Below are 288,358 nucleotides of genomic sequence, written 5' to 3'. Positions count from 1 at the left end.
GCTCCTATTTGGAACAATGGAAAAATTTTGGTAATGGATGGTGGTGATGGTAGCACAGCATTGTGAATGTAGTTAATAACTGAAATATCTATCTGAATGTGGAAAAAGGGGAAATGTTAAATTTTATGTATGGTAATATAAATTAATTTTTTTAAAAAAATCTATGAAACTGCACTACACAAATAGTGAACCCTAAGTCAAACTATGGACTATGGTTAATGGTACAGTTATAAAAATGTGCTCTGAGCAATTGTAACAAATGTACCACACCAATGCAAGGTGTTAAAGTATAGGGTGGTACATGGGAATCCTGTATTCTTGCATTGTTCTGTACACCCCCAACTTCTCTAATAAAAAGCAAAAGTCATGTGTATAAACAAGATGGAGCAAAACTTATGAGTTCTCATACACTTATGAAGCATTTTCATAAATATATTATTAAATCTTCACACAACTTTGAATTTACTATCATCAATTTACAGATGAGGAATTAGGAGCCCAGAGAGTTTAAATGATTTGCCCAAGTTCATATAGCTAACAAATGAGAATGCCAGAAAACTTTTTAAATGTAAGTTTGAAATCTAATATACATATGTATGTTTCAATTCAGTTTTATTGAGTTATAATTCATATACCATACAATCATCCATAGCGTACAATCAATTGTTCACAGTACCATCATATAGTTGTGCATTTATCACCACTAGAAATCTAATATATTTTTAACCTTTTATTTTGAAAATTTTCAAACACCAGAAAAGTAGAGAGAATGTAATGCAATCTACACATCACTTAGATTTAATAATTAACGCTTCATGTCTGCTTCTTTTTTCTTTTGCTTTTCAAAATTTCACTGCAAAGTTTTAAATTACAGACATGTCATTTCACCCTTAAATACTTCAGAACACACTTTTTAAAAATAGGGACATTCTTTTACATAACTATAGTAACATTATCCCACCAAACTTAATTAGCAGTAATTTCCCTTACCTAGTGATACACAGCCTATATACAAATTTCTCCCAATTGCACTGAAAATGTCTTACTGAAGGTATATCTTACTCAACGCCGAGTCTCTTATTCAAACCAGAATCCAATGTGGACTAGGCCTTGCATTTGGTTGTTGCTGTTTTTTTTTTTTAATTTTCCTTTCATCTAGAATAGTACACATCCCTCTTTTAAAATCATGACATTGACTTGTTGAAAAGACCTGCCATTCTATTTAATCTCCCACTTTCTGGAATTGTCTGTTTTCTCAGGATGCTGTTTAACTTGCTCTTCTATCCCTATACATCCCGTAAACTGGAAGATAGATTTCAAAACTGGATTATATTCCGGCTAAACATGTTGGCAAGAACCCTTCGTAGGGAAACATGCAACATCCTCCTGATGCCAAGAGCAGCTTTCTCTCATTACGACATCACCCTAATTTCTCTGTTGAGCAAACATACCCGTACGAATTACCCATGTAGCTTTGTCTACAATTTATTTAGTTTGGGAAGCCGAGAAACCAGGAAATGTGTTAAGACTTCAGGCCTGCTGTGGCAGGTTATAGTGCTTGCCTAGATTTATAGCCAAAGGGCTTTTTACCTCTTGCTGCATCATCTCCAATGCCGGATAATCTAGTGACTTTTGGGTAAGGGCATAACATTCTACAAAGTAAAGCACTTTATCTAATAGAGGAATAAGACTCCTTATAAGAAACAATTTTTTTTAAAGTTGCTGCTAATCTGCTCCCAGAAGGACCTTTAGTCCTTTTTCAAGATTTGCACTTCCCAATCCCTTTGGTGATGTCAGTTTGGGTTTGAGAGGTGTCTGTAGCTACTGCGTAGCTGGGATTGACCTAAACAGGAATCAGACCCACGGCCTGGCTGTGTTACAACTGGGTGCCGATCCCGAGTTGGCCACTGTTTAAAAAAGAATTTACTAAACATAAGATTTCTAGAATTGATGGATTTGGCCTTTCATATCTTCTCCTTAACTGTACCTCTACAAATGTTTTCTTTTTCTATGGAAATGCATTTTAATTTTACTTCTGAACATGGCAGCAAGAGATAAAAGATGTCCATTTCACACTTATTTCAAAGACATTTTCATTTGTTTAAAAAATTGGAGGATGAGGGTATGTCAGGGGAGAGAAAATTGTTAGGGATATCTTAAAAACAGTTGCAAATTTCTTTTGACCACTCCTTGAAAGCTTTAGGTTTGAGGGGGCTGGGTTCGATTTGTGTCAATGCAGTAAACACTTAATCGAGCTCCCACTAAGTGCAAGGTTCTTTGTTAAGGGACTTGGGTGGGATCACAAAGCGAGTTTTCCTTTGGTAATAATGCCAGTCATTCATTGCAAAAAGCAAGGGGGCAGATTCCCCAAGACAGTGGTATACTGGGCTTAGCATGGCAACGGCCAGCAGCAAGGGACAAGAGCTTTGGAAGGTGTCTCATGTGTTTGATGTCTCACCTGATAACGTGAAGTTACAGTCACCACAGCTGGCCGGGGGCAGAGTGGGGGCTGGATCCCAGGGACCCTTTCTACTCCACATTTCATGGGGAAAACAGGAAAGTTGTGAACTTGCAATATATGGACCGATCAGTTGGCACTTATTTTATTGAAATAGCAAAAAACCCAGCACCACTCCTTGATTTTTAAAGGCGCTAAGGAAAGACTTTTAGTCAAAGGTAGGATGAGCCAACTTCAGGGAATTTCCCGGGAATTTTCTCTCTCCCCAACAAATGATTGATTCAGTTCAGGTAACAGTGTGTCTGTCACTGGAACCTGTCCAAAAAGATCAACATGGTGGTTATTTAATTTTTAAAAATCTGAGATTTCTCAGTTCCTTCCGGCCATGAAGGAAATAAATGCTCGGCATCAGAAAAGTCATATCCTAGAAGGGACCTTGGCATTCCGAAGATACAGATACTTTCCAAAATTAGACTTCAGTGTATTTTGCTTGCTGTTTTCCATCTAATTTGCATTTTTAGTGTAAGTTTTTTAAAACTTTTTATTGCAGTAACCAATATAGAGAACAAAATTTCCCAATTCAATAATATTAATTATAATCATGATTTTGTGCTACCATCACTGACACCCATTATCCCTCCTTTTAAATCTCCTCGAACAGAAACCACTCACCCATTAAGCTGTAATTCCCTCTTCCCACCCCACATCCCCTGCTCCTTGTAACATATAAAGCACCATCTGTCTCTATGAAGTTTGGTTCTTCTAGGTATTTTATACAAGCAAGATCACACAACATTTGTCCTTTTGTGTCTGGCTTGTTTCACTCAACATGATGTCTTCAAAGTTCATCTGTGTTGCAGCATGCATCAAAACTTCATTCCTTTTTATAGTTGAATAATATTCTATCATACGTATATACCACATTTGTTTATCCATTCATCTATTAATGGAAGCTTCAGTTGCTTCCACCTTTTAGCTATTGTGAAGAGTGCTGCTATAAACATGGGTGTACAATGGTGTACAAATATCTGTTTGAGTCCCTGCCTTCAATTCTCTGGGCTATGGACCAAGAAATGTAGTGTCAGGTCACGTGGTAACTCTATTTTCAATTCTCTGAGGAACTGCCAAACGGATCTCCACAGTGGCTATGCCATTCTGCAGCGCAACCCACAATGTATGAGGGTCACTATTTCTTCACATACTCGCCAATAGTTATTATTTTCTATTTTTTTAAAACAATAGCCATCCTAGTGAGTTTTGTGAGGTGGCATCTCATGTGGTTTAATAATGTTGAGCATCCTGATTGACCATTTGTATATGTTCTATGGAGAAATATCTATTCAAGTCTTCTGCTCATTTCTGAATTGGGTGATTTGTCTTTTTGTGGTTGCATTGTAGCAGTTCTTTATATGTGCTGGATATTAAGCCCTTATTGGATATGTGGTTCATGATTATTTTCTCCCATTCTGTAGGCTGTCTTTTTACTTCCTGATAGTGTCCTTTGACAAACAAAAGTTTTCAGTCTTGACAAAATCCATTTTATCTATATTTTTCTTTTGTTACTCATGCTTTGGGTGTCATATCTATGAAATCACTACCAATTCCAAGGTAATGAAGATTCTCCCTATGTTTTCTTCTAGGAGTTTTATGGCTTTAGCTCTTATGTTGAGGTCCCTGACCCATTTGGAGTTAATTTTTATCTACTGTGTGAGGTAAAGGTCTAACGTCACTTATTTGCATGTGGATACCCATTTTTCCCATCACCCATTTTTGAAGAGACCATTTTTTCCCCAATTAATGTACTTGGAACTCCTGTAAAAAATCAATTAGCCATGGATGGATGGGTTTATTTCTGGACTCTCAATTATATCCCATAGGTCTATGTGTCTATCTTTATGCCCACACTGTTTTGATGACTGTGGTTTTCTAGTCAGTTTTTTTTAAGTGTAGTCATTGTTCATTTTATTTTCACACCTTAAATTCAAAAGCTAATGATAGCAATGGTTCCCCATGAGCATCTATCTTAACAGACACCAGGCCCTCCATGCTGGAGGCCTTGGGTTTAAATCAATGTATAATCATCGAGTGACAACCTAGGCAGCCCAAGTGAGGTTAATTCCAAGTACTGTAGTCAAGCATGTCATCAAAATCACTTTTGCAACCTAAACCAAGTACCTGATATATATGGACAGTCTAAACGAGAGTCAACAACCTACAAAGACCACATATAAGATATTTTGAATGAAAGAGCTAGGCTTTGAATAAAATTACCAGATGGGTGACTGATTTGGCACCCTCCCTGAAAGAATGTCCTATTCTTACTCTGGACCCTTTTCTGTTGCCAGATTTCGGCTTCCAGGTTCTTCACCATGTTGTGAGAAAGAATTCAAGGGCACAGCATAGCATAGAGTAAGCAGCCAGAAAATTCATTAGGTGTGCATGTGAGAGAACATATGGGCACTCGAGCAAAGAAAGTAAAGATCAGAGGCAAGAGGCCCCGGCAATGTGGGGCCATTTGCTTTCACTGATTAGCTTTACTTACTCCCGATACCCCTTCCTCATCCAGGGCTCTTTCTCCTACCCTCCCTTCTCTCTAGGGCAGTGCCTGGTGGTGGGTAGTGCATTTAGCTGGGTCAGTTGGCTCTGGGCATTTCCCATAAGAAAATGGGACAGGCCTTCCTAACCTTGATTAACCATCCTTGATCAAGGGGTCCTTCACAGTTTCTTCTCTTCCTGTTCTAGCCTGCCTGAACTTCCCCCTCAAAGAGTTCCAGCTCCTTAATCTTAAGAGTTGCTGAGAGATGTGGCCCTCTCTCTCTAGGTAAGCCAACCAGGCAGGTGAAATCACTGCCCTCCCCGCTATGTGGGATCAGACACCCAGGGGAGTGAATCTCCCTGGCAACATGGAATATGACTCCCGGGGAGGAATGCAGACCTGGCATCGTGGGACGGAGAACATCTTCTTGACCAAAAGGGGGATGTGAAAGGAAATGAAATAAGCTTCAGTGGCAGACTAGATTCCAAAAGGCGCCAAGAGGTCACTCTGGTGGGCACTCTTACGCACAATTTAGACAACCCTTTTTAGGTTCTAATGAATCGGAGTAGCTAGCAGTAAATACCTGAAACTATCAAACTACAACCCAGAACCCTTGAATCTTGAAGATGATTGAATAAAAATGTAGCTTATGAGGGGTGACAGTGTGATTGGGAAAGCCATATGGACCACACTCCCCTTTGTGCAGTGTATGGATGGATGAGTAGAAAAATGGGGGCAAATAAAAGCACTCAGTGTTCTTTTTTGCTTTAATTGTTCTTTGTCACTTTAATTTTTATTCTTATTACTTTTGTGTGTGTGGTAATGAAAATGTTCAAAAATTAATTTTGGTGATGGATGCACAACTATATGGTGGTACTGTGAACAATTGATTGTACACTTTGTATGACTGCATGGCATGTGAAGATATCTCAAATTGAATTGTTAAAAAAAAAAGAGTTGCTGAGAGACTAGGGTCTGTCTCCTGTGGCTGCTTCTTGCTTGTCAGGGGGTAGAGGCCCTGCCTGATGTGGTGTAGAACTTTCTGGCTATCTCATTTAAGTTGAGAGGGGAGGAGACTGGAGGAGTGGTTGGAACAGCTGAAAATCCTCGCATCAGCATTGGTTTGGTGTGACAGTCTAGTCAGTTTTGAAACTGGGAAGTGTGAGACCTCCAGCTTTGCTCTTCCTTAGCAATACTGATTTGTCTGTTTGGGGCCCCTTGTGATTCTACATGAACTTGAGGATCAGCTTTTCCATTTCTGCAAAAAAAAAAAAAAAAGGCTGCCAGGATTTTGATAGGCATTGTGCATTGACTCTCTTCATAGCTTCGGGTAATAATGACATCTTAATAATATTGTTTTCCCATCCATGAACATGGTATGCCTTAACATTTATTTAGGTCTTTTATTGCTTTCAGTGTACTAGTTTTTTATCTCCTTAAATTTATTCCTAGGTATTTTATTCTTTCTAGGGATATTGTGATTGGGATTTTTTTTTTTAATTTCCATTTTAGAATATTCTTTGGTGGTGTATGGAAACACAATTGATTTTTGTGTTAATGTGGCCTGCAACTTCACTGAATTCATTTATCAGTTCTAGCAAATTTCTTGATTTTTTGGGATCTTCTATATGAAGGATCATGTCATCTGCAAATGTAGTTTTACTTCTTCCTTTCTGATTTGGAACTTTTATTTCTTTTTCTTGCCTAATTGCTCTGGCAAGGACTTCCAGTACAATGTTGAATAGCAGTGGTGAAAGTAGGCAACATTGTCTTATCTCTGATTTCATGGGGAAGTCCTTCAGTATTTCACCATTGAATATAAGGTTTGCTGTGAGATTTTCATTATGCCCTATGTCATTTTGAGGAAGTTACCTTCTATTCCTATTTTTCTGAGTGTCTTTGTCGTGAAAGCGTGTTGGATTTTGTCAAAAATATTTCCTGCATCAGCTGAGATGATCATTTGTTTTTCCCTTCATTCTTTTATTGTGGTGTATTTCACTGATTGAATTTTCTTTTGTTGAACCACCTTGCATTCCTCGGATAAATCCTACTTGGCATGGTGTATAATTCTTTAATATGCTGCTGGATTTCATTTGCTGGTATTTTATTGAGGGTTTTTGCATCTGTGTTCATAAAGGAAGCTGGTCTGTGGTTTTCTTTTCTTGTGGTGTCTTTAACTGGCTTTGGTATTAGGGTCTAGTGTAATGTGTTAAACTCAGTTGCTAGTTAGGGAGAAAGAAGAAACTGACCACATTGTCCCCCTCGATGTTGCCACGTCCCTCTCCAGTCCTGTCTGGCTGCAGTCGTCTACACAGCAGGTCACAAAGGACTCGGGATCAGACCTCCTGTTTTTATGGAAACAATCCTACATTCTTATTACATGAAATTTTGAAACTATCACTCATGGTGCCACCACTTCTATTTTTAAGCTTTTTCACTGAAGTGTAATACGTATTCTGTGTAAGAAGAGGGAACTTGAAAAGAAGCAATTATCATTTAATGCAATTTTGTAAGACTGGTACCTGCTTTCACCACAAGGTTTGTGTATGTCAGCAGTTCACCAAGTGTGGTCCCCAGACCAGCCACATCAGCAGGAACCTGTGAATTTGTCAGAAATGTAATTCTCAGGCCCCACCCCAGACCTATTGGATCAGAACTGCTGGGGGTGGAGCCCAGCTACCTGAGCTCTAAAAAGCCCTCCAGGTGAAACATGCCTCTGTTTGAAAACCCCTGATAAAAATATTATACATCTAGCTTGGCAGGTAGCCAAGCTCCCTTACCCCAGCGGGCCAACTGAAATCAAGGTAAAACCAAAGCATATTGATTATACAATCTTCTCAGTGTTAAGCTTGTTAAAATACATTATGTCCTTAAATGAACACTATCTCTTTGTCAGCAAATATAATGTAAATAAATGCGTACAGAAATAGTGGGAATATTGTTGTGCTAGTCCTTTCGACTAAGCCAGACTGAGTAGCTAGTGACAGAGCAGCTGGCAAACGAAGGGTTAGACAGAGGGAAGTCCAAGCTGGCAAGCTCCAATCCATGCTTTTTCATTGTTGGGAACAGTCCTGCAGATAAACACCAGGTGTGCGCCGTTTGAATGGACTTTTCACGGTAAGGTATGACTGCCTGTATGGCTTTAATCATTGACTGAAATGTGTTAACAGGGAATCTGTTTCCCTAGAGGCAAACAAAGACAGGCAAAGAAATTGGACCCTCAGTGAATTCCATTAAAAGAAAGCTCTTTAAATTTGCCCACATGGAAAAGTTGATGTAAAATAAAAGTGAAAGAAAAGATCACTGAAAAAAAAAAATCTGCAAAATGGGTCCATGTACAGGCTGAAAGTAATTTGAAGTGATGAGAATTATTTAAAACGCAAGACTTTTACTAGATTCCTTCTTTCCTTCAATGTTGCCTCAGTCCTGCTTTACAGAACTGTGACCGAGTCAGAGCCCTGGGCCTCCTCCTATCCAAGAGTGTAAAATTAGTTTCTGACCTTTCAGAGCTTCCGATCCGTCATCAGTAAAGGGGAGATAATACCTGCCCTTTGAGCTCATAAGATTACTGTGATTAACAAATGAGATAACTTACAAAGGTGCTTTATGAAGTATAAAATGAGAAAAAAAGGTATTATTTTATTAAGTGCCTGGCAGTTATAAAATAGAACAAAGTCATATTTCTTAAATGTCCTTTGTAGTTTGTGCTTACAAGTAACTAATGAGGGTGGAGTAGAGACCGCAGGCAAGTTTGTTCCTTGGGCTTCAACTCTGTGCTCTGGGTGACATTGTAACACCTTCACCAGGGTGGCGTGGGAACAGAAACCGACCGAAGCTAGAAACTAACAGTTATGGAGTGCTTAATATGTATCAGGCACCATGCAACTGTTTCCATAAATCAGATCATCTAATTATCACCGCAATCCCCATTTTATAGCTCAGTAAAATAAAGTGATACTTTTCAATGGCGAGGATTTGGAACTGGGTCTATATAATTTCTGGCAGCCCCGTTTGGCTCCTTTAAGTCAGCCCAAAGTGCCCCCCCACCCCCACCCCCACCAAAACCCTGCACAGGCTGATAAAATGGGGACGTGGGACATCCTCCTCTTTCAGTGGCCCTTCAAGACCTTCCTTGTTCTTACTCTAGTTGCTCAATTGCATCCGGCCCGTGCCCTCAGCCACCTCCCTCTCCCCCTGTTCAGAGATGTCGCGTGACTCAGCAAAAATGCAGAGCTCTTTGATGCAGCTACAGCTGCCTGTTGACATGGGAGCTGGTTATCTGAGGGGAGCCTGAAAGATTGGCGTTTTCAGAGCCTTGCCTGTTGGGAAAATCAGAAGAATATGACGCTGCTCTTATGCAACCAGTCATGAGACTGGAGGAAGAATCGTCAGCTGCACCCATAAGACCTCAGGCTACTTACACAAGGCCTTCTCCACTTCAGTCTCCTCATCTGTGACCTTACCTGGTTATCGGATGTAAAGTTGTTATTCTTATTAAGAACACGTACCCAGGGAGAATCAGCGGCTTTCCTGGGAGAGCTGCAGGGGGATCCTTGGTCACCTCTCTGGTCTCCAGGAACTGTATCTGATCTGACAGAGAGCTTGGTCAGAGGAGCTAAAGACAGGATTCTGGTCTACTCGGGGTCAACAAATGGATCGTGGTGGAATTTCATCTTTGATCCACCAACCATGGACGTAGGCTTCCCTGGGAGTGCTGCCCTAGAGTTGTGTTAGCTCAGTCTTTTCAGATTCACCTGCGTGTTGCCAGAGAATCTCTGCCTCCCTCCATCCCAGCACTTAACACATTTTATTGCAATTGGTTTACTTCTCTTTACTGCTCTGGAGCTCCTGAACTCCTTTTCCCCCCTATAGAACCTAATGCTGAAACATGTGGAAGGTGCTCAAGAAATGTTTCTGAATGAATGAATACAACTTCTGTAATTAGAATGGGTTCCTTGGACATTTGCTTCCAGGACTTCTGAGCAAAAAAATTGAGAAAAAGGTTACGGTTAATTTGTTCTTTGGCCACGCCAATAGAGAACTGGTGCTGTTTGCCAAGATTAATTCTGCTTATCTCTGACCTCAAAGAATGAGTGGGGGTCTGCAGCATGCTGATCTGGGTTGGTGTGTGCTTTTCCAGAGTCCCAGCCAAGAGGCCTGCAGAAACCCAGGGCATGGCATCTTGAGGGGTATCTTCAAAGTCATGCAGGTGTCCATCCAGAGTAAGTCAGAAGGAGGACTCCAGATACCAGATAGTGTGATGAAGATTGTGGAGAGCAGATGGGAGCGGGGCTCCAGTAGATGGTGGGACAGTGATTCTGGAGGAGCCACATCTGCAATCTTATGGTGAGATCGCTAAAGATCCAGTCCACTATGGTTTTCTAAATGTACTGTCTACATTGACTGTTATGTGCTCCAGTTGGTAGGCACTGTGCATCTTCTTCAGGTGGGCCAATTTTGGGTGGCTCTAGCCATCATTAAGATGGAGCATGTGCTGGTTTGGAGGTATTATGTCCCCAAAATGCCATTATCTTTGATGCAGTCTTGTGTGGGCAGGAAACATATTGGTGTTGATTGGGTTGGAGACTTTTGATTGGATGTTTCCATGGAGATGTGATCACTCAACTGTGGGTGAGATCTTTCACTGGATGATTTCCACGGAGGTGTGGCCCTGCCCATTCAGCATGGGCCTTGATTAGTTTTCTGGAGCAGTATATAAGCTCAGACAGAAGGAGTGGGCTTGCCACAGCCAAGAGGGACACTTTGGGAGAGCCTTTGCCCCGGAGAGGCAGAGTCTGGGTGGCACCCTGATGTTTGAGGAGGGTGGGGCCAAGAAGGTGGCCTCCCCAATGTGTGGATGTGTTGGGGCACTCACCTCAGCATTTGGAGAGAAAAGGGCTGACACTTAGGCCCTTGGAAAGCGTGGGAAAGCCACTCTCTCAAGCTCCAAGGTAACAACAACATAGTTCCGTTAATGACTCTCGGACTTTGCAATCTAATGGAGTTCGCCCTGAGGGTTTCAGCAACTGTTTTGGTCCTGTTAAGTATGTTTTCCTTTCAGTTTCTCTTTATGGCAATGGGAATGTTTACCTTATGACTGTCCCTCCTTTGTATATTGGTAGTACCTGACTTATTCGAAGTTTCAAATGTTCACAGGTAGAAGGGGAATTATGCCTTAGGACAAACCATACCTGTAACTGATTTAATGGGGTCTTGTACTTAACTGTTATTGAAATGATTTAAGTTTCTGTGATATTGTGATGTGATGAATGCATTTTGTATATGGAAAGATCATGTCATTTTGTGGTTTGGGGGTAGAATGTGCTGGTTTGGGTGTATATGTCCCCCAAAACGCCATTATCTTTGATGCAGTCTTCTGTGGGCAGAAAACATATTGGTGTTGATTGGGTTGGAGACTTCTGATTGGATGTTTCCGTGGAGATGTGATCACTCAACTGTGGGCGAGATCTTTCACTGGATGATTTCCACGGAGGTGTGGCCCTGCCCATTCAGCACGGGCCTTGATTAGTTTGCTGGAGCACTGTATAAGCTCAGACAGAAGGAGTGAGCTTGCTACAGCCAAGAGGGACACTTTGAAGAATGCCCAGGAGCTGAGAGAGGAGCTCCAGATGAGAGACAGTTTGAAGATGGCCATTGAAAGCAGACTCTTGCTCCGGAGAAGCTAAAAGAGGACAAACGCCCCAAGAGCAACTGAGAGTGACATTTTTGAGGAGCTGAAGCCTAGAGAGGAATGTCCTGGGAGAACGCCACTTTGAAACAAGAACTACTAAGCAGAGACGCCAGCCACGTGCCTTCCCAGCTAACAGAGGTTTTCCAGACACCATTGGCCATCCTCCAGTAAAGGTACCCGATTGCTGATGTGTTACCTTGGACACTTTATGGCCTTAAGACTGTAACTGCGTAACCAAATAAACCCTCTTTATAAAAGCTGATCCTTTTCTGGTATTTTGCATCCTGGCAGCATTAGCCAAACTAGAGCAGACTGCATCTGAATATAGGACCACAGCTAATAAGATACAGCCTTCCAGGCAAGCCTAAGCAATTTGAATACCTGACAAGGCCCTTTTCCTTCACAACTCCACTGTGTTCCAAGAGTTGCTCTCTAGGACCAAGGAAAAAGTCATCTAGTGAAATACCACGTTGACATGTACCACAGATGTGGTCAGGCTGGTCACCATTTCAGTCTACCAGTTCCCATCCAGTTTCTGCTTTAACTCGCTGTCACTCTTGAGGATCCAGGTTTTGACCTTGGGATCCCCTTGAAGTCCCTGGGGTGGCTCCACCCTTCCAGACCTGGCAGCCTCAGGTCACCCCCGATAGCAGACTTGTCCTAGTTTGGATCCTTTGGCTACTGTGGGACCACTGAGGGCTTTAAAATCCTTCAAAGAGCCTCCTCTCTCCACCATACGCTGCTGGTGCACTAGGGAAATATTTTTCTCCAAAGTCACAGCACTTGCATTATTGTGCTTTTCTCCTTTTACGTCCTTAGGAGAACCTTCTCCTCACTCTGTCCATTGTAGCTAAATAAGCATATTCACTACATATAAATTAAAAAAAAAACATAAGATAACTTTTACTGTCATTCAAAGGAGCTCACTTCTTATAATTCTTTACTATATTGAAATATATGAAATATATGAAAATTATTTTCATCTTATTCATAGACTAGTGTCCCTTATCAACCCACAGTGATTTGGGTATGTTGAGGAAAAATATAAAGAAACTGTAGATAAATCATGTAGCATACATATAGTGTACATATAAATGCCATATGTATTCAATGTATTCAATTTATTGAATATACAGGTAATATATATACATATATGCATGTGTGTGTACATGTATATATATGATTTGAACAGTGCTCTGAATACATGTCATGGAAAAGGCCAAATGACCTGATCTTAGAAATAATATTCAGCCAAAGCTGAGTGAGGGGTCTCACAAAGTCACACGGATTGTGCCAATTCACCCGAAGATGAAGCAGAAGTTGAATGTCGCCATTGTAGAGGAAGCTTCCAGAGTACAAAAATAAATGACATATTATCAAAAATTCAAGTAAAATTGTAATTCATACTTTAATTTTAGTAATCAGTGTTTCAAAATTTTTCACCACCATGTAGGACCAGAATCATTTTGCCTTGTCAGCTGTAATCAGTCCTCTGCACTCTCATGGGACTGAATTGTCACTGGCGGAATGCACCCAGTGGCACTAATCTTTTTTGCATAGAACAGAGAAGTGGTTTACAGTATCCTATTTTCTGGAAGGAACCATGCACCTAGGATTCATAGATTGGGAAGATCTCAAAAAAATAACCCACCCAAACTCTGTATCTTTAACTACCAAAATGGTTGGCAGAACATAGCAAATGTTTTAACAAACTTTTATTGTATTGATTAGTTTCTATAGACTCAAATCTGTAAGTTGTTTTCTTTAAGTATGCTTGAGGCATACTTGTATTTTTTAGTCTATTTGAAAGGAATAAAATATATTTTGGGATACCTAATTTTTCTCTTAACACTTTGGGTTATTTTTGCTATTTATATTATTTAGTGTGTCTATTTGGCTTAAACATAGCTGTGGATTTATTGTATCTTGCCTTGGTTTTTTATTTTTTTTCTTCTCCTTGTAAAATTGAGATGGCAATGTTGGCATTATGCTTTTAATTCACTTTCATGAGATGTAAAGAATTTTAAGATAGGACTTTTTTTGAAGACTCTTGACCTAATGGGAATTAAAAAGCTTAAATACAGTTCTTAAAAATTATTTTGTTGAATGCTAGAATTGCTGGTACAACAAACAATTCTAAGAAGAATGGATCATGATATAATCACCATTTTATTACCTTATGTGTTAACTAAATTTGTATGAGAATGTATTAAAGCCAAAAGTACAGTGTTCCTTCTGAAATTATTTAAAGCACTCTCTTTTAAGTTAACAGTGTTCACAATTTTCATTATCACACCATTTAACCTTTGCCATTATAAAGATACATTTATGTGAAACTTAATTGATAGAATTTCAACACATGAAGCACAAAGGGAGAGTTTCATTTGAAGTTATCTTTAGAGTGCTTGATTATATTTGAAAGGGTATCTTCAGGTATTAATAAATCTATAGCATGGCTTATTCATGTATTGCTGTTGTCCCACTGTCTGTACTGTTAGATAGGATGAGAACCTAAGCATTTACATGGTCACTAATCTGCATAATTTCAGGGCTGCTAGAAATGATGTAGGAGCAAGCATTTGGCTGTTTGACTCTCTGAAGGCTAAAGTCAAATGTTGTTTCATCCGTGATAATATTTTATATATAATACTATTAATCTAAATATTATTTTATTTTATATGGATAGATAGGAATAAGATTGAGGAATGAGAGGTTCGTGAGCTTGTAAATCCCAGGACATTGCTACACTCATTAAACCCCATTAAATTTGGGGACTGTCATTTCCATTTCCCAAAGAGCAGTGACTTAGCTAAGAATAGAAAGCAATCAGAGGCAAAGTTAATTGGAATTAGGCTAACGTTGCCTCTTACATCAGTAATTTGGGATGCTCAGAATGAATGATTATTTAGTAAGTTCTCTATTGAGTTTGCCTGTCGAGTTCTTCCTGTGGGCTAGCCACCTGCTGTCTTGGCACTTTTCAGGTGATCGCAAAAACTCCATGAGACAGGCACTTTTATTTGATTATTTCCATTCCACAAATGTGGAGACCAAATCAGAAAAAGGGGAAGCAATTGCTCAAAGTCCACTAATATTAAATGCAGAGCCCAGACCTGACCTGGCTGAAGCAAGATTCATATCAGCGACCACTTTGTTTCAAAAGGTAAAATAATTCTTTATGAGATTGTTGAATGAATTCAGTTAGGTGAGCCATTTCCTTTTCGTCCTTCTCTCTTCTTTTTCATTTTCCCTTAAAGATGATAATAGAGAAAAATTCAGAGCATTTAAAATTCTGAAGTGCTGGAGCTAGTTAGATTTTGCCAGACAAGTTTTTCTGGAAGAGGCTAATTCTTTATTATTATTTTTTTCCAATAAACTCTTACAAATTAAAAGTAAAATGTAAACAGAAAAAGAAGTCCAAATCCTAGGATACAATGTGAAGAATTATTACAGAATGTACACACACACACACACACACACCTTGTGCTTAGGTTAAGTAATGGATCATTAACAGTCCTGGAGGCCCAACTCAAGTCCTCCAATCATTATCTCCCCAAGATAACCTCTGACCTGAGTTCTAACACAAAGATTAGTTTTGCCTGTTTTAAAAATTTGCTTAGATGAAATCATCCAGAATGAATTCTTCAATGTCTGGCTTCTTTTAGCCAACATGATGTCTGTGAGGTCCGCTCATTTTATAACGTGTCATAGTTGTTCATTTTATTTTTGTTGCTATTTGGTGTCACATAATATGACTATACCACATTTTTATTTATCTATCCTAAGTGTTGATGAAAATTTCCATTTTTTTCTAGTTTGGGGGTTTTTACAAATAATTTTCTGTACATATATTTTGGAGTGGGTTTGCTAGATCATAGAATCTGCATATGTTTGGTTTTCATAGATATTAACAAATATTTTCTAAACTGGCTGTACAATTTACACTCCCTAGAGCATTGTATGAAATGCATTGTATGCAACACATAATCCTGCATTATCTAGGTGAGTCCAGTGTAATCATTAGGTCCTTAAAAGTGGAAGAGGGAAGCAGAGGGGAGATGTGACTATGGAAGGATGGTTACTGAGATGCACTGTAGCTGGCTTGGAAAATGAAGGAATGAGGCTGTGAGCCAAGGACTGGGGTAGATCTCTAGAAGCAAGAAAAGGGAAAAAGGCGGGTAAACAGATTCTCCCCAAGGGCCCATCCCAGAAAGGAATGTGGCCCTGCCCGCACCTGGAGTTCAGCCCAGTGAGCTCTGTGCTGGATTTGTGTTGCCTTAAGCCACGAAATCTGTGGTAATTTGGTACAGCACCAACAGAAAATGAACACTCCACATCCTCAACTTTTCCTGGTATTATGACTTCCAAAATTTTTGCTAATCTGGTAGGTGTTTTACGGTATCTCATTATGGTTTTAATTTATGTTCCCTGAGGAGAGATGAGGTGGAGCAACTTTTCGTGTTGATTAGCCATGTGAATGTTCACTTTTATGAAATACTTGTTCATCTTCATTGCCCATTTCCTATTGGGTTGTCTGTCTTTTCTTATTGCTTTGTCTATTCTGAATATAAACCTTCCTCAGTTATGTGTGCTGCAAATGTCTTCTGCTTTATAGCTAATGCTTTCACTTTCATAAGTGTCTTTGGATAAACAGAAGTTCTTGATTCTAATATAGTCCAATTTATCTTTTTCCTTCATGGTCAGTGTTATGTCTGTTTAAGAAATCATTCCCCACCCCAAGGCCATGGAGATATTCTCCCAGGTTATCTTTCGAAGCTTTATTGTTTTACCTTCATATTTGGATCTCAATCCATCTATAACTGATCTTTGTGTAGGGAGTGAAGTGGGGATCATTTCATCTTTTTCTCGTAGGACACTGCAGTTAACCCAGCCAGTAAATCAGGCACCTTATGTGTGGATATCTGTTTCTGGACTCTTTATTTTGTTTTTTGTTCACTCCAACACCACACTCTCTAAATTATTGTAACTTTAAGGTGAGTCTGGATACCCAATAGGGTAAATTTCTCCTACTTTGTGGTTGTAATTACAAATTATCGGCTCTTCTCACCTTGGCCCTTTGCATTTCCAAATACACATTTTGAATCACATTGTCGACATCCACACACACACAAAATTGCTCATGTTCTGATTGGAATTGAAATGAATCTGTAAATCAATTTGCACAACAATCAACATCGTTACAAAATGGCCCCCCATTTTACTTAATAATTTAATAAATTAATTTCCCCCAATAATCAAATTAATTTTTCCCAATAGTCTTTGTTGTTTTCTACGTTATGATCCTGCATATCTTCTTTGGCTTTATTCCTAGGCATCTGACTTATTTAGTGCCATTGTAAATTGCATTACATTTAAAAAGTCTATTTATAATTATGGGGTGCTGAAACCTAGATATAGAATTGATTTTTCTATGATACCTTGTGTCCAGTGATTTTGTTAAATTTACTTCTTGATTTCAATAGTTTACTTGTAGATTCTTTTATTTTCTACACATGCAATCATGCTTTTTATGAATAACTACATCTGTATGTAGGAGAATGTGGATAAATTGGAACTCTCATACATTCCTGATGGGAATGTAAAATGGTGTGGCTGCTTTGCAAAAGTTTGGCAGTTTCTCAAAATATTAAACATAGAACTATCATATGACCCAGGAATTCCATTCCTAGGTATAAACCCAAGAGGACTGACAGCATACATCTATACAAAAACTTGTACACAAATGTTCATGGCAGCATTATTTATAATAGTCCCAAAGTGGAAACAACCCAAATGTCTATCAACTGATGAATGGATAAATATAATGTGGTAAATCCAAATGGTGGAATATTATTTGGCAATAAAAAAGAATGAAGTACTGATATATGCTATAACACAGATAAACCTTGAAAACATTAGGCTAAGTGAAAAAAGCCAGTCAGAAAAGACCACATAATGTATAATTCCACTTATTTTAAATGACCAGAATATGCAAATCCATAGAAACAGAAAGTACATTTGTGGCTGGGGGGAGGAATGTGGGAGTAGGAATGGGGAGTCACTGCTAATAGGTATATGTTTTTTTTTGGAGTGATGAAAATGTTCTAAAATTAAATGGTGGTGGTCATTGTACAACTCTGTGAATACACTCAACACCACTGAATTGTGCATTTTAAATGTGAATCTCAATAAACATGTAAAAATTTTTATTTAGGACTTTGAAGGCTAAAAACAAGGAGGTAAAGATACCCTGATGTTCTTGGGTATAATCTCTATATTTAGAGTTTTTATTTTATTTTTTTCTTTATAATTTTATGGATTTTCTTTTTTTTAAAACATGAGATTGGAATTTTGGGTTGATAATAGAAAAAAACAGAGAAGAAAATACTACAAAGATGTAGAGCCTCGTCCCCCAGACAGACACAAACATACATGCACATACACACACACAAACAAAAACAGGAAGATGGTTTGAGAGAGAAGTAAGTTGGCATCTGAGTTCCAGATTGTTTACCCAGGATAACTTGGTTTAAAACAAAAGAGTAAAATGGTGGTAAATTGTAGCTAAAGAAGCAAAAGTCATTTGGTAGGAGGAGACTATTAAGATATATGCTTTATGGAACTTTGAATAGGAAGTGAGATAGGTAGGTTACTATAGGCTGGAGTGAAATAGTGACACATCCCAGAGTAATTTGGGCAGGTAATAAAATATATATTTACAGCCTCCCTCTCCCCAGCGCCAAGGATCTGGGGGAAGGTGCAGATGTGTTGGACATCCTCACCTGGACTGGTGTTGATGTTGTCACAAACATTGGGACTGGTGGTTTGATGTACTGAGCCCTTGATCATGGGACTTGCCCTTATGAAGCTTGTTACCGCAAAGGAGAGTCTAAACTTGCATGTAATTGTGCCTAAGAGTCTCCCCCTGAGTACCTCTTTGTTGCTCAGTTGTGGCCTCTCTCTCTCTAACTGAGCTATCTCGACAGGTGAACTCACTGCCCTCTCCCCTATGTGGGACCCGACTCCCAGGGTTGCAAATCTCCCTGGCAGTGCAGGGTATGGCTCCCAGGGATGGGTGTGGGCCCTGCATCGTGGGACTGGGGGTGTCTTCTTGGCCAAAAGGGGGATGCAGAATGGGACGGGATAGTTTCAGCGGCTGGGAGATTTCGGGTGGAGTCGAGGGGTCGCTCTGGTGGACATTCTTGTGCACTGTGTAGATAACACGTCTTGGGTTTTGGTGTATTGGAGTGGCTGGGGGTGAATGCCTGGGACTGCCGGGCTCCGGCCCGGCGGTCTGGACTCCTGAGGACAATTATATAGTGGTGTGGATTGCAGGGGGTGGCGGTGTGGTTGTGAGGACCTTGTGGATCGCACCCCCTTTGTCTAACGTGTGGATGCGTAGAGAGGTAGCGATGGGAACTGCGGGGTGGGTGGGGTGGGGTGGGAGGATGATTTGGGTGTTCTTTTTTCACTTTTGTTTTTTGTTCTTGTTCTGGTTCTTTCTGGTGTGGGGAGGATGTTCAGGGGTGGATTGTGGTGATGAACGCATGGCTATGTTGTCATGCTGTGGACAGTGGATTGTGTGCCGTGGATGATTGTGTGGTGTGTGAATTATTTCAATAAAACTGAATTTGATGGAAAAAAAAAATACATGCTTTAGATTTTCACAGAATGGATATGCGCAAAATATTACACAACAAAGATGATTTGTGCATCCTTAGCCAGGAAAAAAAAATTGTAAAATGCTAGTTACAAAGTTGCTAGTCTGTTTCTGAAGTGGTTAATACCTTGGTCAGGATTTTAAGTGAGCAAGGGAGTGAAAGGGTGACCTTAAAATGTTTCAAAGGACAAGCAATGGCCTGAATGGAATTAGAGAGGATACAAAGACCATACAACAGATACTTTCTTAATGGCAGAGAAGTTGGCTACGGAACAATTGCAAAGGAAAAATATTGAGTGTGATGACACACAAACTCTATTATCACTATTTAGTACTAGGATCCTGGGTTTGAATTCTAACTTCCCTATTTACTCTCTGATCTTTGTCAAGACATTTAACCTTGTTGAGCTTTGGTTTCCTTGTTTTTAAAATGGCAATATCAATATTTACTTCAGAGAGTTGTTTTAAGGATTAAATGACAAAGGACATAAAAGCACTTAGCTTAATGCCCAGCGCATCAGTCTCAAAAATGTTTAAAAATGTACCATATTACCACTGTGGGAAATTAGGTGAAGGGTACACAGAAACTGTACATTTTGTGTGTGTGTATGCAACTTTCCTAAACCTGTAATTATTTCAAGATTAAGAGTTAAAAGAACGTATCTGCTATCTGGTGTATGAATTGTATTGTGTCCTTGTGGTAATATTTTTCTTACCAAATGAAGGAATCAAGGTTGGGGGACACAAGCAATTTTGTTACAGAGTTACACAGAAGTAAAATTAGAATGGAAGGGATTCCTTGTGAATCACAGAAGCATGGTGTGGAGTTAGCATGAAACGACCTTGGAATCAGAGCTTAACCATTGGGCTTATCTGGGTTTGAATACGTGGTTTGCTTAGGTTTTTTCCTGGTTCAAGTTGACTCATTCCATGTGGATTCAGATTCAGTAAACATTTCCTGAAGCTGTCTTTGTACCAGGCGTTGGGGTAGGCTTTTTTTCATTGCTTGGAATCACATTGCAACTCCTGCTTTCTGAATTTTAAGACAAAGGCATAAAGAAAATTAGCACTACCATCTTAATCTACGTAATGCTGCTGTGGTTACATATCCCAGTTTTCCTAATGAAATTAAAATGCCTGGAACAAATTGCAGAGGATTCCGTACTTCCACTGGAATAACTATAAAATTCCTGGGGGAGAATCCTTTTGGCTCTAGGAACCCAGAGTACCGTGAAGAGTGCTGGAGAGCTTAACGTGGTGGAAAGGACACAGAGGGTTTATTTTCTTTTACGCTAGGTTTGCAGCAGTCGTTCTAACATGGGGCACTATTATGCACAGATCAAGCTATGCTGAAAAAACAAGGAGTGTGGCTGAATACCATGTAACAGAGTTTGTGCTCTATTGCACTGCATGGGCTGGCTTCCGCTCCCTGTAAATGGAGAAACAACCATCTGAACAGGGAGAGCTCTGGATGTTCTCAGTTCTGTAGCTATTTTGTCTTTTTTTTTTTTTTTTTTTTCGGCTGGTGTGAGAAAATGTATCTTTAGCTGACGTGACTAAAAAGAGAGTCCGTGACTTTAAAAAAAACCTGGCACTACACTACCTAAACAGTGCATCCTAAGTTAAACCATGGACTTTAATTGATAGTACAATTATAGAAATGTGCTATCTTCAATTGTAACAAATGTTCCACACTAATGCAAGGTGTTGGTCGTAGTGTATGGGAATCCTGTATTTTATGCATGATTGTTCTGTAAATGCATAACTTCTCTAATAAAGACAACAAACAAACAAGCAAAAAACAAAACTCAAAATAAAGCCAAACTATCAAGGCTCTAGGAAAAACTAAGATTTCACATTTTAGAATGTCATCTTGACATGGAGCTTTACAACGGGCCAGAAGAAGCACAGAGAGGAAAGGCAAGAAAAATTTTACACAAATATTTACCTTTACAAAATTTACCAAACTGTATAGGAGGATTTTCATAAGATATTGGTAATTATCCCCTCAAAAAGGAAAATACTTGTTGTCCTCCTTGGGAATGGCAGTCTGAGGGATATGTCTTCAACCTGGCTCCAAAAAACCAAAAATGAATGAAATAAATGTTAAAAATTGTTTGAAAAGCACTTTCAATTTCTAAGTATTTCTTCATTTTCAGGTTGATTCATTTTTCTACCATTTAAAACATAACTGATAGGTCTGCCTTTATATTCTTACATGTTGGAAAGAACACTGTAATAAACGCTCACACGATTGTGGAGGAGAAAAGAATTTTCTCATGATCTTGCAAGAATGGGCACACAACCAAAAATGTGGTAGGCACTCCAAACAATAGAACACAGCAATATTTATATCCTAGGCCTAACACGCAAGTCCCTCCCCTGTTTCTCCATTGGCTGGATACTCCAGAGAGTAAGCCTATCTGAGAGAGCTAACTAGCCCACCTTTGGGATTTTAAATTGTACAGCCTATCTGAGAGAGCTCATCCAGTTTAAATTTCCCACTGAGAGTTCCTGCTTTGATTATACCACACATTCCTTTACATTCCAGTGACTCTGGTTATTGACTTCTCTGAGAGGGTACAAAGACTTAGCAGGTTTATATCAAGGGCCCTCTCCTCCCCTTTCCCTATTTCACATTGCCTTTATGTGAAAGCTAAACTTAACCCTTTCTTACATTACAGCTTCAGGAATGATCATTCTGAAAGAAAAAGTTAACGGTTCAACTACCAATATAAGAATTAATCAATGGGATAGCATCAAGCAACGTCAGGTGGGTTTTGTTGTTGTTGTTGTTGTTTATTAGCAGTACTTTCCCCGTGATAGGTTTGTGTTTGAAGAGCCAAATGCTCTTTTTTGCAAGAGCCAAAGGCTCCCTGCAGGCTAATAAAAATTTTCACTATCATTTGGAAGAGGTCTCATTCATAAATTTCAGCCTTTACTAGCCACAAAGCTGGATGACTTTTTTAAAGAATTGACTTGTGGCCCTGCCCCTATTTTACAGATTTCAGTAGCAGAGCAGGATAAGAATTCAGACCTTGGGCTTTGCTCTAATCAGTAGAGGACACTCAGCTTCCGGCTTCCACCGTAAGTGAAACCAGGGCATGGGGACATGAAACGATTGTTCTCTGTGTAAACACTGTTATTTATAAGGAGGGAACTGAGTGCTAGTTTATGGAGGAAATTCTGTTTTAAAAACCATGTATCATCTTTGAGAAAGGGGTAGAGATTGAGAAAAAGATCAAACGTAAAACACATATACTTGTGCTAAGCCACAAATAAGGATTGAAATGACCAAGAAACATACTGTTTGAAGGAATCTGTTGTATTGTGTAGAGCAGTTAAGATGATGACCAAATACACAGGCCTTGAACACGTTGAGAACATCACACAGACCCTTCTCTCTCTCGCTGCCCTTGCCAGAATAGCAAGATACATGGTCAGGACTAGCCACCCGCAGGGGTTGATGACTCCAAGCCCTAGCTAGCACTGGGTTCATAACTTCCATTATATCACCATCACTGAGAATTATGAGTCTGACTTCACTGGGTAGGTCCTCAAGAGGCTTTTTTTCAAATTGTGTTTGCACAGCAGGTGAAGCATAGCTGGTGTGCTGTGGCTTTTGTGTTGTCGCAGGTGAAATCATCAGTTAGGTAAAGGGCCAAATCCTCTTTCCTCCTTCCCAGAATAGCTAAGGTGGGAGGTGTGGATAAGGCAAGTGCTGTGGCAGGGCAGGAACTCTCAAGGTTTGAGTAAGTTGGAGATGGTTTCTGTGAATAGCTTGTGAATTTCCAACTCCTCTTTTTGAGTGTTGAGAGAAACAGGATATGAACATTTGGCCTTTAGTTTTAATTATTTTTTAGTTTAGAAAATTAGACACCCATTTCTGATCACCTGGAGTTGCAGATTCTATTCTGCAATACATACTATGCAATGCGTTGCATCTTGTAAGTAATACCTGAGAGGGAATTTGGGGGGAGTACCGATGTAGAACCCAATGTATTGCACCCACGTATGAATTTCAGAGCTCTGATTCCTCAGTCTGAGTCCTCGATGGCATTATATGCCAACACAGGTTTTTGTTGTCTTTGGTTAAGACCACAGTGCAGAAGGGAATCAGCGGATTAACTACGCATCATTCCCTTTCCTCTCCAAGAGACCAACCACCGCAGGGTTTTTTTTTTTGTTTCCCACTTGGAATGACCATTTTGGAGGCCTTGGTTGGAGGTGGAGATATACCGGAGTAATAAGAGGTAGGGCAGTGAAATGGAGTCAGAAATGCTTCCAGATTATTTTTAAAAAAGAAAAAAACGAAAGCCTAAAGTAGGCACCCTTCTCCGGCCACCTCCTAGGCATCCGGGCCCGTGTAGGTCCCCCTTACGATCATCATGTAATCGAACAGCCCTGAGAGGCAGGCAGCATCCAGCACTTTGCAAACTGGTAGCTCGCCTACTCGGTAATGGCAGAACCCGAGTGGGGCCGGGCTGCCCAGGAGGCCAGGTCGGGGTCGGAGGGCCGGGGTGGGGTCTGAGGTCGAAGCCGGCGGCCCGGCCGGGCTTTGTTCACAGCGGCCGGCAAGGCCCGGAGCGCGGGGCCGACGCTTTCTCGCCCCGCGGCCGGAGCAGGCCAGGCCAGGCCGGGCCTCCGCGCAGCCCCCGGGGCCGGGGCGAACAGCGAGCGCGGGGCGAGGCCGGTGACCCAACAAAGAGGGCGGCCGGGGGGGGTGCGGGGCGCCTGGGGCCCCGCCCGGCACTCACCCCGGGTCCGGTCGGCGGCAGCCCGCGCCCGTTCGCAGCGCCTCGGCCAAGAGTGTGAGCGCCGCCGCCGCCGGCCCGAGCAGCGGGGAGGCCGGGAGTCCCGGCAGGCGGAGGCCCACGGGGCCGCCCGTCCGCCCCGCCCCCGGCGTCCCGCCGCACCCCGGCCCGACTCCCGGCGCGGCGCGCCCCCCGCCGCCGCCCGCGCGCACCCCGCCGCCGCCTCGCGCCCGCCCGCGCGTGCCCGGGCTCCGGCGCGCGCCGCGTCCATGTAGCCCCGGATCCCGGGAGACCGAGGAGGAGGGGGCGACCACAAGATGGCGGGTACGTGCCCGGGCTCGGCGGCGCCGCCTCCCCGCGCCCGCCCTGCTCGCCGGCCCGAATACCGCCGGCCGGGCGGGAGGGGGTCCCGGCGCGGAGAAGGGGGGCGTCCCGGGGAGGCGGAGGGGGGCGGCCGTGAGGGAGGCGGGGGGACGCCGTCGGGCGGGGCGCTGACCGGCCTCTCCTCTCCCGCCCGCAGACCTCTCGCTGTTGCAGGAGGACGCGCCGGACGACGCGGGACGGATGTGAGTGCGGCCCGAGCGGCCGGCGGGCCGGGGGCGCGGGCCGGGGGCGCGGGCCGGGGACGCGGGCGGCGGGGGGCGCGGCCCTGCCGTTGGGGAAGCGGGCGCGGGCGGAACGCGCGGCGGAGCGGCCCGCTGGGGCCCAGCGGCTGTGAACCCCTCGCCGCCCGAGCTGCGCCGGGCCCGGGTCGTGGCCCCTTGCAGAGGAAGGAACGGGTGGGGCGGAAATTCGGGGCGGGCCCGGTGGGCGCCTTCCCGCGAGCGCCGGGGAGTCAGGGCAGGGGGCGGGCGGCGAGGCGGGAGGCCCGCGCGCGTTGGTCCCCTGTAGGGACCCGAGACCGGACCCGCGCTCCCGGCAGCCTTTCCCCTGTCCCCCGGACCCGTTGGTTTGCGGATTTACGGCCAGGTTAGAAGAGGAGAACTTCCAGGTGTAGCGAGAGCACGTTTCTGGTGCGAGCGTTCCACTACCACCGGATCTCCTTCTGTAAGAGCGTTGCAGCTTGCTTTTGAGGACTTGAAGTTTTAAGCGAGTCGATTTCTTTTTTATTCAAAGAGACCTTTCTGACATTGTTTCTAGAGTAGGGTCCGAAAGTTAAACTTTTGGGGGGTTGTGATATTCGGACAGGAATTTTTCATTTTGTGTTTTTTCAAGCATCGGAAGATAATTGAGGCCGTGAGAGAAAAGACTGAAAGAGAGCTAAGCAGTTCTGTAGTGAAAGAAGTCACAAATTACCACAGTTCACTTTCAGCAAATTATTTCTATTCGTGCTAATTTCAAAATAGTGGAAAATGCAAAAGTCATCAGGTTTTGAAATGCCTATTACGAGTGAAGTGTGTGCAAAATGTACGAAGTGTCCTGGTATGTACATAAGGTGGCCACGGAAATCATGTTCTCAGTTGAACTAAGAACCATGGTAGAATTTAGGGTCGCTGTAGGGAAAAGTCTGCCTGATGCTGAGACTTACTGTGGCAAATACCGATGTAATTTCGAGAGAGCTGCACTTTGAAATCTTAAGTACTGTGTACTTTCTCCTTAGCAGCCCCTGTTGTGGTTCCCCTTACCCAAATTAGTCTTAATCTTTAAATTTCTTTTGTTTTAAGTAAAGGGAATTTACTGATTCTCTTAAAAAAACAAACAATTTTTAAAGTAAATGAACCACATCCAAATTTATCTTTTGTTTATGCTAGTGTTTTTGTTTTTGTTTTTAAATAGCTCTTTGTAAAGTGATCAGTACTCACGCAGTGAAGGACAGATTTTTACATTTTATTTAATGTTCTACCTTAGGCCCCTTACCTGTTAGTAATGAGTTTCAGATATTATTTAAGGCACCTGTTGAGTTTGGGTATCTTGCAAGGTTAGGCTTGGAGAGTGACTTTGATTATGTGCTCTCTAGACCTAAGGGGCTTCTCATGCTTATATTCAGGTTCAAGATTTGTAAGCAGAAGATTCATTCAACAAGTGCTTACTAATATCTGGAGCAAGAGCTTCTTAGTACTCACCTCTATTTTCATGTAGGTGCCATGCACTCTTGAAGGATGAGATGTAGTCTTCATTTCTTCCTTGACTTTTAAGGAGCACAGTCTGGAGGGGAAGGCATACCAGTAAAAAAAGTTCACTTCAGGAGCATCCAGCCTTTCTGCTGGGTAGTGGAGGTAGAACATAAGATGGTAACCATCCGTGCCCTCTAGTGGTGGTCATTTTTTTTTTTCTTAATGCACAGGGCAGACTGGTGGTGGTCAGTTTTCACAAACATGCTCAGATGGACAGGTAAGAGGCAATCTGTTTCAGTAGTTAGAGCACAAACTCTAGAGCCAGACTAGCCTCTTCCAATCGTGGCAGTGCCACTTGGCGCAGGCTTTGGACAACTCACTTAACACTTAACCTCTCTATGCCTAAGTTTAGTCATTTGTAAAATAGGCACAATAAGTATTAACCTGCTTGATAGCGTTAAGAGCTTTAAGTGAATTAATGCATTAATAATAAATAGCAATTATTATTGTGTGTTTGCTATTATTATTATGAGTAAAGTGCCAGGGAAGCTTAAAACTAAGAGCAGAGAAGGAAACACTAATATCGAATATTTCTGTACAGAATTAATATATTTATGGATGCTGTTGCCAATGATTGCAGTTAACTTTTTTTTAGGCTCTGTCTTAGTTCCCCAGGCATTTTGGTTGATGATTAAAATCATAGTCATTTGGACACAAGTAAATTTATTTATTTTATAATATGCTGGAAGACTTTGAGTAATGGCTTATTTTTCCAGGTGATAAGTTTTATAGGTGGCAGCTTTGCCAGGAATATTCAGGTGCAGGCATCGTTGAACCTGTGGCCAATTTTAAGGCTGCCACCTTTTTCTCTACTTGCCATCTATTGTGAAGGGAGAAAGGATGGAAGGAAATCTGGCCACCTTGCCTAGGTAGAGGGCAAGATGGTTGGTAGGGGAGTGGGAAAGCTTGCCACTGCGAGGTGTGGACTTCCTGGGGAGGCTGGAGAAGGTAGAGGACCCAGAGGTTGTGGAGGGAAGGGAGTTTGGAGTGAGGCTGTGTTCTATGACCATGAGTTTCTTGGACTCAGGAGGCACTGGTACAGAGGCCAGCCTCAGCCAGGCTGGATTCAAGTTGGCTCCTGGGATGGGAGGAAATTATTTTCTGAACGAGCTCTAGAGTCTTGGTCACCTCTGCTAAATGCAGAACCGAGCCTATGGCGGAAGAGGGAGTAAGGTCATTTCGTTCAGGGAACCTGCGGCTGTGGAGACAAGGAGAGGCCTGGGGTGGGGTCTAGATCTGCTGGGATCATTTCCAGATCCATGAACATGTCTCTGGCTTCTGTTTTAAGTCCCACTGTCTGTACTGAGTTGGTGGAATGGGGAAAGGGGTTGGTGGAGGGCTGGCTGTGCAGTGTCTTGACTGATATCTTTGGAGAAAAAGAAACAGAAGTGGGAGCATTTTATGTATATATTAAAAGGTCATAAAGGTAAGTGAATAGTCTTATTATTAGGTACTCTTAAAATTAAGATTTGGGGAATAGTGCTGACCGCGAGCGGAATGATTATAATTCCTTCCTTTTCTGTGTTTCATTAATTTCCTGTTCAGGCCTTAGTGATAAAATGTAGGACAGAGTTTCATACTTGTCTGTTTATGCATTGATATCCTCAGTTAAACATGAACTGAAAAAAAATTAGGAGAACAATGCAATGAAAACCTAATTTTTTTTAGTTGTTTAAAAGTGATACTTCTAATACAGTATCATGAAACGTACTTTGAATTTTATAGTGAAAGCAAACCAGTAACTCCATTCAAATAGCAGAGTGATTTCAGATTTGGGTTTTGGGTAAACCTTAACTTTTATTCTGTTCCTTGACTCATGAGAGGCAATAAAAAGTTATAGATAAACTTTCAGAGAAAAATAATTCTAAATCTCTATTGTCAGTTTTCCAGAGATGCAATTTGGATTTACATTGAAGTTGCCAGATTTCCAAAATGGGGAAGATATTACCTAGGATACTTTGATTGGATGAGTTCATGCTTGTAAAAATAGTGTTATTGGGGCTTTATTAAAATTTTAATTGTTATAGTGTTTGATTATATAGCCCTTAGTAGTTTCCATGCACACACTGTTCTCTACAGCATAGTGTTGAAGGAATTTTGGAGCTCTATTATGGAGTACGTCACCCTGCAGAATGTTTATTTGTTGAGGTTTGGGAATCCTTTTACATTACGTTGTTTTTCGTGTTTGAGGGCAGAATGGAGTGAAAAAACAAGATCCAGAACTGATTCATTGTTAGATGAGCAGCTTAGACTACGTTTCTTTCTAAAACTCTGTGGGCCCTTCAACTGCCTTTGAAAGCCAGTTGTCATAGGCTTCTCAAAGTCCTTTCCAGCTGGGGAAGTGAGGAGTAAAAGATGGGCTGTGTCCAGTAGCGACCCAGGCTGGGAATAATTCAAAAACTCTAGGAAGGTGGCCTTGAATTTCGTGATATTCGAGATTATTGTTAAATAGGAATTTGGGAAGATGAGTCATTAGATTTGGCAGCATGTTTTCGTTGCTTCCAGCAAGAATGGACAGGAGAAATCTTTATTTAAAGAGAATGTAATTGGTATCCTTGAAAAGCATGCTTTAAAAATTGTTCCAGTGCTACCTGCATGTGTGGAGGATTAGAAAATGATCAGTTCTTCTTGTAGAATTAAAAAAAAAGGGCAGAGAGGGAACCCTGTGTAAATATGCATGCATGCATGGCAGCTGCCTGGGTTTGTAGCTGCAAAGTTCTGACATCTGCCACTTAGTTGGATCGCTGGTTGTTTCTGGTCCTTTTTGTCTTGTTTCCTCCTCTCATCAAAATAAATAATTTATATTTGTTTATTAAACTGTCATTACCTCAATCCTGTGTTTTCCCTACATCTCTTTTTAAAAAAAGATTTTGTAATAAAAGGATTTTTCTTTTTTGATGGCAAAGAAATTTTGCCATCAGCTACCTAATAGGGTGGAATGTCCCTATGATTGAATTAGGGTTTGGTTTTGTTTAACCTGGATCTGAAAATAAACCTAATCTAATGTTTTGGGAAGGAGGGTGGGTGGCCCACCAGTGGGATTTTGGCTAAGAAGGTTAAAAGGTCTACATTCTCTAGAACTGCTAAGGGCTCTTAAATCTGCCCTAAATCTTGCAGCTGGCACATCACCTAATCCATCTTCTAACTTATAAGTCAAGTCTTCTTATGTCCCTATCTCCCTAGACTTAGGAATAAGGTTGTTTTCTGGCCCAGTTATCAGTTTGGTTGCTATTCGACCATGTGCCATGCTGTGATTTTGGAAGCTTTCCCAGTACAGTTTTGTATAGGGAAAAAAACGCTGGGCTTTGTAGACCCTTAGACCTGGGCTTCAAATATGGCTGTTCATTTTCTTCATAATCTTAGCAAGTTAGTTAACTTTTCTCAGCTGTTCTCTATCTTTTAAGATGTTGGTAGACTTGGGTTGTTTCCAGTTTTGGGCTTTTACAAATAAAGCCTCTGTGATTATTCAGGTACAAATCTTGGTGGGGATGGGTGCTTCCTTTCTCTTGAGTATGTACCTAGGAGCGGAATGACTAAAATTTTAAGAAACTGCCAAGTGTGTTCCAAAGGGGTTGTACCATTTTACACTCCCACCAGCCATGTGTGCAAGGGTTCTAGGTCCTCCACATCCTTGCAAGCACTTGGTATGGTCAGTCTTTTTTATTTTAGCCATTCTATTAAGTGCATAGTGGTATGTCATTGTGGTTTAAATTTGCATTTCCTTACTGGCTAATAATGATCATCATTTCATGGGGTGAATTGTCTGCTCACATTTTTTGCCCATCTTTTTTATTGGATTGATTGTTTTCTTGGTAAAGTTTTCAGAGTTCTTTATATATTTTGGAGACAAATCCTTTCTCAGATACGTCATTTGCAAATATTTCTCAGTCTGTGGCTTGGTTTTTTCATTTTCTTAACAGTGTATTTTGAAGAGAGAAATTTTGAATTTTGATGAAGTTCAATTTATTATTTTTTTCACAGATGCCTTTTATCAGGCTGAGGGAGTTCTCTCTTATACTCAGTTGGCAGAGAGTTTTATTTTTTGAAATTAGGACTGGATGTTGGATTTTGTTATGTCTTTTTCTGTATCTATTCAGTTAGTCACAGGGTTTTTCTTCTGTTAATATGGTTAATTACGTTGATTTTTTGAGTATATACTTTTTTTTTTTAATTACAGGAAATATTCAGACAAAAGTAAATGAGCCATTGTATACTTAGTTTTGGTTTTCATTTGTCCTCAAACTCATGCACTTCTTTTGGGAAGGGTGGAGGAGGCATCTGTGGTACTTCAAACAACTCCAGGTGGTCATTTTATTTTACCTATATAAATATTTCACTAGGTATATATTGTGACATTGATGTTATAATCTGTTAGTAGAAGGACATCTAACTTTTTAGTAAGGTCTGGTAAAATACAGTAATTTTTACACATTCAACTTGCCATTTTGACTGTGATACAGCACATCTTTTTTATCACTTATTCTTTTCTATTTATTTTATAGGTCACCAGATTAAGGAGAACATGTTGCTTTTTTTGTTTTTTTGTTTTGTTTTGTTTTTTTTGTCACGCTAAGCATATTTCACTCTTTTGGGTCAACCTTAATGGTAATAAAAGTTGAACTTCATATTTTAAGTTGGTTTGCTGTATCACTTAGAGGGTCTCATGAGCTTTTTTTTTTCCTGTGTGCACAAAGGAGCTGTTTATGCAGGTGTTTAACATACAAAACAAGAACAGCAGTTATTTTGTTGACTGGATGCCCAACAATCTTAGAACAGTTGTTTGTAACATCCCACCCTGGGGCCTTAAAATCTCTTGCCACCTTCACTGGTGTGCTGGTTTGGATGTATTATGTCCCCCAAAATGCCATTATCTTTGATGCAATCTTGTGGGGCAGAGATTTTAGTGCTGATTAGATTGGAATCCTTTGAGTGTTTCCATGGAGATGTGACCCACCCAACTGTAGGTAATAACTCTGATGACATAATTTCTATGGAAACATGGCCATGCCCATTCATATGGGCCTTGGTTAGTTTACTAGAGCACTATATAAGCTCAGACAGAAAGAGCAAGCTTGCTACAGCCAAGAGGGACACTTTGAAGAATGCACAGGAGCTGAGAGAGAAACTGCAGTTTACAGAGACATTTTGGAGACAGCCTTTAGGAAAGCTGACTTTTGCTTGAGAGAAGCTAAGAGAAGACAGACGTCCTAAGAGCAACCGAGAGTGACATTTTAGAGAGAAGCTGCAGCCTAGAGAGGAACGTCCTGGGAGAAAGCCATTTTGAAACAAGAACTCTGGAGCAGTCGCAAGCCACGTGACTTCCCTGCTAACAGGTTTTCTGGACGCCACTGGCCATCCTCCAGTGAAGGTACCCAATTGTTGATGACTTACCTTGGATGCTTTTTGGCCTTAAGGCTGTAACTTTGTAACCAAATAAACCCCCTTTATAAAAGTCAATCCATTTCTGGTGTTTTGCATAATGGGCAGCATTAGCAAACTACAACAACTGGCAATAGCACAGTCACCCAAGAGCTGTTTAACGATATTTATAAGCTGTTCTCTGCCATGTTTCTTTGAAAGGCTATAAACATACCCCTCGTGACTGCCATCTTTCTGCTGATGGGGCTCAATGGAGGAGGAGGAGAGAGGGGGCATTGCATTCTGGCACACAGCTGGCTTTTTTCCCTTGGCATTTTAATCAGTTGCATCTTTTTAAAAAACCAAACTCTTTTATCTGAAGATGAATCTCTGGTTATTTGCCCTTTTTGCTTGAGATCCGTATCCCACCATCCCCTCCATGTCCATTGCTGGCCCAACTTTTTTGTTTTTGAGGTGAAATTGCAAGCGCAAAAGAATTTGAGGGCTGGGTTTCCATTTCTACAAAAAAAGCTATGAGAATTTTAATAAGGATTTGATAAAGATTGCATTGAATCCGTAGATCACTTGGGATAGTATTGACATCATAACAATATTAGGTCTTCCAGTCCATGAGCATGGTTTATCTTTCCGTTTATTTGGGTCTTTAATTTTTCAGTAATGATGTGTAGTTTTTTGCCTACAAATCTTTTACATCCTTGGTTAAATTTATTCCTGCTTATCTCATACTTTTGAATGCCATTGTAAATGGAATTATTTTCTTAATTCTCTTTCTGGATTATTCATTGTTGATGAATAGAAATACAACTGATTTCTTATTGTTGATCTTGTACCGTGTAACTTATTAGCTCTTAATAGTTTTTGTGTGTGGATTCTTTGGGATTTTCTATATATAAGATAATGTCATCTGCAAATAGATATAGATTTATTTCTCCTTTCCAATTTGAATGTCTGGCCCTACTTTTTTTTTTTTTTTTTTTTAAGTAGTTTTATTAAGATGTATTCATATACCATACCGTCCATCCAAAGTGTATAGTATAACCACAGAGTTGTGCATTCATCACCACAACCAATTTCAGAACATTTTCATTATTCCAAAAGGAGAAACCTCATACCCCTTAGCAGTCAACTCTCACTGCCTCTATGCTTCCCCAGCTCTGTGTAACCACTAATCTAATTCTGTCTCTATAGATTTATTTATATTTTATATAAATGGAATCATACAATATGTAGTACTTTGTGTCTGATTTCACTTACAATATGTTTTTTAAAATTGTTGTTATATATATATATATATATTTAATTAGAGAAGTTACAGGTTTATGGAAAAATCATGCAAAAAGTACATTTCCATATACCCCCTAATGCTGACACTTTGCATTAGTGTGGTACCATTGTTACAGTTGATGAAAGAATATTAAAATATTACTGTTGACTGTTGTCCATGGTTTACATTAGGTATATTTTTTATCCATATACTACTCTATTATTAACACTTTGTAACAGTGTTATATGTTTGATTTAATTCATGAAACACTATTCTTATATTTGTATTATTGACCACACTCCATCATCCACAACAGGGTTCACTGTTACACAGCCCCATATTTTAACTTCTAACTTTGCTTCTAATAACATACACTACCCAAAACTTCTCCTTTCAACCACATTGACAAACATATTTCAAGCGCTGTTAATTACACTTAAAATAATGTGCTGCTATCACCACTATCCGTTTCCAGACATTTACAATCAACCTAAATAGAAATTCTTTACAAATTAAGCATCAGCTCTCCGTTTTCTACCCCCGTTCGATCCCTTGATAACCTATATTCTAGATTTTAACTCTATAATTTTGCTTATTATTTTTTTTTTAATCTTCATTTTATTGAGATATATTCACATACCACGCAGTCATACAAAACAAATCGTACTTTCGATTGTTTACGGTACCATTACATAGTTGTACATTCATCACCTAAATCAATCCCTGACACCTTCATTAGCACACACACAAAAATAACAAGAATAATAATTAGAGTGAAAAAGAGCAGTTGAAGTAAAAAAGAACACTGGGTACCTTTGTCTGTTTGTTTCCTTCCCCTATTTTTCTACTCATCCATCCATAAACTAGACAAAGTGGAGTGTGGTCCTTATGGCTTTCCCAATCCCATTGTCACCCCTCATAAGCTACATTTTTATACAACTGTCTTCGAGATTCATGGGTTCTGGGTTGTAGTTTGATAGTTTCAGGTATCCATCAACAGCTACCCCAATTCTTTAGAACCTAAAAAGGGTTGTCTAAAGTGTGCGTAAGAGTGCCCACCAGAGTGACCTCTCGGCTCGTTTTGGAATCTCTCTGCCACTGAAGCTTATTTCATTTCCTTTCACATCCCCCTTTTGGTCAAGAAATGTTCTCCGTCCCACGATGCCAGGTCTACATTCCTCCCCGGGAGTCATATTCCACGTTGCCAGGGAGATTCACTCCCCTGGGTGTCTGATCCCACGTAGGGGGCAGGGCAGTGATTTCACCTTTCAAGTTGGCTTAGCCAGAGAGAGAGGGCCACATCTGAGCAACAAAGAGGCCTTCAGGAGGAGGCTCTTAGGCACAACCATAGGGAGGCCTAGCCTCTCCTTTGCAGCAACCATCTTCCCAAGGGTAAAACCTATGGTAGAGGGCTCAACCCATCAAACCACCAGTCCCCTATGTCTGTGGTCATGTTAGCAACCATGGAGGTGGGGTAGGCGAATACCCCTGCATTCTCCACAGGCTCCTCAAGGGGGCACTACATCTTTTTTTTTCCTTGTTTTTCTTTTTTTTTTTTTAACTTTCCCTTCTTTTTTAAATCAACTGTATGAAAAAAAAGTTAAAAAGAAAACAAACATACAATAAAAGAACATTTCAAGGAGACCATAACAAGGGAGCAAGAAAAAGACAGCTAACCTAAGATAACTGCTTAACTTCCAACATGTTCCTACTTTACCCCAAGAAAGTTACATAATACAGCAACATTTCTGTGAACTTGTTCCTACTATAGCCATCAGAAATTAACAGACCATAGTCATTCCTGGGCATCCCCAGAACGTTAAATAGCTTATCCGTTCTTCTTGGATTATTGTTCCCCCTTCCTTAATTGCTCTGTATTGCTAGTTCCCCTACATTCTACATTATAAACCATTTGTTTTACATTTTTCAAAGTTCACATTAGTGGTAGCATATAATATTTCTCTTTTTGTGCCTGGCTTATTTCGCTCAGCATTGTCTTCAAGGTTCATCCATGTTGTCATATGTTTCACGAGATTGTTCCTTCTTACTGCCGCGTAGTATTCCATCGTGTGTATATACCACATTTTATTTATCCACTCATCTGTTGAAGGGCATTTGGGTTGTTTCCATCTCTTGGCAATTGTGAATAATGCTGCTATGAACATTGGCGTGCAGATATCTGTTCGTGTCACTGCTTTCCGATCTTCCGGGTATATACCGAGAAGTGCAATCGCCGAATCGAATGGTAACTCTATATCTAGTTTTCTAAGGAACTGCCAGACTGACTTCCAGAGTGGCTGAACCATTATACAGTCCCACCAACAATGAATAAGAGTTCCAATTACTCCACATCCCCTCCAGCATTTGTAGTTTCCTGTTTGTTTAATGGCAGCCATTCTAATCGGTGTGAGATGGTATCTCATTGTGGTCTTAATTTGCATCTCTCTAATAGCTAGTGAAGCTGAACATTTTTTCATGTGTTTCTTGGCCATTTGTATTTCCTCTTCAGAGAACTGTCTTTTCATATATTTTGCCCATTTTATAATTGGGCTGTCTGTACTACTGTCATGGAGTTGTAGGATTTCTTTATATATGCAAGATATCAGTCTTTTGTCAGATACATGGTTTCCAAAAATTTTTTCCCATTGAGTTGGCTGCCTCTTTACCTTTTTGAGAAATTCCTTTGAGGTGCAGAAACTTCTAAGCTGGAGGAGTTCCCATTTATCTATTTTTTCTTTTGTTGCTTGTGCTTTGGGTGTAAAGTCTAGGAAGTGGCCGCCTAATACAAGGTCTTGAAGATGTTTTCCTAAATTATCTTCTAGGAGTTTTATGGTACTTTCTTTTATATTGAGATCTTTGGTCCATTTTGAGTTCATTTTTGTGTAGGGTGTGAGGTAGGGGTCCTCTTTCTTTCTTTTGGATATGGATATCCAACTCTCCCAGCCCCAATTGTTGAAAAGACCATTATGACTCAGTTCAGTGACTTTGGGGGCCTTATCAAAGATCAGTCGACCATAGATCTGAGGGTCTATCTCTGAATTCTCAATTCGATTCCATTGATCTATATGTCTATCTTTGTGCCAGTACCATGCTGTTTTGGCAACTGCTGCTTTATAACAAGCTTCAAAGTCAGGGAGTGTAAGTCCTCCCACTTCGTTTTTCTTTTTTAGAGTGTCTTTAGCAATTCGAGGCATCTTCCCTTTCCAAATAAATTTGATAACTAGCTTTTCCACGTCTGCAAAGTAGGTTGTTGGAATTTTGATTGGGATTGCATTGAATCTGTAGATGAGTTTGGGTAGAATTGACATCTTAATGACATTTAGTCTTCCTATCCATGAACATGGAATATTTTTCCATCTTTTAAGGTCCCCTTCTATTTCTTTTAGTAGAGTTATGTAGTTTTCTTTGTATAGGTCTTTTACATCTTTGGTTAAGTTTATTCCTAGGTACTTGATTTTTTTAGTTGCTATTGAAAATGGTGTCTTTTTCTTGAGTGTCTCTTCAGTTTGTTCATTTCTAGCGTATAGAAACATTACTGACTTACGTGCATTAATCTTGTATCCCGCTACTTTGCTAAATTTGTTTATTAGCTCTAGTAGCTGTATCGTCGATTTCTCAGGGTTTTCTAGATACAAGATCATATCATCTGCAAACAATGACAGTTTTACTTCTTCTTTTCCAATTTAGATGCCTTTTATTTCTTTGTCTTGCCGGATTGCCTTGGCTAGCACTTCCAGCACAATGTTGAATAACAGTGGTGACAGCGGGCATCCTTGTCTTGTTCCTGATCTGAGAGGGAAGGCTTTCAGTCTCTCACCATTGAGTACTATGCTGGCTGTGGGTTTTTCATATATGCTCTTTATCATGTTGAGGAAGTTTCCTTCAATTCCTACCTTTTGAAGTGTTTTTATCAAAAAGGGATGTTGGATTTTGTCAAATGCTTTTTCAGCATCTATTGAGATGATCATTTGATTTTTCCCTTTTGACTTGTTAATGTGTTGTAATACATTGATTGATTTTCTTATGTTGAACCATCCTTGCATGCCTGGAATGAACCCCACTTGGTCATGGTGTATGATTTTTTTAATGTGTCTTTGGATTCGATTTGCAAGTATTTTGTTGAGGATTTTTGCATCTATATTCATTAGGGAGATTGGCCGGTAGTTTTCCTTTTTTGTAGCATCTTTGCCTGGTTTTGGTATCAGATTAATGTTAGCTTCATAAAATGAGTTAGGTAGTGTTCCATTTTCTTCAATGTTTTGAAAGAGTTTGAGTAAGATTGGTGTCAGTTCTTTCTGGAAAGTTTGGTAGAATTCCCCTGTGAAGCCATCTGGCCCTGGGCATTTATTTGTGGGAAGATACTTGATGACTGATTGGATCTCTTTGCTTGTGATGGGTTGGTTGAGGTCTTCTATTTCTTCTCTGGTCAGTCTAGGTTGTTCATATGTTTCCAGGAAATTGTCCATTGCTTCTACATTATCCAGTTTGTTGCCATATAGTTGTTCATAATAGCCTCTTATAATTTTTTTAATTTCTTCAGGATCTGCAGTTATGTCACCTTTTTCATTCATTATTTTGTTTATATGGGTCTTCTCTCTTTTTGATTTTGTCAGTCTAGCTAGGGGCTTGTCAATCTTGTTGATCTTCTCAAAGAACCAACTTTTGGTGATATTTATCCTCTCTATTGTTTTTTTGTTCTCTATGTCATTTATTTCTGCTTTAATCCTTGTTATTTCTTTTCTTGTACTTGGTTTAGGATAGGTTTGCTGTTCATTTTCTAGCTTCTTCAGTTGATCCATTAGTTCTTTGATTTTGGCTCTTTCTTCCTTTTTAATACATGCGTTTAGTGCTATAAATTTCCCCCTTAGCACTGCTTTTGCTGCATCCCATAGGTTTTGGTATGTTGTGTTCTCATTTTCATTCGTCTCTATATATTTAGCAATTTCTCTTGCTATTTCTTCTTTAACCACTGATTGTTTAGGAGTGTGTTGTTTAACCTCCAGGTATTTGTGAATTTTCTAAGTCTCTGATGGTTATTGACTTCTAATTGTATTCCATTGTGGTCAGAGAATGTGCTTTGAATAATTTCAATCTTTTTAAATTTATTGAGGCTTGTTTTATGTCCCAGCATATGATCTATTCTGGAGAAAGTTCCATGAGCACTAGAAAAGTATGTGTATCCTGGTGATTTGGGGTGTAATGTCCTGTATATGTCTGTTAAATCTAATTCATTTATCAGATTGTTTAGGTTTTCAGTTTCCTTATTGGTCTTCTGTCTGGTTGATCTACCTATAGGAGAGAGTGATGTGTTGAAGTCTCCCACAATTATTGTGGAAACATCAATTGCTTCCTTTAGTTTTGCCAGTGTTTCTCTCATGTATTTAGTGGCACCTTGATTGGGTGCATAGACATTTACGATTGTTATTTCTTCTTGCTGAATTGCCCCTTTTATTAGTATGTAGTGGCCTTCTTTGTCTCTCAAAACATCCCTGCATTTGAAGTCTATTTTATCTGAGATTAATATTGCTACACCTGCTTTCTTTTGGCTGTAGCTTGCATGAAATATTTTTTTCCATCCTTTCACTTTCAGTTTCTTTGTGTCCCTGTGTCTAAGATGAGTCTCTTGTATGCAACATATTGATGGTTCATTTTTTTTGATCCATTCTGCGAATCTATATCTTTTAATTGCGGAGTTTAATCCATTTACATTCAACGTTATAACCGTGAAGGCATTTCTTGAATCAGCCATCTTATTCTTTGGTTTATGTTTGTCATATTTTTCCCCTCTGTCTATTAATATCCTTTATTGTACCCATACCGAATCTCTTTAGTACTGAACCTTTCTCCTAGTCTCTCTGTCCTTTCTTTGTTTCTCTGTCTGTAGGGCTCCCTTTAGTATCTCCAGTAGGGCAGGTCTCTTGTTAGCAAATTCTCTCAGCATTTGTTTGTCTGTGAAAAATTTAAGCTCTCCCTCAAATTTGAAGGAGAGTTTTGCTGGATAAAGTATTCTTGGCTGGAAATTTTTCTCACTCAGAATTTTAAATATATCGTACCACTGCCTTCTTGCCTCCATGGTGGCTGCTGAGTAGTCACTACTTAGTCTTATGCTGTTTCCTTTGTATGTGGTGAATTGCTTTTCTCTTGCTGCTTTCAGAACTTGCTCCTTCTCTTCTGTGTTTGACAGTGTGATCAGTATATGTCTCGGAGTGGGTTTATTTGGATTTATTCGATTTGGAGTTCTCTGAGCATTTATGATTTGTGTATTTATGTTGTTTAGAAGATTTGGGAAGTTTTCCCCAACAATTTCTTTGAATACTCTTCCTAGACCTTTACCCTTTTCTTCCCCTTGTGGGACACCGATGAGTCTTATATTTGGACGTTTCATATTATCTATCATATCCCTGAGGTCCATTTCGATTTTTTCAATTTTTTTCCCCATTCTTTCTTTTATGCTTTCATTTTCCATTCTGTCATCTTCCAGGTCACTGATTCGTTGTTCAACTTCCTCTAGTCTTGTACTATGAGTGTCCAGAATCTTTTTAATTTGGTCAACAGTTTCTTTAATTTCCATAAGATCATCCATTTTTTTATTTAGTCTTGCAATGTCTTCTTTATGCTCTTCTAGGGTCTTCTTGATTTCCTTTGTATCCCATACTATGGTCTCATTGTTCATCTTTAGTTCTTTGAGTAGCTGCTCTAGGTGCTGTGTCTCTTCTGGTCTTTTGATTTGGGTGCTTGGGCTTGGGTTATCCATATCGTCTGGTTTTTTCATATGCTTTATAATTTTCTGTTGTCTTTGGCCTCTTGGCATTTGCTGAACTTGATAGGGTTCTTTTAGGATTTGTAGACCAATTGAAGTCCTTATCTCTAATTTATCAGATCTACAGCTTCGTGGAGTACACTTTCTCTAACTAACCAGCAGGTGGCGTCCACAAGCCACCTGTTCTCCACAAGCCAGTTCTCCCCTGCTTAGCCTTTTTGGTGAGTGGGGGAGTGAGTCTTGTGGGGTCCCATTGGTGTACCAAGCTTGCGTGTGTAGTTGATGTTGCCTGCTCTGTATATGGGGCGTGTTTCTGGGCAGTCAGGGAGGGGGGGTGGCTGTAACAATCAAATCTCCCTGGTGATCCTAGAGTTTTAAAGCTGCTGCAATAGTCTAATCCTTCAGTTCAGTCCTGCCACAGTTTGTCTCTGCCACTGACCCACAAGTCCTTGGTATTGGCGTATGGCTCCTGAGACTTGCAAGTCGGCCCTTCTTCCAGGCCGTGCACCCCGGGTCCTCTGTTGAGGGATGACTGTGCTATGTCACAGGTGAGTGCCGTCCCCCCAGGGCAGTTCTGGGCTGCTGGGCTGTGTAGGGAGGCTCCCAGTCTGCTGAAATGATGGCTGAATGGGGCTTTGTTAATTCATACTGCTCCACCTTCCCAACTCTGGGACAATCAGCTGAGATTGCAGAGAAGGCTAATGTCCACGCCCAGTTTTGTGGTGTGTGCCTGTTATTTGAAGCACTTCCGTCACACTGGGTTGTCTGGGGCAGCTCTGGGCTATTGGGCTCGCGATGGGCAGGAGTGTTTCCTGTCTGCCAGTATGACGGCTGTGAGCGGACACCCCCCTTTTCTTGGGAAGTTGTGGTGTTTAGTGAATTTTCTCAGCCACTGGATTATTGCCTTTTGTCTCAGAGCTCTCTTAGTTCTGCTCTTGTCTTGACCTGCCCAAATTGCAAGTCTTTGATGCTTTCTGTATTGGGCTTCTTAGAGTAATTGTTTTAGAAAAAGAAAAAAGGATTAAAAAAAAGGGCCCTCCTCAGAGATCTAATGGGCTATTGAAATGCTAAGAGACAAAGCAACCAGGGCCATTAAGGAAAGGTCCACAGGGCAGAGAGATCAGCTTTTCTTCGGGATTTGCATATGCACCTCAGGGCCTGAGCTCTGCCCTTCCCCTTTCTATGTTCACCAGAACTCCAAAAATCCTCCGCTTTTATTTTGGAGTTTTTCGTGTTGTTTTTTTTCTATGCCTGTCTCCTCTCTGCTGGGCTGGCTGCTCTCAGATTCTCTGGTGTCTGGTCTCAGTCTGTCTATGGTTGGAGTTTGGATCAGTAGAATGAGTTTCCGATAAGGGCTGCCACTGCAGTTCTCCCTTCTCCTTCCCGGAGCTGACAGCCCCTCCTCCCACGGGACTGAGCCTGGCAGGGAGGGGTGCGGGTCCCCTGGCTGCAAAAACTTACAGATTTCGCTGATCTCAGCAGTTCCACGTTTTCATGAGTGTTGTATGAAGTATGCCCAAAGTCAGATTGCTCTGTGGTGTCCAGTCCACACAGTTCCTGGCTTTCTACCTACTTTCCTGGAGGAGTAACTAAAACATACAGCTCACCAGTCCGCTATCTTGCCCCGCCTCCTATAGTTTTGCTTATTATGTAATAAGTTCATACCAGTGAGAGCATACAATATTTGTCGTTTTGTGTCTTGCTGATTTCATTCAGCATAATGTCCTCAAGGTTCATCCGTAGTGTTGCATGCATCAGGACTTCATTCCTTCTTACAGCTGAATAATATTTTAAAGTATGTATATGCCACGTTTTGTTCATCCATTCATCAGTTGATGAAGACTTGGATTGCTTCCATCTTTTGGCAATGGTGAATAATGGCACTGTGAACATCGATGTGTAAATGTCTGTTCATGTCTCTGCTTTCAATTCTTCTGGGTATATATACTGAGCGACAGGGTTGCCAGATCATACTGCAGTTCTATACATAGCTTCCTGAGGAACTGCCGAACCATCCTCCATAGTGGCTGCACCATTTTACGTTCCCAGTAGCTATGAATGAGTGTTCCTTTTTTCTCCATGTTGTCTCTAGTACTTGTAGTTTTCTGGCCATTCTAGTAGGTATGAAATGATATTTCATTGAAGTTTTGATTTGCATTTCCCTAATAGCTGGTGATATGAGCATCTTTTCAAGTCCTTTTTAGCCATTTGTAGTTCCTCTTTGGAAAAACCTCTATTCAAGTCTTTTGCCCATTTTGAAATTGGGTTGTTTGTCTTTTCATTGTTGAGTTGTAGGATTTCTTTATATATTGTGGATATTAGATCCTTATCAGATATGTAGTTTCCAAATATTTTTTTCCCATTGTGTAGGTTGTCTTTTCTCTTTCTTGACAAAGTCCATTCAAGCACAAAAGTATTCAATTTGAGGAGGTCCCATTTATCTATTTTTTTCTTTCATTGCTTGAACTTTGGGTGTAAAGTGAAAGAAACCACTGTCTACCACAAGATCGTGAAGATGATTCCCTGCATTTTCTTCTAGGAGTTTTATGATCCTGACTCTTTTATTTAGGTCTTTGATCCATTTTGAAAATGTTAACTTTTATATAAGGTGTGAGATAGGGTTCCTCTTTCATTCTTTTGCTTAGGGATATCCAATTATCCCAGCACCATTTATTGAAGAGATTATTCTGTTCCAGTTGACTGGACTTGGCAACCTTGTCAAATATCAATTGGCTATAGATCTGAGGATCTAGTTCTGAAATCTCAGTTAGATTCCGTTGGGTCAGTATATCTATCTTTATGCCGATACCGTGCTTGTTCTAGTTTGCTAATGCTGCCGGAATGCAAAACACCAGAAATGGATTGGCTTTTATAAAAAGGGGTTTATTTGGTTACACAGTTACAGTCTTAAGGCCATAAAGTGTCCAAGGTAACTCACTAATAATCGGGTACCTTCACTGGAGGATGGCCAACAGTGTCCGGAAAACCTCTGTTAGCTGGGAAGGCACGTGGCTGGCATCTGCTCCAGAATTCTGGTTTCAAAATGGCTTTCTCCGAGGACGTTCCTCTCTAGGCTGCAGCTTCTCTCCAAAATGTCATTCTCAGTTGCTCTTGGGACATTTGTCCTCTCTTAGCTTCTCTGGAGCAAAAGTCTGCTTTCAAAAGCCATCTCCAAAATGTCTCTGTAAACTGCAGTTCCTCTCTCAGCTCCTGTGCATTCTTCAAAGTGTCCCTCTTGGCTGTAGCAAGCTTGCTCACTTCTTCTGTCTGAGTTTATATAGTGCTCTAGTAAACTAATCAAAGCCCATGATGAATGGGTGGGGCCACATCTCCATGGAAATTATCCAATCAGTTATCACCCACAGTTGGCTGGGATGCATTTCCATGGAAACAACCTAATCCAAATGTTCCAAATTACTCCCCACTAATATGTCTGCACTCACAAGATTGCATCAAAGAACATGGCTTTTTCTGGGGGACATAATATACGCAAACCAGTATGATGCTGTTTAACCAATGTAGTTTTCTAATAAGCTTTAAAGTCAGGAAGTGAGAGTCCTCCAACTTTATTTTTTCTTTTTCAAGATGTTTTTGGCTATTCAGTGCCCCTTTCACTCCCAAATAAGTTTGATAATTGGCTTTTCCATTTCTGCAAAGTAGGCCATTGGAATTTTGGTTAGCATTGCATTGAATCTGTAAGCCAATTAGGGTAGAATTGACATCTTAATGATATTTAGTCTTCTGATCCGTGAACACAGAATATCCTTCCATTTATTTAGGTCTTTGATTCTTTTTGCAGTGCTTTGTTGTTTTCTGTGTACCAGTCCTTTACATCCTTAAATTTATTTCCCTACAACTCAATGATAATAGTACAAACAGCCCAATTATAAAATGGGCAAAAGATATGAAAGGCATTTTTCCGAAGAGGAAATACAAATAGCTAAAAAAAACACATGAAAAATGTTCATCTTCACTAGCTCTTAGGGAGATGCAAATCAAGACCACAATGAGGTATCATCTCACACCAATAAGAATGGTTATCATTAAACAAACAGGAAACTACAAATGCTGGAGAGGATGTGGAGAAATTGGAACTCTTATTCATTGCTGGTGGGACTGTATAATGGTACAGCCGCTCTGGAAGACAGTTTGGCGGTTCCTCAGAAAACAAGACATTGAACTACCCTACGATCTAGCAATTTCACTTCTTAGTATATACGCAGAAGATCTGAAAGCAGTAACGTTAACAGATATTTGCACACCAGTGTTCAAGTGGCATTGTTCACAAATTGCCAAGAGATGGAAACAATCCAAATGTCCTTCAGCAGACAAGTGGATAAACAAAATGTGGTATATACACATATAGAATACTACACAGCAGTAAGAAGGAATGAGGTCATGAAACATATGACAACGTGGATGAACTTTGAAGATATAATGCCAAGTGAAATAAGCCAGACACAAAAGGAGAGATATTGTATGTTATCACTAATGTGAAATCCATGAAAAATGTAAAATAAGTGTCATATAATGTAGAATATAGGGGACCTAGAGATAGATAGAAGCTAGTGAAGGGGGAATTATAATAATCTGATATGTACAGATATGATAATAAGGGTGAACTTTATGGTATGGGAATGGTCAGGTGTGACTGGTTTGTTAGTGGGATTATAAGTATCAGTGATGTATTGAAGGTGAACATGCTCGTAAATGGTTGTTGAAAGGTTGTAACCCCTGAGTAGCACCACAAACCTAAATAAGTGTTTGCATGATATACTTATAAGGTATGACACTAGTGCAGAGGGTTAACTACAGTGCGGTATGGAAAAATTACCCATTACATATTAATGACTATATTTAGTAGGAATATCTTACCAACACTACACTAATACTAGGGATGAATAATTAGCAGCTGCTAAGACCTCTGGGATGTATTATTTTATAATAATTGTTTAAAGTTGAGAGTGGCGATTGTACAACTAAGTGAAGAAAATGTAAGAAACTGTTTGTCTTGGGATAGAATATATATTATGTGAAACTAGGAACCCACTACTTATTAAATCAAGCCCTCGACTTGAGGCTTGCTCTTGTGATATTTAGGGTTCTAAATGGGAGGCTGAGCCCTCCTATAGTTATACCTAAGAGGCACCTACAGGGAACCTCTTTTGTTGCTCAAATGTGGCCTCTCTCTCTAAGCCCAAGTCAACGAATAAGTACAGTAGCCATCCCCACCCCACCCCACCCCGAGGGACCTGACTCCCAGGGGAATGAATCTCTCTTGCGACGTGTTACATGACTCCCAGGAATGAGCCTGGCCATGGCAGCGAGGGTTTGAAAATGCCTACTTGACCAAAAGGGGGAAAAAGACAGATAACAAGCTGAGGTCACAGTGGCTGAGAGATTCCAAATAGAGTCGAGAGGCTATCCTGGAGGTTTCTCTTATGCAGGCTCCAACTAGACATCCCAAATGGCCACAGTATGTCATTCCCTTACCAAAAGTAGTCCCCAAATACCTAACCTAGGTCCCTACCTGAGAGTCTATAAAAGATTCACTCCAAAGTTTTGTCTTTCAGAAACTTAAATCCACCAGAGTGTTCCTATGCGAGACAAGTCCTAAAACCCAGAGGCAACAGCCTCTTTAAGATAGACAGTTAGACGTAGCCCCCTTCCCCATACTGTCGACACCCCCTTTCAACATGAACAAGTTAGTGTGTTCACTGCCTAGACACCCCTGAAGATGGAGAAGGCGATTAAATGAGAGGAAGGGGTAGCAATAAACAAGATAAGACTTAACAAAGGTCTATGAATACTGAAACTTAAAAAAAAAATATATATATATATATAAATATATATATATATACATTTTTAGATGCTGGGGTGTTGGAATAGCTGGAAGCTGGTAAACGACATGGTGGAACTGTAACCTGTAACACCCTTTGAAATTTGCTCTATAGCTACTGGTTGAATTGTGCTTTGAAAGTCTTTACCTTTCTGTATATACCTTATATTGCAAAATAAGGAAATAACTGAAACTGTAGAACTGTAACTCATTAACAGTTTTTGAAATTACCTGTATAACTGCTTGTTGAGCTGCACATCAAAAGTTAACATCTTTCTTTATAATGATATATTTTACAGTAATGGAAATAGCTGAAGTTGTGGAATTGTGACCATGACATTCTTTGAAGTTTGCTCTCTTAACTACTTGTTAAATTGTACCTTGAAAGTTATCACTGTTATGTATATATGTTAAAGTTCACGATTTAAAAATGCATTAAAAATTTATTCCTAGATATTTGATTCTTTTAGTTGCTGTTATAAATGGATTTTTTTTCTTGATTTCCTCCTTAGATTGCTCATTACTAGTGTATAGAACACTACTGATTTTTGCATGTTGATCTTGTATCCCGCCACTTTCCTGAACTCTTTTTTTTTTTTTTTTTTTTAAGCTCTTGTAGTTTTGTTGTAGATTTTTTGGGATTTTCTATAAATAGGATCATGTCATCTGCAAATAGTGAGAGGTTTACTTCTTCCTTTCTTATTTGGATACCTTTTATTTTTCTACCTAACTGCTCTAGATAGAATTTCTGGCAGTATTGAATAACAGCGGTGACAGTGGGAATCCTTGTCATGTTCCAGATCTTAGAGGGAAGGCTTTCAGTCTTTCACCATTGGGTATGATGTTAATTGTGGGTTTTTCATGTATGCCCTTTATCATATGGAGGACATTTCCTTCTTTCCTGTTGTTCAAACTGTTTTCATCTGGAGGGGATGCTGGATTTTGTCAGATGCCTTTTTTGTGTGAGTCAAGATGATCATATGGTGTTTTCCTTCATTCTGTCCATGTAGTGTATTTCATTAATTAATTTTCTTGTGGTGAACCACCCTTGCATACCTGGGATGAAACCCACTTGAAAATGGTGTAAAATTCTTTTAATGTGTTGTTGGATTCGATTTCCAGGTATTTTGTTGAGGATTTTTGTATCTGTAGCCATTAGAGAAATTGGCCTTTAATTTTTTTTTTTCTCGTAGTATCTTTATCTGACTTTGGTGTTAGGGTGTGACTGGCTGTGACTGGCTTCATAGAATGAATTGGGAGTGTTCTCTTCAGTTTTTTGGAAGAGTTTGAGTAGGATTGGTACTAATTATTCTTGGAATGATTGGTTGTATTTATCGGTGAAGCCATCTGGTCCTGGGCTTTCTTTTTTGGTAGGTTTTTGTTGACTAATTCAATCTCTTCACTTGTGATTGGTCTGTTGAGGACTTGTATTTCTTCTAGAGTCTGTGTAGGTTGTTTGTGTGTTTCTAGGAAATTGTCCATTTCATTTAAGTTGTCTAACTTGTTGGCATACAGATGTTCATAGTATCCTCTTGTGATCCTTTTTGGTTTCTGTGAGTCAGTAGTAATGTACCCCCTCCCATTTCTGATTTTATTTATTGCATCTTCTCTTTTTTGTCACTCTGGCTAAGGTTTTTCAATTTTATTGATCTTCTCAGAGAACCAAATGTTGGTTTTAATTCGCTCTCTTGTTTTTTTATTCTCAATTTCATTTACTTCTCCTCTAATCTTTGGTGTTTCTTTCCCTCTGCTTGCTTCAGGATTAGTTTGCTGTTTTTTTCTAGTTCCTCCAGGTGTGCAATTAGGTCTTCGATTTTGCTCTTCCTTCTTTTTTATTGTAGGCATTTAGGGCTATAAATTTACCTCTCAGCCCTACCTTTGCTGCATCCCGTAGGCTTTAATATTTTGTGTTCTTGTTGTATTCGTCTTGAGATATTTAGTGATTACTCTTGCAATTTCTTCTTTGACTCACTGATTGTTTAAGAGTGTATTATTTAACCTCCATAAATTTGTGGCTTTTCCAGTTCTGTGCTTGTTATTGATTTCCAGCTTCATTCTGTTATTGTCAGAGAAAGTGCTTTGTATACTTTCAATCTTTTTAAATTTATTGAGACTTGTTTTGTGACCCAGTGTGTGTTCTGTCCTGGAGAATGGTCCATGAGCACTTCAGAAGAATGTATATCCTGCTGATTTGGGGTACAATGTCCTGAATATTTGTTTGGTTTAGTTCATTTATCATGTTATTAAAGTTCTCTGTTTTCTTATTGATCCGCTGTTTAACTGTTCTATCTATTGATGAGAGTGGTATTTTGAAGTTTTCAACCATTATTTTAGAGTTGTCTGTCTGTTCCTTCAGTTTTGCCCTTGTTTGCCTAATGTTTTGGGGCACTATGGTAAGGTGCATAAATATTTGATTGTTATTTTTTCTTGGTAGATTGCCCCTTTTATTAATGTATAGTATCCTTGTTTGTCTCTTATAACAGTTTTACATTAAAATATATTTTGTCCAATATTAGTAAAGCTACCCCAGCTCTTCTTTGGTTACTGTTTGTGTGGAATATGTTTTTCTCACCTTTCGCTTTCAACCTCTCTATTTGTGTGTCTCACCTATTTGTCTCTTACAAATAGCATATGGTTGATTCATGCATTTTTATCTGTTCTGCCAGTCTGTGTCTGTGTCTTTTGATTGAGGTGTTTAATCTATTTTAACATTCAGTGTTATTACTGTAAAAGTAGTACTTACTTCCCATTTCATCCTTTGGTTTTTATATGTCATAACTCATTTTGTCCCTCTTATTACCGTTTTAGTTACCCTTCCTGATAATCTTCATTTCTACACTCTCCACCCAACCTCTCTCTCCTGCCTTTCCTTGCAGCCTGCAGAATTCCCTTTTGTACTTCTTGTTGACATACTCTCTCAGCTTCTGTTTATGTGTTAATACTTTCAACTCTCCCTCATTTTTGAAGGACAATTTTGCCAGATATAGTATTCTTGGCTGGCAGTTTGTCCTCTTTCAGGACCTTAAATATGTCATACCACTGCCTTCTCACCTCCATGAAACTTCTGGTTTCTGATGAGAAATTGGAACTTGTCTTATTGAGCGTCCCTTGTACGTGATGGATCACTTTTCTCTTGCTGCTTTCAGAATTCTCTCTCTGTCTTTGGCAGTTGACAGTCTGATTAGTATGTGTCCTAGAGTGGGTCTATTATAATATATTCTATTTGGAGTATGTTGCTCTTCTTGAACATGTATATTTAATCCTTTGTAAGAGTTGGGATATTTTAGGCCATTATTTCCTCAAATATTCTTTCTGCTCCTTTTCCCTTCTCTTCTCCTTCTCGGATATCCATGATGTGTAAGATTGTGCTCTTCATGCTGTCATTCAGATCCCTGAGACCCTGCTCAATTTTTTCCATTCTTTTGTTCTGTTTCTCTGTGAGATTTCGATTGTTCTGTCTTCTAGTTTGCTGATTCTTTTTTTTTTTTTTTTTGCCTGTTCATATCTGCTGTTGTGTGCCTCTGGTGCATTTTTTATCTCTCTGTTGTTCCTTTCATTTCTATAATTTCTGTTATGTTTGTTTTTATACTTTCAAATTCTTCCTCTTCTTTTTTTTATTTTGAAATAAATTCAAAGTTATATGAACAGTTGCAAAAACGATACTAGCCCCATACACAGAATTCTGTCATACCCTGACCCCCCTCCCCCGATAGCTCAATCCACCAACTTTAACATGCTGTCACATTGCTATTTCTTTCCCTCCCTCCCTCCCTATCATCCATCGTCTATTGCTCTGTCTTCTGAACATATGAGAGTTAGCTGCATACATCCTTGAACATACACTATAATTCACGTATACACTTCCCATGAACGAGAACATTCTTTTATGCAATCCCATTAAGCGCAGCTAAGAAGTACAATAGATTCAACAATGATACAAAGCTCACATTCTGTATTTCCTTTTCCTTATGTCTCAACTGTGTCCCTTTGAGCCACCTGTCCTCTATCCTCCAGTCCCATCCAAGTTCATCCTTAGCATTCAATTGTCATCTAGTTAGACTTTTTTTTTTTTTTTTTCAGTTATGGAGACATATACAGCCTAAATCTTCCCATTCCACCCCCTTCCTAGCCTTTCATTAGTGGGATTAATCATGTTTAGAATGTTGTAATGCTCTTTCCCACCATCCATTACTAGAAATTTCCCTTCACCTCAACAGTAACCCTACACTCATTTCTTAACTCCCCATTGCCCCTTCCCCCATTTCTCTTAACCCAAACTCTACTTTTCATCTCTATGGTTATATTCTCTGATAATTGCTTTGTGTTTACTGTGGGGCTTAAAATTAACCTCTTAAATCCATATCAATCTTGTTTTTCTTTGATACCATCTTCACTTCAACAGGACACATAAACTATGTTCCTATACTCCTTCATTCCCCCACCTTTATATAGTTGTCTAAAATTACGTATTTTACATTGAGTTCAAAACCACGGATTTGTCCTTAGAGTTCGTGTATTTTATATCATGTAGGAAGTAAATAGTGGAATTACAGTTCAAAAATTATTGACTTCTATTTGTATTCCATTGTGGTTGGAGAATGTGCTTTGAGTATATTCATATTTTTTTTTTTTTTTTTTAATTTCTTGAGGCTTGTTTTATGTCCCAGCTTATGGTCCCTTCTGGAGAAAGATCTGTGATCACTAGAGAAAAATGAGTGTCCTGGTGATTTGGGATGTCAGGTACTATATATGTCTGTTAAAATTCTCTTATCTCTTTCTCCTTTCCCTGTCTGTCCGCCGGCAGAGCTCCCCTCAGTATCTAAAGTAGGGCAGGTCTTTCATCGGCAAAGTCTCTCAGCATTTGTTTTCCTGTGAAAAATTTAAGCTCTTCCTCAAATTTGAAGGAGAGCTTTGCTGGATAAAGTATTCTTGGTTGGAAATTTTTCTCTCAGAATTTTAAATATGTCATGCCACTGCCTTCTTGCTTCCATGGTGGCCGCTGAGTACTCACTACTTAGTCTTATGTTGTTTCCTTTGTATGTGGTGAATTGCTTTTCTCTTGCTGCTTTCAGAACTTGCTCCTTCTCTTCAGTATTTGAGAGTCTGATCAGAATATGTCTTGGAGTGGGTTTATTTGGATTTATTCTGTTTGGAGTTCGCTTGGCATTTATGCTTTGTGTATTTATATTGTGTAGAAGGTTTGGGAAGTTTTCCCCAACAGTTTCTTTCAATACTCTTTCTAGACATTTACCCTTCTCTTCCCCTTCTGGGACACCAATGAGTCTTAAGTTTGGATGTTTTATTTTATCTATCGTATCCCTGAGATCCATTTCTATTTTTTCGATTGTTTTCTCCATTCTTTCTTTTGTTCTTTCATTTTCTGTTCTGTGGGCTTCTAGGACACTGAGATATTGTTCAGCTTCCTCTGGTTTTGTATTGTGAATATCCAGAATCTTTTTAATTTGGCCAACAGTTTCTTTTATTTCTATAAGATCTTCTATTTTTTTATTTACTCTTGCAATGTCTTCTTTATGCTCTTCGAGGGTCTTCTTTATGTCACTTATATCCTGGGCCATGGTCTTCTTGATGTCCTTTAAATCCTTTGCTATGTTTTTGTTCCTCAATTGTAGTTCTTTGATTAATTTTGTGAGGTACAGTGTATCTTCCAATATTTTGATTTGTGTGGTTGGAGTTGGATTCTCCATATCTTCTGGTTTTATCATATGCATTAAGATTTTCTGTTGTTTTTGGCCTCTTGGCATTTGTTTTGCTTGATAGGGTTCTTTCAAGTTGTAAAGAAAAAGGGATATCGATCTAATTTTTCAGGAACACAGTTTGGTGATGTACACTTTCTCTAACCAACCAGCAGATGGCGTCTGTGAGTCACCTATATCCCTCAAGTCAGTTCTCAACCTTGTTCCCGCGGTGTGTGGGGAAATGATTCTTGTGGGTTCAGTTGGAGAACTCAGTTTGGGTGTGTTGCTGGAGCCGTCCGCCCTGAATGTGGGGCATGTGTATGGGTGGCCAGGGAGGAAGGGCGGTTTTAATGTTCAAATCCCACAGGATCCCGGAGATTCAAGGCTGCCACAAGAATCTAAGCCTTTGTTTCAGTTCAGCCCCAGACCCTCTCTTGCTGATCCACAAACCACCGGACTTGGCATAGCATCCCTGGGTTCTCCGAACGGGTCCCCCCTCCCAGCCGTGATCCTCCAGGAGCTCAGGTGAGGGAATGCTGTGCTACATCACCAGTGTGCGCCATCCCTCAAGGGAAGCCCCAGGCCGCCGGGCCGTGCAGCGGCGCGCTCTCAGCCTGAGGCAAAAATGGCCGAATGGGGCGTCTCGGCCCCCTCCTCCTCACACAGTTCCTCCTTCCCAGCTCTGGGACAACTGGTGGGGCTGTGGGCTGTGGGCATGGCCCCGGGCAGGAGTTTATCCAACCCTCCGGGGGTTCAGCTGCTAGCTGCGGGGTTTCTTTCTGCTTCTGGCTCTCCTCTCCATTCCCCCGGACCCAAGGGTATCTGCTGCAGGCTGTCTTCCTGGCCAGACAACGAGAGGCTGGCCTAGCCCCCTTTTGCTGTGTTTTACTGCATGGTTCCCACAATTGCAGCTGGAGCCGCTCCTGGGTTTTTCCCTTTTTTTTTTAGAAGAGCCAGCCGGTCTCCAAACGCTGAACCCTGGCTTCCCCAGCCCGCCGCGTGGCTGCAGGTCTTCCAGCCAGCTTACTCACTCATTTCAGAATGCACACTCCTGGTTTCACCAAGTAGGAGCCCTCGTCCAGCTGGCGCATTGCTGTAACCGGTATTCTAGGTCACTTTCTGGTTTTTAGCTAGTGTTTTTCACGGAGGCGTTTTTTTTTGCCCTGTCTCAGCTAGCCGCCATCTTAGTTTCCTCAAAGTCTTCTTTATGCTCATCCAGTATTGTCTTCATATCCTTTATCTCTTTAGCCGTATTTTCCTTCAGCTCCTTGAAATGATTTAAGAGATTTGAGTGTCTATGATTGGTTGTTCCAGATTCCTTGTCTTCTTCAAAGCTTAAATTTGTTCCTTTGACTGGACCATGTCTTCCTGTTTTCTTAGTATGGCTTGTAATTTTTTGCTGATGTTGAGGCATCTGATTATATCGATGAGTTTTCCTCTGAAGGTCCATTTGTCCTTTGCCTAGGGTTTGATTGTTGATTGGCTTTGAGTTAAGGACCTTTTTTGAAACTTGGTTCAACTTATTCTAGACCTTTAGAATTGCCTGTGTTTAACTGATTAGAGTTTTTCAGTCTACTTCATCTGATTCTTGCCCTGGATATCCAGTACAGTTTTTAAGATTTCACTATTTGTGCAATTGTGTCAGCCCCATGAAAAGTTTCCTTTTCTCTCTTCCTTCTCCAAGAATCTTGATCTGTTCTGTGTGTTTTGGTTTGGGGTCTATCATTTTTTTTTAACATTCCTTTTGTTGCTTCTAGCTGCTTTTTCCTGGAGGGCAGATTCTGGGAGGAAGGTCACCCTGGAGAGGCCTTTCCTAAGTCAGTATTTCCCAGCGAAATCAGAGCCAGTGACCCATGAAGGGGAGCACAGACCAGTTCCAAAGAGCCCTGGGGAGAGGGTCAGGAAAGACGCCAAAAGTCTTTCTGATGAGTCGCTTTCCTGTCCTCCCCAGCACATGGTGCTCTTCCTCAGACTTTTCCTGCAGCCCTAAGGAGGTACCACGTCTATAAACCTTCACCGCCTCTACTCCTGTCAGTGGCTGGGTTGAAGCAGTGACTGTGTCCATCCCTGTCTGGGCTTGGCTGAAATAGCAGCTCAGAGACAGGACCTGTTGATCCAGATTCACTGATCACCGGCCATGATCCGTGCTCTGCTGTGCCCTAACCTGTTCTTGGGGAAGAGGAGGTCCACATCCTTCTTTGCCCACAGCAGCCAGCCAGAGACCACACACTGAGGTCTCCTGGCTCGAGAGTTGTGGGTGGGTGCTGGTAGCCGCCATGGAGCAGGGTACTCAGAGCTCTTTATTGCGGTTTCTCGGCCTCTTCATCCATCTCTTCCCTGGATGCTGAACCATGCTGCCCTGGCCTCTGGAGCTCCAGAACAGTTATAGTCCAGAAGAGTCAGTCCTGGGGCTCCCAACTCCACCACCTTCCCCAGAAGTGCCCTGTAAAGTTTTTAATATTGTGTTATGCTTCTGGTGAGCCAGCATGATCCCAGAATTACAGAAACCAGAAGCTAGAGGACAGTTTATGTATTCATCCTTTCCAAGCATGAGGAGGTCAAGGCCCACGGTCTCTCAGATCCAGGCAGCATGGTGGCCACAACTAGAGAACAGTTCAGACTTTGTAGATTTTAGTATTTTCTTCCTGTGTCATCTATCAGAGTTCTTTAACTTGCTGCAAAGGGGAGGTGAGGAGATTCCTGGAATTCGTTTACTTTTTGGATTCCAATTTGTTGTCACACTGAGTGTTGGCATCATGCTAAGCACCTTACTTAAAGTATTCTCCTATGAGGCAGATAGTCTTGCAGATTTACCTGATGAGGCTTATCTAATGGTTAAGTAATTTGCTCAGTTACCTGGTTTGAAATTGTTTTGGAGAATTTAAACCTGTCTGGCAAAATCCATGCTCTTAATTACTATGCTCTTTTATTGTCTTCTACTTTTGGCTTCCCTTAAGTAACCTCTTCATCAGATCACTCAACTCCCTGAAGGATCCAGAGGTAATGGAAATGTGTTCTTCTTAAGTATTTGATGGGTAAAATATTTTTCCTGGGTAGCTCCTAACTGCCACTGGAATGTAGAAAACAAAATAGTCCTTTTTCTATGTTTTAGAGGACTTATGTATGAGGGAGCCAGTCACTGGAGTAACTTTGGGTGAGAACGTCCTGTCATTAGCTAATTACCTGTGGTGGTTGTGTGTCTGTGCTCCAAATGTTTCCAGAACATGTCTGTTGAGAGCTGGATTTATATTCAAAGCCAGATTTGATATAGATCATTTTTACATTTAAATCTATCAAGTTTGGTTTTAATAGAAACCACTTGTTCAAGACTTTGTTTACTGGGAACTGGTGGTTAGACTTAGGTTAGCTCAAATTTTATGTTTGGATTACCCTTGGAAAAAAAGAATTACTGTACTAACCAAAGTAGCTGGGTTCATAAGACTGTAAGGAAAATAGGAACAAACAGCACGTGTTGTTTATGGGAGGCCACACCTTGCAAGTGCTTCCATATGCTGCATTCCCTCTGGCTAGAAAGCATGATCTTGGTAACTTAACTTGAAAGTAGATAACACAGCACTGCCTTCTTTTTATTTACACATATACTTTTGGGAAATGTTTGAAGTATTTGCAGAGGGAATTTTAGCAAATTGTTCTTACCTTGAATTCAATTGTGAGATTAAACATGGTATAGGGCAATTTTGCACTTAATGGCAAACATCATTTCTAAAGGTTTAGTAAACCTTTAATGTTTATATTTGAAGGAAAGATTTCTGGTAAATAGTATTTATATTAAGTCACAAAGAACAAATTGACTTCCTTTTTCGACATCTCCGCCACCTCTTGAAGAGGAGAGCTAGCCGGGAGTTACACCACCACCGCCAGTTACTCCTCCAGGAAAGTAGGTAGAAAGCCAGGAACTGCGTGGACTGGACACCACAGAGCAATCTGACTTTGGGCATACTTCATACAACACTCATTAAAATGTGGAAACTGCTGAAGATCAGCGAAATCTGTAAGTTTTTTGCGGCCAGGGGACCCCGCGCCCCTCCCTGCCAGGCTCAGTCCCGTGGGAGGAGGGGCTGTCAGCTCCGGGAAGGAGAAGGGAGAACTGCAGTGGCAGCCCTTATCAGAAACTCATTCTACTGATCGAAACTCCAGCCATAGATGGACTGAGACCAGATACCAGAGAATCTGAGAGCAGCCAGCCCAGCAGAGAGGAGACAGGCATAGAAAAAAAACAACACGAAAAACTCCAAAATAAAAGCGGAGGATTTTTGGAGTTCTGGTGAACATAGAAAGGGGAAGGGCAGAGCTCAGCGCCCTGAGGCTCATATGCAAATCCCGAAGAAAAAGCTGATCTCTCTGCCCTGTGGACCTTTCCTTAATGGCCCTAATTGCTTTGTCTATTAGCATTTCAATAGCCCATTAGATCTCTGAGGAGGGCCCTTTTTTTAAATTCCTTTTTCTTTTTCTAAAACAATTACTCTAAGAAGCCCAATACAGAAAGCTTCAAAGACTTGCAATTTGGGCAGGTCAAGACAAGAGCAGAACTAAGAGAGCTCTGAGACAAAAGGCAATAATCCAGTGGCTGAGAAATTTCACTAAACACCACAACTTCCGAAGAAAAGGGGGGTGTCCGCTCACAGCCATCATCCTGGTGGACAGGAAACACTCCTGCCCATCGCCAGCCCCATAGCCCAGAGCTGCCCCAGACAACCCAGTGTGACAGAAGCGCTTCAAATAACAGGCACACACCACAAAACTGGGCGTGGACATTAGCCTTCCCTGCAGCCTCAGCTGATTGTCCCAGAGTTGGGAAGGTGGAGCAGTGTGAATTAACAAAGCCCCATTCAGTCATCATTTCAGCAGACTGGGAGCCTCCCTACACAGCCCAGCAGCCCAGAACTGCCCTGGGGGGACGGCACTCACCTGTGACATAGCACAGTCCATCCCTCAACGGAGGACCCCGGGATGCACAGCCTGGAAGAGGGGCCCACTTGCAAGTCTCAGGAGCCATACGCCAATACCAAGGACTTGTGGGTCAGTGGCAGAGACAAACTGTGGCAGGACTGAACTGACGGATTAGACTATTGCAGCAGCTTTAAAACTCTAGGATCACCAGGGAGATTTGATTGTTACAGCCACCCCCCCTCCCTGACTGCCCAGAAACACGCCCCATATACAGGGCAGGCAACACCAACTACACGCGCAAGCTTGGTACACCAATTGGACCCCACAAGACTCACTCCCCCACTCACCAAAAAGGCTAAGCAGGGGAGAACTGGCTTGTGGAGAACAGGTGGCTCGTGGACGCCACCTGCTGGTTAGTTAGAGAAAGTGTACTCCACGAAGCTGTAGATCTGATAAATTAGAGATAAGGACTTCAATTGGTCTACAAATCCTAAAAGAACCCTATCAAAGTTCAGCAAATGCCACGAGGCCAAAGACAACAGAAAATTATAAAGCATATGAAAAAACCAGACGATATGGATAACCCAAGCCCAAGCACCCAAATCAAAAGACCAGAAGAGACACAGCACCTAGAGCAGCTACTCAAAGAACTAAAGATGAACAATGAGACCATAGTATGGGATACAAAGGAAATCAAGAAGACCCTAGAAGAGCATAAAGAAGACATTGCAAGACTAAATAAAAAAATGGATGATCTTATGGAAATTAAAGAAACTGTTGACCAAATTAAAAAGATCCTGGACACTCATAGTACAAGACTAGAGGAAGTTGAACAACGAATCAGTGACCCTCGAAGATGACAGAATGGAAAATGAAAGCATAAAAGAAAGAATGGGGAAAAAAAAATTGAAAAAATCGAAATGGACCTCAGGGATATGATAGATAATATGAAACGTCCGAATATAAGACTCATTGGTGTTCCAGAAGGGGAAGAAAAGGGTAAAGGTCTAGGAAGAGTATTCAAAGAAATTGTTGGGGAAAACTTCCCAAATCTTCTAAACAACATAAATACACAAATCATAAATGCTCAGAGAACTCCAAATCGAATAAATCCAAATAAACCCACTCCGAGACATATTCTGATCACACTGTCAAACACAGAAGAGAAGGAGCAAGTTCTGAAAGCAGCAAGAGAAAAGCAATTCACCACATACAAAGGAAACAGCATAAGACTAAGTAGTGACTACTCAGCAGCCACCATGGAGGCGAGAAGGCAGTGGCACGATATATTTAAAATTCTGAGTGAGAAAAATTTCCAGCCAAGAATACTTTATCCAGCAAAGCTCTCCTTCAAATTTGAGGGAGAGCTTGAATTTTTCACAGACAAACAAATGCTGAGAGAATTTGCTAACAAGAGACCTGCCCTACTGGAGATACTAAAGGGAGCCCTACAGACAGAGAAACAAAGAAAGGACAGAGAGACTTGGAGAAAGTTTCAATGCTAAAGAGATTCGGTATGGGTACAATAAAGGATATTAATAGAGAGAGGGGAAAAATATGACAAACATAAACCAAAGGATAAGATGGCTGATTCAAGAAATGCCTTCACGGTTATAATGTTGAATGTAAATGGATTAAACTCCCCAATTAAAAGATATAGATTCACAGAATGGATCAAAAAAAATGAAACATCAATATGTTGCGTACAAGAGACTCATCTTAGACACAGGGACACAAAGAAACTGAAAGTGAAAGGATGGAAAAAAATATTTCATGCAAGCTACAGCCAAAAGAAAGCAGGTGTAGCAATATTAATCTCAGATAAAATAGACTTTAAATGCAGGGATGTTTTGAGAGAGAAAGAAGGCCACTACATACTAATAAAAGGGGCAATTCAACAAGAAGAAATAACAATCGTAAATGTCTATGCACCCAATCAAGGTGCCACAAAATACATGAGAGAAACACTGGCAAAACTAAAGGAAGCAATTGATGTTTCCACAATAATTGTGGGAGACTTCAACACATCACTCTCTCCTATAGATAGATCAACCAGACAGAAGACCAATAAGGAAATTGAAAACCAAACAATCTGATAAATGAATTAGATTTAACAGACATATACAGGACATTACATCCCAAATCACCAGGATACACATACTTTTCTAGTGCTCATGGAACTTTCTCCAGAATAGATCATATGCTGGGACATAAAACAAGCCTCAATAAATTTAAAAAGATTGAAATTATTCAAAGCACATTCTCTGACCACAATGGAATACAATTAGAAGTCAATAACCATCAGAGACTTAGAAAATTCACAAATACCTGGAGGTTAAACAACATACTCCTAAACAGTGAGTGGGTTAACGAAGAAATAGCAAGAGAAATTGCTAAATATATAGAGACGAATGAAAATGAGAACACAACATACCAAAACCTGTGGGATGCAGCAAAAGCAGTGCTGAGGGGGAAATTTATAGCACTAAACGCATATATTAAAAAGGAAGAAAGAGCCAAAATCAAAGAACTAATGGATCAACTGAAGAAGCTAGAAAATGAACAGCAAACCAATCCTAAACCAAGTAGAAGAAAAGAAATCACAAGGATTAAAGCAGAAATAAATGACATAGAGAACAAAAAAACAATAGAGAGGATAAATATCACCAAAAGTTGGTTCTTTGAGAAGATCAACAAGATTGACAAGCCCCTAGCTAGACTGACAAAATCAAAAAGAGAGAAGACCCATATAAACAAAATAATGAATGAAAACGGTGACATAACTGCAGATCCTGAAGAAATTAAAAAAATTATAAGAGGATACTATGAACAACTGTATGGCAACAAACTGGATAATGTAGAGGAAATGGACGATTTCCTGGAAACATATGAACAACCTAGACTGACCAGAGAAGAAATAGAAGACCTCAACCAACCCATCAGAAGCAAAGAGATCCAATCAGTCATCAAGTATCTTCCCACAAATAAATGCCCAGGGCCAGATGGCTTCACAGGGGAATTCTACCAAACTTTCCAGAAAGAACTGACACCAATCTTACTCAAACTCTTTCAAACCGTTGAAGAAAATGGAACACTACCTAACTCATTTTATGAAGCTAACATCAGTCTGATACCAAAACCAGGCAAAGATGCTAACAAAAAAGGAAAACTACCGGCCAATCTCCCTAATGAATATAGATGCAAAAATCCTCAACAAAATACTTGCAAATCGAATCCAAAGACACATTAAAAAAATCATACACCATGACCAAGTGGGGTTCATTCCAGGCATGCAAGAATGGTTCAACATAAGAAAATCAATCAATGTATTACAACACATTAACAAGTCAAAAGGGAAAAATCAAATGATCATCTCAATAGATGCTGAAAAAGCATTTGACAGAATCCAACATCCCTTTTTGATAAAAACACTTCAAAAGGTAGGAATTGAAGGAAACTTCCTCAACATGATAAAGAGCATATATGAAAAACCCACAGCCAGCATAGTACTCAATGGTGAGAGACTGAAAGCCTTCCCTCTAAGATCAGGAACAAGACAAGGATGCCCGCTGTCCCCACTGTTATTCAACATTGTGCTGGAAGTGCTAGCCAAGGCAATCCGGCAAGACAAAGAAATAAAAGGCATCTAAATTGGAAAAGAGGAAGTAAAACTGTCATTGTTTGCAGATGATATGATCTTGTATCTAGAAAACCCTGAGAAATCGACGATACAGCTACTAGAGCTAATAAACAAATTTAGCAAAGTAGCGGGATACAAGATTAATGCACGTAAGTCAGTAATGTTTCTATATGCTAGAAATGAACAAACTGAAGAGATACTCAAGAAAAAGACACCATTTTCAATAGCAACTGAAAAAATCAAGTACCTAGGAATAAACTTAACCAAAGATGTAAAAGACCTATACAAAGAAAACTACATAACTCTACTAAAAGAAATAGAAGGGGACCTTAAAAGATGGAAAAATATTCCATGTTCATGGATAGGAAGACTAAATGTCATTAAGATGTCAATTCTACCCAAACTCATCTACAGATTCAATGCAATCCCAATCAAAATTCCAACAAGCTACTTTGCAGACTTGGAAAAGCTAGTTATCAAATTTATTTGGAAAGGGAAGATGCCTCGAATTGCTAAAGACACTCTAAAAAAGAAAAACGAAGTGGGAGGACTTACACTCCCTGACTTTGAAGCTTGTTATAAAGCAGCAGTTGCCAAAACAGCATGGTACTGGCACAAAGATAGACATATAGATCAATGGAATCGAATTGAGAATTCAGAGATAGACCCTCAGATCTATGGTCGACTGATCTTTGATAAGGCCCCCAAAGTCACTGAACTGAGTCATAATGGTCTTTTCAACAATTGGGGCTGGGAGAGTTGGATATCCATATCCAAAAGAAAGAAAGAGGACCCCTACCTCACACCCTACACAAAAATGAACTCAAAATGGACCAAAGATCTCAATATAAAAGAAAGTACCATAAAACTCCTAGAAGATAATTTAGGAAAACATCTTCAAGACCTTGTATTAGGCGGCCACTTCCTAGACTTTACACCCAAAGCACAAGCAACAAAAGAAAAAATAGATAAATGGGAACTCCTCCAGCTTAGAAGTTTCTGCACCTCAAAGGAATTTCTCAAAAAGGTAAAGAGGCAGCCATCTCAATGGGAAAAAATTTTTGGAAACCATGTATCTGACAAAAGACTGATATCTTGCATATATAAAGAAATCCTACAACTCCATGACAGTAGTACAGACAGCCCAATTATAAAATGGGCAAAATATATGAAAAGACAGTTCTCTGAAGAGGAAATACAAATGGCCAAGAAACACATGAAAAAATGTTCAGCTTCACTAGCTATTAGAGAGATGCAAATTAAGACCACAATGAGATACCATCTCACACCGATTAGAATGGCTGCCATTAAACAAACAGGAAACTACAAATGCTGGAGGGGATGTGGAGAAATTGGAACTCTTATTCATTGTTGGTGGGACTGTATAATGGTTCAGCCACTCTGGAAGTCAGTCTGGCAGTTCCTTAGAAAACTAGATATAGAGTTAACATTCAATCCAGCGATTGCACTTCTCGGTATATACCCGGAAGATCGGAAAGCAGTGACACGAACAGATATCTGCACGCCAATGTTCATAGCAGCATTATTCACAATTGCCAAGAGATGGAAACAACCCAAATGCCCTTCAACAGATGAGTGGATAAATAAAATGTGGTATATACACACGATGGAATACTACGCGGCAGTAAGAAGGAACAATCTCGTGAAACATATGACAACATGGATGAACCTTGAAGACAATGCTGAGCGAAATAAGCCAGGCACAAAAAGAGAAATATTATATGCTACCACTAATGTGAACTTTGAAAAATGTAAAACAAATGGTTTATAATGTAGAATGTAGGGGAACTAGCAATACAGAGCAATTAAGGAAGGGGGAACAATAATCCAAGAAGAACGGATAAGCTATTTAACGTTCTGGGGATGCCCAGGAATGACTATGGTTTGTTAATTTCTGATGGATATAGTAGGAACAAGTTCACAGAAATGTTGCTATATTAGGTAACTTTCTTGGGGTAAAGTAGGAACATGTTGGAAGTTAAGCAGTTATCTTAGGTTAGTTGTCTTTTTCTGACTCCCTTGTTATGGTCTCTTTGAAATGTTCTTTTATTGTATGTTTGTTTTCTTTTTAACTTTTTTTTTCATGCAGTTGATTTAAAAAAGAAGGGAAAGTTTAAAAAAAAAAAAAGAAAAACAAGGAAAAAAAGATGTAGTGCCCCCTTGAGGAGCCTGTGGAGAATGCAGGGGTATTGGCCTGACCCACCACGATGGTTGCTAACATGACCACAGACATAGGGGACTGGTGGTTTGATGGGTTGAGCCCTCTACCACAGGATTTGTCCTTGGGAAGACTGTTGCTGCAAAGGAGAGGCTAGGCCTCCCTATAATTGTGCCTAAGAGCCTCCTCCCGAATGCCTCTTTGTTGCTCAAGATGTGGCCCCTCTCTCTCTAGCTAAGCCAAACTTGATAGGTGAAATCACTGCCCTGCCCCCCCTACGTGGGAATCAGACACCCAGGGGAAGTGAATCTCCCTGGCCAATGTGGAATATGACTCCCGGGGAGGAATGTAGACCCGGCATCGTGGGACGGAGAACATCTTCTTGACCAAAAGGGGGATGTGAAAGGAAATGAAATAAGCTTCAGTGGCAGAGAGATTCCAGAAGGAGCCGAGAGTTCACTCTGGCGGGCACTCTTACGCACAATTTAGACAACCCTTTTTCGGTTCAAAAGAATTGGGGTAGCTGGTGGTGGATACCTGAAACTATCAAACTACAACCCAGAACCCATGAATGTTGAAGACGATTGTATAAAAATGTAGCTTGTGAGGGGTGACGGGGATTGGGAAAGCCATGAGGACCACACTCCCCTGTGTGTAGTTTATGGATGGATGAGTAGAAAAATAGGGGAAAGAAACAAACAAACAAACAGACAAAGGCACCCAGTGTTCTTTTTTACTTTAATTGCTCTTTTTCACTTTAATTATTATTATTGTTATTTTTGTGTTTGTGGTAATGAGGGTGTCAGGGATTCATTTTGGTGATGAATGTACAACTATGCAATGGTACTGTGAACAATCGAATGTACTATTTGTTTTGTATGACTGCGTGGTATGTGGATATATCTCAATAAAATGAAGATAAAAAAAAAAAGAACAAATTGAAACTTGACATACCTGCTGCTGGAGGCCACTTTTATAAGGACTGGATTGTCTGGCCCTTCAAATTTATGTTATTTATCTTTATTTAAAGTTTTTTTTTTTTTACCCAAGCAGTGATTTTGTTGGGTGCTTGTTACACATCATTAGCCCAGGGGTCAGAAACGTTTTCTGTAAAGGGCCTGACGGTGAGTATTTTAGGCTCTGTGGGCTGTATAACCTCTGCCATTGTTACTCAGCTCCCCCATTGTACGGCCAAAGCAACCATGGACAGTACATAAAAGAAGGAGCTCCACTGTCTTCCAATAAAGCTATTTACAAAAACAGATGTGGGCCAACTGACTGTAGTTTACAGAGCCCTGCGCTATACGATAAAGCCCTCGAGGTCTATAGTGTTTCTACTCTTTACCCATAGCAGAATGCCCAGCATAGCTGGCCTTCAATATGTATTACTGAAATGTGTCTTGGTTTTCTGGCCCAGCTAAATAAAACTAAAACCTAATTGGGGGTTAAATAATGAAATAATTTATTTTTTATAGTTATAAAACTTTCAGAACTACAAAAAAAGTTGCACAGATATTACAGTGAACTCCCCAAACTCTTTACCTCCATTTAATCATTGTTAACATTTTACCAGTTTCCTGTTTTTTCTCTACACAAACATACAGACACAGTATAATGTATATGTTTTTCATGATCTTAACTTTTTCTTGCACCTTTTGAGAATAAATTGTAGAGACAATAACCTTTAGCCTGTAAGACTCTTACTTGGCCATAATAACTGTTGGGTATTGTGCTCGTTTGGAAATATTATGTCCCTCCAAAAGCCATATTCTTTAATGGAATCTTTTTGGGGCAGTTTTACTAATCTTTCTGATTAGGGTGTGACCTCTTGTTTGAAAGCTTCCATGGAGACTTGACCCTGCCCATTCAGGGTAGGTCTTGATTAGTTTACTGGAGTGTTTTAAAGCAAGCTCACACAGAGAGCGAAAAAGCCCCAGGATATGCTAAGCCAGGAGACATAGACCCAGATGCTTGCTGACACTTTGGAGATGCTAGCTCATAGTTTGCTCCAGAGAAGCTAAGAGAGGACAGAACACCCAAGAGCAGCTGAGAGAGACATTTCAGAGAAGTCATTTTGAAACACAACCTGGGTCGAGCAGGCGCCAGCCTTATGCCTTCCCAGCTGACAGAGGTGTTCTGGATGCCATGATCCATTCTTGTTGTTGCCTTAGCTTGGACACTTTAATTGGCCTCAGAACTGTAACTTTGTAACCATATAAACCCTCTTTATAAAAGCCAATCCATTTCTGGTGTTTTGCATAATGGCCGCGTTGTCAGACCAGAATAGGAACTGAATCACGTCCCCCACAGAAGGCGTGTTCAGGTCCAAGCCCTGGTGCTGTGGGTGTGAGCCCTTTTGTAAGTAGGATCTTTGATGATGTTATTAGTTAAAGTGCCCAGACTTAACTGATGAGGGTGGACCTACATCCATGGTGGCTGAGGTCCTTATAAGGAAAGGAAATGGGACACAGAAAGAGGAACTACATGACGCAACCAGAAGCTGGAAGTCAGCAGAACCCGGAAGAGAAAGGAGAAGACACCATCATGTGCATTGCCATATGACAAAGGCCAAGGAACCCCAAAGACTGCTAGATACCAACACTGGGAGGAAGCAAGCCTGCTTGCTTCTGAAACCATGAGCCAGTAAATTCCTCTTACTAATCCAATGCACTGCGTGGTTTGTTTTAGCAGCCAGGAAACTGAAGTAGTAACCAAATTCACAAAATTTAACATTAACATGAAGTTTACAGAATAACTGTGCATAAAATAGATAATTCTCCTATAGTTCCCATCTCCATATTATTAATGCTTTGCAGTAGTGTGATACCTTTGTTATAAAAAATTATTGAAATGATGTAATTATACTGTTAACTGTAGTCCATAGTTTATGTTCATGATGCTTGCCTGAATTAGTTACATTTACTTGTTGACATTCTGCTTTTCAGAAGAGCTTTCCCTTTTTCCTCATTCATTTATTTATTTGCTAAAATATCATTTTACACCTGGTCATAAGGTTTAAATATTATTAAAAAGGATTTAAATCTTCTGGGGTGCATCTCATTATCATCTTTTCTGTTTCTAAGATGTGAAGACTTGAGAGACAGAACAGACTTTGGCAAGTTTATAATGTACGACCTAATCAGTATCAAGGGAAAAAGGGAAGGGCAGGAGGACACACTCACCCACTTTTTTCTGTTTCCTAACAATGTTATTAGAGGTCATGTGGGGAATGAAAGGCCAAGTTAGGTAGTACAAATTAGGCGGTGTCCTTTTCTGTCATATTTATGGAAAAGGTACTGATATGCTGATGGTCTCGTGGACTCCTTAGAGGAGGGTAAAGTGTGTTTATGGAGACCCTTGTCCTCCCAAGTAGCTCTGTGAACCACCTTCTCATTAATAAATATAACATGAAGGTGCCTCCTTCCTGAGACACTTTGGGCTTTGTTTTAGGTTTTCTTAGTGCCACTCATTTCTTTGAATTTCTTCTAAGTTATGTGCTGAAAATTACAAAAGTTATTTTTAATGAGATGTCATTCTTTCAATTTTTTTAAAAGCAAAGGATTGGAAAGCACTTGATGCCCAGAAGTATTTGTTACAGTCTTTAAAAAGTGGATATTCATCAATATTCATCAGTATTTCAAAGAGTTCCTTTGTTTGTCACTGAAGGGTTTTTTGTTTGTTTCATGAGAGAAGCGATGGGTTTACAGAACAATCATTCATAAAATGCAGGATTCCCATCTACCACCCTATGAAGTTTTTTTAATACCCTGGGGCAGTGCATCCTAGGAGCTTTGAGATAGTTTAGAGAAAGGCCTTTCTTTTTGGCAAAGGAGAGAAAGGGAGATTGTGAAAGGAAAGCCTCTGATCCAAATCCCCAGGCACATTCTGGGGACAGAGCACTCCTGTAAGCTGGAGGACCTGGAAAATTCCTTGGAGCCACCCAACCTGTTTATCCCTGGAAAATCTGTTTGCACTTAGGCAAAAGGTATCAGAGCCCATGAATTAGGGTATTGGGAACTGAAAGGAGGGAATCCAGAATACTCTATAAAAGTAGAATTCATAATTGTTAGCAACTGATCAGTTATGGAGGCAAGAAAAGTAGGGTTAAGAAAAGTCAGCCTCATGTTGGTACTAAAGATGAGGTGACGGGGGAGAAGTATGGCGATTCGAAAGTCATGAGGAAACTGATTTTATAAGATTAGCTTGGACATTTGAATTTGCAGAACGAAAATGACATTGAGGTGGAGATTGTACAGAGTAACAGCAAATAAGGATTTGGGCATGAGGGTGAGAAATTCAGGGGTCATCCACATTATAGTTTATAGCTGAAGTTGTGGAAATGACTGAGCTTACCAAGGGGGGCAGGTGTGTGTGTGCACAATGTGTTTATGTGAACAAAACGATAGGGAAACTACCTACCTAAAGAAAGTCAGAAGGAAGTAAGCAAGGATGGCCCAGGGATTTAGAAAAGTTCTCAGACTTGTGCACTTCCAGAGAACCCAGGAAAAGAGCATGTTAAGAAAAGGTCTAGGGATGGAGGTTTCAGCATTGTGACATGCTGTAGAGAAATCAGACGAAAGCTTGAGAAGGGACCCTTGGTTTTGGCAAATTACTGCTAATCTTTGAGAACAGTCACAAGAATGAAAGAGAAATGAAACATATTTCTCTTGATGAGGAAGTGAAGGCTGCAACTTGAAGTTTGACGGAAAGAAGTCATTTGAGGGAATAGCAAGCTTAGGTTCTAAATTGAGTGTGTAAGGAAAAAATATGCAGTCAGAATTCCCCTTCATTAACTTTCTAGTGCTTATAAAGAACAGTATAACTGATGACCATATTCACAAATCTAACAGCCATGTATTTCCTCCACCTTTGTAACACGATTGTTTCTGTAGGTAAGTCCTAGGTGAGGTGCTTGGTTTGTGTTTAAGGGCCGTGCTGCTGGGAAAACACACATCTTTAGACCAAGATGCTTATGTTTTGAGAAGCATGTTGGGACTGAGAGCAGCTGAAGGAACAGCACTTTCTATCTCCTTCTCCTGCTCTTAAGCATATGTATATTCGCTAAGTGGAATGGTAGTCAAATACATGATTTAAATTATTCTTTCCCTTGCTTTTGTTCTCATGGTTATCAGCACACTTTTTTGTGACTTGGCACCAATGAGTACATAAAGTACTTTCATATAAGATAGGTAGAATTGAAAGCTGAATTTTTTTTAAGGTAATTCTGGGGACCTCTAATAGAAAAGAGATTTGACCATCTTCTGAGAGAGAGATAAGATTTAAGAATAGTAGATTGAAAATTCTTATTGAATGGGAGATCTCAGCTGAAATTAGCATGAATTTGTAAGTATCTGAGCACTGTTAACAAGAAATAGAAAAGAAGGCTTATTTATGGTCTTGATGCAGATGGGGCGGTGATAGTCTCGGTTGCATTGTGAATATTGCTCTCTTGAGAGGGTTGTGCTTCTGTGCACTCCTTCCTCATGAGCACTGATAGATGAGGGTGTAGGAGGAGCATTGGGGAACGGGCCTGAGGTTCTCAGGATGCCGTGTAAAGATAACAAAGAGAGCACTGGCCTGGAAAAGACTTTATGATCTTGGCTTCTTTCTTCATTTTTAAAGCATCAGTGACAATTTTAGTAATCGATGATTTTAATCAAATTGTGTTATAACATAGTTGAATAAGAAGGACTTTGCCAAGAGTTGTCTGTGGCTCAAAGAAGGTAACTTTTGCATTTAATTAAATTGTCTCTTAGAAAAATCTCAAATGCTACCCTGGATTACAGGATGGTAATGTGATTTCTTTAGCCAGGTAACAGGATTTTTGCAGAATGTATTAATGTTACTTTTAAAAAGTTGGAAGATGTAATGTTTACTATATAACCACCATGCACACAGCAGAGCACTAGGAGCTGTAGGGGTTATTTAATCAGTGGAAAGACTGTTTTCTCAATTGCTTAAAAAAATGAGAAGACTGAGATCTTTTTACATCCTTTAAGTACCCCACTGGGAAAATCACTCATAAAGCCTTTAATGTCCTAGAATAAAAATATGAATGCAAATAATTACTATGAGGTAATAAAAGCACATAAAGATGAACACAAATACAGGCCGCTGTTATATGCTGGGGTGGGGTGGGGGGGCAGATACAATGTAAAGTTTTATCCTAGAGCCAAAACGACAATAAAGCATTGAAATTCTTTTGGGAAAAATTTTCCAAAAAAAAAAAAAAAAAAAAAAGTTGGAAGGTTAGACTGTGAACAGTATGGTGGTGTGAGAAGCTTTAGGGCTCCATTCCCCCATGCCAGCTTTGAACAGCCAGCAAAAACTGGAAGAAACATCTTTCACAAAGCTCCAGAAAACAATTAAAGGACTCCAGTAACAGGGCGAGGACCGAATCAAGAAAAAGTTCACTTAAAAGCAGTGGAATCTTGTGGTGCACTGGCTGGGCCCTCCCACACCCTTCACTGGCTTCTAGTGTGGATACCTGGTTCCAGTTCTGGAGGGATCAGAGTAACCCTTGTGCACACACTGGGAGCATGTACATCTGGCTCAGTCTGTCTCGTGGCCTGAGGCTTGCTGTCCTAGAACTTGCCCTGCGTGGAAAAGGCAGCTCACCAGCTGTCCTACAGAATTCTGTGGGAGAGTAGTCAAGTCCTGCCTGGGTCAAGGGCTGGCTGGCTGTAGGACCCTCAGTGCAGTGCCCAGGACTTTGAGAAAACCGTTTCTTTGGTAAGAGGGACACATTCGTATCTGCATAAAAGTCGGAATTCCTAGGGCCAAGCATGCATGTCTAAAACAAGGCACATGCCTGGAAAGGACTAGGGAGGCCCTATGCTTTTTGGCCTGGAGCTAATCTCTAAACTCTTTGTATGATAAGCCCTGAAGGAGAGCACTTATAGTGGTCGGTCAGCAAATCCGGGAATGGTGTTTTCATTTTTACCTTCTTTTTGTTGTTAGCTCCTGGTGTTCAAGGAAAGTTCTTTCAAAATACTAGCTGGATTCAAGCTTAAGGGTCAGATGCCTCAGTTTAAATTCCAGTGATAATACATTAAAATATTAAATGTCCAGGTTTCAACAAAAGATTACAAAACATACAAAGGAGCAGGAAGTGATGGCCCAGGCAAAGGAAAATAATAAAGCATTAGAAACCATCGGTGGGGAGAACCAGACCTGGGACATACCAAAGACTAGAAAAATGATCCTAAATGTGCTCGAAGAGCTAAAGGAAAACATGGACAAAGAATGGAAGGAAATCATGAAAGCAATAGATGAACATAGAGAATATTAATAGAGAGATGTAAATTATGAAAAGAAACCAAACACAAAAATTAAAAATTCTCTAGAGGGGTTCAACAGCAGAGTGGAGCTGGCAGAAAAATCGGTGAACTTGGAGATAAGACAGATGTTATCATCCAGCCTGAGGAGCAGAAAGAGGTAAGAATGAAGAGAAGTGAACCAAGCGCTGAGGAATCTGTGAGATACCATCATGCATTGCGATAATCCTGGAAGAGAGAAATGAGCAGAGAGAATATTCAAAGTAGTGGCTGAAAATGTCACAAATTTAATGAAACATGAATATGCACATCCAAGATGCTCAACAAACTCCAAATAGGATGCATCTAAATAGACCCCACTGTACCATGTTGTAATTAAACTGTCAAATGCAAGACAATACATGGGTAAATATAAATCCAGTACTATTATATTTTTGGTTTATAATTCCAGTTTTTAACTTCTTACAAGATCTAAAAAGCAAATGTATAAAATGTAATGAGACATCAGTGGTTTTGGACTCAGAATGTATGAAAATGCAATTTGTGACAAGAACTACATAAAAGTTGGATGGAGGAGTATAGCAATGTAGTGTGTGTATGCTATTGAAGTAAGTTGGTATCAAAGCAAACAAGATTGTTATAGATTTAGGATGTTAAATTTAAACCCAGGGGTAGCCACAAAATAATATCAGAGCATATGTAAACTTGTAGAGACAGGAAGTAGAGTACAGATTACCAGGGGCGAGGGGCAGGTGCAATGGGGAGTTATACAGAACACATATAGGGCTCTGTTTGGGGTAAAGGGAAACTTCTAATGTATGGTGATAAGGGTCCTGCAACACTGAATGTGATTAATCCCACTGAATGGTGTGCTTGGGAGGGGTTGGCATGGAAAATTTATGTTGTATGTGTGTTTCCACAATTGAAAAAAAAAAGGGAAAGAGAAACTAAAGAGATAATGACAGTGAAATGCAATACATGATAATGGATGGGATCTAAATGGAAAAAAGGCTGAAAAGAACCTTATTGAGGAGGGGAGGAAGATGGCAGATTAGGAGAGACAGGGCGAAAAAACATCTGTGTGAAAGATACTAGATAAAAGACAGAAAGTGCTCCAGAATACTAGTTCCAGTGACACACTGGCTGGTCAAGGTCTGCTAAATCCACAGGGACTGTGTACTTGGTGAAACCAAGAGTCTGCATTCTGAAACGAGTGAGTGAGCCTCCTAGAGAACCAGCATCCTCGCCATGGTCGAGAGAAACCGGGAGTTGGCATTCACAGACAGATTAGTTTAAAAACCCAAAAGCGGCTGCAGATCTGGCAGCGAGAGCCACACAACCCAGTGTGGGGGGCAGTCCTTCCCTCAAAATGTGCACACGCCTCAGGAGCTGGCATGGATGATAGCCTTTTGCACAGCTGCAGCTAATTGTCCTGGAGCTAGAAAGGCAGAGGTCTGCAAAAAGGGGGAAATTGCCACACCCCTTACAGCCATCTTCTCGATGGGCTGGGAACATCCCTGCAGGGTGTTGCAGGGCAGAGCTACGCTGCACAGCCCAGCACCGCGGGAGTGCTCTCCCAAAATTGCAGGCATGCCACAGTATCTCTGTGGGCAATAACCTTTTGCACACCTGCAGCTAATTGTCCTGCACCTAGGAAGGTGGAAGTCTGCGAAAAAGGGAGAAATTGCCATGCCCCATACAGCTATCTTTTCAGTGGGGTGGAAACTCCCCTGAGCGACACGGTGGCCTAGCACTTCCCTTGCGGACTGTGCTCACCTGTGACATTGCTCTGTGTTCCTCCTGCAAAGGCCCTACGAGGTGGGACCCGCACGGAAGTCTCAGGGACCACACACCAATACCAGGGACTTGTGGGTCTAGCAGAGACAGACTGTGAGAAGACTGAACTGAAAGTTTGGACCCCTGCAACAGCTATAAGTCTCCAGGAACACCTGGGAGATTTGGTTATTAAAGCTGCCCTCCCTTCCTAACCGCTCAGACACACCCCCCGCATTCAGGGCAGGCAGCACCAACTACACTGGGAAATTTGGTGCACCATTTGGCCCCACACAAGAACCAAACCCCCACTCACCACAAAGACAAAGTTGGGGAGAACTGACTTGAGAGGAATAGGTGGCTTGCAGACTCCACCTGCTGGTTACTCAGAGAAAGTGTACTCCACCAAGCTCTAGCTCTGACAGATTAGAGATAATTGTTCAAATAAGCCTACATATCCTAAAAGATCCCTTTCAAGATAAACAAATGCCAAGAGGCCAAAAACAACAGAAAATTTTAAAACGTATGAAGAAACCAGAAGATATGGATAACGCAAACCCAAACACCCAAATCAGAAGATCAGAGGAGACACAGTACTTAGCAATTAATCAAAGAACTAATGACAAACAACCAGATCATGGCACAGGATAAAAAGGACATGAAGAAGACCCTAGAAGAGCATAAAGAAGAATTTGCAAGAGTAAATTTAAAAAATAGATGATCTTATGGAAATAAAAGGAACTGTTGATCAAATTTAAAAGATTCTGGACACTCACAGTACTAGGTTGGAGGAAGCTGAGCAGTGAATCAGTGAGCTCGAAGAGGAAAGGGCGAACGAAAGAAGGGGGAAAATTGAAAAAATTGAAATGAATCTCAGGAATATTATGGACAGTATAAAACACACAAATATAAGAATCATTGGTGTTCAAGAAGGGGAAGAGAAGGGTAAAGGTCTAGGAAGAGTAGTCAAAGAAATTGTTGGGGAAAACTTCCCAAACCTTCTAAACAACATAAATACACAAATCATAGGTGCCCAGTGAACTCCAAACAGAATAAATCCAAATAAAACCACTCCAAGACATATTCTGATCAGATTGTCAAATGCTGAAGAGAAGGAGCAGGTTCTGAAAGCAGCAAGAGAGAAACAATTCACCACTCACAAGGGAAACAGCATAAGACTAAGCACTGACTACTCAGCGGCCACCATGGAGGCGAGAAGGCAGTGGCATGACATATTTAAAATTCTGAGAGAGAAAAATTGCCAACCGAGAATTCTTTATCCAGCAAAGTTCTCCTTCAAATTTGCGGGAAAGCTTAAATTTTTCATACACAAACAAATGCTGAGAGAATTTGCTAACAAGAGACTTGCTGTACTTGAGATACTAAAGGGAGCCCTACTGACAGAGAAACAAAGAAAGGAGAGAGATGGAGAAAGGTTCCGAACTAAAGATATTCAGTATGGATACGTTAAAGGACGTTAAGAGAGAGAGGGGAAGAGTATATCCGACAAACATAAGCCAAAGGATAGGATGGTTGATTCAGGAAATGCCTTCACAGTAATAACACAATGTAAATGGATTAAACTCCCCAATTAAAAGATATAGATTGGTAGAATGGATTAAAAAATGTGAACCATCAGTATGTTGCATACAGGAGACTCATCGTAGACACAGGGGCACAAAGAAATTGAAAGTGAAAGGATGGAAAACATATTTCATGCAAACTACAGCCCAAAGAAAGCAGGAGTAGCAATATTAATCTCAGATAAAATAGACTTTAAATGAAAGGATGTTATGAGAGACAAAGAAGGCCACTACATACTAATAAAAGGGACAGTTCAGCAAGGAGAAATAACAGTCATAAATGTTTATGCACCCAATCAAGGTGCCCCAAAATACATGGTACAAACATTGGCCAAACCAAAGGAAGCAATAGATGTTTCCACAATAATTGTGGGAGACTTAAATGCATCACTCTCTCCTATAGATAGATCAGCCAGACAGAAGACCAATAAGGTAATTGAAAACCTAAACAATCTGATAAATGGATTTGATTTAACAGACATAGAACATTACATCCCAAATCACCAGGATACACATTCTTCTCTAGTACCCATGGAACTTTCTCCGGAATGGACCATATGCTGGGCCATAAAACAAGCTTAAATAAATTTTTAAAAATTGAAATTATTCAAAGCACATTCTTTGATCACAGTGGAATACAGTTAGAGTCAATAACCATCAGAGACTTAGAAAATTAAAAAATACCTGGAGGTTAAACAACACACCCCTAAAAATCACTGGGTTAAAGAAGAAATAGCAAGAGAAATTGCTAAATATATAGAGACAAATGAAAATGAGAACAGAACATATCAAAACCTATGGGATGCAGCAAAAGTGGTACTGAGGGGGAAATTTATAGCTCTAAATGCATACATTAAAAACAAAGAAAGCTAAAATCAAAGAAAATGGAGCAAATGAAGAAGCTAGAAAACAAACAGCAAACTAATCCTAAACCACGTAGAAGAAAAGAAACAACAAGGATTAAAGCGGAAATAAATGACTTCGAGAACAAAAAAACAGTAGAGAGAATAAATAATGCCAAAAGTTGGTCCTTTGAGAAGATCAACAAGATTGACAACCTCTTAGCTAGGCTGACAAAATAAAAAAGAGAAGACCCAAATAAACAACATCACGAAATGAGAGAGGCGACACTAATACAGATCCCAAAGAAATTTAAAAAAATTTTTAAGAGGATACTATGAACAACTGTATGCCAACAAACCAGATAATGTAGAGGAAATGGATAATCTCCTGGAAACACATGAACAACCCAGACTGATCAGAGAAGAAATAGAAGACCTCAACCAACCCATCACAAGCAAAGAGATCCAATCAGTCACCAGAAAGCTTCCCACAAATAAATGCCCAGGGCCAGATGGCTTCACAGGGGAAATCTACCAAACTTTCCAAAAAGAACTGACACCAATGTTACTTAAACTCTTTCAAAACATTGAAGAAAATGGGACACTACCTAACACATTTTTATGAAGCTACCATCACTGTAACACTAAAACCAGGTAAAGATGCTACAGGAAAGGAAAACTACAGGCCAATCTCCCTAATGAATGTAGATGTGAAAATTCTCAACAGAATACTTGCAGACCAATCCAAAGACATTTAAAAAATCATACACCATGACCAAATGGGGTTCATTCCAGGCATGCAAGGATGGTTCAACATAAGAAAATCAATGTATTACAAAACATTAACAGATCAAAAGGGAAAGATCAAATGATCATCTCAATAAATGCTGAAAAAGCATTCGACAAAATCCAACAACCCTTCTTGATAAAAACACTTCAAAAGGTAGGAATTGAAGGGAAATTCCTCAGTATGATAAAGAACATATATAAAAAACCAATAGCCAGCATAGTACTCAATGATGAGAGACTGAAAGCCTTCCCTTAGGATCAGGAATGAGACAAGAATGCCTGCTGTTACCACTGTTATTCAACATCGTGCTAGAAGTGCTAGCCAGGGCAGTCTGGCAATACAAAGAAATAAAAGGCATCCAAATTGGAAAGGAAGAAGTAAAACTGTCATTATTTGCAGATGATATGATCTTATGTCTGGAAAACCTTGAGAAATTGATGACACAGCTACTAGAGCTAATAAACAAATTTAGTAAAATAGCAGGATACAAGATTAATGCACATAAGTTAGTAATGTTCCTGTACACTAGAAATGATGGAAGTGAAGAGACAGTCAGGGAAAAGATACAGTTTTCAATAGCAATTAAAAAAATCAAGTACCCAGAAATAAACTTAATCAAAGATGTAAAAGACCTATATAAAGAAAACTACGTAACTCTACTAGAGAAAATAGAAAGGGACCTAAAAATATGGAAAAATATTCCATGTTCATGGATAGGAAGGCTAAATGTCATTAAGATGTCAATTCTACCCAACCTCATCTACAGATTCATTGCAATCCCTATCAAAATTCCAACAACGTACTTCACAGACTTGGAAAAGCTAGTTATCAAATTTATCTGGAGGGGAAAGATGCCTTGAATTGCTAAAAGCATTCTAAAAAAGAAAAACGAAGCTGGAGGACTTACACTCCCTGACTTTGAAGCTTATTATAAAGCCCCAGTAGTCAAAACAGCATGGTACTGGCACAAAGGTAGACATATCGATCAATGGAATTGAATTGAGAATTCGAAGATAAACCCCGAGATCTGTGGTCAACTGATCTTTGATAAGGCCCCCAAAACCACTGAACTGGGACATAACAGTCTTTTCAACAAATGGGGCTGGGAGAGCTGGATATCCATATCCAAAAGAAGAAAGAGGACCCCTGTCTCACACCCTACACAAAAATTAGCTCAAAATGGGTTAAAGACTTCAACATAAGAGACACTGCAATGAAACTCCTAGAAGATAATGTAGGGTAATATCTTCAGGACCTTGTATTGGGAGTTCACCTCCTAGACCTTACACCCAAAGCATAAGGAACAAAAGAAAAAATAGATGGGAACTCCTCAAACTTAAAAGGTTCTCTACCTCAAAGTAATTTATCAAAAAGGTGAAGAGGCAGCCAACTCAATGTTGGAAAAAATATTTGGAAACCACGTATCTGACAAAAGACTGTTATCTTGCATATATAAAGAAACCCTACAACTCAACAACAATAGTACAGACAGCCCAATTATAAAATGGGTAAAAGGTATGAAAAGACGGTTCTCTAAGACGAAATACAAATGAACAAAAACATGAAAAAATGTTCAGCATCACTAGCTATTAGGGAGATGCAAATTAAGACCACAATGAGATATCATTTCACACCAACTAGAATAGTTTCCATTAAACAAACAGGTAACTACAAATGCTGGAGAGGATGTGGAGAAATTGGAACTCTTATGCATAGTTGGTGGGACTGTATAATGGTTCAACCACCCTGGGAGACAGTCTGGTGGTTCCTTAGAAAACTAGATACAGAGTTACCTTAGATCCAGCAATCGCACTTCTGGGTATATACCTTGAAGATCTGAAAGCAGTGACATGAACAGATATCTGCACACCAATGTTCATAGCAGCAGTATTCACAATTGCCAAGAATGGAAACAATCCAAATGTCCTTCAACAGATGAGTGGACAAATAAAATGTGTTATATTTACACTATGGAATAGTACACGGCAGTAAGAAGGGACGATGTCGTGAAACATATGGCAATGTGGATGAACCTCAAAGAAATAATGCTGAGCGAAATAAGCCAGGCAGAAAAAGAGAAATACTTTGTGTTATCACTAATGTAAACACTGAAAAATGTAAAATAAATAGTTAATGTAGAATTATTGCTAGGGGACCTAGCAATAGATAGCAATTAGTGAAGGGGAAATGACAATCTAATAAGAACAGATAAGTTATTGTGAGTAAATTTAATGTTCTGGGAATGCTAAGGAATGACTATGGTTTGTTACTTTCTGGTGGGAATGGTAGGAACAAGATCACAGAAATGTAGTTATCTTAGATTATCTGTTTTCCTTATTTCTTTCCTAGGATATAGCCTGTATATTTTCTTGGGGGTAGAATAGAAACATGTTGGAAGTAATGTAGTTATGCTAGGATATTTATGTTTTCTTATTCCTTTGTTTTGGTTTGTTTGAAATGATTTTTTATTGTCTGTTTTTTTAATTTTTTGATAAAATTAATTTTTTTAAAAAAAGCTATGTCATATCCCAGAAACACACATACACACGCGCGCGCACGCGCACGCACACACACACACACACACACACACAAAGAACCTTATTGGGGCATGAGATAAAATTGGATATAGAGTGGAGGCTTTATATCAATGTTAAGTTATATCAACTTTAACTTGATAACTGCACTTAAGGGGATTACATAAAGGAATCTCCTTGTTCGTAAGAAATGTGTTCAAGGAGTATGATGTGTGCAGCGTTCTCCGAGATGTTCAGATGATAGATAGGGAGGGGGAGTGGAGGGGGAAGGAAAGAGGAAGAAAGAAAGGGCAAAGGTGGCAAAATGTTAAAATTGGTGGTTCTAGGTATCTGCAGGGGTGGAGGTATGTTAGCATTCTCTGGGGTTTGTATTATTTTTGCAACTGTCCTGTAAGTTTGAAATTACTTCGAAATTAAAAGTTAAAAAAAATAAAAGGTTACATTGGTTTTGGCTGGTCCCATTCCCCCTCTGTGGTCTCTCCTCTGTATGAATCCTGTGCCCCAACTGTACCATTACTTGTAGTCTTCTAAATATGAAATGATTTTTCTTGACTCTCTGTCCTTGGATTTCTCTGCTTAAAAAAGTGCTCCTTTTCTGCCCGCTTTCCTCTCTGGCACACTCCAACATACCTTCCAAAAATTGCCTTGACTTTGAAGACTTACAGTAGTTATTATGTAATAGTGTAATAGCTATATATGTTAATATAATAGTTATATAATAATATAATAGTTCATTGTGGTATAGTATATGTCACATGTAGTAAACTATACCTCATATAAAATATAAGAAAATATATAATATTTAATAACATTTTGTATGTGTGCATACTCTACACACCTATGTATGTCTTCCCTTAGTAGAATATAAATATATAAATATATATAAACCACACACTTTGTGCCTAGTTTTTATGTCTGTTTCCTGACTTCACTGGTTGGCACATGACGAGTGTGTGCTGTTTTAACTTACTGACTGATTGAATGAAATGAATGAAAAATATTAAAATACAGCAAATATACTTACCTAAAACATTGAAATTCTTTATATCCAGGAACTAACAATCTAAAATACAGAATGGGAGGGAACCAGCATTGTTGAGCATATGCTTGGCCTGGTACTGTGTTAGATACTTTAGAGACATTATCTTTGTATATGTGTTTTAAAAGTCTTGACAACAAACAAGTATTCCCATTTTATAGATGAGGAAACACTCAAATTGTTCAGATGCTTGTCTAAGTTTGCGTAGTTCGTAAGTAGCAGTACTTGAGATTTGAACCTAGATCTGTTTTCAAAAAGTTTCTGTCCTGTTCACACTACTTTTGCTGTGACTACGTAGTGATTCAATTTAATGTTCCTTTAAAATTCCAAAGTGGTCCCAAACTCTTAAACTTTTATATTTTAGAAGCTGTTTCCTTTAAATTTAAAACAGCTGAAAATTTAGAAATTGCTAACTGGTGATTTAGATTTCTGTGTTATTAGGTGCTGAAAGTAGCATAGAGATGACGTTTCCTGAACTTACAAGGATCATTCTGTCTCTTCTGCTGTATGATCTCTTGGTTCTATACAAAGGGAAGTATTCAGTACTAAAAGTAATAAAAATAAGTGTTCTTGTTCCTTGGTTTCTTTCCCTTATCCTATTTTTCCTGGTGTCTTTATGTGCATTGTAGCACATCTGCATCCTCTCATGATTGGGAGCTAGAAGGGTATATTGTGTCTGATTCATATTTAGCAGCAGTTTTCAAAGGGTGTTTGAGATAGGATAGACTAAAACCTTAAGTATAGGGCCTTTGTATATGTATACAATCTGTATCTGTCTCCTTTGAGATTCACTATAAACCACAAGTTTTAATTGAAAGATGTTTCCTGTAGCCTTTTCATGGAAGTTTTAACTTTATAATCAAATATCAGGCTTTAGAAAATGAAGAATGCCTACTTATGTATTTATTGGTTATCTGTTTCTTAGGTTGCACTTACAAGTCATCCATCTTTCTCTTTTTCATCCTCGTTCCCCTTTGGTTAGCAATGGCAGTAGTTTATAGGAGTGAGGATATATTGGAATTTTGGGAAGACAGATATATTTGAAAAAAACATTTCAGAGTGACCACTGTTTTTAAATGTTTTTTGATCAGTTTAAAATTTTAAATACCATTGAAAGATGATGTTTGATTTTTTTACTTCATGGGGGTGGGGTATTGGGTTTAAAAGCTGTGAAATATTATAGGGCTATTGCAGCTATATTGTTCAAGAATCCATAAACCTGGGTGGGTTATCCAGAAAGAAGGAACAAAAGAAAGAACTGAGGTTCTTTTATGAAATACCTCTCTTCACTTTTAGTAATACTCCTTGTTTTTAAGTCTGTTTTGTCTGATGATGATATTGCCACTCTAGCTTTATTATGCTTACAGTTTCCTGGTCTATCTTTTTTAAAACCCTTTTCTTTAACTTTTTTTTTTAAGTTTTTTTTTTAGAGAAGTTGTAAGTTTACAGAAGAATCATACATAAAATACAGAACTTCCACATACCACCACTTTCTTTAATTTTGATTTTAGAAAGGTTTCTAAGGTACACATACTGTAGTTGGCTCTGTAATTTAAGCAGTCTGGCAATCTCTGCTTTTTAACTGAAATGTTTAGTCCATTTTATATAAATATATATATATATATAATTTTTTATTGTAGTAACATGTACAACTCAAAATTTGCCATTTTAACAACTTTTCAAGTGTGCAATTCACCAGTCTTCATTACCCAAACCTTTTTATTACCTCAATAGAAACTTGTTCATTTATATTTAATGTAATTATTGATCTGTTGGATTTTGGTCTGCTGGTTTTCTATTTGTCTTATCTTTTTTTTTTCCTGTTACTCTTTTCCTTTCTTTTGGGTTAGCTGAATATTTTTTGTATTGCGTTTTAATTCCTTTATTGGTTTTTTAGTTATACCTTTTTCTATGTGTAGCGATTGCTCTGAGGATTATAATTTGTGTCTTTATATTATCACAATCTACATCAAATTAAAGGTGTACTGCTTCAGATAAAATATAGGATCTTTGTAGCAGGATGGCTGCATGTACCCTCAGAGCTGAGGTAGTTTATCTGTGGATGTTATTGACTGTACCATCATTTAGGGTATATTCTGAGGATTTTTTTCAGTGGTAGCGATAGTTTTTTTTATTATTATTATTATTATTTCTGAGTTTCTCCTCTTTGTAATCTGCGGCAGGCATTTGTAGGATGCCTGGGTTAGTCCAAGTGTGTGGGCAGAAGCCATGGTAGTCAAATCTTTGTGGCCCCAATAGAGACGAAATCCACAGTCTTCTTAGTCCAATCAGTAATCAATGAGGCCATTTTTTAAGTATCTTGAATTTGGAAGGAATGATTCAGGCCAGAATGATTCTGCACATATTGGGAGGAGGCAGCAGTATTGATAATAAGAAGGCAAGGAACCTTTGTCACCAGTGCCTGTCCCAGAGTGGAACACCTTCTTCATATGGAAGCAGTTGTCAGCCATGGTTCGTAGAGTGATGGCAGAGTTCGAGGAAAAAGTATAATTTTGTTACCCTCTAGGAATATGTTATTTAAATATTGTCATTTAGCAATATGCATTTGAATTACTGAGGGTGTTTATTAAAAATGAATACTCTTGGGCCTCATTCCAGATAATCAGGGACACCTGTATAATCAGTCTCTGAGTATATTATCCAATAAACTGTGTTTTAGGTAAGTGCTCCAAGGGAATCATAAATACCATAGTGTTTGACATTCAGTGCCCTGGGAGTCTTCTCCCACTCTCATCCCCAACTCCAAAAACAATTCACTTTTTATGGATGAGAACCAATATTATTAATGTTCATCTTTAAGATTAGCTGTGTGAGACTCTGATGAAACAGTTTGGTCATAGTCATAGAATTCTAAAGCTGCATAAAGGTACCTTCTAGGTCATGCTAGCTCAGCAGTCTTATGTTACAAAGGAGAAACCTGAAGCCAGAAAGAGAATCGCTGAGTGGGCTTTTACAAATCTGACAAGTCATGACTATGGTACCTTGCTATGAATTGTGGGTGAGAATAATGAGAATAAGTTATATTAATTTTTTCTGTACTATGTAAATAATTATGTTCATTGTTAGGTGTTATTTTTAATCCTATTTGACAATCTCTGCCTTTTAATAGGGGTGCTCAGGCCCTTTACAGTTAATGTTCTTATTGATGTGTTTGGGTTTAAATCTGTTTTCTTGCTTTTTCCCATCTATTTGTCCCACCTTTGTCTTATTTCCATTATCCTCTTTTTCTGCCTTCTTTTGGACTATTTTTTGTGTTCCATTTTTATGTCTTTTACAGCTTATTAGCAATATGTTAGCGATTATTTTTATAGTGGTTGCTTTAGAATTTGTAGTTATAAATAGTTATTATAGTCTACCTTTGAGTAATCGATATCTCTTCAGATATAGTGTAGGAACTTTACAACAGTATCCTTTACCCTTTCCCTGCCTTTGTGCTATTGTAGTCATGTATGTTACCCTCTATATATGTTATACACCCCACAATACATATTTTGCTTTGAGCAGCAAATTATCTTTTTTTAAAGCAGCTTTGTTGAGATAAATTCACATACCAAACAGTCCATCTAAAGTGTACAATCAGTGTCTTCTAGTAAATTCACAGAGTTGTGCATTCATCACTACAATCAATTCTAGAACCTTTTCAACCTGAAGAGGTCTCACTGTGTCATACAGTCTCATGTTTCATCCTCTGAATTTCCTTCTAGTGACATACACGACCCTAAACTTTCCCTTTCAACCACAAATGCACCCACATATCTTCGCCATTAATTATACTCACTAAAATATGCCACCATCACCTCCATCCATTTCCAAACATTTACAATCAACCTTGTTACATACTTTGCACAAATTAAGCATCAGCTCCCCATTCTCTGCCCTCATTCTATCTTCTGGTGACCTATGTTCTAAATATCAACATCCTGAGTTTGCTAGTTATATTTAGTTCACATCAACGAGATCATACAATATTTGTCCTTTTGTGTCTGACTTAATTCACTCAACTTAATGTCCTCAAGGTTCATCCATGGTGTCACATGCATATCAGGACTTCATTCCTTTTTACAGCTGCATAATGTGCCATCTTATGTATAGACCACATTTTGTTTATCCATTTATCATTTGATGAACACCTGGGTTATTTCCATCTTTTGACAATTGTGAATAATGCCACTATGAACATCAGTGTGAAAGTATTCATGCCCCTGCTTTAGTTCTTCTTGAGTATGTATCTAGTGGTGGGATTGCTGGATCATCTGGTAACTCTTAGCTTCTTGAGGAACTGCCAAACTGTGTTCCACAGTGGCTGCACCATGTTACATTCCCGCCAACAGTGAATAAGTATTCCTATTTCTCCACATCTTCAACAAAAATAGTGGCCATTCTCATAGGTGTGAAATGATATGATATCTCATTGTGGTTTTGATTTGCATTTCCCTAATATCTAGTGATATTGAACATCTTTTCATGTGCTTTTTTATCTACTTGTATTTCCTCTTTTGCCCATTTTTAAATTGGGTTGTTTGTCTTTTTATCATTGAGTTGTAGGATCTCTTTATACATTCTGGTTATTAAACCGTTTTTGGATAGCTTTCAGATATTTTCTCCCATTGAGTAATTTTCCTTTTCACTTTGCAAAGTGGCTCTTGACAAAGTCCTTTGAAGCACCAAAGTATTCAGCTTTGAGGAGTTCCCATTTACCTATTTTTTTCTTTCATTGCTTGTGCTTTGGGTGTAAGGTCTAAGAAACCACAGCCTGCCACAAGATCTTGAAGATGCTTCCCTACAATTTCTTCTAGAAGTTTTTTGATCCTAGATATATTTAAGTTTTTGATCCATTTTGAGTCAAATTTTTTATAAGGTGTGAGATAGAGGTCCTCTTTCAATGTTTTGGATATGGATATCCAGTTCTCCCAGCACCATTTGTTGAAGAGACCTCTGTCCCAGTTTGGTGGACTTGGCAACCTAGTCAAAAATCAGTTGGGAGGGGGCCAGATGGCTGCATAGAGAGGAAAGGTATTTAGTTAGTTCCCTGGAATAACTAATGAACAACCAAGAACAACTAGTAAATAATTTGGAATAACTGCTAGGGAACAACTGTGACTGTCCACACATCGTACACCAACCTGAATTGGGAGGAATGCCCGAGATCACAGCATAAAATCTGTAAGTAAAAACTGTGGAACTGTGCTGGCAGCCCCCTCCCCCCACGGCAGGCTTAGCTGCAAAACCTTGCTTTGGTAGAGAGTGTCACTCTCCCAGCAAGCGAATATAGCTCAACCGAGCTCCAGCTGGGGTTTTAATTAACAAATATGGACTCCTGAATACAAGCAAATACCCCAGCAAAGCAGACAGTGGCTTTTAGTGACTACTGACCATAAAGAACCAGAAGACCTATCTGTACCTCTGGCCGACAAATGAAACTGGGGTGCCATGTACTGGCTTTAAAAGGGGGCTTTCTGTCCCTTTTTCTCTCTCTAACCTGAGGGGCTCAGAGGAGAGAGCCACAGCCATTTTCAGTGGAGAGAGCCTCAGCCATTTTCAGTTCCTAGCTCTCTGACCCAGACAGGGGTGGAGATATCAGAGGCAGAGAGACTATTCAAATGCAGATGATAAATCCCTAGGGGATGTGTATTCCCTAAGAGTAAGGAGGTGGGGCCCAGCTTTTCCTTTAGAACAAGACCCTAGAGCCTGGGGGAAAACAGCCAAAACAGAAACTAAGGGGGTCACACCTCCTTACACCAGTCAGGAACTACAGGCTGAGAGGTGCCACCTGCTGGGCAGGTTAGGAAAAGCACAGGGACTGGAAAGCTCACAGGAAAGTGTGTCATTCCTCTAAGACACACCCTGAATATAACCCCGTTCTGAGACTTGAACCCATACTGGTCTGGAAAAATCTGACTGGGGTAACCAAGGAAACCAGATGCCTAGACAACAGAAAACTACAGTCTTTACTAGGAAAAACAAACATATGGTCCGGTCAAAGGAGCAAACTTATACCTCAATCAAGATACAGTTGAGATATTGTTTCACAAAGAAACAATCAAAGATTTTCAAAGAAATATGCTAAATCAAATAAAAAACCAAATCGATGAGTTCAGGGAAGATATAACAAGAGAGACGAAGGCTATAAAGAAAACACTGAACAAAGATGACTGTGAGTATGGTTGAAAGAGGAAGGTTAGGAGCATGTAGGACACCAGAAGAAAAGAGGAAAGGTAAAGACTGGGACTGTATAACTCAATAAAACCTAGAGTGCTCAACAATTATGATAAAATGTACAAATATGTTTTTACATGAGGGAGAACAAATGAATGTCAGCATTTCAAGGTGTTAAAAATAGGGTGGTATTGGGGAAAAATACAATCAATGCAAACTAGAGACTACAGTTAACAGAAACATTGTATTATGCTTCCTTTAATGTAACAAAGGCAATATACCAAAGCTAAATGCATATGGGGGAGGGGACATAGGGGAAGGATTTGGGACTCTTGGCATTGGTGATGTTGTCTGACTCTTAATCTACTTTAGATTAACTCTGTCTTTCCTTTTGTTGCTTTCTACCTGTCATGGTTTTTTTTTTTTTCTTTTTCTTTTGTCTCTCTACCTTCTTTGACTCTTCCTCCTTCTTTGTGTAAGAAATGGAGATATCCTTATATAAATAGTGGTGAAGGTGGTGAATACATAAATACGTGACTATACAGGGAACCAATGATTGCTTACTTAGGACGGAATGTATGGTGTGTGAACAAAACTGTCTAAAAAAATGGGTTGGTGAAGAAACCTTGAGGGCACTATTTTGAGTGAAATAAGTCAGACACATAAGGGCAAATATGCATGGTCTCACTGATATGAACTAATTATAATATGTAAACTCATAGACATGAAATACAAGTTACCAGGATATAGAACGAGGTTAAAGAATGGGGAGCAGTTCCTTATTATGAGCAGAATGTTCATCTAGGTTGAACTTAAGTGTTTGGAAATGGACAGAGGTGACAATATCACGTTATTATGAGAATAACGAACAGTGCTGAATGGTATGTGAATGTGGTGGAAAGGGGAAACTTAGAGTCACATATGCCACCAGAAGGAAAGTTGGAGGTTAAAAGATGGGAATGTATAAAACAGTGAATCTTGTGGTGGACAATGTCCGTGATTAACTGTAAATCTCCTTTATGAACTAGAACAAATGTATGACACTATAACTAGAAGTTAATGATAGAAGGGTATATAGGGAAAAATATATACCTATTGCAAGCTATGTACTACAGTTAGTATTTTAACATTCTTTTATCGATAGTAACAAATGTACTATACCAATTCTATGAGTCAATAATGGAGGGGGTGGTGGTTAGGGATATGGGAGGATATGAGTTTCGTTTTTTTGTCTTTATTTCTCTTCTGGAATAATGAAAATGTTCTAAAAATTAAGTGTGGTGATGGATGCACAGATGTATGATGGTACCATGGGCAATTGATTGTGCATGTTGAATCTTTGGATAATTGTATGGTGTATAAACAATCTCAATAAAATTAAATTAAAAAACAATCAGTTGACCATAGATGTAAGGTCTGTTTCTGAACTCTCCATTCCATTGGTCAGTATGTCTATCTTTATGCAAATACCATGCTGTTTTAAAAACGTAACCTCGGGGAGAGATGGCGGCCAGGTGAGACAGGGCAAAAAACCACCTCCATGAAAAATACTAGATAAAAGCCAGAAAGTGACACAGAACACCAGTTCCAGCGATGCACCAGCTGGACAAGGTCTGCTAAATCCACAGGGACCATGCACTTGGTGACACCGGGAGTCTGTGTTTGGAAATGAGCGAGTGAGCCGGCTGAATGTCCGGCAGCGATGCTGCGGTGTGGGGAAACCATGGGTTGGCGTTTGGAGGCGGACTAGTTCTTTTTTTTTTTTTTCTTTTTATCTTCATTTTATTGAAATATATTCACATACCACTCAGTCATACAAAACAAATCGTACATTCGATTGTTCACAGTACCATTACATAGTTGTACATTCATCACCTAAATCAATCCCTGACACCTTCATTAGCACACACACAAAAATAACAAGAATAATAATTAAAGTGAAAAAGAGCAATTGAAGTAAAAAAGAACACTGGGTACCTTTGTCTGTTTGTTTGTTTGTTTTCTTCCCCTATTTTTCTACTCATCCATCCGTAAACTAGACAAAATGGAGTGTGGTCCTTATGGCTTTCCCAATCCCATTGTCACCCCTCATAAGCTACATTTTTATAGAATTGTCTTCAAGATTCATGGGTTCTGGGTTGTAGTTTGATAGTTTCAGGTATCCACCACCAGCTACCCCAATTCTTTAGAACCTAAAAAGGGTTGTCTAAAGTGTGCGTAAGAGTGTCCACCAGAGTGACCTCTCGGCTCCTTTTGGAATCTCTCTGCCACTGAAGCTTATTTCATTTCCTTTCACATCCCCCTTTTGGTCCAGAAGATGTTCTCCGTCCCATGATGCCAGGTCTACATTCCTCCCTGGGAGTCATATTCCACGTTGCCAGGGAGATTCACTCTCCTGGGTGTCTGATCCCACGTAGTGGGGAGGGCAGTGATTTCACCTTTCAAGTTGGCTTAGCTAGAGAGAGAGGGCCACATCTGAGCAACAAAGAGGCATTTGGGAGGAGGCTCTTAGGCACAATTATAGGGAGGCCTAGCCTCTCCTTTGCAGCAACCGTCTTCCCAAGGGTAAATCCTATGGTAGAGGGCTCAACCCATCAAACCACCAGTCCCCTATGTCTGTGGTCATGTTAGCAACCATCGAGGTGGGATAGGCCAATACCCCTGCATTCTCCACAGGCTCCTCAAGGGGTCTCTACATATTTTTTTCCTTGGTTTTTTTTTTTTTTTTTTTTTTTTTTTAACTCTTTTCTTTTTTAAAATCAACTGTATGAAAAAAAATTAAAAAAACTTAAAACAAACAAACAACAACAACAAAAAACATACAATAAAAGAGCATTTCAAAGAGACCATAACAAGGGAGTCAGAAAAAGACAACTAACCTAAGATAACTGCTTTACTTCCAACATGTTCCTACTTTACCCCAAGAAAGTTACCTAATATAGCAACATTTCTGTGAACTTGTTCCTACTATAGCCATCAGAAATTAACAGACCATAGTCATTCCTGGGCATCCCCAGAACGTTAAATAGCTTATCTGTTCTTCTTGGATTATTGTTCCCCCTTCCTTAATTGCTCTCTATTGCTAGTTCCCCTACATTCTACATTATAAACCATTTGTTTTACATTTTTCAAAGTTCTTTTTTAAAAAAACCCAAGAGCAGCTGCAGATACAGCAGCAAGAACACACAGTGAAGCACGACAGGAACGGGCTGTGCAAATGCCTCAATATCTGGCATGGAAAATAGCCTTTTGTACACCCGCTGCTAATTGTCTCAGAGTGAGGAAGATAGAGGTTAGCCAAAAGGGGAAAAAATCCAAGCCCCTTGCAGCCATCTTCACAGCAGGCTGGGAGCGCTCCTGTCCGGCACGTGCACCACAGCCCAGAGACGCGCCAAGGTACCCAGTGTGACAGAAAGTGTTTCCAACAACACGAGCACACGCCACAATATTGGGCGTGGACAGTAGCCCTTAGTGCACCCACAGCTGATTGTCCCGGAGCTGGGAAGGCGGAGCAGTGCTAAAAGGAGGAAATTCACATGCCCCATTCAACTATCCTTACAGCAGGCTGGGAATGCCCCTGCACGGCCTGATGGCCCAGAACTTCCCTTGAGGGACAGCACACACTTGTGACGTAGCACAGCTGTCCCTCAGCAGAGGCCCTAAGAAGGGCACGATTGGGAAGAGGGACCCACTTGAAAATCCCAGGGACCATACACCAATAACAAGGACTTGTGGGTCAGCGGCAGAGACAATCTGTGATGAGACTGAACTGAAGGTTTAGACTCTTGGAACAGCCTTAAATCTCCGGGAACACCCAGGAGGTTTGATTATTAAAGCTGCCCTGCCTCCCTGACTGCTCAGACACATGCCCTACATTCAGGGCGGACAGCACCAACAACACACCCAAACTTGGTGCACCAATTGAACCCCACAAGAATCGGACCACCACAAACCACAAAGACAAAGTTGGGGAGAACTGACTTGAGGGGAATAGGTGATTCGTGGATGCCATCTGCTGGTTAGTTAGAGAAAGTGTACGCCACCGAGCTGTAGATCTGACAAATTAGAGACCGGTGATTCAATAATCCTTCATATCCTAAAAGAACTCTATCAAGTAAAGCAAATGCCAAGAGGCCAAAAACAACATAAAATTTTAAAGCATGTGATAAAACCAGATGATATGGAGTACCCAAACCCAAACACCCAAATCGGAAGATAAGAGGAGACACAGTACTTGGAGCAATTAATCAAAGAACTAAAGACAAACAACGAGAGCATGCACAGGATATAAAGGACATGAAGAAGAGCATGGCACAGGATATAAAGGACATGAAGAAGACCCTAGAAGAGCATAAAGAAGAAATTGCAAGATAAATAAAAAAATAGGTGATCTTATGGAAATAAAAGAAAACTGTTGACCAAATTAGAAAGAGTCTGGATACTTACAGTACAAGACTAGAGGAAGCTGAACAATGGATCAGTGACCTCGAGAACCACAGAATGGAAAATGAAAGCACAAAAGAAAGAATGGGGAAAAAAATCGAAAATATCGAAATAGATCTCAGGGATACGATAGATAAAATAAAACATCCAAATTTAAGACTCATTGGTGTTCCAGAAGGGGAAGAGAAGGGTAAAGGTCTAGAAAGAGTATTGAAAGAAATTGTTGGGGAAAACCTCCCAAACCTTCTACACAATATAAATACACAAAGCATAAATGCCCAGGGAACTCCAAATAGAATAAATCCACATAAACCCACTCCATGACATATTCTGATCAGACTGTCAAATATGGAAGAGAAGGAGCAAGTTCTGAAAGCAGCAAGAGAAAAGCAGTTCACCACATACAAAGGAAACAACATAAGACTAAGTAGTGACTACTCAGTGGCCACCATGGAGGCGAGAAGAGAAAAATTTGAAATTCTGAGAGAGAAAAATTTCCAACCAAGACTACTTTATTCAGCAAAACTCTCCTTCAAATTTGAGGGAGAGCTTAAATTTTTCACAGACAAACAAATGCTGAGAGATTTTTCTAATGAAAGACCTGCCCTACTTCATATACTGAAGGGAGCCCTACCGATGGAGAAACAAAGAAAAGACATATAGAGAAATTTAACAGACATATATAGAACATTACATCCCAAATCACCAGGACACACATTCTTCTCTAGTGATGACGGAACTTTCTCCAGAATAGTCCATATGCTGGGACATAAAACAAGTCTCAGTAAACTTTAAAAAATTGAATTTATTCAAAGCACATTCTCTGACCACAATGGAATACAAATAGAAGTCAATAACCATCAGAGACTTAGAAAATTCACAAACAGCTGGAGGTTAAAAATGAGGGGGAGATGAAAACATTCCTGGATAATCAAAAGCTGAGGAACTTCATCACCAGTAGATCAGTCCTATAAGGAATGCTAAAGGGAATTGTGTAGGCTGAAAGGAAGGGACACTAAACAACTGACTGAAACCACATGAAGAAATAAGGATTTCCAGTAAAGATCACATGGTAAATACAAATACCAATACTACTGTATTTTTGATTTGTAACTCCACTATTTACTTCCTACAAGATCTAAAAGACATAAAGTGTAATGATAAATCAGTGGTTTTGGACTCAATATAAAATATGTGATTTTTGACAAAGAACTACGTATTGGTGGGGGAATGGAGGAGTATAGGAACATAGTTTATGTGTCCTGTTGAAGTTAAGTTGGTATCAAAGAAAACAAGATTGTTATAGATTTAAGATGTTAAATTGAAGCCCCACGATAAACACAAAGAAAGTATCAGAGAATATGATCATAGAGATGAAAAGTAGAGTATGGGTTATGAGAAGTGGGGGAAGAGGCATTGGGAAGTTAATAAGAAATGAGTGGGGTGAGGGGAAATTTCTAGTAATGGATGGTGGGAAGGTGATGGCATTGCAACAATGTGAATGTGTTTAATTCCACTAATGGGATGCTTGGGAGGTGTTGGAATGGGAAGATTTATGCTGTGTATATGTTTCCACAATTAAAAAAAAAAAAGACAGTCTAAATAGATAATGACAATTAAATGCCAAGGATGATCCTGGATGGGATCTGAGTATGGAGGAGAGGAGGCTCAAAGGGACACAGTTGAGACATAAGAAAAAAATGAAATATAGAATATAAGCTTTGTATCAATGTTGAATTTCTTAAGCTGCGCTTAACGTGATTGCATAAATGAATGTTCTTATTCATGGGAAATGTATATGTGAATTATATTGTTTGTTCAAGGATGTGTGCAGCTTGCTCTCATATGTTCAGAAGACAGAGCAATAGATGATGGATGATAGGGAGGGAGGGTGGGGAAGAAAGAAATGGTAGAGTGACAGGATATTAAAGTTGGTGGATCTGGGGTATCGGTGGAGGGGGGTTAGGGTATGCTGGAGTTCTGTGTGTGGGGTTTGAATTGTTTTTGCAACTGTTCCTGTAAGTTTGAATTTATTTCAAAATAAAATTCAAAAAGGAAAAAGGGTGATCTCATCATTTTTCCATCAATTATATTATCTTGTTTGTAGAACTCCAAGTTATATTTATTTGTCGACTGTTTACTTTCAGTATGTAAACATGTTTTAAATATTTGTTTTTTTAATCATTAGAAATAAAACCTAACAAAAATGTAATCTTCCTTTTGATTTGTATGTCCTAGTTAATAATCTAATCTATTATTTCACAGCCACAGTTCTGAAAAGCATATTTTATACTGATTATCTTCACTTCCTTGTATTTTCTATTGCTTCTTCAATCACTGTACTTTGGCTTCTCTGCTTTCATACCACTGAAAATTGCCCTTGTTAGGTGATGTAGGTACACAGCCTGGCACAGAAGTACCAAATTCACTGGGTATCTTTCAGTTTTTTCTTGGAGTCTTTTGGCAGTAAATTCTCTTTAATACACCTTCAAACTTTTTACTTAGTTCCTTTGAAACCATTACCTTCTTGCTAGTTTTTAAGCCAGTCTGTTTTTTTTAATTCAGTTTATTGAGATATATTCACATACCCTACAATCATCCACAGTGTACAATCAGTTAGTTGTTCACAGTACCATCATATAGTTGTGCATTCATCACCAAAATCAATTCTTGAACATTTTCATTACTCCAAAAAAAAAAAGGAATAAAAACACAAGTAAAGAACACCCAAAACATCCCATCCCCCATTCCCCCTATTTTTTCATTTAATTTTTGTTCTCATTTTTCTATTCATCTGTCCATACACTGGATAGACAGAGTGTGAGCCACAAGGTTTTCACAGTCACACAAGTCACAAAATGTAAGCTACATAGTTATATAATCATCTTCAAGAATCAAGGTCACTGGGTTGGAGTTCAACAGCTTTGGGTATTTCCCTCTAGCCATTCCAACACACTGAAAACTAAAAAGGGGTTTCTATATGGCACATAAGAATGCCCTCCAGAGTGACCTTTTGACTCCATTTGAAATCTCTCAGCCACTGAAACTTTATTTTGTTTCATTTCTCTTCCCTCTTTTGGCCAAGCAGACTTTCTCAATCCCATGATGCCGGATCCAGACTCATCCTCATGAATCATGTCCCACATTGCCAGGGAGATTTACATCCCTGGGAGTCATGTCCCACGTATAGGGGAGGGCAGTCAGTTTACCTGCCAAGTGGGCTTGGAGAGAAAGGCCACATCTGAGCAACAAAAGAGATTCTCTGGGAGTGACTCTCAGGCACAGTTATAAGTAGGCTTAGCTTCTCCTTTGCAATAAGAAGCTTCCTAAGGGCAAGTCCCAAGATCAAGGGACTAAATTGGTAGTCCTCAATGTTAGTGAGAATATCAGTAATAACCCAGTTTAAGCCACTCTCTTGATCTCCTCTTCCTCCTCCTGCAGTTGAAAGGTTTCTGGCGTTGCAATTTGTACATAGCTTCACTGCATTGATCACTGTAACACATATTGTTTTCACAACAGAATATTTGTACATAGCTTCACTGCAGTGGTCACTGTAACACATATTGTTTTCTCAACAGAATATCTTTGAAGACCGAGACCTTAGGTGTTTTCATTGTTTCTCCAGCAGCTAGCCTAGTATTTGGCATATAACATACATCGTATAGATGTGTTCATTGAATATGATTATGCTGATGGTTTTGGCACTCCCGTATTGAATCCAGGCAGATGCCGATTTCCTTAGCCTTCTCTTCTACATTGCAAAATTGAGCACATCAGTATTTGATTTTTGTGTGTTTCTTCCTAAGTTCATAGTGTGCTGATTGGAAGACTCAGTTATCACTCTGGCCCTGCCAACTGAGTTTCGGTAGCCCCTGGTCCCTGCACTCCGAGGGGCCATCAGGGTGCACCTGCAGGAAAGGAGGGGAAGCGTGCATCCTTGGGTCACTCATAGCTCCTGGGGCGGCCTGAGCTTCTCAGGGACAGCATTACTGAGGCTGCTTCAGGTGGGCGAGGGGAAGGTTTGGGTTTCAGCGTGCTGTAAGGAATGTTTCTGATGTCTCTAGTAGTTGGTGTGGATGACTACAGCTCAGAGTCTGATGTGGTTATTATACCTTCAGCCCTGGACTTTGTCTCACAAGATGAAATGTTGACACCCCTGGGGAGACTGGACAAGTATGCTGCAAGTGAGAACGTGTTTAACAGGTATGTTGTATGCTCTTTTCATGAATGTGGAAGTGGAAGGGTAATTTTATTACATTAATTTCAATAGGGAAAATACGATTACCCAGTTTAAGTGGCTGTTATGAAAATGTGCAGTCTGAGGTGCCAAGTTTTATTAATAATTACAGACCTCCTGCTTTATTGTTTACTCCTTGAAACCATTGCTTTTTTGCCATTTAGCATAATTTTGGTATTTGTGGGTTGATTGTTAGGGGATATATGGTTCTTCCCACAGATGATGTGCTGAACCTACCATATGCTGGATGATGCCCAAGGGGCTGGGGACTCAGCGGGGACCACAGCCAGCACCTTCCTAGTGCGCTGTCTCCCACCGCAGACCCCAGACCTCCTCTATCGGACATTCCTGGAAAATAAAAAGTCGTTGGTCAGAATACTGGGGTATAGATGTACAAAGCTCGTATTAGTAGAGAAATGTGAAGATTACATTTTGTGTAATGAAGAATGAGTATATTTTCTCATTGTTGGTATAATCAAAGGATAAGTGTTTGGAATGAATTTTCATTGACCTTAGAAATTTGCCAAGTTAATTAGCTAAAGATTGGAAAAATGTTTTAGCAGGCACTCAATCTCATCTTATTAAAATAAAATCTCTACTGGCATTTGTCACTTAAGAAATTGTGTGCTTAATATATGTTTTAGAATGTAATAAGAAAAAATTTTCTTCTAAAGTATGTGAATTCTGCCAAGATTCTAAATGTTAACTATTGATGCCTCTGAACATTTTATAATTTTCTCTTTCTGCATAGACAAATGGTGGCCCGGAGTTTGCTGGATACACTGAGGGAAGTCAGCAATGATGAAAGAGATTGTATTGCTGTTTTGGAAAGAATTAGCAGATTAGCTGATGATTCAGGTATATGTTTATGCAGAGAAAGTAAACTTACCCTGTTTCTACAAAGATTTCCCTTAGTAAATTTGTCTTTCTAAAAACTAAAGAAAAATTTAGTGTGATATGAGAAAATAGTAAGATTTCCTCAATAAATTATAAATTCCACCAGTAACAACAAGGAAAAAAAAAACCTATTACTAAGACTGGAACATTTACAGTGGGTCCTATTATGTTTAATTTGGGAAATTTATCATGAAAACAAATAACAGTGTTTTGCATCATGTATGTTAAAATTTCAGGATTAATAAAAACTTAAAAAAATAATTTAGAATAAATCAAATGGGGTGAGGGGAGTAGGTTGTAAATTTTTAGCAAATATAAAATGCTTTCTATATGCTGTCTCATAAAAATTGTTAAAATCACCCTTTTGCAAAACTAAAGCTGGTTGGTCTCTATGTGAAGATAGGATTTGAGGCTTAGAAAATGTTGATATTAATGTTAAGTTTGAAGCACATTTTTATATTTGATTTCAGAAACAGTTCAAAAATACATTTTTTTTCTTAAACTCATGGTATCTCTTTATTACAGACGCATTATTTTTCAGTCTCTTATTTAATTATTTTTGGCAAGTCAAGAAGTCTCATCTTTTAATTTTTAGATAAGCTAATCATTTGTTAAGCAATTCAGTTTATGGCTATTTACATAAGCCTTAAATATTTTTGCTTTCTTATAGGGTAGAAAGAACATTTGTATGCTGACTACTAATCTGTATATGATAATATATATGATGGCATTCTGTATACATAGTTGCTTATGTATATGCTTGTTCCAGAGTGGTTTTAAGAGGATCTCATTAAGTATAATTTTCACTTTTATTTTTTTATTTATCAGAAATATAACTATTTAACAAATCTGTGGCTCTGTTGCAGTTTATTGTGGATTTTCCATGTTTAGTAGAGACATAGATACTGTTTAAAGAAATATTTGAGTTTATTTTAATGTAAACTACATGTGTGTTATTCCTCCTTTTTACCATTTCTAGAGCTGTTTTATATATGTATATTTAAAGTGCATTCTCAAGTTGTTAAGCTCATGAGAAATGTCTCTCTCGCCATTTACACTTTCCACTCTTTCCATAAAAATAAAACAGTGCACACTCTATGCCTGGTTCTAGATCAGGTGCTATAACAGTTACTAAGAGAAATAAGAATTCTTGCCATTGAATTAACCGTTTAGTGAATGCAAACAGCATGTAAACAGTAAATTATAATAGGGAGGATTGGGGCTAACTTCAAACATTAGTGACATTTGCGTTGGGTGTGATAGAGGGATGGGTTACTGAGAGGGAAAGGGCACACACTCAAGAGTTCAAGATAATGGCCAGTGGTGACGAGTTTGCTGAGTCTGCAGAATTTAGAAAAATGAGGCTGTTCAGTAAGGGAGGCGAGGGCTAGACTGCAGAGGCTTGTAATGTGCCGTGCTAAGAGAGTGCATTTTCTGTGATTTAGAACGATCATAGCAATACGATTGACTTGATGAAGAAGGTGGGTGATAGGAAGACTAGATGGGAGGCTGAAGTATGAGTCTTTGGAGAGAAATTGGGCTGAGGAGATTCCAGAGCTGTTGTGAGGCATGAAGGGAGTGAAGGAAGAGGGAGGGATGGCCTAAGATTCTAACTTGGTAGCCTGGATTGATTGTGACCTTGTTCCAGTAAGATAAAGACTATTGAAAACTACGTAACTCTTAGTTAATAAATATATCCATCCTCCTAAACAAAGAAGTAGCTTAGAACTTTTAAGTCTTATCTTTTATTTAAATTTTTTCTCTGAGATTTATCATTCCCAGTATTTTATATAATAAATGCTTATTTAGAATTATTACTAAATTTTCCAGTTTTTTTCCTCATCATTGTATCATTTATCTTATTCTTTCTTGTTTCAATTTCTTCTCTCTGAAAGATAATCTAATGACAAAGGTCTGGCTCCGACCTACCTATCCCCTTTCTTTTGTCCGAAGATGCTTTTATTTCACTCTTATTCTTAAGTGATCATTCATCTAAGTGTAGAAATCTAGTTGATAGTTTAATATTATTTCACTGTCTTCTTACTGCTGTTGTTACTATTAAGAAGTCTGCCAGAAAGTTTGTCTTTGTATGTTATTTGGTTTTTCCTGACTGCTTTTAAGATCTCCCTTGATCTGCAGTTTCACCGTCATGTGTTTAGACAGGGTATTTGCTTTCATTTATTCTACTCAGGCTTTGCCCACTTCTTGAATTTGAAGATTCTTGTCTTTCCCTCAGTTATGGGGAATGATCTGTCTTCAACATTTCAAATATTGCTTCCCCTTCATCTCAGTGTCTTTTTCTTGTGTTAAATTTTTTTTTTTCTTTAATAGGTATTTATTACATGGTTCTGAACATAGAACTGTTAGATAAATGAATTGTATATTCCATGGCTGTTCTCAGTTTTAATCCTTTATCTCCCATCTGCCTTTGGGTAATTTCTCCCAGCAAAGTATGTGCCACCAAAGTCGAACCTGCCCTCTGGCCTGTTGAATTCTTCATTTCAGTTAACTCCATTTTTCATTTTAAGAATCTTATAATGTGGGGAACAGTCTTCCATGTTGCCTGAGCTGTATCTAGGGTGGTGGCTTGGAACGCTAAGCCACAGGCCTGCATGGGACGCCATGCAGGCCCACCCTGTAAAGATATGTGTCTTGTGACTATGACGGCAACATTTACCATTGTCCTAAACCTAGATTGTTCCTTCTGATATGCAACAGGATGTAAACATAGGTATCTGGTGGGTTCTTCCGAGCCTGAGGACATTTAGCATATACTCTCTTATCTTCTGAAATAAATAACTGGAGCAGAGGTGCATTATCGTCCACTTAGCACGAGATGCAGTGGGCCCCCTGCTCCCTTAGTTCTTAACTTTGTGTCTGTGTCTCATTCCTGTGCCGCCCTGTCAGCAACATTATATATTTTGTTTTCAAGTCGTCTTGGTTTTCTTTCACTATTATCGTACTCTTTTCTCAGTTACATTTCCTTTTATTATGTCTTTAGAATGTTTAAAACGATTGTAAACTCTAGAGATTTATTATAAAGGCTGAAGTTATTGTTATAATCCTTCTATTATGCATTAATTAATCCTTTTACTACTTAGGGACCATTTGTCTTTTTTCATAGTTTTGGATTAGGAGCTCATATTTAGTGGGTTTTCATGGGAATTTGGTATTTTGTTCAGCCATCATTGTGGGATTGTCCCTCAAGTGGTTTTGAATCCAAGTTCGTTAACAAGGAGGAGTTATTTTGTCTTAATTTTGTGTGTGTATGTGTGTGTGTGTGTATGTTGGCCTGGAGAGGGGCAGTTCTCTATGCCTGGATGTAGAAATTTGAAGCCTAGACCAGTTCCAAATATATACCCAGGGTTTCAGAAATAACATATTTGCAACAGATTTCTTCTTGTTCTGTTAATATGGAATATAACACATTTCTGAAGCACATGAAATGCAATTGTGTGCCTCAGTGAAATAGCACAAAATGAATGTCCAGGGTAGTTGGTATTCAGATCAAGAAATAGAACTAGCGGCCTGGAACCCTCAGTGCACTTCCTAATTTCTGTCCCATACCACGTGACCTAAAACTGTAGATTAGTTTACCTGTGCGAACTTTATAAGGAACCACACTGAATGTATTGTTTTGAACTGGCTTCTTTATACAGGATGTATGTACTTTGTATAAAATGAGTTCTTAATTCTCATTCGCAGGACTTATGGTCTAAAAAATGGCCATGAGCACTGAATTAGTGAATACTGAACCGTTGCTCCTAGGGGAAACATCAAGTTAGGTTTCTAGCTTCAGGGCACAATATTTCATCCACTGAGCAGTAGATAACCTTGTTTTGTGTGAGTTTCTGATTGAACATACCTTGTATCTTTCGGTTCCTCCTAAAATTAGCATATGATGATTCTCTGGTAAATTCTCTGTTCCCCAGCCTTTTTTAGAGGATGCCCCATTTAATTCCATCCAGAAACACTTTCGTTGCCTTCAGAACATTTTAGGGCAACATTTAAACACAGCCTCTGAACATGAATTTATGTACGTTTAATCGTAAATCACATTGGCGGTTCATTAAATAAAGTGTTGATTCATTAATATTCAACTCATGGCCAATAGCACTGTAACTCAGGCCTGAACAAAGCTAATCTAACACATGTGTTTTCTCCATAAGGCATGTCACAGCCTCCTTATACTTAGGAATACTAGGCTGCGCTTGGGGGCCATTGCAAACAGTGAAATCACCAACAAAAAGCACAAAAATGGGACAACGTGGCAGTAAATATACTGCTAAAAGGATGCTTATTTACAGCATGAGAGCTGAAACAAGAAGGCAGAATGTCGCCTTGTTTGACCTCAGCTAGGAACATGCGTGTCGGGTAACACAAATTGTTTGCTGTTCTCAGTAAGTCTGTGAATGACTGCAAAAGTGTCATGAATATTTATTTTGGGGTTCAGATTAAGTTTAGTGAGCAGGCAAGTTTGCAAATGTAGAATCTGCAAATAATGAGGATCTACTGTATTTCTGAAATACGTCTTGTTGCTTTGGCTTTATTTTATTGAGTTTTTTTGTTATACAGTCATCTGTTCTGTGAATATACTGCAATATATTTATCCATTGTTCTGTTGCTGGACATATGGGTTTCTTCCAGCTTTAGGCTGCTGACACAGCTGTGGGTGTCAGAGTCTCTTGGGGCAGATGTGGACCCATTTCTGTGGTGTACCCTTGGGAATGGAGTTACTGTGTCATAGGGTGTGCAGCACTCATATTCAATGGATATGCCACAGAGTTCTGCAAAGTAGTAGAACAAGGTGGAGTCCCACAGTCTACAAGAACTCTTGTTTCACATGTTCACCAACACTTGCTTATTTTAAGTTTTGCCAATGAGGCTGGGTGGGTGTGTAATAAATACTATCACTGTGGCTTTAATTGACATTTTCTTAGTGATCAGTGAAGTTGAATGCCTGGTTATATGCTTATTGGCTATTCGGGTAGCCTCTTTTTTTGAAGTGTCTGTTCAAGTCTCCTGCCCTTTTTTTTTTTTTTTTTTTTTAAATAATCTTTTAACAGATTTGCAGGAATTTTCTGTATTGTGGATCTGAGCCCTATGTTAATCTATGTATCTTTTAGGTATCTTTTCCCACTCTGTAGCTTGTCTTTTCACTCTTTAATGGTGCCTTTTGAAGAAGAGAAGTTCTTTTCTTTTATAGGTAGAGCTATTTGTGTACTTAAGAAATATTTTCCTACTTCAAAGTAATGAATATTTTCTTCATATTATCTAATCTAAAAGGTTTAGTGCTTTTGTTTTTCACATTTAGATCTATATTCCACCTGGAATTTACTCTTGTGTATGGTATGAAGTTGGGGCAGGTTTCATTTGGTTTGTTTCATTTTTTAAAATATGGGCACCCTATTCCTGGCACCATTTAATTTGAAAGACCATCTTTCCCCATTGCTCTGTACTGATACCTTTTAATAGATCAGTTGTCCATATGATTATGGGTCTGTTTTGGAACTCTGTTTTGTTCCTTTTGGGCTATTTGCCTAAGCAGGGCTTTGAAGAAAGAAAGAAAAGTTGCTGAGTTCATTCTTTTTTTTTAAAATACAATTTTATTGCGATATAATCACATAACATACAATCGTTGAAAGTGTACAATCAGTTGTTCACAGTATCCTCGTATAGTTGTGCATTCACCACCACAATCAAACTTTGAACATTTTCATTATCCAAAAAATAAAATAAAGATTAAAATAAAAAAGAACATCCAAAACATCCATCCCCCCTCCTTCCCCATTGTTCATTTACTTTTTTTAAAATACAGTTTAATTGAGGTATGTTCACACTCTATAGTCATCCACGGTGTACAATCAGTTATTCACATTTGTGCATTCATCACCAGAATCAATTTTTGAACCTTTTCCTTACTCCAAAATAAAAATAAGAGCAAAAAAGAACACCTAAATCTTTCCATCCCCTCTGACCCATCCTATTCTTCATTTAATTTTTGTCCCCATTTTTCCACTCGTCTGTCCATACACTGGATAAAAGGAGTGCATGCCAAAAGTTTTTCACAATCACACAGTCACGCTGTGTAAGCTACATAGTTATACAATCATCTTCAAGAATCAAGGTCACTGGGTTGCAGCTTGACAGCTTCAGGTATTTCCCTCTAGCCATTCCAACAACTTGGAATGGCTAGTGTGCTGACTTCATTCTTGACTGAAAGTGTAATTTGCTTTCTCCTTTTCCTTCAAAAAGTTATCTAAGTGAGCAGGTCAGTGTTGGCCTAGGAAATTGAGGTTCAATGAAGAAGAGTAGAAGCCTGTATGTCTACTGTTTTGTTTTGCTTTTAAATTGGGATTTTATTCTTCAAAACAGAAGCACTCCATTTTATTCAAATGCTGTCTAACTTCAAAGGGTACAACAGTGTACTAGAAATTCTAAATGCTAGTCTGTTGACTAGATTCTTAGCTTTTATCATTCTAGTATGTTTTCTACTCATTAGCTACATTACTTTCTGTTGGTTTAATTCTAAAGTTCCCCTGGAATACCTTCATGCATGTTTACTTTAAGGTAACTATAATCACACGACGTTGATAGGAACCCAACTTCTAAGTAGATCCGATGTGATGACTCATTCCTGATAATCCATCATGTCTGTATATGTTTTAGCCACTTGTGTTTCTTCTATGAGTTGCCTGTTCATATCCTTATTTGCTTTCTTTTATTGAACAATGAAGTCTTTGTAGATCCTAGTTATTAACTTTGTCATATAGTACATATAGTTTCTCCCAGGCTGTTTTGCCTTTGAACTGAGTGTGGAATCTGTTGCCTCTATTGATGTTTTATTAAGTGAAATTAGTTGGCCTTATAATTGGTTTCTGGGTTTTGTTCGCTTTGGAAGGGCTTTCTGCCTCAAGAATGGAATATATATATATATATATTATGTTCTAGTGGTTTTGATTTATTTATTTATTTATTGTGGTGACTGTTTTTGGTCTTTTAAAAATAGTTTAGAATTTTATTTCACCCAGAATTTATGTATGGTGTGCTGTAAAAATCTTATCTTTTATTCTGACATAGCTAGCTGGTTTTCCTACCATTGTTTATTGGACTGTTCATCTTTTTGGTACCCAGAGACTTGAAATGGCATATTTCGTACATTCAGATTTGCCATCCACAAGTGAGTTTTTCCAGGTTTTTTTAAAAATCTGTCTCCTTTAGCATTTATTCACCCTTTTTAGTCTTGGTTTATAACTATAAATCCTACTAATATTCAGTCATTGGTTAAATTGAGATTGGTTAAATGTATTGTTCAGTGGCATTAATTTCATTTACAGTGTTGTATTCCACTCCCATCTATTACCAGAGTTTTTCATCACCCAAAACACCAATTCTGTGCCTATTAAGCAATAACGCCACATTCCTCCAGCTCCTGGTAACCTTTACTGTTCTCTCTCTCTTTCTCTCTTTCTCTGTCTCCCTGTCTTTATCTCCTTTAATTTGCTTATTCTAGATATTTCATATAACTGGAATCGTACAACATGTGCCCTTTTGTATCTGGTTTATTTCACTTAGCATAATGTCTTCAAGGTTGATCTATGTGGCAGCATTAAAATGAACTTCATTTCTTTTCATGGCTAAATAATATTCCATTGTTATATACCACATTTTGTTTATCCTTTCATCTCTGGATAGATATCAGTTATTTCTACCTTTTGGCACTTGCAAGGATATTCTTAAATAGTTGAAAGTGTACAGATAAGACCCTATTAAAGTATCTGTAAAGTGTAAAGATCAGATAAAGTATGCAGTTTCCACCACAATATGGCACGGTTCATTCTTTCTCAGAAATGAAAGCATACTAGGTGCATCCTATGAATGATAGAAGCTTGGGATGTTATGCTAAGTCCTCCTTTCACTCTTGGGGTCCCCTGTATACATTTGTGAAGAGCATTGCAGAGTTACAGAACAGTTTTGTAAGTGGTCTTGATGCTTAGGACAAAAGTCCAAAGCCTTCCTAAATAGTCTCAAGCCTAGGTAAAGATTTTACTTTCTTTGAAGAATTTGTTTGCTCACATTTCTGTTATCTTAACAGAACCAACTGTGAGAGCAGAGCTGATGGAACAGGTGCCTCATATTGCATTGTTTTGTCAAGAAAACCGGCCTTCAATCCCATATGCTTTTTCCAAATACTTACTACCCATTGTGGTTAGATATCTCGCAGATCAGAATAACCAGGTAAGAATTCCATTTGCATATTCTCCAAGAAAGGCTATGTGATGTAATGTCTGTAGAATGGCCTAGCTTAAGTGGTCTCACTTAATTCGTTTCTCTTCTTTGACTTCATTATTCCATGTTTTAAAAATGGCAATTTTTTTTATTAGACAAGATGTGTTGTGAGTGTGCAAACCTAGGTTTCTTTAATGCCATTTTAGACCATGCCTAGGAACTACATTCACCTGGTACCCTCAGAGGTATCCCTCAAAATGTGTTTTATTTTGTTAGATGTCTTTTATTAGGATGACTTTTATGTTCTACTTCATCTGTCATAACACAGTTTTACCAGGTTCTGTCTTTGCAGTAGTTGAAGGAAATAACTACAACTCTTTATTTGCAAGGTTTTGCCAGTTATGAATCTGTTTAAGCAGAGATAAGAAGTCTTTGCATTTATAAACATCAAGGGGTTGAGTTTTGTTCCATCATCTACTTACTTCCCTTATACTGTTCCTTTTTTTCGCTAGGTGAGAAAAACGAGTCAGGCAGCTTTGCTGGCTTTGCTGGAGCAGGAGCTAATTGAGCGATTTGATGTGGAGACCAAAGTATGCCCAGTCCTCATAGAACTAACGGCTCCAGATAGCAATGACGATGTGAAAACCGAAGCTGTGGCTGTGAGTAGTGTGTGATTTTTCCATTTAGGCAAAACGTGGCTGTCTTGACTAATACAGGATACAGGTGCAGTGGGGTTTTATCACGTAGTTTTTAAAGTAGTTGCAAATCACTGAACTTGAAATGTAATTCAGGGCTAGTGAGGGACATGGGGTTTACAAGGGAAAAGGGGTGTCTCCTGGGCTCTGAGAAAGCAAGAAACTCAACAGAAAAAGGAAGTAACGTAAATACATTATTACGTTCAAAATGGAAAAATAAGGTGGGGAAATAACCAGAGCAGTTTAAAAAAAACCTGTGCTGAATGAAAAAACATTTGAACTCCCTCAGGGTGCTACTGGACACTTTTCTAGGCACTGTATAAACACAGCGGAAATTAATAGTAATAATGCCTGGCTCCTGCCTTTGACACTGCGGTCTTTGGGCGGGAATAGCCAGGTAAGTAATTTTACTATGACGTATGATAGAAATGATGATTATTAGAAGAATATACAGACTGTTAAGACGTGATGCACATTAAGTCAAGTACAATAGTTTTGTGTTATCTGACATGGCAAGGAAATATTCCAGCTATTTAATAGTCACCATAAATAGGGCATAAATTAGAACATAGTCACATCTGTTGCAATTCACGTCTGTGGTTCCTGCGTTCAGATGGTAAGAATTCTGATAAATTAGAAAAGTGATAAAGCCATCTGAAAATTTATTCGAATCTGTTTGGATAGTGAGAGTTCAAATAGTGAGTTGTACTTCTAACCATATGCTTAAAGAAAATGTAAACACCAAATAATATAAGCTCATCTTTATTGATAGAAAAAAAATTCCATCAAAATTTGTGGTGGGATGAATGAGATAATCTCCTCAGTTCCTTCCACTGAGGAATTCTTTGGTTCCATTATTTTAATTTTGGGTACTTGTATACCAGTTAATAAATTTAGATACCTGTGTTTCAGTAATTGTTTTTTTATTGAGGTGAAATTCATGTAATATGAAATTAACCATTTTAAAGCGCACAGTTCATTGGCATTTAGTACATTCCCAATGTTTGTAACTACCATCTCCAAAACATAGAAGCCGTTTTAATTTCAGTGGTTCCTCAGTAAATGAAATCAGGTTTGGCTTAACTGCTGATTTATGTTCAGCAAAGTTTAACTTGCTCCATTGCATTTTTGATAGGATTTAAAATTAGTAAAACATTGTAATAAAAATACCATATCCAGAGCTCATTGTCTTACAATTGGTTTATGTTTATTTTGTCCTTATGTTTTTCATTCCCTGGCTCCCAGTTATTCTCTGTTGGGAATAATTCTAATAAACTTGGTTATGCTAGATTGGTAAAACCAGTAGAATTTTGGATCTTTTGCTGGAGTTTGGAAATGCCTTAAAACCATATGGAGTCAAAAAACAAAACTGACTTTGGGATTTATGAGACATAGGTGCTATTTCCAGTTCTGATGGTGCTGGGACTTTGACAGAAATTGCATTGAATCTATAGATCAATTTGGGGAGAATTGCTGTCTTGACAATACTGAGTCTTCCAATCTATGAACATAGTAAACCCGTCCGTTTCTTTAAGTCTTTGATTTCTCTCATCAGTGTTTTGGTAGTTCTCAGCAGAGCTCACATTTATTTTGTTAGATTTATGTCTTAAGTTTTCATGGTTTGTAATACTATTGTAAATAATACTTTTTTAAAATGTGAGTTTCCAAGTTGTTCGTTGCTAGTAAATAGAAATACGGTTGATTTTTATATTCTGACTTTATCCTGCAAACTTCTTAAACTCGCTTATATGTTGTAGCAGCCTCTTTGTAGATTCCTGGGAATTTTCTAGGTGAACTATTGTATCTATAAATTAGAAAATTTTACTTCTTTTTTCCCGATGCCTTTTACTTCTTCTTCCTGTATTTGCATGGGCTAAGAGTGGATACAATAGCTAAATGATGACAGACCATCAAATTTCTTTCTATATTAGCAGCAAGGGGAGTTTATTTAAAAATAACATAAGGCTGGTTTTCAAATACAGTCATGGAAACTGAGGCTTTGCAAAGCAAGTACACGGTTCTGATATGCATGAGTTTCACTTAGCCTGGTATTTTGTGTGGCAAAGATTGCCTGTATATATCTGTACATACCTGTTTCCTAACAATACAGATACACTAAACCCAGATCCTTCTGACAGATAATCTTTCCCTTTGGACACTCACTGCTTATTTTCTTCTTACGGGAAAATGTTGATTTTTATTTTTTTATTTTTATTTCTTTTTTTTGCCTTTATAGTTACCAGGTAAAACAATTAAGTATTCAAGTTGAAGCTAGTAAGGTGAAACTTGGCATTTTCTGTGGGTTTACTGTGCCCTTGGTATTTATTGGATGATTTTGTTGTAAGCAATTATTATCTATTTTTCTGTTTCCTACTTGTATAAAATAAATAAGATGGAATTAAGAATCTGCTATAAATGTTTTTCTGTGACTTATGCAGTCTAATGATGCCATATTGTATTCTCTATTCTCTTAAATTATATGTATTTTTTTAAGTTAAGAAACTTAACTGAAAAAGTCTTGTGTTTTGCTCTTATTTATTTCAGATGATGTGCAAAATGGCCCCGATGGTTGGGAAGGACATCACGGAGCGCCTCATCCTCCCGAGGTTTTGTGAGATGTGCTGTGATTGCAGAATGTTTCATGTTCGGAAGGTATATCTTACAGTCGGTTGTTTTTCTGTCTAAGAACGCTTGATTCTAGTGGTTAAGGTACTGATAAATGAAATTTCAAAGATTTTTTTTAAAGAACACTATATGTAATATTTTGAAATGTCAGTGATGTTTTTGTTGTCAGGTCTGTGCTGCCAATTTTGGAGACATTTGCAGTGTGGTGGGCCAGCAAGCTACCGAGGAAATGCTGGTAAGTGCTGCAGGTGCAAAGAAGGAGGCACCACTTACACAGTCGTGTATCATGTTGGAAATGCATCATTTGCACCCAGATTGTTTTAGCGCAATGCCATGAATGTGTGTAAACCATAAAGATAATATAACCTCGATTTTAGGAGTTTACATTTCTGTAATCTGAGCCCATGAACGGTGTCTTGATAAGGTCCGTTTTTAAAACTGCAGGTAAGGGTAAGAACATCTGATCCACACCTCTGTTCAGTTCTTGGGTATTCAGAGGAATCTTCAATTTTATTGAAACTCTCCAAGTATTTTAGTGCTGTAGAATATCTACAGACATTTATTTTCAAGTGGTTAATATGTGGGACATAATATGCTTGATGCATGAATTAATATACTTGAGTTTCTGAAACCATCTGTTAGGCAAAAATTATTGTTAAGTTCACATTCAAGCTCTAGGATAATATTTGAGCTTTATTTGTTGGGAGTGTTTTGTTTTTCTTTTACATAGCTGTGTAATGAATTGGGTGGGATTTATACAAAAATTGAGTTTTAATACTAAATAGGTGTTCTACTTTTTGTTAAGGAAACCCATTATTTTCAAACACTGCAAAAGCAGCAAATAAAATAGAAGTAACTACTGAAAGCTATTTTGTCTGCTTGCCTCCTAAAACCCTGTCCTTGCACAGCTGCCCAGGTTTTTCCAGCTTTGTTCTGATAACGTATGGGGCGTCCGGAAGGCTTGTGCCGAATGCTTCATGGCGGTTTCGTGTGCAACATGCCAAGAAATCCGACGGACTAAATTGTCAGCACTGTTTATTAATTTGATCAGTGATCCTTCACGTTGGGTAGGATGTTGTTTAATTGTTTTTGTAAAATAAGACATGAGTCTTTTAAAAATATGGTTTTAAGAATCCTGTTTCTGAACTTACATAATTTAAGAAATAATTGATATTTTGGGATATGTTGCTATTGACACTGTTAGGAGTAGGCAATATAGAAAGATACTGTATTAACAATTTATATTTTTAAAAAGTTTCTTTACAAATATAAATCATGGTCATTTTAATTCTATTGAAATGATGTATTACATTCATTGATTTTCAGATCTTAGATCTTACATCCCTGGGATAAATTCCATTTGGTAATGGTGTATATTCCTTTTTATTTGTTGCTATATTTTGTTTGCTAGAACTTTGGTGAGTTTGCCTCCACATTGATAAGAGTTATTGGACTGTAGTTTTCTTTTATGATATTTTTGTCTAGTTTCTCTATTATTCTGAATTTGATATGCCATTGTCATGCCTTCCTTTACTTCTTTAATCCTGCTTTCCTTTCCTTGGCTTCTATGGAATTTTTTTTTCTTTAAATCTGACATCTGATAGTACTAGGCAATTTCTGGTGTATGGGTCATGTTTTCCTGTTTCTCTGTATACCTTGTAATTTTTTGTTGGAAACTGGACATATTAGATAATATATTGTACAACTCTGGATACCCCTGCCCCTTTTGGAGCTTTTTGTTTTTATTTGCTTGTTTTTTTTTGTTTAGTGACCAGCTGGATTATTTTTGTGCAGTCTGCTAGGTCTGTGACCTGCTCCCTGGGGAAGCTTGACTTGTCCTTTGCCTGCACTTGCCCTGGGGTGGCATGGCACAGCAAGAGTGTCTTCCTCTCCGTGCTGACCCACACTCAGCTATTAAACGCCCTCGTTGCTGCCCATCTGCTCTATTATTTCAACAATACCCTGGGGCGTTAAGTCCTCTACAGACTCAATCTGATCCGATGTGGCTCCTTCCAAGGAATAGTTTCTGAGGTCTGTGTTTCCTGTTTGTATTGACCCCAGGAGGGCTCCTCCTCACTTATTCCTGGTTCTTTCCTGCAAGCCAGCTAGCCCACAGTCTAGGTTGTATCTTCATCACATCCAGGAATTTCCTGCCCCACCTCTTGAGAGCACCCTTAGATTTGAACTTCTTCATTCTCAGTTAGGAGCTATTTGTTTTATGGCCTGCTTCTCTCCCCAGGCAAAATCTCTGAGCCAGGGTTCTGGAGCTGGGGATGTGACAGTGGCCAGCTTTTCTCTTGGGTGATACTCCTGCTCTGGGAGGTAGTGCTTAGTTGGGGGTGGGGCCAGCAGCCTGATGTTCTTTCCCCTTGTCTCTGTGTGGACCTGCCTTATGAGCTGGGGCAGGGGCTTTCTCAGGTACCTTTCTCAGTGCACTGCGCCCGAGGTAGAGCCTCGGTTCCATGGGTGAGGGCTGGCTGGAAGAAGGGGGCCCCCACCTCTCCCCCACATTTACCCAGGTCTCAGCCCCAACACCAGGCAGCTGGGGGCAGGACGAGAAACACCAGAGACTGCTCCTCCAGGAGGGAGAGCCCTGCCTGGGAGCTGGAGGGCGAGGAAGCCTGCGTCATTGGCTGCAGGGGCTGATGGAGTCTCTGCCTTCCTAAGCTGGGAGTGGGGAGGGACCCAGCAGTCTTGGTGCACCTGATAGGAGGTGCATTTCTCACGGAATTTTTATAAATGTTCTTGAATAGCTGTTTCCTCATTTGCTATTTTCCCTGAGGGCTGTGGTAATGGTTGTTTTCCTGTAGGTGACACCGTTTTCTCTCTGGGGTTTACGTATGTCAGCAGAGCTGTTCCTCTGCTGTCTGCCGGAGTTTGTATTTGAGCCTCACTGTGCTCACTTTCAAAACAAAGTCTGCGTGAAAAACAGTGTCTAGCCTCAAAACTATTTTAATGTTTTGTAATATCCTACATAAGATTGTTAGAAGAAATTAGCATAGATTTTTGAAGTTTTCATGTTGAAACTACAATTACTTTGCCATTGACTTAGTGTAATGTGGTGTTTCCCATTTGGGAATATATTTATATTAAAATAGAGGCCTTCTTAAACTATTCCCAGTCATTTGAGTTCTGTATAAGTCTTATGCTTGTTTAGGTGAAACATAAAGAAACAGAAGATAGACATAGGCCAGAAAAATACTAAGAAATTATTTGAAGAAGATTAAATTTACTATAACGTCCCTTTTCAAAGGTTAAGATTGAAATAAAAATAAATTTTATGAAAGCCCGTAATATTCATTCTATGCATGACTTGTGGATTTTTTAATGATTTTTCAGGACTAATATTTAAGAGCAATGATTATTTTTTTGAATGCCAGTGGAAGTAGTAAAAATAATAGCTTGAAATTAATTATGGGCAGTGGGATAAGTTGGAGAGTTAAGAAACAGGATTCTAGCCCTGATCCCATTGCAACTACAGGAGAATGACATTGACATCACTTCTGTTTGGATTTCAGTTTCCCCTTTTGTGAAATCAAGGAGGTAGACTAATTTTTTTCTCTTTCTTTTTTAATTGTGGGAACATTTTTACACCATAGACATTCCCATTTCAGCCACTCCCAAGCATATCATTCAGTTGGATTAATCACATTCACTATGTTGCAGTGCCCTCACCACCTTCCACTCTAAACCTTTCCTAAAAGTTTGCATTAACACCCATTCCCCCTATCCCCTGACCCTGGCAACCTGTACTCTAATTTCTGCCTCTCTGTGCTTGCATGTTTTTTCTTTGTAGTGACCATGGAGCTTAAATTTAACATTATAAATCTATAGCAGTTACTTTTGCTTTGATACCAACTTAACTTCAATAAAATATATACACACTATGCTCCCATACTCCTCCATCCCCCCATCTTTATGTAGTTCTTGTCACAGATTACACGTTTATACATCATGAGTCCCAAACCACTGATGTCTCATTACATTTTTTTTTGCGTTTGCCTTTTAGATCCTGTAAGAAGTAAAAAGTGAAGTTACAAATCAAAAATACAATAGTACTGGTATTTATGTTTACCCACGTCGTTATGTTTACTGGAGACCTTTATTTCTTCATGTGGCTTTGGTCAGTTGTCTACTGTCCTTTCCTTTCAATCAGCAGAACTCCCCTTGGCATTTCTTGTAGGGCTTGTTCAGTGGTGATGAGCCCCCTAAGCTTTTGTTTATCTGCGGACATCTTAATCTCTCATTTTTGGAAGACAGTTTGCTAGATATAGAATTCTTGGTTGGCAGCTTTGCTTTTGGCATTTTAAATATGTTTCCCACTGCCTTCTTGCCTCTGTGGTTTCTGATGAGAAATCAGCACTTAATCTTATTGAGGCTCCCTTGTATGTGACATGTTGCTTCTCTCTACAGCTTTCAGCATTCTCATTCTCCTTCCCTTTCTCTTTGGCATTAGACAGTTGGATTATGTGCCACAGTCTCTGTCTATTTGGGTTTTTCATGTATGGAGTTCCTTGAACATCTTGGACGAGTATATTCATGTCTTTCTTTAAATTTGAGAAGTTTTCAGCCATTATTTCTTTGAATAGTCTTTCTTTTCTTCTCCTTCTGGGACTCCCACGGTGCATATATTTTTACTTTTGATGGTGTCCCACAGGTTCCTTGGGCTCTGTTCACGTTTTTTCATTCTTTCTTATTTCTGTTACTCAGATTGGATGATTTCAATTGTCTTATTTTCAAGGTCACTGATTCTTTCTTCTGCCAGTTCCAATCTCTTGTTGAACCTTCCTAGGGAATTTTAAATTTGTTACTGTGGTTCTCTCTGTTGGTATTCTCTTGGTGTTCATCTGTTGTTTTCCTGATTTCCTTTAGTTCTCTGTACATATTTTCCTTTAGCTATTTGAGCATATTTAAGACCATTTTTTAAAAGTCTTTGTCTAGAATGTTCCAAGTCTAGTCCTTCTCACTTCCTCTTTCTTTGTAGGTTTTATAATCTTTTGTGGAAACCTGGACATTCTGATATTGTAATGTGTCATCACTGGAATTTGGATTCTGAGGTGTTGGTTCATTAAGCTTATAGCCAGCTAATATGTTTCCTTGAATTTCATGATCTGAAAAAAGAAAACACCTTTCCCAGTGTTTGCAGGTTGACCTGTGTGAGTGCTCTCCTTCAGGGCTTGTCCATACGACGACTTTGGAGAACTGCTCCAGGCCAGCGTGTAGGGGCCTTCCTGATCCTTTCTGAGCGTTCTTCTCATCTCGGGCATGTGCGTGTGGCCCTGGGAATTCCCCCATTTACATGGCTGTGGCTGCCCCCTCTTCCCTAGGAGACAGTTTCTTTGTGATCCCAGGCACTGCACTGTATCCTGCAGCCAGCTGTCCCCTGTCCAGGAAGCCCACCTTGACTGCTTGCCCACAGCACGTTGTAGGAGAGTTCCGTGAGCTGCACACAGGGCAGGTTCTCGGGCCGCCTCCGAATGGGTTGGGCTAGACACACAGGCTCCCAGTGTGTGCATGAGGGTTCCTCTGCTCCCTCCAGAACTGCTTCCAGAGATCCTCAGTGGGCACGCCAGCCAGCTCCGTGCTGACCCAGATGGGGTAGGCTGGCGGCCAGGACACCAGGAGAGCCCACCCCTTTGAAGTGGCCTTTTTCTTGATCCAGCACTCACCTCGTTACTGCAATCTTTTAACTGTTTTCTGGGGCTTTGAGAAGCTCAAAGATGTTTCTACCAGTTCCTGCTGGTGGTTCAAAGCTTCTGCTTCTTGATTAATCTTACTGATGACCCTTAAGTGATCTCTCTCCTCCACATTATGCTCTTTTTTGGGTAAGAAGCTCAGAGACTTAACAATATCTAGAGAGGAGTAAAAAAGACTAAAGTAACCTTTTATGTTTTTAAGGAAGTAGTATTTGTTGACTTTAGGGGGGATTATCTGTAAATTCACACTCACACACATGTGCTATTCTTTTTCCTTCTAGTCATATAATTCTTTCTTTAACCAGTTCAATCATTTTGTATTTACTTCTCCAGGTAGTTAAATAGCAATAATAGATGCACTTTACATTTATTTGGCTTTGTAAAATTCGCACGTATCTACATAATCCTCATTTTAAAAATTGAGAAAGTATTGCCATGCCCATTTTCCAGCAAAGGAATGTAAACCTCAGAGAAATTGGCTTATGGCAAGATCAAGGTTTTATTACATGAAATGTGTGTGCCTTCTACTTCTTCCTATAAAACCTTTCCCTCTCAAATGTTTTGTTTTATAAAAAAAGTTAGTGATTACAAAAATACAGAAATACAGTATAAAGTAAAATTCTGGCAACTGCTTTTCAGCCCTGGTAAATGGAACATTGCTTGATGACAATAGTATATTCTTTCAGATTTTTGTGATAAATATTTTAGGTCATTATTATATGTGTGTATATACAGTTCTACTACATCTATCTTGCTCCCTGTAGTGAAAAATTGCAGTCTTTCCCACCTGAGAGGATTAAATGTATTTATTGTGTTTTGTTGACTTTTTATTGCCTGCTCTTTCCTGTTGGTCAGTGTTGGTTTTCTTCATTCTTTCTGTTTTTTGTGACTACAACAGGGCTTTCTAAGTAAAAAAAGATTAAATAGTTTAGAAAGAATTTTAAATCCTAACTTAAAAATGATTTATAATTCTGAATCTGGTTTTCTTTTAGAAAAGCTTTATTATTGTCTCAGACATACTTTGTTTATATGGAAAGTAAGTCATTAGTAACCCCTTATATTTGTTTTCTTTGTGTCCTTTTTTCCCTCCTAGGTTCGCCAAGCAGCTTTCCAGTCTTTGGGCCCTTTCATCTCTACTTTTGCTAATCCATCCAGCTCAGGCCAGTATTTTAAAGAAGAAAACAAAAGTTCAGAAGACAACACGTCAGTAGAAGACAAAAATAGGTACAATTTTTAAAACTTTGTTTTCGGATTTTACTGCTTGCGAACATGTTTTCGTTTCCACTTTTTTTTATAATAAATGCTCCCATTGGAGAGTTTACTATTTTTCTTAAATATAAAAACTGGTAAATATTTCTATAGAGTTTCATTTTAAGCCCATTTGTATGTTACATGTCTCAGGTTAGTTACATAATAAATGAGAAGATGCATGTAACACACATAGCTTGATGCCTGGCACACACAAAACTGTTTCAATGATTGATGTGATAATTTATTAATAAGCTCCTTTAATAATTTATTTACCTAGGAAATAGCTTGTTGTTATATAGAAGATACAGGATAATCATACAGTTTAAAGTTGCTTTTTTAAAAATTTGTTTTTAAGGACCAAAACCTGATTTAGCAATATTTTTTTTTAATGTATATATAGTCTATTTCTGTCTATTATTTTTCCTTTCAGCCAGTTAACTTAATTGTGGCTCTTGCATTCGTTGTCTACAGAATGATTGTAGTCTCTCAAATGAGGGGGGAAGATATTTAATGATGAGCACCAAACAAGTATGGTCATTAACTAGAATATTAATTTTAAATCTTTTTATCTGATGGGACAACCACATTATTAAAATTGAAAGAGGACAACTCTGATTTTTATTTTTAAATTTTTTGTATTAAAAAGTTCAATTTGAGTTTTAGTTTTCAAATATTATAAAATTTAGGAAGCAAGATTCCAGTCTCATTGAGTGCATGGGAAATGTGCACCAACTTTGACAGCCATGCACTGGGAGTAACTTACATGTGGTTTTGAAGTGCTCCTGCTGCAGTGCCTGAGTTGTCAGTGTCTTGTCCCTCCCCTTGTCATGATGCTAATGAACCTTTTCTTCTGTAGGTCTTGATACCGTGATGTTTGCTTTCTTAGTGTTTTGATCTGACAGTTCTTCCTTTCTTCTCTGCTGCCTTGTTTTACCTTTTTGCCCATTCTCCTACTGTCAAACTGAATAGCCAAACAAACCTGAGGTACTTTTTTTTGTAAAGGAAAAAAAAATAGCTCTAAACCTGTCTTCCTAGCAAGCAAAGTCTGTCAGCTCTTTGGAAAACAGCTCCTGCAAGGAGTTTGACAGGACTGATGATGGGGGGAAAAGTGTTACCTGTTTTTCATTGTTGAAGTCAGCCTACCTATTTACTATCTATTTACGTGTCCTGAAGACTATTATATAACTTTATTTATTTATTTTTAAATCTGGAAAGTGAAAATATAAATTTATAAAAAATTATATAGGACGAGTCAGCAAACTTTCTATAAAGAACCAGATAGTAAATATTTTTGACTTATTGTCAGAAGATCTGTGTTACAACTGCTCAGCATTGCCATTGTAGTGTGAAAGCAGCTATAAAAAACATAAATGAATGGGTTTGGCTGGGGTCCAGTAAAACTTTATTAATAAGACGGGATTGTTACGGGTCTGTTTGCTGACTCGTATAGAACACTATTGGAAGAGTTATTTTTTAGCTACTAACCTTAATTCCTCTTCCATTGCAATGAAATTTATAGTAAAATGCAGCAAGTCAGTACTGTTTGTAGCATTGAATTTTCACTGTATTATTAGACTTCATTGAATTGTGTTAATGGTATGGTGGAGGGAAGAGAGAGTTCCTGGCTAAGGAAAGAGGAATGTTAAATTCTATAAAAGCTTTTTGTATAGTTTAACTTCCTATCTTCAAAAAGAGTAGTCCTTTATATTACGAAATCTCAGAGCCATTAGTGTGCCTTCTCTTCAAAATGGCATGGCTTTTGTCTTAAGCTGCATATTTTTAAACTTAATTGATTTATTCATTATGGAAAAATTAATTGAGCACCTACTATGAACAAAATATTGTAGATAGAAAGATAGAACCTGGTTCCTGTTCTCACAGTCCTCTGTTTTCTAGAATTCAGATTTCTTTAACAAATATCTTAAACAGTAAGGAAATTTTGGGTACTGTATTTCTACTCCTATTTATTTATTATATATGGTTTCATCTGATCCTGATTTACTATCACTTTATATTTACTATCACTTCATAGACTCTATGAAGCATTTATTGATTTTAACCCTATATACCAGATTTATCTTTTACCCTGGATCAGGCTGTTTGTACTTCTTTGAAGGCTACTTCCAGAAGCAGAGTTAAATGTTCAAATTTGCATTTTAAAAGTATGGAAAATAAACGTTTTCTTTTTTGTGTTTAATCAGACATATTATATTGTTCTCCAAACTCACAGTATTCTTTTGGTTTTCCCTGCTTGCTTGATGCTTTCTCTTTGGGGAGCTCTCTCCATCCACACCCTCATTTAACAAACAGAACGTCAGCTTGTTCTCTTTCTCTACACTAAATACCTCCAAGAATCCTTTCCTGACATTTCCAGGAAATTGCGAACTTTTGTGTCTTTTCTGTCAATAGCACTGGAATTAGCACTAATTTTTTAATCATATCTTTTTAATTATGTATTGGCATATATCATCCAGTAGACTACAAGTTAATCAGCTGTTGCAATCTCATTTTTCTTCTCTCTAGGATACTTCTCTCATTATGCAGAACCTCAGGTCTTCTCAATTTCCAAAACAATGTTTCTCTCTTACAGTAGCATTTCAAGTCTGACAATTAAGAATATCAGAATTTTGGCATTTAGCTGCTTGGTTGTGCATTGACTTGTCCAGCTCCGAGAAAAATCAGAAATTAGAGAACTTATATCTTTGACAGTTTTGAAACAAGTGTTAATCATAAATGCAGTAATTCCTCCCACAACTTAATACCAGGGAAATTTTTTTTGTCTCTTTTAGTTGTTTCTTAAAACTGGACTAGGAGTTTGAAGTTTGGGCAAACTAGTAAGTTTTTAAGTAAGCTTTTTTTTTTGTTAGACAAATAGAATGGCTTGACCAGCCATTCTCGTTGTTTTTTCCTCTTAAGTATATTAAGATTTAATCTTAATGCTAAGGTGAAATGTGATCAAGGAACTTCTAGTTCCTGGTATAGTGTTGTGTACTGAATGGCCATTTTAATTGGGTTCTTTTTATGTATTTTAAATGGAAGGTTCTTAAATTTATCAAATAATAGATAAGCCCTTAAGTTTCACCCATTTGTCATCCCTACCTCCCTTACAAAATATCTTGTTACTATAATTTTTAAATTTCATTTCAGAGAAATTGCAAAAACAGCGCAAAGAATCCCATATACTCTTTATCCAGATCCCCAGATATTAATATTTTACTATATTTGCTTTATCATTTTTTTTCTGAACCCTTTGAGATTCATTTAGACATGATGTTCTTTTTATCAGTTTTAAATACTTCTCCATGTATTTCCTCAAAACACGGACATTGTTATGTGATCGCAGTACAGTTACCAAAATTAAGAAATTTACATTGATACATTACTGTGACTGTTAGAGCTATAAATTTTCCTCTCAGCACTGCCTTTGCTGTATCCCATAAGTTTTGGTATATTGTATTTTCATTTTCATTCACCTCAAGGTATTTCCTAATTTCGCTTCTGATTGCCTTGTTAACCCGTTGATTGATTAAGAGTGTGTTTAATTTCCACATATTTGCGAATTTTCCATTTCTCCCTCTGCTATTGATTTCTAGTTTCATTCTGTTTTGGAGGGTGGGAAAATACACATTGTATGAGTTTAATATTATTTGAATGTATTGAGACTTGTTTAGTGACCCAATCTGGTCTATCCTGGAGAATGATCCATGTACACTTGAGAAGCATATGTATTTCTTTTTTCTTTTTGGGGGGTGGGGGGGTGAGATGTGGTGTTCTATATATGCCTAAAAGGTCTAATTGGCTTCATGTATCATTCATGTCCTGTGCTTCCTTATTGATCTTCTGACTAGATGTTCTGTCTATTGTTGAAAGTGATATGTTAAAGTCTCCTTCTAAAAATGTAGAACTGTTAATTTCTCCCTTCATATCTGTCATTATTTCCTTCATATATTTTTGGGCTCTACTGTTAGGTGCATATATTTTTGTGATTGTTACATCTTTCTGTTGAATTGTTCCTGTTATCAGTGTATAATGACTATCTTTGTCCCTTGTAACTGTTTTTGACTTAGTCTGTTTTATCCAATACTAGTCTAGCCGCCCCAGCTCTCTTTTGGTTACTACTCACATGGTATGTTTTTTCCTATCCTTTGACCCTCCACCTACTTGTATCTTTAACTTTAAGGTGAATCTCTTGCAGACAGCTTATAGTTGAGTCATACGTTTATCCATTTTGCCCATCTCTGCTGGACTGGAGAGTTTAAAGTCACTACTGATAATACAGGACTTTCTTCTGTGATTTTGCTATTTAGCCTTTGCAGGTCTTATGTCTTTTTTTTTTTTTTTTGGTCCCTCACTTCCATTAAATCCTACTTTTATATTTACGGGTTTTTTTGTGTTGGGGCAGAGTTGAAACAGTGGCTGCCGCCGCCTTTGGGGTGGGTTGAAACACCAGCTGCCCTCAGAGCCGGTGACCCTTGTAACTGTTTTTGACTTAGTCTGTTTTATCCGATACTAGTCTAGCTGCCCCAGCTCTCTTTTGAATTAGTGACCCGAATTCACTAATCAAAAGTTGTGATCAGCCATGCCCACCCCCATTCTTGTGGAAGAGGATTTTTGTGTCCCTTTCTGTCACCAGCGTCCTAGCCAGGAACTGGCCCCCACAGTGACCTGCCGTGAGGGAAGGGGTAGGCACCATTAGTGGTGCACAGAGAAAACCCTGTATAGTTCTTTGTGTAATTTATCAGTCTCTTCCTCCTGCCCTTCCTTGGATGCTGTGCAGTATTCATCTGGCCTCTGGAGTTTCAAAATAGTTGTTTCAGGCCTTATTTTTAAAAAAAAACTATATTGCTGAACAGTGCTAACCATAATCTCTTTGTTGGTAAAAGGTCTTGCCTTGATTTTGATGGCTGCTAACTGATCAGGGTGGTGTTCTGAATGTTGAGGAGGCTGTGGCAATTTCTTAAAATAAGACAATGAAGTTTGCTGCATCGATTGACTCTTCCTTTCACAGGAGATTTCTCTGCAGCCTGCGATGCTGTTTGATAGCATTTTACCCACAGAGAACTTCTTTCAAAATTTGAGTCATTCCTCTCAAAACCTGCTGCTGCTTTGTCAATTAAGTTGATGTAATATTCTAAGTCTGTTGTCATTTCAACAGTGTTCACAGCTTCTTCACCAGGAGTAGATGCTATTTCAAGAAACCACTTTCTTTTCTCATCTATTAGAAGCAACTCCTCATCTGTTATAAGTTTTATCATGAGATTGCAGCAGTTCAGTCACATCATCAGGCTCCACTTCTAATTCTGGGTCTCTTGCTCTTTCTACCACATCTGCAGTTACTTCATCCACTGAAGTCTTGAACCCCTCAAAGTCACCCATGAGGGCGGGAATCGGTTTCTTCCAGACTCCTGTTCCTGTTGATATTTTTACTTCCATGAATCACGAATGTTCTTAATGGCATCTAGAAAGGCACCTGGATCCTTTCCAGAAGGTTTTCAGTTGACTGTGCTCAGACCCATCAGAGGAATCACTATCTATGGCAACCGTGGCTTTATGTATTTCTTAAACAATAAGACTTGGAAGTCTAAATGACTCCTTGATCCATGGGCTGCAGAATGGATCATGTGTCAGCAGGCATGAGAATAATATTCATCTCACTGTCCATCTCTGTCAGAGCTCTTGGGTGACCAGGTGCATTGTTGGTGAGCAGTAGTATTTTGAAAGGAATCTTTTTTCTGAGCAGTAGGACTCAACAATGTCCTTAAAATATTCAGTCAATCATGTTGTAAACAGATGTGCTGTCATCAGGCTTTGCTATTTCGTTATAGGGCACAGGCAGAAGAGATTTAGCTTAATTCTAAAGGGCCCTAGGATTTGGGAATGTTAGTTGAGAATTAGCTTCAATTTAAAGTCACCAGCTGCATTAGTCCCGGACAAGAGAGTCAGCCTGTCTTTTGAAGCTTTGAAGCCAGGCATTGACTTCTCCTCTCTAGTTAGGGAAGTCCTAGATGCCCTCTTCTTTCCATGAAAGGCTGTTTCGTCTGCATTGAAACTCTGTTATTTAGTGTAGCCAGCTTCATCAATTACCTTAGCTAGATCTGCTAGATTACCTGCTGCAGCTTCTATATCAGCACTTGCTGCTTTACCCTGCGCTTTTACATTATAGAGAGGGCTTCTTTCCTTAAACCATGAACTCTGTTAGCTTCTGACTTTTCTTCTGCAGCTTCTTCACCTCTCTCAGTCATCAAAGAATTGAAGAGAGTTGGGGTCTTGCTCTACATTAGGCTTTGGCCTAAGGGAGTGTTGTGGCTGGTGTGATCTCTTATCCAGACCACTGAACTTTTCCTCATCAGCATAAGGCTGTTCTGCTTTCTTAATATTCCTGTGTTCACTGGAGTAGCACTTTTCATTTCCTTCAAGAACTTTTCCTTTGCTTTCACAACTTGGCTAACTGTTTGGGGTAAGAGGCCTAGCTTTTGGCCTATCTCGTCTTTTGACACACCTTCCTCACTAAGCTTAATCATTTCTGTCTTTTGATTTAAAGTTAGAGATGTGTGACTCTTCCTTTTTGCTTGAACACTTAGAGGCCATTGTAGGGTTATTAATTGGCCTAATTTTAATATTATTGTGTCTCAGGGAACAGGAGGGCCTGGGGAGAGGGAGGGAGGCAGGGAACAGCTGGTCAGTGTAGTAGTCAGAACACCCACACTGTTTATCGGTTAAGTTCACCATCTTATCTGGGTACGGTTCATGGCACCCCAAAGCAGTTACAATTGAACACCCAAGATCACTGATCACAGATCACCGTAACAAGATGTAATACTAGTGAAAAAGTTTGAAATACTGTGAGAATTACCAAAACATGGCATAGGACATGAACATGTGCTGTTGGAAAAATGGCACCGATAGACTTGCTCAGTGCAGGGTTGTCACAAATCTTCAGTTTGTAAGAAATGCGGTATCTGTGAAGCACAATAAAGCCAAGTGCAATAAAACAAGGCATGCCCCTACAGCTGCTCTTTAACTGGCTCATAGTGCTGTTCGGCCTCCTGTTTGACACCTTCTATTGTGTGTCCTTAATGGAACAAAGTGTTTCAAAGGATCACCCTTGACTTTTTTCCCCACAGTCACTCTGCAAATTTACCCACATAGGCATCTGTCTTTTCTAAGAACATCCTTTATCTGTTTCACTGTCCACCTATCCTCTTGAGCCCCGAATCCTTTCTTCTCAGAAAGACGTCGCTTTATCAGTTATTCTGTCAGTCTTCTGGGTCTCCAATTTCTTCATCTCTTCTGGCCTCTTTCCCTCAGCTACCTTTACTGCCTTTACCGATCTTTCATGTAAGAAAATGCCTTCACTCTTTATTATTTATGTATTTTCTTCATTCATATTTCTTGCTTCACACACACACTTCTCAGCCCCACTCTTGTCTATCTCTTTCCTGGGCATCTGACATCACCACCTAGAATCAACAGTTGTTAACACAGCCTCTCCCAGTCGAAACTCTTTAGGTTTCTCAGCTGACTGCTCTGGCACTTTCACTCTCGGTGCTGCCAGCATAATCCGTTACCCTAGCCTGAAACCTGGAAATCTTCCTCGATGTCTCCCTCTCTCATCCCCAACATGCACTTAGCGGACCGTCCTGCTTATGCATCCCCACTGGGTGCATTCACTCCTGTAGCCCCGGAGATGCTGACATAGCTCAGAACAGCATCAGTTTTTCCCAGAGGCGTCTAGTTCCTGCCTCCTGTCTCCTCTCTAGTCCATTCTCTTCCTGGCTTTCCGGATGATCAAAAACAATCCATTACTAAAGGAGTTCTCTTAATTTCTGAATCTTTTCCTGTACCGCATAAAATAAATTTCTGAAGTATTTAGCATGGAATACAATGATAACCTGCCTTCTCTTTTATACTTGGCTTTCATTTTCTGTCTTCTTTTAATCCTAATAAACTCTTTGTTCTTCCCTGAATGTGCTAAACCTTTTCTCTCTATGCCACTTCTTCTTTGAAGAGTTTTTCTTCCCCTTAGTCCCATCAACATTTATTGGTTCTTCTGATACACCTCAAGTGCCCTGTCCTCTAAAGCTTTTCATTACTACACCCATCTCCACCCCATGTCCATTGTGTGGTCTTGACGCTGTGCATGCTCGCAGACTTTCCACGCTCTCTGCCAGTTATTTGCGTGTATGTTCACTTATGCTGTTTGCCTGGAATCTCAAAAGCAAGGTCTACATCTCAGTCATCTTCAACTCCTTAACACCTGTTCTTGGCTCCTAGTAGGTGCTCAATAAATGTTTGTTGAATATGGGAGATATACACTAAAACAGTAATGGTGGACTTTAATTCAGGAACTTGTACCATATGTCCTTATCAGTTAAGTCATGAATCCATTTTGGGAGAACCTTTGGGAGTAGAAAGTTGTGGATGCAATAAAAATAACTTTTTATTTACACTTAAGAAGATTTAAATATATTTTTTGAATAATGAATTAGGATCTTTTCTAAACCGATGTAGGGTTCTTTCTTTTCTTTCCTTTTGTAATATAAACAAACAGGTTTTCATTTTAAGCTCTTGACTATGTCGGAGCACAGTGGCAATGCAAATGATCCTAAAAATCAGATATTTGAAAATTTTCATTTATCTTAAAATTCACTGTAGGAATTTATCTTCCTACCATGTTTTATTTGCTATTTTAATTTTCATGGTATTGAATCCCAGAATTCTCACATGCTATCTTCTCCAACTAATAAATAATACTTGACTCCTCAAATGTCCGGACTCATGCTTAACAGGTGTTAACATCTCTGAACACAGAACGACTGATGGAAAAAGAAGCAGTATAATATAGATAAACCACTAAATTTGTATGGATAATCTGTAATTGTTAATAGTTAAATTGTCTAAATGCTGTATGTGTAATATCTTACATTGATTTTTTTTCAGTAATTCTTTTTAATACTTTCGTGTTTGTGTCCCCCTCCCTGCCCCGAATAAAACAATAAAAGGCTCAGACATGGAGAAGAGGTCCCAGAGGACATACAAATCAGGCCAGAGGATGCTCCTTCAGATCTCAGTGTTAGTGAGTCCAGTGTCGAACTGGAAAACAGGATGGAAGATCCTGCTGAAACATCTAGAAATTCTCCAGGTGAAATAAGTGTTCCAGTGGACAGCTCTTTACATTGTACTTTGTCCTCAGAATCTCATCAGGAAGCAGCTAGTAATGAGAATGCTAACAAATCCGGTAACTACAAATCTGCATTGCAGCCAGAGGTTGGCACCAGTTCACAAGGTTCCACTATCTTAGATCAGGAATTGTACAACTCCTTCCATTTCTGGAGGACTCCTCTTCCTGAAATAGATCTAGATGTAGAGCTTGAACAAGACTCTGGGAAAAAACTCAGCCCTGAGAGACCAGAAGAAACTCCTGAAAGCACCGTGCCAGGTTCTCCAAATATTACCATGGCTACCAGAAAGGAGCTGGAAGAAATGATAGAAAACCTAGAGCCCCATATTGATGATCCTGATGTCAAAGGTATGCCCCAGTCAATTAAGTTGTTTATTTATTGTAGATTTGATATGAAATGTTTTCTGAAACAGTTTACTGTGACTGTCATGAAGCATTCTGAAATTCACTTGATAAATAAAATTAATCAGATGTTTAGGAAATTTCATGTAGGGTAGGTTCATTATATTTCTAACTATAGTGTATGCACATTTGTTGATGCACAGATCACTCTCTTTGACATTTTCACAATCATTCAGTGTTTCACATTTACAATTTTAAACTTGGCCTCTGCCTTATCTTGTGCTGAATTTCAATAGCTTGTTAATAAAATAGCAGCAAATGCAGTATTTTTTTTTTCCAGGAAGGACGGTAGTCAATTAACAATGGAAAAAGATGTCTCTTTTTCTGTAGAATACGTGACAATTTAAGAGCTATAGCTCTAGACTTTTACAAGTCATTTAGATTTGTTCCTTGGTTTCCATCATTGTGGGCAACAGCCTTAATGGTTGTTCTATCTTAAAATAAAATATTTCCGTTTTATTAAACTGAATATGTGTCTCAGCACATCACAGAAGCAGTGAGCTGTCCTGAGCCATCGCCACCATTCTGCTTGCTGGGGCTGGGGAAGTAGTGGTGTGAAGTCAGGGCTGGGAGTGAGGAAGATGTCCTCTTTTTGCTCCTTTGGTGAGTGCTGCCTCTAGGGGCCGGTCTTCTGGATGACTTGTTATAGCAGCTATTACATGGAATCGGAAATGCTATTTAAAACCAAAAACAATTTTGAAAAATCCCACAGCTACAAGTCTTCACATCTTTTATGACTCTGTAGAAATTTTTTTTCTTTATTAGTTTTCAAAAGCTAAAATTTCTAAACTGTCACTTAGTGTTGAGAAATACCCATTAAAGCAAATTGAGTGATAACTTCACTGTCCTTTAAAACCTGCAAAACCACATTATATTTAAGCTTTAAAAATGGTTTCATTGGTGATTAAGTTAACAGTTATCTGTATTTGGCATTGTTTTAATGCAATTTTTAGTGATTTCCTGTTATAAATTTACACTTAGAGAAAATTTGATTTCATTCAAGTCATTCATATCCTTAATTGTTGAAAGTTAATGTAATTAGCAGATGATCAGTCTCTCTTTTTTTGCCTTTTTTTCAGGTTCATTGGTATAATTTATGTTAGTAAAATTCATCCTTTTGAATGGTCAGTTGTATGAGATTTGATAGACACGTATAGTCATGTAAGTCCCCATCACAGTCAGATGGAAAACAGTTCCTTTGCCCCAAATACTCCCTTGTGCCCCTTTCTGGTCTATCCTTCCTCCTATCCCCAGTCTCTGCAACCACTCATGTGCTTGCTGTCCCAATAATTTTGCCTTTTTTAAGCATGCCAGATAAATGGAATCAAGCAGAAGAGAGCCTTTTTTTGGTCTGACTTCTCAGTGCATTTGAGATTCATCCTTGCTATGTGTATCAATAGTTCATTCCTTTTTATTCATCATTTTCTGGAATAAGGACAAGGACAGAGCACTGAATAGATTCAATAGAATACCCTATTTACAACCCAAACACAACTTGGCCTCAGGGAGCATGGAAGGAGCAACTCATTTATAAATAAGAACCTGTACTGTATATTGTGTTGTGTGACATCATGGCCCACACTGTATAATGTATCATGTGACATCACAGCCCACGCTGTATATTGTGTCATGTGACATCACGGCCCACAGTGTATATTGTGTCATGTGACATCATGGCCCACAGTGTATATTGTGTCATGTGACATCATGGTCTGCAAGGAAGGTAGGAGTTTGCTGCTTCAGCTCCACGATTCTTATGCATTTGGTTCTGTTGAACTCGAAGGGCACGTTTAATCTGTGTTAATTTAATGAATTGTGCTTTAATTTTTCGTAGTGTTGGAAGGTGTTTGGAATTTTCAAAGGGCTGTGCCTTCCTTTCTGTGCTTTTCCTTTTTGAATCCTGGCATTGTGGGGCAGTCATTTCCTTCAAACCAGTCAGAAAATGTCTACCATTTTGAAAGGCAGAACTGTAATCCAAAATCAAGAAAGATGTGCTGTCCTGGGAGTAAACTATGCTAGGGTGTGTGGCAGGTGTGGCTTTTTCGTTGGGAGCTAGGTGGTCACAACATGGACTGGCTCTTAACAGGCAGAGCAAACACATCCTCTGCCCAGAGAAACCATTACAGGGTGCCCATCAGAAGCAAGGGTCCACCTTGCCAAGTTCCCCTGTCACTTGTCCTTTTCCCTGCGGCTATCCAGTGAGACCAGCTGGATTCCTACTGGGAATGTCATGGGAAACAGCAGCAAGAGGTAGTTTTTTTTCTTTCTAAGGGAGCTTTTCTTCACATTCTTGATAATTTAAATCTTACCTTCCTAAAAGGATTGATTTTTCTTTTTTCCCTTTGGGAGTTTTTGACAAAAAATTTAACATATTGCCAGGAAAAGAATGAGATATTCCTGCCAGGAAAAAAAGAGAGCCCTTTCTTAAGTATAGAACAGAAGTAGATTCTGCTGGGAAGACCAAAAGGGGAATTAGAAAAACATGAAGCAAGGCATAAGAGGTTTTTTTCCATAGCACTTACCTAAGGAATTTGAAGTTTCTCCATCTTTGTCCAGGACTTTTTGAACCCCCCCATTCTGATTCCGGGTTGAACAAAGGCCCTTGAGCAACAACTGAGCAGAACTGTTGACATCAGCTTGATTTACCACATCGTCTTCATAGACTGCAGAAGGCCCTTCCCAATCTCACAAAAAGACCGATTTCTTTCCAGTTTTGGCCCAAAGAAATGGTTAGTTGTGGTCAGAAAAAAATCATATTGTTCACAGCTTGAAGTCATTAAATTATTGTTGTTGCTAGGAATTTGTTAAACTGCCAGTCTTGCTGGTGGGGGAATCAGAGCTTATGGAACTGCTCAGCTTCACCAGCTTCTCGAGGAGGGGAGGAAAAGTTGAGGTTTTTCCAGGTACCCTCCATTTCTGAGCCTGTGTCACTGGGAGCTGGGTTTCTTCACAGACCCGTGGTTGAATGAGCAACAGTTATTTGGCGGGTTCATGCCATATTTAGGTCTTCTACCAGATCCTGAGGTGTCTGAGTGAGTTGCCCGATTTTTCTCACTCCCTTACCTTTCGGCACATCACCAGTATTGTCAGTACACTTTTCCCTAACACCGGGCTCGGCCAGAGCCCGCTGAGGGTGGGTAACAGCAGCCAGCACTGCTGGGGGCTCACTCTGGGCCGAGCACTTTTCTGTTCACATGTTCACTGACATGATCTTCTCAGCATCCCTCTGCAGGAGACTTTGTTATTTATCCCCATTTTAGTGTGGTAGCAACTCAGGTTAAGTGCTCTGTGAAAGCCACACACCCAGGATTTTTGGACAGAATAAATACTTACTGGTTTTGCTTGTAAACCCTCTTATGATTTCCAGCGATCTTCCAGAAAGAAGTTACCATTCCGTGTTATGGTTTGGTTTGGTTTTTGGTTTTGCACTAGGATGTTATGATGGGAACTTTGTTTATTCAGTCATTCCACAAAGTTCCTGCTCTGTGCCAGCTGCCGTGCTTAAGGACAGAGAATATAGAAGTGAGCAAAACATACACAGACAAAATCCTTGCTCTCCTGAAGCTTTTTACAAGCCAATTGAAGGAAACCATTAAACTAGGAGGCAGTCAGCAATGCCCTCAGGAACTGCAGAAATTTCAGCAGAGAAAAATGTTAATTCCAGCAACTTTCTCTGTATATTATTAGCAAGAGACTTAATAACGCGGATTGCAGTATTGCTCACAAATTTGTTTTTCAAATCCTTTATCACATAGCTCTGGTTCCTGGGTTTCACTCCACATTCTAAATAAAATACAGATCTTGTTATATACCCGTCTTCAATTTCCTTAAATTCTTCATTGTGGTACTCTAGATCTGCTAAAATTTCAGCATTAACTAAGAATAACTGAGTCAGCCTTTTTCTTCTCTGAATGGAGAATTAATTTAAGCCTTAGGTTTCCTCATGAATTGGCAGAAACTCTGTATAAAGAATGCATATATTTATAGGCTCACAGTGTAACTCATTTAATTGTCTACAAAAATACATCCTTAAAGATGTGTACTAACACAGACAAATTAAAAGAAAGTACATAGTCCATTTAGAGATCAGCGACCTGTGTCATGCATTTTCTCTGAAAAGCTCTGACCTGTTACTTCCCAGGGAAGAGAACTGAGATGCATTAGGGATTGTGTGTGCACGCACACACACGCACAAACAGTCTTGATGGGTCTCTAGGTAAAAACGACTACATAAATCTTGTACACTATTAAATATATTGAAAGCAAAATGTTTTACCTTTACATAAATCTATTGTACAGTCTGCTTTGAGTACTATTTGTGGTTTGGTTTTGGAAACTTATAATGTCCCACACGGAAATTAAAGTGATTAAAAAAAAAAAAGATTAAGTACAAATTGCAATGGAAATTCTCAAAAGAATGAGAATACTCCTCTACAGCTTTTCGTGATTATCCTCAATTTCCTTAAAGTAGTGAGCAAAAGGCCCATAGAACAGAACCTTGTCCTTTATGGTTTTTGTTCCTCAATTGCGAGGAACTGTAACCAAACTTAATGTAGTCAGACAACAGAGATGTAACCAATTATCTTCATATTACCCGGAATGTCTTTTTTATAATCTTTGAGTAGGGTGGGGGCACTTTGACTGATCTTATAGTAAATACATTTGAAGTTACATTTTTTATGTTTTGCACATCCAAGTGGAATGCTTTCTCATTTATTTGGGGTGAAAGAAAGAGTATTTTAATTTTCAGATCACTTTTACAAAGAAAATTGGACTCAAAACATAGGCAGTGTTAATTGCCAGATTTAGGAACCACTGCTTGGTAAGTTGTTATTTTGAATTTGCTGCAAAAGGAAGAAAATGTTTACTTGAAGCCCCTGTCTTTGGGACCATTAGTGACTTTGTTTTCAAAAAGAAATGGAGTAAAGTCAACTGGAATAAGGTATGAAATGTTTAATGTAACAGCAACAGAAATCTTTGTAATTACCATTGTTTTATATTGGCAGGGTTTGTGTGACCGTTCTTCTGCTAAAATAGCTTAGTAAGTAAGCCTCATTAGTGTGATCCATGCACTACCAACACATAGTTAACTGTACTGAAATTGACCCCTTTTAATAAACTGGAGATGCCTCCAACAACTAGATAGCATCCCTCTTTCATACTAACGCAGAATAATATGCAGTAGTGGATAAGCATTTTTAATCTCATGAAAGCATATTAGTTTTCTCCTTTTTCTTCTTAAGGACTAATGATTTACTGCAGTAGAAATTTTTTTCAGCTTTTTGATGGCAATGTCCACAAAGTGTACATTTCATTGGCAGTGTATGTATGTGCAATAGAGAAAAACCTTAAAGACTTCGGTATCTCAGTTTGTTTCCTTTTTGCCTGTAGCGCAAGTGGAAGTGCTGTCTGCTGCCCTACGGGCTTCCTGTCTGGATGTGCACGAAGAGACGATCAGCGTAGAAAAGAGAAGTGATTTGCAAGATGAACTGGGTATAAATGAGCTACCAAATTGTAAAATAAATCAAGATGATTCTGTGCCTTTAATCAGCGATGCTGTTGAGGTAATGAACTCAGTTAAAGTGTCTGCAGAGTGGGAGCAGTTGGCAGCAGAAGTTTGTTGTTGGGGGATAGTGGTAGCTAATCGCTTTCTAGTTAGACCATTCTGTTTTGTAGCTGTTTTTCTCAGCTCTCCCCACTGCATAAAGTAAAAGTAATTGTCCTCACCACATCCTGTCTTTGTGACGTTCGTGTCATGTCAAGTGCTTGGAAATGTCAATCCCAGTCCTGTCCACATGACCATTTAGTGGCCTCCATGTTAATGTAGCTCACTGCAGTGAAATAGTCTTGCTGGAAACAAAGCCCTTTATCAAGAATAATTAACTCTTCCCTTTTCTTTTTGGAGAGGTGCTTTGTTTTTGATCGGACCATTTCACTGCAGCGAGCAACAGAGTATTCTGAGCGGAAGATCGGGACTTGAGGCCAGGAGCGGAGGCCAGTGGCATTGTGTGGACTCTGCAGTGTGAGGGTGGGTACTGCTCCCAGATCACCTTGGCTCCCTGCTCGCAGCTGCCCTGTGGGACCCGCCCCCCGTGTCCTGCTCCGTTCCCATCACACCACCGTCACTCAGTGTGGGCATTCCTCTCCCTTATATGTGTAAACAGGGAGAAAGCACACGCCACTGCTGGCCGGAATCACGGGGCCGCCTCTCGTAGTGGTAAGAAGCTCAGGAAAGGGGCCGGCACACTCACTGGGGATGGCAAGGGGTTCCCACAGCCTCAGTGTGTATCTGTTTTTCTTTCTGTTAGATGACGTTGGGTGTGGCTAGAAATTCGTATCATAGCAGCACTTCAGTTAACAAACCCTGGTCAGTTTTTATCACTGGACATTTGAGTAGCATGATAACATCTGCATTTTAGGATTTTTTTGGGGGGAGTAGTGATAGGGGGAGTCTGTTAAAAAATCAGATATTGAGAGCCAAGAATAGAAACAATAGAAGAAAAACTGCATCTGACATCCTGTGGCCTCTTAAAACAATGGACTAAACGAGCCATCTAAATACTATTTTATAATTAAGTTAATTCTGTATTTCAACCATTTCAAAATCACTTTCAAATTTACTTTTTAATTACTTTTATTTTTCTGGAATTCATTTTCATACATCTAACAATCTGTTCAACAAGTTTGGTTTAAGGCAGGGAGGTCTTAGGCATGATTTTAAAACATCAAATATGTTTAGAAACATAAAGAATTTATGTCTTTTGACAGTCATAAAAGGTAAGTATTTTAGTAAGACATTTTAAGTGAAGAAAACTTAGAGCACAGATCTCTAAGCAGATACTTTTTTCCTAACAGAATATGGACCCCCCTCTTCGCTACATTCACGATGACTCAGACTTGAGCACCAACACTGGTTTTAGCCCTGATGAGGAAAGGAAATCGAAAGTACAAGTAAGTGACCAAAAAGAGATTTTATTTTGTGTGTGTCCTCTTAATTCCTCTTTTTAAAGCCCACTTCTGACCTAACTTTGCATTTAAAATAGTGTATCACGCTCTCAATAAGAAAATTCAGATAGTACAGAAAGTAAAAAGTAGGCCCAGCCTTCCTCTCCCCTACCCCTGTGACCCCACTCTCCATTCACAGCACCCACCAGCCACAGCCCCCTTCTGCATTTCCTCAAGCTTTTATGGGCCTGCAAACATATTATATATGTAAACCTTTTTGCTTTTCAAAGACAAGTAGAATCATACCATTATGCATAGCTGTTTCATCGTGGCTCAGTTGCCAAGGATGATCAGATGCAACTCAGTTCCACAGTTTAAAATGTGAAAAGTGACTCAAAGCCACTATAAAGTGCCATTGATGACAAGTTGCATTCCAGTTTCAGAGATTTTAAATGTGAGAAAGTATGCTTATTGGATCATTGGAATATGATAGTTTGAACCTTGTCTCCCTCCCCTTCCCCTCCCCTTTTACCTCCTGTTCTTTCATATATCTTGGGTGTCTATATTAGCATGAAAGAACTCTCACACTTCTAACAGCACAGTGTTCTATTATAAGTACTATTTAATTAAATAGTTCTTGCTGGTGGTTATTAGATGCTTCCAGTTTTAGGTGGTCTTTTTTGAACAGTTCCTTTCTTAAAATTCATTTTAATATCACTACTCTGGTATTACAGCCATCTGAACTTTTTTATGTGTGACAACATACACACACACACACCCACACACCATGCAATTAGATTAAGCATTAGCTCCTCAATGCCTATCCACAGTCCCTGGTGACCTCTAATCTGCTTTCTGTCTGTGAATTTGGCTTATTCTAGATACTTCATGTCACTGGAATCACATGGTGTTTATCCTTGGTGCCTGGCTTATTTCAGTCAGTGTAATGGTTTAAAGGCTCATCCATGTTGGTGCGTGTATCAGAACTTTGTTCCTTTTTATGACTGAACAATATTCCACTTCATGTATCGTCCACATTTTATTGATCCATTCGTCTGTTGATGTTTTATCTATTGTTTCCACATTATGGCTGTTGCAAATCATGCTATTTGTTGTACCAGTATCTTTTCGAGTCCACTTTCAAATCTTTTAGGTATATACCTGGAAGTGGAATTGCTGGGCCATATGGCAATGCAATGTTTTTAACTTTTTGAGGAACTGCCAACTGTTTCCCCCAGTGGCTACCCATTTTACGTTCCCACAGTGATGCACAAGTGTTCCTGCTTCTCCGCATCTTCTCCAACACTTATTTTCCATGTTTTTAGTAATAGCCATTCTGGTGGGTGTGAAGTGTATCCCACTGTAGTTCTGATTTGTATTTCCCTGGTGGCTGATGATGTTGAGCATCTTTTTAAGTGCTTATTGGCCATTAGTATTTCTTCTTTGGAGAAATATCTTTTGAAGTCCTCTTGCCCATTTTTTAATTGGGTTATTTGCTTTTTTGTTTTGATTTAGTTTTGTTTTGTTATACTCAGTGCTATATTCATCATGCCATTTATATTATAGGCATGTTTCATGTTAACACATAAAGATCTGTCTCATTCTTTCCATAAATTCATTTCTGTCAATTTTAGTTCATTTTTGAAGACTAGGTAATAAGTTTAAGTTGTTCAAAATTCAAAGGGTGTTCAGTGAAAAGTTTCCTTCTCAGCTTTTCTCCTTCAGCCATCCATTGTGCTTCCAAAAAAGCAATCAATTTTACCTTACTTTTATATACTCTTCCAGAACTATGTTGTACATACACAAGCAGGACTGAACATATATACTTGTTTTTCCTCATATTTTACACAAATAGATATATATATATGCTTTAAATTTTTATAGATAATTATAAGTTTACATGTAAAGAAGGCAAGTGTTTTTTTTTTTTTTTTTAACATCTTGCTAATAGCACGTTAGAGTACCTGCTTTACTCTATTCACTAGGTTACAGCAAACTTTATAGTCTTTGCCAACATTGAAATGTACTGGTCTCATTATATCTTTTACATTTAGTAACTAATTCTAATTGTCCTCCAAGCTTATTTTTCTGTTTCCAAAGCTTATTCATTGTTACACTCTGAAGAGTGGCTTTTAATTTTTTTATATGTGTTTCCCTTACCATGTTTTCATATCCCTTTTCAGCTATTAGGTTCCTGAAAATTTGAGAAGGGTTTTTCTCTACTATTTGAGGTGCTGTTAAAATCAAGATATTTAGAAGTAGCTTTACCTAATTTATTTCTGAATTGCTAAAAATGTGTTACTGTCATCTCTCGTTCTTGATCAGGATGTTGTCCCCCAGGCCTTATTAGACGAGTATTTATCTATGACGGACCCGTCACGCGCGCAGACGGTCGACACTGAGATCGCCAAGCACTGCGCCTACAGCCTCCCCGGGGTGGCCCTGACACTGGGCAGGCAGAACTGGCACTGCCTCCGGGAGACCTACGAGACCCTGGCCTCAGACATGCAGGTGAGGAAAGCGGCCCCCGGGGGCTTGGGTCCGGCTCGGCCCAGGGAGTTGTACAAATTGGAGCTTTAAACGACAGTGTTCCGGGCTGTCAGCACCCTCAGCCTGTCAAGCACCTGGTTCAGAATGTGTCCCCTCTAAATTTATCAGTAAATGAATTCTTCAGGGTACAGGATTTCATTCCCCCCTGGAACCATTGTTATAAACGTTCATCAGGTCTTTACACAAGATCTCAGATTTTTTTAAAACCTTAGTAGAGCTGAATTATTACTTGCACTCCTAAATCCTGGTCCCTGAGTACAGTGAGTAGTACAGTGCAGGTGGGAGAAGTTTCTAAGTTCTCATACCCTCAGCCTCAGAAGGAAAACAGAATGTACACTGTTAACCTCGGGGATTGTGTCTTGACATCCTGTGATATCTCAGGCTCTCTTTCTCATTTGGTGACTTACTCTCTCCTGCTGTTAAGTCTGGTTTCTTTTATGTTTCAGAATTTTGTCTCCTACCAGAAACCCGTTCCATCAGGGTAACTAATCAGACAGTTACAAAGAAAGTGGTCTGGTTACACTCGTTTGTACTGAGGCATTGTTCCAGTTTGCTAAAGCTGCCAAAATGCAATATACCAGAATTGGATTGACTTTTACAATAAGGGTTTATTAGGTTGCAAATTTATAGTTCTGAGGCCATGAAAATTAAGGCATCAAGAGCTAGATACCTTCTGAGGAAACGCTGATGGCATCCAGGGTTCCTCTGTCACATGGGAAGGCACACGGCTGGCTCTGCTGAACCTTCTCTCTCGGGTTTAGCTTCCGGTTTCAGTGGCTTTCTCCAAAATGTGTCTCGGCTTCTGTCTTAGCTCCTGTGGGTCCTTGCTTGCTTCTCCTGGGGGAAAACTCTGGATTACCATCTTAGCTTCTCTGCAAAATGTCTCTCTTAGCCTCTTTCAGCTCCTGTGGGTCCTCCTTACTTCTTCTGGAGGCAAACTCTGGATTTCATCTCTTAGCTTCTCATCTCCAAGCGTCTTTCCATCTGCATCTCCAAGCGCCTAGGTCTGTGTAGGTTCTGGGCTTTCTCTCTCTCCCTGAGCTCTCGTAAAGACTCCAATAACTAATTGAGTCCCACCTTGAATGAATGGGGTCACATCTCCATGGAAAGAATCTAATCAAAAGTTCCCACCCAAGAATGGGTCCACCCCCACAGGAGTAGATTAAAAGAACATAGTCTTTTATGGGATACCTAACAGATTCAAACCAGCACAGGTATGAAAAATTAATTTTCCCTTATCCTCATTAGTAATGGTTGCTTTTCAAAGGATTCAGTGCTGTTGACTCAGCAAGTCAGAGATTGAGGGTAGTCTTAGTCTTAGGAAGATACATGGTTCAAGTGCCTCCTCTTACCTGTGAGGTTAGGAAACCAGGGCCCAGTGAAGAGAGCTTGCCACAGTCACACCGTTGTCAAAGTGGAACTGGAGGTGGAATCCACAAAACCCCGATTTCCATAGCACACTTGATCTTATATACTAGTGGTTTCCGGTCTCTATTCCTCCAAGTTCTGAGGATTCCTGGGGGCACCTCGGGGCCCCCAGGTGACTAGGAGGGCTTGAATTGGCCACACACCTCCCCCATTCCTCTCCCTCGATCGAAACATCTCTGCTCTCATCATTTGCTGTACTGAAATTTGGCATAAAATTTTATTTTAAGAATAGTTGTGGTATGTGGGAGGAATAAAACCTTTGTTCTAAAGTGTCTCAAAGTAGGTATGGTTTTAGACTAAATAACAATGTAAAATTTTTTTAATTTCGGCAACGTGGAGAAGAAGATGTTTTTAACGTGAAGGCTCCTTATATATGCAAGACATTTCTGTTTAGGAAATCTTTTCTAAAGCTGTAAGCAAAAGATTTTCCTATTCCTGTATTTCTTAACATCGCCACTTCATTAAAATAAAGTTTTTTGTTGTCACTGTTTCTTAATCCAAGAGACTGTACAGGAATCTGAAGGGGACTGGTAAAGTGGGGTTAGTCCCAGCCCTTTGTACATGTGGGACATTTGGAAATTGGGGCCATCTAGCTCTTCAGAGAACTACAGAAACTATTATACTTAGTGATTTCCAAGAACTTTAAAATTGTTTTCTGTTGCAGTTTTTGTTACATAGTAGACATTCAGAATTTTGCATGTATTATTATTACTCCAACTTCTCTTCTGATTTGGTTTATTTCTGCAGTGGAAAGTTAGAAGAACTTTAGCCTTCTCCATCCACGAGCTGGCAGTTATCCTTGGAGATCAGTTGACAGCTGCAGATCTGGTTCCCATTTTTAATGGATTTTTAAAAGACCTCGATGAAGTCAGGATAGGTGTCCTTAAACATTTGCATGATTTCCTGAAGGTAACTTTTTAAATTCTTTTACCAACAAAAAAACCCCCACAACACTGTAAATCTAAAATTTTGATTTTCTGCTACCACAAAGAGAGGTTTCTGTAAGTTACTTGTAAGAAAAATAGCTGTAAGTTGATGGTGACTTAGAAGAAGAAATAGTTCCATTTTGAGTCATTTTGCTGGTGTTGCAGATTTCCTTTTTAAAGAATGTGAGGTAATGATTATAAACATCTGTACCTTATTTCTTTTTTAAAATTATTGAAAAAAAATTTGTAAAAAAGTTTCATGTACATGAAGTTTGGAGGCTTTATACGGTATTCGGGGGTCTGAGAATTCCTTGTTAGTCCTCACTCTCCGGTGTGGGAAAGTACATGGCCCTGAGTTTTCCAAATCGCAAATTTGCAAATGTAATTAAATTTGCAAATCTAATTAAAATTAGATTTTAGCCTCAACATTGGCTGTCCTGTAGTTCTAAAGTATGAGTTTCAGAAATATTTGTAGTCGTGCCTTTTAAAAAACATATCATTTTATTATATTTTATACACAGTTTCTCCAGTTTTTCCAATAATGCCTTTCAATAATGCAAGCTTTTCCTCGCCTCTGCTCAGGATCAGCCCAGAGTCACATTTCATTTATTCACATTTCTCTTTAATCCCCTTAAAGCCAGAACACTGTTCTGACTTTGTCTTTAATGTCATGGGCGTTTTTGAAGACTCCAAGCCTGTCGTTTGGCCCAGTGTCCCTCAGAATTTGAATTTGCCCTAGTGTAGCTTTACAGTTAGCTCAGGTTAAGCCGATTTTGCAGGTACAAGAATGTTACCTGGTGTCACATCGGTGACCCCTGATGATAGTCTCCCACCCTTGCAGAGGAGTAGTCTGATCGGGGCAGACCTTACAAAGAGAAGCTGCCTTTCCCTCTGTAATGAATAAGTCACCTCTGGGGGAGGCTTTCAAACCGTGTGAATATCTGTTTCCCCAGAAATAGGATACCTTGCACGCAGCACTTTTGCATTCATGCATCCATCACACACGGTTCTTGCCCGAATCGGCTAGTTTGGTGTTGGTTGTAAAATGCAGATTTCCTGTTTTCATAATTCCTTCTGTATTTATTCATTTTCTTTCGCATGTAAAGATAACTTTTCCTGTCTCTCCCTCCCTTTTTTTGAAATATTTTAAGAATCAGTGTAAACTCTCGGATTATTTTTTTATTCTAAGCAATGGAACCTGTTTCTGTCATCTGTTTTGCGCATCGCATTTGGCTCCCTTCTGGCCACCTCCTGTGTCCTTTTGATTTGTCCTGTCCTTAGGAAGCACTTCCTTCTTTTCAGGCCCACCTTCTCCCTTCCCTGCCACAGACCTGAATCAGCCGTTTCTTTAAGGAGGGCCGGACCCTTTTGGTAGAGAGTGGTGTTTAAAACTGAGATCTGGGCACTAAAAGTGCTCGTTGTCCAGAGGGTGGTTTTGTTTTTTAAGCTAGTGAGTTCATATTGATATCTCCACTTCCACTCCAATACCATTTCCTCTCCTTTCTTCGTTTCGTGTTTCTTCCCTCTTAACGGTAAAATCTGTTCTCCCAGTGCATTGGCCTAACTCTGTTGTATAGTTGAGGTAGTTTCAGAGGCACTCCACCAACACTCATTCTGACATCAGATCAACCCTGTAATGTCCAGGATTCCTTCAGCACTGCCTGTTCCTAGCACATAGCTCACAAAGAGGTGTGGTCAGTGTCCTGAGGTCAACTCTCCTTTTGACTTTTTCTCCCATGTGATGTTCCATGTGGTTGTTATCTACTTGATGTTATCCAGATTGATATCAATTTGATATCTCTTTGGTACCTTGAATATTTTTATTTTATGTGATTATGTTATCTATTTGATGTGTTGCAGCTAAGTTTATTTGCTTCTGTTTATATCAAATTTTAGGGTTTACCCCTTCGTTGATTATAAACCTTCTCAGTATTTGTACAGAAGTTTTGCAAATGAATTTATTTTTTCAATTAAAAAATATTTCTTGAGTACCTACTACATACCCATCATAGCGCTGTGCCCTGGGCTCGCACAGATGGGTGACAGTTCATGGGCACAGAGACGTCAGATGAGCGAAGCCTGAGATCCAGGAGGGTTCAGTGAAGGTCACCAAACAGGCACAAAAAGGAGTGATGACTCTTGGAGGTAAATAGGAGTTATTCAGGGACAAATTAATTTAATGCCAATTATTATGACAGTTGAATACAGTACTGCGTTTTTTCTCCTTCAGACAGAATTATTCATATTACTTACCATCCATTCATATGCATATACAGTAAAAGAAATAATATCTCTACTTTGTCCTGATAAATTTTTCTGTTTTGTTTCTTCAGCTTCTTCATATTGATAAAAGAAGAGAATATCTTTATCAGCTTCAGGAGTTTTTGGTGACAGATAATAGTAGAAATTGGCGCTTTCGAGCTGAACTTGCTGAGTAAGTTCTAGCAGTTTGTTAGATTGTGTTTTGGAGGGGTTTATATTGAATTCCATTTTACCTTTTCCAGATTCTTCATTCATTTTTACAAATCCAAGTTTCTGTCTGGTATCCTATTTCTTTAACATTTCTTGTAATGCAGATCTGTTGGCAATGAATTTTCTCATCTTTAATTTTTTTTTTTTTCCAAAAAGTCTTTATTTCTCCTTCACTTGTTTTTAATAGTGGTAAAATACAATATAACATAAACTATCCCATTAGTGATGTTTTGTACATTTACGATATTGTGCAACCCTCACCACCATCTAGTTCCAGAACATTTTTATCAACTCAAAATGAAACCCCTACCAGTTAAGCCATCACTCCCCACTCCCCACTGCCACCCCACCTGGAAACCATGAATGCTTTTTCTGTCTCATGAATTTGTCTTTTCTGGGTATTTCATATGAATGGAATCATACAGTAAATATCTGGCCTTTTGTGTCTGGCTTCTTTCAGTCAGCATAATGTTTTCAGGGTTTTTCGTCCCTGTTGGAACACGTGTCAGTGCTTCATTTCTTCTTTAGCTGAATAAAATTCTATTGTATGTTTATACCATAATTGGTTTCTCCATCCATCTGTTAATTATTTTGGTTGTTTCCACTTTTTGACTATTATGAATTGTGCAGCCATGAGCACTCCTGTACAAGTTTTTGTTTGAACATCCATTTTCAATTATTTTGTTTTGGAACTGCCAGGTCCTGTGGTAATTCTATGCTTAATTAGTTGAGGAACCACTAAACGGTTTTCCATAGTGGCTGCTCCATTTTACATTCCCAGCAGCAATGTATGAGGGGTTCTAATTTTTCTGTGTCCTCACCAATACTTTGTATTATCTGTCTTTTTTAATATAACCACCCTTATGGGTATGAAGCGGCATCTTGTTTCGATTTGCATTTCCCTAATGGCTAATCATGTTGCGCATTTTTTTCATATGTTTATTGGCCATTTGTATGTATCCTTCATGGAAATGTCTGTTCATGGTCTTTGCCTGTTTTTTAATTCGGTTGTGTTTTTGCTGTTGAGTTGTAGGTATTCTTTAATCTTTGGTTTTTAAAAAGTATTTTTGCTGGGTATAGAATTCGGGGTTGATGGTTTTTCTTTCAGTACGTTAAAAGTCTACATTAATTCATATCATTGATCCTCTGTGTATATTTTGACTTTTATTCTGACTGCCCTCAAGATTTTCCCTTTTTCTGTGGTTTTCAGCAGCGTGTTTCTGTGTCTGGGTGGTATTGTGTTTTATTATCTGTTTTTGTGGCATTTATCCTGCTTGGGGTTCTTGGAGCATCTTGAAACTGTATGTCAGACCACTGATATTGTCCCACAACTCTTAGATGTGATGAGAGTTTTGGTTTTTAAAAACTCTTCCATTTCAGGTAATTTCTTTTGACCTGTCTTCAGGTTCACTAATTCTTTCTTTATCTGTGTCTGTCCGTTAAAGAGCCTGTAGCAGGGATTCTTTAGCTTTGGTTTCATGTTTTTATTTCTAGCATTTTCATTTAACTCTTTCTTATAGTTTCCCTCTGTGAGGAAATTCCCTATGTATTTCATATGTTATCTGCTTTTTCTTCTAAATTCTCTAACATACCAGTTGTAGTTGCCTTAAAGTCCCTATCTTATAGTTCCAGCAAATGGGTTGTTTTTTCATTTGGCAGTAGATTGTCTTCTTATTTGGGGGCATGATCCTTAAGTTTGATTCCATAGGACAGGATATGTAGAGAGTGAATTATGTAGTAAGTATGCCTGGAAATGGTATGTCTCTTTTGCCATCAGTCTGGAGGGTTGAGTCAGTCTGGTCAGGAGCCAAGCTGGGTTTGGGTTTTATTGTCGCTGTGGTTACTTCTAGTTCACCGCAGGCTTCAGTTCTTCTAGCTATGGGCTGCCTTTGACTTTTTTTTTTTTTAGTTTTTATTTGGTAGCATATGTATACAATATAACATTTCCAATTTTAATAACTTTCAAGTATACAATTCAGTGGCATTAATCACATTCCGACCACGATCACCACCATCCATTACCAAAACTTTGCCATCACTGCAAACAGAAAATCTGTATTCCATCAAACAGTAACTCCCATGCCCTATCCCCCCAAAGCCTGGTAACCTGCAATCTACTTTTGTCTCTAGAAATTTGCATATTCTAGTTATTTCATATAATTGAAGTCATACAACATTTGTCCTTTTGTATCTGGCTTATTTCACTCAGCATGATGTCTTCAAAGTTTATCCGTTTTATCACATGTATCAGAACTTCATTCCTTTTTATGGCTGAATAATATTCCATTACATGTGTATATATGTTTTTCCATACATGGATTTACGGCCACTTGTTTCCCCCTCTTTTGGCTATTTTGAATAATACAGCTATGAACATTGGTGTACAAATATCTGTACACATCCCTACTTTCAATTCTTTGGGTATATATCTAGAAGTAGGATTGCCGGATCATAGAGTTCTATGTCTGACTTTTTGAGGACCTGCTAAACTGTTGCACAGTGGCTGCACCATTTTATATTCCCACCAACACTGTACAAGGGTTCCTGTTTTGTTGCATTCTCGCCAAAGATTTTTATTTTCTGTTCTTCAAATAATAGCCATACTGATGGGTGTGAAGTAGTATTTCATTGTGATTTTTATTTGCATTTCCCTAATGGCTAACAATGTTGAGCATCTTTTCTTGTGTTTATTGGCCATTTTTGTATCTTCTTTGGAGAAATATCTGTTCAAATCCTTTGTGCATTTAAAAAATTGGGTTGTGTTTTTCTTATTGAGTTTTAGGAGTTCTGTATGTATTTTAGATATTAAATATTTTTCAGACATACGGTTTCCAGTTATTTCCCCCCCCATTCTGTAGGTTGTTTTTTCACTTTATTCATCATGGCCTTTGTACAGAATGGTTTTTAATTTTGATTTAGTACATTTATCTATTTTTTTCTTATTGCCTTTGCTTTTGGTGTCATCTAACAATTGGTTGTGTAATACAAGTTTCTGAAGCTATTTCCCTATTTTTTTTTTATAAGTTTTATAGTTTTAGCTCTTATTATAAGTGGTTGACCCATTCTGAAGTAATTTTGTATATGGTGTGAGATGTAGGATCCACCTTCATCCTTCTGCATGTGAATATCCAGTTTTCCCTGCACCGTTTGTGAAGAGAATATTCTTTCTCATTGAGTGGACTTGGTGTGCTTGTCAAAGTCAGCAGGTCATAGATGTGTGGGTTTTTTCAGTTCCATTCCATTGGTCCCTGTGTCCTTGTGCCAATACCACGCTGTTTTGATTCCTGTATCTTTTTTTTTTTTCAATAAATTCAAAGTTACATGAATAGTTGCAAAAACAATACTAGCCCCATACACAAAATTCCATCATACCCTAACCTCCCTCCCCCAATAGTTTAATCCACCAACTTTAACATGCTGTCACATCATTTCTTTCCCTCCCTCCCTATCATTCATCATATATTTCTCTGTCTTCTCAATATATGAGAGTTAGCTGCACACATCCTTGAACATCCGCTATAATTCACGTATGTACTCCCCATGAACAAGAACATTCTTTTATGTAATTCCATTAAGCACAGCTAAGAAGTATAAGAGGTTCAACAGTGATACAAAGCTTACATTCTATATTTCCTTTTCCTTATGTCTAAACTGTGTCCCTTTGAGCCACCTGTCCTTCACCCTCCAATCCCATCCAAGTTCATCCTTAGCATTCAATTGTCGTCTAGTTAGAGTGTCTTTTTTTTTTTTCTTCTTCTTCTTTTTTCAATTGTGGAAACATATACAGCCTAAATCTTCCCATTCCGCCCCTTTCCTAGCCTTCCATTAGTGGGATTAATCACATTTAGAATGATGTTATGCTCTTTCCCACCATCCATTACTAGAAATTTCCCTTCACCTCAAACAGCAACCCTACACTCCTTTCTTAACTTCCCATTGCCCCTTCCCCCATTTCTCTTAATCCAGACTCTACTTTTCTTTTTTTTTTTTTTAATTTATTTATTTATTTATTTTTATTAAATTCAGTTTTATTGAAATACATTCACACACCATACAATCATCCATGATATACAATCCACTGTCCACAGTATGATAACATAGTTATGCGTTCATCACCACAATCTATCTCTGAACATTTTCCTTACATCAGAAAGAACCAGAACAAGAATAAAAAATAAAAGTGAAAAAAGAACACCCAAATCATCCCCCCATCCCACCCCATTTGTCCTTTAGTTTTTTTGTTTTGTTTTGTTTTGTTTTTTTATCTTCATTTTATTGAGATATATTCACATACCACGCAGTCATACAAAACAAATCGTACTTTCGATTGTTTACAGTACCATTACATAGTTGTACATTCATCACCAAAATCAATCCCTGACACCTTCATTAGCACACACACAAAAATAACAAGAATAATAATTAGAGTGAAAAAGAGCAATTGAAGTAAAAAAACACTGGGTACCTTTGTCTGTTTGTTTGTTTCCTTCCCCTATTTTTGTACTCATCCATCCATAAACTAGACAAACTGGAGTGTGGTCCTTATGGCTTTCCCAATACCATTGTCACCCCTCAAAAGCTACATTTTTATACAACTGTCTTCGAGATTCATGGGTTCTGGGTTGTAGTTTGATAGTTACAGGTATCCACCACCAGCTACCCCAATTCTTTAGAACCTAAAAAGGGTTGTCTAAAGTGTGCGTAAGAGTGCCCACCAGAGTGACCTCTCGGCTCCTTTTGGAATCTCTCTGCTACTGAAGCTTATTTCATTTCCTTTCACATCCCCCTTTTGGTCCAGAAGATGTTCTCCGTCCCACGATGCCAGGTCTGCATTCCTCCCCGGGAGTCATATTCCACGTTGCCAGGGAGATTCACTCCCCTGGGTGCCAGACTCTACTTTTCATCTCTATGGTTATATTCTCTGATAATTTCTTTGTGTTTTCTGTGGGGCTTAAAATTAACCTCTTAAATCCCTATCAGTCTTGTTTTTCTTTGATACCACCTTCACTTCAATAGGGCACATAAACTATGTTCCTATGCTCCTTCATTCCGCCACCTTTATATAGTTGTCTAAAATTACATATTTTACATTGAGTTAAAAAACCACTGATTTGTCCTTAGGGTTTGTGTATTTTTTATCATGTAGAAAGTAAATAGTGGAGTTATAGTTCAAAAATTATTGACTTCTATTTGTATTCCATTGTGTTTGGAGAATGTTCTGAGTATATTTAATTTTTTTTTTTTTTTTTTTTCAAATTTCTTGAGGCTTGTTTTATGTCTCACCTTATGGTCCTTTCTGGGGAAAGATCTGTGATCACTAGAGAAAAATGAGTGTCCTGGTGATTTGGGATGTAAGGTACTATATATGTCTGTTAAAATTCTCTGTATCTCTTTCTCCTTTCTTTGTCTCTCTGTTGGTAGGGCTTCCTTTAGAATCTGAAGTAGGGCAGGTCTTTTATTGGCAAAGTCTCTCAGCATTTGTTTGTCTGTGAAAAATTTAAGCTCTCCCTCAAATTTGAAGGAGAGTTTTGCTGGATAAAGTATTCTTGGCTGGAAATTTTTCTCTCTCAGAATTTTAAATATGTCATGCCACTGCCTTCTCGCCTCCATAGTGGCCACTGAGTAGTCACTACTTAGTCTTATATTGTTTCCTTTGTATGTGGTGAATTGCTTTTCTCTTGCTGCTTTCAGAACTTGCTCCTTCTCTTCAGTATTTGAGAGTCTGATCAGAATATGTTTTGGGGTGGGTTTATTTGGATTTATTCTATTTGGAGTTTGCTGGGCATTTATGCTTTGTGTGTTTATATTGTGTAGAAGGTTGGGGAAGTTTTCCCCAACAATTTCTTTGAATACTCTTTCTAGACCTTTACCCTTCTCTTCCCCTTCTGGGACACCAATGAGTCTTAAGTTTGGACGTTTTATTTTATGTATCGTATCCCTGAGATCCATTGCGATTTTTTCAATTTTTTTCTCCATTCTTTCTTTTATTCTTTCATTTTCTGTTCTGTGGATTTCTAGGACACTGAGATGTTGTTCAGCTTCCTCTAGTCTTGAATTGTGAGTATCCAGAGTCTTTTTGATTTGGCCAACAGTTTCTTTTATTTCCTTAAGATCTTCAATTTTTTTATCTACTCTTGCAATGTCTTCTTTATGCTCTTCTAGGGTCTTTTTTATGGCGCTTATATCCTGGGTCATGGTCCTCTTGATGTCCTTTAAATCCTTTGCCATGTTTTCGTTCTTTGATTGTACCTCTTTAATTAATTTTGCGAGGAATAACGTTTCTTCCGTAATCTTGATTTGTGTGTTTGGAGCTGGATTCTCCATATCATCTGGTTTTATCATATGCGTTAAGATTTTCTGTTGTTTTTGGCCTCTTGGCATTTGTTTTGCTTGATAGGGTTCTTAAAGGATATCGATCTAATTTTTCAGAGACACAGCTTGGTGACGTGCACTTTCTCTAGGTAACTAGCAGATGGTGTCTGTGAGCCACCTATATCCCTCCAGTCAGTAGTGAGGGGAAATGATTCTTGTGTGTTCAGTTGGAGAGCTCAGCCTGGGCGCGCCGCTGGAGTCACCCGCCCTGAATGTGGGGCGCGCACGGGTGGTCAGGGAGGAGGGGCAGCTCTCTCTCGGTGTCCCGTAAACCACCGGACTTGGCGTAGCGCCCCTGGGTTCTCCGAGCGGATCCCCCCTCCCAGCCGCGATCCTCCCTCAGCCGAGAGAAAATGCCGTGCTGCGTCATCAGTGTGCGCCGTCCCTCTAGGGAAGCCCTGGGCCGCTTGGCTGTGCCGCGGGGCTCTCAGCTCGCCTCAGAATGCAGATTGTGTGAGGCCGTCTCTACTGCAACTCCTTGTGGGCTGAGAGCAGCGGAGGTTTTCTCCACAGAGAGAGAGCGAGAGACAGAATATTTCTCCCGATTCTCCCAAGGTCAGCCGTCACCAAAAGCCTCTGTCTGCTTGTTGAGGATTCGCTGTCTGTATTGAGCTGTTATCACTAAAACCTCACTTGGGGCTGGGCTGAGAAGGTGCACGGCGCGGCTTCTGGGGCTTCCGGCTCTAGGTTCTCGGCTCTCAGCGCGGGTCCACAATTTTACTTACAGATTTTATGCTGTGATCTCGGGCATTCCTCCCGATTCATGTCGGTGGATATTGAGTGTACAGTCACATTTGTCTCCCCGCTACCATTCCGGGTTATTTACTGGTTTTTTGTTCATTTATGAATTGTTCTGGGGGAGACTAAGTCTTCCACCTCTTTCTATGCCACCATCTTCCCAGAATCCCCTCCTGTATCTTTTTAATCAGTTTTGAAACCGGGAGTGTGAGTCCTCCAACTCTGTTCTTTTTCAATATCGTTTTGGCTATTTGGAGATGATTGGCTTTTCCATTTCTGTGAAGAAAGCTCTCTCCATTGGGATGATGTTGAATCTTTAAATCACTTTAGTATTGACGTATGAGCAATATCAAGTCCTCCAGTCCATGAACACAGGATGAATGGGATCCTGTCTGTTGCTCTCGTACCCCACCACTCAGCTGGGTTTGTTGATTAACTCTAGTAGCCTTCTTGTAGATTCCTCAGGATTTTCCATATAGAAGATCATGTCATCTGCAAATAGAGATGGTTTTATTTCTTCTTTTCCTGTTTGGATGCTTTGTATTTCTTTGTCTTGCCTAATTTCTCTGGCTGGACCTTCCAGCTCAGCGTGGAGTAATAGTGGTGACGGTGGGCATCCTTGTCTCGTTCCTGATCCAGGGAAGCTTTCAGTCTTTCACCATTGCGTATGTTGTTAGCTGTGGTTTTTCATAAGTGCCCTTTATCATAATGAGGAAGTTCCTTTCTATTCTTAGTTTTCTGAATGTTTTTTTAAAGAAAGGGTGCTGAGTTTTGTCATATGCCCTTTTCTGCAACAATTGAAATGATCATGTTTGGGTTTTCCCCTTCATTCTATTAATGTGTATTATATTGATTGCTTTTCTTGTGTTGAACCACCCTTACATTCCTGGGATAAATCCCACCTGATCATGATGCATTATCCTTTTGATGTGCTGTTGAATTTGGTTTGCTAGTATTTTGTTGAGGATTTTGCATCTATATTCATAAGGGATTGTGGTCTATAATTTTGTTTTCTTGGGTTTGGTGTTTGGGATGCTGGGTTCATGGAATGGGTGAGCAAGTGCTCCCTTCTCTACGGCTTTTTGGAGGTATTTGAGTAGGATTTGTATTATTTCAATGTTTGGTAAAATTCACCAGTGAATATTTTTGATTACTGTTTCCATATCTTTCATTGTTCTTGATCTGCTGGGCTCTTCACTTTCTTTTCAAGTCTTTGTAGGTAGTTTGTGTGTTTCTAGGAATTTGTCCATTTCATCTAGTTTATCTTTATTTGTTGGCGTATGATTGCTCATAGTCTCCTCTTATAGTCTTTTATTTTTGTAAGGTTAGCAGCAATGTCCCCCCTTTCTTTTCTGATTTAGTTATGTGTGTCCTCCCACCATTGCCCTTTGCCCTTTGCCAGGGGTGGGACCAGGGCCTCTGGTGTGCTTTACCCTGGTGGAGCTAATACTCCACCCTCAGCTTTCCACTGTCACTGCCCCCACTGCTTCCGTGTGGAAGGCTCACGATGGGGACGGGGCACTCTGTGATCCTTGCTTGGCATCAGTCTTTGGGGAGAGGCTGTGAGCCTGGACTTCGTCTCGGAGCTCCTGCCCTCTGCCTGTGACATCAGATCTCCACCTTGTGTCTGTGGTTAGACTTGGGCAGGGGTTTCTTGTCCCTCACCCACCTCTAGGAGACGTTTGCCTGGTGTGAGGATGGGGTCTTGGCTCAGGGTTTCTGCTGGAATAGAGTTTTGTCTTTTGCTCTTCTGGCAGTCAGCCTTGGCCTGTGTCCCTGGGGTGGGAGGCTGTGCTGCCCTGCTCCCAGCATGCAAGGAGACAAGGGGTGTTTCTGGCCTGTCCCTGGCCCCTGTAAGTCACTTCCAGCCACCAAGGGGCCTCTCCAGGTTCTTGTCCTGGCCCCAGACATCCTCATGAGCACCCAGCGGAGGAGGTGGCTGGGGAAGACTGTGAGTGAGCGTGAGTCCCTGACATGTCCGGAGCCCCTGGCTGTTCCTGATGGACTAGCTGGCTCCTGCTTGGTCCTCAGCAGTTTGTCAAATGTTGGCTGGTTTCTCCTTGTGCTGTCAGGGCAGCCGGTGCCCCTTCCACCCACGCTCTCCCACAGATGAGACCCTGGGGGGCTTAGGTCATTTGAGGGCCTTGCAGCCTTAGCACTCTAAGGGACCTTCTTTGCAGCTTTGTTCATCCTAGCGGGATTTGGGGTTTTTTTTTTTAAGCTTGTGATTTTTGCTTTGAACTTGGAGTCATAGAAACAGGTGTGTGCCTCACTGAGGGTCCATGTTTACGTACACACACCACCCAAGGGCCTTCGTCTATCCCTGTGTGGTCTGTGTGCATGGTCATAGTTTACTTCCTGCTGGTTAGAAATGTAAATAACCTTGTACGTGAAATCTGAAAGCCAGAAGTCACCTTCATATCCCGGGTTGCATCACCTGCTCAGATTTGCCCAGCGGACGTTGTTAGTTTTCAGTTCTCACGAGACATCGCAGGAGCAGTTGCAAGAGCATCTGCATATCTGTCATCCCTGGCAGGTGCATCATCCCCAAGAAGCTGCTGAGAGTCATGAAAATAAAACCAGGCTACCTAAATCTGCCAGAACATTCTTATTTAGATAACTGACTCGTAATGGCATTCATTAGTTTTTAGTTTCTCAAACACATTCTAAACAGCTCACTATGGAAAAGATGAATTACATGTTCCAGTTGAGCATTCTAGAAAATGCACTCTGTTGCCATCCCTGTGGGCACAGAACCCACAAAATTTGTTTTCCTAACCTTCTCAGGGGAAGGGATACTCCCCAAGCTTGCCTAATGCTTCAGCGGCATCTACAGATACAGAGAGACTGGAGCCCACTCTGTGCATGAGACATACACTGCACTTTGTGGGCCCTGAACAGAGAGCGACACATTAAACGGAGGGGCCTGCCCTGGGTTGCCAACAGTCTGCTAGAGAAAGGAAATTTTATAAGATTTACATAGCTTGTCCTAATGCCAAACAGGAGTTTCCTAGTTTGTTAGATTGTTGAATAATACTTGTGGGTTTTCTGGAGGGGGAAGATAGAACAAGAGGGTGGAGGGAATGTTATAGAAGCTGGTGACTTGGTTCCAAGATATAAACAATAATTGGCTTGATTTGTCAAGATCTGTAAAACAAAGTAATTTTTAAGTCTCATATTATTCAGGTGAAAAATGAACCTGCTTTCATTTGTCTTATTTGAGTTTAGTCATATTTTTGTTTATGTAATTTGTTTCCGTAGACAGCTGATTTTACTTCTAGAGTTATATAGTCCCAGAGACATTTACGACTATTTACGTCCTATTGCTCTGAATCTGTGTGCAGATAAAGTTTCTTCTGTTCGTTGGATTTCCTACAAGTTGGTATGTATTACATTTTTTAAATTTTAGTTCACACTATTTTATACCACAGAATGGAAGATATTCCTCAGGTCCCCGTTTTAACACTCCCAGGTTAGCGAAATGGTGAAGAAACTGCACATGGCCACCCCGCCGACATTCGGAATGGACCTCATCAACGAGCTTGTGGACAGTTTTGGTAGATGTCCCCGATGGTCCGGCCGGCAGGCCTTTGTCTTTGTCTGCCAGGTGAGCCAGGGACGGGGTATCCTCGGTGGTGCATTTTTCTCCTCGAACCATGTTGCTGCTTTCCCTTTCTGCCTGTCCCTCACACTCTCAAGGAATAGAACCTTGCCTTCTGCCTCCCAGTGGCATCAGTTCACCCTCCCAAGGGCGGCCCGGCCCACAGGCCTGAGGTTGGAGGGGTGGCCGCAAAGGCTCCGGGTCTCCGTGCGGTGTTTATAAAGTATGTCTGTGCATGTGAGCAGTTAATTGTCATTTTTGTTTTGAGTTCCCAAGTACCTGGAATATTGATTTAAAAAGGAGTAACCAAAATTTGCAGCATTTAAGTTGTCTCTAAAGGGTTATGTGAGCTAGTAATATAACTTGGTGGGCTGAATTTACAAAGCAACCTGAGCAGTTCTTTCTTTTCACCAGACTGTCATTGAAGATGATTGCCTTCCCATGGACCAGTTTGCTGTGCATCTGATGCCACATTTGCTAACTTTAGCAAACGATAGGGTCCCAAACGTTAGAGTACTACTTGCAAAAACATTAAGACAAACTTTATTAGAAAAAGGTAGGTGAGGGGCCTCTATTAGAAAAAGTGGGAATGGGGGGGTGGGGAGGGCCAAAGACTACATTGAATAGATGAATATTAAACAGCAGATAATCTGGTAGAAGGCTGTATTGTAAGCTGTTAATAGTGGTTCTCTCCGAGATAGGACACAGAATAAAGGGTGAGGAAAGGGACCTTTATTTGTCACATTTTTTAGTCTAGTTGAATTTGTGGGGGGGGGGGGGGGTGGCATATATCATTTTTACAGTTGAGAACTTAGTAATTTTAAAACTGAATATTCACTTATGGCTGAAAGTCATTGACTTTGGAAGAGGCCCACTTACTATGTCTTGTTGTTTGGGGGCTGGGAAGCAAGTTTGCCTTCCTCCTTTTCATTCAGTAGGCAGAAGCCAGGGCCCCATACTATTTCTTTTGCTGCAGATTTTAAGCTTCTCAAGATTCAGGTGGTTTTATTAATTGTAATGTAATCCCCCAAAGTGCTCTGTACCTATCAGTTGAATGCATGAATTCATGAATAAAACTTAAATAGTTGGTAACAGACTTCAAAGAATAAGGTAAATGAATATTCTTTTTCCTTTGGAATTCATGTAAACTTTTAATATAACAATTATAATGAAATAACTAGAGCAGACTTTTTTCTTGGGTGTGGTTTTCATATTATGCGTATGTACGTGTTTGTAGTTGGTGTCGAGGTGTTTTTCCTTTTACTGAGCTAATAGGTAAGAAGTATGATGTCTTAATATATTTACTAGTTCAATACTGCTTAGCTGCCTTTGAATATCATGAGACATAGTGTGTCATAATAATAATAAAAGATCTTATAATTCCTCTTATATTTGGAATTTTCTTTTCAAATTGACACACATCAATTTGTAATACTGTTACAATTCAGCATAACTTAGTCATGTTTTATAATAACTAAGAAGTTTTCCTACTTGTACTTGACAAAACTTGTTACATAGTAGACCAGTTGTATTTGTAATCTGTACTCTGCTTTCCAGAATACTTCCTGACTTCCGCCAGCTGCCATCAAGAAGCCGTGGAGCAGACAATCATGGCACTTCAGATGGACCAGGACAGCGACGTACAGTACTTCGCGAGCACTCACCCCTCCAGCACCAGGATTGCGGAAGATGCCACGAGCACAGCCTCGTCCACTTACTAGGAAGCTCGGCTCCAGGTCTTCCCTGCGTTCTCTGCGTGCTACTCACGGTGCAGTCTGGGACGGCCTTTCGTCAGGGTGGAAAGATCTTCCTCTCTTGCCGGCCTGACTTGCAGGTGAAAGTTTTTCCACACCTCAGACCAGGGATTGGAAGAGTCAAGAGAAAGTACAGTAAACACTATTATCTCATCTTGACTTTAAGGGAAAATAATTTCTCAGAGGATTATAATTGTCACCGAAGCCTTAAATCCTTCCGTCTTCCTGACTGAATGAAACTTGAATTGGCAGAGCATTTTCATTACGGAAGGGATGATATTCCAAGAGATCCGCAGTGCTCTCTCCTGGTTTTATTTAACAACCAGTAGATGGAATTCTTAAAGCCAAAAGGCGGATGTGAGCCAGTATGCGAGAGACCTTCAGTATTAGCTCTAAGCATTTTTACCCACACCAGGACCTGCCTGGGCCCCACGGCCGCCCCGCCCAACCCAGAGGGTGGATAGTTTTTGATGAGTGTAAATGGGAAAGGAGATTTTTGGGGATTTCTCCTAAGGGCTTAATGCTAACACTAAAATAGAATCTGATTTTAACTCTTAAATGCAGCATATTGCTGTACATCTTTACAGAACATTTGCTCGGTATCTTATGTCCTGAATTTTTTCATGCTGGTCATGACCTGAAGGAAATTTATTAGTACATGCACTGTCTGTCGGGTAGTTTTAACTTGATCATGACCGGCTCTAGGGGCAGCTCTCTGTTCACACACCATCCGTGTCCGTGACCACTCTCGGAGTGCTGCCGTCTTTAATCATGCTGTTCGGAACTGTGTGGCACAAGTTCTTGGACTTGTCCAAATAAAATTTATTAAGATCTATATAGAGAGATATATACACTTTTGATTGTTTTCTAGCTGTCTGCTAATAAATGCAATTTGTGACCTATATTAATGATTTAGTATAAAATGGGGAAACTAGATTAAAGTATTTGTCTTTTACCTGGTTTGGTAACTTCTCTGGTCTGGGCCTGTTGGTGTGGGTGGCGCCCTGCTTTTGGCAAACAGCAGGGGCTGCACAGAGCCCCGGGGGGGGCGGGCACCCACCAGCCCCGTGTCATGGCCACCACTGCTGGGCCTCCTCTGACTACTTCTGGGTGCTCTCTGAAGCTGTCGAGGTACAGTAAAGCATCTCTGAGCCTAGGTTTCTCATCTATAACATGGGACTTGGCAAAATTTGCTATCTCCCCTGCAGGGTGGTTTTGTGGTAACATGAGATAATGTGTGGAGGTGCTTTTGTAAAGCCCTGTGTATACATGTTCGTTGCTGTTAAACAGCCCAGGCTGAAAAGTTCTTGGAGCAGCTGGGTCCCCGTGGTGCTTAGGTAATTTGGGGTTTTTACTTGCTCAGCTGCCTGTGACTCCTCAGGGTGGCAGTAAGTCGGGACAGATCCTTTTGGACTTTGTTGAATGGATTTGGGAATCTGTAGGTTGCTTCCTATAAACGATGATGGATAAGTCTTTGTTTCCTTAGTCTCACATTATAACCCAGATAACTTGTGCATTGAGAATACACCTGCAGACTCTTTCAGTGAGGACAAACAGACGTGTATGTTAAGAGGGGAACAGGGACAGTACTGTGCAGAATAAAACAAGAGAAGGAGGCTGGAGATGATGGGTCAGGGATGCCAGGGTTTGGCAGAGGCTTCTGTTAAAGAGGCATTGAAGCAGAGATGGAAGGGAGTGAGGGGATGGCCCATACATTTTTGTCCCCAAGAATTTTAGTTCTCTAAATTACATTCAAGTCACACAGTGGTAACTAACTGCATCTTTTTAGAGCAGTGGCAGTAACAATGTGTATCTTGGGATAAAAGCTCCCGACTGTGGGCTCAGGGTGCTGGGGCACCTGCAGTGTTGAATGTGCAGAGGCCAGCACCTGCTCTCTGGCCGTCAGACACCCTTGAACCCCCTTGTGGGTTTACAGTGCTCCAAATACTATACTGGAATTAAGTAAGTTCTCTCAATGGCATCAAATGGAAAAAGGCACCTGCACTGTTGAGCAGACTGAGCAGAGTGTCAGCAAGTTATTCCAGGCGGAGTCTTTAATGAATTGAAGATAAGGGAAAAATCAGAATGGCACCCTCCTATTCCAGCTCTGCGCAGCAGCTGCTGTGGTGGTGCTTGCGGTGTGGCCCTGGAGTGGCCAGGCTATTGGGGCAGCTTTTGCAGGCCTGTGAGGAGGCGGTGGTGGGGTGAGCCGGGCTGGCGGAACCTGGCGCACACACACCCACCCCCGCCCCGACAGGGCCTTCTCCAGGAGAAAGCAGGGCTCCCCAAAGCAGCAGCAGACCGGGCAAACGTAGATGGTTGCTCTCAGTTCCTTTCAAATCCCCCAGGAGCTGAACACAAAAACCGATTAGTGCTCTTAATTTCTAACTAATACTGTTAATTTCACACTGTACAAATGAATAAATGAAGTGGCTGTAATTGTCCTGATTGATGATAGGTATTTAATATCCAGCAGTGAATAATGGTTGGCTTAGGGGTGAGATGGAATAACTCCCTTTGCTAAGTAAGCGTCAGCCCCTCCGGACCCGGTCGGCAGCCTGTTTCCGGGCTCCTTTGGGGGAGGGCCCAGCATGCACTGTGGGTACGAGTCTCAGTCCCCTTAGGGATCCACTAGCTATTTGAAAAAAAACATTTTTGGACTTCAAAGAACTACTTAAACCACCTCCTTACCAGCCACCTTGATGATTTCACAGGGGATGCACAGAAAACCAGCAGCTTTTTTTCCCCCAAATGGCTGTTGAATTTATTTGCTTGATCAACAATGGTCCCGGAAAAAATTAGTTAACCAACATTGAGATGTTTACAATGAAATACTAATTTTAAAAATCCAAGACACCTTGATAGAAATTAAGAGTTTACACCAACAGAAAAGAAACCTTTGATATTGCCAGCAAATATAAAATGAATGCAGTATGACAGGACAGTGAGAAGGCTTTATACATTTATATTTGACACCTGACCATATTTTCAGTCACCATAATATCTCTTCTCCAGATTTAAAAAAATAGTATGCTGATTTCTATAACAAAGCTTTTTTTCGTACAAAAATCAAATAATGGCCAACAAGTCACAACAGTGCAATAGGCAGAGGATAAAAAACCACATCAAACAGGTGCTGAAAATAAATACTGGGAGGAGGTGAGGCTAGAGCACTCTTGGGGTCTCTTTCGTCACCTTGGGGGATGGGGTTCATGTCACAGCCATGCGCTCGGGAGCCGTCTCCGGCTGCCATCTATCCTGATGGGGTGCAGGGGGCACTGCGGCCTCAGGACCCGGCCTGCCAGAAGCCTCAGATCATCTAGACTCGTGTTGAAGCCAGAAAACCAGGTGGGGAGGCCCTAGCTGTCATCACCAGGTAAAGCAGTATTTATTTTTCTTATTCAATCCTGTCAGCTGGGGAGCCCATTAGTGGATTCACCAAGATAAGGCATGCCCCAGCCCGAGAGAGCCACGCAAGCCTTCCTGCCTTACAGAAACAGAAACAGACTCTGTGTGGACGGACTCGGGCAGGGCCACCACCTCTGACCAACTCAGTGGACAACACCTGCTGACCCCTGGCAGCCAGGATCAAGAAGAAGGGCAGGCGCACTGCACTGGGCTGCCCGGCACCTTCCGTGGCGCCATCTGTTGGCAGTGCAAGGCCGCTGGGGATACAGATGTGTTGACTGTGGTGGAGAGTGTAAAATGTAACAGACAAGGTGGGCCACGGTGACTCCCAGTAAGGGCCTTTCTGGCCAGTTGGAAATTGGAGGCGGCTCCATTACATAATCTGCACCGAAAAGGTATAAAGGCACAAGCAAGAGTGACCAGGTAAGCAGAAATCCTGACGGAGAGACAATGGACCAACCCACAAGGCAGGTATACAGTATTCAACTTCTGTTATTTTCCCCCTTGAATGAGAGAAAGAGATCCTGATTCTGCTGTGATAAAAAAGCAAAGAAAGACGATTTTTGGTTTAAAAAGAAGCCACTCAAGGGTTTTAAAATAGTTAAGTCAAAGAAAACTAATCTTCAAATAAACTGACATTATATGGAAAACTCATCTGTCCCCTCCAAGCCCCAAATGCTTGCAATGCTTTGCCCCCCATGTAACCTGAGCCTGACGGGTAGAAGTCCTTAGTGTAAGAGAGAGCAGAGCTCTGAGAATAAAAGACATTTCACAGACTGTACACCGCAGGAGAGTTGTGCACGGGGATTCTCAGTGTTACAGTAAGATGCACAGGTCTTTTTAGGTCTGGAGGATTCTGTGGTGATCCCACAGGGCTGCTCAGATTGGTGTTTCCTTCCTGTCTTTGCTTGGTGATGGCTTGACTTGCTCCTTGGCTGCCTTTGGCTGCTCCTTAGCTGCTTTTGTCTCGAGGACACTGTCCCTGGGTGGTGGGACCACGCCCCCTCGCTTCTCCGGCTCTTCCTCTTCCGGCAACTGCTGCTCGGACTTGGCTCGCTGCATCTGGAGCAGCCGGAGCTGCACTCGCAGCTCGATGATGGCCTCTCGCTCTTCATGAATTGCTTGATTCAAATGATTGTTTTTTATCTTTAGGAACAACAGAAAGGGCAGTTATCACTTCAGCAAGAAGGTCAAAAGGAACGACTAATCGGGAGCAGAGAACAGTTAAGTGACTGTATGTAAGTCAACTGAGCTATAAGAATGAAGACATAAACGTGCCCACGAGTACGCCCAGAGGCCCGTAAGCACCTCGACTCAGTGTCAATACAACCCAAGAATTTAAACTGGTCTCCTAACTACAGAAGAGCAAAACTCTGGAAAAACGTACCAGTAGAAAACACTGTTTTGGTAAGTGATCTAGTGCTTAAAGCAGACGATTTATATTTTTGAACTGGTTCCTGAACAGCCCTTAAACAAGGGGAAAATAAAAGTAACTTCAGTAGCAACTAGAAGGGAATAGTGAAGAGCCTAGATGTCTCAACAGTGGTGCCCTTTCTGAATGGCATTACTTGAAATCTGAATGGGGCTGCTTACTCAAATATAGGAAACTGCTATCAGTTCTAAACTGTCTGTGCTCATTCAGCATAGTTTGGGTCACAGGACACAGAAGCCCATCCCCTTTTGTGGCCGACGGCTTGCCGTCTGTCAGCATCCACTGCCCTTCTCTGATGGTGGTGGGGTGTGGTGGCAGCCTCTCTTCCAGCCCCCCTCTGAATGGGACGGTGGCCGTGTGAGTGCCTGGCTCCATGTGTGCAGCTTGCCCTTAGTTCAAGGACATCCTTGACTCCGTTTCCACTTCCTCCTGGCTAGGAGAGGGCAGGGCTGGGATCCCCTATGCTGAGGGTGACATGCCAGAGACAACCATCGTCTCTGAGCCCCCTATTACTCTGTTACAGCTCAGCCGACACCCAAGTGTTGTGGTTCTGGAATGTTTTCCCTCTTAAGAAGCTCCCCGGTGACCTGACTCCACATCACGCCTCACTCATGGCCTCGGAGGGCCGCCCACAGCTCCTGCACTGAGGCTTGTGCAGTGCTGTGTGGGGCTCGGGGCTGCCATAGTGGCACGGCTCAGCTAGCCAGTGAGACCCTGAGTGAGGGGCAGCGCTCCCCCTCGCTCTCGTCTTCAGGTGGTCTGTCCTCCCTCAGCTTGTAGGCAGAACAGCTGCAAAAAATGTTTTATGGCGGGAAGGAGGGAAATTCTGACAAGAGCGGGTCCATCCCACTGCCATGTTCGTGGTCGCCCACCACTGTGCGGTTGAAGGGCTGAGAGGAGAACCTCCCTCAGTTTATCCCCAGGAGACAAAGGGGACCTCTCTTCCTTCCATGGGTATTTTTTTTCTGTTCCTTTTCTCTGGGTTCTCTGGGAACCTGTGGTCAAGTGGCCCAGTTCAGTGAACCCTCCTTTAACCTGGGGATAACTGAGGGAGGCCTGTGTGACACAGCACGGTCGGGCAGGGGGCCTGAGACCAGCGGGGGAGGACACTGAGCGGCTGCTCGGCTTCACTGAGACCCCCCCCCCCCCAATTGCTTTACTCGGTGCCGCCCCCACTGATTACTAAGTAAAAGAAGAAAACATGGGAAATGTGTAGCCTCTAGGACTTTCTAGAAATTAGCATGAATTTTGGTGATATCCCCCCAAACTCACTTCCAGCTCTTCATTCTGTCTCTGTAAATCTTCCAGAATGATCTGCAGCTCCTCTTCATCTTCACTCTCACTCTCACTTTCAGAGGAATATTCCTCCGTTTCACTTCGACCATGCTGCTGACGGCTAGAAGGGTGAAAGAGAAATAAGAAGGTGACAAGTAAGTAGAGAATGATACGCTTGTACCGGGTTTTCATGAGTCTACTTATCACAACACCGTTCTTAAGACTCGATGAATAAGAAACTTAAGGATGATTAATTTCAGAAGCCGAATTCTTTTACATGAAGGTCTTTAGGCTGAAGGCGTGTGTGCTTGTGGCATGTGAACATTCCAGGAAACTTCAGAAGCCCCGGGCCCCTCTACCTCTGAATTTCGGCAATCTCGGCTCGCAGACGCTCTATCTCTTCTTTCTCGGAAGCGATCTGCCAGCGCAGGAACTGCTCCATGGCGAGGAGCTCCTCCTGCTCCGTCAGGATCTCGTTCTCCTAAGAGAATGGCCACTGGTGAGCACCTCTGAGAGCTGGTCTAGGAAAAGTCACTCCTTTTGGTCTACAGATTGCCCTGAACTGTTCAACCCCACCTAGTGTTGAGGGGTTACGTGAAGGCTTACTGTACTGCACAACCAAAAAACATCCTGTTTCCTTAAGGTTGAGGAGAGGCTTCTTTGAGAAAAGGTAAATGAAATTATGTTGGGAGTGACTAGATTTTTCTCAGAGCCTAAAATGCCACATCAGAATCCAGAGTCCTCGTTTTGCAAAGGTTCCCTCCTCCCTCTGTAAGGACCAGCCAGGGTGGCAATTCAGGTGACTAAGTCGGCTTTGGCTTCCCAGACTTTCCTAGTGCCTTCCCATCTCTACCCTAGGGCCAAAGTGGCCTTCGATGCCTCCACGAGGAACAGGATCCAGGGGGTGTGGCTGCTCTCAGCACCCCGCTAAGGACATCTGTGCGAAGGAAAGATGTTCTCAGAGGAACCTTTTTCCCTCACCATAAGCCACCCAGCCTCCTCAACCCATGCCCTCAGAAATATTTAAATGGTAAATATTCTGTCTTAACAGAATATCCATTTTTAAAACCAATGAGGTCACCAGTCTTTTAGAGGTAACAGTAACTGAAGGCTACAGAAATGAGGTATTGGATGTAGACAGAGGTCCAGAGAATTTCTTCCCCAACTGACAGGTATTGGGAGGATGAGTATCTGTGGTTACACATGAAAGAGACGAGAAGTTGTAAAGTAAACTCCAGAGCCCCCGATTCATCCTGAGAATCTCTCCTGGAGATGTAACAGGCCATCTTCCCAGGGGTTCTTCAACCCAGGGATGCTCTTCCTTTACCTCAGTGTACCTGCTAAAGCTAATGCTCCAGAAATTTACCAGGTTGATAATAAAATGTAATCTAGGACTTCATGCTCTCCGCAGAGAAAGAGTCCTGTGTTTCCTGCCTGGCAAAACAATGTACTTGTCAGAAGTAAAAGAGAAGAACTGAAGCTTGCAGAGCCTAGTACTTCATTCCTTTCTAATTAAAGTCTGAGAATCTCCAGAACAGAGTAAGGCTGACTTGAGGAATTCAGAAAAGAAACAAATGAGCTCATCTTCAGTGCCATGCCTGTGGTAGAGCAGGCACTTAGATACAGCAAACAAGACCAATAACGAAAACAATCACCTCCAACAATTGAGTTCTACCAGTGAAGACATCTAAAAGCTGTCATCAGCAACAGCTATCAGTTGAAATCTGTGTTACTACATTTCAAGGATCCTAAACTTTATGACATCAGGAACAACATGTTTTGAAGTATTTCATAAAGTCTGATCTTAAAAATAAGGGACAAATACTACTACTCTGTAAATTAGGAAAACACCTATAGCTCAGACCTTGTGTGGACTAGATGAGTCAGTCAACAGCGTCCAGTGAGGGAGCCGTCATTCAGCATGTGGCAGTTCCTCCATTAGCCAGTTGTTTTAAGAAACAGAGCATAAAAGAAGGACCAAATTCAACAGGCACGGTCTCTGTAAAACCTCTAAATCATCTTACAATTTTGGTTAACAGTCTCACGCCTCTGTAGTTTAGCTCTTCAAATTATAATTATAAAATGGCCATTAAGATTCTTAAAAAACAGAGGAAGGTTGAGCTTACCTGGGTAAGGAGAATATTTATAACTTCTTCATTTTCACTCATTTCTTCTTTGGAAACATCCTCTTTTGAAAGACTGGCTATCTCTTGTGCAATCTTGGTTTCACACTCCTGTCAAGGAAGAAAAATGAAAGAGAACTCTTGAGCCCATATGTGACACATACTCAGCACTCCCTCAGAGTGTTCTGTTTTTTTTTTAAGTATTTGATAATTCACACCACTCTAGAATTGACAAAATAACAGTAACAGACGAACAATCTGGGTGGCTGGGCATTTGTTAGCTGGGTTTTGGAAAATAATATGGGGCTATTAGCCTATGGCTGCACTGTGATAAAGGTTCAATTCTGGTTATTGTGCTGTTTTGGGAATTCTTCCAAATAATTTACATTTTGTGATACTTTTTCTTGGGGGGGGGGGGTCAATTTTAAGTAGACAATCTAATTAGTTTTGACAGATGTAAACAGTTAAGTAAGCACTGCCACAATCATGATATGTAATATTTCCATCACCACAAAAAGTTCCCTCGGGTCTCTTTGCAATCAAGCCCCCGCTCTGCCATCCCGCTGGCCCCTGGCAACCACTGAACTGCTTTCCATCACTACAGTTTTGACTTTTCTAAAGTTTCATCTAAATTCAATCATTAAGTAGTCTGCTTTCTTTCACTTAGCATAATGCTTTCTAGATTCATCTATTCTGTTGTTTGTGTATCAGTAATTGGCTGTCTGTAAAAAAAGATTCCATAGGTTTCAGGTTTATCTCTTGCTGTGGCTGGTACCCTCAAACCTAGAGCCAAGCAACACACCATAACTTAAAGGGGATGGTCAGAAGTCTGGATTAATGTGCCCAAAATTTATCAGCAGTTTGTTACATGAAGCCACTGTATTTAGTAACGAAAGCCCCTCCTGGCTCTTCAGTATCGCCCACTTGGCGCTGTTTCTATAGTGCTGACTGCTTCTAAACTACTCAAACTCCCCAGGAATCTCTAAAGATGGATCACCATCCAACCCACTTCTCATCCTCAGAATCTTTTTACAGGTACAATCACGCTGGAAATGACAAAAGATCTTTTAGTAGAATCATAATCTTTTAATTAAAAAAAAAATTAAATGAAAATATCACTGGCACTGAATTATCAATAATCCAGAACCAAGAACATTTGAGCAGATAAATTTCCCATTAAGAGGAATGTATATAAAATTAAAATAGTATAAAAAACAGACTAACTCCAACATATTCCTTTTCTATTTTATGATAAACATGGTGTACTAAAATAACATTTACTCACTTGTCTTTTAGCTTCTCTCAGTTTTCTTTTAAGAGCTGTCAAAATTCTTTGTACTTCCCATAATCTTTCTTCTTTAGATAAATCCTTTATTCCACCCTGCAAATCTCGATGTAAACAATTCAAGAGAAACTCCTAGAAAACAAGACAACACATAGAGTAGTATTCCATGTTTTATTATTTTAAAATTACAACAGATGCAATTTCTAAAGATACAGAGTCAACTATTTTTCAGTTATCTTTAAAGGAAGGGAATAACAGCATTCTTATTTGTTCTGCCTGGGCATGAGGTTCTCATTGTAGTTTACACTGGTCCAACAGTAGTTAGTTCACATTCCCCCCAAACACATCAGTAAGGATTTGAAATTGTTCCAGATAACATGCATGCAAATAAAAGACACAATAATGAGCAAGTGTAAGTAAATTTATTAATTAGTCTTGAACTTCTTATGTAGTATTGGGGGGGGGGGCGGGGAGGGGCACCTAAACAAAAAACCACCACAAGCACGTGGCACTGCTTCTGTCACAGGAGCCTAGAATTTGCACTCCACAGATCCAGCTCAAATCCTCAAATCAACAGCTCATACCCAGGTGACTCTCAGCAAGTATTTCCCCTCCCTAAACCGAAGCATCCTCATCTGTAAAACACAGCGGATGGTGCCAGCAACCTCGTCTGGAGCAGCGAGAATTTCTGGACCGCTGCCAGCACTGTTCACGCAGTACTTCATTTATGGTACTCTCCACATCAACATTACAAGAGGCTTTATTTTAAAATAAGAACACCGAGGACAAAGAAGGTGAAGTAATTTGCCTGACACCACTCAGTTAATAAGGAACACAGCAAGAATTTAAAGCCAGGTCTTTGGACTCCAAAATCAATGCTCTTTCCACCATGATATCTGACTTACTGTGCACGAAATGGTGCCAGATGGAAATTTCTGACTTCACTGTGCCATGAAGAACCTGCCTAGCACAGCTCCAGACATAGGAAGTGCTCAACACACAGGAGCTAATATCAGTAACACTCAGTGTCCCCGTAGCCAGGGCGAAGGCTGGCTCCTCGGGGCTCAGCGCCTGGCCTGGCTCCCACTCACCTGTCTTCTGATCTCCTCCTTGATGCTCTCCTGGGTGGCAGGCAGTGCGGGCATTGTGGCCATGTTAGACCAGCGAAGAGGCTTTGTCACCTGCTTCAGAACCACGTTTCCAAAGAGCTCTTGCACATGTGTGAAAAACACATATAGGACACGATTGCTAATCTAAGAAAAAAAGAAAAGATTTTTAAGAAAACCATTTAAATGATGCTATTTCATTTAATTTGTGTCTATCACATAGTACATTCTTTCATCCTTGACGTGTAAATGAAAATCTTCCTCAGTCATGATGAGACATACTTTGTTACTCACTTGCCAATCTAAAGAAGAAAATGGAGAAATATGAGTTAAATCATATATTCAAAAGCATCCTAAGGGGTTAAAAAAACAGAAAAGCCAAGAAAAGAATGCAGAAGCTGATGACCATCAATCTGCTCTGAAGTAGCCTACATAGGGCTACTTTTCTATCACTACAATGTTAATTGATTTTAAAAATTCTCATGTTCTTTATTTTCAAGTTATTTTAGAGACCCCTGAACTCACACAACTGGATCTAATGAACAAGGAGGGCCATGGGAGCAACTGCAGTCCTGAAGCCAGGTGGCGGCTGGGAGAGCCCCTTGCTCCAGAAGGGAAGGCCTTCTGTGCATGCTCACAGAGCCATTTGTAAGTACAGTGTTTGTGGTGGCTTGTGGTTATGTAGTCCAGAAAAACAAGTTCTTAATCTTATCTATTCTTGTAGGTGTGAACCCACTGTAAACAAGACCTTCTGATGAGGTTACATCAGTAAAGATGTGACCCAACTGAACCTGGTCGGGTTTTATTTAGTCCTATTACTGGAGGCCTTTTAAGGAAGGCCACAGAGAGAGAGAGAGAAAGCCAGAGGGAGGAACCAGAAGCTAGAAGTCAACGGGAGAGGAAGAGAGGAGAAGACGCGGCCATGTACACGGCCATCTGGTGGAAAAGCCACGGACCCAGGCTTGCCGGCACCCAGCCCTGGAAAGCCTGTCTTTGAGAAGAAAGCACTGGCCTTGCTGATGCCCCAATTCTGGACTTCCCCTAACCTCAAAACCACGAGCCAGGAAACAAACAATGTTCATAAACTAAAGACCAAAACATTAGGTTGGCTTGAAAAGCTTTCTAAGAAAGGAAAGTATTTCCTACCTAGAACTTACTCTTACAATGCACCTGAATCTTCTGTGATACTTAAGTAACAGTGTAATGTTTATCAAATTTTGAAATCAATGATCAAATTGAAAACTGAGAAATATTTTGCTTCCAAATTACAATCAACGAACAATGAAAGAATCTTTAAAAATGAAGTCTTATAATATGACAAAGACTTAAAGTGACCTAGTATATTAGCCTAAAAAAAGGCTTAAAATAAAAAAATACAACCATCTTTTTGCTTTTGTCCTGAGTAAAATTTCAATAAGTGTAAATAAAGGCAAACATATACTCTATGACAGCACAAACTGTGCAGCAATAAATGAAAGCCAAGTATGTGTTGTAAAAAGACACCAATTCATTCTACCCAGTTTCCTGAAGTGCCTTTTCAGAGTAAGATACTCTAAAACGCCTGTCTAGGATCTGTCTCCATGAATGAAATCCTCAGGTTCAATCCCTGACTGACCCAATTCAGGTAGGCCCCTTTGTGCCTGAGTTTAATTAAGCAATAATATTCTCTGATGAAATCACTGCAATCTTTAAAATTCTACAGATGTACTCTAATTGCTGCTACCATGGGCCCCTCCTCTCCTGATGACAGATCACTGTCCTCAGGACTGGCTTATAAATCCCCACCAAAGATGGTGCAATGTTCAAATTACCTAACAACCGCTGAAGGGCAGTTACGCTCATTATCTGCAAGACAACGCTGTCCACGTTATAAAAGAAAAAGGACCTATGTTCAAGCTACTACATCCTGTGCCTTCTCCTGTTAACTGCTTTGCAAGAAACCCAGCGACAGCTGACACCAAAGTCAGAGGGGGTGTGTACCTGCACGGTGGGGCTGAGCACTATAGAAATGTTCTGTATGTTCATTTTTGTTTCCAGCTCCTTGGCAATGACATGGTCCATGTGCACGATCAGCCAGGAGATGAGGAGATGGTTGCACTCGGGCAGCTCCTTCAGCAGGCGCTGGACCTCCTGCACCTTCTCGCCCTCCGTGCTCCTCCCGCAAGCCTCTTCAAACCGCGGCATCAGCTCTTTGGTGAGCAAGTTCTCCGGGAGGTCTCGCAGGTACTGCTTCAGCAAACTGGCTACAGTGTTCGGCTCATATTCTTCCAGGTTTGGAGACTCTTCTCGGTCATACGCTGCTTTTAGTTCATCCACCTTTGATTTAATTCCTTCAGACATAAAATAGGAAGAGAAAAAGAATACCAGGAAGAAAAACCATCAGCCACATGGGCTCTCACCACCATACCACCCCGCTGGGGGCTGTGGAAGAGTCGCCTGAGCAGAACGAAGCCCCAGCCCCGGACTCCAGCCCAGCGCCCCTGTGAACAACACGAGGCAGAGACACCAAGTGTGGGTTCAGCCAGACGCTAATGACACCTGAAAAACTCACTATTCACAACCAGAGTTCCACAGTATGCACATATTAAGCAAATAAGCTGATTCAGGCAAAAATATGTAATTTTTTAAAGGTTAAATTAAAGGTAAAAATTCTGGCAAATAGTAAACTCTTCCAAGTCTTGATTTACACAGGATCTGATGCTACCTGGAAGTAAGCCCAGAGGTTACTGGGAGGGCTTGGAGCTAACTGCTTTTTCTAACTAGTCACAAGTCTGACAGCATAAAACACCAATTGTATACATAAGTATGTTCCAAAAAAGTTGTGGATAATTACTTTTCTGAGTAAAAACTGTATTATAAATGCAAAAGAAGAGTTTACTATCTAAACAGACTCTGAAAATTATTCTCCATTCAAATAAGTCCCATCTTATTTTTTTTTTTTTTGGTAAATTATGGTAACAATACACTTTCTATTTTTAAGTTTGACTTCGTTTTCTTAATCCAGAACAGAACTGGAATAAAAAAATAAAGTTAAATTTGGGTTTCTAAAGTCAAATTGTTTTGTTTTTCTTACTGGACAGGAAGAAATTTGACACACAAAATGAATGTTTTTCAAACATTATATTATGTTTTAAAGTCTTCAGTCCAATTTGCATTTAAGTGACATAATTCAGTGGTAGTGATTGGTCATAGAATTGCAAAGCAGCTTTTTGTGGTTTTTAATATTTAAAACTTTAGGTCAATTGTTTGAAACAAGCCACAAATTAAAACTGAAAGTTTCTAAGGGTAAATGTGATATTAAAAAGTGTCATCTAATCTGAACAGCATTTTACAATCCATACAGTCCTTACCCCAGGCATCTGGCATTCCTTCTCTTATTTGAAAACCTTTTAATGGCATTATAATAAATTTATAATTTACCTAACATTGACAAAACAAAATTAATAGTCCTATTAGTAAAATAAGAATATGAATCTTATAGTCCTATTAGTAAAATAAGAATATGAATCTTATTTTTCGCATGAACTTTAAGATGGAAAGGTTAGAAAATAATTTCCATTTTCTTACTTTTATGACAATATGTAAAACACTGAGCGATAACTGTCATTGTATTTCTTGGTAAAGACCTCCTCTCTCTCCCATATACACAGCACCTCTCTCTTCATACACATACAAATATATATAGACTTCCATAGGACCTACCCAAAAACTGCACAAGTGAGCCATTAGAATGTGTTTGGTTTGTTGTTATTCTGAAATTGTTACCAAATGTTTTCCTTTTAAAAACTGGAAACTCCAAATATAGCATTCCAAGTAGAAAGAGAAAAGCATATAGGTACACTTTAATGCAAAAAGATATGAGATGCAGACAAACTGAAATGTATAAAATCACTTAAATTATCTTTCCTATTAGTTTTTAAATTGGAACTTATATATGAATAAAAGAGAACCAAAAGTTTCAGCAGAAAACAGTATTCAAAAAGAAAAATTGTAGGTGTAAACTCTGTAGTTAAAAAAGAAGAAGAAAAGTGCTTCGACTGATGCAAGCAGCAACCTGGCTCCTAGAATTCAACTATCAGCTCAGTTTGAATCTTTTATACATAAAGAGGAGGAGTCCTGCAACTTTGAATCTCTGAAAGAATGCAAATATCAGAAGTAGGTCAAAAACAAAGACTATCTTAAAAAAATCCGTTGAACAAAGCTGCAGAAACTTGTTAGAGAAACTTTCACCTGAAACAAAATTTCTTCATGTCTGTCACTCATGTAAGACAGGAAGCTTATTTTATTATTGCTTAAATTTTTAAAAATCAAAGTCACCATAAATCAAGTCAATTTTCAAATTTGTTTAAATGTTTTATTTTTATGAACTACTGAGGAGTTATAAATTGAACTTCAATACCTAATTTGTTTATTTTTTATAATATAGTAGCAGTTTAGCCAAAATAGTCTTAAAAGGTAGCATTTTATCTGTAAGATTGCCTATTTCCCTGGTTATCAAAACGCCTGCCTTTTCTCAACAAAACTTCAGTATCATATCTACCTTCTAGAAATAAGAATGGACGAATTAAATGGAAAAACTAATTCCAGAAAAACAGTCTAACTCTTTATATATTCTAAATGTGGATGACTTAACTCATCATGAAAATATGTATGACCAACAATTAATTTTATAAAATAAATTTCTAAACAGAAGTTGAAGATGTACCAATAAATTAAATAATGGGGATTTAATGATTTGGAACATCCCTCAGATGTTGCCACAGTTCAGGACTTGAGTCATACTGCTTCATAAGAAATAAAACCTTTTAACTTTAAACGTTATACATTTTGCTTGATTTTAGACACCCATTATGAAATATATTCTCACCAAGTATGAAATTGACATTATCACTCATATAGTACCTCAATAAATGGACAAGCAATTTGACGACCAATTTCACTAATACACCTAACAGCTGCACATGGCTGACAGAAGCATTCACATCTGGGGCCTAAAACTTTAGCAAGTAACATTTCATGCCCCTTAGCTGAGTTCAGGAAATACATTCTATGAATTGTGTCAATAAATGTGTCTGTTGGCCAAGAAGCTTCTGTGAACAGCCGCCCTTCCCCACCTTGTGCTCCTGTCTCCCCCACAGCACTGCGCCCTGCACTACATGGGGAGCGGGGGGAAGGCAGCAGGTAGGAGCACCCGAGCCGAGCTGTGCTGCCAGATGCTGTGCCTCGGAGCATTCTGGGCTGCCACAAGCTGTGAGCAACTAACTCATACCAAAATCCCCCCAATGGAAGGAAGTATCAGCAAAAAACCCAACTGCCAAAATACCGAGGGGAGAATGTTCACCTTGAACGATCAAAAAAATGAAGAACAGCACAATTCTCCTCACAAGTTAGTATTTTTCCTTCCTCTACAAAATGAAAATGAAGTTAATTTTAAGTTTTTAAAACCTAAGCCACCCCCCAAAATAAAAAACAAAAGCTTAAATTAATAACAACACAAAAAATAAGCTACCAAGTTGACCGCCATGTCCCCAATACCTGAAACTCTGTAGATGCCTTCACACTTCATGCCGTACTTCTCAACGTAATCCACACACTCCCGGAAAACCGCTGGCAGCCGAATGCCATCATACATCATCGTCTTCTCTGCTGCATCAGCCAGCGGAATTCCAAAAATGGGTCTGAAATTCGGAACGTCAACCTGAGGCACCTCTGGCTCCTGAATTGGCTTTTTCTTTTTCTTCTTTTCTTTCCACTGTTTAACAACATCGGCTGCTGTCAAGTCTTTTGACTTCTTCTCTTTATGTTTTTCTTCTTTGTGCTTTTCTTCTTTATGTTTTTCTTCTTTGGGTTTCTCTTTTATTTTAAAATCCTTCTCCTTCTTTTTAGAAAAGCTGGGCTTCTTAAAGACATGGATTCCCTTAGACCTCTTCATTTTGGAAGGACTTTCGGCTTCATCTCCAGAGCTATCTTCCTGAAAGGCAGCATAGCCTTCCGCTACCAAAGAAATGTAGGAAGTATAAGTTACATATTTGCTCAAGGTCTGGCTGTCCATATGCTGTATAAAAGAACTAAAAAGAAGTGCCTCCTGGTTCCAGCTCTTCTCTTCATGGCCAGGCCCCAGCCTGAAACTTCTCAGCTGAATCACAGGCCGCAATGACAGCTCCTGGCCACAGGAGGGCAGCATGGAGCTTACCAACCTAGCAATAGTGGGTGGGGAAACCGGTTTTGTTTCATATTTGTGTGTGCATGGAATTTAGGCAAACTAAATATTGTAACTGCAGAGGAGTGACTCCTAGGAATCAGAATATCCTTCATCAAGTAGATAATGTCATCTAACTTACTTTAACTAGCTTAGATTTTTTTTCTTATTTAGTGCCTGTAGCTTGAGGCAACCTCGAACCATGACACAAACTGCACCACTGTGTGTATGTGCTCCAGGTATGCCCCCTCACACTTCACACTCCTGTCACTAGCTGTTAGCTTCTTTCTGGAGACTGTGATAGGGACTGAGCCAGGAAATTCCACAATCTCCTGATGGCAGAATCCCTCGGCCCACTTCCCTGCCTCAGAAGCCCTGATTCTCATTCTGACCAAGTGCTCATCTGCTTTAGAGCATTTCAGAGTCACCATCATTTGGTTTTGTTGTTTTTTACTGTCTATAACTCTACTATTTTTTTTTCTTGCCAGTTACCTTACAGGCTTAATGCTTCATAAAGTTACCCTCTAACTTAAAATACCATGAACCCCACACCAACCAGAATGGCAAAAGCTTTAAGGGCATAAATTTTAAGGGCAGTAAAAGCAATTAGAATCCTCACACACTGCCAGTGGGAGTGTAAACTGGTACACGCACTCTGGAAAATTATTTAGCAGGATCTCCTAAAGCTGAAATACACATGGCCTGTGGCACAAGCCACTCCACTCCCAGGTACACACACCAGAGAAATGCAAAACCATGTGCACCAAGGACAAGTATAATAATGTTCCCAGAGCACTATTCATAATAGTCAAAAACAAAACAACCCAAATGACCAAGAGGAGGATGGATAAATTCTAGAACATTAATGCAATGAAATAACATGCAGCAATAAATATGAATGAATTAGTGTCACATGAAATAACATGGATGAATTGAACAAACATCATAATGGGCAAAAGAACCCAGACACAAAAATAATTATGCTTTCATTTACATAAAGCTCAAAATCAGGCAAAGCCTGTGGGAAGGTCGGGGGATAGCTTTGGAGGGGCAATAAAAGGGAACTTCTAGGGTGCTAGGAGTGTTCTATTTCCAGAGCCCTGGAGTGGTTGCACAAGCGTGTTCATCTTGTGCTACCGAATCAGGTTGTACACTTGGGATTTGTTCACTTTATCTGAATGCTATGCTCCAAAACCAAATTAACTTAAAAATGCCATCACACCCAAAATAAAGGTATTCTTAACATAAAATACTTACTTTAGTTGCTTTTAACGTACTGAAGACCTATGCTTAAAGGAAGCACCTCCCCACTGAATAGGAACAAGAACCAGAATGCACCCTGGCATTTGCTTAAGGCGGGTGAATAGCCATGAGTCCCATGGCTCCCATCAAGTGTCCCCTGCAATTGGTCTACACAACCTACCCAAGAAAGTAAGATTTTAAGGGCAAAATTCCAGTATCTCCTTTTTGTACTTCATTTTAAATGACTACCTTAAGAAATTTCCACTGGAAAACATACCATTTCTGGAAATTTGGTCTTTTTATTTGTGAGATTCAACCCATAAAATATAACTCTAGCATATAAAAATCGAGACCCTGAAAAATAAAGAATAGAAAATCTCAAACAAGGGACTTGGACTGGACATATTGCCAGAAGACAGCAGGAGCATGTGATGAGGCGGGAAATGATCTAAGATAGACCTAAAGCAGAGAGGAAAATCTTGCACTTACTCCTTTTTTCCTTTTTCTTAAATTTTCCCTTCTTCTTCCCATGGTCTTTCTCATCATCAGACACTAGGTCAGGAGGCTCGTGGAGGCTGTCATGGGGAGGTGAGGGCTCGCCAGTGCGGTACAACCCAGGGAACTTGGTCGGGCTGATCTCCTCAGAGCTGGGGGTCCGGGTGAGACCGCTGCCGGGCTCCACCCTGCGGTGCTCGCTGGGGCTGCTGGTGGGGGGCAGGAAGCACTCGGTCATTCTGACTCCCTGGCGAGGAGGCGAAGGTCTTCTCCGTTACCTGCCCATCACACCTGCACAGAAAGGGAGAAGGGCATCAGACCGGCCAATACCACCAAAATCCAAAACCACACACACAGGATCGTAATTAAGCTGGCATTTACAAACCAAAAGTATTTTTCTTCCTATCCCACCCCATCTAAAAATGCTTTTTTCACTTTCTATTACCTCAAGTTACATGCCATGCATTGCAGAGACCAGTTCTCAAAGAGCTGGAAGTGCTGGGATCTTCAAGCATTAGAAAAGAAGCCCAAATGAAAACTGCAGCTAGAGTTCTCCAGGTCAAATGCACTGCTCCTTTTAAAAAGAAATTGCCACTGCACAGTACACCATTTTGACTCCTATCCAACATAAATTCTTAATATTTTTCTTTAAGTTGTGACCAAACAACATTGTGACATAAAAAATAAATTACAAAGACTAACTATGTAACTACTTATGAATGGTTCAGTATCACAATTAAAATTTCTAATACAGTTCAAGTGCTACATTTAATGATACACACAATTGGAGATCATTAACTGTAGTTCTCTACTGCATGCAATCAGACAGTTAAGACTTCATGTATGGCAAAAAGCCTTTTGTACTGTGGATATGTAGAAAGAAAGGAACCCTCATTTGCTCAATCCTATAAACACACAAAAATAGATTAACTCCAACAGACACTAGAACGGACAAACATAAGAAGAGTTCAAGACTTGATTGCATTTTGTTTCTTCCTATGACTGAGGGTATGTAGTTCAAGTACTGGGTTCAAGTCACTTGGAAAATTCTGCAATATTAAAAATCCTCTGACAAATATTTAATAATGTGGAAAAAAGCAGTTATATTTACAGCCATATCAATTTTAAAATATATACATATGCATAAAACTGTAAGAACAAAAGAACATTAATGATGATTATCTCTGAATTGTACAATTATAGGTGATCTAAACTTTCTTCTTTTTACTTTTCTGCATTTTATATGTTTTCTACCCATTATGCATTACTGCTTATATTATCAGGAAAAACATTAATAAATAGGAAAAAAACCATTAAAGGATCTCTAAGCATCACTTTAACTCTATTTTTCTTGATGGGCCCTGACTGTTGGCTATCATAAAAAAGAGTGCATTATATTTTTCCATTAATTGAAGGTATCTTAAGATTTGACAATCCCAGGATCTGACAGTTTTAGAGGGCACTAGAGTTAAATCAGTGTAACAGTTTTAGAGTCAGATGAGGAAGCTGAGCTCCAAAGACCAAGGAAGCCAAAGCACGATTTATGGGAAGGAACACAGCCTTATACTCCAGAAATAAAGTTGTTTGTAGACAAGCCACCCATAGATACTGTTTTACCTTATGCTTCTCTGCGTTTGCTCATGCTGCCTTCACTCCCTAGAACCCAGTCCTCCTCCCAATATTTTTGCATGGCTAATTCCAACTCATCCTTTAATATTAAGCCTGCAAATGGGTATGAGGAATCTTTCTGGGGTGATGGAAATGTTCTAGATTTGGATTGTGGAGATGGTTGCACAATGCTGTAAATTTACTAAAAATCACTGACTTGTGCACTTAAAATGCGTGAATCTTATGGCATGTAAATTATATGAATAAAGCTGTTAAAAAGAAAATCTAATACTAGCAACTTTTTTCAGGAATCCAACCCTATGACCCACCCCCATTCAATATAAATTCTAAATATTCCTTTCCTGTGTGCCCAGAATATCCTCATCACTGCACTCACCATATTGTATTTTAATGATTCTATGCTCATTTCTGCCTTGCCCAATAAACTGTGAGCTCCAGCATTTAACACAGTACATGCCACACAGCATTTATTAAAGCTTTTATTAAATGCTTTAAATAAATAAAGCATTTATTAAATGCTTATTTAATAAATTATCATCTATGTTTCAAAAACGTGCACTGCGGAAGAGACGAAGATTAGAAGAAATGACCCTTGCCCTTAGCCTTAAATTTAATTAAGGTAACAGAGAAAGGAAACCCAAATTTTATTTCAGTTCCTGTGGCTTCAGAACTTTCAACACATTATCAAGCCTTACCACACCCCTGTGAGAAAAGTAGTATTTTTCCATGTTTGCAAACCAGGGAGACGAAGGTTCAGAGAGCTTAACTAACTTACCCGACATCACACAACAAATAAGAAGTGAAAAGTGAGATCGCTTTGACTCAAAACACACATTCTTTCCACTAAACTGCCCTTTATGTATCTGCACAGAAAGGAACCACAGTTACACCAGGAAGCACAGCAGGCACAAGCAGAAACGTACAGGGCTCATAACCATAGCAGGAAGACTGGTCTCTCCAGAGCAGTTTCTGCTGAGGAGCAACAGAACACGTTAAAGAGTCAATGGGTCCAAAAGGAAGTCTCAAGGCAAAAAAATACAGTGAACTGAAGGAAATGAAAATACAAAACATCAAAATTTGCAGGACACAGCTAAAACAATGCTGACAAATTTATAGCACTAAATGCATATACCAGAAAAAGGAAAAGTCTCTAATCAGTAATCTAAGCTCCCGTCCCAAGAATCAAGAATATAAACCCAACACAAGCAGAAGGAAACACTTAATAAAGGTAAGAGCAGAAATCCATGAAATTGAAAACAGAAAAACCATACAGAAAACCAATGAAGCAAAGAACTGGTTCTTTGAAAAAAAAATCAATAAAATTGATGAACATCTAAAAAAAATGGAGAAGACACAAATTGCCAATATCAGGAATGACACAGGGTACATCACTGCAGACTCTGCAGACATCAAAAGGATAAAAGAATACTAGGATACATAAATTTGCAAATTTAGACAAAATAGATCACTTCCTCAAAAAACACAAACTACCACAACTCATCCAGTATGAAAAAGAAAAAACTGACTAGCCTATAACTATTAAGGAAATTGAATTCTTAATTTTAAAAACTCCCATACATGAAAACTCCAGGCCCAAAAGGTTTCACTGGAAAATTCTATCAAATGTTTAAAGAATAATTAACACCAACTCTGTAAAGTTTCTTTCAGAAATTAGAAGAGAACTTCCCATTTTATGAAACTAGCAATACCCTGATATATATATAAGGCTACTGTATTTTTGTATGCTAGTAATGAACACATGGATATGGGAATTAAAAATGCGATGCCATTTACAATCACTTAAAAAATAAAATACTTAAGTATAAATCTAACAAAACATACAGGAGCTATATGCTGAAAATTATACAACACTGATGAAGTAAAAGACTTAAATAAATGGAGAGACATATTCATGGATTAGAAGATTCAGCATAGTAAAGACGTCAATTCATTCCAAACTGAAAAACAAGTTCAATGCAGTTCCCTATCACAATCCCATGAAGACCTTTTGTAGATAGACAAGGTTATTCTAAAACTTAAGTGGCTAGGCAAGGGAACTAGAATAGCTAAAACCATTATGAAAAAGAATAAAATGGGAGGAATCAGTCTACCTGATTTCAAGACTTCTTATATAGCTACCGTTTCAATACTGTGCCAAAAAAGTAAAACACAGATCACTGGAACAAAATAGAAAACCCAGAAATTGACCCTTACAAATATGCAAAACTGTCTTTTGATAGAGAGGCAAAGCAGTTCAAGGAAGAAAGAGCCTTTTCTTTAATAAAAAAGCAACATGATTTTGCCTATTTCCCTGGAGTTGACAGTTTGCTGACTGCTTTACAGAATTTGGACTCGTGCATACCCACAGTTGCATGAGTCACTTTTACAAATTTGATAGTCATTGATTCTGTTTCCCTAGAGAACCCTACCTAATACAGCTTGGTACCGGTAGTGGAGTTTATTTGGTTACACAGTTACAGTCTTAAGGACATAAAGTGTCCAAGGTAACACATCAGCAGTCAGGTACCTTCAATGAAGGATGGCCAATGGTGTCCAGAAAACCTCTTGTTAGCTGGAAGGCACGTGGCTGGTGTCTGTTCCAAAGTTCTGGTTTCAAAATAGCTTTCTCCCAGGACGTTCCTCTCTAGGCTGCAGTTCCTCAAAAATGTCACTCTTAGTTGCACTTGGGATATTTGTCCTCTCTCAGCTTCTCTGGAGCAAGAGTCTGCTTTCAACAGCCGTTTTCAAACTGTCTCTCACCTGCAGCTCCTGTGCTTTCTTCAAAGTGTCCCTCTTGGCTGTAGCAAGCTCACTCCTTCTGTCTGATCTTATATAGTGCTCCAGTAATTTAATTCAGACCCACCCTGAATGGGTGGGCCAACACCTCCATGAAAATTATCTAATCAGAGTCATCACCCACAGTTGGGTGGGGCGCATCTCCATGGAAACACTCACAGAATTTCAGTCTAATTAACACTGATAGGTCTGCCCACACAAGATTACATCAGAGATAATGGCATTTGGGGGGATATAATACATTCAAACAGGCACATTCCACCCCCTGGACCCCAAAATGACATTATCTTTCCATATACAAAATATATTCATCCCACAACAATATCACAGAAACTTAAATCATTTCAGTAACAATAGTTAAGTACAAGATTCCATCAAAATCAATTATAGTTGTGGTCAGTCCTAAGGCATAATTTTCCTTTAGCTGTGGATCTGTGAACTTAAAACAAGTTATGTGCTTCCAATATACAAAGGAGGGACATTCATAGGATAAACATTCCCACTACCATGAGAAACAGAAAGGAAACAAGGTTCACAGGACCAAAACCGTTCCTAAAATCTGCAGGACAAACTCCATTAGATTTCAAAGTCTGCGAGTCATTTACAGAATGACGTTGCATCCTTGGGGCTTGAGAGAGCTGGAGTCTAACCCTTCCTAAGGGCCTTTGCAGCAGCCCTTTCCTCTCCAAACGCTTGGGTAAGTGCTCCAACATATCCACACATTGGGAAGACCACCTTCTCGGCCCCACCCTCCTCAAACATCAGAGCAGCTCCCGGATTCCCTTCCATCTCCGGGGCACACACTCAACCCCTTCAGAACAGTGGGGTGGCAGCCAGGCTCTCCGCAATTCCCTGGGAATGTGCTCCACCCTCTTTGGGGCTTGGGGTGGCAGAACATTTCCTGAGCATCGAGGTGGAAGGCCCGCCCTCGACCTCCAGGGCAAACTCACCCTTTCCATGCATGTGGGCTGCTCCACTCTCCCAGCCCAAGGCCTCTTGACTCCAGACCTCAACCTCCATGGCACTGTCTTTGAAGAAATTTTTCCTTCAATTTGTTCCTTGTCTGTCCCCTCCAGTCCAGACCAGCAGCAGCTCTGTCTATAAAGGTCTCACAAAAATTCTGTTGGCTTCGTGTGAAGCACACAGGGGTCAAGCCATCAGACAATAGGACTTTGCACAAATCCTTCCTGGATAACTCCATCTCCAATCCTGGCTTGTACTGAAACAGCGGCTGGGTTCCATGTTTAGTTAAAACCTGTTGGGCTGTAGCTTCTGGGGATCCACCCCCTAGAAGCCTGGAATTTTCCAAACCATCAGTTTCTTGTTTCTTTGAATCCAAGAGTTCAGTTCTAAGTTTCTCTCTCTCAGCTCACATTTTACTATAAGCTGCCAGGAGAAGCCAGGGTACATCCTCCACACGTAGTCTGGAGATTGCCTCAGCTAAGTATTCCAGGTTGTTGCTTTCAAATTCTTCCTTCCATCTGACACCAGGACTCAATTTTGCCAAATTCTCTGCCACTTTAAAACAAGGATTGCCTTCCTTCCAGTTTGAAAAAACACATTCATCATTTCTGCTCAAGGCCTCATCAGAAGTATCTTTAGAGTCCATATTTCCACAGTCTCTTCAAAGCAGTTAAGGTCCTTTCTATAAAGATCCTCACAATTCTTCCAGAATCTTTCCCTTATCCATTTAAAAAGCCACTCCAACATGTTTGGTATTTGCAAACTCAGCAGCAAAAGCACCCCACTTCTGTGGCACCAAAATACATTGGACCACTTCCATCATGGAAGGGGCAGCGATTTGTTCTTACTGGAATAGACACATACTCCGGATATGGGTTTGCCAAAACTACCATCCGTGGACTGACAGAATGCCTTATCCATCGTCATGGTATTCCACACAGCATTGCTTCAGACCAAGGAACCCACTTCACAGCAAATAAAGTGAGGGAATGGGCACATGCTCATGGAATTCTGTGGTCTTACCATGTTCCCCATCATCCAGAGGCAGCTGAGTTGATAGAACGGTGGAATGGCCAGCTGAAGACTCAATTACAGTGCCAACTAGGTGCCAATACCTTGCAGGGTTGGGGCAGTGTTCTCCAGGAGGCTTTTCTATGCTCTGAATCAGCATCCACTCTATGGTGCTGTTTCTCCCATAGCCAGGATTCATGGGTCCAGGAATCAAGGGGTGGAAACAGGAGTGGCACCACTCACTATCACTCCTAGTGATTCACTAGGTAAATTTTTGCTTCCTGTCCCTGCAAGCTTAAGCTCTGCTGGTCTACAGGTCTTGGTTCCAAAAGGAGGAGTGCTTCCACCAGGAAACACAACAATAATCCCACTGAACTGGAAGTTAAGACTGCCACCTGGCCACTTTGGGTTCTTATGCCTCTGAATCAACAGGCAAGGAAGGGGATTACTGTACTGGCTGGGGTGATTGATCCTGACTATCAAGGGGAAATAGCACTGCAACTACACAATGGAAGTAAAGAAGAGTTTTCCTGGAATACTGGAGATCCCCTAGGGTGTCTCTTAGTACTACCATGCCCTGTGATTAAAGTCAATGGAAAACTGCAACAACCCGATCCAGGCAGGACTACCAATGGCCAAGAAACTTCAGGAATGAAGGTTTGGGTCACCCCACCAGGCAAAGAACCACGGCCAGCTGAAGTGCTTGCTGAGGGTAAAGGGAACATGGAATGGGTAGTGGAAGGTTGTGATAAATATGAACTACGGCCACGTGAGCAGTTACAGAAACGTGGACTATGATGGCATGAATATTTCCTCGTTTTGTTATGATTATGTTTGTATTTGTCTGTAAAGCAAATATCTTTGCTTTCTTCTGTCTTATCCCCTTATCATATGGCATAACCCATACTGTTCATTTTGCTGTATTTAAGCTAAAGGAAATCAATTTTAAGAGCTAATGTCACCCAAGGACTTGCACCCTATTCTGGAGAGATTTAGTATGTTTCCAGTTGTATGCTGCACAGCGGAGTATTGTTAGGCAAAATATATGTCTGTTATTGTTATCTACTTAGAGATAAAGTATGGTTTTAGGTGATGTGTATAACTGCCAAGTTGACAAGGGGTGAACTGTGATGGTTAGGTTCATGTGTCAACTTGGCCAGGCGATAGTACCCAGCTGTCTGGTCAAGCAAACACTGGCCTAACAATTGCTGTGAGGATGTTTGAAGCTGGTTAATAAACCAACAGGCTGGTTTACTAAATCATCAATTGACTGCAGCTGTGACTGATGACTCACCAAAAGGTGTGTCTTCCACAATGAGAGAATGCAATTGGCTGGATTTAATCCAATTAATGAGTTGAAGACTTATAAGTGAGACAGATAGAGGACCTTCACTTCTTCTTCGGCTGCCCAGTGAGGAGTTTCCTAAGGAGTTTGTCAAAGTTGCCGGTTCGTTTCCTGAGGAGTTCATAGAACACAATCGTCGAAGATCCCAGTTCATTTCCTGAGGAGTTCACTGGACATCTTCCTTGGAGTTGACAGTTTGCTGACTGCTTTACAGAATTTGGACTCGTGCATACCCACAGTTGCATGAGTCACTTTTACAAATTTGATAGTCAGAGATACCTCTCACTGATTGTTTCCCTACAGAACCCTAACTAATACAAACAGTAAAAAACCAACCAATCCATTCAGAAAATGGGCAAAAGACATAAAAACATCTCACCAAAAAGGATATACATACGGCAAATAAGCACCTAAAAAATTGTTCAGCATAATTAGTCACTAAGAAATGTTAATTAAAACACAATGAGCTACAACCCGGTGCAGCCCCTCTCTTGGGGCCTGCCCCCACCAATCTCTCAAGCGTGTATTCCTTCTTACCAACCTTTGCTATTTCCCCATGTGTGCTGGCTTTTCAAATAAACTTTACTGCTTGCTACTAAAAAAAAAACAAAACAAACAAAAAAAACCACAATGAGCTAGAGAGAAAGCCATGGGAAGCAAGAAGCTGAAACTCAATGGAACTCAGTAAAAGGAGAAGCCAGGAGGGGACACCCATGAGCACTGCCAAATGACAGAGGATCACCGGCAGCCAGTCTTCAGGAAGAAAGCACTGCCTTGATGATGCCTTGATTTGGACTTCTTTCTAGCCTCAAAACCCTGCTGCCCTTCATTCTTGCTGGAAGCCACCAGACCATGCCAGGAAGAGGCATGCAAAACACTCCCAGGAGTTCCTGGAGTCAACCCTGCATTCTACCTGCAGGCTATCCAGCCCCTGGAAAATTCCAGCCTCTGACAAAACCCACTGCAGGAGATAACAGCTGAGACCTGGACTAAGTCAGAGGAGGAACTCCTTCACGTTGTGCTTTAAAGAAGGACACAATCTTCCTCAGAATTGGGGGGAGGCAGAGCTGGCTTACAAAAAGCCATATTTACCATTAATCTTCAAAACTGTGTTTTTTTGTTTCTTGTGGGTTTTTGGGGCACGGAAAAAATGATTTAACAATAACCAAGAGCAGATGAGTCAGCTTTAGGCATCAATGTGTAGAATAACAGAATAGTTCAGGCATCGACCACAGGAACTTCATCAACAAAACAGCACCAACAAGCCAGTCTCCAAAGTCCTGCAGGGAAGGAACAGGCCAAAGTCCCACTGAAGGACCCTCTAGAAGTGCTAAGAAGGTAGTGGATAAATTTTTAACTCCACAAGGCACTATACTGATTAATATGTTACCACAACTCAATTTCTGCAGGAATACAGCAATTCTCTGGGTATGTTTTAAAGAGAAATACTGCATAGCGATAGAAACAGAAAAGGTATATTTATTACAAAGAAAATATAAAGATACACATAATCCTAATGTATAGTTTTCTTTTTGTAACTTCCTAGACTTGACCACTAGCATATTTATAAACATAACTGCAAATATATCATACATCTATTTTTGTATTCTTTTATCATATAACAAATATTTTCCCATGGTACAGTATGATATTCCATAATTTATCAAACTCCAAAATTATAAAACGCTTTATTCACATACTTTTTTTTGTTTCTGCTAAATAATTTCCTTGGAATAAATTTGCAAGCATGAATAACTAAACACACACACACACAATGAGCTAGCAGTACACACCTAGCTTAAATAAAAAATTGTGAGAACACCAAATGCTGACAAGGGTGCAGAGAAACTGGATCATTCATACATTGCTGGTGGGAATATAAAATGGTACAGCCACTGTGGAAAATAATTTGGAATTTTCTTTAAAAACTAAACATGGCAACTACTGTAAAAATCATCATTTGCACTCAGTGGCATTTATCCCAGAGAAATGAAGACTTATATTCACACAAAAACCATGCACAAATATTCATAGCAGCTTTATTTGTAACAGCCAAAAACTGGAAACAGATGTCCTTCCAAAGGTGAATGGTTAAACAAACGGTTGTACATCCCTGCCATGAAATACACCCAGCAATAAAAAGAAACCAATTGTCAACACATAACAACCAGGATGAAGCTGCAGAGAATTATGCTGAGTGTAACATAATGTATGATTCCACTCTTTTAACATTTGAAATGACAAAATTATAAAAATGGAGGGCAGGTTGGTAGTTCCCAGGGATTATGGAGGGGGTAAGGGTGGGAAGAAGTGTGTACAGCTATTTTAAAAAGCAACATGAGTTTGCTTTTTTTTTATGTTGATGGAAGTGCTTTGTACCTCCACTGAGTCAGTGTCAATATTCTGGTTATGACAATGTACTGTAGTTTTACAGAATGTTTATTTACCATTTTGAGAAACTGAGTAAAAGGTATATGGAATTCCTCTCATTTCTTAAAACTGCACGTGAATTTACTATTGTCTAAAAAAAAAAAAAAAGCCAGAACAGAACCCAAAAGAGAAAGGAGAGGACATCGCCATGTGACCCAAGGTAAGGATACAAACCAAGGAACTGCAAGGATCGCTGGCAGCACCAGATGCCTCGATTTTGGACTTCTCCTAGCTTCAAAACCGCCTTGGGACTGACTGCTGTGGCTCCACTCCCAGATGCAGCGATGGGTGCAGGTGCTCTCATTCTGAGACTCAGGCTCAAGGGGCAGCCCCTCCCTGGTGCATGCTGTTTTCATGGCAGATGCCAGGAGCTCAAGAGGGCTGGAGGAAACCGACCATGTCTCCTAAGGTCTCTGCTCAGAACTGGCACCCCATTGACCTGCCAACGCAGGATGCACTGAGTGACAGCCACAAAGGTGACTGCAGATGGCCCCAGGCCTGGGTGCAGGTTCCCAAGACTGAAGTAGGGAAGAGAATCCCACAGCCACCTCACAGGAACACTCTGGTACATTCCTTTCAGCAAGAAGAAAGCCAGGCCACCGCCCAAGCGCCTGTGCCTCTGGGTTCTGCTAGGAAAACCAAGGAGAACTGCTCATCCTTTGCTTCCCCTGGAAAAGGGACAACACATTCTACAAGGCTATTTTCTACCAAATCCAAAGCCCATAAGGTCCAAGGAGAAACCCAGCCACTGCAGCAGGTGCTGAGATGACAGGCTGAGGGGGCATCCCAAAGTCAGTGCACTGCAGGCGAGGGCCTCCAAAGCCAGCTCCAGGCCCTCTGAGAAGAGCTGCTGGGTCAGAAGCTTGCTGACGTGGAGCGGGCGCTAACACAGTCTCAGAAGAGCTTCTGTGGCTCAGACACAACTGGCCGCCACTTCTGAGGGAAGCCCCCACTACATCAGACCAAACCCTCAAGGCTCCTCCAATGTAAAAATCTTCAGGCCTGAAAAAACTTGAATCCACATTTAAGTCTGAATTCTGTGTTGCATCCGCACTTAAGTCTGAATTATGTGTTTCAAATGTTTTATCCCAGTTTGTTACTTACCTTTTGATTTTATTTGTGGCATGTTTTCACTGTGCATAAGTATTAAATTTCCATGAGGTCAAGTTTAATCAGCCTTTCCCTTCTGTGGTTCCTGGGGTTGTTTCTTGCTTAGAAAGTCCCTCCACAGTCCAAAATGATGGGGAAAAATCCATGATTTCTTCTAGGACATTTAATTTTACCTTTATATGTTTAAGTATTTGATTCATCTGGAATTGATTTTGGCATAACAATTTGTCCTTGTTTATCCAATTTTATGACTGTCATTTATTGAATAGGTAATAATCTCTTCTCATTGTTTAGAAGCACCACCTTAACATATATAAAGTTCCCATATACAATTAGGTCTATTTATGGACCTTCAATTCTATTCTATTAATCTATCTGTTCATGTGCCAGAACTAAGCAATTTTAATAACTGTAGCTTTATAATCTATCTTAATAATGGGTAAGGCCTAGTCTCCTTTCATTATTCTTTATTTCCCTCAATTAAAAAAAAAAGTCCTGGTTTAAAAAGAAAAAGCCATGTTCATGATCCGATCTGGCCTCCTTCTGTCAACAAGTACAAAACTAGACAATAGATATGAAACATCTATTTTCAGGAATTACACAATGACAATGACAATGTAGGGCTGTAATCCTTGAGAGGGAAGAGAAACATACAAGGTTAGTTCTACTCTCACTCTGGCTTTCTACCTGGGAGCTCTTTCCAAACTAATGGCATCGGGAGGAAGTGCCCAGAGCAGTAGTCTCACTGGGCAGAGGAAACAGAGCTGGTCTGCAGGGCTGCGGAGGCAGCTGAACTGTGAGGCAGGGGAGCAGAGAGACAGGAGCTGAGACAACGAGGTTCCCTCTGAGTCCGGCCAGGTGCTATGCTGCACAATACAAGGTAAGCCCATACCACCTGGAGGACAACACTTTCCAGGTCCTTCCAGGGTGCTGTGAGCTGCACAGAGACTACAGAGGACACGCAGAGCTGGGGCGTGGAGAGACCAAACTGAACACCTGGGTGGGTGCCTGACCCAGAAAAAAGCCACGCCTGAGAATAAAGCTACTAAAGCCCTAGAATAAGGGCTACTGTGGACACACCTTAACAGAGCCTAAAAACAAGCCTCAACAGGATGAAGCTGACTGGCCAAAAAATTGCTTGCCAGAACAAAACTCAACACTCTGTAGACAGAGACAATAAAATCCAGCTGTCGATAGCACACCATCTACCAAGTCCGGTGTATAATAAAAAATGAATAATGCAAAGAAGTGGACTTATAATCCAGAGAAAACGTCAATGGAAATAGTCCCTGAGATCACATAAATGGTGGAATTAGCAGGCAAAGTAATAAAACAGTTATAAATTTGTTCAAACTAAAAGGAACGTAGGAAAACAAATGAGACACAAGAAGAGAAATCTCAGCAAAAAATGAAAAACACAAAAAAGAATCAAATAGAAATTTGGTATCTGTAAAACATAATACCTGGGGGTAAAAAAAATAGACCACAGCTTCAATAACCCATGGGACATAGCAGTAGAAAGTGGGACGGAAAAAAATTTGAAGAAATAATGACTGAAATTTTTCTAAATGTGGTTAAAATATATATACATACACACAAACACACACACACACATACACACACACACACACATATATCCACAGATCTAAGAGGCTGAATAAAAGCCAAGCATAAGATTAAAGAAAAAAAAGAAAACCTAATTATATGATAGTCAAATTGCTGAAAACCAAAGAGAATTATCTTAAAACAAGCCAGAGAGAGAGAGAGAAATTACATACAGTAGAAAATGATAAGAACGTCTACTGACTTCTCATGAGAAACAGAAGTCAGACAACAAAGTGGTATATTAATTGAATGCTGATTGTAGTAAGTATAAGTTAAACATGCATACTGAAAACCCTAAAGAAAACACTTTTAAAAAAAGCGGTATTAGCTATTAAACTAAAGGGGATAACATGGTATGCTAAAACAAAACAACACAAAACAAAACTCAACTAATCCAAAAGAGGCAGCAATGGAACCAAAAAAACAAACAAAACCAAAGAACATATAAAATACACAGAACACAACTGCAATATCAGAGACTTAAAACCAAACATATAATTAATTATATTAAATGAAAAAGGACTAAGCATTTCAATTAAAAAGCAGAGATTATCAGACTGGATGAAAAAGCAAGAGAAAGCAAGACTCACCTATATGCTGTTTACAAGAGAGGCACTTTAACCATAAACATGTATGCAAAAAGGTTAAAACTTAATAAATGGAAAAAGATACACTATACAAACAAAAATTTTAAGAAAGCTGGAGTGACTATATTACTAACAGACAAAGAAATTTCAGAGCAGGAAGTACTACCAGAAATGAAATAGGGAAGGATTTTCTACAATCATAAAAGACATAATTCTAAATATGTATGTAACTACTAAAAGAGCTTCAAGTATATGAAGAAAAACTGAGAGAACTTAAGAGAGAAATAGACAAATCCACAGTTATTCTTGGAGATTACAGAAATCCTCTCTCAGTAAGAGAGAAAGCAAGCAGACAAAAATAGATCTCAGACAGGAAAAAAAAAAGCACAAAACATAAAAAAACAAACTGATAAATCTGACTTCATCAAAATTAAAAACTTCTACACTTTGGAAGATACCATTAGCAAAAGGCAAACCACACACTGGAAGAAAATATTTGTAATATATCTGACAGAAAGCACTAACTATAAAATTAATGGACAAATTGGACTCATCAAAATTTGAAACTTCTGCTTATCAAATGACACTATAAAGAAAATGTACAGTCAAGTAAAAGACTTGGAGAACATACTCACAGTACAAATATCTGACAGAGTATCTGTGTCCAAAATATATGCATACAAATTCTACAATTGAATAATAAAAAGGCAAACAACCCAAAATGAAAATGGGTACGAGGTGAACCATTTACAAAGGGAAACACATAAATGGTTCAATACGCCCATAAAAAAAGCTCCACATCACTAGACATCAAAGAAATGCAAATTAAAATCACAATGTACTATCAATAGACACCATCTAGAATGGCTAAAATTAAAAAAAAACAACAGAGAGAGGCGGGGCAAGATGGCAGACTGGTGAGCTGTATGTTTTAGTTACTCCTCCAGGAAAGTAGGTAAAAAGCCAGGAACTGCGTGGACTGGACACCACAGAGCAATCTGTCTTTGGGCATACTTCATACAACACTCATGAAAACGTGGAACTGCTGAGATCAGCGAAATCTGTAAGTTTTTGCGGCCAGGGGACCCGCGCCCCTCCCTGCCAGGCTCAGTCCCGGGGGAGGAGGGGCTGTCAGCTCCAGGAAGGAGAAGGGAGAATTGCAGTGGCTGCTCTTACCGGAAACTCATTCTACTGATTCAAACTCCAACCATAGATAGACTGAGGCCAGACACCAGAGACTCTGAGAGCAGCCAGCCCAGCAGAGAGGAGACAGGCATAGAAAAAAAACAACACGAAAAACTCCAAAATAAAAGCAGAGGATTTTTGGAGTTCTGGTGAACACAGAAAGGGGAAGGGCGGAGATCAGGCCTTGAGGCGCATATGCAAATCCCGAAGCAAGGCTGATCTCTCTGCCCTGGGCACTTTTCCTTAATGGCCCTGGTTGCTTTGTCTATTAGCATTTCAATAACCCATTAGATCTCTGAGGAGGGCCGTTTTTTTTTTTTTTTTTAAATCCTTTTTGCTTTTTCTAAAACAATTACTCTAAGAAGCTCAATACAGAAAGCTTCAAAGAATTGAAATTTGGGCACGTCAAGTCAAGAGCAGAACTAAGAGAGCTCTGAGACAAAAGGCAATAATCCAGTGGCTGAGAAAATTCACTAAACAACACAACTTCCCAAGAAAAGGGGGGTGTCCGCTCACAGCCACCATCCTGGTGGACAGGAAACACTCCTGCCCATCGCCAGCCCCATAGCCCAGAGCTGCCCCAGACAACCCAGTGTGACGGAAGTGCTTCAAATAACAGGCACACACCACAAAACTGGGCGTGGACATTAGCCTTCCCTGCAACCTCAGCTGAATGTCCCAGAGCTGGGAAGGGGGAGCAGTGTGAATTAACAGAGCCCCATTCAGCCATCATTTGAGCAGACTGGGAGCCTCCCAACACAGCCCAGCAGCCCAGAACTGCCCTGGGGGGACGGCACTCACCTGCGACATAGCACAGTCATCCCCCAACAGAGGACCCGGGGTGCACAGCCTGGAAGAGGGGCCCAATTGCAAGTCTCAGGAGCCATACGCCAATACCAAAGACTTGTGGGTCAGTGGCAGAGACAAACTGTGGCAGGACTGAACTGAAGGATTAGACTATTGCAGTAGCTTTAAAACTCTAGGATCATCAGGGAGATTTGATTGTTAGGGCCACCCCCCCTCCCCGACTGCCCAGAAACACGCCCCACATACAGGGCAGGCAACACCAACTACACACGCAAGCTTGGGACACCAATTGGGCCCCACAAGACTCACTCCCCCACTCACCAAAAAGGCTAAGCAGGGGAGATCTGGCTTGTGGAGAACAGGTGGCTCGTGGACGCCACCTGCTGGTTAGTTAGAGAAAGTGTACTCCACGAAGCTGTAGATCTGATAAATTAGAGATAAGGACTTCAACTGGTCTACAAACCCTAAAAGAACCCTATCAAGGTCAGCAAATGCCACGAGGCCAAAAACAACAGAAAATTATAAAGCATATGAAAAAACCAGACGATATGGATAACCCAAGCCCAAGCACCCAAATCAAAAGACCAGAAGAGACACACCTAGAGCAGCTACTCAAAGAACTAAAGATGAACAATGAGACCCTAGTACGGGATATGAAGGAAATCAAGAAGACCCTAGAAGAGCATAAAGAAGACATTGCAAGACTAAATAAAAAAATGGATGATCTTATGGAAATTAAAGAAACTGTTGACCAAATTAAAAAGATTCTGGACACTCATAGTACAAGACTAGAGGAAGTTGAACAACGAATCAGTGACCTGGAAGATGACAGAATGGAAAATGAAAACATAAAAGAAAGAATGGGGGGAAAAAAATTGAAAAAACTCGAAATGGACCTCAGGGATATGATAGATAATATGAAACGTCCGAATATAAGACTCATTGGTGTCCCAGAAGGGGAAGAAAAGGGTAAAGGTCTAGGAAGAGTATTCAAAGAAATTGTTGGGGAAAACTTCCCAAATCTTCTAAACAACATAAATACACAAATCATAAATGCTCAGCGAACTCCAAATAGAATAAATCCAAAAAAAACCCACTCCGAGACATATACTGATCACACTGTCAAACATAGAAGAGAAGGAGCAAGTTCTGAAAGCAGCAAGAGAAAAGCAATTCACCACATACAAAGGAAACAGCATAAGACTAAGTAGTGACTACTCAGCAGCCACCATGGAGGCGAGAAGGCAGTGGCACGATATATTTAAAATTCTGAGTGAGAGGAATTTCCAGCCAAGAATACTTTATCCAGCAAAGCTCTCCTTCAAATTTGAGGGAGAGCTTAAATTTTTCACAGACAAAGAAATGCTGAGAGAATTTGCTAACAAGACACCTGCCCTACTGGAGATACTAAAGGGAGCCCTACAGACAGAGAAACAAAGACAGGACAGAGAGACTTGGAGAAAGGTTCAGTACTAAAGAGATTCGGTATAGGTACAATAAAGGATATTAATAGAGAGAGGGAAAAATATGGCAAACATAATCCAAAGGATAAGATGGCCGATTCAAGAAATGCCTTCACGGTTTTAACGTTGAATGTAAATGGATTAAACTCCCCAATTAAAAGATATAGATTCGCAGAATGGATCAAAAAAAATGAACCATCAATATGTTGCATACAAGAGACTCATCTTAGACACAGGGACACAAAGAAACTGAAAGTGAAAGGATGGAAAAAAATATTTCATGCAAGCTACAGCCAAAAGAAAGCAGGTGTAGCAATATTAATCTCAGATAAAATAGACTTCAAATGCAGGGATGTTTTGAGAGACAAAGAAGGCCACTACATACTAATAAAAGGGGCAATTCAGCAAGAAGAAATAACAATCGTAAATGTCTATGCACCCAATCAAGGTGCCACAAAATACATGAGAGAAACATTGGCAAAACTAAAGGAAGCAATTGATGTTTCCACAATAATTGTGGGAGACTTCAACACATCACTCTCTCCTATAGATAGATCAACCAGACAGAAGACCAATAAGGAAATTGAAAACCTAAACAATCTGATAAATGAATTAGATTTAACAGACATCTACAGGACATTACATCCCAAATCACCAGGATACACATACTTTTCTAGTGCTCACGGAACTTTCTCCAGAATAGATCATATGCTGGGACATAAAACAAGCCTCAATAAATTTAAAAAGATTGAAATTATTCAAAGCACATTCTCTGACCACAATGGAATACAATTAGAAGTCAATAACCATCAGAGACTTAGAAAATTCACAAATACCTGGAGGTTAAACAACACACTCCTAAACAATCAGTGGGTTAAAGAAGAAATAGCAAGAGAAATTGCTAAATATATAGAGACGAATGAAAATGAGAACACAACATACCAAAACCTATGGGATGCAGCAAAAGCAGTGCTAAGGGGGAAATTTATAGCACTAAACGCATATATTAAAAAGGAAGAAAGAGCCAAAATCAAAGAACTAATGGATCAACTGAAGAAGCTAGAAAATGAACAGCAAACCAATCCTAAACCAAGTACAAGAAAAGAAATAACAAGGATTAAAGCAGAAATAAATGACATAGAGAACAAAAAAACAATAGAGAGGATAAATATCACCAAAAGTTGGTTCTTTGAGAAGATCAACAAGATTGACAAGCCCCTAGCTAGACTGACAAAATCAAAAAGAGAGAAGACCCATATAAACAAAATAATGAATGAAAAAGGTGACATAACTGCAGATCCTGAAGAAATTAAAAAAATTATAAGAGGATATTATGAACAACTGTATGGCAACAAACTGGATAATGTAGAGGAAATGGACAATTTCCTGGAAACATATGAACAACCTAGACTGACCAGAGAAGAAATAGAAGACCTCAACCAACCCATCACAAGCAAAGAGATCCAATCAGTCATCAAAAATCTTCCCACAAATAAATGCCCAGGGCCAGATGGCTTCACAGGGGAATTCTACCAAACTTTCCAGAAAGAACTGACACCAATCTTACTCAAACTCTTTCAAAACATTGAAAAAAATGGAACACTACCTAATTCATTTTATGAAGCTAACATCAATCTAATACCAAAACCAGGCAAAGATGCTACAAAAAAGGAAAACTACCGGCCAATCTCCCTAATGAATATAGATGCAAAAATCCTCAACAAAATACTTGCAAATCGAATCCAAAGACACATTAAAAAAATCATACACCATGACCAAGTGGGGTTCATTCCAGGCATGCAAGGATGGTTCAACATAAGAAAAACAATCAATGTATTACAACACATTAAAAACTCGAAAGGGAAAATCAATTGATCATCTCAATAGATGCTGAAAAAGCATTTGACAAAATCCAACATCCGTTTTTGATAAAAACACTTCAAAAGGTAGGAATTGAAGGAAACTTCCTCAACATGATAAAGAGCATATATGAAAAACCCACAGCCAGCATAGTACTCAATGGTGAGAGACTGAAAGCCTTCCCTCTAAGATCAGGAACAAGACAAGGATGCCCGCTGTCACCACTGTTATTCAACATTGTGCTGGAAGTGCTAGCCAGGGCAATCCGGCAAGACAAAGAAATAAAAGGCATCCAAATTGGAAAAGAAGAAGTAAAACTGTCATTGTTTGCAGATGATATGATCTTATATCTAGAAAACCCTGAGAAATCAACGATACACCTACTAGAGCTAATAAACAAATTTAGCAAAGTAGCGGGATACAAGATTAATGCACATAAGTCAGTAATGTTTCTATATGCTAGAAATGAACAAACTGAAGAGACACTCAAGAAAAAGATACCATTTTCAATAGCAACTAAAAAAATCAAGTACCTAGGAATAAACTTAACCAAAGATGTAAAAGACCTATACAAAGAAAACTACATAACTCTACTAAAAGAAATAGAAGGGGACCTTAAAAGATGGAAAAATATTCCATGTTCATGGATAGGAAGGCTAAATGTCATTAAGATGTCAATTCTACCCAAACTCATCTACAGATTCAATGCAATCCCAATCAAAATTCCAACAACCTACTTTGCAGACTTGGAAAAGCTAGTTATCAAATTTATTTGGAAAGGGAAGATGCCTCGAATTGCTAAAGACACTCTAAAAAAAGAAAACGAAGTGGGAGGACTTACACTCCCTGACTTTGAAGCTTATTATAAAGCCACAGTTGCCAAAACAGCATGGTACTGGCACAAAGATAGACATATAGATCAATGGAATCGAATTGAGAATTCAGAGATAGACCCTCAGATCTATGGCCGACTGATCTTTGATAAGGCCCCCAAAGTCACCGAACTGAGCCATAATGGTCTTTTCAACAAATGGGGCTGGGAGAGTTGGATATCCATATCCAAAAGAATGAAAGAGGACCCCTACCTCACCCCCTACACAAAAATTAACTCAAAATGGACCAAAGATCTCAATATAAAAGAAAGTACCATTAAACTCCTAGAAGATAATGTAGGAAAACATCTTCAAGACCTTGTATTAGGAGGCCACTTCCTAGACTTTACACCCAAAGCACAAGCAACAAAGAGAAATAGATAAATGGGAACTCCTCAAGCTTAGAAGTTTCTGCACCTCAAAGGAATTTCTCAAAAAGGTAAAGAGGCAGCCAACTCAATGGGAAAAAATTTTTGGAAACCATGTATCTGACAAAAGACTGATATCTTGCATATACAAAGAAATCCTACAACTCAATGACAATAGTACAGACAGCCCAATTATAAAATGGGCAAAAGATATGAAAAGACAGTTCTCTGAAGAGGAAATACAAATGGCCAAGAAACACATGAAAAAATGTTCAGCTTCACTAGCTATTAGAGAGATGCAAATTAAGACCACAATGAGATACCATCTAACACCGGTTAGAATGGCTGCCATTAAACAAACAGGAAACTACAAATGCTGGAGGGGATGTGGAGAAATTGGAACTCTTATTCACTGTTGGTGGGACTGTATAATGGTTCAGCCACTCTGGAAGTCAGTCTGGCAGTTCCTTAGAAAACTAGAGATAGAGCTACCATTCGATCCAGCGATTGCACTTCTCGGGATATACCCGGAAGATCGGAAAGCAGTGACACGAACAGATATCTGCACGCCAATGTTCATAGCAGCATTATTCACAATTGCCAAGAGATGGAAACAACCCAAATGTCCTTCAACAGATGAGTGGATAAATAAAATGTGGTATATACACACAATGGAATACTACGCGGCAGTAAGAAGGAACGATCTGGTGAAACATATGACAACATGGATGAACCTTGAAGACATAATGCTGAGCGAAATAAGCCAGGCACAAAAAGAGAAATATTATATGCTACCACTAATGTGAACTTTGAAAAATGTAAAACAAATGGTTTATAATGTAGAATGTAGGGGAACTAGCAGTAGAGAGCAATTAAGGAAGGGGGAACAATAATCCAAGAAGAACAGATAAGCTATTTAACGTTCTGGGGATGCCCAGAAATGACTATGGTCTGTTAATTTCTGATGGATGTAGTAGGAACAAGTTCACTGAAATGTTGCTATAGTATGTAACTTTCTTGGGGTAAAGTAGGAACATGTTGGAAGTTAAGCAGTTATCTTAGGTTAGTTGTCTTTTTCTTACTCCCTTGCTATGGTCTCTTTGAAATGTTCTTTTATTGTATGTTTGTTTTCCTTTTAACTTTTTTTTTCATACAGTTGATTTGAAAAAAGAAGGGAAAGTTAAAAAAAAAAAAGAAAAAAGAAAAAAGACAAACAAGGAAAAAAAAAAAAAAAAAAAAAAAAAAGATGTAGTGCCCCCTTGAGGAGCCTGTGGAGAATGCAGGGGTATTCGCCTACCCCACCTCCATGGTTGCTAACATGACCACAGACATAGGGGACTGGTGGTTTGATGGCTTGAGCCCTCTACCATAAGTTTTACCCTTGGGAAGACGGTTGCTGCAAAGGAGAGGCTAGGCCTCCCTGTATTTGTGCCTAAGAGTCTCCTCCTGAATGCCTCTTTGTTGCTCAGATGTGGCCCTCTCTCTCTGGCTAAGCCAACTTGAAAGGTGAAATCACTGCCCTCCCCCCTACGTGGGATCAGACACCCAGGGAAGTGAATCTCCCTGGCAACGTGGAATATGACTCCCGGGGAGGAATGTAGACCCGGCATCGTGGGATGGAGAACATCTTCTTGACCAAAAGGGGGATGTGAAAGGAAATGAAATAAGTTTCAGTGGCAGAGAGATTCCAAAACGAGCCGAGAGATCACTCTGGTGGGCACTTTTACGCACACTTTAGACAACCTTTTTTAGGTTCTAAAGAATTGGGGTAGCTGGTGGTGGATACCTGAAACTATTAAACTACAACCCAGAACCCATGAATCTCGAAGACAGTTGTATAAAAATGTAGCTTATGAGGGGTGACAGTGGGATTGGGAATGCCATAAGGACCAAACTCCACTTTGTCTAGTTTATGGATCGATGTGTAGAAAAGTAGGGGAAGCAAACAAACAGACAAAGGTACCTAGTGTTCTTTTTTACTTCAATTGCTCTTTTTCACTCTAATTATTATTCTTGTTATTTTTGTGTGTGTGCTAATGAAGGTGTCAGAGATTGATTTAGTTGATGAATGTACAACTATGTAATGGTACTGTAAACAATCGAAAGTACAATTTGTTTTGTATGACTGCGTGGTATGTGAATATATCTCAATAAAATGATGATTAAAAAAAAATAAATAAATAAAAAAAAATAAAAATACTTTATGGAATAAAAAAAAAAAAAAAAAAAAAAAAAAAAAAAAAAAAAACAACAACAATAAACCTAACAATGGTGAGGATATGAGGCCCCTGGAAGTCTTATACATTGCTGATGAGAATGTGAACTTCAACCACGTTGCAAAACCACTTGGCAGTATATTTTAAACATACCCTTACCATGTGACTAGCAATTCCACTCCTGAGTAGTATACTAGATATACATGAAAATATATATCAACAAAAAGACATATGATCAGAGCAGTTTTATTCGTAACAGCTTAACACCAGAAACACCCACTTTTCCATCAATGGGAGACTGGATGACAAACTGCAATATATTCATACAGTGAAATACCATTCAGCATTATAAAAAATGAACTATTCATATGCACAACAAATGGATGAATCTCAAAAGAGCATCCCAGACACAAGAGAGGACATACTGTATGGTTCTAGTTACATCAAGTTCTGGAACAGGCAAACTCATCTAGTTTTCAACAGAATTTAGAACTGTGGTTGCAGACGTCTGGGAAAGAGGCAGGGACTGAGTACAAAGTAGAATGAGAGAATTTGCTGGGTGATAGGTATGTTCTATAGCTTGACAACTGTGCTGGTTTGAAGTTGTTATGTACCCTAGAAAAGGCCATGTTCTTTTAATCCATTCCTGTGGGTGCTGACTTGTCATAGGTGGGACCTTTTGGTTAGGTTATTTTAATTGAGATGTAACCCATCCCATTCAAGGTGGTCTTAATCATTTTACTGGAGTCCTTTACCAGAGGATAAAAGACAGGAAAAGCTGAGAGAGCTGAGAGAAAAGCCCCAGAGAAGCAAGCAACAACACACAGAAGCTTAAAGAGCCACTGACACCAGAACCTGAAAGCAACAAAACCCGGGAGAGAAGGACCAGCAGACACCAGCCATGTGCCTTCCCATGTGACAGAGGTGTCGCAGATGCCAGCAGCTTTTCTTCAGAGAAGGTATCATTCTGCTGATGCCTTCATCTGGACATTTTCATGGCCTCAGAATTATTAGCTTGTAGGCTAATAAATCCCCATTATTAAAAGTCAGTCTGTTTCTGGTATATTGCATTTTGGCAGCTTTAGCAAACTGAAACAATCAGTATGTGGGTTATACATATTTATGCATTTTGTTAAAACTGATCAAACTATGCATTTCACTGAATAAATTATACCTCAGTAAACTCTCTGAGAAGGGAAAAAAAAAAGCCAAAATGCCTTACAGAGATAACTGTGATCATGAGCCATTTAAAGAATATGGACTTTCCTGGAACTGTGGGAAGATGGCGGAGTAGGAAGCTTCAGGATTTAAACAGGCAGGAACAGTCTGAATTAACTATTTCAAAATCCAGAGTCCAGTCAAAGACTATACAGCATCCAGGAAAGAACAAGAATAAGAGGATGTTACATTACAGTAAATCCTAGTAAACTGGTCTCTCTGCATTGTGGTTACAGTCTCCCATTCCCCATTCTCATAGCAGGTAGCAGTGGGGCCTCCAGTATAGCTTGCTAGCACCAGAAATGGACTTAGAATTCCACTTCCACATTGGGGGAAGAAAAAAAAATACCTAATGCAAATAATGTACCATAGATAGAACTATTTTAATAATCTTTCACCAATCACAACAAGGATTACTATTGTTAAAAAAAAAACAGTACAATTTATTTTAAAAGGTGCCATCATTAATGGTAACAAAGGGTCCATATCAATGCAAGGTGTTAGTGGAGGGGTGATGTACAGGAATCCTGTATTTTATGCATGATTATTTTGTAAACTCACAACTTCTCTAATAAAAATTAAATCTACTTCCCTAGGATGGCGGGTGGGGTGGGCACAGGTACGGGCCAATTTCTGATGACTGCTTTCGATTAGCCACTTTGAATGGCTGGAGGCCGGGCTCTGAAGGCAAATGTAAATGCCAGCACTACTGGATTTTATGTCTTGGTATGTAACTCCACTTCTTACTTCCCACAGGAATAAGTAAAAAGTAAAAGTAAAAAGTAATAAGCAAATAAGCAATAAGCAATAATATGTTAAAAAAAGAAGCCATCTTGGAAAGAAGAACAAAGTTGGGGAACTCACACTTCCTGTCTTAAAACTTATTATAAGCCACAGTAATCAAAACAGGATGGTACTGGCAAAAGGACAGACATAAAGACCAATGGGATCAAATTAACAGATCAGAAATCAACCCTCACACTTATGGCCAACTGATTTCTGACAAGGGGCATAGGTATTGGGAAGATACTCTCTTCAACAAATGGCACTGGGAAAACTGGATCTCCATTTGCACACCATATATAAAAATCAACTCAAAATGGATCAAAGACCTAAATATAAGAGCCAGGACCATAAAACTCCTGGAAGAGAACATAGAGAAGCATCTTCAGGACCTTGTGTTCAGGCACTGGTTTCTTAGACTTTGCACCCAAAGCACAAGCAACAAAAGAAAAAATAGGTAAACAGAACCTCATCAAAATAAAAAAAAAAAAGAAAACTTGTGCCTCAAAGGACTTCATCATGAAATAAAACTACAACCTATACAATGGGACAAAATATTTGGAAACCACAACTCTGATAAGGCTTTAATATCTAGAACATATAAAGAAATCCTTCAACTCAACAACAAAAAGACAAACAACCCAATTATAAAATGGGCAAAAGATTCGAATAACCATTTCTCCAAATAAGGTATACAAATGGCCAAAAAGCACATGAAAATACACTCAGCATCATTAGTCATCAGGGAAATGCAAATCAAAGGCACAGTGAGATACCATTTCATACCCACTAAAGTGGCTATTGTTAAAAAAAAGAAAATTACAAGTGTTAGAGAGGATGTGGAGAAATGGGAACACTCATTCATTGCTGGTGGCAGTGTAAAATGGTTCAGCTGCTGTGGAAGACAGTTTGCGGAAGGCAGTTCCTCAAAAAGTTAAGTACAGAACTATCATATGACCCAGCAATCCAACTTCTAGGTATATATCCCAAAGATTTAAAAACAGGGTCTCAAATAAATATTTGTACAAAGAGGTTCAAAGTGGCATTATTCACAATTGCCAAAAGATGGAAACAACCCAAGTGTCCATCAACCAATGAAAGGATAAACAAAACATAGTATACACATACAATAAAATATTATTCAGTCATAAAAAAGAATGAAGTTCGATACATGCAACAACATGGATGAACCCTGAAGACATCATGTTGAGCGAAATAAGCCACAAACTAAGGATATTGAATGATCTCACTGATATGAAATAACCAGAATATGCAAACTCACAGAGGCAGATTCTAGAATATAAATTATCAGAGGTTGGGTGGGGATAGGGAATAGGCAGTTAAGGCTTATAATGTGCAGTTTCTTTGAGATGATGGAAAACTTTTGGTAATGGATGGTGGTGATGGTAGCACAACCTGTGAACATAATTAACAGCAATAAATTATATATTTCAATAGAATATATATATCATATATATTGTTATATATGTTAGTAGAAAAAAGATTTTTAGAAATCCATAGAATTGCACAACTGCAGCAGTGAACTCCAAGTTAAATCACTGATTATAGTTAATAGTGTATTTATAAAAACGTGCTTTCATCAACTGTAACAAATGTACCACACCAATGCAAGGTGTTAATAATAGGGAGGTATATGGGAACCCTGTATTTTATGCATGAATTTTCTCTAAACTCACAAGTTTTCTAATAAATAAATAAATAAAGTGTATAATTAAAAAAAAAAAAGCTAAGGGAAAAGAAATTCAGAGAAAAGGGTTTGAAGAGAAAAAATATTTTTAAAATAAAAATAATACCTCATTGTATCTGTAAAATAATGCTGTTTTTAGAACATTCGTATGTATTTACTGTTGGTTAGGAGACAGAATGGTACAGCCTTTCTGGAGGACAGTGGGGTGGTTCCACACAAAGCTAACTATGTGGGTGCCATAAGGTCCTGCTACCTCATTAGGGGACATTTACTTGGAGGATCTGAGAGCAGGGACATGAATGGACATTTACACACTGGTGTTTATGGAGAGAGTATGCATGATTTGCAATGGGTGGAGGTTGCCTAAGGGTACATCGACTGAGGAACAGAATGGTGAACTGTTGCATATACATACAATGAAATATTGAGCTACTGCGAGAAAGAGTGGAGCTGTGATACAAGGAGGTGAATGGAAACTGTAGACAGCATTTTGAGTGAACTATGCCAGAAACAAAGGCAAACACTATAATGCCTCACCAGTATGGACTAAGTACAATGTGTAAACTCAAAATTGAACCTTAGAGCACAGCTTATCAGGGGAATGCTTATTGTAATGGTCCCTAGATTGTAAGCTCTTACAGCAATCACATCTATTACTGAATTGTATCGGCTGTCTCCAGATTCCGAGATGCTGATCCCTTTGGGTATAACCCAATTAATCCCTGGAACTTTGGGTATCTGTGACACCTGACACTCAGAGCTAGAACTCAGCAGATATGAATGTCAGTATTAGCACTATAGCAACTGTTAAAAAAGCTGAAAGAGTCCAGACTTCAACTAGAGATAATGGATGAAGCAGATGTGTTTAAGACTAGGGCAAGTCGGGCCAAAGGGTAAAGGACAATACTGACTGTGTTTTAAAACTCCAAATTCCATGTGAGACCCAGGGAAGAGATGTTTAGTTGGTGCAAGAGCTATATTTCCTAAACAATTTAACTCGTACAGTTTGTTCAAATACCATAATTACATGGAACTTTGAATAAGAAGTGAGACCTGGTAGGTTTGCATAGGTTAGTGTGAAATAGCGACACATCCCAAAATAATTTGGGCAGACAATAAAAAAAATATATGCAGGGCCCCCTGAGAAGCTAAGGGAAAACGCAGAGGTGTCAGACTTCCTCACCTGGATTGTTGCTGATGTTCCCACAAACACTGAGGACTGGCGGTTTGGTGTGCCAAGCCCTGTATCTCGGGGCTTGCCCTTATGAAGCTTGTTACTGCAAAGGAGAGGCTAAACCTGCTTATAATTGTACCTAAGAGTCTCCCCCTGAGTACCTCTTCGTTGCTCTGATGTGGCCCTCTCTCTCTAGCTAAGCCACCTTGGCAGGTGAACTCACTGCCTCCCTACATGGGATCTGACACCCAGGGGTGTAAATCTCCCTGGCAATGCGGGATATGACTCCTGGGGATGAATCTGGACCCGACATCATGGGATTGAGAATATCTTCTTGACCAAAAGGGGGATGCAAAATGAAACAAAATAAAGTTTCAGTGACTGAGAGATTCCAAATGGAGCTGAGAGGTCACTCTGGTGGGCATTCTTATGCACTATATAGATAACCCTTTTTAGGTTTTAATGCATTGGAATAGCTAGAAGTAAATACCTGGAACTATCAAACAGCAACCCAGTAGCCCTGACTCTTGAAGATGATTACACAGCAATGCAGCTTATAAGGAGTGACAATGTGATTGTGAAAGCCTGGTGGATCACACTCCCTTTGTCCAGTATACAGACGGATGAGTAGAAAAATGGGGACAAAAAACTAAAAGAAAAATTGGGGGGGGGGGGTTGATTTTGGTGTTCTTTCTTACTTTCATTTTTTTATTCTTATTGTCACTTTTTCTGGTACAAGGAAGGTGTTCAGAAAATGGATTGGGGTGATGAATGCACAACTATATGATGGTACTGTGAACAACTTTGGATGATTGTATGGTATGTGAATATATCTCAAAAAATTGAATTTTAAAAAAAGACAAAAATAGACAAAACATTTGGATTTAAAAAACAGGCTTGGAAACTGAAAATATGAAAAAGGAAATTTAAAAACTGAAATAGAAAGGTAGGCCGATACAGAGGAGGTATCAGATCTCTCAGAAAAACGCAATCAAAAAGACAAAGAGGAGAAACACAGGAAAGAAAAGGTAAGAAAGTTAGAGGATCTACTTGGGAAAAGCACACTAGACTAAAGGGAAAAGAGGTTTCACAAAAATTCCCCAGAAATAAAGGACAAGTGTATCCAGATCACAAGGGACCACCAGGTGCCTCACACAGTAAGTGCAGAGACCCATGGCAAAGCCCAGTGGATAACAGGCAGTACTAAACGTTTCCTGAGGGGTGCAGGCAGGCGAGAAGGCTCACATACACAGGATCAGAACCAACATGCCCACAAGAACACTAGAACCGTGAAGACAACAAAGATTATCTTTGAAACCCTGAAAGACAATTAGTTCTGAAAATCAAATAAAAGGGAAAAAGAAATTTTTCATAAAATATTAATATTCTAATTTCTCTTTAGTTTCCAAGCTGAAATGGGAAGAAAATAATCCTGCAGCCTAAATGAGTAAAGTTTATAAGGTGTTGTAACATTAACAGTGAGATCTCTTTCCCCTGAGAGTATGTTGAAGGATTATAACCATCACGTAGGACATGCAAACTAATATTCACACTTGCAGGCTTGAAAATATTTTCTCACACACATCTCTACAGACCAATCATCGTGCAATTTAGCCGTTATGTAATTAGTCTTTTCAAATCCTATTAACATGTGTTTAGGTTTATACTTTCACAGAGATTTTGCTCTTTGTTGCAGTTACTGTGTCTTTCCTGTACCCTTACTATATATCATCCAATTTAACCTTTATTTTAGCTTCTCCCATGCCCCAGGTTGTAATCCAAACAAGTAAACTTTTAATTAGACTCCCACTTGCCACTCACAGTAACTCACTCAACTACATAGTATAATAAACACCATTTGGTGCTTAGCAGTGAAACAGAATGCTTTAAATGGATGGTATTCTTTTGTGGAGCAGGCCTTTTTCTTGCGATATTTCATGATCACATAATCTATTCTCAAGCAAAACTTTACAAGGGGAAAAAATGAATTTTATTTAATGAAAAGAAAATGCACACCACTGCTTGCAACACAAACTGGATGAAAGTACCTAGTCCATGATTCCCAGACCATGCATGCAGGGATCCAGGGACACCACAAGCAAACTCACAGAAAAGCCACAGGGTGTCTTAAATTTAAGGGAAACACAGGGTATCTGACATCTGTCAGACACTGCACAAACTCTTAGCTCAAAGTCATTGAGTTGTAATATTAGATTGCACTACATTCCTTTCAATGGCCTATTTTTGTGAAGCTGGGTTTTCGGGAGTAGCTGTGACTTTAAAAAAGCAAGTACCATGAGAAAATCAGTGTGGAAAAGGAAGGAGGGAGGTGACATCTAATCTGACTGCAAGGTGTCAGGAGTTTTGCAGTGTCCAACAGGCACATGCACCCCATTAATAATTTTGGTTATTTAAGAAGGAAATAAAAACATTATTTTTCTTTCAATTTATGTGTATTAGTTTTTCAAATGGCTACTTAGTTGTTAGGACATAAATACTAAGTTGTAGGAACCTAACTACATGATAACCAGGAACTATTAGGTATTGTCCTAGACTGATTCCAGTTCTAGGAGCAGGATATGTACAAGATGAGGCTGAAACATCGTGTCATAAAAGATGTTTTATGAAAGATGCCTGGGATCACGTCAAAAGGACTGAGGAGTCAACTTGAAAAAACTCCCACTGGCCAGAGCTGGGATGATACGAACACCAATACATTATGTAACTGCGATGAACTAAAATGCACCAAGTAAACAGAAACCCATGAGTTCATGATACTCAAAAAAATGACCGGTCACTGTTGTGGGTTGAATTGTGTCCTCCAAAATGATACGTTGAAGTCCTGACCCCCAGTACCTGTGACTGTGATCTCACATAGGAATGGGGTCTTTGCAGAGGTCATCAAGTTAAGACGAGGTCACACTATGAGGGTGGGTCCAAAATGCAAGGACAGGAGTTCTCATTAATACAGAAGGAGAAAGCCATGTGACAAAAGAGCAGAGAGTGACAGGAGTGATGCAGCTACAAGGCAAGGAAAGCCAAGGACTGCCAGCAACCACCAGAGAGGCGAGAGCAGCCTGGCACAGAGCCTACCTCGGAGCCTCCGGAAGGAGCCAACTTGCCTACACCTTGACTTAGGACTCCTGGGTCAGAGCTGGGGGAGATTCGCTTCTGCTGTTTTAAGTCACCCAGTCGGTGGTACTGTGTTACAGCCAGCCCTGGGAAACTAATGCAGTCACCTTTGGAGAATGCTAGGGGACAGCCTCATTGTGAATAACTTGTAAACAAAGGAAAAGAAGCATTTATCTTGAATTTCTTATACAAAGTACTGATGAAGTTAAGATTCTCTGTATCGAAATCTTTTAGCTAATAAATAAAGAATGACAGAATATCACCACTTTATAGTGATCATCTGTGGCTGCTTGTATCACCAAAAAAGAGAAAAAACAGACCTTAAATACTCCCGGATGGGCTCATAAACCACCATACCAGCTTTGCAAAAACAAGGCAACAAATGAAACCAGAATCTGATCAAGCCTCAATATCTACAGGACAAATAATTCACTTTCTTTAGTTAATAATTTACAAGAAAAGCAGAGGGGGAGGAGAGAGAGAATGGGAGAGTGAGCATAAAAACTAAGAGAGACTTAAGAGTTGTCAACCAATTGCCATGTATAGACCTTATTTAGACACTGACTTAAAAAAAAGTTTATGAGACAATTCTTATTTTTCTTAGGTGTGATAACTGTGTTACAGACAAATTTAGCAACATACATTGAAATATACATAAACGAAATGATATGACACTGGGTTAATGGATGGGATGTGGTAACAGACGACTTGGGGAGCAGAAGGCCTTCACATTTTGGTACCTATTAAATTTTTTAAAACAAATATGTAGTACTTTTTCTAATAATTTTTAAATTAAAATTGTCCTAAAAATGAGATTGCAGGAAAAATTCTCTCAAATTCCTAACATTAGTTACTGATGGACACAGAATAACAAGTAGGCTTAATATCACCTATGAGAGCAAAAGACAATCCTTAGCTGACATTCTAACCAGAAGTTTACTTCAGTAGGTCATCTCTAAACATTTCAGTATAGTGTGCTTTTCAGAACATATAACACAATCACCCTGTTGGGTAAATAAGAACCCCCACTCCATGAAGATTACAGTTTACCAGGTCATGTTTTAGAGACTAGGAATGGGAAAAAGAACAAAATTATCACCTAGGTTGTAAAAGTTTTATGTAAGCATCAAAAGCAACAGCTGCATCATGTGCCTAAATTAAATAAAATCTGAGACAGACATAAGATACTAACCTGACTTAGGCAAAATAGGCCAAAAATCAAGATCAAGGATCACAATGCCAAACAGTAACTAAATTCTTTTACCTGCATACTGAATTACTCAAGTTAAAAAAAAAAGAAAAAGCATAAGTACAAGCATTATTCATTAAACTGACCATGACCACAAAATAAGTTGTTCAAAGTATAGAATGGCTACCATTATTTGTTTAAATGTTTATACAAACACACACAAAGCAAATTAGCAGTGTTCCTGTTTTGTAACTTATATTCTGTGACTGTTCATCAACATTTAAAATTTTTCCATTATTTAACACTAAAGTAAGGAAATTATGCCTCTACAACTTGAATTGCTTGTATAAACTTTTTATACAATCAAAATGCTTCTAAGGCATTAATTTGAAAAGTAGCTGAAGAAAGCTTGAGAAAGCATGATCTGATATCATAATATGCCCATTTTCTTAAAATACTAAACTTGGTTAAAAACTAGAATGTTACCTGCTGTTTTTCACTTGCTACCACACTAATATGATAACAAATGGACTTAAGTGAGCTTTTGCTTCAGTTTTATAATTGCAATTTCTTTTCCTATAATTTTCCCAGGAGAAAGTAAAAGCTACTGATTCAGTATTTCTACGCTGGAAGGAACCAATGAATATTGCTAAATTTTAAATGTACTGCTTTGATTTAGTCATTTTCTTTAAAAAACCTTTTTCCCTCAACCTCTCCCCTTTCCCTTTTTTTCTCCTCAATAGTTCCTTACAAAGTTAAACATGGGCTTACCATATGATCCAGCAATTGTACTCTTAGGTATTTACCCAAATGACTTGATAACTAATGTCCACACAAACACCTGCACACAGTGTTTGTTACAGCTTTGTTCATAATTGCTAAAAACTGGAGGCACCCAAGATGTCCTTCAATAGGTGAATGGGTAAACAAACTGTGGTCAGTCATACAATGGAATATTATTCAGTGACAATAAGAAAGGACGTATCAAGCCACAAAGACATGGAGAAACCTTAAATGCACGTTACTAAGTCAAAGAAAGCAATCTGAAGTCTACAACTACATGATTCCAATGATATGACATTCTGAAAATGGGAGAAAGATCAGTGGTTGCCAGAAGTTCAGGCAAAGAGGGGAAGGATGAAAAGATGGAGCACAGGGCACTTTTAAGGGCAGTGAAACTATTCTGAATAATACTATAAGAATGGATACATGACATGATGCATTTGTCAAAACCCAAAGAACTATGCAGCACAAAGAGTGAACCCTCATGTATACCATAGACTTTATGCTGTATCAATGTTGGTTCATCAATTGCAACAAATGTATCACGCTAATGCAAGATGTTGATAAGAGGGAAAACTGGGAGCTGAGAGGTGGGGAGGGAAAGGGAGAGTAAAGGGAATTCTCTTTCTGTACAATTTTCCTGTAAATTTACAACTACTCTAAACAATAAAGTCTATTAAAATAAATAAATAAATGCATGGAAGTGTGGTGTCAGTGAAAATGGCAGAGTAAGGAATGTCAAAAGTTTGTAGCTCCACACAAGCAACTAAAAAACTGGCAAAACTCGCAAATCAATTTTCTCTAACAATGGAAACTAAACAAAAGCTTGCAGCAACCCAGATAATGCTCATTCAAGAAAAACCTCGGTAAGAACAGCAAGTTTTACAGCAATTTAACTTACCCAAGACCCTCCCTGTGCTCCCCAGATCAGCAGCAGTCTGGAAAATAACAGCCTGCATTCTCAGTACTGGTACAGCAGAACAAACCCCACTGCAAAGAACTGAAATTATTTGTTTTGACCTGTCTGGTGGCTCCCTGGAAGACCTGCTCAAAGGTCTTGTTTCATCTCACCTAACTCGCTAACTTGGAACTGGCCCAGTGCTAAAGTCACTATGGGGGTTGTGCCAGTTTGACTGTATTGTGTCCCCCAAACGCCATTATCTTTCATGTAGTCTTGTGGGGCAGACGTTTTGGTGCTGATTAGATTTGCTTGGAATGTGCCCCACCCAGCTGTGGGTGATGACTCTGATGAGATATTCCCATGGAGGCCTGGCCCCACCCATTCAGGGTGGGCCTTGATCAGTAGAGCCATATAAATGAGCTGACTCAAAGAGAAGGAACTCAGTGCAGCTGTGAGTGACGTTTTGAAGAGGAGCAAGCTTGCTAGAGAGGAACGTCCTGGGAGAAAGCCATTTTGAAACCAGAACTTTGGAGCAGACGCCAGCCACGTGCCTTCCCAGGTAACAGAGGTTTTCCGGACGCCATGGGCCATCCTCCAGTGAAGGTACCCGATTACTGATGTGTTACGTTGGATACTTTATGGCCTTAAGACTGTAACTGTGTAGCCAAATAAACCCCCTTTTTATAAAAGCCAATCCATTTCTGGTGTTTTGCATTCCACAGCGTTAGCGAACTAGAACAGGGGTGTTTGTAGAAAACATTTACAGGTAAATGTTTTAGCTGCTGTCACCTGAAGCAGTGGATAAAAACTGGGGCAAAGAAGAGACTGATGAAAAAGCTTGAGACGAAAGACTAGAAAATGAGATGTTTGGGGGAATAAGGGCCTTTAACAGCTTGATAATAATCATGGGTGACTAGGTGGCCTCACAGCCCAGGGCTATGCATGTGCTCAGCAAAGACTTGAGAAGGTTCTAAGCTCTCACCTCTGCCTGATCTCCAGTCTCTGCGCAAACAGGAACAGAAGGCAAAGGCACAGTTGAGATCTGCCTGAGAGTTGAAGGAATGCCCCAACACTCAACAGAGCCCTTCTGCCAAAAGTGAGAACTGTTTTGGTTCCAAGCATTTAAGGAAATATCTGTGCAATCATTAGTTGATCACTATGCCAATAGAATAGAGACACAAACAACAGCTACAACAAACAGCAATAAGACTCTGGTGGGGTGGGGAGGGGGACCAGATTTCCAGAGCTGCCAGATTATAGTATTCAAAATGCGTGTTCAACAAAAGTTTATGAGGCATGCAAAGCAACATGAAAGAATGGCACATGAACAGGAAAAAAGCAATCAGTAGAAAATATCCCTAAGGAAGACCAGACGTTGGACTAGACAATGACTTTAAATCAGTTATTTAAAATACGTTCAAAGAGCAAAATGAATCCATGATAGAAGAACTAAAGGAAAGCATGTCTCTGTCTCACGAATAGAGAATATCAACAAAGATAAAAATGACAGAAAGCAACTACATGGCAATTCTGGAGTTGTAAAGCACAACAATGGAAATTAAAAATTCATAGAAGGGCTCGACAGCAGACTTAACCAGGCACAAGGGAAAATAAGCACAGCACACTCATAGATAGGTAAACTGAAATATCCAGTCTGAAGATAAGAAAGGAAAAACAAAGAAAAATTAACAGAGTTGAAGAGACTTTTAGGACACCATCAGATGTACCAACAATACAATGTAAGATGCAGGACAGGTGAAAGAGAAAAGAGCAGAAACAATATTTTAAGAAATAATGGCCAGAACATTACAAATTTAATAAATGACATTAACCTACATATGCAAGTTGCTAAATAACTCCAAGTGGGATAAACTCAGATCCATGCCAAGACATACCAGAATCCAACTGGCAAAAGCCAAATACAAAGAGAAAGAATCTCTAAAGTAGCAAGCAAGAATTGACTTATCACATGCAAAGGAACAGCAATAAAATTAAGAGCTGATTTCTCATCAGAAATCATGTAGCTATAAGACAGAAAGATGATATATTCAAAGTGTTGAGAGAAAAAACACCACTCAACCAAGAACTCTGTAACCGGCAAAGCTATACTTCAAAATTGAAGGATAAATAAATATACAAAAGCTGAGTGTTTGGTGCCAATAAATCTATCCTACAAGAAATGCTTACGGGAGTCCTTCATTCTGTAATGAAAAAAGACACTACACAGTAACTCAAGACCACAAGAAGAAATAAGGAAACACTGGAAAGGTAACTAAATAGATAAATATAAAAGACTAAATTTATTATTTCCTTGTACTATTTTTTTCTTATCTAGTTTGACGTCAAGTGCATAAAGTAATAATTATAAATCTGTGTTGGTGGGCATTGATACATAAGTATGTAATTTGTGACAATAACAGCATAAAGAGGGCAGAGCTATATAGGAGCAAAGTTTTTGTGTGCTATTGAAATTAAATTTGCATTAATCCAAACTAGATTGTTATATATTAAGAATGATATGCATTAAGATGTAGTACCCAGGACAGCCAATAAGAAGTAACTCAAAAATGTACAGTAAGAAAAATAAGATAATTAAAAAGCTACACTACAAAATTATCTATCTAACACAAAAGGCGGCAGTAATGGAGGAAGTGAGGAGCAAAAAAAAAAGATAGAAAACAGATAGCAATTGCTGATTTTCCTGCAAACATTGAAGACCGCCAATTTAGTGGACCAAGCCCCTGATTTGGGGGCTTTCCCTTGTGAGGCTAGTTGCTGCAAGGGAGAGGCTAAGCCCACTTACAATTGTGTCTAGGAGTCCCCTCAGAGAGCCTTTTTGTTGTTCAGATGTGGCCTCCCTCTAAGCCAACTCGGCAGGTGAACTCACTGCCCTTGCCCCCTATGTGGGACATGACTCCCAGGGATGTAAATCTCCCTGGCAAAGTAGGAAATGACTCCTGGAGATGAGCCTGGACCCAGCACTCTGGATTGAGAGGATCTTCTTGACCAAAAGGGGGAATAGAGATGAAACAAAACAACGTTCCAGTGGCTGTGAGATTTCAAATGGAGTCGAGAGGTCACTCAGAAGGGTATTCTTACGCGCTTTACGGATAACACTTTTTAGATTTTAGTGTGTTGGAAGGCTAGAGGGAAATATCTGAAGCTGTCAAACTGCAACCCAGTGACCTTGATTCTTGAAGATGATTGTATAACTATGTAGTTTTAATAGTGTGACTGTGTGACTGGGAAAACCATGTGGCTCACACATTCCCTTTATCCAGTGTATGGACAGATGAGTAGAAAAATGGGGACAAAAATTAGATGAAGAACAGGGTGGGATGGAGGGGTCAGAGAGATTTAGGTGTTCTTTTTTGCTTTTATTTTTATTTTGGAGTAAGGAAAAGGTTAAAAAATTGGGCATATTCAAAAATACGCACAACTGTATGATGGTGCTGTGAATAACTACACTGTGGATGACTGTAGGGTGTGTGAATATGTGTCAATTAAACTGTATTTAAAAAAGTAAATGAACAATCGGGGAGGAGGAGAATGTTTTGAATGTTTTTATTTTAATTTTTATTTTTTTTGGAGTAATGAAAAAGTTCAAAGTTTGTGGTGATGAAAGCACAACTATATGATGATACTGTGAACAACTGATCGTACACTTTGAATAATGATATGTTCTGTGATTATATCTCAATAAAATTGTATTAAAAAAAACAAATAGCAAAATGGTAGAAGTCCTTCCTTATCAGTAACTACTTTAAATGTAAATGTCTTATACTCCCCCAGTTAAAAGAGATATTGGTGGAATGGATTAAAAAACAAGATCCAATTAAATGCTGCCTATAAGAGACTCACTTTAGATTCAAAAACACAAATGAATTGAAAGCCAAAAGAATGGAGAAAGATATTCCATGCAAACAATAATCAAAAGAGAGCTGAACTGGCTATAATAACATCAGACAAAACAGACTTTAAAACAAAAATTGTTATGAGAGACAAGAAGGATATTACATAACGATAAAAGGGTCAATTCATCAAGAAGATATAACAATTATAAACACAAATACCTCATAACAGAGGTTCAAAATACATGAAATAAAAATGGACAGAACTGAAGGGAAAAACAGATACTTCAACAAAGCTTGGAGAACTTCAGTACCCTATTTTCAATATGGATAGATTAACAAGAAAGAAATTCAACTAGGAAACAGAAGACTTCAAAAATTCCATAAGCCCATTAGACCTAGAAGATCTCTATAGAACACTCCACCAAACATAACAGCAGAATGCACATTCTTCTCAAATGCACATTGAATATTTTCCAGGATAGGCCATATGTTAGGCCAAAAAAAGTCTCAATGAATTTAAGAAAATTAGAATTATACAAAGTATGTACTCCAACCAAAATGAAATGAAATTGAAAATCAGTAACAGAAAAAAATTTTGGAATATTCACAAATATGTAGAAATTAAACACAACCCTAAACAACCAACAGACCAAAGACATAACAAGAGAAATCAGAAAATATTTTGAGATAAATGAAAATGAAAACACAACATAACAAAATTTATGGAATACAGCGAAAACCATGCTTAGAGGGAAATTATAGGAATAAATATCTACATTTAAACTAAATCCAAAGCAAACAAGAAGGAAGGCAATAATAAAGACTAAAGTAGAACTTAATGAAATAAAGAAAGAAAAGGTATAGAGAAAATCAATGAAACCAAAAGCTGGTTTTGTGAAAAGATGGCCAAAACTGATAAACCTTTAACTAGACTTAACTGAGAAAAACACATGATTCAAATTACTAAAATCAGGAATGAAAGCATGGACATTATTGCCCTTAAAGAAAGGAAAAGGGTTGTAACAGTATACTATGGCCAATTGTGCACCAACAAATTAGATAACCTAGATGAAATGGACGAATTCCTAAAAACACACAAACCACCAACAGTGACACAAGAAATAGAAAATCTGAATAGACCACTAGTGAGAAAAGAGAATGCATCAGTAATTCAGAAACATCCAAAACAGAAAAGCCCAGGACCAGATGGCTTCATGGGTGAATTCTATCAGATGTTGAAAAAAGAATGAATACCAATCTTTCTCAAATTCTTCCAAAATACAGAAGAGGAATAAACACTGAATACGTTCTATGAGGCTAGTATCACCCTGATATCAAGGTCAAAGATGTAACAAGAAAAGGTAAGACCAATATCTCCTATAAATACAGATACAAAATCTTCAACAGAATACTAACAAACTGATTACATCAGCATATTAAAAGCTGATTATTAAAAATCCCACCACAACCAAGTGGTATTTATCCCAAGAACGCACCGTTGATTCATCATGCAAAAGTCAATCAACGTATTTGCAGCCAATTAAGCCGACCATCCACTTCCTGTGGGGCCCGGTGTGCAATGGCTGCAGATAGCAGCCTCCCTGGTAATGTACGCAGCCTACTGCTTGAGTGGCTGGCCCTAAGGAACCCTTAAGACAGCCCTTTCCTGTTGATGTTCATGTCTGCCCTCTAGCTGTCCCCAGTCTCGGCTCCAGACAGGTTATGTGATGTGCCTTTAGAAAGCCTCAGGATATGACAGCCAGGGTCCACATCAGCCAAGTCATAATGTCCACCCACACCAAGCTTCAAAACAGGAGCATGTGATTGAGGCACTATGCAGAGCAAGCTCAAGTTCCCTGCCACCAGAAGATCCACATCTCCAAGAAGTGGGGCTTTACTATGTTTAATGCTGATGAATTCAAAGACATGGTGACTGAGAAGTGCCTCATCCCAGATTGTTGTGGGGTCAGTACATCCCCAATTGTGACCCTGTGGAAAAGTAGCAGGCCCTACACTCATGAGGGCCCTCACCTAACTTGTGCCCACCAATAAACTCTTTTTCAACTCTACAATTTCCACTTTTTTAAATAATTTTGAGCTCTTTACTGACATTCTCCATTTGATGCAGCATGGTCATCATAATCTTCCAATGCTTCTTTAATCATAATTTTCTTTAGTTCTGCTAACATGTTTATAACAGCTACTTTAAAGTCTTCTTCTGAAAATACAACATCTGGACTCTCTTACAGAGATTTTCCTTTGGCTCCCTTTTTCCCAGTGTAACGGTCATATTTTCCCGTTTCTTTGCATGCCTCATAATTTTCTTTTGGAAACTAGACATTTTAGATACTACAGTGTAACAACTCTGGGTAAGTTCCAGTCCCCTCCACCACCACCACCCTCACCCAGAACTTCTTACCACTATTTGCTTGTTTATGTGTTTAGTGGCTGATGGATTATTTGTACCCCTCAAATCTCCCCTGGGTTCAAGCTTCGGGTATTGCTCCTCAGGAAGATATGGCTTTGAGGAGGCCTACAGTCACCCTGGAATGACAGTTGTTTTGGTAAAACTTTCTTTGTCCCTTTCCCTGACCACTCAGCTGTTAAACTCCACTAGCTGCTGACTGTTTTCTCTATTGTTTTCAACAATGCCATAAAACATAAATGCTCTACAAACTAATCTAACCAATTTCTGGCTCCTTGGAAGGAACTGTTTCTGAGGTCAGTGTTTGATTTTTGATCTGATCCCATAAAGTTTCCTCCTAACTTAGGAAAAAATCTTTGCAACCTTGCTTTATGCAGAGTTCCTGAACATGACTCCAAAAGCATGATCCATAAAAAGAAAATACTGATAAATTAGACTGTATCTTTATTAAAAATTTTTTGTTCTATGAGAGACACTTTTAAGAGAATGAAAAGACAAGCTATAGGTTGAGTGAAAATATCTGCAAACCACATATTGAATAAAGGACTTGTATCCACAATTTATAAAGAATGCTCAAAACTCAACAGTATATTCAACATAAGAAGTCAATCAATGTAACACACCTCATTAACAGAATGAAAGGAAAAAACCCACAGGACCATCTCAATTGACACAGAAAGAGCATGTGACAAATCCAACACTCTTTTATGATAAAAAAGAAAAAAAAACACTCAGAAAACTAGGAACAGAAGGGCACTTTCTCAACATGATAAACGGCATATGTGAAAAACACACAGTGAACATCACACTCAATGGTGAAAGCCTGAAAGCTTCCTCACCCCCACTCCACCTCCATCCAGGAATAAGACAAGAATGCCCAGTTTCACCACAGCTATTCAACATTGTACTATAAGTTCTAGCCAGAGTAACTAGGCAAGGAAAAGAAATAAAAGGCATATAGACTGAAAAAGAAGGAAATCTATTTGTATCCACAGACGATATGATCCTATTTATAGAAAATTCCAAAGAAGACCCACACATACAAACACACAAAATCTAGAGCTAATAAACAAATTTAGAAAAGTTAGATGGTGTAAGAACAATGAAAAAAAATCAGTGGTGTTTCTATACACCAGCAATGAACAATCCAAAAAGGAAACTAAGAAAACAATACCATCTACAATATTACTATTGTTATGATGGCAATACTACTCAAAATGATCTATAGAGTTAATGCAAATCCTATCAATATTCCAATGGCTCTTTATGCAGAAATAGTAAGGGAGACCCTCAAATTCAGATGGAATTGCAAGGGACCCCACATAACCAAAACAATCTTGAAAAAGAAGAACAGAGTTGGAAGACCCATATTTCCTAATTTCAAAACTTATTACAAATCTACAGTAATCAAAACAGTGTAGTACTGGCACAAGGATAGACACAGACCAATGGAAAGAATTAAGAGCCCAGAAACAAACCCATATATCTATTAACAATGGATCTTTGACAAGGATGCCAAGATCATTCAATGGGGAAAGAATAGTCTCTTCAACAAAAAGTGCTGGGAAAACTGAATATCCACATGGAAAAGGATGAAGTTGGACCCCTTACCTCATATCACATACAAAAATTAACTCAAAATGAATCAACTTAAATATAAGTGCTAAAATTATAAAACTCTTAGAAGAGTAAATAAAGAATATACTGTAAATATTCATGAACTTGCATTTGCAATTTATTCTTAGATAGTACACCAAAAGCCTAGACAACAAAAGAAAATATAGATAAATTGGACTTCATCAAAATTAAAAAACTAGTATGTTTCCAAAGTCATTATCAAGAAAGTGAAACGGCAATGTAAAGAATGGGAAATAATATCTGCAAATATTGTTAAGGTTTGTCTCCGGAATATATAAAGAACAATTACAACTCATCAACAAAAAGCCAATTCAAATAAAAATGAGAAAAAGACTTGAATAGACATTTCTCCAAAGAAAATACACAAATAGCCTACAGCACATGAAAAAAAAATGTTCAATATCTTTAGTCATTAGGGAAATGCAAATCAAAACCATGAGATGCCATTTCACACTCACTAGGTTGGCTATAATTAAAAACAAAAACAAAAACAAAACAAAACAGAAAATAACAAGTATGGGTCAGGTTGTAAAGTATACTGTACATTGCTGGTGGGAATGTAAAATGGTTCAGCCTCTGTGCAAAATGGTTTGGCAGTTCTTCAAAATGCTAAACATAGTTAACATATGACCCAGCAATTCTATTCTAAGTACATAATCCAAGAGAAATGAAAACGTATGTCCACACAATAACTTGTACATGAATGTTCACACCATCATTATTCAAAATGGCCAAAAAGCAAAAACAATTTAAGTATTCATCAAATAATGAATGGATTTTTTTAATGTGGATTTTTTTAAAATATTCAGACAATGGAGTATTTGGCAAGATAAAGGAATGAAGTTCTGATAGATGCCACAAGATGAAAGAACCTTGAAAACATTATGCTAAGTGAAAGAAGCCAGTAACAAAGACCACATACGTGATTCCATATATATGAAACATTCAGAAAAGGCATACACACAGAGACAGAGAGTAGATTACTGACTGCCAGGGGATGGCAGAGAGGGGAGTGATGAATGAATGCTAATAGCTAAAGGGTTTCTTTTTGGGCTGATGAAAATGTTCTAAAATTGCTTGTGGTGATGGTTGCACAAGTGTGTGAGTATACTGAAAACTACTGAAATGTATATTTTAAAAGAGTGAATTTTATGGTATGTGGATTATATCTCAAAGCTGTTCTAATGGATCTTTGACAAGGATGCTAAGACCATTCAATGGGGAAAGAATAGTCTCTTCAACAAACAGTGCTAGGAAAACTGAATATCCACATGGAAAAGGATGAAGTTGGACCCCTTACCTCATATCACATACAAAAATTAACTCAAAATGAATCAACTTAAATATAAGTGCTAAAACCATAAAACTCTTAGAAGAGTAATAAAAAATAGTTTCAAGACTTTGCCATGTTAAAATTTCCAGCCTCAACCCTTTATCACCTTCTGCTACCACCTCCTTCCATTCTTCATTTTACAGTGAAAAATAGAGCTTCCTGAAATAATCCACATTTGCTGTCTCTACTCTCCGACCTGCCATTAACTCTTCAACTCAAAATCTAGCTGCTGCCACAGTCTACTGAAACTGCTCTCACTCAGTTAACAAATCCAACAGCCTCCTTGTTATCAAATTCAAGAGACTCTTAATAATACTTACTTACATCAACTTCTTGAAGTATTTGAAGTATAGCTTTCTTTTGAAATGATTCCCACTTTGGCTCCTATGATATCTCCTCATGGTTTCTCTATGTTTCTAAACACTTAAGAATTTCCTTTTCCAGCTCTTCTTTCTCTATCTGGCTTCAAATGTTGTTGTTCTTTGGGGTGTATTTCTAGCGCTACTCTTAGAAAAGACTTCCTGTGTGGTATGACCTAAATCAAAGACCTCATCTATCACCTATATATAACCTGGAGACCCTCATGCTTCACAGATAACTTCCACTCAATATATCCAAAACTTAAATATTGTTCCTCCTCAAATTTACCCCATCTTATGCTACTCATCCCCACAAATTAGGCAGAGACCAAATTATGGATGTATGTCTTATATGCCGTCAAAGTAATTTCAACTTTATCTTGTAGGCAAATGGGAGCCATTGAGACAGGACAAAGAAAGGAGAGCTAAGCCAACTTAACCATTTTTCATCCCCTGGTATGTGTTAAAAATTAGATACTTAATTTATGGCATTAAACTTAGAAGAAGGCTTAGGCATGACTGAAGCAGAAAAGGGAGGGAAAGGAACTTCAGGCAAAGAGACAATTGGACAAAAACAAGAGAGGGAGAGAGAGCATGGCACATTTATGAGAATGGAAAGTTGTTTTCTATAATAGCATTAGATCTGTGGGGATGAGTAGCAGAAGATGGTGCTGCACAGATAGATCCTCAAAAGCATTGCATACCTTTTAAGGATTTTAGACGTTTTTTCTTGGAGGTAATGATAGAGTATATGGATTTTAATCAGAATAGAGAAATGATAAAGTTTTCATTTGAGAAAGATCATTCTGATATTATAGAATATGTTTGTCAGAAAGAATGGAGGGAAGGTGAGGCTGGATGTGGAAAGACTGGTTAGGAGGTTTCTACAGTAAACAAGGTGAGAGATAAGGATCTAAACTAAAGTAGTGTCAGTGGGATTACAGAGAGGTAGGTTAATAGCAGAAATATTTAGTAGATAGAATCCATAGGACTCGGTAGCAATTAGATTTGGGGAGTGAGGGAGAAACAGTAGGATAAGATGACTTGGATTTTAATTTTGGTGATTGAATAGACACTAGTAAAGCCTACTGAGACAGGGAGCTCAGGACAGGGAGCAAATTTCATGTCTAGATTGCCATGCTTTTGCTTCACACTGTTCCCTCTAAATGCCCATCCTTTTTCTGACTGTATACTTGTTTTTACACCCTCCTCTTCCTCAATCCCCTCTTCTCTTCCCTTGAGAAACTGAAAGCTACCTCCTTTGTATACCCATTATACCCCCATACATTTCTTTTATTTTAATTCAGTTTTACTGAGATATATTCACATACCAATCATCCACAGCATACGATCAACTGTTCACCGTACCATCACATAGTTGTGCATTCATCACCCCAATCAATTTTTGAACATTTTCCATACTCCAAAAATAAAAATAAGAATAAAAATAGAAGTAAAAAAGAACACCCAAAGCATTCTACCCCCCCATCCCACCCTATTTTTCGTTTAGTTTTTGTCCCCATTTTTCTACTTATCTGTCCATACACTGGATAAAGGGAGTATGAGTCACAAGGTTTTCATAATCACATGGTCACATCATGTAAGCTACGTAGTTATACAATTATCTTCAAGAATCAATGCTACTAGGTTGGCTTTCCACAGTTTCAGGTATTTCCTTCTGGCTATTCCAATACATTAAAAACTAAAAAGGGATATCTATATAGCGCATAAGAACGCCCTTCAAAAGTGACCACTCAACTCCATCTGAAAGCTCTCAGCCAGTGAAACCTTATTTTGTTTGGTTTTGTTCCCTGTTTTGGTCAAGATTTTCTCAATCGATGCGGGTCCCAGCTCATCCCCAGGAGGTCATGTATGGCATAGCCAGGGAGATTTACACCCCTGGGAGTCATGCCCCACATACCCCCAAATGTTTCTAATCAAAGCATTCATAAAAATGTATTGTACTTGTTGGCAGTTTAAGTAAGGGACAGAGTCTTACCATCCTGAAGTCAGGGATACTGTCGTATCCAACTTTAAGTCCTCTTTACCTGTCATGCTACCTGCTACACCGTAATTCCTCTACACTAAATGAGCTGCATTTTTCCTTGCCCCCTCTTACATAATCTAATGGAACCGTCTATTATTTTTTTTATCATATTTTTACTTTCTTTCAAAACAGAAAGAAGATACTTTCAGGTTACATTCTGGGCCTAATCTTTCCTTGCCAAGCAAACAACCGTGCAGATAAACTGTACAAATTAGAGTTAATATACACTTGGATACAACTTTCATCTTTCTAAATTAGGGGAGAAATGGTCCCTTTAAGATCTATAATGAAAAATATTATTTGGAAGACATAGCAAGTCAGTTTATAACGTAACTTTGTTTTCAAGATACTTCGTTTAAAGAGTTGCTTGTTAATAGTTACTCAACTAGCCTTCATGACCTGGATCTATGGGTCATAATGAAAAGTGGGAACCACCCTCCTGACTTCCTTCCTACCCCTACTTCTCCTAATACAGTTTACATTGATTACTCATTTTTAGGAAGATACGCAGAAAGAAATGATCAAATCACCAAGATAATTCTAAAGGCAGACTGTGACGCTACCTTTCTCATTGCGGTCCCATTTATTCATTTAGAAGCGCTGCCTCCATGAGCACCAAACCAAAAGTGGCCCTCCCTATTCCTTAGCACCTCTTAAATATTTTGTGACTAACTGCCCACTAGGACGGAAAGCTACTCAAGGTCCTCCCAAACCCACCAACCAAAAAAAGGCAGTAGAAGATTTTCTAATCCAGCTGCAAGGTGTTAACTCAGTGTCCAAACGAGCGTACTTCTCTTCCATGCATGCTCAAAATACTTCGAATTAAAAATTTAATTACGTTCAAGAACTCGACTAGGCCTTAGAGGAAACACACCGCTTGCTCAAGAGGGCGACTCTGTAGTAAGGAATCCCAAAACTTGAAACAGCGTACTTAGTTCAGGTAAAGCTGAGATATGCAATATTTTGTAAAACCTGTTTCGCTCTCAAGGCAACGATAAATTAAAAAAAAAAAAAGCTGATCTCAATGCGGAGCATTTCGCACAAGCGTACTTGGGAATGAGTCGTGAGAAGCATTCTCAACTTCAGATCTGTCCGTCCGTTCCCACTGAAACCTGGACTAAGGCCCGCGGCTTCAATGCCAGCGGTGGGAAGCATCGAGCACCTTTCCCTAGTCCCCTGAGCAAGCGCTGGAGGCAGGTCAATTTTCAGAGTAAGATTTAAGACATCACAACAAACGACGTAAAAGGCTCAGGTGCCCCCAAAAGCGGTCTCCGGCGGCACGGGGAATCGAGCCAGGGGCCTCTCCAACAGACCTAGAGAGCACACGTCGCACGTGCGGATGCCACCAAGGGCGGCCTGACCGGCAAGTGGGAGGGACGGACAGCAAGGGGGCGAGAACCGGGAGCAGCTGCCCGGCCGGGGAGGAACCCCAACGGGGGCTGCCACGCCCCCAGCCCCCAACTCCAAAAAGGAGCACGGCCAGCGCCAAGCCCCGCCCGCGGCTTGACAGACCCGGGGGCGAGGGCGAGGTAGGGGCCGGACGGGGTCCTCGGGCACGCGACGGGCTCCGCGACGACCCCGGCACGCCACCGCTCCACGCGACTGACCTGTGCCCGCCGCCACGCGACCGCCGCCCCAGCCGCCGCCGCCTCGCGCTCACGCCACAGTCGCAGCCACCGTAGCTGCCTCCCGCGCCGCGCCCCTGGCCGGCCTCAAGAGCCCCATCCCCACCCCGCCCAGTCGCCGCCTGTTTACAATGACTGGGACGGCACGGGACAAGCCGGCCCGGCGCGCAGGCGCACTCCCTCCGCGCGCCGCTTCCCGGTGCCCTGCTCCTGCGGGCTGACGGCTAAGGCCGTCAAGGGCAGGCGCCCTGACCCTCGCGCGGGGTACGCTGGGAGGCGCAGTTCGCGGAAACTCGACCATCGGGCGCGGGCGGACGCCGCACGAGGACGTGCACTACAACACCCAGGAAGCATCGCGCTCGCTGCGGCCCCGGGCGCGCTGAGGCAACCGAGAGCGCGAGTGTGCGCGACGCGCAAGTTCTGCGCTGGCGCCTGCGCAACGCCCGGCCTTGGGGGACTGGGTGGGACACCCGCACTTCCGGAAAAGGAGTTTACGAAGGTGGTTTGTGGCAACTCCTTCAGTGGTCTTGAAAACAGAAACGGCTTTTCTGTACGCGCCTATCCCTCGGCTTCCGACGTTCAGCCCTCGTTTTGTGCCAACAGGCTTCAGTCGTGCTAACCGGTTAAACCAGCCTCGGAGGCCGGCCCAGCCTGCCGCTCCGTGGGTGAAATCCTGGCCTTCAGCCGGCCGGGGAGCACTTTCATTTCGGTGGGGAGTTGGGAAAAAGGAGGCGACATGCACCAGTGGGGAGAGACTTGTAGAAAATGTTGAAACCATCCGCAAGCTTCCTAAAGTGGGGGTTGGCAAAGGTCAGTTTGATCCCTGTGGGGTAGTGCGACTGCTGTCCTCCACCCTCTCTGGCGCCACCTTTACGAAACACCTGGGTTAGAACTCCCCAGCCGCACGTTTACAGCCCAACTAGAACTGGAAGTAACTGGGTTTTCTCCAGAAGTTAGGGCGTAGGAAAATCCTTTGTGAAGGACTTGAGAATTGTTCTGCTAATGCATATTGGAGGCTGGAAATCAGGGTCTTATGAAATGAGCTTGTTTATAAAAATTGGCAGTTTATTAGGGGAAAATACGATTTGAGGTAAATGCCTTCGCAATCGCTTTCTTTTCTACCTGCAACACTCTCTTTAGAACTTCATTACCTTTTTTGGTTGACTGCCACAATCCAGCCTGCACTAGACCTCCCAGATCAGTTTTCCTCAAATCTGACAACAAATTTATCTTCTGTACTCTGCATTTCCTACCCAGTAAAGCTCAGCCCCCTCAGTCTGACATTCAAGAGCTTCCCACAATAGTACACTGAGGTGTTCTGTGGTAGCCATTGTTTTTCTGACTGCCCAGAAAACTCACATTGCCCCTTCTGGAAACAACAGTTTACTGACAACTGGGATGGGGCTAGGACCATGCAAATAACCAGACCCTGTGCTTCTGGCAACACTGATTGGTCCAAGGGATAGGCACTGACCCAAGCTAGGCCCTTGTCTGAAATTGGTAGGACACAAGGGAGAAAAAAAGCTTTCTGCTGAGGTCACTGCTGATGACCATACTCCAGGCAATATATTGAGGCCTGTCTGCAGTAGGAATGAAAGAGGCCAATTGAGAGAGAGCAAAGAACAGAAAAGAAAGGAGAAATGGAGGAGACAAAGCAAGAGCTAGTAGCATGTACACTGTTGGTTCTGTCTCAGAAGCCATGGTTCCTGCCCTAACTTGTGGGGCAGTATAGTCAATCATGTATTATTAAGGGCTAATGTGTAATTATAGAAGATATTTGTTGGTTGCCTCCCAAACATTTGTTCCTCCCATTTAAGCCATGCAGCATATCCATTCTCTCTATTAGAATAGTTTCAGAGATGGTCGTGTAACTCAGTCAGAGCCAGAGTCCCATGGAGACTTGGGTTGGGGCTTCTAGTAAAATGCAGCTTCCTTGTGTTCTGACATGGTCTGAGAACTATGAGGTCTGGAAATGTGGCAACCATTTTGCTCCCACAAGGGGAGAGCCTGGAGGTCTGGGGGTTTCAGTTGAGCTTGATGATGAAGTTAATACTGTTAAATAACTGCTGGGAAGATGGAAAAAAACCTTGTTCCTGTTGGCATCATTAGACCTACATAATCAAACCTCACCTGAAGCAAGGCCTATGCCTAGACTCTTCAGTCTTGTAAGCCATAAAATTCCTTTATTGTTTAAGCCAGTTTGTGTTTGATTTTCTGTGACTCAAAATTCTAGAAATTGTAACCAATTCAATTGGATTTCTTATACATCAGACTGAAAGGTCCTGACTAATGCAGAGTCCTACTTACTTAAAAATAAATTGTAGAAGGGACTTTTGTCTATGGCTGTGTGACATGATTGGCAATTCCTTTGAACACAAAACAAGTATAAAACTAGACAAAATTTCAGGGCACTGGAAATCAACCAATTTAAAGCATCTTTTCTTGAACACCTACTAGAACTTTTGATTAAAAACAAACCTAATCGGTGGCCTTTGAGCTTGACTTTGCTCTTATTGCATGCTATTGTCCCAGATCCATTAACCAGAATTGTAATTTTACCATTGTGGACGGGCTGACCAAGAAGATTAGCAGCTTTGCTGCAGAGGAGATGGACTACATTTATGGTGGGAAATCAGAAGTCCACAGCATTGCCAGCTAAAAATTGGCAAACTCGGTTGGAAATATACATGGAAAGCTCACAATTTTGTTAACTACAGGCGAGAGTGAATGGCAAAGCAGTCAGAAATATAACGGGGAGATTTGGAAAGAAGAGAGTCATCCAAGGGCTAAAATAAGTTTCCTAGGCATCCCTGGCTACCTGGGAAACTAGTCACATACCTGGAGGTAACCGAAGAGACCCATTGAAAAGTGAAAGCCAAGGGAGACTTGAAAACTGGTGGCAACTTTGATCACATTCCTTAAACCATGCAAAGATCTACTGGCAGAGTGTATTAGTTAGGGTTCTGTAGGGAAACAGAACCAACAAGAGATATCTGTAAATACAAGATTCCATAAAAGTGTCTCACACAACTGTGGGGTACACGAGTCCAAACTCCATAGGGCAGGCAGCAAGCTGGCAACTCCAATGAAGGCGTTTGATGAACTCCTCAGGAAATACTGGCTAGTCGAAGAAGAAGTGAAGGTCCTCTCTCTCTCCCTTAAAAGTCTTCAACTGATTGGAATAAATCCAGCTGATTGAATTCTCTCATTGCGGAAGACACACCGTTTGTTGATGTGATCACTCACAGGTGCAGTCGATTGATGATTTAACAAACCAGTCACAAATGTCCTTGCAGTAATGGTTAGGCCAGTGCTTGCTTGATCAACATCTGGACACCGTCACCTAGCCAAGTTGACCTATGAACCTAACCATCACACAGGGGAAGACTTACAAACCCAAGGCGTTTGAGGAAAACCTCTGCTCAAATCATTATCTGACCACTCAACTATGCAGATGTAAGGACAGCCCAGAGGAAGTTAGGCTAAGAATAAAAATCAGAATTAACAAAACAGAGCAGACACATCAGGAACAGGACAAGGATGCCCACTGACACCACTGCTATTCAACCTTGTAATGGAAATTTAGCCAGAGCAACTAGTCAAGTAGATGAAATAAAAGGCTCCAAATTGAAAAGGAAGAAGTAAAACTTTATTTGAAGATGACCTGATCATATATATAAAAAATTCTGAAAAATTCACACACACACACAAAAATGCTACTAGAGCTAATAAGCCAATTCAGGGAATTGGCAGGGCACAAGATCAACATGTAAAAATCAGTAGTGTTTCAATACACTAGTAAGGACCAATCAGAAGAGGAAATTGAGAAAAATCTTCCATTTACAATAGCAACTTAAAGAAACTAATATCTGGGAATAAACTTAACCAAGGATGTAAAGGACTTGTATGTGGAAAATACAAAACATTGCTGAAAGAAATCAAAGAAGACCAAGTAAATGTTCGTGGACTGGAAGACTAAATATTGCTAAGATGTCAATTCTACCAAAGCAATGTACAGATAAATGCAATGCCAATCAAAATTCCAACACTCTTCAAGTGAGACACTTGAGAGTTCTCTCCCTCCAGAGAAGCTTTACCAGGAAGAACTGCCATAAACATCTTTCTCAAAGCTTCAGAAGACTGTGGAATGACTGCAGTAACATGGCAAGCACCAAATCAAGAAAAAGGCTTCTTAAAAGCTGTAGTATCTGTAGCACCCCGGCTGGCCCCGCCGTCACATTCTAGGATAAACCCTGAGGAAGAGCACTACCATAGGTCAATCTGCAAAGATTGGATTTAAAGATGCAGTGGTGTCAGTGGGCATCCTTGTCCTGTTCCTGATGTGTCTGCTCTGTTTTGTTAATTCTGATTTTTATCCTTAGCCTAACTTCCTCTGGGCTGTCCTTACATCTGCATAGTTGAGTGGTCAGATAATGACCACTCAATGTCAATGTCAGTGTCACGAAGCCAGCCAGTGCCCCCATGCACGCACATGCTGGGAGTAGGTATGTCTGGCCCAATCTATCTGGTGGTGGCCTGAGGGACTCACTGTCCTGAAACTTGCCTTGCATGTAGGAGAAAACTCGTGGAGCTCTCCTACAGAACGCTGTGGGAGAGCAGTCAAGTCATGCTGCCTGGGCAAGGGATGGTTGGCTGTAGGATACACAGTGCAGTGCCCAGGACCATGAAGAAACTGTTTCCTGGAGAGAAGGGGACATTTGTAACTGTGTAAATAGGGGAATTCCTAAGGCCATCCACACATGCCGCAGAGAAGATGCAAGGATCAGGAAGGCCCCTACACTTTGACCAGAACTGTTCTCATCACATTCTAGGATAAACCCTGAAGAAGAGCACTTGCATAGGTCAATCTGCAAAGACTGGATTTAAAGATGCTGATTGATTGAAAGAAGTACAATGGAATCAGGTATTCCATCCCAGCAGTAATCATAAGAAGGCTACAGCATTTTTTTGTGTTTTATGTCAAAAAAAGAAAAAAATGCTTTTCTCTTCTTTTTTTGATTAAACCTGGCATTTAAGGAAAACTCGGTATTAACACTAGCTGGATGCAAGCTTAAGGAACAGATACCACAGAGTCTAATCTCAGCAATAATACATTAAGATATAAAAATGCCCAGGTTTCAACAAAAGACCACAAAACATACAAAGAAACAGGAAGGGACGGTCTCTACTCAAGTTTCAGAAAATGGATAGATAAATGGAAAGGAAGGAAGGAAAGAAGGAAGAAAGAAAAAAATGGCAAAATGTTGTAATTGGTGGATCTTGGTATCTGTGGGTGTAGGTGTATGGGGTTTTATTGCTGTAATTGTCCTATAAGTTTGAAAGTAGTTCAAAAAAAGCTTTAAAAATTATGAGAAATAAAACAATCCCAGAGAAACAAAAATTGAGATAATTTGTTGCTAGCAAAACTGCCCTACAGGAAATATCAAAGGAAGATTTCAGGTTGAAAGGAAATGAAAAGAGAGGATAACTCAGATATGCAAGAAGGAATGAGTATGTGAAAAAATATAAAAAGACTGTGTACACAGACACACAGACACATTTTCTCTTCTCTTGATAAATTTTAAAAACAGATTAAAGCAATAATGAAAATGCTATACTGTTGCTATTACATTTATATATCTATATATAAATTTATATCTATATATAAATGTAATATATACAGCAATAATAGCACAAAGGAAGGGGGAGGAAATAGAGCTATATAGGAACAAATTTGTTATAGTTTACTGAAGTTAAGTTAGTGTTAGCCTGAAGTTAGTCTGTTAATATACATTGTATTCCTTAGAATAATCACTAAAAACATAATTAAAAACATAACTTAAAAAATCAACAAAGGAATTAATATGGTTCACTAAATAATATTTAACACAAGCAAAGACTGTAAAGAAGGAGCATAGGAAGCAAAATAACACAAAACATCCAGAAAACAAATAGCAAAATGGAAAATGTAAATCCAACCATATGTATAGTTACATTAAGTGTAAATGGACTAAACATTGCAATCAAAAGACAAAGATTGCCAGGCTGGATTCCAAACAAAAAGGAAGACACTTCTATATATGTTTAAGAGATATACTCTGGATTTAAAGATGCTGATTGATTGAAAGAAGTAGAATAGAATCAGGTATTCCATCTTGGCAGTAATCTTAAGAAAGCTGCAGCATATTTTGTGTGCATTTTATCACCCAAACAATCAACTTTAAAACGAGGAATATTAATAGGGACTATACTAGGATTCTCTAGGGAAACAGAAGCAACAGGAGATATCTGTAAATAGGAGATTTTATAAAAGTGTCTCATGCAACTGTGGAGATGCACGATTCCACATTCCATAGGGCAGGCAGCAAGCTGGCAACTCTGATGAAGGTCTTCAGTGAACTCCCCAGGAGATGCTGGCTAGCTGAAGAAGAAATGAAGGTTCTCTCTCTTCTCCCTTAAAAGTCTTCACCTGATTGGAATAGCTAGCAGTAAATACCTGAAACTATCAAACTACAACCCAGAACCCATGAATCTTGAAGACATTGTATAAAAATTTAGCTTATGAGGGGTGACAATGGGATTGGGAAAGCCATATGGACCACACTCCCCTTTGTCTAGTTTATGGATGGATGAGTAGAAAAATGGGGGAAGGAAACAAACAAACAAAGGCACCCAGTGTTCTTTTTTACTTTAATTGCCCTTTTGCACTATAATTATTATTATTTGTGTGTGTGTGGTAATGAAGGTGTCAGGGATTGATTATGGGGATAAATGCACAACTGTGTAATGGTACTGTGAACAATCAAATGTACGATTTGTTTTGTATGACTGCGTGGTATGTGAATATATCTCAATAAAATGATTTTTTTTAAAAAATGTAGCTTATGAGGGGTGACAATGTGATTGGGAAAGCCATATGGACCACATTCCCCTTTGTCCAGTGTATGGATGAATGAGTAGAAAAATGGGGGCAAAAAAAAAAAAAGAGGCACCCAGTGTTCTTTTTTACTTTAATTGTCTTTTTCACTTTAATTTTTATTCTTATTATTTTTGTGTGTGTGGTAATGAAAATGTTCAAAAATCAATTTTGGTGATGAATGCACAACTATATAATGGTACTGTGAACAATTGATTGTACGTTTTGTATGACTGCATGTGAATATATCTCAATAAAAATGACTTTTAAAAAAAAGTCTTCACCTGATTGGATTAAATCCAGCTGACTGAATTCTCTCATTGCTGAAGACACTCCCTTTGTTGATGTAATCAGCCACAGATGCAGCCGTCTGGTTTATTAACCAGCCACAAATGTCCTTGCAGTAATGGTTAGGCCAGTGCTTGCTTGACCAGACACCTGGGCACCATCACATAACCAAATTGACGCATGAACCTAACCATCACAAAGACCATGAAGGACATTTCATAATGATAAATGGGTGAGTACCTGAGGAATATATAATAGTTTTAAATATATTGGTATCTAAAAATATTATCTGAAAATACATTAAGTAAGACTTATGAGAATTGAATGAAGAAGTTGATAATTCAATTATACAGTTGGAAGTTTCTCACTTCTATCATTGTTTGATAGAACAGTGAGACAGAAAGTCAACCTGGGTATAGAAAACTCAAAGAACACTATCAATCAACTTGAACTATTTGACATACAAAGGAAACTTCATCCAGCAACAGCAGAATACATTTCTTCAAGCACAATTGAAATATTGTTCATGATAGATCACATCATAGGCCACAAAACAGATCTCAGTAAATTCTAAAAGGACTAGAATATTCAAATTAAATTAAGATTAGAATTAAATTAGGACTCAACATCAAAAAGAAATCTTAGAAATCCACAAATAGTTGTAAGTTAAACCACATATTTCTAAATAACCCATGGGATAAAGAAGAAATCACAGGGGAAAGGAACAACATATCAAAATTTCAGGGAAGCAGGTAATGCTATACTTAGAGGGAAATCAGTAGCACCAAATGCTTATAGTAGAAAGGAGGATGATAACCCAAGCCTCCACAGCAAGAAGCTAGCAAAAGAGGAGCAAATCAAACCCAAATAAAGTGTAGAAGGAAGGATATAGTGAAGATGAGAGTATAAATCAATGACTTAGAAAACAAAAAAATAGAGAAAATTTTTGGACCCCAAATCTGTTTTTTTTTTAAAAGATTGATTGATAAACCTTTAGCTAGACTGCCTAAAAAAGAGAGAGCGGAAGACTGTTTCAGATGTTATGAGGAGTTTTTTGGGTGTGAGGTGCAAACAGGGACAACTAGCCAGCTGAGAGTACATGAAAGGACAGCTTTATTAGATCCAGGAGCCTGGAGGAGGAAAGGGAAGAATGAGGGTGGCAGAGGGGTTCTGTCTTACATAACCAAGGCTCCTGCGAGGGTTCATGGAGGGAGGGGGTGGCGGGGCAGGTGGAGAACACATGTGGGTCCTGGGCTCTTGCCTTTATTGTGACCAATAGGGAAGCAGTATGATTTTCCCATGAATGCTGGGATTGGAGGTGCAAAAAGCAGACATGGCAAGGGCCATCTGGAGAAGCTGAGGGCAGCTTCTTTTCCTCCAAACCATATGGGATACCTGCCTTGCTAGTAAATTATGCAGCGTGAGAGGGTAGAAGCCACAGGAGCCTTTCAGGAGAAGCAGGAGCACGGGCCTCTATAATCCAAACCACTATAGAAGTGCAGGCCTTGCTAATTGTGTTTACACCCAGGGCAGGGCTAACTGGGGTGATCACTTGAAAGGGAATCTTGTAACTTGGCCAGGCAGGATGATGATGCACCAAATATAATTTCCTTATACCATTACAATCCACTCTGTAGCATCTCTGCATCATTTTTTAAGACAGCTGTGGCCTGAGTGGTCAAGAAATTTGGGGACATGTTTAAACTATTCATTATGATTCAAATGACTAACTTACATAAGGGCATCATAATCAAAATGAGAATTAGTTCTATGACTAGTAATTGGAAGGCCTGGGGGAACCAGTCTCCCCAGGTAGTGGAGCTTAGCCATAAAAAGAGGGCCCCATGCATGTCTGAAGATAGGGTTTGGGAGGAATTATACACATTAACAAAGGTGTTGGTGTTATTATTAATAATGTGCAGTCACTGCATCTTTTGTAAATCACACTGCACTTGTCCTAGGTTGTTTATGTACAAGCGACTAGCCATGCTGGTCACAGCACAGACCACCCCTCTTCAGTTGGTAGATGAGTTGGCAATTGCAGAGGGGGAGGCTTACAGTTTTGCAGGCTTTTAAGGTACTGCATAGGTCTGCTGGGAAGGCAGTTGGCAATCCCCATGGCATGTAATTTCAAGTCTGAATCCTAGCGCTGCACACAGACTGAAAGTCCTGTAGTCCATCTCCTGTGGTAGGTATGACAAGAGGTGATGTCCTCCTCAGCAGTGAGGTCACGGGCTTGGGTAAGGTCAGCTCCAACTTCACACTCATGGGCTGGGGGATATCATTTGAGGCAGTGATTGCAGGAGGCCAGCCCAAGGCTGGATACCGCTCCCAGGTAGTGATCTATTAAGGATGGTGTTCTAGTTTGCTAATGCTGTGGAATGCAAAACACCAGAGATGGATTGGCTTTTATAAAAAGGGGGTTTATTTGGCTACACAGTTACAGTCTTAAGGCCATAAAGTGTCCAAGGTAACACATCAGTAATCGGGTACCTCACTGGAGGATGGCCAATGGCGTCCAGAAAACCTCTGTTAGCTGGGAAGGCACGTGGCTGGCGTCTGCTCCAAAGTTCTGGTTTCAAAATGGCTTTCTCCCAGGACGTTCCTATCTAGCAAGCTTGCTCCTCTTCAAAACGTCACTCACAGCTGCACTGAGTTCCTTCTCTTTGAGTCAGCTCATTTACAGGGCTCCACTGATCAAGGCTCACCCTGAATGGGTGGGGCCATGCCTCCATGGGAAAATCTCATCAGAGTCATCACCCACAGCTGGGTGGGGCACATTCCAAGCAAATCTAATCAGCACCAAAACGTCTGCCCCCCAAGACTACATCAAAGATAATGGCGTGTGAGGGACACAATACATTCAAACTGGCACAGATGGGGAATTTCATCATGGGCTTTTAAATACCACTGAGCAGCTCTAGACATGCTATCTCTGTAGGTTTTGTAAAATGGATGTCATCACAGAGCTCCATGACTTTTAGGGGATCATCTGAGGTGCAATAGCAAAGGCTTTGACTGCAGGTGCTTGTGTAGCCCCCTGCACTTCCCTCCATAGGAAGAATATGTTTGTCCACACGTATCCACCAGTTGGGTGTTAATTTTTTTGTAGGTCCTCTTTGCAATCCAAACTCCTGTCTTAGGATAGTACATCTCCCAGGTTCACGTAGAGGACAATTAGTCATGCAGGTTTGATTTGATTATATTCATGAGGCCAGTAGTGCTGCACAAGGCTTTTATCTCTCACAGTGTTTCTCTCTAACCATCTGGGTATCCTTTGTAAGCTTCTCCAGGGCAAACTCTGGGCTTCATCTCTTAACTTAGCATCTCCAAACATCTTTCTGTCTGCATTTCCAAGCATCTGGGTCTGTGTCAGCCCCTGAACTCTCTTAAGGACTCCAGTAAACTAATCAAGACCCACATGAATAGGAGGGGTCATATCTCCATGAAAACAACCTAATCAAAATATCCCACCCAGAATAAGTCTGTACCCACAAGACTGGATTAAAAGAACATGGCTTTTGTGGGGGACATAATAGATTCAAACAGCACACTCCCTTTTCAAGGAGACCTTGTATTATAGGCTGGGGCCATCTGATCTCCTGCTTTGTGCCTAGCAGTAAACTCATTCACTCTTTGAAAACCTGGTGTCTCAGGAATTGATCATTTGAGTGCATCAGGCAACTAACCCACCACTTTTGATCAATTTAGCGACCCAGATGGGACAAAGATTCCTAAGTAGTCCACAGCTTGAAGTTCTGGAGCCCTGGACAGACAGGTAAACAGGTAATCAAGTCTCTTGTGGCCACTAGCTTTTGTTAGTCTAGAGGCTCAGTAATCAGATTTTTCTCTGCTCTGCCAGCCCTCCAGACCCTCAGCACCTTAAAAATCTTCAAAGAGAAAAACAGTTTTCAATTCCAAGTCTGGGCATCTGACTAGGTGAGTGGGTCATCAAAGTAAAAGTGGATTGGGCAGTTAGTGTGGAGGTTCAAAGACCCTGGGCCTGGGCTTGAGGCCCTGGGCCCACTTCCAGAATGATCCACCATGCTCTGACCGCCACACCTTTCTTTTTTCTGGGTACCATTCTTTGTGGGGTTTGAAGCCCTGACCTGAGTTTCTCTGTATGGGGTCTAAGACCCTGACCTAAATTTGTCTTTTGAGTATACTCCTGGAAAATAAGTAATCCAACAATTAATTGGTATTTAATGAAATTAAGTAAATGTATGATGACTGTTTAACTGTTAATTGGTGTTACTTAGGTATAGTAAATGCTTAATGCCTATTTAATGTTAATCAATGTGTTCAGGTTAGTTTTTTTTAATTCAGTTTTATTGAGATATACTCACATACCATGCAGTCATACAAAGCGTACAATCAATTGTTCACAGTGCCATTATATAGTTGTGCATTTAATTGGTGTGTTACTTATATAGAGAGTGTTAAGCAGTTGTTTAAAATTTTTAGTTGGTGTGACATTGCATTTGTATGTTCAGGAGTTCCTAATTGGTTACTGATTACTGAAATTTATTAAAATGAGAAAGTTGGGCTGTATTTTGAAAAGTTGGAAAGATTTTAGTTAAGCTTTTGAGAGAAAAAAAAGTTTATTTGTATAACACAGTCTGGTCTCAGTATGATTTAGAATCAGGAAAGAAATGGCCTGAAAATGGTTCTATAGAACGGGACGCTGCATTACAGTTAGAGTTATTCTGCAAAATAGAACAGAAATGGGATGACATGAGGTATATTCAGTCCTCTATTTGTTCCTCTCAAAACTATACGTCTATGTTTCTGTTTTCTTGTTTGACTAACTTTCTATTTGTATCTGTCTGCTTGTTCAGTGTATATTTTCATGCCTCCAGAGAATGGTAGTACCAAAGTAACAAAAAAATATCATGAAAGAATTATATTCAAATTGCTTAAAGACAAATAAGTGCTTTTATATATAAATTAGTAATCCCACAAGGCTAAGCCTACCTGTAATTATGACTAAGAGGCACTTCCAGAGAACCTCTTTTGTTGCTCAGATGCGGCCTCTCTCTCTCTCTAAGCCCAACTCTGCAAAGAAATTCATTATCCTCCCCCCTATGCAAGACATGACTCCCAGGGGAGTGGGTCTCCCTGGTGATGTAGGGGGAATGAGCTTGGCCTTGGTATTGAGGGATTGAGAATGCCTTGTTGACCAAAAGAGGGGAAAGAAAGGTAACAAAATAAGGTATAAGTGGCTAAGAGATTTCAAATGGAGTCAAGAGGCTATCCTGGAGGTTACTCTAATGCAAGATCCAGCTAGATATTCCAATGGCCACAGTATGCCATACCCTAACCAACCGTAGTCCTGAAATACTTAGGTCCCTATGTGAGACTTAATAAAAATTTTACTGAGTTTATTTTTTCAGAAACTAAAATCCTTCAGAGTGTTCCTACACCAGAAAAGTCCCCAAATCCAGAAGCAACAGCCTCTTTAAGAACAACAATCAGATGCAGCCCCCTTCCCCATACTGTCGACACCCCTTTCAACATGAACAATTTAGGGTGGTCACTGCCTAGACACTCCCTAAGATCGATAAAGTGATTAAACAAGAAGAAGGGGTAACAACAGACAAGATAGTATTTAGCAAAGGATTACGAATACTGAATCTTTATATAAATACTTTCAGATGCTAGGGTATTAGAATAGCTAGAAGGACATGACTGAAATAGTTGAACTGTAGCCAATAACATTCTTTCAGTTTTCTCTGTAGGTACTCATTAAATTTTACTTTGAAAGTTATCACCTTTCTGTATGTGTGTGTGTGTATATATATATATATATGTTATATTTCACAATAAAAATATATGTATTTTAAAAATTAGTATTCTCAGAGTCCCAGGGTGGGGGGGACACCTCTTTAGGCAGCAGGGTTCAAAGCCTTAGTTTTTATAATTACTGTAATCAAACCTGGACATTAGAAAGAAACCACCCCTGGAATTTCCGTAAAGCACCAGAGGGCAGCCAGAGGGCTGCCTGTAGACAAGACAAAGAGCTTTTCCAGTTGTCTGGGTCACAGCTTAGAGTGAAATAGGTCTAATAATTAGAAACAATTCAAAGAAGGTCATGGGAACTCTTAAATCCCACTGCCTTCATTGAAAACTTTTAAATCCAAGTTCAACAGACCAGGGCTCATTCTTTGTCTCACCTCTCCCTCCCTTAGGGCCTAACCAGCCAAGTCAGCTATGAGGTGGGGCTGGGTGCAGAAAGATGGGGAAGGTGTGGCTTAGAATTATTTCTACTGGGCCTGGAGATTAGAAATGGAAAGCACAGAAGAAATGCTACGTAATAGACCATGTTTGTTAAAATCATTTTTTTTCCAATGAAACCTTTACAATGGTAACTGTAGTAAACAAATCATTATTGAAATACAAATAGGCTTGGGATAGGAGTAATTGAATAAGATCTAATTGCCAAATTTCAAAGTAAAATAAAATGTTCTTGAGAGCTATGGAAAAGTTTTCCTGTATTTATACTTGGAACAAATTAAACAATTGCAGTATATTTTCCAGAGCTAAATAATCAATATGCTTTTAAGGTTGTTCATAATTTTAGGATATTATGAAAACAAAGAGATTTTTTTAACCTGCAATAGAAGGAATAAAAAAGCAAATATAGCTGCAAAAATTGCAGTGACAAAGTCTAATCTTATTCCTGTTTTTATCATGACTTTTTGAATCAAATACAATTTTATTCACTTATGTTCTCCCTAAATTTATACAATCTTACTGATAAAATAAGCCAGTATTATAAGTACATTCTCAAAATTCTTCTTAAAAAGTAGCCTAACAAGACAGGTTGCATAAACTGAGCAATGTACCTGGTAATGATGACATTAATATAAAATATAATAAAATGAGGAGATGCTGATGCTTCAAATATATCCTGTTTAAAGGTCAGTTGAGTTTAGCAAGAAATATAAATGAGACTTTTGTACCCTTAATCACCTAGATTTCAAAGGATCTGGCTTCTTATTGACTTTGCCATTTGTTACCACAGTATATGGAAGAATTTGGATTTTTGGTGGTCAGCATATTTTTAATGAGTATATTACATAATCAGGTTAGTAAGTTCTGTCATGGATAGGTAAGATACAATTCTTAGCTTCGAGAAGTTTACATTCTAGTTGGAATATTCTTATACCAGGGCATAAGACAGTAGTGTTTAAAGGATCTACCAATTATTTTAATAGAGGATTAAAAATGCTAGAAGATTTTTTTTTTAAAGCAGATGGATAAAGAATGACCTAGGGGAGGATCTCATAGAAGAGATGATACTTGTAAGACCTTTGAATAAGAGGGTAACGTTTGAGTAGGTAGAGCTCTACACTCGTTTTTTTAGAAGCCATAACTTAATTTTGTGAACTAACATATTCCTGGTATTATTTAGTACTTGGGAATAATGTTGAGAAAAAGTTGAGTTTTTTCCAGATATAAATCCCTTAATTAAGGAGCTGATAATGTTATACTTTGAAGGTAGTGCTGCATTGGACTGAGAGATTTTAGGCATATTGTGAAGTAATCAGTTGTATGTAGTGAGTATAAAGTATATAAATGTCTGGCTGCATTCCAAACCCAAGCATAAAATTTTTTTCTTCCATTATTTTGTAATATCTCTGTCTCTTCTCCCCTTCATGAATACTGTTATCAGACAGTAGTATGCACATTCAAAGGGCTTTGTAAATTTATCACATTTATTTTTGGTTGCATGCAGTCTGGATAAATGAAGACTATACATGGGATGGATAGTATTTTTATTGTTCTCCATACTAAGATAATATAAATGATATTTTTGTACCCTTAATTAACTAGATTTCAAAGGATCTGGCTTCTTAATTACCTTGCCATTTGCTTCTCCCGTATGTGAAAGAATTTGGATTTGTAGTGGGTTTTAATATTTTCTGACTAAAATGAATTGGTTTTTGTAGCCATTGCTGAATACGAGCCCTGAATGGACATAGAAAGTTATAGAAGGCTTGTAAAAGTGAATTTTTTTATTGTAGTCAATGCTGACTAAAATTTGATAAGCTTGTCTAAGAGAGGATGGTTTGTCCTAAAAAAAAATGGCTAGTTTTAATATGTAAGACTAGACCTAAATGAATATGGAAAGTTGTGGAAGGTTTATGAAAGTGAATTTTGTCTGTCATACTCAATGCTGACCAAAAATTTGATAGGCCTGTTCATAATATTTTTCAAAAAGAAATTTTGTGTCAAACCATGTATACATACAAAACTGGAGTTTAGTTTTCTCTTTGTTAAAATAATGTGGATTGTTGGTCTGCTCTTAATGAAAGGTTATGAAAAATCTTTGTTAACCATCTGAGTACTCTATCTAGAGGAAAAAGATTTTATATCATATCACAATAATGTCCTTGTTGATGGTTATGTTGACCTTATCATCCTTTATTTCAGAAGACAAAGTCTTCTCACTTTTAAAGGAAAACTGTTGCAAAGGATTTGTTCTTTCATCCTGTAAAAGTGAAATATTAAAATAGTTTAAAATATTACACAGGAGGTGTTTGAGAAGTATTACAATAATTAAAAAGATTTTCTATCCTTTTGTTAGCTAAATTAGTATGGGTGAAATGTTATTCATTTATTTAGAGATTGTATAAAATTCCTAAAGATGACACTGTTCTCACTGTTCATGTTATATACTGATACTGATCTGTATGATGTTAGACAACAGTATCATGTTAGTCATGGTTTTAGTTATTCTTAGAAAAAGGTTACAGATCATGGAAACAACCAGATTTACTTGTCAGTTATTCTACTTTGCTCTAATGCTTCTCAAAAAGTACATATGATCAGCTATAAGTCAGAACTTCATCTGCAACAAAAAGGGACTTTAAAAGAGAAGCAAGACAAGTATATAAATTATGTTTTACCTGTTAATTAACATAACCCTGGTAAAAGTGTAAAGGTAAAATAGGAGAAAACATCTGCTATGGTTTGTGGTTGATGATCCCAATATAAGACAACTGTCAAATGTTTTTATTTCTGAAAATAGCTTCATTAAAAAAAGCTTATAAGAAAATTAGGGCTTAGATTGGAAGCTCTTACAGCAGTCACATTTACTCCTGAGCTTTAACTGTTATGTCTAAATTCTGAGATGGTTTGCTCTTTGTATAACCCGAGTAATTCCCTGGAACTTCAGGTACCTGTATGATACCTGAGACTCAGAGTTAGACTTCCCCATCTCTGAGAGTCAATATTACTCCATACAGCAACTGTTAAAGAAGCTGAAAAAGAGATCAGACTTGATAAGAGATGTGAATAAAGCTGATGTGGTTAGGACTAAGGTAAATCAAAATACAGGGTACAGGATGATATTGTCTGTATTTTAAAGCTTTAACTTCTTGGTGAGACCAAAGGAAGAAATGTTTATTTTGTCCAAAATTTAAATTTTCTGTAGTCAGTTTATTTGAATAACCTAATTCAGCTTTATTTAACATGGAACCTAGAATAAAGAATAAAATATTGATATTCTTTACAGGTTATTGCAATACCCTGATGCATTCCAGAGTATTTTGGGCAGAAAATTAAAAAGTATTTGCAAAGTCCCTTGAGGGACTAGAGAAAAAACATGGAACTATTAAACTTCCCCACTTGGGGGGTTCCTGCTATTCTCTTAAGCAATAGAGGCTCCCAATTAATAAGCCAAGCCCTCAATCTTGAGGCTTGCCCTTATGAAACTTATTTCTGCAATGGTGAGGCTAAGCCTACTTATAATTAATGCCTAAGAGTCACCCCCAGAGAACTTTTGTTCCTCAGATGTAGCTGATCTCTCTAAGCCAAACTCTGCAAATGAACTCACTACCTTCCCCCTACATGGAACATGACTCCCAGGGGTGTAAGTCTCCCTGGCAATGTGGGACATGACTCCCAGCGATGAGCCTAGCCCTGGCATCATGTGGTTAATTGACCAAAAGGGAGAATAAAGTTTCAGTAGCTATGAGATTTCAAATAAGAGATGAGAGGTCTGCAAATTTCAGCCAGATATTGTAAATTGCCGCAATATGCCAAGCACTAACAAACAGTGTTCCTGAAAACTTTAAAGAATACCCTGGACTCTATCTAAGACTCTATAAAAGCTTTACTTATGAAGTGTATTTTTCAGAGACTTAAAACCTCCAGATTGTTCCTATGCCAGATAAGCCTGAAAACCCAGAATTACCTGTCTCTGAGGACAACAACCAGTTCATTCCTCTAACCCATAATGTTGATGCTCCTTTTCAGCATGAAGAAGTTAGAATGGTCACTGCCCAAATATCCCTCAAGATTGAGAGAATTATCAAATGAGAGGGAGGAGGCGTAACTGAGAAGGTAGGATTTAGGGGATGATTATGATTACTGAATCATTATATAGATGTTCCTTTTTACTTTCTGGTATATTAGAGTAGACAGAGGGAAACATTTAAAATCTCTGAACTGTAATTCAGCTGCCTTGATCTCTGATAATGATTGTATAGTTTTATCTTGTGACCTTGTAATTTTAAAAACCTGGTACAAGTGACCCTCACTTATACTCCCTTTATCTTTTTTTTTTTTTTTTTTTACTTTAGAAACTTGTAATCACAAGTTGCCCCTAATGCTAATGGAGGAACTTGTATCAGCTCAGAACTAACCACTGACTTGGTTCTAGCCCAGTTCCACTCCTTTATATTTGCAAATTGTTTCTGCCCATACTTGCTATAGAAATGGCAGTGATCCCATCTCCCCTCCTTTCTGCTTATACTTGCTATTGAAATGGCAATGATTCCATCTGCTCTTGCTTGAATCCATAAAAACCTTGAACTCCCTAGACATTTTTAGGCTGATAGGCTGTCTGATCTCTTGCTTTGTGCCTAGCAATAAATTCTTTCTCTCTTTGAAACCCTGGTGTCTCAGGAATTGGTCATTTGAGTGCATTGGGCAAAGAACCCACCACTTTTGATCAGTATCATCCCCAGGGCTGGTGACAATCTCTGGATCTCTTTTGTATAAGTGCTTAAAGAAATGCTATGCCCATTGCATAATCTCAGTCCTTTTAATTAGTGGGACCTCATTAATTATTTGCCAGTGGGCATTTGCCTTGGTGGGGAGGGGCTGGGAGTCTTTGTGATTCCAGACCATTGCCTCTTTTATTCCCTCTCTTTAGGGCTGAGAGTGGCAACTCAGATCCCATATTAAAGACTCTCAGCAACTAATCTGCCTCTTTCCCTGACCTCTTGAGCAAAATCTTTATCAGGGTGGGCATGAAAATGCCTGCAGGCCATAGTTTGCTGATCCTTACTATAGATGGTCATCTAATATATAAGAATATCATTTGAAAAAAGAAATATATCCCCACTGTACTACTTCTATTTTATGTAGGAGGTCCCTTCCTCTATATCATCTGCCTTCTTACCCCAGGTACAGGGACAGCCCCTCTCCCCTTTAAATATAGCAGGACCCTGGTAATTACAGAATCATCTACACAGAGGGCAGGAGGGTCCTGGAATTAATTATGTAACTTGAATCTCTTGACAATGCCGGCCATTTGCCTCATCTCCTGGGAAGGGGGCAGTACTAATAATTCAGACCCTGGGTTGAATAGCCTTAGCAACCAGCCAGCCAAGGGTTTCTCCCTCCTGCTGAAGGAAATCCCTAACATGGTTTGTATTTCCATTCTAGTAACTTTTCTTGTTTGGGTTTTCATGTCCTCCCTGTCAGGGGTGAGTTTAACCTTGTAGGTCATTGCCGGAAAAGTTCGGTGGTGGAAGGGGGGTCTCTTCGCCCTGTCTCATACTCTCCTGTCCCAGTCGACCTCAGGGGGGTTGGGGTCCTCAGCTCAGGTTTGGACCCTCTATAACCCATGGGGTCAGTGGGATGAAAAGCAACAGCAATGGAGAGAGCAGAAGCAGAGGAGGCACTGGCCCCATGTCATCTGAGAGATAAACTGAGCTGCAAGGCATCACAGCATTTATTTGGGGTCTTAGAACTGCGATTTAGGGAACGCAGATTCAGGTAGCCACCCAAATTGGGTCCCATATTGGGACTTCCTGGCAAGGGTTTTTTTTTGTTTTGTTTAATTTTTTTTTAAATTGAGATTGTTCAGATACCATATAACTGTTCAAAGATCCAAAGTGTACAATCAATTGCCCATAGCACCACCATACAGCTGTGCATCCATCAACACAATTATTTTTTTTTCAATTTTTAGAATGTTTTCACTACTCCAGAAAAGAAACAAAGACAAAAAAAGGAAACTCAAATCCTCCCATATCCCTAACCTCCCCCTCCATTACTGATTCATAGTTTTGGTATAGTACATTTGTTACTGTTGATGAAAGAATGTTAAAATACTACTAACTGTAGTATATAGTTTGCAATAGTATATATATATTTTTCCAATATGCCCCTCTATTATTAACTTCTAGTTGTAGTGTCATACATTTGTTCTGGTTCATGAAAGAGATTTCTAATATTTGTACAGTTAATCTCGGACATTGTCCACCACAAGGTTCACTGTTTTATACATTCCCATCTTTTAACCTCCAACTTTCCTTCTGGTGACATACATGACTCTGAGCTTACCCTTTCCACCACCTACACACACCTTTTAGCACTGTTAGTTATTCTCATTACATGCTACCATCACCCCTGTCCATTTCCAAACATTTAATTTCACCCTACTTGAACATTCAGCTCATGATAAGCAACCACTCCCCATTCTTTAGCCTCATTCTATATTCTGGTAACTTATATTTTATGTCTATGAGTTTATGTATTATAATTAGTTCATATCAATGAGACCCTGCAATATTTGCCTTTATGTGTTTGTCTTATTTCACTCAATATAGTGCCCTCAAGATTTCTTCATCAACCCATTTCTTTTAAGATGGTTTTGTTCAAACATTATACATTCCATCCTAAGTAAACAATCAGTGGTTCCCCATATAGTCACGTATTTATGTACTGAGCACCATCACCACTCTCTATATAAGGACATTTCTTCCACAAAGACAGAGGAAGAGTCAAAGAAGGCAGAAAGGCAAAAGAAAAAGGCAAGAGAAGGAGAAAAACAAACAAACTTGATAGGTAGAAGGTGACAAAAGGAAAGACAGCATTAACCTAAAGTAGAATAAAGAGTCAGACAACATCACCAATGCCTGGAGTCCCATACCCTTCCCCTATTCCCCACCCCCTCCATATGCATTTAGCTTTGGTATATTGCTTTTGTTACATTAAAGGAAGCATAATACAATGTTTCTGTTAATTCTAGCCTCTAGTTTGCATTGATTGTATTTCCCCCGCAATCCCACCCTATTTTTAACACTTTGCAATGTTGACATTCATTTGTTCTACCTCATGTAGAAACATATTTGTACCTTTTATTACAATCATTGAGCATCCTAGGTTTCCCTGAGTTACACAGTCCCAGTCTTTATCGTTCGTCTTTTGTTCTGGTGTCCCACATGATCCCAGCCTTCTTCTTTCAACCATAATCACAGTCATCTTTGTTCAGTGCACTTACATTGCTGTGCTACTGCCTCCCAAAATTGTTTTCCAAACCTCTCACTCCTGTCTTTTCCTTTCTGTCTGCAGTGTTTCCTTTACTGTTTCCTGTAGAGCAGGTTTCTTGTTCACAAACTCGGTCATTGGCTGTTCGTCAGAGAATATTTTAAGCTTTCCTTCATAGCTGAAGGATAGTTTTGCCGGATATAGGATCCTTGGTTGGTGGGTTTTCTCTTTCAGTGTCTTAAATATATCACCCCACTTCCTTCTTGCCTCCATGGTTTCTATTGAGAAATAGTCTTATCAAGCTTCCTTTGTATGTGACAGATCATTTCTCTCTTGCTGCTTTCAGGATTCTCTCTTTATCTTTGATATTTGATAATCTGATTATTAAGTGTCTTGGCGTAGTCCTAGTCAGATCTATTCTGTTTGGGGTATGCTGTGCTTCTTGGATCTGTAATTTTATGTCTTTCATAAGAGATGGGAAATTTTCATGGATTATTTCCTCTATTATTGCTTCTGCACCTTTTCCCTTCTCTTCTCCTTCTGGGACACCATGACATGTAAATTCTTGATTTTCATTTTGTCTTTAAGTTCCCAGAGACGATGCTCGTATTTTTCCATTCTTTTCTCTATCTGTTCTTTTGTGTGTAGGCTTTCAGGTGTCTTGTTCTCCAGTTCCTGAGTATTTTCTTCCGCCTCTTGAGATCTGCTATTGTATGTTTCCAGTGTGTCTTTCATCTCTTGCATTGTGCCTTTCATTTCCATAGATTCTGCCAGTTGGTTTTTTGAACTTTCAATTTCTACCTTATGTACGTCCTGTGTTTTCATTATATGGTTCATCTCTTTTGCCATATCTTCCCTAAACTTTTTTGAATTCAGTTATTATTAGTTGTTTCAATTTTGCTTCACAGTTGAAGTGCAAGTTTGTTTCCCTGACTGGGACATAACCTCATTTTTCTTGGTGTAGGTTGTAGTTTTCTGTTGTCTAGGCACGGTTTCCTTGGTTACCCCAATCAGACCTCCCAGACCAGAATGGGCTAAGGTCCCAGAAGGAAAAAATATTCAGTATCCGGTTTCCCTGAGGGTGTGTCTTAGAAAACTGGTACACCCTGTGATGCCTCCAGTCACTGTGCTTTTCTGCCCAGCAGGTGGCTCCTGTTAGCCTATAATTCTTGACTGGTGTAAGTTCTGAATGAAAGGCAGGTAGTAGAGCTGGGCCCCACCCCTTTCCTCTTAGAGAAGATAGATGCCCTAGGGGGAGGTTATTAGCATTTCAGTGGTCTCTCTCTGCCTGTGCTATACCCTTGTCTGGGTCACAGAACTGGGAACTGAAAATGGCTGAGGCTTTCTCCACTGAGTCAAAAAAGGAACAGAGCTAGTCCAAGGCAACCCTCCGGCTCTCCAAGGTCAGTCATCACCCAAAGCCTCTGTCTCCTTGTTGGGAATTAGTACCTTGCAGTGAGCAGTTCACATCTGCTAATTAAAACCCCAGCTGGAGCTCAGCTGCGCTATATTCGCTTGCTGGGAGAAAGCTTCTCTCCGGCACCACGAGGCTTTGTAGCTCGGGCTGTGGGGGAGGGGTCTCCCAATTTGGCTCCGCAGTTTTTACTTACAGATTTTATGCTGTGATCTCGGGCATTCCTCCCAATCCAGGTTGGTGTATGATGAGTGGACGGTCACGTCTGTCTCCCCGCAGTTATTCTGGATTATTTACTAGTTGTTTCTGTTTTTTTTTCAGTTCTTCCAGGGGGACTACTTAGCTTCCACTCCTCTCTATGCCACCATCTTAGATCCTCTCCCAGGCAAGGGTTTTTAAAGGAAAAAAAAAAAAAAGTTGTTTGTGACTGGTGGATATTTGGGGTGCTCCAAATCTCCTTCAGGTTAGATAGTTTGCTGAGTTCTTATCCTATGTTTTGCCTGGTGTCTGGATGTCCTGAGGGTTTTGAGGAGCGCTGTTGCCTGAGGCGTTGCAGACTTTGGCAGTTTGTGATAGTTGGCCGAGTCGTGCATAATGGTAACCTCCAGAAAGACCTCCCACTCCATTTTAAATCTCATAGCCATAGTTACTCTATTTTGTTTTATTTCTTTTTATACTTGGCAATACTTTGTTATGGAGTACGAGGGTGAACGCGGTAGGGTTAGCCCCATCACTGGTTGGGGGGTGGGCCCATTTAGCCCCTACCCCAGCTCCACTCACTGACATAGTGAGTCCCAGTGCCAGGCCACCCTTCCAGGTCATAAGCCACACCTCCCCCAGGAGCCTAATGCCTGGGTCCCAGTTTGTGGGATAGAAATAGGGCCCTACCCACTGGGTACGGTCTCAGAACCACCCTCCACAGCCTCCCTGAGACTCCACAACTCAATAGCTGATACAGTCCTGCACACTACCGGGCCTGCAAGTTCCCTGAACAGTCAAGCTGGCTTAAGGGGCAGCATGCCCTTGAAAAGTGGCCTGCTGTGCAGAGCCCCCCTGGGAGGCCACCAAGGTGCTCCTCAAGGCTGCTTGGGGAAACACACCCCCTCACACCCGGGCCTGCCCTCGGTTAGCTGCAGAGGAGCCCGGGATGCCCAGTGTCATTCATGCTGCTAGGCTGTGGTCCTTTAGGGATAGCCCTCAAGGCAGCACCCAGCACCGCAGTACAAAGCAGTGCAGAGCAGTGCACTGAACACCAGCAAGCAGTGGAGCCTTCCCAAGTGGTGCTAGTTTAGATACCCAGGACAGTGGATTAGTAAGCAAGAACAGAGTAAAGGCACTCCGCCTGGCCACTATGGGTCAGCACCAAATCATCCAGCTCACTGCACTGCGTCTCTTCATACTATTACAAAGATGAATTACCAAAATCAGAAATTAAAAAAGGGACATCACTATGTACCCTACAGAAATGAAAAGGCCAGTAAATGAATATTATGAACATCATTATGCCAACAATTTTTAAAACTTAGGTAAGAAATTCCTAGAGAGAACAATTACCAAAACTGATTTAAGGGTAAATAGAAAGTTGAATACACCTGTGTCAAATTTTAAAAATTGAATTAGTAAATACAAATCTTCCTGTGAAGAAAAGCCCAGGTCCAGATATCTTTACTGGTGAATTCTATCATACATTTAAGGAAGAAATAATACCAGACCTACCAAAACTCATTCAGAAAATTGAAGAGTAAAGAACTTCCCAACTCATTTTATGAGGCCAGTATCACCCTTTTGTATGAAGTACCAAAACCAAAGTAATCACAAGAAAATAAAAGTACAAACTGATATCCTTCATGAACATAGATGCAAAAATCTTAAATGAAATATTAAAAAACCAAATCCAGTAATATATAAAAATGATTATATACCATGACCATGTGGGGTTTTCCCATGAATGTAATATGGGTTTGACATCTGATAATCAATTGATACATCATATCAATAGAATAAAGAACAAAAACAATATGATTATCTCAGAGATGTGGGAGAAACATTTAACAAAATCCCACACCCATTCATGATAAAAACTCTTAACCAAGAAAACAATACAAGGGTACCCCCTCAACCTTATAAAGAGCACCTATGAAAAACCTACACTTAAAATTGCACTTAATGCAACAAGGCAGTGACTGAAAGCTTTCCCTTAATAGCAGGAACAAGACAAAAATGTCGACTGTCACAACATCTATTCAACATTGTGCTGGAATTTCTAGCTATTACAATACAACTAGAAAAAGAAATAAAGGCATATGGATTGAAAAGGAAGCAGTAAATCTGTCTTTATTCTCAGGTGACTTAAATTTGTATGTATAAAATCCACCACACCACCCCCAAAAAATCCTACCAGAACTAGTAAGCAAGTTTAATACATTACCAGAATACAAGATGCGTTTACAAACGTAAAGTAGTTCATTACTAGAAATGAACAATCTGAAAATAAAATTAAGAAAAAATTCCATCTCAATAGCATAAAAGTAAACAGGAATAATTTTTTTTTTTAAAAGAAGCAAACAGCCTATACACTGAAAACTCAGCTTATGGCCAAGGGAAATTAAAGAAGACCTAGGTAAATGGGGAGCTATCCCATGTTCATGGATTAGAAGACACATTATTGTTCAGATATCAGTTCTCCCCCAAATAATCTATAGATTCAATACAATCCCTATAAAAACCCCAGCAGGATATTTGTAGAATTTAACAAACTGTTACTAAAATTTATATGCAAATGCAAAGATCCTTATAGCCAGCCACATTTGTACCGGAGTTGGTATGTGTGACCTATAGAGTACACAGAAGTGATGGTATGTTATATCTGAGATTAGTGTGTGTGTGTGTGTATGTGTATATATATGTGTGTGTGTGTGTGTGTGTGTATACACACACACTTCTGTCCTGGACTCACTTTCTCTTAGACCGCTTGCCCTGGGGGAAGCCAGCTGCAGTGTCCTGATGACATGCCAGAAGCCCAGGGAGAGGCCCGCATGGCGAGGAGCTGTGGCTACCGACAACCATGTGAGTGACCGTGGAAGCTGATCGCAGCCAAGCCTCAGATGCCTGCGTCTCCCACTGACAGCTGGACCATAACCTCATGAAAGATTCTGAGTCAGAACCACACAGCTAAGCTGCTCCGGAGTTCCTGATCAACAGAAACTGTGAGATACCAAATGTTTGTTTTGTAAACTACTAAATTTTGGGTAATTGTATTATTTATCTAATATATACCCTGATCAGGAATTCATTCTCTACAGATGATCCGATGGTTATTCAATCACGGTCATAGTCCAGAGGTGCCTATGACAAGTGCTTCACCTGTCCATATCACAAGCAACACCAAAGCTACTTTGATTAACTCAACAAGCTACTTATGATTAATATCAGAAATGTGGTTCTTTGATGAAATTAACTTGTTAATCATCATAATCGTTGTTGGAAGTGGGCTATCATTGATGAATTTAATGGTATTCAAGATAGAAGAATTGCAAAAAAATGGAAAAAGCCCAAATGTCCATCAACAGATGAATGGATTTTAAAATGAGGTCTATCCATACAATGGGATATTATTCAGCAATTGTAAGGAATGAAATATTGGTACATACTACTATGTGGATGAATCTTGAAAATATTATGCTAAGTGAAAGTATCCATTCGAAAAAGACAGCATATTATATGATTCCATCTACCTGAAATGTCCAGAACAGGCCAAAAACGTAGACATGGAAAGTAGATTAGTGGTTGCCAAGGGCTGGGGAAGGAGGAATATGAGTGACAGATAATGGGTTTCTTTTGGAGGTGATGAAAATGTTCTGAAATTAGATAATGGTGATGGTTGCACAACTCTACGAATATACTAAGAACCACTGATTATACACTTCAGAAGGGTGAATTTTATGGTGTGTGATTATATCTCAGTAATGTTGATATTTAAAAGAATATCTGAGGGTTGCTAAAATATTTTAAAGTTATTTCCACTCTTGGATGAACAGAGTATCCAATAAGGCCTCTTTCCTATATCCTTAAGACACCTGATGTTTGATCCCGAAACAGTTCACCAGTATTGAACACTGTTACATAATTTAAATATCTTCTTTTTATATATTTAAGACATGATATTTAGAACTCATTACAAAACAAGGGTCAGAATTGCATGAGTTCTCTTTTGTTGTGAAACAAGTCACCTTAAAACTTAGGCTTTAAACAACAATTCTTCAGCTGGTCTTGCCTGGGATTGCTTGGGCAGTTGAGGTCAATTGGTGAGTCAGGTGACACCTAGATTCAACCTGGGACAGCTGAGATGGTTGCATCCCTCTCTGCAATGCAATGGTCTCTCACTATCCAAGAGACTAGCCTGGGTTCTCGGTGCGTAAGTACTGCTTAAGCATCTGTTTTCATGTCGATTACTAGCATCCTGTTTGCCAAAGCAAGTCAAAGGTCAAGCCCCAGATTAAACGGATGGAGAAATAGACCCCACCTCTTGAAGAGAGGCACTGAAAAGAATTTGTGGTCATTTATTTGCAACCTATGGCAAGAACTCTTGAATTTACTTGGCTTGTGAAGGAAGGAATTTAAATTCTCCAAAATCTGTAAATTACTGTGAGCTGACAGCTTTGGCTGAACCAGCTCTCTCCTAGGGTAGTTGGCTAGAACAGTGGACGTAAGTTCAAGAACAAAAGTTGTAAGCATGTTCACCATGTTCTATCACTGATGACCGATAGAGTGCCTGCCACGTAGTAGATGCGTAATATATTCTTGTGCAATGAAGCTGACCTCTTTCGGTAGCAAGTGAGGGAAATCCACTTCAAATGTGCTTAAACCAAAAAGGATGATTTGTTGGCACACATAACTAGGAATGTCAAGATACTCACTGCAGACATTGCTGGTTTCAGGGCTTCAAATGCCTTCTCAGAGCTCTCTTACCATCTTTTGGTTCTTTCTTTGTGTTGGGTTCATTTTCTGGTAGATTCTTTTCCACATGGTCACAAAGTTACCACTAAGTTTACATTCTTGGGTAGTGTTCTCTGTAACCATAAATGTCTTCTTCCTCTGCTTGAAATAATAACATCTGCTATTTATGGAATGGCTATTCTGTGCCAAGCACTGCACATTTACATTAAATACATATTTATTTTCAGTTAAATAAATATTTATTCCACATAGTGGTTAAGATCATGGACTCTGGAGTCAGTCTACTTGGACTTAACCCTGAATACATAAAAATTCCAAATTATATCAAATAGTTTATAGTTAATATTGAATGCAGTTTATATGTTTATTTGAATTATGATTGTGTTTGAATATTCCTTCAATCCTTCAAATTAACAATGAAGCTATACTAAATGATGTGATGCAAAAGTTGGGGGAGGGTGCTGGAAAGCTATTTATATTATGCCTCTATACTTCTGCTGAACTCTTTCTTCTTTCTCATTCCCTATTGGGGTTGAAATGCATTTCCCCTCCAGATCCTCCCTTTCCTTCTGAGCCTTTGATACAGCTTGTCAACCCCCTCCTTGAGCGTAAGCATACATCTTGGCCAGCTGTACTTGTAGACTTTTTTTCTAGCTCCATAAAAGGCTAAATATAGATAAAAAAAATAGAATGATTTATCATGTGGACTGATTTGTTGAAAGCAAATGAATTTTTCCCTGGCTCCAGTCCCATCCTAATCCTAAAGATTTTCCCAGAGTAAATAAACCACAAAGCTGATTCAGATAAAAAATTTACCTTACAAGCACCCATCCAGTACAGAAAAACTATTTCCATTTTCCATCAGATGTTGTGAAGACAGTTGTATTAGTTAGGGTTCTCCTTGGAAACAGAATCAATGAGAGATGTCTCTTATTATCAAATTGTAAAAGTGACTCACGCAACTGCGGGAGCGCACGAGTCCAAATTCTGCAGAGCCGTCAACAAGCTGTCAACTCCAAGGAAGACGTCCGACGAACTCCTCGGGAAACGAACCGGCAACTTTGAAGAACTCAGGAAACGAACCGACAACTTTGACGAACTCCTCAGGAAACGAACTGGCAACTTCGACGAGCTCCCCAGGAAAAGCTTCACTGAGCAGCTGAAGAAGAAGTGAAGGTTCTCTAACTGTCCGGCTTATAAGCCTCCAACTGATCACCCGGACCAAATCCAGCCAATTGCATTCTCTCACTGTGGAAGCACGCCCCTTGATGAATCATCAGTCAGCTGCAGTCAATTGACTGATGATCCGACAAACCAACCAGCCTCAAATATCCTCACAGCAATCGTCAGGCCAGTGCCTGCTTGACCAGACAGCTAGGCCACCTAGCCAAGTTGACACATGAACCCAACCATCACAGTCCACCCCTTGTCAACTTGGCAGTCGTACACATCACCTAAAACCATATCTTCAAAATGAACGTTACAGCTTATGCCATATGATAAGGGGATAAAACAGAGAAGAAAGCAAAAATATTTTCTTCACAGACAAATACAAACATAATCATCACAAAACGAGGAGGAAATATTCATATCATCATAGTCCTCGTTTCTGTAACTGCTCACGTGGCCGTAGTTCATATTTATCACAACCTTCCACTACCCATTCCATGTTCCCTTTACCCTCAGCAAGCACTTCAGCTGGCCGTGGTTCTTTGCCTGGTGGGGTGACCCAAACCTTCATTCCTGAAGTTTCTTGGCCATTGGTAGTCCTGCCTGGATTGGGTTGTTGCAGTTTTCCATTGACTTGAATCACGGGGCATGGTAGTACTAAGAGACGCCCCAGGGGATCTCCTGTATGCCAGGAAAACTCTTCTTTACTTCCATTGTGTAGTTGCAGTGCTATTTCCCCTTGATAGTCAGGATCAATCACCCCAGCCAGTACAGTAATCCCCTTACTTGCCTGTTGATTCAGAGGCATAAGAAGCCCAAAGTGGCCAGGTGGCAGCCTTAACTTCCAGTTCAATGGGATTATTGTTGTGTTTCCTGGTGGAAGCACTCCTCCTTTTGGAACCAAGACCTGTAGACCAGCAGAGCTTAAACTTGCAGGGACAGGAAGCAAAAATTTCCCTAGTGGATCATTAGGAGTGATAGTGAGTGGTGCTACTCCTGTTTCCACCCCTTGATTCCTGGACCCATGAATCCTGGCTATGGGAGAAACAGCACCATAGAGTGGACGCTGATTCAGAGCATACACAGCCTCCTGGAGAACACTGCCCCAGCCCTGCAAGGTATTGCCACCTAGTTGGCGCCGTAATTGAGTCTTCAATACTCCATTCCACCGTTCTATCAACCCAGCTGCTTCTGGATGATGGGGAACATGGTAAGACCACAGAATTCCATGAGCATGTGCCCATCCCCTCACTTCATTTGCTGTGAAGTGGGTTCCTTGGTCCGAAGCAATGCTGTGTGGAATACCATGACGGTGGATGAGGCATTCTGTAAGTCCACGTATTGTAGTTTTGGCAGAAGCATGTCGTGCAGGGAAGGCAAACCCATATCCGGAGTATGTGTCTATTCCAGTAAGAACAAATCGCTGCCCTTTCCATGATGGAAGTGGTCCGATGTAATCAACCTGCCACCAGGTAGCAGGCTGATCACCCCGAGGAATGGTGCCATATCGGGGACTGAGTGTGGGTCTCTGCTGCTGGCAAATTGGACACTCAGCAGTGGCTGTGGCCAGGTCAGCCTTGGTGAGTGGAAGTCCATGTTCCTGAGCCCATGCATAACCTCCATCCCTACCACCATGACCACTTTGTTCATGAGCCCATTGGGCAATGACAGGAGTTGCTGGGGAAAGAGGCTGATTGGTATCCACCAAACGGGTCATTTTATCCACTTGGTTATTAAAACCTTCTTCTGCTGAAGTCACCCTCTGGTGAGCATTCACATGGGACACAAATATCTTCATGTTGTTTGCCCACTCAGAAAGGTCTATCCACATACCCCTTCCCCAGACTTCTTTGTCACCAATCTTCCAATCATGTTCCTTCCAAGTCCCTGACCATCCAGCCAAACCATTAGCAACAGCCCAGGAATCAGTATACAGACGCACCTCTGGCCAGTTCTCTTTCCAAGCAAAGTGAACAACCAGGTGCACTGCTCGAAGTTCTGCCCACTGGGAGGATTTCCCCTCACCACTGTCCTTCAGGGATATCCCAGAAAGGGGCTGCAGTGCTGCAGCTGTCCACTTTCGGGTGGTACCTGCATATCGTGCAGAACCATCTGTAAACCAGGCCCGAGTCTTCTCTTCCTCAGTCAACTGACTGTAAGGAACTCCCCAAGATGCCATAGCTGTGGGCTGGGCAAGAAAAGGTAAGGTGGAAGGAGTGGGGGCCATGGGCATTTGGGCCACTTCCTCATGTAACTTACTTGTACCTTCAGGACCTGCTCGAGCTCTATCTCGTATATACCATTTCCATTTTATGATGGAGTGCTGCTGTGCACGCCCAACTTTATGGCTTGGTGGGTCAGATAACACCCAGCTCATGATAGGTAACTCAGGTCTCATGGTAACTTGGTGGCCCATGGTTAAGCGTTCTGTCTCTACTAAGGCCCAGTAGCAGGCCAACAGTTGTTTCTCAAATGGAGAGTAGTTGTCTGCAGAGGATGGTAAAGCTTTACTCCAAAATCCTAAGGGCCTGCGTTGTGATTCTCCTATAGGAGCCTGCCAAAGGCTCCAAACAGCATCTCTATTTGCCACTGACACTTCCAGCACCATTGGATCAGCTGGATCATATGGTCCAAGTGGCAGAGCAGCTTGCACAGCAGCCTGGACCTGTTGCAGAGCCTCATCTTGCTCCGGTCCCCACTCAAAACTAGAAGCTTTTCTAGTCACTCGGTAAATGGGCCGGAGTAGCACACCTAAATGAGGAATATGTTGTCTCCAAAACCCAAAGAGGCCAACTAAACGTTGTGCCTCTTTTTTGGTTGTAGGAGGGGCCAGATGCAGCAGCTTATCCTTCACCTTAGAAGGAATATCTCGACAGGCCCCACACCACTGAACACCTAGAAATTTTACTGAGGTGGAAGGGCCTTGTATTTTTGTTGGATTTATCTCCCATCCTCTGCCACGCAAATACCTTACCAACAAATCTAGAGTAGTTGCTACTTCTTGCTCACTAGGTCCAATCAACATGATATCATCAATATAATGGACCAGTGTGATGTCTTGTGGGAGGGAGAAATGATCAAGATCCCTGCGGACAATATTATGACATAGGGCTGGAGAGTTGATATAACCCTGAGGTAGCACGGTGAATGTAAACTGCTGGCCTTGCCAGCTAAATGCAAACTGTTTCTGGTGGTCCTTGCTGACAGCAATTGAGAAAAAAGCATTTGCCAGATCAATAGCTGCATACCAGGTACCAGGGGATGTGTTGATTTGCTCAAGCAATGATACCACATCTGGGACAGCAGCTGCAATTGGAGTCACCACCTGGTTAAGCTTACGATAATCCACAGTCATCCTCCAAGACCCATCTGTTTTCTGCACAGGCCAAATAGGAGAGTTGAATGGGGATGTGGTGGGAATCACCACCCCTGCATCCTTCAAGTCCTTAAGAGTGGCATTAATCTCTGCAATCCCTCCAGGAATCCGGTATTGCTTCTGGTTCACTACTTTGCTAGGCAGAGGCAGCTCTAGTGGCTTCCACTTGGCCTTTCCCACCATAATAGCCCTCACTCCAGGAGTCAGGGAACCAATGTGAGGATTCTGCCAGTTGCTGAGTATGTCTATTCCAATTATGCATTCCGGCACTGGGGAAATAACCACAGAATGGGTCCGGGGACCCACTGGACCCACTGTGAGACGGACCTGGGCTAAAACTCCATCAATCATCTGACCTCCATAAGCCCCAACTCTGACTGGTGGACCAGAGTGACGTTTTGGGTCTCCGGGAATTAATGTCACTTCTGACCCAGTGTCTAATAATCCACGAAATATCTGATCATTTCTTTTTCCCCAATGCACAGTCACCCTGGTAAAAGGCCGTAGGTCCCCCTGGGGAAGGCTGGGAGGAAGATTAACAGTGTAAATTTTTGGCAGTGTGACAGGGTCCTTCTCCAAGGGTACCCGGCCTTCCCTTCATTCAAGAGGCTCTGGATCTGTAAACTGTCTCAAGTCTGGGAATTGATTAAGGGGCCGTGACTCTCTGTTTTTGTAATTCAAGGGAGATTTTTGTTCACGTGGCCTAGAATTCTTCTGCTTATATAGTTCAAACAAGAATTTAGTCGATTGCCCATCTATTTTACTACTTGGTACTCCATGATCCACTAGCCAACGCCATAAGTCTCTGCGAGTCATATTATTTTGATTGCTACTTTGAGCCTGTTTTACATTATGGTAGCCCTGTCCACCTTGTCTGTGGCGATTAACTGCAGCCACTTGGCTTCTGCTGACTCGGGACCCGATTATCCCCATTGTGTTTAAGGATTCCAGCTCAGTGACAGCAGTTCCTACAGTAATATCTGACCTACAGAGAAGGGCGACTACAGAGCTCTTCAGGGATGATGGAGCTAGTTTCACAAATTTATTCCTTACAGTCCTGGTAAAAGGTGTGTCCTCTGGACATTCCAGGGCTGTGTGAGCAGGTTTTCCATGATAAATCCACTCTAACATTCCAATCTCTCTAAGCCTTTGAATCCCCTCCTCCACATTATACCAGGGCAGTTCTGAGTTCTGGCATTTCAACTTCTGGTAATGCCGGCCACCTTTTGATCCATGTTTCAGCCAGCCACCCAAACAAACTGTTAACACCCTTTCTAACCCCTCGAGCTACAACATTGAATGCAGAATCTCTGCTTAGTGGGCCCATATCAGTAAATTCAGCCTGATCCAACCTTATATTCCTTCCACCATTATCCCACACTCTCAATATCCATTCCCACACATATTCCCCTGGTTTCTGTCTGTATAAGTTGGAAAACTCATACAGTTCTTTTGGAGTATAGCGTACTTCCTCATGGGTCACACTTTGTACCTCACCCTTTGGGGCTTGTTGGGACTTGAGCCTAGTTATAGGTCTTGAAGCAAAAACTGGTGGTGGGGGTGGGTCATGAAAAGAGTTAGAATTATCTCTCAAGCCATTCACCTCAGGGCACTCTGTTGCATTTTCATCTCTTAAAACAGGATTAGTCTCTCCAGACGAAAGAGTGAGGGCTGCTTCCTCAGGGGAGGTGATTACAAGATTAGCAGGCATTGAAGGGTCAATCTCCTTAGGTAGGAGTTGCGTGGCAGGCTCCTTAGGGCAGACTGGAGGCAGAGAAGCTGTTTCCCCAGGACAGCCCTCTACAGGTAAATCTAACAATGACCCAGCAGAATCCAGGGTTCCAATGTCCTCACTGTCATTATTATCAATCCATATGTCTCCATCCCAAGTTTCTGGGTCCCATTCTTTTCCAATCAATGCCTTTACTTTAACAGCAGACACCCTGAGAGGTTGAGATTTTAGTTTACGCTGTAAATGTGCTACTCGCACAATAAGAGACTGCGTCTGATTTTCAGAAACCTCCAGTCTGCGGGCACAGGAAATAAGATTTTCTTTCAGGGCACAGATGGAACTCTTTACATCTGTCATACGGCATTCAAGTTTTGAATTTGAAGCCTTTAGCTCATCCCTTTCTCTTACAACTGTATCCAAAGTATCTAAGAGCAGCCAGCCAACATCATTATACTTCTTAATACTGCAAAACTCTGTGAAAGTGTCGAAAACGCTGTCACCCAGAGCATCGCTTCGTACTAGAGCACAATTAAGAGAATCAAATGGTGCTATTTTGCGTATTTCCTTTGCCAACTCCTGCCATGGACTCTTAGTACCCTCTTGATTATTGGAAATAGAGTCATTAGTGCCTCTGAATCTAATCAGGGTAGAAAACAAGTTGTAAAAGCCCATTTTAAGATTCCGTTTCTCAAGAACCACTTCCGGTACCAAGTTGTATTAGTTAGGGTTCTCCTTGGAAACAGAATCAATGAGAGATGTCTCTTATTATCAAATTGTAAAAGTGACTCACGCAACTGCGGGAGCGCACGAGTCCAAATTCTGCAGAGCCGTCAACAAGCTGTCAACTCCAAGGAAGACGTCCGACGAACTCCTCGGGAAACGAACCGGCAACTTTGAAGAACTCAGGAAACGAACCGACAACTTTGACGAACTCCTCAGGAAACGAACTGGCAACTTCGACGAGCTCCCCAGGAAAAGCTTCACTGAGCAGCTGAAGAAGAAGTGAAGGTTCTCTAACTGTCCGGCTTATAAGCCTCCAACTGATCACCCGGACCAAATCCAGCCAATTGCATTCTCTCACTGTGGAAGCACGCCCCTTGATGAATCATCAGTCAGCTGCAGTCAATTGACTGATGATCCGACAAACCAACCAGCCTCAAATATCCTCACAGCAATCGTCAGGCCAGTGCCCGCTTGACCAGACAGCTAGGCCACCTAGCCAAGTTGACACATGAACCCAACCATCACAACAGTGATTGTTCAATCATTTCTGAAAGAAAATTGGTAAAATTTATTTCATAAATTGAAATTATAATGTTTATAACATATAAATTTCAATTTTTCTGTATATTGTATACATAGTTATATTCTGTATTTATATTTACACAGATATATATTCATATGGTTTACGTACATGTATTGCACAGGCCTTTTGCAGCCACCCCTGTTCCTGCCTTATCAATGACAGCAGTTCCTCTTCTCTTTGCTTTCTGATGCATAGTCCTGGGATTTGATGCCATTCTGAAGGTTAGTGAGTGAATCCTTCATCTGGTCAAGAAGCATCAAGAATGATCTCCCTCCATTTCTGGAGCTCAGTATAATGGCACTTTTGTTGGGACTCTAAGAGCTGGCCCATTCTCTCTGAGATTGGGGTAACTTTTCTTGGAGCCTCAGACCATGCCAGGCAGTGAGGGTCTGGGTGGTATATTCCAACACCTAGAGTTTGTAGAAGAGCATCATATTAAGGATGAACAGCAGAACCAGAACACAGCTGACACCAGCAGCATCTTGTACATGCTCTGCAGGTGGAAACCGTTGTGGGGCATCCTCAGGGATATGCCATGTCTGCATGGAGCCTGCCAAGTGCTTGATCCTGTGGCCCACATCTTCATCAGTGGGCATGGTGACAGGGCTTGTCACCTCCTCCAGGTGAGGGATCTGCAGGTGGGCATGGGGCTACTTCCTCCTGCACACCATTGAGGGACTGTGCATCTCAGCCAGGTAGGTGCTCTCCGTTTTGTTCAGCTTGCTCCATAAGTGATGGAGTAGTCCTCTAGCCTGCTCCAGAAGTTCTTCTCAATGAAGGTTTTCATTAACCCCCAGGGCTACTTTTGATAGTGCAGCTCTGTGGAGACCCTGAGTCAACTCTTATTCTGAACCGCACGGGTGAGGGTGTGGCGACTGAAAGCGTAGAAACAGCCGTGGTATGGCACCTCGTGGGTGAGGACCTCAGCATCAGTCAGATAACATTCACTCCCCTGTCTCCACTGGTACATGGTCTGTGTCTCCCTAACAGTGGCAGTTTTGGGAACCAGTGGGTCAGTAAGGATGAAGGTATAAAGAATCACTCAGCTCTGGTTTTCCCTCTCTTCTTTTCTCCATGGATGGAAGATGATATCGGAGAAGCACTGCTGCTCCATGAAGTCCCTCTGGAAGGGTGAATTAGTGAAAGGATGCCATGCAGCTTGTCCACGCTGAAGTTGAAGACTTCATTCCTGTACTGGAAGCCACTCAGATCATCACAAAAAGCCTGGACCTCCCCTTCATCGTGGGTGTCAGAGTTGTCACTGAGCTCGGGGGATGGGGGGATGTCTTTGTTGTCATTGAAGTCCGGTGAAGGGGAGTTATTGGTGCAACAGTTTTGATCTTCTCCCCTATGATGTTGTCAATGGTGAGCTCCTTCTCCAAGGATCCATCACCATCTAGTACCTCCTCCTCCAGGGGCAGGCCATCAAATGAGACAGGGGCTTTGCTCTTCCCTGCGGATGTCAGTGTGCTGTTGTTGATGGATTTGGCAGCTGTGGACTGGCATCCCACTTGGTCTCTGTGCTGCTTTTGGATGAGCTGTCACTCACTTCATGCTCTTCTACAGGGATCTTCTCACAGTGGCCCATCATGCTGAAGTCATCATCAGGAGGCAGAGAGTCCTCATCATCTCCAGTCAGGCCCAACTCATTCCCATAGCACTGCTGAACAAAGTGCCAGAGCTCCTTGGGACAAAGGGGCTTTCCAAGGAGAGCATGCTGCCAAGGCCAGAACATCATCATGTATGTCCTATCTTGGGCCCCAGATGAAGTGAAAAAGTGCTTTTCCAAATCAGTGCAAACCTGGATGGCATTGGGAATGAGGCGAGCTGTTTTCTCTTTAGTCATGGAGCAGATGTCTTTCAAATGGACTGTCAGCAGAGTTTCCCAGTGGAAGATGTTGCTGTAGAAGCAGATCAGTTTTCAGGTAGAGTCGATTCTGAAGAAGAATGTCTCATTGGAGTGTACCTGAGTAATCAACAATGAGGCACTCTATGTCTGGAAGTGGTTTAAAAGCTTCCTGAAGTCTTCATTTCTCGCTCTGCATTTTTTTCTTTCTCTGCATTTATAGGCTGATGGACACTTGGGTTGCTTCTGTCTTTTGGCAATTATGATTAATATTGCTATGAATATGGATGTGCAAATTCTGTTCAGGTCCCTGCTTTCAATTCTTTTTGGTATAGACCTAGTAGAGGGTTGCAGGTCATATGGTAGTTATTTACTTAGCCTTCTGAGGAACCACCAAACTGTCTTCCACAGAGATATGTGCATTTATTTCTGAACTCTCCACTCCATTGATCTATATGTCTGTCCTTGTGCTACTACCACCCTGTTTTGACTACTGAAGTTTTGTAACAAGTTTTGAAATCAGGAAATGTGAGTCCTCCAACTTTGTTCTTTCGCATGATATTTTTGGCTATTCAGGGTTCCCTGCCATTCCTTCTGAATTTGATGATTAGCACTTCCATGTATGCAATGAAGACTGCTAGAATTTTGGTTGGGATACCACTGAATCTGAAAATCGCTTAGGGTAGTATTGATATCTTGATAATATTGTCTTCCAGTCCATGAGCATGGGATATCATTCCATTTATTTAGGTCTTCTTTTACTTCTTTCAGCAATGATTTGTAGTTTTCAGTGAAAATTGATTACAGCCTTTGTTAAATTTATTCCTAGATATTTTACTCTTTTAGGTGCTATTACAAAAGAAATTGTTTTCTTGATTTCCTTTTCAGATTGTTGTTTCTTTTGTATAGAAACACCACTGATTTTTGTGTGTTGATCTTGCACCCTGCAATTTGGCTGAATTCATTTATTAGCTCTAGCAGCCTTGTAGATTTTTCAGGATTTTATATACAGAGGATCATGTCATCTATGAATAGAGATAGTTCTACTTCTTCTTTTTTGGCTTGGATGCCTTTTATTTCTTTTTCTATCCTAATTGCTCTGGTTAGAACTTCCAGTAAAATGTTGAATAGCAGTGGTGAAAGTAGGCATCCTTGTTTTCTTCCTGATCTTAAGGGGAAGCTTTCAGTTTTTCACCACTGAATATGAAGTTAGCTATGTGTTTTTCATAAGTGCCTTATATCTTGTTGAGGAAATTCCTCCAAAAGATGTTTGCCCCTTAGGCATAAAATGTATGGCAGCCACGAGAAATGTGCCTCTCAGATCTCTGACTGTAGGGATTGTAACTGACTGTGTTGCTCTGAATGTATCCCCATATTTGTGCTGAGATAACACTTCCCCAGTCAGTAACTAAATGCAGAAGGAATACTGAGGCCATCCCATTCCTACAAGATGCAGGATTGCTCTGATGGGTCCCTTTGGCTTGAAGACTCCCAAATGGTCATGCCAACTTTTCTTAGAACTATGCTGAAGGCTAAGGACAGTCTTCCCTCCCTCCCTTCCTGCCTCCCCTCTCCCTCCCTCCCTCTTTTCCTTCTTTCCTTGTAGGAATCATACTTGCATTACATGTGATATCTCTCCCGCTCTCCACTGGCACCCTTCCCATTTTCTCTAACAGTTGTCCATCTTGTCCCATTTTGGCATTTGCTTCTTAGAGGACTAATACAGATAAGACAGGAATTGCGGTCTGAGAAAACAGATGGAAGGATGGGGATTGGGATTGATTTACTCACCACTTGGCAGATGTTGAGAATGCCATCCTGAATGGGAGGTGGGCATAGATAGTCCTGGGACAAGGTTGTGCCCAATTGCTAGATTTTACAAGGGTGAACTTGAAAAATGTTTGAGTGGAGGGGAACAGCTGTTTCAGATGTAATGATTCAGGCATTTGAAAAGATATGAGGGGGAACAATGTCTTCCATGAGGGTGAGGTTGGATGGTTGGTGCTTAATTGTTTTAATGCCCTACAGGGAATAATTGGAGTTAATGGCCAAGAGCCGTGAGACCTTTTTGGTAGCATACAAAGAGGCCCTTATCTCCTGCAAAAGAAAAGCAGACATGGATGAGCTCCAGGTATGATTGAATTCTCAGCTTAAAGCAGGTTTGTTAAGTTTAGGTCAGAGTTCCAGTTGGGAAAACCTGGGACTCTGAAATATGGAATGGAGGCAACTGGATGAATGTCATTGAAGATAGTGACTCTGTAGACCTCCCCTTAACCTCATGACTTTCAAAGCTGCTATCCTTCCCTAGATGACTCTTCCATCTTGCTGAAAATAATTGCTTACATTTCTCCCACACAATACACAGGTGTACCCCTCAGGAGCTTTTCTCACCACCTTTCATGAGTGCCAAGCCAATAACTAGGGTTAAATCCCAGCATAACCTGACTGGGGACACGTTGGGCCTCATAATGCAGGAATGAGACTCCACCAAAAGAACTGCCAAGAACTGGAGCCAGGGGAGTACCCCTTGGATTGAATTTTGAGGGTTCTTGCTCAAGGAGATAAGAATGAAAGACTGGATAATCAAGAATTCATTGTCTTGAGACCCTTTCTCAAGAAACAAGAGTTAACACCCTGGCAAGGACCCCAGAGAATGAGACAAAGTCACTGCTAGAGTGGCTCTTAGAAGTCTGGAAAAAGCAATGGCCAACACTTAGTGAAGTAGAAAGTCTGCGTTTCTGTGGCAGATGGTAGAGGAATGAATGAAGAGGTTGATGGAACTGGGCATGTTGCAATGAGTCCCAAGAGGATTAGATTCCATGGGAGGGAACCATGACCATTAGAAAATGCTTGTTAGAGGGGCAGCAGAATTGTTAAGAAGTTCGGTGGTCTTATTCTCTGCAGGGAAAATGGTAGGAGAGCTGGGCACAGAAATGGGTTAGCTAATATCCATGAGGAAGACTGGCCAGGTGGCACCAGTTAAATGCCAGAAGCCAGGAGGACACATTTACTATAGTGACTGGTAAAGTCAAAGGATCATCCCGGGGGGGACCAGATTCTGGATATTGTTAATGAGGAATATTAACAATTTCCCTAGAGGAAAAATAAACAGGCAACAAGGTGCCACTTAATTTTTATAACCAAAAATTAGTCAAGAATGAACTAGCAACTGGCTGAAGAAAGTGGCCCCCCAAAAAGTCATGATTTCTTGCTTGATTCCCACACCTGAGACAGCTGCCTGGTGTCTGGTCAGGGACTTGCAAGGAAAAAGACTGGAATATTGGAGACAGGAGGTCTGGAGTGGAGGCCTACAAATAAACATATGGAATGGAATAGGATGTAGAGTCTAACTCTTTCAACCAATTCTCCTGGTTTGTGCTCCTAACTTTCACATACAGGTTCTAATTTCTGAGGCTTTTGGGGATTTCACAGTGAACTGAATTGCTTTCTGGTTTCCTGCTGGTGGCTTAGGAGACATCTTTCTTGGGTCTGCTAAGGAAGTTAACATATCACCTGTTTTCTAGCTTTCAAATGTCATTTTTATTGTCTCCTCTCTCATTCTCTTTGCCCTTGTGGGCTTATGGTTTTATTTTATTTTGTTTTTAATCTCTTCATTGTCATTTTATTGAGTTTTAGGAGGAATTAGGGGTTTTTGCCTTTAATTGGAAGTAGATGAATTCTTTATCACATGGAATCCTAGTCAAGCTTCCCTGTTTCAGTCTATAGCAATAGAACTTGATTTAGTTATATTGCTTTCATGGGAGGGTTGAGGTTGGCTAGCTTTTGATGGACCTTCAAGAAAGAATTCCCTTCAAGTTTTCAACTGATTGCTTAAGTAACCTCCCTTCAACATCAAGAAGATCCACCAAAATAACATATATGTAACTTAGACGTGACTGATTGAGCAGGCTCAGTTGGGACCACCGGAGGATGATCTTCACCCACAGACCACCATCCTGGCCACATTACTCTTATTTGTCCCCAAGGATATGAGACATACTGTCAAACATTTTCCAAAAATCAATATACACAATGAGCAGATAATTAAGCTAGATGATGTGGCACAAATTCTTTGGAATTTGCCAGAACTGAATGTTAAGGTCAGGAAAATTTCTGAAAAAAAGCCAAGAGGATAAATATTTTAGGCTTTGTAGGCCATATGGTTTCTGTCACAATTACTGAATACTGCTGTTGTAGCTCAAAAGCAGCCACAGACAGGATGTAAACAAGTAAGCGTGACTATGCTCCAAAAATACTTGATTTACAAAACAAGCAATAGACTGGATTTAACCTACAGGCTGCATGTTGCTGACCACTGCCCTATGCACATATTTTCTTACCACAATTAGGTTATTTGCAAAAATGCTCCTAATGCGAACTACTGGCACTTATATAAAATGTTACAAACCAAGATAGTGAAGTGGGGCTCTAAAGTCAGCTGGCTCTTGGGCTGAGTCTGGTATTTTCCACTTACTGTTTACAGGTGACTTTGGGCAAGTTTCTCTAACCTCTGTGGTCTGGCTGTATTGGGCAAGGTGTGAAATAGCTCCATGTGCCAAGGGTTGTTAAATGGAGTGTTAGAATTACTGGTTCCCTGCTCTCTGTGTGCTCTTAACTGCAGCCATGTAGACAGGCCACTGGTGATTTGATCAAGAACATTCGCTGTAAAGCCTAGTCTTTCTGAAGCACTTAATGGTTTTTAGTTTTTCATTTTTTTCTAACAGATCTTAGTTTCTTACCTCTCCCTCCCTCCTAGTCCTTCCTTCCCCCTTTTCCCTCTGTACCTTTGGTGCCTAGCACAGAGTCAACCCTTGCTTCGTGATTGCAAGGGTTCAATCCTATTTGAGGCAGCTATACTTGTGAAAACGCTTTTAATGACTGAATTTCTAGCTTTCAGGTAAAGGAATTAGGTATTCCACCTTCTTTTACCGAAGTAGAAACAAAAAGAGAAGGGCCTTAATCCAAACAGGGCTTTGAAGTTTGCCATCAAAAGGATTTCCTTACAGGGCTTGTTGAAAGCTTTTAAAAAAGATAAGCTTTTAAACATGGTGTGGGTTACCATCTCCCGGGCAAGTGACGCTGTGGGTCTAATTACAATAAGGAAGAATCAATCGAAATAACCTATATAGAGTCTTTGATTTAAGTAGCTGGGAGGATTTCTGATAAATAAAGGATGAGAAATTCCACGCTAGTGAATATTTTAAAGTTTCTTTGTTAAATATTTTACTTTGCTAGGTAGGAGCTGCAGGGTTCTAGCAAGCTGAAACAGTAGCTAAAATTCTTACACTGTTGATGTAACTGTAAATCAGTGCAGACTTCCTAGAGAGAAATTCAGAATATTTAACAAAATATAAAACATACCTAAGCCATGATCCAAAAATTTATTCCAAGGTTATAATAGGACAAATGTGGCGTGCACAAGAATATCTATAATACTGTTATTTTTAACAATGAAAACATTAACTAGGGATTGATTAAACATATCATGGCATGTTTGTTAGAGTGGAATATTATGTTTTTTGTTTTTTTTTTAAAAAGGTAGATCTTTATGTTTTGACATGAAAGCTATCCATGATATATAACAAAAGCAAACCATGGGTTATCTGGAGAGGGTATATGTATGAGAATCTATTCAATGTTTCTATGTTGTTGAACTATTTATTAAAATGATGTATTATGGGGGAGGAAAATAATGATGCTTTCTGTTCGGAAAGAAAAAAGGCAGCTATAATATTTATTTTCGCTGCTCAAGAAACAGAGCAGAGAGTAGAATACTGGACTGAAGAGATCTGTGGTTATCTCATCCAACTTCCTCACACAAGATGTAGCCAGTAAGGCACTTAAGAAACATCCTCACATAATTCTCTGCTTAATAATACAGGTAGTATCTAGTTTTTCCCAGAATGTGTTGCTGAGAACTGTAATACAGAGTAAATTATATTGCTTTTCCAAGGAAATAACATAACACCTTATTTCAGCATTAGAAGCTTTACAGATGTGGCCAATGGTATGCCATAAATTCGAAAGTGCACACATACAACATGCAAAAATGTAATACAACAGATTAGGGGAGGATTGTGGGAGATGGCAGAGTAGGAAGCTTCAGGAATCTGTCCCTCCACCAAAACAACTATTGAACTGGCAGGAACGGGCTGAGTGACCTATTTTGAATCTCTGGAGTCTAGTGGGAAACTGTGCAGCCTCCAGGGAAGAGGGGGAGAAAGACGCTGGTAAATTGTGGTCTCTTCTCTAAAGACACTGATGAACACCCTGGAAGGACCTAGGGTTGCTGATGTGGTGTGACCGCCTAGCTGGCTCCTGCTGGTGCACCATGCAGTGGACCCTGTTGGGGGACCCTTGGCCCTCCAACCCAAAGCCCCCCTGGCCTCTTGAGGGGGCGGCCCATGGGAAAACAGCTATCCCAAAAAATCAGTGTTGGCCTTCGATATTTCTATTGTTTTCCATATTATAGTCTCTGACTGTAGATCCCGAAACATGGGCTGTTATTTTAAATGCAATAATTTTTGAGTTGGCTTAAACTCATATCTCAATATAATAGTGTAATTTGTTTACGTTTTGACTCTTTAGAATAGAATATTCTTATTTAAAAAGTCATACTCCAGAAAGTGAGAAAGATATTAAAGAATTATTTAAACTTTAAAATAAATCATAAATGGTTTTATTCACTTAAATGAATAAAGTAGTTATTACTTTTTGATTCTCATCTAATAATACTACTCAAACCTCTTCCCTAAAGTAGCATTTTTCTGCCTAGTGATTTGTTCATTGGTATACAAAAAAATGAAAGAAAAGTAAAATTACGGATAACCTTTGAAGAATTGTTAGAAGGTAAATATGTACTTTTGACAGTTTAATAGTGGAAATACCTACAAATCATGAGAGATTTAGTAGGCTATTTAAAATCTATACTTTGATAAATATCAAGTATATAAAGAAGCTGTATAGAAACAAAAATTAGGTGACACAAATGGATAGATGGACAGATGGATGGCTAGATAGATAGGTGGATTGATAGACTGATGGATACATAGAATGATTGGCATATGTGGCAAATTGGTAGATATGGGTGGGGGGTTATGTTGGAGTGCTCTGTATGGGGATGTTTATTTTTGCCACTGCCATGTAAATCTGAAATTATTTCAAAATGAAAACTCTTTAAAAATTTAGAAGACACAAATGCCAATATAATTTTGTCTTTCATTTTATACAGAATATTTTACTAACATTGTTTAATATACAATTTCTTACTTATCACTTTAAGACCTCCATCAGGAAAACAATTATTCATTCGTCTGATGTTTTAAAATGGGCTTCTCAGTCATTTTATCTAACTTATTATTGAATAAAATTTACATCTTCATAAAGGATGATTTTTCATTCCTTAGCAGTTTCTGGGGACTTGGATGCATTATTGAGTTTGTCACTGTTCCGGTTTGCTAATGCTGCTTTTATGCAAAATACCAGAAATGGATTGGCTTTTATAAAGGGGGTTTATGTGGTTATAAATTTACAGTCTGAAGGCCATGAATATGTCCAAATTAAGGTATCAACACACTGAAGGAAGGCGAATGGCATCCAGAAAACCTCAGTTAGCCGGGAAGGCATGTGGCTGGCGTCTGCTGATCCTGGGTTGTGTTCCAGCTCCTCTCTCAGCTCCTGTCCTTTCTTCAAAATGTTGTTGTTGGGGCATTTTGTCCTCTCTCAGCTTCTCTGGAGCAAACTCTGGGCTAGCATCTCCAAAGCGTTAGCACAAGTCTGCTTTCAGCGGCCATCTCCAGTATATCTCTGTCAGCTGCTCTCCAAAATGTCTCTCTCAGCCGCTCTCCAAAATGTCACTCTCAGCTGCTCTGAAGTCCTTCTGTTTGTGAGCTCTTTTGTAGGACTCCAGTGGTTAAATCAAGACCCACCTTGAATGGGTGGGGCCAATATCTCCATGGAAATAATTTCATCAAACATTTCACCCACAGTTGATTGAGTCACATCTCCATGGAAACACTCACTCAAAGGATTGCATCCTAATCAACACTAATACGTCTGCCCCCCACAGGATTGCATTAAAGAATATGGCTTTTGGAGGGATATAATATATCCAAACCAGAACAGTCACATTGCTACCTACAGAATGCTGTGATGCAGACATGAGAAGTCATGGCTTCCTGATTACAAAGCTTCTGATACATTAGGCTTAGCATTATCTTTTCTGTCAGGGAGCCTTATTAACAGAAAAGTGGCTTACCTACCAAAAAGTCTCTGCTACTATCAGGTAGCCTGTGATATCCCCTGATGAAGCACAGGAGTCAGCCAGAGGGTTCATACGAACACTGAAGGACCCCCAGATGTCTAAGAATATAAGCAGCAAAAAGGAAAATGTCACAATAAACAAATAGAGAAACTGATTTGGGGGCAAAAAGAGATGTTGGAAGAGCCTCATTTATCAATTAAAATGCCATATACAGGCAACCTATCAATTGAATGAGAAAGCAAAACAAAGATATTTGCACCTGTACAAGGACTCGGAAAGTATACCTCCTGCATATTTCTCTTTAGGAAGTTCTTGAGGATGTATTTCAGTTTCATGTGTGGAAAGCCAAGAGTCAAGGAAGACATGGGATACAAGAAAGGGTGAAATTGACCCAGAAGTTTATTGAAAAGAACTCCTAGTTTGAGAGCTAGGCCACAAAGTAGAAAGCAGTTTAAATTCGACAGGAAGTTAGTGGAGGCAAAGAAGAATGTCTTAAAGAAGAATAAACTGAATAGAATAAGAAGATGAAAATATTATAGATATAGTGAAGAAGGCATAAATATTTTCATTTGACAAGAAAAACAGGATTGTCCAGGATACTCACAGTTCCAACATGAAGCCATCTAGAATGTGGCCTGATTTTGAGCAGTTGACAGGGTGTTAGGAAAGAGAATCCATTTGCTCATAATTCAAGGAACACTTCTTTCAGATGACACTGGAGTTTTGACATTGGCCATGTAGGGAAGCAGATTGAATCCCAGTATTTATTTTTAATGTCTGCAGCTAATAATATTTACATGGTGATGATATTGTACATGCTATTTATTGGTTTTCTACGGTTAGAATCAACCTATAGACAATCCACAGAAGACTTAGCAAAGGAACCTAAGCTGACAGGTGGAAGTTGGAGAAGAAATCTAATCTTACATCCTGGGTAGGAAATGGGATATTGTATAAAGTTAACAGAACAAGAAATCAAGATCTACATGTATTATTTCGAATTACAAAGGTAAAAAAGAGGAAGAACTAAACAAAGCCATCAAAAACTGAGAGAAGGGCAATAATATAAGTTGAATACTCATCTTTTAGAGCAGGGAGTTATTAGAGAATCTCTGTCTAATTTGGAAGTAGTAGCATAAACACAGCATTTAGAATTAAGAAGGTAACTACCAGAACAAAAAATAGGCCTGAGTTGGGAAGGATATGGCAGGAAATGCCTGCTTTCTATCCCAAACTTGCTGTACTCTTATGATTTTTTTTAAAAAGTAATTTACATGTATCATGTTGATAACAATTTGTTTAAATGAGAAAAAAAAATTAGAAGGAAATTTATGTGCATTATGGCATCAAAAATAGACTGCAGCAGCTATTTAAAATACTAGCGGTGTTGGGTTTTAAAAAACTTCTAGTTTATTTTTATAACTTTTTGTTTTGTTTCTAAATTAGGAAATAGAGAAGATTTCAAATTACTATTTGCTGTCAATTGTTCAGTAATCATACATTGTGAGTAGAAGTCTTTTTGCTCCATAACTGAAAAGCAAAATTGGAAGTGATTCTTACTATGTTTTCTCTTTTAACACTAATTTTTGAAGAATCAGAGATAGCTTATACATAAGAATCATGATCAGATGAATACATGTTATAGAGCCAATGGAAAATATGACAGGAACTTTAAAAATTATTTTTATGTTCATTGTTAACTTGTTCATAATTGAACGAAGTATTCCTTATGCTTTCCCATTTTGAGCCTTTTTTTAAAGAATAAATTAAACAATACAGAACTAAGGATAAAACAATGAAAAACTCCTCCTGTAGTCCATACCACCCAATGAGCCAACTGCATTCAGAGTACATGAGTTGGCTTATTCAATCTGCTGATTGGATAAGCATTTGGTGGCTCTCGAACTGTTCTGTTTTGAATGCTGAATTTTAAAAAAAGTAATTGCTGTATTATTTTTCAAAATTGAAATAGAAGCGGTGACCGTTCTACCCGCTAACAAAATAAACTTCTTTTAATCATCAATTGAGAAATGTGGCCCTGCTCCAATAAACCTGATTTATGAAATAACTAATTTGGCTCATCAGGAGACCCCCTCTTAGGAGAGGGAAACTCTGTTCTAGACTGTTCAGTCCCTTCCTCCCAGCCTCTACAGGATGGGTCACACAGCCCCATTATGCCCCCAGGATGATGGTGAGAATTTTGGAAATATGGTTTTACAAGTTAAAAACAACACTGAAGTTTTTGCCAAGAGAATCACACTTTGTGAAATCCCCTCTCTATTAACTTCAGTTCGGAGGAGTCAAATCTCAAATTTCAATCTCTGGCTCCCAGGTCCGCTCTGATGTTTTGGCAGGTGTTGAAATGAGTTGGACACTTTTACTTGAGGTGCCCAGAAAAGCAGAAGTGCAACTGGCAGCAGCTACAAGCCTTTAGCCAGAACCACAGAGACATATCTGCTTGTGTCCCAGCCATTATTTGTGTCCAGTGTTCACACTGTCCTATTTTATCAATTTATAAAAGCTAGCTGCCGAGGAGATCCAGTTCCAATCCTCTGAGAAACAAATTACCAGTTAATATTACATTTGAAGTTGTTTGAAAGTTCTGTGAAAGAAAAGCCCAACTGTGATCTTGAGGGCAATTAATTTTAAGAAATCTGGTTTTCAAAGGCTATAATTATATTTCAAGAATATTGCTGGCCATTGACATTTGAAATAAGCTTTTATTTTTTCTTTCACAAAGATCATTTTGGCAAGTTTGCTTCTGGGAATTTCTTTCATGGCAACACAGATAAAAGCATTAAGTTTGATGAAGTTGACATTCTAAGCATTTGAAGTTTGTCTTCGATCCTTCAAAAAAGGAGAGGAAAAAAATGAAAGGTGGAGCAGAAGGCCATTTAACATCTTTAAAACAGCACTGAGGGTTTGATAGGCGTGTACTGTGGGATGCTGAAATGAAATAGAAACATTTTTCAAGAAGGAGGGAATCTGGGACTTTCCCCCACCTGCCCTTGCACGGATGCAGAGGCTGGGGATGTGGGAAAGGAGATGACTCCCGCAGGACTTCAGCTGGTGAACAGCACAAGTGGATTTGGAGTGCGGGGCTCCTGGCCTCATCTTCAGGACAAGTCACTTCCTGCTCAGATGGGGGCCCCTCACCTGACTCCTTCTCCAGCCCTCTCCAGTGTCATCCTCATTGACAAAGTCCAACTTGTCTATTGTTTCTTTTGTTGCTTGTGCTGTTGGCTTGTACCTGAGAACCCACTGCATAATACAAGGTCCTGAAGATAGCCCCTGTTCTAGTTTGCTAATGCTGCCAGAATGCAAAATACCAGAAATGGATTGGCTTTTATAAAAGGGGGTTTATTTGGTTTCACAGTTGCAGTCATAAGGCCATAAGGTGTCCAAGGTAATGCATCAACAGTCAGGTACCTTCACTGGAGGATGGCCAACGGCGTCCAGAAAACCTCTATTGGCTGGGAAGGCGCATGGCTGGTGTCTGCTCCAAAGTTCTGGCTTCAAAATGGCTTTCTCCCAGGATGCTCCTCTCTAGGCTGTAGTTCCTCAAAAATGTCTCTCAGTTGCTCTTGGGGCATTTGTCCTCTCTTAGCTTCTCCGAAGAGCCTCTCTTCTCAAGGCCCACCCTGAATGAAATTATCTCATCAGAGTTATCACCTACAGTTGGGTTGGGGGGAGGGGGGTTCCAGTTACTAATGCTGCTGTTATGCAAAATACCAGAAATGGATTGGCTTTTATAAAGGGGGATTTATTTGGTTACAAATTTATAGTTCTAAGTACATAAAAGTATCCAAACTCAGCCATCAACAAAAGGATGCTTTACTGAAGAATGGCCAATGGTGTCTGTCAGCTGGGAAGGCACATAGCTGGCATCTGCTGGTCCTTTGCTCCTGGGTTGTGTTTCAAAATGGCTTTCTCCAAAATGTCTCTGGGTCTCTCTTAGCTTCTCCAAGGCAAACTCCGGGCTTCATCTCATAGCTTAGCATCTCCAGATGTCCTGTCTGCATCTCCAACCATTTCTAAGTGTCAGCAAGCATCTGAATGTGTGTTGGTTCTTAGCTTCTCTCTTAAATACTCCGGTGAACTAATCAAGACTCGCCCTGAATGGGTGGAGGCCACAACTCCATGGAAATAATCTAATCAAAAGTATCACCCACAGTTAGGTGAGTCACATCTCCATGGAAACACTCAATCCCCACAAGATTGAATTAAAGAACATGACTTTTTCGGGGGACATAATATATCCAAACCGGCACAGCATCCTTGCCAAATATCAACGGCCATAGATGTGTGGGCTTATTTTTGGACTTTCAAGCCTATTCCATTGGTCTATTTGTCTATCCTAATGCCAAATTGTTTTGATTTCTGTGGCTTTGTAGTACATTTTTTTTTTTTTAATCATCATTTTATTGAGATATATTCACATACCACGCAGTCATACAAAACAAATTGTACTTTCGATTGTTTACAGTACCATTACATAGTTGTACATTCATCACCTAAATCAATCCCTGACACCTTCATTAGCACACACACAAAAATAACAAGAATAATAATTAGAGTGAAAAAGAGCAATTGAAGTAAAAAAGAACACTAGGTACCTTTGTCTGTTTGTTTGCTTCCCCTACTTTTCTACACATCCATCCATAAACTAGACAAAGTGGAGTTTGGTCCTTATGGCATTCCCAATCCCACTGTCACCCCTCATAAGCTACATTTTTATACAACTGTCTTCGAGATTCATGGGTTCTGGGTTGTAGTTTAATAGTTTCAGGTATCCACCACCAGCTACCCCAATTCTTTAGAACCTAAAAAAGGTTGTCTAAAGTGTGCGTAAGAGTGCCCACCAGAGTGATCTCTCGGCTCGTTTTGGAATCTCTCTGCCACTGAAGCTTATTTCATTTCCTTTCACATCCCCCTTTTGGTCAAGAAGATGTTCTCCATCCCACGATGCCGGGTCTACATTCCTCCCCGGGAGTCATATTCCACGTTGCCAGGGAGATTCACTTCCCTGGGTGTCTGATCCCACGTAGGGGGGAGGGCAGTGATTTCACCTTTCAAGTTGGCTTAGCCAGAGAGAGAGGGCCACATCTGAGCAACAAAGAGGCATTCAGGAGGAGACTCTTAGGCACAAATACAGGGAGGCCTAGCCTCTCCTTTGCAGCAACCGTCTTCCCAAGGGTAAAACTTATGGTAGAGGGCTCAACCCATCAAACCACCAGTCCCCTATGTCTGTGGTCATGTTAGCAACCATGGAGGTGGGGTAGGCGAATACCCCTGCATTCTCCACAGGCTCCTCAAGGGGGCACTACATCGTTTTTTTTTTTTTTTTTTTTTCCCTTGTTTGTCTTTTTTCTTTTTTTTTTTTTTTAACTTTCCCTTCTTTTTTCAAATCAACTGTATGAAAAAAAAAAGTTAAAAAGAAAACAAACATATAATAAAAGAACATTTCAAAGAGACCATAGCAAGGGAGTAAGAAAAAGACAACTAACCTAAGATAACTGCTTAACTTCCAACATGTTCCTACTTTACCCCAAGAAAGTTACATACTATAGCAACATTTCAGTGAACTTGTTCCTACTACATCCATCAGAAATTAACAGACCATAGTCATTTCTGGGCATCCCCAGAACGTTAAATAGCTTATCTGTTCTTCTTGGATTATTGTTCCCCCTTCCTTAATTGCTCTCTACTGCTAGTTCCCCTACATTCTACATTATAAACCATTTGTTTTACATTTTTCAAAGTTCACATTAGTGGTAGCATATAATATTTCTCTTTTTGTGCCTGGCTTATTTCGCTCAGCATTATGTCTTCAAGGTTCATCCATGTTGTCATATGTTTCACCAGATCGTTCCTTCTTACTGCCGCGTAGTATTCCATCGTGTGTATATACCACATTTTATTTATCCACTCATCTGTTGATGGACATTTGGGTTGTTTCCATCTCTTGGCAATTGTGAATAATGCTGCTATGAACATTGGCGTGCAGATATCTGTTCGTGTCACTGCTTTCCGATCTTCCGGGTATATCCCGAGAAGTGCAATCGCTGGATCGAATGGTAGCTCTATCTCTAGTTTTCTAAGGAACTGCCAGACTGACTTCCAGAGTGGCTGAACCATTATACAGTCCCACCAACAATGAATAAGAGTTCCAATTTCTCCACATCCCCTCCAGCATTTGTAGTTTCCTGTTTGTTTAATGGCAGCCATTCTAACTGGTGTTAGATGGTATCTCATTGTGGTCTTAATTTGCATCTCTCTAATAGCTAGTGAAGCTGAACATTTTTTCATGTGTTTCTTGGCCATTTGTATTTCCTCTTCAGAGAACTGTCTTTTCATATCTTTTGCCCATTTTATAATTGGGCTGTCTGTACTATTGTCATTGAGTTGTAGGATTTCTTTGTATATGCAAGATATCAGTCTTTTGTCAGATACATGGTTTCCAAAAATTTTTTCCCATTGAGTTGGCTGCCTCTTTACCTTTTTGAGAAATTCCTTTGAGGTGCAGAAACTTCTAAGCTTGAGGAGTTCCCATTTATCTATTTTCTCTTTTGTTGCTTGTGCTTTGGGTGTAAAGTCTAGGAAGTGGCCTCCTAATACAAGGTCTTGAAGATGTTTTCCTACATTATCTTCTAGGAGTTTAATGGTACTTTCTTTCATATTGAGATCTTTGGTCCATTTTGAGTTAATTTTTGTGTAGGGGGTGAGGTAGGGGTCCTCTTTCATTCTTTTGGATATGGATATCCAACTCTCCCAGCCCCATTTGTTGAAAAGACCATTATGGCTCAGTTCGGTGACTTTGGGGGCCTTATCAAAGATCAGTCGGCCATAGATCTGAGGGTCTATCTCTGAATTCTCAATTCGATTCCATTGATCTATATGTCTATCTTTGTGCCAGTACCATGCTGTTTTGGCAACTGTGGCTTTATAATAAGCTTCAAAGTCAGGGAGTGTAAGTCCTCCCACTTCGTTTTTCTTTTTAAAGTGTCTTTAGCAATTCGAGGCATCTTCCCTTTCCAAATAAATTTGATAACTAGCTTTTCCAAGTCTGCAAAGTAGGTTGTTGGAATTTTGATTGGGATTGCATTGAATCTGTAGATGAGTTTGGGTAGAATTGACATCTTAATGACATTTAGCCTTCCTATCCATGAACATGGAATATTTTTCCATCTTTTAAGGTCCCCTTCTATTTCTTTTAGTAGAGTTATGTAGTTTCTTTGTATAGGTCTTTTACATCTTTGGTTAAGTTTATTCCTAGGTACTTGATTTTTTTAGTTGCTATTGAAAATGGTATCTTTTTCTTGAGTGTCTCTTCAGTTTGTTCATTTCTAGCATATAGAAACATTACTGACTTATGTGCATTAATCTTGTATCCCGCTACTTTGCTAAATTTGTTTATTAGCTCTAGTAGCTGTATCGTTGATTTCTCAGGGTTTTCTAGATATAAGATCATATCATCTGCAAACAATGACAGTTTTACTTCTTCTTTTCCAATTTGGATGCCTTTTATTTCTTTGTCTTGCCGGATTGCCCTGGCTAGCACTTCCAGCACAATGTTGAATAACTGTGGTGACAGCGGGCATCCTTGTCTTGTTCCTGATCTTAGAGGGAAGGCTTTCAGTCTCTCACCATTGAGTACTATGCTGGCTGTGGGTTTTTCATATATGCTCTTTATCATGTTGAGGAAGTTTCCTTCAATTCCTACCTTTTGAAGTGTTTTTATCAAAAAGGGATGTTGGATTTTGTCAAATGCTTTTTCAGCATCTATTGAGATGATCAATTGATTTTTCCCTTTCGAGTTTTTAATGTGTTGTAATACATTGATTGTTTTTCTTATGTTGAACCATCCTTGCATGCCTGGAATGAACCCCACTTGGTCATGGTGTATGATTTTTTTAATGTGTCTTTGGATTCGATTTGCAAGTATTTTGTTGAGGATTTTTGCATCTATATTCATTAGGGAGATTGGCCGGTAGTTTTCCTTTTTTGTAGCATCTTTGCCTGGTTTTGGTATTAGATTGATGTTAGCTTCATAAAATGAGTTAGGTAGTGTTCCATTTTTTTCAATGTTTTGAAAGAGTTTGAGTAAGATTGGTGTCAGTTCTTTCTGGAAAGTTTGGTAGAATTCCCCTGTGAAGCCATCTGGCCCTGGGCATTATTTGTGGGAAGATTTTTGATGACTGATTGGATCTCTTTGCTTGTGATGGGTTGGTTGAGGTCTTCTATTTCTTCTCTGGTCAGTCTAGGTTGTTCATATGTTTCCAGGAAATTGTCCATTTCTTCTACATTATCCAGTTTGTTGCCATACAGTTGTTCATAATATCCTCTTATAATTTTTTTAATTTCTTCAGGATCTGCAGTTATGTTACCTTTTTCATTCATTATTTTGTTTATATGGGTCTTCTCTCTTTTTGATTTTGTCAGTCTAGCTAGGGGCTTGTCAATCTTGTTGATCTTCTCAAAGAACCAACTTTTGGTGATATTTATCCTTTCTATTGTTTTTTTGTTCTCTATGTCATTTATTTCTGCTTTAATCCTTGTTATTTCTTTTCTTGTACTTGGTTTAGGATTGGTTTGCTGTTCATTTTCTAGCTTCTTCAGTTGATCCATTAGTTCTTTGATTTTGGCTCTTTCTTCCTTTTTAATATATGCGTTTAGTGCTATAAATTTCCCCCTTAGCACTGCTTTTGCTGCATCCCATAGGTTTTGGTATGTTGTGTTCTCATTTTCATTCGTCTCTATATATTTAGCAATTTCTCTTGCTATTTCTTCTTTAACCCACTGATTGTTTAGGAGTGTGTTGTTTAACCTCCAGGTATTTGTGAATTTTCTAAGTCTCTGATGGTTATTGACTTCTAATTGTATTCCATTGTGGTCAGAGAATGTGCTTTGAATAATTTCAATCTTTTTAAATTTATTGAGGCTTGTTTTATGTACCAGCATATGATCTATTCTGGAGAAAGTTCCGTGAGCACTAGAAAAGTATGTGTATCCTGTTGATTTGGGATGTAATGTCCTGTAGATGTCTGTTAAATCTAATTCATTTATCAGATTGTTTAGGTTTTCAATTTCCTTATTGGTCTTCTGTCTGGTTGATCTATCTATAGGAGAGAGTGATGTGTTGAAGTCTCCCACAATTATTGTGGAAACATCAATTGCTTCCTTTAGTTTTGCCAATGTTTCTCTCATGTATTTTGTGGCACCTTGATTGGGTGCATAGACATTTACGATTGTTATTTCTTCTTGCTGAATTGCCCCTTTTATTAGTATGTAGTGGCCTTCTTTGTCTCTCAAAACATCCCTGCATTTGAAGTCTATTTTATCTGAGATTAATATTGCTACACCTGCTTTCTTTTGGCTGTAGCTTGCATGAAATATTTTTTTCCATCCTTTCACTTTCAGTTTCTTTGTGTCCCTGTGTCTAAGATGAGTCTCTTGTATGCAACATATTGATGGTTCATTTTTATTGATCCATTCTGCGAATCTATATCTTTTAATTGGGGAGTTTAATCCATTTACATTCAACGTTAAAACCGTGAAGGCATTTCTTGAATTGGCCATCTTATCCTTTGGATTATGTTTGCCATATTTTTCCCTCTCTCTATTAATATCCTTTATTGTACCCATACCGAATCTCTTTAGTACTGAACCTTTCTCCAAGTCTCTCTGTCCTGTCTTTGTTTCTCTGTCTGTAGGGCTCCCTTTAGTATCTCCAGTAGGGCAGGTCTCTTGTTAGCAAATTCTCTCAGCATTTCTTTGTCTGTGAAAAATTTAAGCTCTCCCTCAAATTTGAAGGAGAGCTTTGCTGGATAAAGTATTCTTGGCTGGAAATTCCTCTCACTCAGAATTTTAAATATATCGTGCCACTGCCTTCTCGCCTCCATGGTGGCTGCTGAGTAGTCACTACTTAGTCTTATGCTGTTTCCTTTGTATGTGGTGAATTGCTTTTCTCTTGCTGCTTTCAGAACTTGCTCCTTCTCTTCTATGTTTGACAGTGTGATCAGTATATGTCTTGGAGTGGGTTTTTTTGGATTTATTCTATTTGGAGTTCGCTGAGCATTTATGATTTGTGTATTTATGTTGTTTAGAAGATTTGGGAAGTCTTCCCCAACAATTTCTTTGAATACTCTTCCTAGACCTTTACCCTTTTCTTCCCCTTCTGGGACACCAATGAGTCTTATATTCGGACGTTTCATATTATCTATCATATCCCTGAGGTCCATTTCGAGTTTTTCAATTTTTTTCCCCATTCTTTCTTTTATGTTTTCATTTTCCATTCTGTCATCTTCCAGGTCACTGATTCGTTGTTCAACTTCCTCTAGTCTTGTACTATGAGTGTCCAGAATCTTTTTAATTTGGTCAACAGTTTCTTTAATTTCCATAAGATCATCCATTTTTTTATTTAGTCTTGCAATGTCTTCTTTATGCTCTTCTAGGGTCTTCTTGATTTCCTTCATATCCCGTACTAGGGTCTCATTGTTCATCTTTAGTTCTTTGAGTAGCTGCTCTAGGTGTGTCTCTTCTGGTCTTTTGATTTGGGTGCTTGGGCTTGGGTTATCCATATCGTCTGGTTTTTTCATATGCTTTATAATTTTCTGTTGTTTTTGGCCTCGTGGCATTTGCTGACCTTGATAGGGTTCTTTTAGGGTTTGTAGACCAGTTGAAGTCCTTATCTCTAATTTATCAGATCTACAGCTTCGTGGAGTACACTTTCTCTAACTAACCAGCAGGTGGCGTCCACGAGCCACCTGTTCTCCACAAGCCAGATCTCCCCTGCTTAGCCTTTTGGTGAGTGGGGGAGTGAGTCTTGTGGGGCCCAATTGGTGTCCCAAGCTTGCGTGTGTAGTTGGTGTTGCCTGCCCTGTATGTGGGGCGTGTTTCTGGGCAGTCGGGGAGGGGGGGTGGCCCTAACAATCAAATCTCCCTGATGATCCTAGAGTTTTAAAGCTACTGCAATAGTCTAATCCTTCAGTTCAGTCCTGCCACAGTTTGTCTCTGCCACTGACCCACAAGTCTTTGGTATTGGCGTATGGCTCCTGAGACTTGCAAGTGGGCCCCTCTTCCAGGCTGTGCACCCCGGGTCCTCTGTTGAGGGATGACTGTGCTATGTCGCAGGTGAGTGCCGTCCCCCCAGGGCAGTTCTGGGCTGCTGGGCTGTGTTGGGAGGCTCCCAGTCTGCTCAAATGATGGCTGAATGGGGCTCTGTTAATTCACACTGCTCCCCCTTCCCAGCTCTGGGACATTCAGCTGAGGTTGCAGGGAAGGCTAATGTCCACGCCCAGTTTTGTGGTGTGCGCCTGTTATTTGAAGCACTTCCGTCACACTGGGTTGTCTGGGGCAGCTCTGGGCTATGGGGCTGGCGATGGGCAGGAGTGTTTCCTGTCCACCAGGATGGTGGCTGTGAGCGGACACCCCCCTTTTCTTGGGAAGTTGTGTTGTTTAGTGAATTTTCTCAGCCACTGGATTATTGCCTTTTGTCTCAGAGCTCTCTTAGTTCTGCTCTTGACTTGACGTGCCCAAATTTCAATTCTTTGAAGCTTTCTGTATTGAGCTTCTTAGAGTAATTGTTTTAGAAAAAGCAAAAAGGATTAAAAAAAAAAAAAAAAAAAAAAAAAACCCGGCCCTCCTCAGAGATCTAATGGGTTATTGAAATGCTAATAGACAAAGCAACCAGGGCCATTAAGGAAAGGTGCCCAGGGCAGAGAGATCAGCCTTGCTTCGGGATTTGCATATGCGCCTCAAGGCCTGATCTCCGCCCTTCCCCTTTCTGTGTTCACCAGAACTCCAAAAATCCTCTGCTTTTATTTTGGAGTTTTTCGTGTTGTTTTTTTTCTATGCCTGTCTCCTCTCTGCTGGGCTGGCTGCTCTCAGAGTCTCTGGTGTCTGGCCTCAGTCTATCTATGGTTGGAGTTTGAATCAGTAGAATGAGTTTCCGGTAAGAGCAGCCACTGCAATTCTCCCTTCTCCTTCCTGGAGCTGACAGCCCCTCCTCCCCCGGGACTGAGCCTGGCAGGGAGGGGCGCGGGTCCCCTGGCCGCAAAAACTTACAGATTTCGCTGATCTCAGCAGTTCCACGTTTTCATGAGTGTTGTATGAAGTATGCCCAAAGACAGATTGCTCTGTGGTGTCCAGTCCACGCAGTTCCTGGCTTTTTACCTACTTTCCTGGAGGAGTAACTAAAACATACAGCTCACCAGTCTGCCATCTTGCCCCGCCTCCTCCTGTAGTACATTTTGGAATCAGGAAGTGTAAGTCCTCCAACTTTGTTCTTCTTCTTCAGAATTGTTTTGGCTATTTGCAGTCCCTTGCAGTTCCATATGAATTTGTAGATAGGCTTTTCCATTTCTAGAAAACAGGCTGCTGGAATTCTGACAGGGATTATGTTCAATCTGCAGATGGCATTGGGTAGTACTGACATTTTAACAATGTTAACTCTTCCAATCCATGAACACGTCTTGCTATTTATTTATAGCTTTAATTTCTTTCAACAGTGTTTTGTGGTTTTCAGTGTATAAGTCATTCACATTCTTGGTTAAATTTATTCCTTGACATTTTATTCTGTTAGGTGCTATTGTAAATGGAATTGTTTTGTTTCCTCTTTGAATTGTTCATTGCTAGGGTACAGAAAAACAACAGATTTTTGCATGGTGATCACATACCCTGCCACTTGGTTGAATTGGTTTTTTAGCTCTGGTAGTTTTCTTGTGGCTTCCTTTGGGTTTTCTACATACAAGATTGTATGAGCTGAAGCTAGAGATAATTTTACTTATTCCTTTCCAATTTAGATACCTTTTATTTCTTTTTCTTACTTAATTTCTCCAACCAGAACTTCACTAGTGCAATACTGAATAGCTGTGGTGAAACTGTCGTCCGTGTCTTGTTACTGGTCTCAGGGAAGAAAGTTTTTAGTCTTTCACTGTGGAGTATGATGTTAGCTGTGGGTTTCCATAAATGGCTTTTATCAGGTTGAGAAAGTTCCCTCCTAATTCTAGGTTTTTGAGTGTTTTTATCAAGAAAGCATGCTGGATTTTGTCAAATGCCTTTTTTGCATCTGTTGAAATCATCATGTGGTTTTTTTCCTTCATTCTATTTATGTGGTGTATTGATTTTCACATATTGAGCCACCTTTGCATTCCTGGGATAAATCCCATGTAGTAAAGGTATCTAATCTTTGAAATATGCTGCTGGATTTGGTTTGACAGTATTTTTTTTAAGGCTTTTTGCATCTATATTCGTAAGGGAAATTGGTCTATAATTGTCTTTTCTTGTGATGTCTTTATCATGCTTTGGTATCAGAATAATGCTGGTCCCCTAGCATGAATTAGGAAGAATTACCTCCTCTTGAATTCTTTGGAAGAGTTTGAGAAATTTCTATAAATTTTTAATTTACTTTCTGTTTTTCATGACCCAAGGATAGTCTGAAGGGAAGATGTCAGACAAAATCATGCAAAATAAAATATAGGTAGCTGCTGCAGGCAAAAGGCTTTTATCAAACTTGATGGTTTTTTGTTTTCAGAATCACTTCAAATATATAAATATATAAGGAAACACCCAGATCAACTTAATCCAACTGGCTATGAAACTGTACAAAGCTCAACAGTGGTCAGAAGAATCTGCTAAATTTGAAATTTGGCTAAAGAAGATCCAGGAGGCTATAACATAGAAGACCCTCTAATTCCACATATGAAGACATCTTTGTATTCCAAAGTTATTTTCTACAATGCAAAATTTTAATTTTTAACAAACAAAAAACAGCAAACAAAAACATCTCTTCTATGAGACTGGAACGTTGAAAGATGATCAACTTTCTAATTTACACTAAAAGGTAACGAGGATTAATGAAAAGAAACCTTGTATAATAGTTGAAAAGTTAGTGAAACTTTGGTTGCAAAATGAAAGGCAATTATTCTTGCTGCTGAATTCATTAGCTAAGTAAAGGTAATATGCATAGCATTTTTAAAATCAGTACTGTATGTTATAGCAACATTTGAAATTTTAAAAATAAGAAATACTACTTAAGAAGTATCAACCTAGAAAGTAAATATTGAGCTTGCTCTTGATAATCTACTGAAATCAGTACAGACAAAACAACTAACTTCCTTGTGAAGCAGGATTTGCAAATGTGGCCACTTTTTATATTGCCCTGTTTTGCTAGCAGACTTTGCCAAAAGGAATGTGACTATCTGTTTATAAGCTACTTATATGGAGAGAGTTTTAGACAAATGTGACTCTACACACTACACGGTTTTACAGTTGTCCTACACATTATAGTTTTGTAACCAAGAAATTAAGAATTAAAAAATTATTATTATTATTATTGAATCATTATACAGATGCTCTTTTTACTTTCTAGTATATTAGAATAGCCAGAAGGAAGAACCTAAAAAGACTGAACTGTAATCCAGCTGCCTTGATCTCTGCTAATGACTGTATAGTTATACAGCCTTTTTCTTGTCATTGTAAAAACCTTCTTACTGACCCTCACTTATACCACTTTATCCTGTTTTTCAACTTTAGAGTCTTATGATCACTAAAGACAGCCCCTAATGTTTATTAATGTAGGAACTTGAGTCAGTCCAAAACTAACCCACCCCAATTCCTAAACTCTCTTACTAGATGAAGGTGTATCTAACCAAATGGGCCCACCTGACATGCACAGCAGCTTAGACTTTAACCTATAAGTGACCTATGCCTCATTTTAATACTAAAAATCATGCCTATCATCATATCAAGGCTACCATTTTCTTATATAAGTTCTGTGACTAAGTCTGTAATCAATCTGCGCATGCTCAATAATTAGATCACTTCTAATTATGTAATCTGGGGCCATTGTACTCATTATCCTAAAACCTGCCCATCTTATGATTCTATAAACTATCAGAGTTACTGCAGTTTGAGGAGACAGATTTTTATGTTGATAGGCCGTCTCATCTCCTGCTTCGCGCTTAGTGATAACTCTTTTTCTTTTTGAAACCCTGGTGTCTCAGGAATTGGTCATTTGAGCACTTGGGGCAGACACCCCACTCCCCCCCATCCCCCACCCTGCTTTTGATCGGCATCAGTGTCACACCCAGGCACATGGGATCTTCTTCTAGTTCTGCAGTAGACAATGGAAGGTTACAATACTGATGGCCAAATTCCCTGGGCTGAGAATACAAAATGGGTACAGTGTATTTAGAGGGGGAAGCGTCTACCTCCAAGAAAGATTTCCATTCTTTTCATTGTTCACCATCTTGCCCTGTCCCCATTTTACCCTGCATTCTTGATTTTGGTGTATCCCAGGCACCGGTCTTTGTTTAGAGCTACGTTTCAGTGTTCATCATGCAAATGTGATTTTGCTTTGAACATGATTTCAATGTATTTGCTGCTTGACAGATGCTTTGGATTGTTAGACATGCAAAACTAGTTTTGGATGCCTCATGAATTCTGAAATTGGTCATGCTGTTAAAAAAGGGAATTTGTTAAAATTTTGTTTGTACTCCTGCTTCCAGCATTATTTTTTGCCGTTTGTTGTAATTTTAGTAATTTTCCATCTGTTGAATTGAGTTTCACAAATATGCAGCTTGAAACGGTGCTCGACCGAAGGGTTTCTCAGGTGTCCATGGTTTGAGATTGTCACGATAATAATAATTTGCCCTATTTTGGTCACTCAGTTTTGGCCATCTGTGGCCACCTATGATGAGCAGAGTCATTGTTCTGTGTGTGTATCTTATTTGGTAGAGAAAATGGTGCATGTTTTGTCCAAAGACATTGTGGAGTCTTTCTGAGGGAGTAAAATATTCCCAGAATATTAACAGTAAGCAGGTCACTCAATTCAAACAAAGCCTTGGCACACCAAGCCACTGACTGCGTGTGGGCCGAGAAAGGCCCTGGTGGGACCAGAAAATTAGGCCTGATCACACACCTGGACGTGTGCGACACACCACTGCCCAGCTCCCCAGGGCGCACAGTCCTCAGGGCACACACCATTAGGGCACACACATGCAGGGCACACATCCAAAGTGCACTCACCCCTATTGCACACACTCCCCAGGGCACACTCTCCCCAGGGCACACACCATCAAGGCACACACATGCAGGGCACACAGTTCCCAGTGCCCACACTCATCGTCCACGATCCCCTGGCATATACAACTCACGGGTGCTAGTAAAGGTTACATTCAAAAATAACCAGTAGACAATAAATGCACAGGGCAATCCTGCGTCCTGGGGAGCCCGTGGAGAGCACACACAGGTCGAGGCTTGTGTAGATTTGTATTTGTGATTTGTGCTGTCAGAGCATAATTTGCATTTTTACACGCTTATCTAAAGGAATCTCATTCCAAAAAGAGAATCTCAAAAGAGAACCTGGCTTCCCTGTTGGAAGAGCTCTGCCTTAGGGAACAGCAAAAGAAATGAAAAGCATCTGGAGAGGAAGGGGGAGGCAGGGGGGTGAGGCCCCAAAAGTGCATTTCCTACGTTCTCAAATGGGTCAAATCCTGAAAGACTCGGTCGTTCAAAGGACAATCAGTGTTAGAGTCCAATCCACTGCTTTCAAATATTGCTAGTTGCTTCTATATAAATGCTAGTGAACACACAGACATTTGTCCCATTGGAATCCAGCTGAACTTTTTTCCAGGGAAACAGAATCCAGTATTTAACAAGGGGGCAGATGGTGCTCCCAATTCCGCTTCATTTCCCCTTAAGGAAATGCCTTTTGGAGAGCCCAGAACTCCACTGGGGATACAGCCCGGTTCCTTCGGCAGAGGAAATGGCGTGCCTAAGTTAGACATGGTGCTGGTCCCGTCTGTCACCCCCAGGAAGGCCTCTGTCCTGGGGAGTCTGGAGCAACCACGCGGCCCTGTCTGAGTGGGTGTTCCAATGGAAGCCCCGGCCTTTGGGCTCCGGATCCCTTTCTGTAAAAGGAGGAGCTGGGTGCAGCAGCGCCTCTAGAATCTTCCCACTGAAGGATCCTGAAGGGCAGAGGATTCAACAGCCTCCAGAGGTAGGGGTGAAGCCCAAGGAAACTCACCTCCCAGGGAACACTGATTCAGAAGACTTTATTTTTTAAATTCATGAGAGTTGTTTAAAAAGTATATTTACAATTAGCTACAACATCTTGTTGATATTTTTGAGACTCTAGATTGATTTTAAGATTTATATTATATTTTATTTTAAATTACTTTATTTATCACATAAAAAAAATTCCAAAGAAAATAAAGCAAAGCAATGGGAAAAACAAATATCCTGAAATAACTTCACTCCTTCTAATATGCTCCTACCATAACAAAAGAAATTAATGAACCATAGTCATTCTTCAGCATTCCCGTATCAAGATTATCCTCAATATCTAGTCTGTTCTTATTATATTATTGTTCCCCCTTTCCTAGCTGCTGTCTCTCTAGGTCCCCTATATTCTACAATATAAGACACTTATTTTCCATTTTTCACAGTTCACATTAGTGGCAACACAAAATATCTCTCCTTTTGTGTCTGGCTTATTTTGCTCAGCGTTATGTCTTCAAGGTTCATCCATGTTCTCATATGTTTCACGACATCGTTCCTTCTTAGTGCTGCGTAGTATTCCATCATATGTATATACCACATTTTGTTTATCCACTTGTCTGATGAAGGACATTTTGGTTGTTTCCATCTCCTGGCAATTGTGAACAATGACACTGTGAACATCCGTATAAGATTTATATTTTAATGTCTGTTGGTATTTTTATTTCATTAATCTATTAAAAATATAACTCATAAAACTATATAAAGGAAAACATTTTTTCCTATTTTTTCTTGGATGTTTAGATATATTCTTTATACATCTTAATGCAAAGATAATTGTTGCAATAAACTTCTGAAATCATAAAATAAAAAATTGATGAGATTTTTGCATTCTGTTCTATCCCATATCCATGTTTGTTTAAATAGTAAAGTCATGTTTTAAATCCTTTCTCCTGAAATACAAGCAATGCTCTGTGTCCTCTTTATAGTGGGAGGGCCGCCAGGCACAGCACCATGGCCCTGGGTGCACGCTCCTCACTTTGAGAAGTTGACTCTAGTCGGGGTCATGGGTGAGTATTGGGTGACAACATGTTGTGATTGGCATGCTCAGTTGAACAACAGCCCCCAAGACATCCACCTCCTACTCCCCAGGACCTGGCCAAAGAGACTCTGCAGCTGTGAATTACGGGTTTGGTGATGGGGAGATTACCCTGGATTATCTGCATGGGCTCCATATAACCACAATAACCCATTTAAGAGGTTGACAGGGGGGCCAGAGTCAGAGGAGGAGGCAAAGTGAAAGTGATGCCAGAGGCAGAGACTGGAGCAATGTGCTTTGACGCCGGAGGAAGGGGCCACAAGCCAAAGGATGCTGGCAGCCACCGGATGCTGGAAAAGGCAAGGAGCAGGTTCTCCCCTGGAGCCTCCAGAAGGAGCCAGCCTGCCAGCACCTTGATTCAGCCCAAGGAAACTGATCTTGGACTTCTGAGCCCTGGACTGCAAGAGAATAAATGTGTGTCATTTTAAGGCACTGAGTTTGGGGTGGTAATTTGTTATAGCGGTGATAGGAAAGTAAGACAATTGGTATCGAGGGCCAGGTGATTTTAGTAATCACCCCCAGTGCCAGCAGCCCTTGTTTATATATTCATTTGTTTTCAGGCATTGCTAAGTCAATCAAAAAACAACAACAGCTGCTCCCAGGAGGGTATGCAACTATCAGAGCCTGTTTTCTCGATTCAGAGGGAACACACTTCGTCGGGGCTCGTTTGAATCCCATTCCTTCATTAATGGCCCAACTTCTTTCTGTGTTTTCCCTAAAGGAAGAGCCAGTGAGACCAGAAAGGTGCCCACAAATGAAGATTCTTGTCCAGTCAATGACCCAAGGGATCCTGACCCGCTGGGACATACTCCCTGGTGGCATGGGCGTCCGTATCTCGGAAAAGGAGCGTGGAAGAGCATCCCATGGTGGCATCTGCTGATTTTCTTTCTCAGTCTTAACTGGTTTTGCCGCTTGGCAGAAATTAAGAGGGCTGACCTCTGACCGCACTCCTCTTCTGCTTCTCACTCTAATTCCTCTTGGAAGAATTTAACAGATTCATCATAGAGAATCTTCTTTTTGTTTTCATAATAGAAGCAAATGTTTCAAGGGAAAGGTGAAATCATATAAAAAATTTTCTGATATATATTTTTAGCCTCTTTTTAACACATTAAAATTGTTATTATTTACAAATTGTAATATTTGTTATAATTTAAAACATAAAACCTATACCAGAGAGAGAACAATATAAGGAGCTCCCATGTATCCATCACCCGGTTCCAACAATTATCAATATGCAACCTATCTTATTTCATCTTTGTCCCCCCACTTCCCCGACTCCCACCCCTGGAGTATTTGAAAGCAAATCTCAGGCACCATATAATTTCATCTGTGAATACATCAATGAATAGTGCGTATAAGCAGAATGCACACAATTCAAAAGGCAGAAAGAAAAGTCAGTAAGAAGTAGGTCATGCTGCTTCTTTGTCCCCTTCCAGTAAAAGGCAGTGACTGTAACTAGTTGCTAATACCTGGCTTTCAAACTCAGGCACCTCTAAGTTCCACAACAAGGAAGGGATTGGACTGAGCTCTCAATCAGAGAACGCCATTGATGGCGACTTTGGTGAGAATGGACGCCTTGGACAATAAACTGAGCACCTTATAGAGCAATTACTACTGCAGGTTGATTGATCCCAGAGCTGCCTGAAGAAGGATGTGATTCAAAACTCCATTTTTTTTTCTAAGATAACTGCTTTACTTCCAACCTGTTCCTACTTTACCCCAAGAAAGTTACATAATATAGCAACATTTCTGTGAACTTGCTCCTACTATATCCATCAGAAATTAACAGACCATAGTCATTCCTGGGCATCCCCAGAACGTTAAATAGCATATCTGTTCTTCTTGGATTACTGTTCCCCCTTCCTTAATTGCTCTCTATTGCTAGTTTCCCTACATTCTACATTATAAACCATTCGTTTTACATTTTTCAAAGTTCACATTAGTGGTAGCATATAATATTTCTCTTTCTGTGCCTGGCTTATTTCGCTCAGCATTATGTCTTAAAGGTTCATCCATGTTGTCAAATGTTTCACGAGGTCGTTCCTTCTTACTGCCGCGTAGTATTCCATCGTGTGTATATACCACATTTTATTTATCCACTCATCTGTTGAAGGACATTTGGGTTGTTTCCATCTCTTGGCAATTGTGAATAATGCTGCTATGAACATTGGCGTGCAGATATCTGTTCGTGTCACTGCTTTCCGATCTTCCGGGTATATACCAAGAAGTGCAATCGCTGGATCGAATGGTAACTCTATTTCTAGTTTTCTAAGAAACTGCCAGACTGACTTCCAGAGTGGCTGAACCATTATACAGTCCCACCAACAATGAATAAGAGTTCCAATGTCTCCATATCCTCTCTAGCATTTGTAGTCTCCTGTTTGTTTAATGGCAGCCACTCTAATCGGTGTTAGATGGTATCTCATTGTGGTCTTAATTTGCATCTCTCTAAAAGCTAGTGAAGCTGAACATTTTTTCATGTGTTTCTTGGCCATTTGTATTTCCTCTTCAGAGAACTGTCTTTTCATATCTTTTGCCCATTTTATAATTGGGCTGTCTGTACTATTGTCATTGAGTTGTAGGATTTCTTTATATATGCAAGATATCAGTCTTTCGTCAGATACATGGTTTCCAAAAATTTTTTCCCATGGAGTTGGCTGCCTCTTTACCTTTTTGAGAAATTCCTTTGAGGTGCAGAAACTTCTAAGCTTGAGGAGTTCCCATTTATCTATTTTCTCTTTTGTTGCTTGTGCTTTGGGTGTAAAGTCTAGGAAGTGGCCTCCTAATACAAGGTCTTGAAGATGTTTTCCTACATTATCTTCTAGGAGTTTTATGGTACTTTCTTTTATATTGAGATCTTTGGTCCATTTTGAGGTAATTTTTGTGTAGGGGGTGAGGTAGGGGTCCTCTTTCATTCTTTTGGATATGGATATCCAACTCTCCCAGCCCCATTTGTTGAAAAGACCATTATGACTCAGTTCGGTGACTTTGGGGGCCTTATCAAAGATCAGTCGGCCATAGATTTGAGGGTCTATCTCTGAATTCTCAATTCGATTCCATTGATCTATATGTCTATCTTTGTGCCAGTACAATGCTGTTTTGACAACTGTGGCTTTATAATAAGCTTCAAAGTCAGGGAGTGTGAGTCCTCCCAGTTCGTTTTTCTTTTTTAGAGTGTCTTTAGCAATTCGAGGCATCTTCCCTTTCCAAATAAATTTGATAACTAGCTTTTCCAAGTCTGCAAAGTAGGTTGTTGGAATTTTGATTGAGATTGCATTGAATCTGTAGATGAGTTTGGGTAGAATTGACATCTTAATGACATTTAGCCTTCCTATCCATGAACATGGAATATTTTTCCATCTTTTAAGGTCCCCTTCTATTTCTTTTAGTAGAGTTACGTAGTTTTCTTTGTATAGGTCTTTTACAACTTTGGTTAAGTTTATTCCTAGGTACTTGATTTTTTTAGTTGCTATTGAAAATGGTATCTTTTTCTTGAGTGTCTCTTCAGTTTGTTCATTTCTAGCATATAGAAACATTACTGACTTATGTGCATTAATCTTGTATCCCGCTACGTTGCTAAATTTGCTTATTAGCTCTAGTAGCTGTACAGTTGATTTCTCAGGGTTTTCCAGATATAAGATCATATCATCTGCAAACAATGACAGTTTTACTTCTTCTTTTCCAATTTGGATGCCTTTTATTTCTTTGTGTTGCCGGATTGCCCTGGCTAGCACTTCCAGCACAATGTTGAATAACAGTGGTGACAGTGGGCATCCTTGTCTTGTTCCTGATCTTAGAGGGAAGGCTTTCAGTCTCTCACCATTGAGTACTATGCTGGCTGTGGGTTTTTCATATATGCTCTTTATCATATTGAGGAAGTTTCCTTCAATTCCTACCTTTTGAAGTGTTTTTATCAAAAAGGGATGTTGGATTTTGTCAAATGCTTTTTCAGCATCTATTGAGATGATCATTTGATTTTTCCCTTTCGAATTTTTAATGTGTTGTAATACATTGATTGATTTTCTTATGTTGAACCATCCTTGCTTGCCTGGAATGAACCCCACTTGGTCATGGTGTATGATTTTTTTAATGTGTCTTTGGATTTGATTTGCAAGTATTTTGTTGAGGATTTTTGCATCTATATTCATTAGGGAGATTGGCCGGTAGTTTTCCTTTTTTATAGCATCTTTGCCTGGTTTGGGTATTAGATTGATGTTAGCTTCATAAAATGAGTTAGGTAGTGTTCCATTTTCTTCAATGTTTTGAAAGAGTTTGAGTAAGATTGGTGTCAGTTCTTTCTGGAAAGTTTGTTAGAATTCCCCTGTGAAGCCATCTGGCCCTGGGCATTTATTTGTGGGAAGATTTTTGATGACTGATTGGATCTCTTTGCTTGTGATGGGTTGGTTGAGGTCTTCTATTCCTTCTCTGGTCAGTCTAGGTTGTTCATATGTTTCCAGGAAATTGTCCATTTCCTCTACATTATCCAGTTTGTTGCCATACAGTTGTTCATAGTATCCTCTTATAATTTTTTTAATTTCTTCAGGATCTGCAGTTATGTCACCTTTTTCATTCATTATTTTGTTTATATGGGTCTTCTCTCTTTTTGATTTTGTCAGTCTAGCTAGGAGCTTGTCAATCTTGTTGATCTTCTCAAAGAACCAACTTTTCGTGATATTTATCCTCTCTATTGTTTTTTTGTTCTCTCTGTCATTTGTTTCTGCTTTAATCCTTGTGATTTCTTTTCTTGTACTTGGTTTAGGATTGGTTTGCTGTTCATTTTCTAGCTTCTTCAGTTGATCCATCAGTTCTTTCATTTTGGCTCTTTCTTCCTTTTTAATATATGCGTTTAGTGCTATAAATTTCCCCCTCAGCACTGCTTTTGCTGCATCCCATAGGTTTTGGTATGTTGTGTTCTCATTTTCATTCGTCTCTATATATTTAGCAATTTCTCTTGCTATTTCTTCTTTAACCCACTGATTGTTTAGGAGTGTGTTGTTTAACCTCCAGGGATTTGTGAATTTTCTAAGTCTCTGATGGTTATTGACTTCTATTTGTATTCCATTGTGGTCAGAGAATGTGCTTTGAATAATTTCAATCTTTTTAAATTTATTGAGGCTTGTTTTATGTCCCAGCATATGATCTATTCTGGAGAAAGTCCCGTGAGCACTAGAGGAGTATGTGTATCCTAGTGATTTGGGATGTAATGTTCTATATATGTCTGTTAAATCCAATTCATTTATCAGATTGTTTAGGTTTTCAATTTCCTTATTGGTCTTCTGTCTGGTTGATCTATCTATAGGAGAGAGTGCTGTGTTGAAGTCTCGCACAATTATTGTGGAAACATCAATTGCTTCCTTTAGTTTTGCCAGTGTTTCTCTCATGTATTTTGTGGCACCTTCATTGGGTGCATAAACATTTATGACTGTTATTTCTTCTTGTTGAATTGCCTCTTTTATTAGTATGTAGTGGCCTTCTTTGTCTCTCAAAACATCCCTGCATTTAAAGTCTATTTTATCTGAGATTAATATTGCTACACCTGCTTTCTTTTGGATGTAGCTGGCATGAAATATTTTTTTCCATCCTTTCACTTTCAATTTCTTTGTGTCCCTGTGTCTAAGATGAGTCTCTTGTATGCAACATATTGATGGTTCATTTTTTTTGATCCATTCTGCGAATCTATATCTTTTAATTGGGGAGTTTAATCCATTTACATTCAACGTTATAACCGTGAAGGCATTTCTTGAATCAGCCATCTTATCCTTTGGTTTATGTTTGTCATATATATTTTTCCCCTCTCTCTATTAATATCCTTTATTGTACCCATACCGAATCTCTTTAGTACTGAACCTTTCTCCAAGTCTCTCTGTCCTTTCTTTGTTTCTCTGTCTGTAGGGCTCCCTTTAGTATCTCCAGTAGGGCAGGTCTCTTGTTAGCAAATTCTCTCAGCATTTGTTTGTCTGTGAAAAATTTAAGCTCTCCCTCAAATTTGAAGGAGAGCTTTGCTGGATAAAGTATTCTTGGTTGGAAATTTTTCTCACTCAGAATTTTAAATATATCATGCCACTGCCATCTTGCCTCCATGGTGGCTGCTGAGTAGTCACTACTTAGTCTTATGCTGTTTCCTTTGTATGTGGTGAATTGCTTTTCTCTTGCTGCTTTCAGAACTTGCTCCTTCTCGTCCGTGTTTGACAGTGTGATCAGAATATGTCTCGGAGTGGGTTTATTTGGATTTATTCTATTTGGAGTTCGCTGAGCATTTATGATTTGTGTATTTATGTTGTTTAGAAGATTTGAGAAGTTTTCCCCAACAATTTCTTTGAATACTCTTCCTAGACCTTTACTCTTTTCTTCCCCTTCTGGAACACCAATGAGTCTTATATTCGGACGTTTTATATTATCTATCATATCCCTGAGGTCCGTTTCGATTTTTTCAATTTTTTTCCCCATTCTTTCTTTTATGCTTTCATTTTCCATTCTGTCATCTTCCAGGTCACTGATTCGTTGTTCAACTTCCTCTAGTCTTGTACTATGAGTGTCCAGAATCTTTTTAATTTGGTCAACAGTTTCTTTAATTTCCATAAGATCATCTATTTTTTTATTTAGTCTTGCAATGTCTTCTTTATGCTCTTCTAGGTTCTTCTTGATATCCTTTGTATTCCGTACTATGATCTCATTGTTCATCTTTAGTTCTTTGAGTAGCTGCTCTAGGTGCTGTGTCTCTTCTGGTATTTTGATTTGGGTGCTTGGGCTTGGGTTATCCATATCGTCTGGTTTTTTCATATGCTTTATAATTTTCTGTTGTTTTTGGCCTCTTGGCATTTGCTGAACTTGATAGGGTTCTTTTAGGATGTGTAGACCAACTGAAGTTCTTATCTCTAATTTATCAGATCTACAGCTTCGTGGAGTACACTTTCTTTAACTAACCAGCAGGTGATGTCCACCAGCCACCTGTTCTCCACAAGCTAGTTCTCCCCTGCTTTGCCTTTTTGGTGAGTGGGGGAGTGAGTCTTCTGGGGTCCAATTGGTGTACCAAGCTTGCGTGTGTAGTTGGTGTTGCCCGCCCTGTATATGGGGCATGTTTCTGGGCAATCAGGGAGGGGGGGTTGCTCTAACAATCAAATCTCCCTGGTGATCCTAGAGTTTTAAAGCTGCTGCAATAGTCTAATCCTTCAGTTCAGTCCTGCCACAGTTTGTCTCTGCCACTGACCCACAAGTCCTTGGTATTGGCGTATGGCTCCTGAGACTTGCAAGTGGGTCCCCTTTCCAGGCCGTGCACCCCATGGTCCTTTGCTGAGGGATGACTGTGCTATGTCACAGGTGAGTGCCGTCCCCCCAGGGCGGTTCTGGCCTGCTGGGCTGTGTAGAGAGGCTCCCAGTCTGCTGAAATGATGGCTGAATGGGGCTTTGTTAATTCACACTGCTCCACCTTCCCAACTCTGGGACAATCAGCTGAGGTTGCAGGGAAGGCTAATGTCCATGCCCAGTTTTGTGGAGTGTGCCTGTTATTTGAAGCACTTCCATCACACTGGGTTGTGTGGGGCAGCTCTGGGCTATGGGGCTGGCGAAGGGCAGGAGTGTTTCCTGTCCACCAGGATGATGGCTGTGAGCGGACACCCCCCTTTTCTTGGGAAGTTGTGGTGTTTAGTGAAATTTCTCAGCCACTGAATTATTGTCTTTTGTCTCAGAGCTCTCTTAGTTCTGCTCTTGTCTTGACCTGCCCAAATTGCAAGTCTTTGAAGCTTTCTGTATTGGGCTTCTTAGAGTAATTGTTTTAGAAAAAGAAAAAAGGATTAAAAAAAAAAAAAAGAAAAAGGGCCCTCCTCACAGATCTAATGGGTTATTGAAATGCTAAGAGACAAAGTAATTAGGGCCATTAAGGAAAGTTCCACAGGGCAGAGAGATCAGCTTTTCTTCGGGATTTGCATATGAGCCTCAGGGCCTGAGCTCTGCCCTTCCCCTTTCTATGTTCACCAGAACTCCAAAAATCCTCTGCTTTTATTTTGGAGTTTTTCGTGCTGTTTTTTTCTATGCCTGTCTCCTCTCTGCTGGGCTGGCTGCTCTCAGATTCTCTGGTGTCTGGTCTCAGTCTATCTATGGTTGGAGTTTGGATCAGTAGAATGAGTTTCTGATAAGGGCTGCCACTGCAGTTCTCCCTTCTCCTTCCCGGAGCTGACAGCCCCTCCTCCCACGGGACTGAGCCTGGTAGGGAGGGGTGCGGGTCCCCTGGCCGCAAAAACTTACAGATTTCGCTGATCTCAGCAGTTCCACGTTTTCATGAGTGTTGTATGAAGTATGCCCAAAGTCAGATTGCTCTGTGGTGTCCAGTCCACGCAGTTCCTGGCTTTCTACCTACTTTCCTGGAGGAGTAACTAAAACATACAGCTCACCAGTCCGCCATCTTGCCCCGCCTCAAAACTCCATTTTCAAGGCACCGATTTTGCACCACTCTATTTTGGCCAAACATAGAGTTGTTACAATTTGAAGAGACCTTAGCTCTAAGTCAAGCCCTGAGAGGTGAAGGAATTGAGGCCCAGGGAAGTCAAGAGACTTGTCCTAAGGTCATGCAGCCTGGTGGTGGCAAAGATGGGGTTAGAATCCAGTTCTCCCACATTCAGAGCTCTCTTTTCATAAAGGGTTTTAAGTTCTCCCAACAGCTGCTCTGAACAGGAGCACATGGAGCCCTGTGTTAGCTGCACTGTCATTTCCCATAATTGAGGGCAGATGCTGTGTGCTCTTAAATTTGCCCTTGGAGAAGGAATCCTTACGGTGTTTGATGGAGCTGCCAATAGTGTGTTCTGCATGTCAGAGCTGGCTGTGGAAAATTCTTCCCAGGATTCAAGATATTCTCAACCATAACCCACCCAATGAAACTCTGCCGTGAACCCTAGCCCCAGCCCAGGGAGTCTGCACCTACCTTCTCATGCTCAGAACACATCTGTGAGGCCAGGGAGAGTTTCTAAAGCTCATTAAAGCCAACATTTCCAGTGTTTCTCCTTCTCTAGGGTGGATATTTGTAGCCCTGGTATTACATAAAAGAAAAGGAGATTCAAGGACCAGCTCAAGGAAGTAGTAAAGCCAGGGCTTAAACAATGGTCTGTGGCTCTGAGCTCACAGCCCCTTCTTCTACATCACAGCTGGAGCATGAACAAAATGAGGGAGATGTCCCTATGTAGTGAGAATGTACAAGCCCTGACTGCTCAGTGGCCATCTCCCAGCCTTCTTCTGTTGTGTGACGATGTTTCAGTCTGCTTCCATTCCACTCCCCAGGGGGGGATCTTAGGTCTAATGAAAAGGCCTGACCAGGCTTTGCACTCAGAAACTGGGAACAAGCAGCCCCGATGCTAATCAAAGCAGGAATTCTCAGTGGCAGGGCTCCTCCCCAAAGGGTGAATAAATACCACACTCAAACAGCATGGATTTATCTCTCCTCTCCGACATGAAGTGGGGCATCCAGAGCTGCTGTCTACAACTCTGACCCAGGCAGTTTTGGCCACCCTGAGAGACTGGCCACGATGTAATTTCTTCCCCTGCTCTTTCGGACTCTGTGCTATGCAAGTAACAAAGAGGTTATTTGCCCTTCTGGATCCTTTATGCTGTGCAGAGAAAGCTCCTGTTGTGCCCTGAACCTGTGTTCTCAGGACGCATGATTGTCATAACTCATTCCACACTGACTACTGCTTTGCAAGCCCATAGACACAGGATGTGCTTGTCCTGGTCCCAATTTTCATTTAGTAATTGTGGAAAGAGCATTTCAGGCAGAGGGGACAAGCAGGGTGTGGGGGGAATTGTAAGCAGTTTACTAATTCTGGAATATAACACGTGAGTCAGGCGGTGGGGAGAGGGGAAGCTGGGAGCCAGCTCATGGAGGGCTGTGTCCCCATCGTGAAGAGCTCAGATTTCACCCTGTGGGTAGGAGATAAGGAGCAATGGGAGGATACTGTGTTTTGCAAAGATCATTCTGGTGGCCAGGAGGAGGGTGGATTGAAGGTGCTGGGCCGGGGGCAGAATATCCAGTGATCAGCTGTGCAACCAGCCGAGTGAGAGATGGCGAGAGGGTCAGGGACAGAAGGAAGGGCACCTGGCAGGGAGTCCAATTTATTTGCATCCTCTGTTTTAGTTTCCTAGGTTGCCAAAGCAAATACCATGAAACAGGTTAGCTTAAACAATGGGAATTTATTAGCTTACGTATTTTGAGACTAAAAGAAAGTCTAAATCAAGGCAGCATCAAGGTGCTGTTTTCTCCCCAAAGACCAGCATTCTGGAGCTGGCTGCTGGTGATCCTTGGCTCCTCTGCCACATGGCAAGGCACAGGTGGCATCTGCTGGTCTCTTCCTTCTCTTCCAGGTTCCATTTTAGCTTCTTGCTTCCTGTGGCTTTCTCTCTCTGTGTCTGAATTTCATTCTCTTTTAAAAGACTCCAGGAATAGTATTAAAAGGTGGGTCACACTTTAACTGAAATAGCCTCATCAAAAGGTCCTACTTACAATGGGTCCACACCCACAGGAATGGATTAAGTTTAGGACATGTTTTTCTGGGGTACATACAGCTCCAAACCATCACATTCTCCTAATGTTATAATGCAAATTAATAGGATGTAGCATTGTTTTCTGGTTTAATTACTTTGTTGAGAAAAATTCTGAGACATAATGACCACACAAGAAGATGCGCAGATATTAAGTGTTCAGCCCAGTGAGTTTTGGAAGATGTAGAACCTGTTTTACCACCAGGACGTGACACATGGAAGGGCTTTTGGCTGACAGGTAACTCCAGTGTGACACTATGAGAAGTAGGCAGCTTTTTTAGTTTTCATTTTCTTTTTTTCTGCCATATACTTAAGACAAATTGCTATGGAATTGTGCTAACATTGCAGCCTTCCAATTTCTTTATTTTCTGAATCTTCCAGGATGGCCCAAGAGGAAACCTCAAAGGGAGAAGGGACAGGAGCCAACATCAATTGAGTACCAACTGCATGCACGTAGTTTACAGGTCCCATTGCATTTAACCTTCCCAACGATGGAAGCTTCATGATGAAACTATGAAATAAGAATAAACATCATTTTTCAGATGAAGCAGCTAAGTCTCTTGAGTCCATTTGTGTTGTCAAACAAAGCGAAGGGAGGCAATTTCTTGAGCACCCAAGAATAAACAATTCAGAGGTCAAAATACAATGGATATTTTGTAGAAACTCCAAATTAAAAAGGTGCTGCCAGCAAGGATGTCTGATGCAGTCACAGAACAATCTGTCATATATATCCAAAAGCCCAAAATTGGGATCAGAATGGCAGCTAGCCATGCATCTGGAGTTGGAACAAAGTCAACGATGGGCAGAAACAGGGAGAACAGTCTGAGGGACGGGCTGCCTGCAGGTTGACTGAGTGGCAGCCTGGGCCCCATGGGTCAGGAGGGCAGATAGGGGCCTCTACCCCTTGTCTTGGGGAAGGGACACGCCAGGGATGGGGCCTCAGTAAGTGAGAACGACAGGGCCCGGACGTGCGAAGTGCTACCTGATTATGTGTTCTGCACCTCCCGGCGCGACAGCTTCCTTCCAGAAAGGCTGCAGGAGGAAGCATTCAAAGCCACAGTGAGCACGGAGTTTGCAAGCATGTGAGGACTGAAGTGCCATTGCAGAGACCCACGTTTCTTGATGGCTCCAGGAGATGATCACCTGCACGGTGGCCTCCCCCTGGGTTACAACCAAAGTGCTCTGAGCCTTTGTTTCAGTTTTTATCTTGATGATCGAGTTGCTCTTCTAAAAATGTTGCAGAACAAATAGAACTGTAAGTGATGCTTCATGCTTTTCTGGGGCTGATTTCATGTTCTTTGGACAGTTTCAATATGTTTCTAATGTTGAAAAATTGTCTTTGGACTGAGAAATTTGGGATGGGGAAATGTGCTGCTCACCCGTTCCACAGCCTGCTGCTAAAACTCCCGGCTGGGCGTCACTTCGCCTGCTGGAGGCAGAACCCACGGGCTGAAGGGGAGCCCAAGGAAGACAGACTTGGAAAGAACTTCACTTGGTTTCTCAGAGGATTTTTGTGGCAGATGATAACTCTTTAGCAGGATGGCAGCAAACTGGACTTCATCGTTGCAATGACTCCTCTTTGGAGGTTCGGGCATCTGGAAAGGAAATCCTCTAAAGCTTTGGTGAGATTGAGAAGAGTGCTCAC

At 39.9% G+C, this 288,358-nt stretch overlaps 3 protein-coding genes, 1 non-coding gene and 1 pseudogene across 6 annotated transcripts; 2 read left to right on the top strand and 3 right to left on the bottom strand.

The window, feature by feature from the left end:
* Positions 1–21,068: 21,068 nt before the first annotated feature.
* Positions 21,069–31,865, bottom strand: LOC119511307 (translation initiation factor IF-2-like). The gene is made up of 3 exons (XM_037805775.1): positions 31,804–31,865; positions 24,100–25,026; positions 21,069–21,412 (listed from the first exon to the last, which is right to left on the bottom strand). Exons 1-3 carry the CDS (start codon positions 31,863–31,865, stop codon positions 21,343–21,345), a joined length of 1,059 nt encoding a protein of 352 aa, XP_037661703.1. The 3' UTR covers positions 21,069–21,342.
* Positions 31,866–91,669: 59,804 nt separating this feature from the next.
* Positions 91,670–149,290, top strand: PPP4R1 (protein phosphatase 4 regulatory subunit 1). Its single transcript, XM_037805901.1, has 18 exons — positions 91,670–92,539; positions 93,325–93,431; positions 101,566–101,708; positions 102,212–102,358; positions 104,939–105,046; positions 105,189–105,254; positions 105,928–106,086; positions 111,809–111,939; positions 120,969–121,495; positions 126,941–127,113; positions 128,405–128,500; positions 130,820–131,005; positions 133,220–133,381; positions 135,732–135,832; positions 146,242–146,362; positions 146,453–146,587; positions 146,996–147,137; positions 148,139–149,290. Exons 1-18 carry the CDS (start codon positions 92,382–92,384, stop codon positions 148,300–148,302), a joined length of 2,826 nt encoding a protein of 941 aa, XP_037661829.1. The 5' UTR covers positions 91,670–92,381; the 3' UTR covers positions 148,303–149,290.
* Positions 149,291–150,786: 1,496 nt separating this feature from the next.
* Positions 150,787–213,417, bottom strand: RALBP1 (ralA binding protein 1). 3 transcript variants are annotated; one of them, XM_037805902.1, is made up of 10 exons: positions 213,299–213,417; positions 166,895–167,191; positions 164,500–164,958; positions 160,945–161,294; positions 158,950–159,111; positions 157,859–157,990; positions 156,577–156,684; positions 154,810–154,931; positions 154,448–154,571; positions 150,787–152,889 (listed from the first exon to the last, which is right to left on the bottom strand). In XM_037805902.1, the coding sequence occupies exons 2-10, from the start codon at positions 167,136–167,138 to the stop codon at positions 152,623–152,625; spliced, it is 1,968 nt and encodes a 655-aa protein (XP_037661830.1). In that variant the 5' UTR covers positions 167,139–167,191; positions 213,299–213,417; the 3' UTR covers positions 150,787–152,622. The 3 variants fall into 3 exon arrangements, with proteins under 3 accessions (XP_037661830.1, XP_037661832.1, XP_037661831.1); XM_037805904.1 differs by lacking the exon at positions 213,299–213,417 and adding an exon at positions 177,249–178,088; XM_037805903.1 differs by lacking the exon at positions 213,299–213,417 and adding an exon at positions 167,346–167,637.
* LOC119511946 lies at positions 205,420–205,550 on the top strand. Its single transcript, XR_005212287.1, has one exon. It is a non-coding gene; the product is annotated as a small nucleolar RNA SNORA70 (small nucleolar RNA).
* Positions 213,418–248,135: 34,718 nt separating the features above from the next.
* On the bottom strand, positions 248,136–274,079 carry LOC119511306 (annotated as a pseudogene).
* Positions 274,080–288,358: the final 14,279 nt, after the last annotated feature.

Source organism: Choloepus didactylus, chromosome 16, assembly GCF_015220235.1.
Source record: "Choloepus didactylus isolate mChoDid1 chromosome 16, mChoDid1.pri, whole genome shotgun sequence".
NCBI lineage: Eukaryota > Metazoa > Chordata > Mammalia > Pilosa > Megalonychidae > Choloepus > Choloepus didactylus.
Note: the sequence above shows the minus strand (reverse complement) of the source record. Positions and strands in the feature narration are given on the sequence as shown.

Excerpts from the sequence above, each read along its gene's own strand:
- LOC119511307 (XM_037805775.1), bottom strand. The coding sequence starts at position 31,865 with ATGCCCCCTCTCTCCTCCTCCTCCATTGAGCCCCATCAGCAGAAAGAT. Across the intron at positions 25,027-31,803 it reads AAAGATGGCAGTCACGAGGG|GGGAAAGGCTGCCGGGAGCG; the intron begins GTATGTTTATAG and ends TCCGGGGGACAG. Across the intron at positions 21,413-24,099 it reads TGCCGCCGACCGGACCCGGG|GTTGAAGACATATCCCTCAG; the intron begins GTGAGTGCCGGG and ends TTTTGGAGCCAG.
- PPP4R1 (XM_037805901.1), top strand. The coding sequence starts at position 92,382 with ATGTTTCTGATGTCTCTAGTAGTTGGTGTGGATGACTACAGCTCAGAG. Across the intron at positions 121,496-126,940 it reads TGATGATCCTGATGTCAAAG|CGCAAGTGGAAGTGCTGTCT; the intron begins GTATGCCCCAGT and ends TTTTGCCTGTAG. Across the intron at positions 131,006-133,219 it reads CCCTGGCCTCAGACATGCAG|TGGAAAGTTAGAAGAACTTT; the intron begins GTGAGGAAAGCG and ends TTATTTCTGCAG.
- RALBP1 (XM_037805902.1), bottom strand. The coding sequence starts at position 167,138 with ATGACCGAGTGCTTCCTGCCCCCCACCAGCAGCCCCAGCGAGCACCGC. Across the intron at positions 161,295-164,499 it reads AGGCATCTACAGAGTTTCAG|GAATTAAATCAAAGGTGGAT; the intron begins GTATTGGGGACA and ends TTATGTCTGAAG. Across the intron at positions 157,991-158,949 it reads AGGAGGAGATCAGAAGACAG|GAGTTTCTCTTGAATTGTTT; the intron begins GTGAGTGGGAGC and ends CTTGTTTTCTAG.